Here is a 221720-nt window from a genome sequence, read left to right as displayed (position 1 = left end):
GAGACACTTGTGATTTAGGGATATATAAATAAACATTGATTGATTGATTGATACTAGTCAATAGCTCCACAATCACATCATTATTGGCTCTATCTGTATTTTATGTCAGTCTTGTCATTTTGACTTCCTTTTTCTGACTCAATGTATCTTAAAACATGTCCTATTTTCAAGATTCATGGTTCAAGATTCAAGATGCTTTATTATTGTCCATTCTTTAACATGTACAAGACACATAAGAACTGAAATTTCATTTTCGGCCCAGTCCCACTAAGAGCAGACATACGTTACAAGGGGACAAGACGGGACCGCCAACAGATCAGCCACTTACAGCGCTTCTTAAAAAAGGTGGGAAAAAGGTGACATTGGGAAAGGGGGAAGAGTAAAAAAAGGATAAGTCTAAGGCTGGACCCTCGGGAGGGGTCCAGACTGAGTCCAAGGAAAAAACCTCACATAGCATAGCACACATAAACATGATACATGTAATCACAACAACTCGCAACAGAGGGGGGGGGGATTTGGGGCCCTGGAGGCCGGCTGCCGCTATAAAGCGCTACTCAGCCGTCCACAACCCCGAAGAGGAATTAAGCAGTGGTGAAGGCGTTGATTGGGGGAGGGGCGGGTGCGTGCATGTATGCCCAATTAACTTGGGTGAGATGTTGAATTGTTTTTGTGGACTGGGGCCGATCTCAAAGTTCAACACCAGGTGTTATTGAAAAAAAGGAAGGTCAAAAGCGTCCATCGTTGAGGAGTCCTCGGGGGAGTTTTTCAGAACAGCTTGTTCCTGATAGCGTCAAGGCCATTCGAGGGAGTCAAATCATAGATTAAGATGTTGTTTTCTTCGAGCAGTCAAAACAATGACATTCCTGCTCTGTGTCCGTGCTGTTCTCTCAAATTCAATTTAATTCTTCCTTCTCAGCAAGCTTCTTCATGGTGAGATCCATTTTGCGATTCAAGTCAGAAATCGCCACAGTCTGTGTTCCCACAGCCCGACCCAATCCTTCCATTGCGATGAACAGCCGTTGGGCTCCTTGAGTGGCTGCCATCGTCTTCCGAATTTGACGATACACCAGAGCAATGCCCAGCCCAATTAGCAGGTGCCCCGCGATCACGGTTCCAAATAGGTAGATGTCTTCCACGTCCTCGATGGAAAGGACTGAGAGGCACATGATTCTCCATTTATCCCAGGAGTCTCTCACATACCCCGCAGCAATGGTTCCATCAGGGCAGCCAGGCTCCCCCGAACCTCTTTTCCTTGTCGAAAAGACTTTGTCAATTGCGTCGAGAGTCCAGCTGATCATATCCATGTTTGATGTTTAGATTTGAGGACAGCGCAAAGAAAGAGGCTTCAAAAAAGTTCAGACAGGACAAGGACACGAAGAAAGCGAGCAGGGAAGGAGGCAGCGGAGAAAAATGCGACCGCCCTCACCAAGAGGCAAGACAGAAATGGAAATGTGTAATGTTCTTGCTTGTTGACTGCATGTGTTCCTGATTAACTCAACAATAGTCCCAACGTATTCTGTTGCCTACTGATCCAATGCATTACAATCTTCAGTCACATACTGTAGATGAATATTAGTGGCAGGCAGAAATAAATACTGTTCCCAACAGAGGTGGGGGAAATAATCGATTTTTAGATGCTTCGCAATTCGGACATGAACGATTATAGAATCGATTATGCAAACGTCAATAATAGATTTATTTGTTGTTAATAAAGTAAGTAGTAAAGACAGTTCTAAAATTTGGCTGAATCACAGAGAGATCCAACCAGTTCCTTTATTATCGGGCAGTTATGGTCCAGTTTTGCACACATTTTCATTAATTTGATAAAAGTGGGAATTACTGTTTCCTATTCCAAATGAATTGTTTTTTAAATGTACATTTGAGAAACGCTTATTTAGTGAAACGATAAGAAATGTAAAACTACATCAATAAACACAAATTAAAGATGCATCAATTATACATTTTTAAACGAATCGTAGTTCCTGAATCGTAATCGAATCGTGACGTGCCCTAGTAGCAAATATATTAGAAAATATACAATGCAAAATCAGTCATGCAATCTAACTGACCGCCTGGTTTCATTTATTTTGAACCCCTTATTTGTTGTGCTTTGGTAACTTAATTGTTATATAGTGTAAATTCCAACAAGACAGCAAGCAATATGTAAACTGTTGGTGTATCTACAGCAGGGGTGCCCACACTTTTTCTGCAGGCGAGCTACTTTTCAATTGACCAAGTCGAGGGGGGTCTACCTCATTCATATATATCATTTATATTTACTTATTTATGAAAGAGACGTTTTTGTTAACAAGTTAAAGGTGTTTAATGATAATACAAGCATGTTTAACACATATAGATTCCTTTCTTTCATGAAGACAAAAAAATAAGTTGGTGTATTACCTGATTCTGATGACTCAGACAGTGGTGATGATAACGTCCACATTTTCAAATGGAGAGAAAAAAATACCACATGAAAGTGGTTGCTTTTTGACATCTTATTTGTCCAGCTTCCAGACTCGTTTTTACACACTTTACAAGAAATATATTGACGGCAAACTCCGTGTCTTGCTAGCTTTGCACGCCAGCTTTCTGAGGCTCTTATTTTGTTTGCGCAGGCAGGATGAAGCAGGTCTTTTATTGTGAAGATAGGAACTGTGCAGTCGGTCTTTAGAGTTTTGACGGCAGGTACGGCGTGAGAGTCTGCTGAAATAAAAAGTGTTTCTCAACTAATTTTTTCTTAGTAATCTCACAAGACCCTCGAGTGCCGTGAATGTCAATAAAGTGACGTATTGGTGAAGATGGATGAGCGCTCATTTTTAGGTCTATTTTTATTTTTTTTTATCCCAGGCTGGCGAGCACTGACACATCCTCCGCGATCGACCGGTTGCTCGCAATCGACATAATGGGCACCCCTGATCTACAGTATAGGTAATCATTTAAAATACTAGGTTATCCTCGGATAGTGGTTCTCAATTATTTTGTCACACCCTTAGAAATTGCAATAATATTGATTTGTTAATAATGTACAGGTGAAACCCAAATAATTTGAATGTCGCGTATACGTCCACTCATGTGAAACTAATATGTGATATTAACTCATTACATGCCAAGTCGGGTATGTCACACCTTTATTTGTTATCATTTTGAAGATCATGGCTAGAGTTTTTCAATTTGAGGTTTTAACAAGCTGTAACCCATAGTCATCAAAATGATAACAAGAGGCTTGAAATTTTAAGAGTTGCATGTTACAAGACTTTGTCATATATTAGTTTCACTTTTTAAATATAATTGCTGAAATAAACAAATCTTTGCATGATATTCAAATTATTTGAGTTTCACCTGTGTGTTTCGAGATAGTTGTTGACTAACACTTGCTTCAAGTAAAGAGCTTATTTGACTTGTTGAAATTGCATATCATTATTATAAATATGTATAATTTGTCATATTGTATATCATTAATATAAGTATGTATAATTTGTCATATTTTCTGGTCAGCCTGTATATTATTTCAAGCACTGCTGCCACCTATGTGGAGGTTTGTGTATCGTTCAAGCATGAATACAGATGCTATTACTGACACCTCACCGATGAAATTGACGAGCTGAAATTTAATTAGATGAGCTTATTGCCGCGTTTGTGCTTCTACTCACATTGTATACAGTCAGACTGACCCTTTCGCCACAATAACTTAGATAATATGTCAGTTTCCTTCTTAAATGCAATCTTTTGTTCCACGTTCGTATAGGAACAACAAAGTCTCAGTGAGCTAACATTCCTACGACACTAATGTTTTATATCAAAAAGTGATCAAATACAAACACGTGACCCCCTATTGCAGGAGTGTCAAACTCATTTTCACTGAGGGCTACATTCCCTTCGAGGGCCACTTGTAACAGTAATAAATTAATATAAATGTATAAGGCTTTGCCTCATGATATGACTTGACGTTATATATGGATTTTTACATACTTTGTAGACAGGCATCTCAGTCACCAGAATTTTACCGTAAAATATGTTTTTTTTACAAGCATATTACACTAAATAGAAAACATTTACCACTGCGTTAACATTAGAATTCTGGCGACTGAGCGGCCATTTTTGTTTACAGTAAAATCTATGATTTTTGTTTTTATGGTGTATTGCTGTAAATACAAAACGATTCCACTGTTCTTTACGGTAAAACTCTGGCGACAGAGCAGCCAGTTTGTTACTGTAATATCTGTGGTTCTTGTTGTTTTTACGGTGTATTACTGTAAATAGAAAAACAGTTCCACTGTTTTTTTATGGAGAAATTCTTAGCGACTGAGCGGACAGTTGTTTTTTTGGGTTTTTTACAGTAAAATCTATTGTAATTTTTACAATGTACAATTTAATGGATAACTCGCTGAGACATACATTTTTATTTCAACAAAAAAAATGTTTTTATGTATGATAATTTAATATTTGTTGCATTATTAGGAAACACGCAACTAAAAGTGACCGATTGTAACTACTTTCCGATCTATATTCATACAAATGTAACTAACATTAGATTATTAACAATATTATCATTCATACATTTAGAAATAATACATTTAGTAAGAGTGTGAAGCGACTACGATGAGAATCAGCACCTCCAAGTCCGAGTCCATGGTTCTCGTCCGGAAAAGGGTGGAGTGCCATCTCCGAGTTGGGGAGGAGATCTTGCCCCATGTGGAGTAGTTCAAGTACCTCGGAGTCTTGTTCACGAGTGAGGGAAGAGTGGATCGTGAGATCGACAGGCGGATCGGTGCGGCGTCTTCAGTAATGCCGACGCTGTATCGATCCGTTGTGGTGAAGAAGGAGCTGAGCCGGAAGGCAAAGCTCTCAATTTACCGGTTGATCTACGTTCCCATCCTCACCTATGGTCATGAGATTTGGGTTATGACCGGGGCTCTCCCTTAGAGATAGGGTGAGAAGCTCTGCTATCCGGGAGGAGCTCAAAGTAAAGCCGTTGCTCCTCCACATCGAGAGGAGTCAGGTGAGGTGGTTCGGGCATCTGGTCAGGATGCTTCCCTAGGGAGGTGTTTAGGGCACGTCCGACCGGCAGGAGGCCACGGGGAAGACCCAGTAACCAGCAACCCTCCGATTGCTGGCACGGCCACTCTACTAACTTCGCCATCTAATGCCTTCTGGTCTCTCTCTCTCTCTCTCTCTCTCTCTCTCTCTCTCTCTCTCTGTCCACTACTTGCTGTACATATCCACTACTTGCTGTACATATCCTACCAAGTAAGACCTACACTGTTTCAATATCCATTTCTCTGTTCTCAATTGTTGATGACTGATGATAACAACCAAACCTAACCCCCCCTTCTCCACACCCCGAATTGTAAATAATGTAAATAATTCAATGTATACACCCTGATGATTATCTTGTGTGATGACTGTATTTTGATGATAGTATATATGATAGTATATATCTGTATCATGAATCAATTTAAGTGGACCCTGACTTAAACAAGTTGAAAAACGTATTCGGGTGTTACCATTTAGTGGTCAATTGTACGGAATATGTACTTCACTGTGCAACCTACTAATAAAAGTCTCAATCAATCAATCAAAAAAAAAAAGCCATCTTAGAAGTCGATGTTCAGACACCCCTGTTGAGTCTACTTTACTGTACTCTACTGTACTATAATTAACGGTGAGTTCTGCGTTTCTCTGGCTCTAAGTTGAATGTAAGGTAAGTTGCGCCGAAAGTTCCCCTGCTCGTTTAAACGGCAGGCCTTAAAGAGGAGGGACCTCCGCCTTTCCTCCTCTTCTGACTTCCTCCACCATCCCGCCCTTGGGCGCTCCTTTCAAGGTTCCGCAGTAACCAATCAGAAGCGAGCATTCCCCCCCAAACCACATACGCCTCCTTATCCAATCATCTCGTAGATAGTGGGCGGGACATGTGGTTTTAACCCCTCCCATTGGTCCCTCCTGCTGCTAAAACTTGCTCACTTTGCTTCCTGACTTTCATTCACGTGCTGAACCGGGGACTGCCTCACTTATGAAACAACTCTTGACTGGAACCCGGATTTATCTTCATTGCTTAATCCGTTAGTTGTTGGCCTTGTTTTATTGATTGAGATAGAAGCTAAGAAGGGTATCTTCTTTTTTTGTTGGATTTGATTCCCCCCACCCATCTGTATTTGTGGGTCAGCCTGCATGTGTGTGTGAGAGAAGAGCAGCAGGATGATTGCAGCTCAACTACTAGCCTACTACTTCACTGAACTGAAGGATGACCAGGTTAAAAAGGTAAGTGTTGACATTTGACCCTTCTGGATGTGACGAGAAGGTAAATAAAAAGAAAAAAAGAAGAGGCTTCAAGAGTGGAATTTATTTACCTGGTTCTCTGCAATGGAAGTCAATTACAGTTGTCACACTGGCCCAATTTGTCACCAGTCATCCTGTCACATGTATGTTTGAATTAGAGGTATGATGAAAAGAGAGGACATAAAAAAAGATGAAAGGACAAAAGGATACAGAGATGAAAGGATTTTTAGGAATCAAGAGATAGTTCCAGTCTTGTGGTCTTTTTCCTTGCTTCATGTTGGGTTTCGGACCAGTCTGTGAATTGCCTTTAGACGGAGACTAACCTCTGTTATGAATTGGCGCTATATGAATGACATTGACCTGGCTCATGAGTAACATTTGAAATTTTGCCTGAATCAGTCAACTTGAGTGGACAAACCGTTGATGAATGTGTTCCTTTCACTAAGCTCTCAGCAGCACAACCCCCCTCTCATTTAACTAAAAATTGTATTTATTGGGCCAGTTTTAGTGGCCCAATCCTGTCACATCCTGATGTGACATTGTTGCCAGGCAACCACACACATGACGCACATTTTCAAATTTCCCCTAACATGTGCTTTGTAATTCACACATTAAGCGGGAGGGGGGGCGCCTTTAAGGTGATGTCACCAGCTTCTCAATAAACCACAACTGGTTTCCTCTTGAAATGGAGGAAAAGTTTACGCTTGTCACACTTCCTGCTTGTAACCCATCCCTGTTTCTGTGTGTGTGTGTGCGTTGGCATCAAACAACGGCCTGCAGTGTCATAAAAGACATGAAGAGCACTCGGGATCTGATGCAATACATCCCATCTCCCTCCCTCTCCTCTCTTCTGCCGGCCTCCCTAAAATAGGCCAGCTTTGAGTCATGTGACCATGTGTGACGCGAAGAAGGCTTACACACACACACACACACACACACACACACACACACACACACACACACACATCACTGCAGGGCGCCAGGTGTGGAAATGTCCCTGAGTGTGCATTGTCGCCGTGTGTGTGCGCCACTGTGGTTGTTATCAATGCAAGATGGTTGGTGTTGGTGAGGGCAGTGCAGAGGACAGTATTTTTCCATATGAGGTGTTTTTGTTTGTGTGTGCGCGCGTGTACAAAACACGGACAACAGCGTCAGGTTTCAGAGCTTCCCCAAGCTTGTGTCAAGGAGAGCAGGGCATTGTTGGCAGAGTGGGGAGGGTGGAGGGAGTAAGAAAAAAGGCTTCGGTTAACCTCCACAAAGCAAAAACTCCAGGTGACGTCACACACAGAGTTGTGTGTCAAAGGTGTGTTGTGTTGAATAGAAAACACGCACACCATCCTCACATTTCCTTCATTGATTGTGACTTTGCAAAAAAACGGCCTTAATTTTAGTTCAAAATACTGCAGTCATCCCTCATTTATCCCGGTTAACTGGTTCCAGACATACAGTAAATGAATTTCCGCCAAATAGGAATCATTATATGTGTCTATTAAGTTTTAAACACATTAATTGACAAAAATAGCCAAAAGTGCATCAAATGCTGTTACCCCCCCAACCAGAAAAAAAAAAAAAAAAAAAATCTGATTAACTGCGATGAGGTGGCGACTTGTCCAGGGTGTACCCCGCCTTTCGCCCGATTGTAGCTGAGATAGGCTCCAGCGTTGAGGATAGATGACTGAAATGCTACACCAAATAGTCCACAGACGAATTAGGAATCATTAGTATACCTTTTTAATATTTGTATAGCTAGAGCATAAAAAACTGTTGACTACCTTCAAAATAAAATGTCAGCATTGTGAGAGAGAGCCCTATAGACATAAAATAACACCCATCAATCACTGTTACACTCTTTTAACCCAGCATAGGAATGCTGTCTGAGGCTGAGGCATTTGGTGGCCACAATACTGAACTGTGCGATCTGACGGGTTTGGTTTGTCTAGTGCAGTGTTTTTCAACCACTGTGCCGCGGCACACTAGTGTGCCGTGAGATATTGTCTGGTGTGCAGTGGGAAAGTATGCAACTTCACCTAATTGGGCCAAAAATATTTTTTGCAAATCAATAATTATAATCTGCAAATAATGTGCCGTTGCTTGGTGTCTGTGCTGTGTAAAACTCGGCAGGGTAACCACGTAATACTCCATGTCAGTAGGTGGCAGCGGGTAGTTAATTGCTTTGTAAAAGTCGTAAAGTGTCGGGTGAGACGAGGATGGTTTGTTGTGATCCCAATATGCAGACCACATCGGGATCCAAAAATTAACGAAAGGGAAAGGCAATGGCTATGCAAAACGAAAGTAAAACTGAACTGGCTACAAAGTAAACAGAAACAGAACGCTGGACGACAGCAAAAACTTACGGCGTCCACAAAGTACGTCCGTTCTTGACATGACAATCAACAATGTCCACACAAATAAGGATAGCAACAATGTAAATAGCCTTGCTTGCTAACACAAACCAGGTGCGCGGAATAGCGCTCAAAGGAAGACATGAAACTGCTACAGGAAAACACCAACAAAACAGGAAGGGCCACCAAAATAACAGCGCAAGACAAGAACTAAAGCACTACACACAGGAAAACACTAACAAACTCAAAATAAGGCACGACGACCTGGTGGAGTTTAATTTTTTTAACGTTTTCTGCTGGGGGTGTGCCTCCGGATTTTTTAAATGAGAAAAATGTGCCTTGCCTCAAAAAATGTTGAAAAACATTGGTCTAGTGGCCAATACTACTGTAGTATTAATATATATTTACTCTATTTAAGCATTTGTATGCGTAAAAATGCGTGATTCAGGGAAAAACTATTGCAGAATATGCTTTAAATAAATACCAAAAAATAAATAAATAATCCACGATGTGTCGAGGAAAGACAGTACTGTACACTCCTCATGTTTCAGCAGGCATCTGTATTCTTTTCAAAGGACAATACTACAAAAATACAATTTGGATGTACTTTAGAGCAGTTCTCAAACTGTGGTACGGGTTTCACTAGTGGTACGTGGACTCAATCGAGTGGTACACCAAAGAATTACGTAATTTAATATTCAAACATATTGTTACTGTTCAAACTGTGTGTAATGTTACAGTGGCCAAACATATTAAATATTAAATAAAACCTCTGCCCTGTTGTTAATGACTATTTAGGCCTAATACGCTACTGTATTTTAATGTTGGTCATTATGGTGGTACTTGGTGTACAGCCCTTACCTTTGGGCTGGTACCGAGGGCGACTGTGTTGACCAGTTTGACGTGTGTAAATGATAGAATGTCCAGTACTGTAGAACTGTGTTTGGATATGACAATCCGTTTATTACAAGCTATCTAAATTGAACCAAATGTAAGTTATATAACCAAGTATGCTACCCTTGAATGGCACATTATACCAGCATTGTCACCACATGACACGACACAACACGCCACGCCACCACACGACACCACACGACACGACACGCTCAAAAACTGTTTGTCCTCCAATCGCCCCCCATGCTCACACCTGAACCCAATTTAAGGAGGCTGCCATGGTAACCCCACCATAGCAACAGTCCCCTCGCTGTCGACACTTCCTGGTTCTTAACAGGAAGTGGGCGGAGCAATCTGCCAAAGAAGGAAATACAACATGCTGAACCCAACAATCAATTAGAGAAAATAAAATAAAAGCATTATAAACAAATAGGGAAATTTGGCTCCAACACTTGGAGAAAAACGTTTGAGAACCAGTTCTTTAGAGTAATCAGCGTACAGCTTGTATAGCAGTATTGCTATACTGTCCTCTGAAAACGAGTCAAAACACAACTGACACTGTTGAAATAGCTGGCAGTACAAGTGAGTACACCGCACAGTAAGATGATGTCAATATTTAGTGGGAGCACAATCCTCTTGGACATGCCTCCATGATAACATGTTTCACTTTCTCTCCGCTTGACAATATCCCCGCAGGTGCTCACTCTGTCACCTTTAACTTCCTCAACAAGGTATTTCAATCAATCAATCAATGTTTATTTATAGAGCCCTAAATCACAAGTGTCTCAAAGGGCTGCACAAGCCACAACGACATCCTCGGTACAGAGCCCACATAAGGGCAAGGAAAATCTCACCCCAGTGGGACGTCAATGTGAATGACTATGAGAAACCTTGGAGAGGGCCGCATATGTGGGCAACCCCCCCGTCCCCCTCTAGGGGAGACCGAATGCAATGGATGTCGAGTGGGTCTGACATAATATTGTGAGAGTCCAGTCCATAGTGGATCCAACATAATAGTAAGAGTCCAGTCCACAGTGGGGTCAGCAGGAAACCATCCCGAGCGGAGACGAGTCAGCAGCGCAGAGATGTTCCCAACCGATACACAGGTGAGCGGTCCACCCCGGGTCCCGACTCTGGACAGCCAGCACTTCATCCATGGCCACCAGACCTGTGTGTCTCCCCCTCCACAAGGGATAGGGGGGAGCAGAGGAGAAAGGAAAAGAAACGGCAGATCAACTGGTCTAAAAAAGGGGGTCTATTTAAAGGCTAGAGTATACAAATGAGTTTTAAGATGGGACTTAAATGCTTCTACTGAGGTAGCATCTCTAACTGTTACCGGGAGGGCATTCCATAGTACTGGAGCCCGAATAGAAAACGCTCTATAGCCCGCAGACTTTTTTTGGGCTCTGGGAATCACTAATAAGCCAGAGTTCTTTGAACGCAGATTTCTTGCCGGGACATATGGTACAATACAATCGGCAAGATAGGATGGAGCTAGACCATGTAGTATTTTATACGTAAGAAGTAAAACCTTAAAGTCACATCTTAAGTGCACAGGAAGCCAGTGCAGGTGAGCCAGTATAGGCGTAATATGGTCAAACTTTCTTGTTCTTGTCAAAAGTCTAGCAACCGCATTTTGTACCAACTGTAATCTTCTAATGCTAGACATAGGGAGACCCGAAAATAATACGTTACAGTAATCGAGACGAGATGTAACGAACGCATGAATAATGATCTCAGCGTCGCTCGTGGACAAAATGGAACAAATTTTAGCGATATTACGGAGATGAAAGAAGGCCGTTTTAGTAACACTCTTAATGTGTGACTCAAACGAGAGAGTTGGGTCGAAGATAATACCCAGATTCTTTACAAAGTCGCCTTGTGTAATTGTTTGGTTGTCAAATGTTAAGGTGGTATTATTAAATAAATGTCGGTGTCTAGCAGGACCGATAATCAGCATTTCCGTTTTCTTGGCGTTGAGTTGCAAGAAGTTTGGGTGTGTTTAAGCTATTTATCATATTGTTGGAAAACCTGCGTTACAGCCCAGTTTTAGCACAGCCCATGTTGCTACGAGGAACAAACAAAAACATCTTCTGATACATTAAACATACATTTCTTAAAGTGTGGCTTTAAATAACATAGTGGACATACTACTATACTACATACTACTCTTCTAGTACTGAGTAGGAGAACAAAGACTCCTAATTTGGTTGCCGATGTATGCAGTAATATTTTGTGTCATTTCCCATTCTATTATTTTGTCCAAATTATGAGGGACAAACGGTAGAAAATGGATGGATGGATGGATTATTAATCTACTTCATTTACTGTTAATATCTGGTTACTTTCTGTTTTAACATGTTCTATCTACACTTCTGCTAAAATGTAATAAGCACTAATTCTTCTGTTGTTTGGATACTTTACAAAAGTTTAAAGTGATACTACAAATTTGGGTATTGAATCGATATCAAATAGTTACAGGGTCATACTTAAAGTCCTCCTGCGTCCAGAGGCCTATTCACGAGTTTATAAACAATACAAACAATTTACAAAAGATTTTGTGATAACAAAAAATCTCGATGTAATCAATGCAGTATTGACCATATACGACTCTTGTACTTGGTATTGTTACAGTCAATATTTGTATTAATCCACCCATTTGTTTACATTCAAGTTAGCGATTAGCAATTGCAACCTCCTATGGTGTGTAGTGAAGCCATCCATCCATCCATTTTCTACCGCTTGTCCCTATTGGGGTTGCGGGGGGTGCTGGAGCCTATCTCAGCTGCATTCGGGTGGGAGGTGGGGTACACCCTGGACAAGTTGCCACCTCATCACAGGGCCAACACAGATAGACCGACAACATTCACACTCACATTCACACACTAGGGCCAATTTAGTGTTGCCAATCAACCTATCCCCAGGTGCATGTCTTTGGAGGTGGGAGGAAGCCGGAGTACCCGGAGGGAACCCACGCAGTCACGAAGCATGTCTAGCTATTCCTCGCCCTGCAGGGATAATACTTATTGGGAACCTTGTTTATTTATTGCTACGCAGGTGAGAATTAGTGATTTAGAAGTAGAAAAAACACCGTGGGCAGAAGTTAGCTGCTCCCTAGCTGTATTTTAAAGCACCGCGTGCACAGCGGCGCTCCAGTGTTTATAGCTTCACCTTTATCCTTAGTTTTGAAGCCAAAATACGTCCATTCTCCCTCTTCTATCTCCGCACCGTTTGCATTTCTAAGTGTGTGTGTGTGTGTGTGTTGACTTGTGACATGCGCCTTGGCTCATATTACCAGCAGTGTCACCATTGCGCGCCATCATGTCCATGAAAAAAAAAAAGTACCGGTATTTTTCAAAAACATTATAGTTACTTTTTTTACTTCATTAGCACTGCAGTACTTCATCAGTACCAGTATACCAAACAACGCTAATTGCTATTAATTTTTTCCTCAATAGACCTTAGCTCCCCAGTATCAATGCACTCATGCAACCTTAGACCATGACGGTACCACCACCATGCTTGACTGTAGGCAATATATACAATTATCTTTCCAAATATTTACACAATAATGGCTTGTGTTGACTCTTTTCAATGGATGGTAAATCTAAACTGCTGTACAAACTGTGCACTGAATAAACCGCAAGTGTCAAACTGGAGGCCTGGGTGCTAGACCCAGCCTGCAAATAATGTGTGTCACTGAAGTACTTTATTTATCTTACTAAATGTATTAATTATTCCCATTTTGACAGAAGAAATGCATCTACTGCATGCAATTACATATATTTTAAACTTTAAGAGTATCTAAGTTCAAGCCCCGGCCGAGTCATACCAAAGACTATAAAAATGGGACCCATTACCTCCCTGCTTGGCACTCAGCATCAAGGGTTGGAATTGGGGGTTAAATCACCAAAATGATTCCCGAACGCGGCCACCGCTGCTGCTCACTGCTCCCCTCACCTCCCAGGGGGTGGAACAAGGGGATGGGTCAAATGCAGAGGATAATTTCACCACACCCAGTGTGTGTGTGTGACTATCAGTGGTACTTTAACTTTAATGTGCAGAAAATATAACGTAGTTCGACATTTTTTGTTAAAATAAAGATAAATATTTGCTTGACTTTTGATTTCAAAGCAAGTTATCCATCAAATTTTACTGGAAAAAAATATTATAAAAAAATGCATAGGCAATTTTGCAATATTATAATGGGGCGATTATACTTTTATATTCATACTGTATATATTCACTGTTACAAGCAGCCCTCTGATGGCAGCCTTAACTGCAATGTGGCGCTCAATGAAAATTACTTTGACACTGGACGAAAGTATACCCATGCTGCATTTCTGTATTACTGTGGTGCTTTAACAGTTATTTGAGATAACAGCTGTCTCTCGGCTAATTGTTATGCTTTAAGTTGCGAGCAAAAGTTTGAGTTACAGACATCCCCACCATTATTTCGCATAGCAAATGTCACAGTAAACGTCTTACTCTCTAGCATTAGTCTAAGTCATCTCTATTGACAATTTTTCAACATGTGCTGGACATGCAGGAGAACAGAAATAATGTTTCTCTCTGAACCACGATGTGAGCTAACTAGAAAAAAAACAACAGATTCACAAAAATACATCTTTAGCTTATAGCTAAGATGGACATACATTTGTTTTTCCAACAATGGGAAAGAAGAAAATGTGAAGGACAGTTCTGAGAAGAAAGAATGAAAGAGTCAGAAACATGACGCGTGGCGTTGACTTGTTGAAACAGTTGCAACGTATGATTGCTAGTCTGCACCATACTGAAGCAGAATGAGTCTGATGCCAGCAAAGAATGTTAGAATAATATATAAACGGCAGACCTTTATCCATGAAGTCATGAAGAAGCTGCTAATGGTGTGTTTGACGGCTAAAAAAAGCTGGAAGGAGATACCGTAGAATTCCACTCTCAAATGCCATACATAACATTATTATATTACTTAATAAAATTAATGTAGTTGTTTGTACTACAATCTATTGTATTATTTTCTTACAATACTTATTATCTAAAAGTGTTTTCTTTTTACAAGGCATGTCTCATTTAATGGGTTACTTCATAAAATTACCGTAGTTCTTACATTCTGTTGTATTGTTTTCGTACAATAATTATTATAGAAAAGTTACTTTTTATTTTTAAAATGAATGTCAAATTTTTTTAATTGGAGGCATTGATTTGAGATACAAGTGTTTTGAGTTAAGAGCTTTGTCGCAGAACCAAGTTGATGTATTACTGTAATGTCCCCTGAGAAGATACTGTATATTAAAATGGCTGTGTGAGGGGGTGTACCATTGTACTCTCAAGTAGACTTTGTGAGATTCTGTATTCATGACAATATTGATTAAAATGTCCAGTAAATGGTAACGGCTAGCCATAAAAAGAAAGCTGAAAAAAAGTCACACCTCAAGAAAATTGTACTGTAAATATGAATATGGCAAGCATTTACTTATTTTTAAGTCTACTAACTAACTCTAACTGATTTCTTGATCTTGTTCCAAGCTAAAACATGCACAAGTAAATAACTTAAGGAAATCTAATTTTCCCATCACCCATTTCCGGTTAATCTCCTTTTTTCATGCTGATGATTTTTGCGATATTGCAGAATGGTCGCACTATTAACTCGCTATTCATGTGACATTTGGGTTTATCAAAATGTAATTTTCCATTTGAGGCAGTTCCATTTTAATGGCTTTGATAAATTGCTGCGTCATAGCTTTCTGCTGCAAAGTCATGTGGCACTTCACTTCACTTCACTTGTATCATTCCTGCTGCCGCAGCTGAATGAGATGTGGCCGGTAGAGGAAAGGAAGTTGTTTAAAGATGGTAAAAAAAATAATTAAAAAAGAACTGTTCAGATTATTTAATCAAGCATACCACTTTAATTAAAATAATTGTAAATGGAAGGAGGAGCACATCATCAATATAATGAGGTCATTTCAATATAAATCTTAAGTGAGCGCAATTGCCGTGGACGTTAATGTTGGCCAACCTCTAATATGTCTGGAAACATTTGTTCCATTTGAAAATAAATAAATTAATACATCAAAAATAATAAAATAACTGTTTTAAAGTAATTTTCAAAGTGTTCACTGTCATGCAAGTGTAAGAAGGAGTATACCTTTGTAGGAGAGTATAGAGACTAGCGCAGGGAACGGCTTGGTAAGCGAGTCACCTTGCAATAAGACTCAACTTATATACTTAATCATTTTTAGTAATAAAAATAGCATGCTGTCCCTTACTTAGCACTGCAGTATTATTATTATTATACTCCACGGTTTTCATATTGTTGCAGGGGTCTAGGTTATTGATGCCCTCAGTCTCTTCTCAGATAAACAAGTCTGTTTTATGTGATGGTTTCACGGATTGTACTGCAATAATAAAGCAAAAGGGTACAATACGGTGCATCTGGCGCTTCACTTTTTCCACATTTTGTTATGTTTACAGTCTTATTTCAAAATCGAAAACATTTATTTTTGTCCTCAAAATTCTACTCACAATACCCCATAATGGCAATGTTTCCATAACGTTTTTTGCAAATGTAATTAAAAAACAATTCATAGCCTTTGCTCAATACATATCGTTAGGCAGTTTCACCCATTCCTCTTTGCAGCACCTCTCAAGCTCCATCAGATTGGATGGGAAGTGTTGGTTTTCATCCAGGATGTCTCTGTGCATTGCTGCATTCATCTGAGTCTAGTCAGAGAGGTGACCAAGAACCCGATGGTCACTCCGTCAGAGCTAGAGCATTCCTCTGTGGAGAGAGGAGAACCTTCCAGAAGGGCAACCATCTCTGCAGCAATCCACCAATCAGACCTGTATTGTGGAGTGGCCAGACGGAAGCCATTTGTTTGTAAAAAGTTTGTCAAAATTCACCTGAAAGACTCTCAGACCATGAGAAACAAAATTCTTTGGTCTGATGAGACAGAGATTGAACTCTTTCGCCTGAATGCCAGGAATTATGTTTGGAGGAAAACTGGCAGCGCTCATCACCAGGCCTATACCATCCCTACAGTGAAGCATGGTGGTGGCAGCATCATGTTCTGGGTATGTTTTTCAGCGGCAGGAACTGAGACTAGTCCGGATAAAAGCAAAAAAGAATGCAGCAATTTACAGAGACATCCTGGCTTAAAAAAAACAAATGCTACCCATCCAACCTGATGGAGCTTGAGAGATGCTGCAAAGAGGAATAGGCGAAAAGGTGTGACAAGCATGTGGCTTCATATTAAAAAAAGACTTGAGGCTGCCAAAGGTGCATCAAGAAAGTTTTGAGCAGAGGCTGTGAATTGAAATGATTATAATAATTTTTTACAAATTTGCAAAATTAAAAAACCTGTTCACATTGTCATTATGAGGTATTGTGTGTAGACTTTTGAGGACAACATTGTTTAGTTGTTTTCATTTTGGAGCAAGGCTGTGACATAACAAAATGTGGAAAAAGTAAAAGTGCTTTGAATACTCTTCAAATGCACTGTCGTTATGGACTTGTGCTGCTCTGCGTCATGAAATACGTAACTGAGGTGCAACGCAAACTTTTTAAAACCCCGCTAGGCAACTCCACTCCAAGTGATGTAAACAAATGATAAAACACAGGAGCAAGTTGACCCGTCTCATTTGATGTGCTGAGATTGTGTTTTTTTGTTTTAGGGACAATTAAGAGCTTGTGTTTGTTTCCATGCAGACTCCACATGTAGGCACATCATAGGGAATGTAACACCTGCACAGTGTAATTAACACTTGTACACACTGGCTTGTTTGGACAATTTAATTGTGCAGGAACTACGTCATGTGATAACTTATAGAATTAACCGCTGATTCCTATACTTTTTACTTGGACCTAATGAATGATTATGTGATGTTTGCCTTTAACTTGTTGATTATTTATTCATATTGGGCGAAATAAAATATGTTGGTATTAACACACTTCAATTCAACACAGTACATTCATATTTAATACAGCATTATAAGAAAATATTAAATCAAATTAGTCTTATTTTATTACATACAATTGCTTGAGGAGAATACATTTGTGTGTGTATATATGTATGTGCAGATTTTCCCGCAGCATTTTGTTGTTAAGGCGACCGCCTTAACAACAAAGAGCCACCACCTAAACTAAAGTCTTAACAAGCTGCTCCGCTTAGTTCTGCCTCTGCCTCTGTCAGTACGTTTCTGCAGCACCCAGCATTGTCCCACCCACACAACCATCTAATTGGTTACACGCAGAGCAGTAACAGTCAATCAGCAGTGCGTATTCAGAGCGCATGTAACAACCAATCAGCAGTGCGTATTCAGAGCGCATGTAACAGCCAATCAGCAGTGTGTATTCAGAGCGCATGTAACAGCCAATCAGCAGTGCGTATTCAGAGCGCATGTAACAGCCAATCAGCAGTGCGTATTCAGAGCGAATGTAAGCCAATCAGCAGTGCGTATTCAGAGCGCATGTAACAGCCAATCAGCAGTGCGTATTCAGAGCGCATGGAGTCAGTGCTCCTTCGGTGGAGTGAGCAGAAAGGTAAGCATAAGGCAGCGGACTCTCCCCAAATTACAATAAACACTTCCAAGTCAACTACTAGTAACATCACTATGAGCCCGTTGACGTTCTCGAAACATAAGTGGCAGCTCAGCTCGCTCGCAGTCGTTGAGGTGAAGGCTAATTAGCTTATAGCGTAACGTTAGCTCACCGTGCGGTGTCTGTGCGTGCGTGTGTGTGTGTTTTTGTGTGTGGTTACGGGGAGCAAAGCCCTGTCTGTCTGAGAGAAAGACAAGCATTATTGACCTACAGTTAACAACTAAGTTATTTTACTTTACTTTTTTCTGTGTTGATTGAGCTGTGTTGAAGCAGCAAAAAAGGACGTTATGTTAAAACATTTGTGAAAAATTCAATCATTTGACTTGCATTAGTTGACGCTAGATGGGCGGTCATACGTATCTACATGTGCACAGCAGCGGAGCTGGTTAACTTATGAGAGTAGCGTACGTGTGTTTGCAAGAATGTCATTGTGTTGGCTGAGCGACGTCAGTGAGTGAGTGGGCGAGTAAAGAGAGAGAGAGAGGTAGCGAGTGCACTGCGCAGTACAGTGATGAACGGGTCCGGTTGTGTCCTGCAAAACTAAAACTAAAGCAACCAGATTGTCACGAATCAGCAGCCTCGTCATCCTGACCGGAAAGCGGAGCTTAGCAGACCCTTTGCCGGGTAAAGTGAAGGGTGTTACCCCCGACGAAAACATCGGCCCTGGAGGGAACGTCTGCCCTGTGCTCCTCAACGTCTGCATGGAAGTCAAACAGCAGGACAGTTGTAATAACTACATAATTACCTGTCACTCTTTATAACTCATTGTGCAGATCTGAATGCTTATTATTGAAATGTTTATCTACGTTTGAAGCAAATGTGGTAATACTAATCGCCACATTTGGCGAGGCGTGTTTTAAAGCGATACTTGCATTGTGGGGCCTCCCTGTTTAAAGCGTCACTTTTATTGTTAGGTTTGAAGCCCAAATACCTCCATATTGCGCTTCACGCACCCCCTTTATTAACCAGTAGAAATGAAGTGTTTTGTCACTCTTCCTCTCCAATATGTTATTGCTTGTATGCCCTTTGTGTGTGCCTTTTGACACACTCAACATCTTGTGCTTCAGCTCTGTAGTCACCGCCGCACAGCATATTAATGACTTTATACAAAGTGTTCAGCAATCTCTATAATTTAAGGCTTTGTTGTTTTAAAAAAGCCAAAACCAGAGAAATATTTATAATGTATATGAATGTAAATACGTATGTCATATTTTATATACACTTTGATCAGAAAGCACATCTATCCATTTTCTTGTTGTTATTTTGATTTGGTTCAACAAATGTCTGACTAAAAATTAGTGTGTCTGACATACCGGATCCAGCCTGAATAATCCAGTTCTTTCCTGTCAAGCCCTGACATTTACACTGTAAGACCTGTTTGAACAAAGAATGTGAGGTTCATGGCAGGTAGTTGCAATTTGCATCAACACCTTGACCTCACGTTGCCTGTTGCTTTTATGTCTTGTGTGCAGTGGGAAATCAGAATTAAGCAATATGCAGTAGGGCTCCAAATTGCTTCATTCTTTTCATGATGATGCAACTTTGGATTGTTTGACATACTGTTCCACAATAAGCACTGTCATTGTGTTCTAGACAGTGTTAATGCTTCAAATATATACAGTATATTTAAAGCGGGAATTATGCCGATTAATAGGGCTGTCAATGTTACCATGTTACCATATGCGATTGATTAAAAAAATATATATATATCCGCAATATTAATGTGTAAATGCAGATTGATCGTACAATTTATTTTGACCTTTACCTTACCCGAGGATGGTTACCCGAAAGGCGCCGCGGGTTGTTTTATGGTCAGTTATCAAATTTGCTGGTAAATTTTGCATCACACAGAAGAGGACTATCTATTAAAAAAATTATGGTAATTTGCATATATTGCAGTGATGACTTCTGTAACCATCGAAGCACAACGAGTTTAAAACATCTTCTTACCAGCGATTAATTGTGATTAAACAAAAATCAAAAGTGTGATTAATTGAGTTTTCAGCACTATCATAAGTAGAAGTAGAGGTGACACTTTCAAAATAAAAGAGTCTCCGCATAATCGTGGAGAACTCTTAACAGGTAGCAGCAAATTTTCATTGGCGGGCCGTCAAAAATAAATACATTTATTTGGAAATAATGACATGATTACAAATTGTATACTGCATCTTAACAATTGCACACTTCAAGTCCTGCACATTTACATTTATGCTCTGATCGATGCTCTAGTATTGATCATATGTACATAGGAGGCTGTTTATTTTGTGTATATTTTCCTCCTTTTCTTATTCCAAATTTGTATTCTTATTTTCAGAATCAGAATCAGAAGTACTTTATTAATCCCCAAGGGGAAAATGATATTTTCAGCACAATCCCATTCAAGATCAGAAAAACATTACAGGGAGACAGAAAAATCGCGATCTATTCTTATCCATACTGTACTCTATAGAAATGTCTGATGTAGCGAAGTAATTTTCCTGCTAAGGAGCAATAAAGTATCTTGCAATCTAGTTATACAGGATGTGACCATATAAAAAAAACTTTACAATCTCAACGGTTTTATCACCTCTGCTAAGGAGTGTATATTTTTATTGACGATTTGTTTGACTCACTTCCTGGATATAGTTTTTTACAATATTCTCCTGGATTTTCTGAAGATGGTTGCAATTTTTTTCCCCTATATTTCCCAACTTCATTGTGTCATAAAATGATTTAATATATTATTTTCCAAACAATTTTGTCAAATATCAAATTTTAATATTTACTCTGTGCAGCGGAGACAAGTCATTGGCCGTGGCTTACATTTATCTGTTCCAGAGTCAAACTGCCCACATCATAATGATAAAACCTTTATTTATGAACAATGTTTAGGTAGCATTTTAACATATAAGTGTAACAATAAGTTAACCTCAATAAGACATACAAAGTGGATGCACTATATTTCAAATATGGTTCTTAAACTTCATACACCAGAAAGCAAAAATGTCACAATAATGTAAAAATATCAGTTCACCTTCAAATAATGCTGTGTGTATTGTATAGTATGTGTCTGTGATAGGGTTTTTGAAAATAAGAATAAAATTACGACTACCAAAAACTGTTTCAGTGTAGCAAAGATTTTACTTGTACAAAAGTTGGCGTACAGTATAATTGGATGTTGTTATAATTAATGGTTGCTTATGTGTGTTTTGTCAGATTGACAAGTACTTGTACTTCATGCGCTTCTCCGATGAGACGCTGGTGGACATCATGCAGCGGTTCCGCATGGAGCTCGTCAAAGGACTGGGACGCGACACCAACGCCACGGCGTCTCTAAAGATGTTGCCAACATTTGTGCGCTCTATCCCCGACGGCTCAGGTATGTGCTTAGTCAACACATATATAAAAGCAAATGTTCCTTTACGGGACAGGTGTCAAACTTAAGGCCAGTGGCCATGACCAGGGCGGCCACAGAATTTTATATAAAATCCTGGAAATAATGTTTATAAAGTACTTTTGTCTTTTTTTTATTAAAAAGCCTGCTCAGTGGCCTTGTGGTTTGAGTGTCCGCCCTGAGATTGGTAGGTCGTGAGTTCAAACTCCAGCCGAGTCATACCAAAGACTATAAAATGGGACCCATTACCTCCCTGCTTGGCACTCAGCATCAAGGGTTGGAATTGGGGGTTAAATCACCAAAATGGTTCCCAGGCATGGCCACCGCTGCTGCTCATTGCTCTCTCACCACCCAGGGGGTGGAACAATGGGATGGGTCAAATGCTGAGGGTAATTTCACCACACCAAGTGTGTGTGTGTGTGTGAGACTATCAGTGGTACTTACACTGTGTTTAAAAGTTACAGTTAATCTGGAAAATATTCAGAGCGCTTCACTTTTTCCACATTTTGTTATGTTACAGCCTTATTTATGGGGTATTGCCTGTAGAATTTTGAAGACAACAATTAATTTATCCACTTTTGGAATACGGCAGTAACATAACAAAATGTGGAAAAAGTGAAGCACTCTGAATACTTTCCAGATGCATTGTATATTTGTTATTTTCAGTTTGACAGAAAAAAATGCCTCTACTGCATGTAGTTGCATATCTTTGAAACTTTATTATAATCTAATAAACTATGTATCAAATATTATATAAACGTATGATCCTAACATTGTTTTGTTAAACTAAAAATACTTAAATAGCTGCTTGACTTATGATTTTAATGTAAATTATCCATCAAAGTGTACAGTACACTGTAAAAATGACATGATAGATTTTACGGTAAAAAGCTAGCAGCTCAGTCGCCATAATTTTACTGTTAAAAAAACAGTTACCAGTTTTCCATTTACAGAAAATGCACAACAACAGAATATTTTACGGCACAAACACTAGCAGCTTAGTTGCCAGAATTTTAGTGTGGTACCAATTTTTTTTATTCACAGTGGTAAAAATGTGGCGACTGAGCCGCAAAACCTACAGATTTATTTTACCTTGTATGTAAAAAAAAGTAAAAATAAAATCAAACAATCAAATGCATTGTCTATTGCGTCATAATATTATATTGAGGCAAATCCTCATACATTTCTTTTAATTCATTATTCACTGTTACAAGTGGCCCTTTAAGGGCAGCCATAAATGCAATGCATAAAATGAGTTTGACACCCCTGCTCTACGGCTTTCTCCTTTATTTCTGCTCATTTCAAATGAATAGAAGTATTTATATTTGTACAAAAGGGACTCTTCTTTTTGCTTGCTGCCATTAGCTGATTATGCACATAAATGTATTTTTTTCATGCTGTCTCTCGCCACATGAAACTAAACTGTATCCTGTATCCTTTTTTTGAGAGGTGCAGTCCATTTGAGGTATTTGTATATACTCTAGAAAGAGCAGACAGGTTGGGATGGTTCATAACTTTTTATGAATGCTTGGCTAACTGAAAACAGGGTGTGATACTGTTGAAGCCTTTTTCAGTCCGGTCGTTAAAAAACAAAAATCCAAACGTCATTCACAATCCATCTCAATAAGTATAGATACAAATATTACACATCTCTTATTACTAACTCAGTTATTTCAAGGAGATTGCCTCATCCTTTCTTCTTCTGTGCCAACTATTAATCCAACAGAGAAAGGAGACTTTATCGCATTGGATTTGGGAGGAAGTGCCTTCAGGATTCTTCGTGTCCGAGTGAGTCACGAGAAAAAGCAGACGGTTCAGATGGAGAGCCAAATCTACGAGACGCCAGAGGACATCATACACGGCAGTGGGACGAGGGTGTGTACACGCGCACACATATACTGTAGCTACAAATGGAAATAGTTCCCACTTCCTCTTTCTCATTCTAGCTGTTCGACCATGTGGCCGAGTGTCTGGGTGACTTCATGGAAAAACACGACATTAAAGACAAGAAACTGCCAGTTGGCTGGACCTTCTCCTTCCCTTGTCAACAAACCAAACTTGACGAGGTAAAACTGTACTTATATGTGGACACTGTCCGTCTGCTTCATGTCTATCTTATGTCGTCATCCATCCTGGTGCTTATCTTGGGTGTAAGGTTGGACGATATAAATTATATAAATTTGGCCGACAGTAGAGTTTTTAATACTATCGTCATATCGTGATAATGTATGTTGATGACACATTGTACCTGTGTTCGACAAATTTGACAGCGACAAGCGAACAAATGCGTTCTCAACGCACTGTAAAATTTTCGCTAGCTATTTAGCTAGCGGCTAATGTCCCTCCACAGTGTGAAGCTGTTTGTAAATCACTAATCCTTGCCTCCATGGTGGCAAAAAAAACTATGCTTCTTACAACTATCATCACTGCAGGATGAGGGATAGCTAAACATGCTACCTTACAGACCCTAGGAGGATATGCTAACCCCTAACGGCTAAGTTAGAGCTCTTAAATGTAAACACAGGTGGGCGGATCAATACTGTACTGTTTTTGTGTGTGCAAGTGGACAAAAGTCAACAGCAAGCCAAACTCCATTGAAAATGCTTTAATAATAATAATAATAATCAATCCAGTATGAACCAGAGTAAAACTAAAGAAAATATACAAATATACATACATAAATGACTGCATTGTATTAAATATACATCCTTACATACAAGTGAATACAACATGAAATTAATCAAAAGCTACTTATAGGTACTAAACATGAAGCAATTGTGATGTATATAAAAGTTTACAAACATTAAGTATAAATGTATTATCAACTTACTAAAACAAATACTTACAGACGATGCTTTCGAAGGCGAGTACCACACAAAGCTTACAAGAAGTGGAAAAATGCATCTTATAGCAGAGATGTGACTGCGAAACTGATTTCCAACTTGGCTACCAGACTCTTTGATGTCAGATTTGTAAGAAGCCACATGGCTCTTTGAAGCCACAGTGCCTGTCAAAATAAAGGCATACACCAAATGCACTTAAAAAAATAAAGTGCAGAACAGATACAAATGTAAAATATTGCAACTTCACCTCATTGCAGATTTTTAAAACATTCTAAAATTTTAGGCATTTTCAAGGATAAAGTTACTAAACTAAAAATATCAATACTTCAGTAGTATAGGCCACTAGAGACCAAACTACACAGCGCGTTGTTCAGTATTGTGGCAACTGATTTGCTCAGCCTCAGCAGCATCACTATGTTGGATTAAAAGAGTGTGAAGGTGACTAAAAGGTGTTATTTAATGTCTGTAGGTCTCTCATAATGTTGAAAAAATTTATTTAGAATTTCGTAAAAAGTTTTTTTTATGCTCGAGCTATGAAATTATTTTATTTGTAATTAATGATTCCTACTTCGCAGAAATTAATTTATCCCTGCCATGCCTGGAACCAATTACCAGCCATAATCGAGGGACAACTGTATATTAAATATAGTACACGAATATGATCGATAATACAGTGGTTTGATCAATATTTTTTATTGTCAAAAACTCTTGTCGTTTTTGTTATTGTTTACAAACTCTGGAAAGAAGTCCCTGGGCACAGGAGGGCTTAAAGGGGAACTGCACTTTTTCTTAGTCGTAAATAAAAGTGCGCTTACAATGGAGTTAAAGGGAGGTACTCTATTCCGCTCATAAACCCAATAATTTACCATTCAAAAACCACCAACAATACTCCACTTACATTTCATGACCAGAATATTAAAAGTATTAGTGATATTGTTATTATATGCGCTAACGCAGACAAACTAGTTTTAGCTTTTTAGCGGCATTCTCACAGAGCGCTATCAAGTTTGTTGCTGCTTTGTTAACATCGGCTGATGAGCTGCTTTATTGCCCCGGCGCTTGTGAAAGTTTATTCTAGATCATAAATAAGGCTTCTCACCTTGATAGTAGACAAATGAGGACATACTTTAATCCGACAAATTGGTCAATTTAGGCATCCAATTTAATTTATATAATGGCGAGAAAGTCACAGAAGGACAATTTGTTTCAACCCCCTTTTTCTTCGCAAGGAATATGAGTCATTCTTCATCTAAATGGGAATATAACAACATCCTACCAGTCGGCATCCTAGTGATAGCAAACATTGTACAGTAAGCAATGTTTTTAATGTTTGTTGGCTCTCATAAAGTCTGCAGTGAGTAGCTTATAAGTGCTTAGTACATTTTACCAGAAGTGTAGATAGAACCATGTTACAAAAGAAAGTCATCATCATCAGTGATCACTTGAAGCAAGTATGATTGTCCTCCTGTTGGTGTGTCTGGTCATCTGTGGGTCCTCAGGTGGCTGAAGAGGCCAATCCGCGATCCACCGTCTTTATTGCAGTGAGAGCATATGTGAAGGGTTGACTGCGTAGTGGTGGTGGTGTGAAGAGCTGTTTTGGTGGCATATCTCTCCTTCCTTTGTTGCCTCTTGGTTTCCGCGGAACGATGGGTTTCCTTTTCTATATGTGCTGTGCCTTCATGGGCCATTCTGCTCCACACATCTACAGAGCAACCTCCTCCCAGTTGTTGGGGTTGAAGCGGCCTTTCCTCAGGTGAGTTTTGATGTTGTTTTTGTAATGCTTCTTCTGCCCTCCTTGGGTACGTTGTCCCTCCTTTAGTTGTCCATACAGCATTTGTTTGGGGAGGCAGTATGCGTAGACATGACCTGTCCATCGCAGCTGGTGCCGGATGATGGTTGGAGGGATGCTGGGGATGTTGGCTTCCTTCAAAGTCCTGACGTTGGTTTGCCTATCTTCCTAACTGATTTTGCTAAGAGAGCGTTGGTGGTACTATTCCAGGACCTTTAAATGTCTGCTGTAGCTAGTCCAGCAATCGGTCCCATAGAGCAGAGTGGGCAAAACTACAGTTTGGCACAAAAAGAGTTTGGTCGTAACCCGGATGTCCCGATTCTCAAAAACTATTTTCCTCAGCCTAGCAAAAGCTGCGCTGGCACACCCTATGCGGTGGTAAATCTGGGCATCATTGACCGCTCTCATGGAAAGAAGGCTACCAAGGTAGACAAATTGTGAAGTGAAGTGAAGTGAATTATATTTATATAGCGCTTTTCTCTAGTGACTAGTGACTCATTACGCTTTTTACATAGTGACACCCAATATCTAAGTTACATTTAAAGGCCTACTGAAACCCACTACTACCGACCACGCAGTCTGATAGTTTATATATCAATGATGAAATCTTAACATTGCAACACATGCCAATACGGCCGGGTTAGCTTACTAAAGTGCAATTTTAAATTTCGCGCAAAATATCCTGCTGAAAACGTCTCGGTATGATGACGCCGGCACGTGACGTCACGGATTGTAGAGGACATTATGGGACAGCATGGTGGCCAGCTATTAAGTCGTCTGTTTTCATCGCAAAATTCCACAGTATTCTGGACATCTGTGTTGGTGAATCTTTTGCAATTTGTTCAATGAACAATGGAGACAGCAAAGAAGAAAGCTGTAGGTGGGAAGCGGTGTATTGCGGGCGGCTGCAGCAACACAAACACAGCCGGTGTTTCATTGTTTACATTCCCGAAAGATGACAGTCAAGCTTTACCATTGTCCTGTGGAGAACTGGGACAACAGAGACTCTTACCAGGAGGACTTTGAGTTGGATGCGCAGATGCGGTACCGTGAGTACGCATGCAGCTGCGGCTTCCAAACATTTGATCGCTTGCCCGTACGTGCGTGCCGCTATGTGCATGTCACGTACGTAACTTTGGGGACTTTGGGGAAATATATGTGCTGTATGAACTTTGGGGAGGTGAACGGTACTTTGGGCTGTGGGATTGAGTGTGTTGTGCAGGTGTTTGAGTTGTATTGGCGGGTTATATGGACGGGACGGGGGAGGTGTTTGTTATGTGGGATTCATTTGTGGCATATTAAATATAAGCCTGGTTGTGTTGTGGCTAATAGAGTATATATATGTCTTGTGTTTATGTACTGTTTTAGTCATTCCCAGCTGAATATCAGGTCCCACCCGCCTCTCACAGCATCTTCCCTATCTGAATTGCTCCCACTGCCCTCTAGTCCTTCACTCTCACTTTCCTCATCCACGAATCTTTCATCCTCGCTCAAATTAATGGGGAAATCGTCGCTTTCTCGGTCCGAATCGCTCTCGCTGCTGGTGGCCATGATTGTAAACAATGTTCAGATGTGAGGAGCTCCACAACCTGTGACGTCACGCTACTCGTCTGCTACTTCCGATACAGGCAAGGCTTTTTTATCAGTGACCAAAAGTTGCGAACTTTATCGTTGATGTTCTCTACTAAATCCTTTCAGCAAAAATATGGCAATATCGCGAAATGATCAAGTATGACACATAGAATGGACCTGCTATCCCCGTTTAAATAAGAAAATCGCATTTCAGTAGGCCTTTAAACCAGTGTGGGTGGCACTGGGAGCAGGTGGGTAAAGTGTCTTGCCCAAGGACACAACGGCAGTGACTAGGATGGCGGAAGCGGGGATCGAACCTGGAACCCTCAAGTTGCTGGCACGGCCACTCTACCAACCGAGCTATACCGCCCCAGTTGATCAAATTGATCAACATTTTCCAGGATGTTGTCTCCCACATACATTTTGGAGTGTGGGAGAGTGTATCAGGAATGGTTGCTATAGGATCTGAGTTTTGTTAATGTCAAGTCCCAGGAATCTGTAAGCTCTGGCAAATGCATCCAAGCTGTTTTGGAGGTTGGCTTCAGAATGAGCAACTAAAGTATTGTCTTCAGAAACTTGTCCGGGCATTCGATCTTGGAGAAGGCACCCAAGAGAGCAGTTCTTTTCACAGTCAAAGGCCTTTATGAGGTCGATGAACGCCATGTACGGTGGTAGGTGTTGTTCTCAATATTTATTTTGCAGTTAACGCGCTGCAAAGATCATGTCCGAGGTTACCCTTGCAGGGCGAGAGTCGGCACAGGCAGCCACCACACTGTCCTTGACAAAGAGAAGGCTTGGATCCAACGGCATAGAGACCAAGACAATTGGAGGCCAGTCTTTGTCTTCTTCCGTCTTTGTGACCGTTGTGGAGCTTCTCTGCCACCATCATCCGTCCATTCCGATGTTGAAAGCCTTTATTTTTTGGATCACTCTGTCTGGTACCTCGCCCTTGACCTTACCTCCAATGGTTAAACCTACCAGGAGCTAAAGCGCCAGGGGGCATCGTTGTCAGATTAATCAGAACACACAAAGCTCTCCACCACGTGAAAGTGGCGATCCAAAGAGAACAACAGAAAGTAACCAGTTATTAACAGTGAATTAACAAGTAAAAAAATAAAAAATAAAAAATTGAAAATGAATCAATGTGTCAGCATTTAAATTAGAAGCCTTTTTAACCCGTTTTAAAACGGTTCTGTTATCATTCACTGTCTATGCCAAATAATATATTATGTGTATCATAGGAGACCATATTATATAGCGCAATATAGATTTTATGCCATATTGCCCATCCCTACCTGGGAGGTTTTTCTTCAGGGAGGCTTTGCTTTGTCTGTCTGCAGAGTACTCTGATCACGTGGACGAAGCGCTTCAAGGCGAGCGGGGTGGAGGGCATGGATGTCGTGAAGCTGCTTAACAATGCCATCAAGCTACGAGGTGTAAGTCGTCATCTGTGAGGACTGTACAGTAGCATCTTGGAGAATAGCAACCTAAAGTTTGGCTTGTATTTCTATCAGGACTACGAAGCTGACATCATGGCTGTGGTTAACGACACCGTGGGAACTATGATGACATGCGGCTTTGACGATCAACGCTGTGAAGTTGGAATTATCATCGGTATTACAACCGTAGTCTACTCACAATTAAGATTATTATTAACCTACACTGTAAAAACTAAAATCTCCCTTTCTATGTTGGACCTGTATTAAGTACCGTACCGTATCGACCCGAATATAAGAGCTTAGTTTTTCCTATGCGAATGACCAGTCGTCTTGGGTGTAGGGATTTTGTTTGGGGACAAAAAGCTTTTACACTAGCAAATCAGAGCTTTTCTTCCTCTCACTCATACATACCAGTGACCTGTGGGTCTTGAAAAAGGGTTCATCTTAGATTCAAGACAATACGGTCATACCTCGAGTGCCCCTGCTCACAAGTTTTTTGGGACGCAAGCTGTCTCTCGGCTAATTGTTCTATTTTAGGTTGCAAGCAAAAGGTCAGGTTACAAGCATTCTCACTACTGGTCAGCGTTGCGTATGTCACAGTAAATCCCGTAAGAGCGGACCAAAACGTTTGGTCTCTCACTTGATTGCTCGTTAGCTAATACCTAGGAAGACATAACTTTGTTTTTTCAACTAAGGGAGTGAAGAAAGTGTGTGTGAAGGACAATGTTGAGAAAAAGCAGATGATATTTAAGGAATTAAAGAAAGAAAATCAACTTGGCGAAGCAATTCGAGCGTATCACTGCTATTTTGCGACATACTGAAGTAGAATTTAATTTAATTTAAATGGGGAACATTGATTTGACAAAAGAGTATTTTGGATTACGGTCTCTGTCACAGAACCAATTAAATTTGCAAGCCAAGGTACTACTGTATGTACCAATATGTGCTAAAATCGGAGGGCTACGTCTTAAATTGAACAAAAGTTTACCGAAACACTTTCTTCTGTAATGGACGTAAACAGTGGTAACCAAATTGGAAAAAAAGGAGCTATTGGTGTCTGACGTCAAATGCAGACTCAGCCACTTGCAACAAGTGTTTGAAGGGGGTATTGTGGAAGTAACGTCCTGTAAGTAATGTAATTTTATTGTGGAAGTAACGTCCTGTAAGTAATGTAATTGTGTCCTGACAGGCACACAATTCCTTTTGCTTTAAACTTTATTGTTGACCGTAACGCGCCAACGGCAGTTCGCAGTTCCAACATCGCACAGACACAAACAGCAATGCGACACTTCCTCATTATGCACCAGTGTATTCACGAACAGCGTAATTCTGAACACCAACATTACAACATGAACAGGGCGTTTTTTAGCACATACTATGTGTTCTGTTTTGCTGCAGCAAGGATGTCAATTTGTTGTAGATTTTATTTCATATTGTTGAATTTATTAATTGGCTATTTTATTATATTGTAGTGTATGTATATTATCGTGGTTTAAGTACTATTCTATTCAACTTGCATGTCAAAATGAATGAAAATGGCAATCCATATTTGCCAGTAAGCTTCAAAGTAGTGAAACAGTGTTTTGGCAAGTTATGTTTCAATAACATCATATTTATTGTGTGTGTGTTTTGCAATGCCATTACTTCTATCTTTTAAGGGGTTTGCCATGTTTGTGATGTTTGCTTTTAGGAACCGGTACCAACGCCTGCTACATGGAGGAGCTGCGCCACATCGACCTGGTGGAGGGCGATGAAGGCAGGATGTGTGTGAACACTGAGTGGGGGGCTTTCGGAGACGACGGCCGCCTGGAGGACATCAGGACAGAGTTTGACCGAGAAATTGACCGAGGCTCTCTCAACCCTGGCAAACAGCTGTATGTCACTTTGACCTATTTATGCAGCTGAGTTAATATATTGATTATTTAAAGGGGAACAGCACTTTTTTGTAATTTTGCTTATCGTTCACAACCATTATGACAGACATGACGACAGATGGATTTTTATTCATGCATTCTAAGTATTAAATAAACGTAAATAAAAGGAAGCGCCTCTATTTTGCCCATACAATCCAATAAATAACCATTCAAAAACCTCCAACTATACTCCATTTACATTTTGTTATTTAAATTTTAACCAAGTGATATTGTTATTATAAGCGTTAGCGCAGACAAACTATTTCTAGCCTATGTTTACATCATTGAGTGGTCTGCTGCTTCCTCGCTTCCTTGCTCCCTGAGAGTTTATTCTAGATCATAAATCATGCATTTCACATGGACAGAAGAAGTCTAAGTAGGTATTCCAATGAGTTGGGACACTTTGACAGCCATTTAGGACTCTGAAATGGCCAGAACGACACGAAAAGAGGCTTGGTCCCGCCCAACCCCCCATCCCATTTCTTTGCGGGGATTATGAGTCATTTTTCACCTAAATGGAAATATATGAACATTCCAGCAGTCGGCATTCTAATGACAGCAGACTTTGCACTGGAAGGGATGATTTATTATGTTTGTTGGCTCTCATAAAGCCTGCAGTGAGTAATAATCAGTGATGAAGAAAAAAAATTGTTGTGATGCATTTTTGAAATTAATGCGCCGCGTATGCTTAAAATGATCAAAATACGTAAATATTAAAATAGTATTATAAATGATAAATAAAGTATTAAAAATGATAAATATTTTTTTAAGGGCTCGGCTCCCATAGGCTCCAGTTTAAGCGAACTTTTGATCGCATTTATTTAATGATGAGAATGCAAAACATATAAATAACATCCAACGTCATGTCTTTCATAATGATTGTGAACGATGGGCAAAATTCCCCAAGAAGTGCAGTTCCCCTTTAAGGCCTTGTATCGGATTTTTTCATGTCAGTGTGAACAGTGCAATTCTGAATTTTTCATATTCGACCGAGGCCTTTTTGTATGTGGAAATAAATTGGACATATATGCGATGTGGCCTCAATGTGAACGCTCCCGCGCTTCAGTCGCATTCATCCCTCCAGAACGTCATCAAAAAGCGATAAGCATCGTAATTATTTGCCTCAATAGACATTTAGAAAAAAAATACTTAACAGAACAGAAAACAGGTGAAAATAAAATGTTTTGGGAACTCACTGACAGGAAAGTTCACAATCTCTGTCTATTTTATCCCTAAGGTGATGGTCAGGGTTCTTCCATACCAAACTCATCCAAGCACGCTGTTATGGTCTTTGTGTTGTGTGCTGGTAAGAAAGGCCCCAAACTAACCGCACAAAGTTGTAAGTGCATAATTCAAAGGGGACCAAGGAGTTTATTGATTGATTAATAGATCTATATCCCGATACTTTTGTAGTTTATGGTATATGTGATGAGACATATTAGAAAAAGCAAACCAGTAAGGTAAAAGCAAGCAATGTGTTATTAGGTGATGTTCATGGCCTTGTCACTTATGCTACAGATTTGAGAAGATGGTGAGCGGGCTGTACATGGGTGAGCTGGTTCGTCTTATTCTGGTCAAGATGGCCCGAGAGGGTCTGCTGTTTGAGGGAAGGATCACGGCTGAGCTGCTAACCAAAGGGAAAATCGAGACCAAGCATGTTTCTGCCATTGAGAAGTAAGTCCATCCGTCCATCCATCCATCCATTTTCTACCGCTTGTCCCTTTCAGGGTCGCGGGTCATTCGCATCATTTTAGACTTCTTGTGGATCTTCCTGCATATTCTAAGGCAGGGGTCCTCAACTGCTCTCAACCTGGGATTTTCACTTTTTACCTATAGTCATAAAGTCAACACTTACTTTTAATTTTTATTTAGCCATCTTTATTTTGAAATAATTACTTAGTTACATGTCCAAGGTAAATTTCAGAGCAAATTAATAAGAAATGAGGAGGAACATAACCGCATACATAGAAAAACTTCAGGTAAACTCACACTTTTTTCCTACGTACATTAAGTCAACACTCACTTTTGGTTTTTATTTATCCATCTATATTTAGAAATAATTACACATAAGTACATGTGCAACTTGCAAGGTACATTTCCGAGCAATTGTTAAGGAATGAGGAGGAACATGATAACCACATTCATACACAAACAGAAAGTAAAAATATGTCAGCTGTATGATACATTTTTAAATACATTTTTTGTCAAAAAGTGGTTAGCGGATTTGTTTCTCTTTATTATCTTGTTCCATTTAAATATTTTATCTTAGGTTGTTTTCCTAGCTTATGTTTTATGTTGCACCATTATACTAAAAAAATCCTTGTTTGTGGAGTTGTAATTGGTCCTTGAACTAAAAACATTTGTGGAATTCTGGTTTATAGGATTACAATACACTGTCTCGCTTTATCTCTTTTTTTAGGAGTAAGGAGGGATTAACCAAGGCCAAGGAGATTTTAAACAGACTTGGTGTGGAGCCCTCAGCTGAGGACTGCATCGCTGTTCAACATGTGGGTAGCGTTACCAAAATAGACTCTAACTACACACCTTCCTGGAAATGAAACTGCACTGATTCTGGTGTAACCTGTTGGTTACTGTGGTTATTAAAGACTCCTAAGTTATTAAGACTCCTGGACTACTGGGTGTGAAGTTGGAGACGATGCAGGTGAAGGGCCCCTTGGTGTCCTGGGTTGTTGATTACCTGACTGACAGACCACAGTATGTGCGACTGCAGGACTGTGTGTCTGACAGGCTGGTCAGCAACACCGGGGCCCCGCAGGGCACAGTCCTCTCCCCCTTCCTCTTCACCATCTACACCACCGATTTCCACTATCACTCAGAGTCCTGCCACCTTCAGAAGTTTTCTGATGACTCTGCGATAGTGGGCTGTATTGAGGATGGTGATGATAGAGTAGTACTCCGGCGACCCCTGTTTCCATCAGGGGGGTCGATGTGGACATGGTTGAGGATTATAAATACCTCGGTGTACACATCGACAACAAGCTGAATGGGTCAAAACACGCTGAGGCACTCTACAAGAAGGGACAGAGCCGCCTCTACTTCTTCAGGAGGCTAGGATCCTTCAACAAAGATGTTGAAGATGTTCTACGAGTCGGTGGTGGCAGGCGCCTTCTTGTACGCCGTGGCCTGCTGGGGCAGCGGGCTGAGAGTGAGGGATGCAAATAGACTGGACAAGTTGGTAGAGAAGGCCAGTGACGTGGTGGGAGTGGAGCTAGACTCTCTGGCGGTGGTGTCAGAGAGGAGAAGTCTAGCAAAACTCCTAGCCATTATAGACAACACCTCCCACCCACTACACTCGGACCTTGCGGAGAGAATGAGCACGTTCAGTGGAAGGCTCAGACTCCCAAAATGCAACACGGAACAACACAGGAGGTCCTTCATACCGACAGCCATCAGGCTGTATAATGCACATGTTTCTTGACTGCACTTAAATGTAGAATATATTTATATTATTCATATATTATATATAATATATATTATATTATTTATTATTATTATTTATTATTATTGTCTATTGTGAGCGAACTGTGGTGCTGAATTTCCCCCAGGGATCAATAAAGTACTTTTTATTCTATTCTATTCTATTTCTAATTGCCCTGAATGGGATAAGTGGCATAGAAAAAGGATGAATGCTGTTTAAAGTTTAATGTGCTTCTCCTCTCTGATGGACTCCCATTAGGTCTGTACTATTGTGTCTTTCCGCTCTGCCAACCTGGTAGCGGCGGTGCTAGCGGGCATCCTCAAGAAGCTCAAAGAAAACAAAGGTGTGGCCCGACTCCGCACTACTGTTGGCATTGACGGATCTCTCTACAAGATGCACCCACAGTGAGTCAGAAATGGAAACATTCATGCATTCAAACATTCATGCATTCGTACTTACAATGCATTCACAAATATTCCTGCAAATAACGCAATTCAAATCTACTTCAGGTATGCCCGACGTCTTCATAAGGCGGTCCGCCGCCTCGTCCCCGACTCTGATGTGCGGTTCCTCCTGTCAGAGAGCGGCAGTGGAAAAGGAGCCGCCATGGTGACGGCTGTGGCCTACAGACTCGCTGAGCAATCTCGACAAACTGCAAAAACTCTGTCAGAGTTCCGCCTGACGACTGAACAACTGTTAGAGGTGAGGAAAGAGCTAGTGTGTTTTACACTATGCATGTGAGAGCAGGGCCGTCAAAGTGGGGGGTAAATGGGGATGCTGTACTAAGCCACCTGGGCTTTTGTAAAGTTTGAAGATTTTTTTTCTGCCATTTAAATAAGTAAGGTATGAAAAATATGTCATAAATGTTAATATAAAATTAGCTTAGCCATGAAAGTTCAATAATAAGGTTGCTGGAATCAAATTAAGAATGTCTAAGACTCACTACAGTATGCAAAATGGTTCCTTCCATTTGGATAGTGGCAAACCTGGCTTGGAATACTTCACACGACACAGACGTCATGACTCACCTTTAAGCATTAGCACACAGCACCAGCATTTTGGAACTAGGATGAGGTGATAGAATAACGATAAAAATATAATAAATCTATCTGTAGCACCATAGGAGAAATGTTTCACTTTTGCATCTCATTGCCCACAACTGTGGTGTGTTCAAGGACCCTTGTTTAAAGTTAGACACAGGCAGGCGTTACTAGTTTTTGAAAACAGCAGAGTACTTGAACCCCAGGAGATGTGCTAATGAGAATATAATCATACTATTAATGATGTATTATTATGATTTGTTTCATCCACTGATAATAACCCATTGTGTATCAGTCAGATAATCTCTAATTTACACTCTAAAGAAAAGGAAACTTTGACAGGTTTGTAATAATGTTTAAGTGAATAATGACCAAATCCATGCACTAATTAGTTTTTGGTGCATATAAACATATGAAGTATGAGTGTATGAGGTGGCGATGTTGAGTTTAGGGTGAGATGGGCGCCCATTTAGAAGTTTTGTATATTGGGGGCCCAGACTTTGGTGCTATGCCCCTGTGTGAGAGTATAGCTACTAATTCATAGTCTGCCATGTTTTTCAAAGGTAAAGAGGCGAATGAGGACTGAGATCCAAAATGGCCTTTCCAAGGAAACGCATGCGTCTGCCACTGTCAAAATGTTGCCAACCTTTGTATGCAGTGTTCCTGATGGCTCAGGTTAGACACAATTGCAGTGAGACTCAATAGACACTATCTGGTGTCATTCTCAAATTTGTGAACACATAAAAAGATAACTTTTCAAATTCTTACCTGAAATGCACTACACAGGACACTTTACCATTACACGTGCCTATAATGACTGAAGAAAAAAAGCTATTACCTAATTATAGCTATTAAATGGAGAAAGCATGATGTTATATTTTGACATTCGACACTCCTTTACACTTATGGTAGCATCCAAAAAACAAGGTCAATAAGTTAAGGAGCAAAGTTCTAGGAGACCGCAACATTTTAGCATAAGGTAATGTCACTGTGTACTTACACGCACCTTGTGACCTGACTTTTACAAGGTTTCCGCAGGTCATTGAAAAGCATTAAAAGTCATTAAATGGATTTAGCGAAAAATAAGGCTAAATGCCATTAAAAAGCATTCAATTTGAAGTCCAAAGATATTTAAAAAATGTAATGCAGTGAAATCACACATGCTATTAGCTAATCATAAGTTGGCGATTAAAGGCAGGCAGCAGTTACTGGTACCAAAATTCTTTGGCGTGACCAACAAAGCAAATTTTGCTGTCATCACAACGCCACCACAACTGGCAGCTGCTGCAACCACTACATACATTTTTTTAATAGAAATACATTTCGGATGTAAGCCAAGTAACAGTTAATGTAAACTTTTCAAATAGTCGAGATAATCATTGTCAAATGCTTACAATTTTGTTTATACAGACAACTTTTGACTATATATAATAACTATCTAAAGTAGGACACAGGTTTTTTTGTTTTTTTTAAAGTTGCATTAGATTTGCTAATGCCTGCAGAAACCCTGTTTTAGGATAAGGTGTCATATCTACTATAGTAGAATAGAACATAAAGTTAGTAAATTCAAGTGCGTCGATGTACGGACTAAATTTCACTGTACGAAGTGCATGCAAATCTATTCAGATCACCAACTGATTGTTTAGGTTGTCTTTGTGTTGCTGTCTGACTGCAGAAAACGGTGACTTCCTAGCTTTGGATTTAGGAGGAACCAACTTTCGAGTTCTGATGGTGAAGATTCGCTCTGGGAAAAAGAGAACTGTGGAGATGCACAACAAGATCTATGCCATTCCTCTTGAAGTCATGCAGGGTACGGGAGAGGAGGTGAGCTTAGCATTCAGCGCTCACTTCTTTAAACCATTCATAAACATTTTAAAGCTGCAGATTGTAAAACAAATAGTTGGCAGCATGTATGACTAGCTAGAAGGTGTTTAGTAGGAGCATGCTTATAACAAGTTACATAAAAAACTATCATCAGATGATTACATTTACACAATTCAGCTCGTCTGAAAAGTAGTACAAAGAAGCAGATCTTATTTAATTATATCACTTCTGCATGTGGATTATTGATAATTCCTTCACACTATATGTTTATCATGTTGACACTTACACTAGCTTATATTTACATTTCGTCATTACGTTTATCTTTCTGTGTCACCTTTACCAAATTAGGGGGAAAAATGACTAGGGAATGTTGAGCTACAGTATATGTAGCTTATGCAGTCATGAAAGAAAGAAAAGAGGGAAGAACATTTTTATAAAGTACAAAATGAGCAAATTGAAGTAAAAAAATAAAATAGAAAACATAAATAAAACATGTGAAATATGTAAATATGCTAAACTATTTAAGTCTGATAATGAAATGAATAAAAATAATAAATATAAATAAAATAAGTGTGACGACCGGGGCGCTGATGATGCGAGTGTTGTTCTCCCAGGAATGCAGACGGCTTCGGACACAGCGTGTAGGTAGGAAAATTATTTATTAAGTAATAAATCAGACAGAATAAACAAAAACGTGCTCATAGAACTAAAGACAAAAACAAAGGGGCTAGCGTGGGAGCTAGCAAGAAAAATAGCCTAGCGTCTAAACTAGCAGGTAAAGAGCAGGAAACAAACGTTGTCAATTGTTGCATCAAGCAAACTAGGAAGCCAGACTGAGTGAGGCCAGCGCATAGACTAAATAGCCCTCTGATTAGCGCCCGGGCAACAGGTGCGCGTCCCGAACACTAACCAGAGGCAGGTGAATGTAATCTGTCGACATGGCAACTGAAAAACATACTACTAGAAAACATAAACAAACTATGATCCGGGCAGCGGATCATAACAATAAGTTTGATAAGTAAAGAGATTAATGATGAATGTTTACAGTTACTGGAGTACAAAACCTGAGAAAAACCTATAATTCATAACAGAATGCTGGATATAGATTAAGCAATATATTAATTATGATCAGTGAATTAAATATATTATTATAAAATAAATGTATGTTTATTGTAGTGTCATTGTAGTCCATTGCTGACAACCTTATTCAATCAGACTGAGTCATTATTTGTCGTAGTTTCTTTCATTTTCCTTTTAAAATTATGTCATCTTTTGTTCAATTCCTTGATGTCCCTTTGGCATGTACTTTGGTTTCTTCTTGTTGCAGTTGGCGCTCAAAGCACCTTGAATGTTCCCCTGCTTCCTTAAATCCTGCGCTTTCTTGGCGATGTCAGCGGTGTTTTGTCAGCTGCTCATTTATGTAGACGTCTGTTTCTTTTACAGGTTACTTCTTTGTTTCAGTAATGCTATTTTTATTTTGTGTTACTTGATGAGTATGACAGGCTGTCATCGCCATAAAGTGATAGATGTGGTTTTGTTGTTTCTGCAATGTATTGAAACCATCCACACCCTTAGATTGCAGAAAATTGTCCACCTGTTGGTATGTTGAGGCATGATCCATTTCGTCAGCTGATACAATTACTTTGTTCATGTTTGTGCTTTGCTTCAAATCATCCACTCTGCACATCAGTTGCAGTATTATAGGACCCCTCTCACCATTTTGCTTTTTCAAAGCATCCACTTTTTCTCCCATCTCAGCAATGTATTTGCAATTTTTCACATCACTCATTTCCTTAACATGCTTTTTTAAATGTAATTTATCCTTTCGTATTTCTGACATTTCCTTTCTCAACGTTATGTCTGAGAGCACTCGGTCAAAAGATGAATGAACTCTGTGATGTAAAAATGGTAAGTGGGACAGGCTTACAAGTTGATAGTAGGAAGTTGTCAATTAAAGTGGTAAGCTTGTAAGAAGCACAGAAGCAGGTTGAGTGGAGACTCGCAACGATTTTGTTTAGGATTAGCAGTCAAGTAATCCAGTCTGTTACCTTTTAACCTTTGCTTCAAATTCATTTGACTTGTTTTCACTTAGTTTGCCTGACCAAGCTGCATTTCAGTCTGTGTTGTATCACTTTCAAGTTTATTCTTCTGTAAATGTGTCAGTGGTTGCTATCGAGCTCATTTTCAATGGTAGTCCCTGGGCAAAGTGTAGAAGGGGAATGTGGATTGAACCCGCGATCATTGGGTTGGGTTCCAACTACTTTAGCACCTGAGCCATGCCCCTATGATGACAGTTAAAACACTTAAAAGCAGGGGTTCTTAAATGAGAACTGCACTTGTTTTTTTTAATTATTTTGCCTATTGTTCAAAATCATTATGAGAGACATGACGATGGATGGATTATTTTAATGCATTCTAAATATAAATACATTTGATCAAAAGTCCGCTTACAATGGAGCCTATAGATCCCTTAAATAAACATCTAAGCACCTCCATTACGGTTTTATATACATGATGTAAGTACATATGTAATGCAGTAACAGGCTTAGTTATAATAACATTTAATATTTACGTATTTTGATCATTTTAAGCATACATGGCACATTAATTTCACAATTGCATCACAGCTTTTGCTTTTTTTTTTTCCTTCATCAATAATTTCTGCTCACTGCAGACTTTATGAAAGCCTGGGCTGTTTATATATTCCTATTTAAATGAAGAATGACCATAATCCTCATGAAGAAACAGGGTGTTAGGGTGGAGAGGAACAAGCGATTTTAATTTCGTCCTCACCAGTTGCAGGTCCTAAATTGTCTGTCAAACTGTCCCAACTTGTCAGATTACCTACTCGGGCGTCTCATATCCAGGTGAGATGTATAATTTATGATCGACAATAAACTTACAGGGAGCACGGAAACGAAGAAACGGCAGACTACTCAATGATGTAAACATAGGGAGACACAAAAGTAATTACGTCGCCGCTATAATTGGTTTGTCTGCCTTAGCGCTTATAATAACAATAGCACTAATACTTGGTGAATATTCATTTCACAAAATGTAAATGTAGTACTGTTGGTGCTTTTTCAATGGTTATTTATTGTATTTTATGGGCGGAATAGTGAAGCTCCCATTGGCTCTGCTGTAAGCGGACTTTTATTTACGTTTATTTTATATTTAGAATGCATTAAAACAAAATCCATCTGTCGTCATGTCTTTCAAAATGATTGTGAACGGCAAAATTCCAGAAAAAGTGCAGTTCCCCTTTAAACTTTTTGACCTCGGGGCCCAACTTTTACACTCCCAATATTAATACTAATTGAGTAATCTTACTCTTCATTTTTAATCGTATTCAGTAATTATATCTAACCTACTTACATTTTAACAGGATAAACTTTGTCAAACAATATGAAACCATGTGTTAATCACAATGATTATTATCAAGGCCTAAGCCAGGCTGAATACAAAATAAATATTAATCACATATACTGCATAAGAAGGGACTCAAATAAAATTGATGAAAAATACATATACATACATTTATGCAGTGGTAGAGTAAATCAATTCTAACTAAATTAATAAAAAATAATAATGCGTTTTTTAAATGATCAATAATATTAAAATACATCTTAACCACTTTAGTCATCATTTTTGAGCTTCAAAAACGTTTTAAAAATGAGTTTAGCTCCAGATTTCTTCTGTCTGTTTGATATTGTCACAAGTGGTAGAAAGGTGTTTTACAACCGAGTACCGCTGGGGCTCATACGGACCACAGCTGAGAAACATACTTTTTGGCGGCCCAAAATAGGCCCCCGGCCGTATGGTTAGGAAACACTGGTTGAGATAATATGTATTGGATTAGCTTTACTTTAAATTTGCGTAAATTCTGCTTCACAGTTGCATTTATATCATACTTTCTGTTTATGTCTGCAAAATGTTGGTTTGTGAAGGCGTTACCAGATTGCAATGGAGACCCTCGATGCCGCACCTTCTCCCTAGTATACAAATATATTTTAAAAAAATGTACACTTTCCATTATCTTTTTCCTGAGAAGGTCGAAAAGAAACTTTATAAACATTATATACATTCACCGGTCACAACCTTAGGTACACCTGCCCACGCTCAGATCAATATAGTGCTGCATAAAAAAAGCATTTATTTCACTGCATGCTGCACGTCGGTGTTATTGTGCGCATGCCAAGATTAGGTGAAAATAATACTTCCTACATTTTCTTGATTGTTTTTCCTCAAACCAAGTACAAATGTTGCTGTCTTTTTCTTGTCGGAATTATCATAGGTCCTCTGTAATGTATGGTCACACAAAGACATAGCTGACTTTATTGAGTACAGTACATTGCAATCTTCTTCCTTAATTAGTAAAATATTCTTATGGTCACTTTAGCCATAATATACCGAGCAGCCAGGAACAAGCCCTGTGTACGGTCTTACTACTTTGACGTAGTTTGTGTTTTTTGTGGTTAGCATCACATTTTGCTGTGTGCCTGAGTGTATCGTCTTTAAGAAGCACATGGAGCTGAAGGTTATATCCCAAAAACTTTTGCTGAACCTCATATTGCAGGACTTTGAGGGCATTTATTATTCATATAATTTTTTTTCCCTGAACTTTTGACCTGCCCATTTTTGTAAGGGACACACAGTAACAATGCATTTTAACAGGGCTCCTCCATTTTAATGACAACATGGCTGTAATAGTTTAAATCAAATTTACACATCCGTCCATTTATTTAAACAATGTGACATGTCTTCCCTTTTCCAGCTGTTTGATCACATTGTTCATTGTATAAGCGACTTCCTGGACTACATGGGGATGAAGAACGCTCGTCTTCCTCTGGGCTTCACCTTCTCCTTCCCCTGCTTGCAGACCAGCCTGGATGCTGTGAGTAGTTTGCCACTTTTTGCTCCTCGAGACACGGTGCAATTCTCTAAGCCTGTGTGTTCGTATGTGTATGCAGGGCATCCTGGTGACATGGACCAAAGGGTTTAAGGCGACAGACTGTGAAGGAGAAGATGTGGTGGGGCTTCTGAGGGAGGCCATTAAGAGGCGAGAGGTGGGGGAAAAAGTATTTTAAGTATTTTTATAAAACTGCACATAATGTTGAAATTTCACGTTTATCATGGGAGTATTTATCTTAATTGTTGTCTATCCATATATACTGTGTGTGTGTGTGTGTGTGTGTGTGTGTGTGTGTGTGTGTGTGTGTGTGTGTGTGTGTGTGTGTGTGTGTGTGTCCATCCATTCATTTTCTAACGCTTGTCCTTTTGGGGTCTCGGGGGGTACTGGAGCCTGTCTATCTGTCTGTCTGTCTGTCTGTCTGTCTGTACACACAAATATATATATATTTATTTGTGTGTATATATTTGTGTGTATGTGTGTGTGTGTGTGTGTGTGTGTGTATATGTATATATATATATATATATATATATATATATATATATATATATATATATATATATATGTCTGTCTGTCTGGATTCATATATATACACAAATATATGTGTATGTATATATATATATATTATTTTTTTTTAATTATGATAAAATGATTTACAATGTATTAAACAATTTACGACATACACATTTGAAAAGGTATTAATTGGAGTAGTGCGGTTTGTTTTCTGACAAACAACTCATTGGCATTAACATACAAACAGTAATTACTAACATGTCCTCACATGCCCGCATGTGTTTTGGATTTATTTTGCAGGTCAAACATGAAGTTGGCGTTATCTACTAATAGACTTTCACTTTACTGTTTCTGCTTGTTTGTGGTTCTTATACATACAAAATGCTGTCTGGTAATGCTGCATCATCAATGTAGTACTATTGTAAAATAACAGCTTTGTTTGACACACCTCAATGCCTGTCTTTGCCACTTTTGAATGATCGCTAAACCTTTGACAGCTTCTGTCATCTTCTTCGGGCCCTTGGCTCTCTTTGTCCCTCTTCTTCGAGTCATCTCTCTCTGCACTCTGCTGTTTACGCCGCACGAACACACACACACACACACACACACACACACACACACACACACACACACACACAATGGCCACAGTGCAACCTACATCCTACATCAACAAAAGTAACAAAATACAAACAAAGTTTTTTCTAAATGAAATGAATTGATTTAGTTGATGAATTGTTGCAGCCCTACACAGGTACCCCTCTATGATGACATGTTATATTTGCATCCTATTATGTTTTGTCAATTAAACACTCCACTATATTTCTTTTGAAGGAGTTTGAACTGGATGTTGTGGCTGTAGTCAACGACACTGTGGGAACCATGATGACCTGTGCCTACGAGGAGCCCACCTGCGAGATCGGACTCATCGCCGGTCAGTTCACGCTTTCATTGTACCGTTTTGTGCGATATTCCACATCAATACAACATGATGACTTCTGTATGTAGGCACCGGCAGTAATGCGTGTTACATGGAGGAGATGAGGAACATTGAGATGGTGGATGGTGATATAGGCCGCATGTGTGTCAATATGGAGTGGGGTGCGTTTGGCGATAATGGATGCCTAGATGACTTCAGGACGGAGTATGACCGCATTGTGGATGATTTTTCCCTTCACCCAGGCAAACAGAGGTAACACACCCACACATTCTAGATCTTCTTGCAGCTAACCCTTTTTGGCCCTCATACATACAGTACTTTGTGTATTTGTATGTGCAATTATGTTTTTTTCTAACATACTGTGTGTGTGTGTGTGTGCGTGTGTGTGTGTGTACGTGTACGTGTACGTGTACGTGTACGTGTACGTGTATGTGTATGTGTATATGTGTGTGTATATGTATGTATGTGTGTGTGTGTGTGTGCACTACAGATACGAGAAAATGTGTAGCGGCATGTACCTTGGTGAAATAGTGCGGAACATACTAATAGATTTGACCAAGAGAGGCTATCTCTTCAGAGGTCAGATTTCGGAGACGCTGAAGACCAGAAGCATCTTTGAAACCAAGTTCCTCTCTCAGATTGAGAGGTAAGAATCCTCCACATGAATAGAACAGCTTCTTCAGCACATTTATTTCCCTTTTTTTTTTCTTTACTGAATTATTATTGAACTGCACTTCTTGGGGAATGTTGCCTATCGTTAACAATCATAGAAATCAATATTAATTGCTTAGTGTAATTCATGGCATAATTTATCAAAATCCCCATTTATTCCAATGAAAAGTTTCCATCGTGGAATGTATTTTAAAACCTGACTAAGAATTACTGTGTGGAAGGCCTGTTGGCTCATGTAAAAAAAAGTACACAACTCACTTTTCATCCAAGATGGAGGCTGTCTATGGGATACGTTACATTGCATGTTCTATGGTCCATCATTCTTTTTCTCTTTGTTATCACAGGTATAGCTATCAAGTAAACTATTGATTCATTTGTTCGAGTAATCGAATAACACATTCTTTATAGCCTCAATGATTCTATTTAGGGAAAATAGTTGAAGAAAACAATATTTTTTTGGATAATCTTATAAATGAGAATAATGTTAAAATTGTACTTTTATCATGGGAGTATCTGTGTGCGTAGGCAAAAAGATAGCCAAATTCTTTAAATCCAATGCAAGTTAAAAAGTTTGGGGACCCCTGCCCTAGAAGCCCATTCTACATATTCTAAGGCAGGGGTCCTCAACTGGTCTCAACCTGCGACTTACACTTTTATCCCCACTCATTAAGTCAACATCTACTTTTACTTTTTATTTAGCCATTTTTATTTAGAAATAATTACACATAGTTACGTCAAAGCAAATTATTAAAGAATGTGGAGGAACATGATAACTGCATCATACAAAAACTGAAAGTAAAAAATGTGTCTGCTGTATGTTAAATTTATTGTATTTATGGAACATTGTTGAAATAAACAAGGATTTTTTATGATGATATTACAAATCTATTTACAATCATTGACGGATGTATTTTTTAATGCATTGTAACTCGTAAATAAGTCTGCTTACAATGGAGTCAAATATCTATGGGTCTATAACACCCATAAAGCCTTCTAAATACAGTAACCATCCAAAAACCGCCAACAATACTTCATTTACATTTCGTGACTTGAGTATTAACCAGAGGTGGGACCAAGTCATTGTTTTGCAAGTCACAAGTAAGTCTCAAGTCTTTGCCCTCAAGTCCGAGTCAAGTCCCGAGTAAAGACAGGCAAGCCCCGAGTCAAGTCCAAAGTCAAGACTGGAAAGTCTCAAGTCAAGTCCTAAGTCCTGCATTTTGAGTTTCGAGTCCTTTCAAGTCCTTTTAACCACAGACTAATATATTAACACAGATTGTGTATGCTTTTCAAACGCTGTATTTATTTATTAAAACAAGTGCATTTTAAATTGCAGGAAAGAAAATTGTGCTGACATTGCACTTTATAATAGCACTATTAACCAGTCATTTTAAACATTAACTCATTCCTTTACAGAACAAACACATTGAAAAATAAAGTGCAAATGTACTTATTTGTACAAAAGTGTTAACATTGAAAAAACATGACATATACGTGAACATAACAAAAAAGTTGTACTTTTTATATGTCAGGGCCCTATGCTGCATTGCATTTGCAAAAGACCAAATTAGCCAAGAGAGTGTCAGTCATTTGTGCACGATGGGGGCGTAGTATGATGCCACCATGGCTGAAAACTCGCTCCACTGGAGCACTGGAGGCAGGCACTGCCAAGACTCTCATGGCCACTCGGAACAGTGAAGGAAGAGTCTTCATGTTCAATGCCCAGAACAAAAGGGGGGAGAGAGTTGTTTTGGATTGGTGCACTACTTGTAAGTGTATCTTGTGTTTTTTATGTTGATTTAATTAAAAAAAGAAAAAAAAAAAAAAAATTTCTTGTGCGGCCCGATACCAATCGATCCACGGACCAGTACCGGGCCGCGGCCCGGTGGTTGGGGACCACTGAGGTAAACAACCAACAGTATGTCAGAAAGCTAGCTAAAACGGTACACATATTCATAATATAGTATACATTTTAACTGACCTTTATTTTACTATTTTTGTCTTTTTTTAGGTGGCTAAAATACGCGGTGCTGCTGACCGCCGTCTAACGTTACGTGTGATATATTGACTAATGTAACCCTGCTTAAAAAAAAATCACTGAACAAAAAGTATGAATAAGGTAGTGAACTGCAACAGATTCCCGTGTTTGCAATAACGTTATAACGTTAGCAGTGAGTTTACAGCCTCACTGATTTAACTACACAGCAAATAAAAGTCACGTTACTTAGCCAATAAACGTTATCTTACATTCAAAACTTACCGTTCTTTGTGCAACTTCAAATGCCGGACGAAGTTGGAAGTTGTTGCCTCTCCATCAGTAATTTTCGAACCGCATGTGTTGCATACTGCAAACCGTTTTGTGTTGACCACCTCGTAATTTTTATACCCAAACAAAATTATTTTAGGTATCATTTTTTGTTCACTGGCGTGTGGTTTGGACATGTCTTCTTCGTTGGTTGTCCTGCAATTTGATTGGATGAATGCTGTGTGATGAAAACAAAGTAGATCTAATTTGATTGGCTGTTGTACTGAGAGCACACCAGCTGACACACGCAACGCTGATAGACAAGTACACAATGAAAAATACGGAGCGCTCCCGAATAACTTTTTCATCTTTGGGTTTTGGGGAAAGTAGCAAGTCATGTCAAGTCATGTCAATTCAAAAGGCTCAAGTCCAAGTGAAGTCACAAGTCATTGATGTTAAAGTCTAAGTCGAGTTGCAAGTCTTTTTACATTTTGTCAAGTCGAGTCTAAAGTCATCAAATTCATGACTCGAGTCCAAGTCATGTGACTCGAGTCCACACCTCTGGTATTAACCAAGTATTACTAATATTGTTACTACAAGCTCTAACGTTAAGGACCTACATTTTGTGGCGCATTGTCAGAGAAATAACTTCCTTATGCTGCTGTATTGGCGTCATCAGCTGGTGAGCTGCTTCCTCGTCTTGGAGCTCGTGAAAGTTTATTCTAAATTATAAATCATACATCTCACCTGTATTGTAAAAGAATGAGGACATAATCCGAGAATTTGGTCAACTTTGAAACCCCGAAATGGCGAAGACCCAAAAAGATGCTTGGTTCCACCCCACACTTTTGTTTTAGTGAGGATTATGAGTCATTCTTCATCGAAGCGGGAATATATCAACATCCTAACAGTCGGCATTCCAGTGAGAGCAGACATTGTACAGGATGTGTTGTTTTATCAAGTTTGTTGGCTCTCATGAAGTCTGCAGTGAGCAATAATCAATGATGTTGTCGAAGGAAAAGGCAAACGCTGTGATGCATTTGTAAAATTAATGAGCCGCATATGCTTAAAATGAGCAAAATACGGAAATATTAAATGCTATTATGAATGTGCCTCCAGACTCCTATTGGCTCCATTGTAAGAAGACTTTTTTTTTTGCATTTATTTAATAGTTAGAATGCATACAAATCTGAAAAACCTATGTGTGTTTGTCTTATAAAGAATTATGAATGATAGGCAAAATTTAAAAAAAAGGTGCAGTTCGCCTTTAACGGTAACGAATATACATAAAAAGAAAGAAAGAAATACAATTGCATTTTTTATGTTCCTAGCTGAAATAGTGCAAAACTTAAGCGAAAGAAATAAAATTATATATATTTTTAAAATACATAAATACAAATAGTTTGAAACTTAAGCAAAAGAAAGAATACAATTGTATTTTTTAATTAATAAAATAATAATAATAATATGAAGAAATAAACAAAACATACTTTTTTTTACACCCTTCCAGTAGGCTACTTATGGTGGTGCTTCTATACTAAATATAACCATCATAATATTTTTTCTAAATAGGTTTTTCTACTTCATATTATACCTTGTGTAATACGAGTAATTTTGTCCATTTTCCATATATTTCCTTCTGCACATCTTATCTCATAGCTGGCATCAGTAGGAATGTGCATGTTAGTGGATTACTAATCGATAAACAGATTTGTGTCATTTATTTTCTTTCATGCTGGTGACTTTTGATGTCTTCATTTATCTTTATCCAGCGACAGACTGGCTTTACTTCAAGTGAGGTCCATCTTACAACACCTAGGGCTGGACAGCACTTGTGATGACAGTATCATTGTCAAAGAGGTACGCTACACATTTAAAAGGGGAATATTATGATATTTTTTTTTTTGACATTTAAAACACTTCCTTGTGGTCTACATAACATGTTATGGTGGTTCTTTGGTCAAAAGTTTACATGATAAAAAAATAAAAAATCACATGTATTTAGAACCTTCGCTCAATACCTTTATTGATGCACCTTTGGCAGCAATTTCAGCCTCAGGTTTTTGAATACGATGCCACGAGCTTGGCACACCTATCTTTGGGCAGTTTAGCCCATTCCTCTTTGCAGCACCTCTTAAGCTCCATCAGGTTGAATGGAAATTGTTGGTTTTCATCCAGGATGTCGCTGTACTTTGTTGCATTCCTCTTTCCTTCTATCGTGACTAGTCTCCCAGTTCTTGCCGCTGAAAAAAATCCCCAGAGCATGATGCTGCCAACACCATGCTTACGGTAGGGATATTATTGGCCTGGCAATGAGCGGTGCCTGGTTTCCTACTAGGACCCTGTAGAGGTTGCCCTCTAGTGGGTTCTTCAGACCACCACACACTGCCAGGAATTCAGGGTATAACACAGTTTTATTGCGTTCTCACGAGGTGTGAGCCTTTTGCTTCCCAGCAACAAGTCTTTTCTGCATCTCCCCAGCAGCACCTCCAACTCCAACTACTCGTCTCATCACGGCTGCTGCTAATAAAGGCGACAGGTGATTAGATAACAAAGCCCACCTGGGCTATCTACGCACCTGTCGCTGTCTTCGAGGCCGGTCCTGGCAACACCTCGTTCCGTGGCAGGCCCGCAGGCTACGCCCCCCTCCACAGACCCCTTTCAAGCTAAAATTGATACATATATAGAAAGACAAAGCTTTAGTGGTTTTAATATTTATTTATTCGTTATTAATAACATTTTAAATATTTCTGATAATTTATTTTGCTCTAATTTTAGCTGGGTTTTCCTTTGTTTAATTTGGAGTCTGCCGTGGGTCAATTAAAAACACCCCTGCTTATACAGCACATGATTCGATATCAACTCTGTGAGCAACCACAAATGTGTTTAGCTTGTTAGCGTCCCCTCCTGAGCCAATGATGATAATTAAAGACATACTCACACGCGTAGTGTTCAAGTGGGTCAAAATACATGCCTCTTGGAAGGTTTGTAGGTGACTCTCTGGGATTGAATATACAAATACCCCATATCTGGCTTAGGGTGTCCCTCAGGGCTCCGTATTCGCTCCGTTTTCAATTTAAAAGCTAACTTAACATTGTACTGCTTTTCAATAATGCAACAAGAGCATATTCTCTATGCCAACTAAATCTTGCTAGTGTCAACGAGGACAACACCTGACCCTCACTGCACCCTAGATGGGGCGTGCGGAGACCATGTACAGTATCAGTACAACAAAACATTTGATCAACTTTGATTTGTGAAAGAATTTGGTGTATGCGAGGGACTTGTTGTATTTAAATGTATTTTTGTGAAATTATGTGAGCGTCAGTCTGGTGCAATAATAAGGTTAATGCCTTTATTTATATACAGGTGTGTGGAGTGGTGTCGCACCGTGCTGCTCAGCTCTGTGGGGCCGGGATGGCAGCTGTGGTTGATAAGATCAGAGAAAACCGAGGACTGGATCATTTGAACATCACCGTCGGGGTGGATGGGACTCTCTACAAACTGCATCCACAGTAAGACGGATTATTCACAATGCAAAACATTTCAATGCCCTGTGGAATACAGATATGTTGGTTTTGAGGGGACAAATTACAAACCCTCAAAGTAACTTACACTCAGAGTGCTTCATATGTAGGGCTGCAACTAACAACTAATTTGATCATCGATTAATCTGTCGATTATTACTTCGATCAATCGATTAATAATCGGATAAAAGAGACAAACTACATTTCTATCCTTTCCAGTATTTTATTGAAAAGAAAAGACAGCATACTGGCACCATACTTACTTTGATTATTGTTTCTCAGCTGTTTGTAAATGTTGCAGTTTATAAATAAAGGTTTATAAATTAAAGATGAATAAATAAAATAAAATAAAGAAAAGTAGCCTCTGCGCATGCGCATAGCATAGATCCAACGAATCGATGACTAAATTAATCGCCAACTATTTTTATAACCGATTTTTATAACCGATTTTAATCGATTTAATCGATTAGTTGTTGCAGCCTATTCATATGTCAACAAAAATGTCCACTAAAGAGATGTAGTGTCTTGAGTAAAGGGTATTTTACCAACTGTAAACACAAGAATAAAACTACATTCTTAATTGTGCTCTGATCATCCACTTTCCGTATGGAATAAAGTGGAAGCTCTAAAGTCCAATAGGTCGTACAAATCTGATGTTTGAAGTGATACGTTATGGGCATCTAATACGGTTGCGTGATATATATGATATGAATACATTTGGTCGATGATAGAACTTTTAATACTGTCGTCATAACCTGATAATGCATGTTTATTTTTATTGTATTTATTTATTTGAATTAGGAGAGTACATATTAATCAATGTGCCAGCAAAAAGAGCTTCAACATAAATATGCTGGAATAAGCACAAAAGCTAAATTGCATCCATTGTCCTATGTTGATGACACACTTGAGCTGTGTCCCGCAAAATTGATAGCGACGAGCAAAGGGCCATGTTTCTTCCACGTATTGTTATCACTGGAGGACGTGGAACATGCTACACTGCACTCCGTAGGATACCATAGGGCAGTGGTTCTCAACCTTTTTTCAGTGATGTACCCCCTGTGAACATTTTTTTAATTCAAGTACCCCCTAATCAGAGCAAAGCATGTTTGGTTGAAAAAAAGAGATAAAGAAGTAAAATACAGCACTATGTCATCAGTTTCTGATTTATTAAATTGTATAACGGTGCAAAATATTGCTCATTTGTAGTGATCTTTCTTGAGCTATTTGGAAAAAAAGATAGGTTTTTATTTATATTTATAAAGGATTTTTGAATTGTTGCTATTTTTAGAATATTTAAAAAAAATCTCACGTACCCCTTGGCATACCTTCAAGTACCCCCAGGGGTACGCGTACCCCTATTTGAGAACCACTGCCATAGGTTGTATTCAGTCACGTGACTTTTGAACGAAAGTAAAAGAAAGCGGTGGTCCACCAAATCAACATGTGTGCAGCAAACTATCTTGAGTACGCAAGGGGCTAGATCTAACCACTAAAAGCAGATACGAAAATCCAACTATGCAGTGGAATTGATCCATATCATTTATCAAAATAAGAGCAATCGAGTGATCTCAAGGATTATCCGTCGATTGAACTATCTGTTGCTCCAGACGTCATTCTACACAACAAAACAGATGAAACTTGGAAAAACATGGAGGTCTACAACTTCCTTGTGTGTGGAATTATCTCCTAAAAAAACCTTCAGAACTTTGTGGTACATTACTTAAAGTTAAAGTACCAATGACACACTAGGTGTGGTGAAATTTGTCCTCTGCATTTGACCCATCCCCTTGATCACCCCCTGGGAGGTGAGGAGAGCAGTGGGCAGCAGCGGTGCCACGCCCGGGAACCATTTTGGAGATTTAACCCCCAATTCCAACCCTTGATGCTGAGTGCCAAGCAGGGAGGTAATGGGTTCCATTTTTATAGTCTTTGGTATGACTCGCCCGGGATTTGAACTCTCGACCTAGCGATCTCAGGGCGTACACTCTAACCACGAGGCCACTGAGTACGTTGGGACATGTTAGTGTTAAAAATACATCCAAAAGAGGTTTGTAGATTAGAATACATTTGAAGGTAAAATATGGTGTAGAAATGCACCCAATTGCAGAAAATGTAGTGTTGATTTTCAAAAATGTTCTTTCAGGGCTTGCATGGCAGCACTTTGTGCCTATAGAAGTTTTCCTCAAAGGGTGCTCACATGCCTGAGTATTGTCCAAATGTCATGTAAAGTATTAAAACAACACAAAATAAGTCATTATTACATTTTAATGGAAGTGTCGATACAAACTTGTTACAACAGAAAGTAACCAACTGTTACCAGGAAGTTAACAACCAGATAAATACAAAAAAAATACAACTATAAATGATGCAATTTTGTTAACGCATATGTCAGGAGCCTTTCTAATTTGTTTTTGTAATGGTTTTGTTATCATTTATACAACATTTCATGATGTATGATATTTGACCTGCTCAGTGGCCTTGTGGTTAGAATGTCCGCCCTGAGACTGAAAGGTCGTGAGTTTAAACCCCGGTCGAGTCTTACCAAAAATTATAAAAATGGGACCCATTACCTCCCTGCTTAGCACTCGGCATCAAGGGTTGGAATTGGGGGTTAAATCACCACAATGATTCCTGAGCACGTCCACCGCTGCTGCTCACTGCTCCCCTCACCTCCCAGGGGGTGACCATGGGGATGGTTCAAATGCAGAGGATAATTTCACCACACCTAGTGTGTGTGTGACAATCATTGGTACTTTAACTTTATTTATGGTTAGCGCAGGAGGCTGCAAAATATATCACCATATATATTTTGGTGCATCTCATGCATTTGCTGATGAATCCGCTGCTTTGCGAGACATGTCACTAACCATGGAACCAAATATCTCTCCCGTGCAGCTTCTCCCACGTCATGCACCAGACGGTCAAGGAGCTGGCTCCTCAGTGTAACGTCAACTTCCTGTTGTCGGAGGATGGCAGCGGCAAAGGAGCGGCGCTCATCACGGCGGTGGGTGTGCGAGTGAGACAAGAGCTGAACAAGTGAGGATTTGTGGGAGTTCCACATGGCGCCTTCCTGCGCTGTCTTCACTTCTGTCTTCCCCCCGACCAAAGCAGAACAGGCAGCGCTCCATTACAGTAGCTGCTTTAGCCGGCAGAAAGAAGTTGTCTTAAAGTAGCACAAATCTCCTTATGAGTACAAAATGATAAAAAAAAAGCTTTACACATATTTACTTTGATGGTGTCAGCACTCTTGTGGTGTGTATTGTTGCCACCTTGAAAAATCACTTAGTAACTGTAGGCTATCACACTTCAAAGAATGTCAAAATATTTCTCCATCTTTCCTAGCTGCAAAGGTTTTGTACTAAAATCCCCACGACGTACCAACAGAAGACGTAAATATGGTATGAAGTGAAACTAATAATACACAAATGTGAAAGGGAATATTTTTGCTTTTAAGGTTTTATCCAGATATACAACTAATTATATTTTACATATAATTGTTATTTATTTTATTTTTGTATCATGAGGTGATGACAATGTAACTGCTGCAATCAAAAAGCTTATTAAATAAGGTGCCTCAGCCTGTACAAATCCTTGAAGTATGAACATGGAATGTCACCTGAATAACAATGAATATATTCCCTTGTACTCTTACTGTAAAATATGTCCAAAGAGCTATTTGTATTTGAATTAACCCCAGTGTGCTGCTGCTATCTGCAATCCCTTTCTTAGCACAGTGACATGAATGAAAGAAAAGCGTGTATGAGGTGCGATTACGAATGCCAGTGGAACACCAGTGGTGACCATCTGTAGGAGAACTTTACTCTTCAATCAGACGTAAAGTATTATGTCTTTTCTCACCTCTTCTTTGATTAATGCTCCGAAAAAGCTCAATAATCCTGCAAATGTATTTATTACAGTCTTCCCTTGTTTATTGGGGCGTTTATTACAACCTTCTAAATAGGTTTTTAATAATATAATTAGTGTTTTAACATGACATAACACTCATTTCAGTCGATATAGTAGCCTTGAGTGTGTGTTACAGTACTTTTGATAGCCCGGAGGATCCTGGCCATCACCGGGCCACTACAACACAGCCACGATGTGGAAATAACTCGTCACATCATGGGTCATTCCTCTTAAGTTAGAACCGGGCTTCCGTGTGCTGAAACCATTGGCGTAAATTGTTTTTCAAAAAAACTACCATTAGACCTGTTGTTAGCATTTTAGCACTCCGTGTTGTTAGCATTGTGTGTCCTGGGTTTACATTCCACTTCGCTCACAAGGCTCCTCTACAGTGGACACTTTTATATCAGTTTGGAAAAATACTGTTTTGTTTTTTTTTACCATAAAAATTCTGGACTATAAGCCAATATTTATTTTCAACGGTTTGAACTAGGGATGTCCGATATAGGCTTTTTGCTGATATCCGATATTCCGATATTGTCCAACTCTTAATTACCGATACCGATATCAACCGATACCGATATATACAGTCGTGGAATTAACACATTATTATGCCTAATTTGGACAACCAGGTATGGTGAAGATAAGGTCCTTTTTTTAAAAAATTAATAAAATAAGATGAATAAATTAAAAACATTTTCTTGAATAAAAAAGAAAGTAAAACAATATAAAAACAGTTACATAGAAACTAGTAATTAATGAAAATTAGTCAAATTAACTGTTAAAGGTTAGTACTATTAGTGGACCAGCAGCACGCACAATCATGTGTGCTTACGGACTGTATCCCTTGCAGACTGTATTGATATATATTGATATATAATGTAGGAACCAGAATATTAATAACAGAAAGAAACAACCCTTTTGTGTGAATGAGTGTAATGGGGGAGGAAGGTTTTTTGGGTTGGTGCACTAATTGTAAGTGTATCTTGTGTTTTTTATGTTGATTTAATAAAAAAAAAAATTTAATAAAAAAAACCCCGATACCGATAATTAAAAAACCAATACTGATAATTTCCGATATTACATTTTAAAGCATTTATCGGCCGATAATATTGGCAGGCCGATATTTTCGGACATCTCTAGTTTGAACACTCTGTTAGCAATAAGGGCCGAGTACCATCGAGTCCTGCTCCGTCCCGCTGTTGTCTTTTATAACCGCTCGCGTCAAAGGCTCACCAATGTGGCGATGTGTTATTGATGAGGCAGGAGTATTAAAAAGCGGTTTTGCCAAAAGTTGGTCAGCTTGATTGTTGCGGTAAAATTGGCACCGATTTACCGCCTCTTTTTGTCATCCTTAACCTGGAAATGTAAGTTTTTTTTATTGCCATAATTTGACCAATAGAGCACTGTAATACATATAATACTTAACAAGTATTTTAGACCCAAAATATGTAGAATATTCTTAAAAAACGTGTATCTGCAATGTAGTGAAGCTGTAATGTTAGAAGCGCGATGTGGCGAGGGACGACTGTATAGTCTATTACTTCTTATTTTAGCTTGTGGTGTCCCTCAGGGTTGCATCTTTGGACCGTGACTATTTTGAAGGCATTTCAACATTCGCAAAAGTACATGAACATGTTAGCCAATCAACTTGCACTTTCCGACCCTTAAAGGTCTCAAAAACGGCTAAAGACTTGTTTTGCAACTCCGATGACATTTTGGGAGAAATATGTGCAGTACAGAATTATGCATCCACCCATTCATTTTCTACCGCTTTTCCCTCTGTGAGTCGCGGGGGGTGCTGGAGCCTATCCCTGCTGCACTCGGAGTACAGGATTAGACGTTTTTAAAGCTGATCGTGTCATACGGGATTCTTTGACAGAAATGTGGACAGGAGAAGCTGAAACCAATAAGATCTTCAATGATTGGCAGATTTGTTTCCCATCAATAATCACTTCTTCTGTAAGTCACTTGAATCTGTCCAACACTGTCATTAACAAAATAAAGTCATGTCACAATAAGTATTCATATTTGTATTATGTACAATTATCTGTGAAATACACACACAATGTATTAGCATTACTTTTTTATTATTTAGGCCTCAACAAGGCTTTTGTGCATACAACAGGTTCACAGGTCATTCACAATGTCACTTTATGTATTCATAAATAGTACTCAGGATCAGAACAATGAATATTTACAAGTGTACTACATACAGTACTTATTTTTTAACATACAAATCATAGCGCATGTGTGACTGAAATGTCAATATATTAGGATTAGAGAGACAATCTATTGTACATAAAATGGGGGCGGTGTATGCAATATATTCCAGTTTGTCCTTGTACAATATCAAATGTAATGAAGGATTTATTTTCACATTTTATCTTGGCAGCTCTGCATAAATTGACACCCACATTGTTACACATTGTCCCATGCTCCGTTATAATCCTTCTTGGCTAATATTGAATATCCATAATGGAATTTTAATGTGTTCTGCCAAGACAAGACGGGCCATGCTTGACACTTTCCACATGTGGGATTTTGTTCTACTTTTGCCTAATTTGAAATACACCCAAGGCATTTATTTTTATCTTATGCGTGACTTCCTTCCAAAATGTATTTTGCAGCTATCTACAGTACATTTACCAATTTGTGTCTGCCTTCTTTTTTTTTCTTCAGAAACTGAACTTCTTACTCAATAGATACAAAGTTAAAAGATAACACAAATACAACGGTACTATCGGTTTAAACCTTACCACACTCCATCATGCTGAGTTTGCGCTGGACAATGAGCTCACGGTTTAAAGGTTTTAGCTGGTTATCTTGTGCTCTCGCCTTCCAATAAGGGGACTCTAATTCAGGACACATAGGCAGGACCAGGCAGGTTAGAAAAGCATTGAAGGGTTTAGCGAAGGCAAAACACAACAATTGACTAAAATTCTAAGTGTAATGTGGTCCAAAACTCTTCAGTCTGTTAAAAAAAACTTCACTTCACTCCTTCATCTCCTAGTCTCTAGTTTCTATGCATTTACTGCATTTTCTTTGGCACGGTTGTGTATACGCTAAAGAGGTAAATGACAGAAACCGTTACATTTTTAGGAATTTGAGAGGTTGTATTTAAGTATTTGCTTTAGAGACTCAACGATTGAGGCCATCAAGAAAGCCTCACATTTTCAGAAACACTTCACTAAATGACAGGCGGAGATCGCACAAGATGCAGGTGGGCCTCACGTTACTTCACATTAGCAGCATATGTAATTCACTCAAAACACCTTATTTTATACAACACAATCAGTGCAACACTAAGTTGCCCAATCATGCCCTCAATGTTGTTAACATAAAGCAGGGGTGTCATGCTTGTTTTTATTGAGGGCCACATCACAATTATGGCTGCCCTCAAGGGGCCAAATTAAAGGACGTGGCGGGCCATATTTACAGTGCATAATTTTTTACACATTGTATGTTGAAGCCTTAATCCAAAATGGAATACATTAATTTTTCTCCTCAAAATTCTGCAGACAATACCATATAATGACAATGTGACTTTTTTTGAATTTTGCAAATTTATTGAAAATAAAAAACTGAAAAATCACATGTACATACTGTAAGTATTCACAGCTTGTGCTCAATACTTTGTTGACGCACCTTTGGCAGCAATTACAGCCCCAAGTCTTTTTGAATACGTTGCCACAAGCTTGGCACACCTAACTTTAGGCAGTTTTGCCCATTCCTCTTTGCAGCACCTCTCAAGCTCCATCAGGTTGGATAGATTGTCCTTCCAGAAAGACAACCATTTCTGCAACAATCCACCAATCAGGCCTGTATGGTAGAGTGGCCAGACGGAAGCCATTTCTTAGTTACAAAGTGACAGACTCTCAGACCATGAGAAACAAACATTTTCTGGCCTGATGAGACAAAGATTGAAGTCTTTGACGTAAAGGCCAGGCGACATGTTTGGAGGAAACCAGGCACCGCTCATCACCAGGCCAATACCATCCCTACAGTGAAGGATCTCCTCTCTCTAGAGCAGTGTTTTTCAACCACTGTGCCGTGAGATACAGTCTGGTGTGCCGTGGGAGATAATGTAATTTCACCTAATTGGGTTAAAAATAATTTTTGCAAACCAGTAATTATAATATGCAAATGTGCCGTTGTTGAGTGTCGGTGCTGTCTAGAGCTCGGCAGCATAACCATGTAATAATCTTCCATATCAGTAGGTGGCAGCAAGTAGCTAATTGCTTTGTAGATGTCGGGAACATGTTTTGTCGTGATCACAATATGCGGGAGGCAGCGTGTAGGTAAAAAGCTTTCTAACACTTAAACCAAAAATAAACAAAAGGTGAGTGCCCCGAAGAAAAGGCATTGAAGCTTAGAGAAGGCTATGCAAAACGAAACTAAAACTGAACTGGCTGCAAAGTAAACAAAAACAGAATGCTGGACGACAGCAAAGACTTACAGCGTGTGGAGCAGATGGCGTCCACAAAGTACATCCTTACATGACACGACAATCAACAATGTCCCCACAAAGAAGGATAGCTTCCGCACAACTTAAATAGCCTTGATTGCTAAAACAAAGCAGGTGAGGGGAATAGCACTCAAGAAAGACATAAAATAGGAGCGCAAGACAAGAACTAAAACACTACACACAGGAAAAAAAGCAAAAAAATTCCAAATAAGTCACGGCGTGATGTGACAAGTCGTGACAGTACACATACTTTGAGACAAGAGCTATAGTGATGCATGCTTGGTTATGGTTTGAATTCATATCCAACAATTGCGAGAATGACTTTTTATTGTCAATATCGGCTGCTGAGTTTAATTTTTTTATGTTTTCTGCTGGTGGTGTGCCTCAGAATTTTTTCAATGAAAGAAATGTGCCTTGGCTCAGAAAAGGTTGAAAAACACTGCTTTCGAGGAATGCTGGAGCTCTGACAGAGTGACCATCAGGCTCTTGGTCACCTCCCTGACTAGACTAAGATGAATGCAGCAATGTACAGAGACATCCTGGATGAAAACCAACACTTCCCATCCAACCTGATGGAGCTTGAGAGGTGCTGCAAAGAGGAATGGGCAAAACCGCCCAAAGATAGGTGTGCCAAGCGTGTGCATTGTAATCAAAAAGACTCGAGGCTGTAATTAGGCTGCCAAAGGTGCATCAACAAAGTATTGAGCAAAGGCTTTGAATACTTACAGCATGTACATGTTTTTAATTTTTACCACATTTGCAAAAATTTAAAATATAAAACTTTTGTCATTGCCATTATGGGATATTCTGTGCATAATTTTAACGCCCAAAATTAATGTATTCCATTTTGGAACAAAATGTGGAAAAAGTGAAGCGTTGTGAATACTTTCCGGATGCAATGTAAATAGTAAGGCAGGCCACATCAAATTTGCAGGCCCTGTGACTTTGCAAACCACATTAAATGATGTAACAGTTCGCATTGAATATAACGTAACAGGTCACGTTGAAAGGCGTGGCAGACCACATTGAGTAACGTGACGTGGCAGATCTGGCCCCCGGCCTTGACTTTGACACATGTGACATAAAGAATAATGTGAGTACACACTTGGAATGTCCATATGATGTCATCCTTTACAATGTGCATGAACCTTGCCCACAGCCTTTGCTTGCGTCACAAGTGTTGTTTGCGTGTATGGACGTGCGCATGCTGCTATTGCCTTGACCACGTGTCATGGTCACTCTGAAGGTATGTGTGTGCTGCAGCTCCATCTTGTCCTCCTCTGAGACCTTGATGAAGGGACACCAAGAGAAGGCGTGACGGAAACCAGCACGGAACCTGCAACACATAACAACTTAGCAAGGGGCATTTTAATCTTGACGCAAACGTGACCTTTTTACCTTTGGTTCAGACAGCAGTAAATAATAGGGTTGTACATAGTCGAGCTCATTGCCAACCAAAAAATGGCCAGGTAAACCTGTCAAAGATAGAAAAAAACTATTAAATACATAAATAATACATTTGTATGTCTTTAAAAATAATCAATGGACATGTTTATGCTGTAAAAATATTTTACATTGAAAATATTATTTTACATTGCACTGTTGAAGCCAAGAAAAAGAGGTGTAGTGCCCCATCAAGTCCACTAGATGTCGCTGTTTTTCATATCTATAGTATTTCCAATATTATATAATACAGTATATCCATACTAAATTCTTCCGAGCAACAAGTGGCCACTTTTGAATAAGTATAACATACAGTACAATATATATATATATATATATATATATATATATATATATATATATATATATATATATATATATATATATATATATATATATATATATATATATATATATAAATACTGTGTATATATATATATATATATATATATATATATATATATATATATATATATATATATACTGTATATATATGTATATATATACTGTATATATATGTATATATACTGTATATATTTAATTATGTATTATATTATATATATATATTTAATTAATTGCATCGTGAAATAATTAAATTATATCCAAAATATGGAAGAAATATTAAACATTTTAATAATTTAATAATGTAATATTTATATAATAAAATAATTTTTACATGAATTACTTACACATTTAAAAAATATTTTAAGATGCAATTATTTAATTATTTCCCATTCTACCCTCTATTGTGGTGCCCTTTTACTGCATATTCAGTGTAAGGGACAAATGTGTCACACTCATAGCCTTATTTCAAATTTAAAACACGTCATTAATACTGTGGTGGACAACTGCTCCTTTTTCATATAAAATGATCGAGATGGTCGATGCAACAAATGCATCACAAGTCAGAAATGCATGTGTGAAATCACCACAAGCAACAGACGGGCAGGATAAAAAAATGCTAACCTGTTGAATGTAATGTTGCTTGTAAATGTCTCTATTGAATGATCCCAGTATGAAGTAGGTGTGGTAGGGCAACCAGCACAGAGCAAAGGTCACCACCACAACAACCATCATCTTTACTACCTGGGAGCCAACACACAGCAAAAGGCACCATATTATGTCAACTCAGCAGACGCAAACAACATGACTTGTGTGAGATGAAAAGTGTTGACCTTTCTCTTTGCTGTGATCTGGCTGTGGTAGTGGTCCGAGGCCTCCCCTGGGATGTGACCGCCCCACAGGGTCCTGCCTACCAAACTGTAGGTGACCAGCATTACCAGCAGGGGGAACAGGTAGATCAGCAATATCACGGCATACTGGTAGCTACATGATAGATAAATACATACACAAGAAGAAGAAGCATTCATTTATATGCATTTTCTCAGGTGTAAAACAGTATTGTGTAGGATTAAATAAAATAACAAAAATACAACTGATTTCCATGCAATTTAAAGAATGTATGTGTGCAAGTACTGTACATATAATGCTACTCGGTTGGTTAAAAACATGCAAATAGAGTTTTTTTTTTGATTGATTAAGACTTTTATTAGTAGGTTGCACAGTGAAGTACATATTCCGTACAATTGACCACTAAATGGTAACACCCGAATACATTTTTCAACTTGTTTAAGTCGGGGTCCACTTAAATTGATTCATGATACAGATATATACTATCATATATACTATCATCATAATACAGTCATCACACAAGATAATCATCAGGGTGTATACATTGAATTATTTACAATTCGGGGTGTGGAGGGGGGGTTAGGTTTGGTTGTTATCATCAGTCATCAACAATTGAGAACAGCGAAATGGATATTGAAACAGTGTAGGTCTGACTTGGTAGGATATGTACAGCAAGTAGTGGACATAGAGAGAGAGAGTGAGAGATCAGAAAGCATAAGAAAAGTATCTACATTTGATTGTTTACATTTGATTATTAACAATCCGGGGAGGGTGTTAGTTTAGGGTTGAAGTTGCCTGGAGGTGTACTTTTATTGCGGTTTTGAAGGAGGATAGAGATGCCCTTTCTTTTATACCTGTTGGGAGCAGGTGCAGTATATATTTTTTCATTACGACATATGTAACACAATGCTAATGGTAAAGTCTCTGGACAATCAAACAAGAAGACCTACAATAAATATTCCTATTTTGGTATAACGACATACTTTCCCTCGAGATGTTTCAAAAATGGTACGTTTCAACACATTGCAAACGTGCAAACTATAAAACTTTGTGCACTATTAGTGGGCATGTTGCAGGCATACTTGCCAACCTTGAGACCTCCGATTTCGGGAGGTGGGGTGGGCGTGGTCGGTGTGGGACGGGGGCGTGGTTGGGGGCTTGGCTAAAAGGGGAGGAGTATATTTACAGCTAGAATTCACCAAGTCAAGTATTTCATATATATATATATATATATATATATATAAGAAATACTTGACGTTCAGTGAATTCTAGCTATATATATATATATATATATATATATATATATATATATATATATATATATATATACATACATATATATATATATATATATACATACATATATATATATATATATATATATATATATATATATATATAAAATAAATACTTGCATTTCAGTGTTCATTTATTTACACATATACACACACATAACACTCATCTACTCATTGTTGAGTTAAGGGTTGAATTGTCCATCCTTGTTCTATTCTCTGTCACTATTTTTTTAATCATGCTGAACACCCTCTCTGATGATGCATTGATGTGTGGCACGCACAAAAGTGCTTTCATCAAATGCACTAGATGGCAGTATTGTCCTGTTTAAGAGTGTCACAACATTGCTGTTCACGGCAGACGAACTGCTTTACGGTATACAAAAACGTGACTGCTGTTGTTGTGTGTTGTTACCGCGCTGGGAGGACGTTAATGAAACTGCCTAACAATAAACCCACATAAGAAACCAAGAACTCGCCCTCCATCATTCTACAGTTATAACGTTATTGGGCAGGTATGCTGTTTATGTTGTGGGTTAGCTGGACTCAGGTCCATGAGGACCTGAGTCCACCTGAATTTCGGGAGATTTTCGGGAGAAAATTTGTCCCGGGAGGTTTTCGGGAGAGGCGCTGAATTTCGGGAGTCTCCCGGAAAATCCGGGAGGGTTGGCAAGTATGGTTGCAGGTGATCTACTAAGACTGCGTGTAAAATTAGTAACAAATACAAAAGTGGCTATTAGAATGAGGATTTTGCGTGTACGACACAGTTTTCGCCATAGAGACACTAATTTCCCTCCACATTCATATTGCCATGCTCCTACCTGTGACATTTGGCTACGGTTTGAAACATGCAGAAGACAACTATGACATGTACCAGTTTTTCCCGGCATTTTAGAAGCAGACCTGCAATATCATCTACAATGGATACATGCGGTCAAATGATCCAGACACTAGACGATGCATATTGCAAAAATACATTTTTCATAATAGAAGAAATGTTATTAAATATGTAGTATCTCTTATATGAAAAACAAACGCCAATAATAATAAAAACCCTCAAGTAGTCTGCTGTCTTCAAACCTTTAGAAGATCAGGTTTGTTTACTGGTGGCTGATTGGGGAACATACTGTATAGTATGTCTCCATTTATTACATTTTTTGACCGCTGAGGTCCACTGTGCTTCAAGTTCATCTTGCAAAGGTGACACGAAATAAGTCAAGTTGTGTTTGCTGCAAATATCAGTCTGGAAATGACAAAAACTGATTGAGTCATGCATAGCTGGCTACAGCCTTGACAGATATATGGACCTTTTAAGAGGGTAGAAGAGGACAGGATTCAAGTAGAGGAAAGAAAAGCAACTTGTCAAAATGCTCAATGCAACATGGATTTATAAGCACTACTTCAACAACAACTTTATTTTTGTATGTCATTCATTGCCATCTACTTTCCTTGGTTTTGTGAGAGCACACACATGTCTTATTGTTAACAGCTCACATTTAGGAAAAGTCTGCTGTGTGACTGTAAATGTAGTTATTTAAATGCAAATGTGGTACTCTTGAGCACCATGCGTGATTATTGTCCTTCACCTGAGTTGATGGGTTCCTCCATAGTCGTCCGGCCAGTCGACCATACAAACAGTTCTGGGGTAGTAAAACCTGGTCACGCTGTAGTAGCACTGTGGGAACGCCAGTAAGATTGCCACGATCCATATGAGCGTGATCACAACCTTGGTGGAGGCGGAGGAGAGGCGGGGCTTCAAAGGGTGGATGATGGCCATGTATCTAATTCAGGAGGAAAACCTTGATTTAGTCATTCACAGCTGCACACACACAGAGGTCTGATATTTTTAAAGACTATTAATGATCAGAATGCAACGTTAAATCAGTTAACATATTAGACACAGTACTACCGTATACCTTTACACTACACCACGGTATGCTTTTAGAACCTCTTCTATAAACATTTATTTCTTAAATATATTATCTTAAACCACTGTCCTCCTATTTTCTCCTAAACCACACTGCAAAAACTGAAATCTAAGTAAGATTGAATATTTTATTTTCTGTCTGATAAGATACTTCTTCTCACTAAGCAGATTTCATGTTAGAGTGTTTTACTTGTTTTAAGTGTTTTGGTTCTAAATGATCTCAGTAAGATATTATAGCTTGTTGGTGAGATTTTATGACCTATATTGAGTAAAAAATGCTTGAAACTAGAACTGTTGCAAAACTGTGTCATCAACACTCACAAGTATAAAACTGCTTTTTCAAAGTAAGAATTTCTTATTTCAAGCATGAAATAAAAAAATCATGACTTTGACACAATTGTGTCTCAATAATTAAAACAGATGAAAGCCAAATAGACTTTACTGTTTTATTTTCAATTAAACAATAGAACAGACATACTCATATAGTAGTACAGTTGGCACAGTACAGCAAACTGACAGTTAATATTTAAACATTTAACGTGACATTTCAAACAATTTGTAACAGAAATAGTTCATGCACATTCAGATAAATTCTTAAAAATTACAATAACATTTTTTTGGGAGAAAAAAATGTCAAGATATTGGCACTAGCATTTACTTAATTTAAGAACATTTTTCAACATATTGAGAAAAAAGGTCTCATATTTGTTTTTTCTATCCATCTATATGTAAGGTATTTTTGGGTTAATTGAGGTTAGCTAATTTTACTTGTTTTGGCAAGTCTTGACAAGCCAAATTTTTCTTGTTCTATTGGCAGATAATTTTGCTTAGTGCAAGTAAAATGCCCCTAACTTTTGTATTTTTTTTTCTTGTTTTTGAACACTGACTTTTTGCAGTGCACTGGCTTATGTCCACACTACTCTGTCAGTGACCGATTTGGTCTGATCAAGGAAGCGAAGCAGTTTAGATATTATTTACGCCTTATACTCTTTTTTTCTTTTGTGTCTTAAAATTGCTACGTAGAACAACAATCCACATGGGACCTTATCGACTAAGATCCGAATAACAAATGCTAAAGAGCGCGTGCAAACTATAAAATTGCGTGTACTATTAGTAGGGGTGTTGCGGGTGATCTGCTAATCACTACACATGTACGAATCATAACAAGTAGAAAAGTAGTGCAGACCGCTCTATTTAAATGAGTTTTATGTGTGTATACCGGCTGTCACCAAGGAGACACTCATTTACCTCCATATTTACGCCATCATATGGTCCATCCTGTGGCGTTTTGTCATGTTGTTGGCATGGAGCACACAGATATAATATGTACCACCTTTTTTGGACTATATTGAAGCGTTATCTAGACCAGTGTTTTTCAACCTTTTTTGAGCAAAGGCACATTTTTTGCGTTGGAAAAATCCGGAGGCACACCGCCAGCAAAAATCATTAAAAAATGAAACTCAGTTGACAGTAAAAAGTCGTTGTCGCAATTGTTGGATATGACTTTAAAGCATAACCAAGTATGCATCAATATAGCTCTTGTCTCAAAGTAGGTGTATGTCACCACCTGTCACATCACACCCTGACTTATTTGGAGTTTTTTTGCTGTTTTCCTGTGTGTAGTGTTTCAGTTCTTGTCTTGCGCTCCTATTTTAATGGCTTTTTCTCTTTTTTTGGTATTTTCCTGTAGCAGTTTCATATCTTCCTTTGAGCGATATTTCCCGCATTTGCTTTGTTTTAGCAATCAAGAATATTTCAGTTGTTTTTATCCTTCTTAGTGTGGACATTGTTGATTGTCATGTCATGTTCGGATGTACTTTGTGGACGCGATCTTTGCTCCACAGTAAGTCTTTGCTGTCGTCCAGCATTCTGTTTTTGTTTACTTTGTAGCCAGTTCAGTTTTAGTCTCGTTCTGCATAGCCTTCCCTAAGCTTCAATGCCTTTTCTTAGAGGCACTCACCTTTTGTTTATGTTTGGTTTAAGCATTTGACAACTTTTTACCTTCACACTGCCTCCCGCTGTTTCTGACATCTACAAAGCAATTAGCTACCGGCTGCCACCTACTGATATAGAATTGATTGATTGATTGAAACTTTTATTAGTAGATTACACAGTACAGTACATATTCCGTACAATTGACCACTAAATGGTAACACCCGAATAAGTTTTTCAACTTGTTTAAGTCGGGGTCCACTTAAAACCGAAGAGTAATACACGGTTACTCTGCAGAGCTCTAGACAGCACTGACACTCAACAACAACACATAATTTGCACACTATAATTACTGGTTTGCAAAAAATATTTTTAACCCACATAGGTGAAATTAGATAATCTCCCACGGCACACCAAACTGTAACTCACGGCACACTGGTGTGCCGCGGCAGAGTGGTTGAAAAACATTGATCTAGACAACAGAACTTTTGGCAAGGCGATGGCGCACTTCGGGACATGCAGCACAGTGTGTCTGGTCCAGTTGCAAGAGAATGCAAATTGCAGTAAGTTTTTTTAAATTTAAGTTATTAATATATAATAATAATAATAATAATAATAATAATAATAATGATAATAATAATAATAATACATCTTGCATCCATCCATTTTCTACTGCTTGTCCCTCTCAAGGCTGCAAGGGTGGGGTGGTGGGGGTTTGGTGTTGAAAACACCAGTGATGTGCCATCAGGGCCAGCAAGGCCTTCTCTGCTGGCCTAACATAACCAGAAATCAAGATCATAATTAAAGATAAAAGTATATTTTTATTTACTTTCCCTAAATATCTAAAAGTATTCATATTCTCTTCATGTCATATTATGCTCCTTCCAGTGCTGTTGTTTTTGTCACACCGCGGTGAGGGATGTCTTGTCTTGGTTTTTTCTGTCTTGTGATTTGCATGTTTTAGTTTGAAAAGTAACTCTCCTCTCGTTTCAGGTCACTTGCCTTTTCTTTTGTGTCATCAGTCTGATGTCATCCCGGTTCCCTGATTGTTTCCACCTGTTCCCTATCACCCTCATGTGTCTTATAAGCCCACTCCTCCCTTTGTTCTGTGCCACATTGTCTCGTTTATTCGTGCTCTTTAGCATCCATGTCCATGTCCATGTCCATGCCTTGCCTTACCTTGCCTTGCCTCGTCTCGTGCTTATGTTCCTTGATCCTGAATCCCTTCGTTGCTATTTTGAGTTTTCCTTTCTTCCTCCTCAGCAGAGTGATTTTTTGTTATTTAGTTTATTCAGCCGAAATGGTGAGTTATCAGTTATTTTTCATTCTTTCCTCAAATTTTTGAGTGACAATTTTTGTTAAACTTTATTAGATTAGATAGTGTAGAATTTTTCATAGCTGTTGTTTCTTCCTCCTGTTGGAGCATTTTTTGTTAATACATTTTATAGCATATGTCAAGACGTGGACTATGGTGTGTTTGTTTTCCCAAGATGCAAGTAAAGCTGGACTGGACATGGCGTGAAGGTAAATACATATTTATTGTTAACGCTCAAAAAAGGAATCAAACAAAAGGCGCGCACAAGGGCGGAAGTTCAAAAAAACTTGGCTATGAAAATAAAAGACTAGCACAAAGGCAATTAACTAAGAACACGAAACAAAAACACTTACTGTGGCATGGCATGAAGCATGAATAACAAGGGTGGACATGAATATCATGGGTAGCATGGATGGATAGATAGATAATGTCACCAGGCCGACAGCCTGGCAACAACAAGCTTAAATACTGGTGACATGATTAGTGAAAACAGGTGCGTGACTCAAAATGAGAAAACGTGAGACAGGTGCGTGACATGAAGATGTGAACCAGGTGAAACTAATGGTTACTATGGTGACAAAGCAAGGGAGTGAAGACACGAACTAAAAAGTGTCCAAAAACCAAGTAAAACATAACTAAACAAAACATGATCACAGACATGACAGCATATACGGCGCCAATTATAGTTCGTCTTTGCTTTTGTGTTTTCCTCCATTCGGAGTGATTTTTGGTTGTTCCTATTTTTTGGAACCTTTTTCGCCGATTAGTGTTTTGGTTAATATAGATATTGTAATTCCTTGACTTTGGAGGTGTAAGGAAGCTGTCAAAATAAAAGCCTGTCTAAGTTCCCTACTCTGCATCTGAGTCCTATCCTGAGTTTGTATCCAATCAGAATTCAGCTAGCTTATGTTGCCATGCATCATCATTTTCAAGATGGCGCCGTCGTGTGTGTCTGGCCGTCTACCGCTCTCAGTCTGGTTTCAGTTTTTGTTGATTTTGTCCTACTGCACTAAACAGTTCGAGTCTCTGCTGGTGTATGATCGCCAAGAATTGTTGGTTTTTCTTTTGATTTTGGTGGTCCAAATGTCTTGCCCCCGTTCTGCAGGCAGACTGTTGCTATTTTAACTCTCCTCGTACCTCAGGCTGTGGAGGAGGAACGGCGACACTTTATAAAAATGACTATAAATGTAAGCAATGCTTTCCTTCGTCATTTTTCGCCAGCTTTGAAATGACTTTATTTGAGGTGTGTCGTGCTGACGCGGTGCTGTGCTGTTATTTACCGCCCGCCCAAATACAATAAGGACTTCATCAGATACTTTTTGGACTTTTTAGCAGGAATTATGCCCCGCTATGATCGCGTCCTCATTGTTGGAGATTTTAATATCCATGTATGCTGTCCCGACAAGCCACTGGTGAAGGATTTTTTTTTTAAACCTTATTGACTCTTTTAATTTGACACCGTGTGTGTCTGTCCTCTCATATGGTCTACCTGCGTCTAACTTGGACATTTGTAACAATGTGCTTTCAGACCATATGCCTGTCATATTTGAGGCCAGTTTTAACCGCTTGACAGCTGGAGCGCGCGCTTCTGCGCGTCTCTATCAAGTTTTTAACCCTTCCACTACTGGTCAGTTTATTATTGCTTTTAACCAGGTTTTTTTTTTACTTTCTGACTCTGTTTTTTCTGACACTGAGAAACTCATTGCATTGTTTGACTCCACCTATGAGACTACCTTGAACTCAGTGGCTTCTTTAAAAATCAAAAAAGCCAAAACTAAATCAGAACCCTGGTTTAATGAGAGAACCCGTGCAACCAGACGTGAGTGCCGCAAAGCTGAACGCAGGTGGAAGAAGGACAAGCTTCAGGTTTCACTCCAGATTTTAAAGGACTGTTGGCATCGATATCAGAGCACAGTAAAAGAGGCAAAAAGAGAACATTTGGCAAACATTATTGCCTCAAATAGTCTTGACCCTCGTGTTTTATTCAACACCATTGACTCTGTTCTTAAAGCCCCTCAGCCTACATGTTTGGAACCCTCCTCTGAATTGTGCAATGCCTTTTTGGAGTATTTTATTGATAAGATTGCCACAACAAGGGCTCTCATTTCTGTTCTGACCTCTAACCCTTCTGTCCCCTTTAACTACTCTGCTGTTTTTAATCAGTTTGAGCAAGTGACTCTGCGCCAGTTACAAGAATTAACTAATCATATAAAGCCCTCAGGTTCCCCCCATGATGCTGTCCCTCCTACATTTTTTAAAGAAGTGTTTTCTTCACATTTTAAATAGCAGTCTGTTTTCTGGTGTCGTTCCTACCAGTTTTAAACATGCCGTGGTTCAACCGCTTTTAAAGAAACCTGGTCTGGACAGTTCAGGTTTGGCCCATTTTAGACCCATTTCTAAGTTGCCTTTCCTCTCAAAGATCTTGGAGAAGATTGATTTTACCCAGTTAAACACTTTTTTAGAGGACTGTGATATTTTAGAACTCTTTCAATCTGGGTTTAAACCCCTCCATAGTACCGAGTCAGCATTATTAAGGGTTTTTAATGACATCCTTCGAGCAACAGATTTAGGTGATCATGTGATTTTAGTTTTACTGGATCTAACAGCAGCATTTGATACGGTGGACCATAATATTTTAATTAGCCGCCTACAGCATCAAGTGGGCATCTGTGATACTGCTTTGAGTAGGCTGAAGTCATATTTGACTAACAGGACCTTCTCTGTGTCAGGAGTTGTTGGTGACGAACCCCAAGATGCAGAGAAGGCGGAAGGCATTGTGCGGGAAAACATGATTTAATTTAACACTATAGCAAAAAAACCAAACAAAAGGGTACAAACAAAAGGTGCGCACAAGGCGGAGAACAAACTTGGCTATGAACTAAAATAGCACAAAGGCTAACTGTCGACAAGAACAAAAACACTTACTGTGACACGAAGGAACTATGACATGAGCAGAGTGAACAAAAGTAGACAGAGCTACAACGACAAGTATTATGACAGGTAGTAGTGACAATAATCCAGCACTGACTGGAGAGGAAGGCAGGTTCAAATAGCAGCTGGCTGATTGACACCAGGTGTGGCCAGGTGCCAATCAGCCACATCTGAGGGGACAAAGCACTCAGGAAGATAATCAGGAAATAACCAAAATAAGAGCGTTGACAGGAAACAGACAGTAAAAACCAAAACCTAACTGAACTGTCAGTGACAAACCTGACACTCTGTAAATGTTGCTGGTTCTGAATCCTCTGTTGCTCCCTTGACATGTGGGGTCCCACAGGGCTCAGTTTTAGGACCACTTCTCTTTTCTATTTATTTACTTCCCCTGGGCTCAATCCTAAGAAAGCATGACATTTGTTTTAATTGTTATGCCAATGACACACAAATGTATTTTCCGTTAAAGAGAAATCATGCCTCTTCAATGCAGCCACTACTTGCTTGTCTTGAAGATATCAAGGCCTGGATGGCCCTAAACTTCTTAAATTTCAATGAAAAGAAGACAGAAGTAATAGTGTTTGGACCTAGTGGTACCTGTGAGCTCCCCCCTGTTGACTTTGGCTCCTTGGCTTTGCACGTTAAGCCCATGGTTACCAACCTAGGCTTTCGTATTGACAGTGATTTTAAATTGGACCGTCAGATTGGCACAGTGGTGAAAGCCAGCTTTTTTTTATTTGCGTCAGCTGGCCAAGGTTAAAAACCTTCTTTCTAGGCAACAGTTTAAGACAGTAATCCATGCCTTTATCACATCTCGGCTGGATTACTGTAACTCTTTGTATTTTGGAATTAGTCAATCCTCCCTCTCACATCTGCAGCTGGTCCAAAATGCAGCTGCCCGACTTTTAACAAACACAAGAAAAAGAGAGCACATTACTCCTGTTTTAGCCTCCCTCCACTGGCTGCCTGTGTCTTTTAAAGTCCATTTTAAAATGATCTTACTCGTTTTTAAATCCTTACGTGGTCTTGCCCCACCATACCTCTCTGAGCTGCTCCACCTCTATGCCCCCACCCGGTCCCTCAGGTGAGCTGATCAGGTGATCCTGGTGGTACCCAAATCAAAGTGCAAGCTCAGAGGGGACAGAGCCTTCTCTGTTGCGGGTCCCAAACTCTGGAACGATCTCCCTCTCCATGTGAGACAGGCCCCTTCTTTGGCTATTTTTAAGACACTTCTTAAAACCCATTTTTATTCACTGGCTTTTAACCCAGCATGAGACTTTGAACTGTTTTTAACTTTTAACTTTGTTAACTGTTTTTATCTTTTTATCTAACAACTTGTTCTTAGGGTGATTGTATTTGCTTTTTCAATGTGTATTTTACTTCTGTTTTAAATGTTATTTTTTAGTCTGTCCTTTTCCTCTATTTCTTTGTGGTGTACAGCCCTTTGTTCTTCAACTGTGCTTGTTTTTAACGGGCTTTAAAAATAAAGTTGGTATGGTATGGTATGCTGTACCAAATCTGCCCGGGCCTTCAGAATCAACAATGTGGGCGTCCGTGCACTGCAAGCGAACCGGCACATACAGTTGATAGATAATTTTGATAGCCAATCAGATCACGAGTTGATGTCAGTAAGGCCTTCTGCTGGCCTAACGTTGAATGTGACATTTACGTGTCCTGTGATTGGATACTCACCGGGACCGTTAGCGGGTGAATTTGAAAACACATAGAGTTGATAGACAGTTGCGATAGCCAATCAGATCACAAGTTGTTGACAGTAGCCTATCTAGGTAGCCTGATTTTAACGAGACTGTGATTGGATACTCACTTGTCATTCCAAAGTGAGTATCCATTCACAAGTTGCAATTTAGCAGGAAGCAGGAAGTGTTGCGCCGTAACCCACAAAGAAGGAGAACAAAACGTTGATTAGGTGGCAGATATATATTTGCAAGGCCATTTTCAAGAAGGATATTTAAAGAGAAACTACATCTTGTGAGACGATGTCGGCCAACCCCAGAAGCTAGCTCAGCTGTTCTGGCGATGAAATGGGGAAATGCCCGCCATTTCCACTCGAATCAACCGACTACGAGGGGTACCACTGACTTATACGACTACAAATTGTGAATTCAAATATTTTATTTCTTTATTTTTTCACGTTTAATATGTTTTTTGCAATTTTAATTTTGACAGTACCACATAAGATATGTTTTAATTGCTGATGCGGGTTTATTGATTTTTAAGAGCGCCAGAAAATAACCTGTTTTGTACACTGTTGATGTGCTTCAATACTTAGTAGTTTGTGAATGTGTTTTTGTATAGTAATTCTCCAGCAATGATCATGTGGTGACATCAATTATGGTAATTTGAGAGGTAATCATTGAAGTCGGACATCACTGAAGGCCTAGGTGGTAAAAGCACGGCCCGCCACTGGAAAACACAAACACCATAATCATACCCTTAATCCCGCAACTATTAAAATTATAAAATGTCATTGCTGAATATACGATATGTAATGTTTAAATTTGCACATTTTCTCTCCATCGCCTATTTTCTCACAGCGACTTGTGCGTAACTGCGACAGTTTGCGTAAATTATCCAAATGTGCTAAATATGTATAGACTATAAAATATATAATACATACAAAAACAAACACCGCAAACAATTCCAGGTTTGATAAATCATATTGCGACTGCTCAAATATTTTATTTGCACCTCCTCCTTCCAGTATTGTGGGCGTTCCAATAATCAGCATATTTTCTGCATATTAGTAGATCAGGCCTATAGTGTTAAAGCTGTCTATGATTGTACACATCAGAAGGGTAAAGAGACTGCGAGCAGTCGCTTTTTTAATTACCTCGCCACTATAATGTGAGTGCAGCCTGTCGCTACCACTAGAACAGGGATCGGCAACCCAAAATGTTGAAAGAGCCATATTGGACCAAAAATACAAAAACAAATCTGTCTGGAGCCGCAAAAAATTAAAAGCCATATTACATACAGATAGTGTGTCATGAGATATAAATTGAATTAAGAGGACTTAAAGGAAACTAAATGACCTCAACTATACCTACAAATGAGGCATAATGATGCAATATGTACATATAGCTAGCCTAAATAGCATGTTAGCATCAATTAGCTTGCAGTCATGCACTGACCAAATATGCCTGATTAGCACTCCACACAAGTCAATAACATCAACAAAACTCACCTTTGTGCCTTCACGCACAACGTTAAAAGTTTGGTGGACAAAATGAGACAGAAAAAGAAGTGGCATAAAACACATCTTAGAAAGTTGGAGAAAGTTGTACATGTAAACAAACTACCGTGAGTTCAAGGACCGCCACAATTAGTAGGACAGAACGGCGCCCGCCAAATACTCGAATCAGTGAAGCACGTTTAATTTAAACAGTGTGATTTCTAACAATTAGGGATGTTTGTGTCATGTTTGTCCTCCTACAGAAACCATATTAAAACAAAAAATATGTCTTTTTCCCGTCATGTTTTTCCATTTTTCATACATTTTTGAAAAAGCTCCAGAGAGCCACTAGGGCGGCGCTAAAGAGTCGCATGCAGCTCTAGAGCCGCGGGTTGACGACCACTGCACTAGAACAAGCCTGCTATCAGCTGTAAGGTTAGCAACAAGATGCCTCCTTTATCTGCTAATGACTATCACAAACCTCTTCAAAAGATGGGGCTACTGAAAACTAAAATGCGCCACCTTACGTGTAGATAAATGGACAATTATTGATGTTTCAAACCAGTGGACAGGAGCAGGCTAAAAGACAGCCAATTAGTTCCACAAAGAAGAAGGATTAAGCTTATATGAACAACAATAAATCATCCGGTAATCCTCCCAGGAAGTCTAAGATACGAGAAGACGGACAACAGGCAGAACCCAGCACCCACAGAATAATGACAAAACTGCTCAGTGTTTCTTCAACTCCGGTACAAAGGAGAAAACCGCCATGGTCAGAAGCAACAACGGGTAGTAAGATCAAACCAAAGCAAGACTCTGACATCCAATTACCAAACGGATTTGTTCCATTTCTACAAGACCCTGACTCCCTCAAAGAGTACCAGAGAAAGGTACAAAACTAAGCCATGCAGTAAAGGTCAGCCTTAAACATAGTCTCTCTCATAACCTCACACACACAATTCCCAGCTGGCACATGAAATTAAAACAACGTTGAGAAATCTTTGAATTAGGTCCTGACGTTAAGCATCTCAAACCTAATGTTGGAACAACATGCTTTTTGACAACGTTCCAATCAATGTTGGGTTTTGAAAAAACTTGTTTTAAAACTTGTGGAGACCTGGCATTCTAGGCTATAGCTCCCAGACTCTGGAACAATTTGCACCAGTCCCTCCGTGATCTTGACTGTGTTGAAACTTTTAAGAAACATTTGAAAACTTCTCTTTTTAGTAAAGCTTTTAGTTAATGCACCTTTTAACTATAATTTTTAATCACCTTTGTATCCTTTTATGATGTTACCCCTGTTGTTTTAAATTGAATTGTTGTTGTACTTTACCTATGTTTTGTACAGCGCTTTGTGATTTTTTCTGTGAAAAACGCTTTATAAATAAAATTTACTTACTATTTAATTTTTTTGCACACGCTGTTTAGTGCGTGGTATTTGGATTTTAGTAAATCAGGCCCAATAGAGTCGGATAGCTCAAAGAAAATCACGAAGATCGCTGCTGAACATCAAACAGTGATATAGTGTATGTTTATATACACAAAGTAATCCGGAATGTTTTAACAATCCAAGTCACTGAGAAATAATTGTGTTAAGCTCCTGAGCAAATTGCGATATCTGGAAAGATCCAGCAAAAGATCCGGACGACCTTGTCTTGGAATTCAATGACAGAATCCATGACTAGAATTAATTTCACACCATGCACAGCTTTCATGTTCTCACGGTTAGTACTTGGATGGAAGGCCACCTAGGAAAACCAGGTACTGTTGCCCTGCTTGATATTTGTAGTACTATAGGTTTGCCTTATGTGTCTCTGTGCCACATCAATGTGGATGATTCTGCAGTGACATAGGACAGGGTGGGGGCATCTTCAGCCGTGGCTAGCAGGGCACAGGAGTGGTGGATTGGCACTTCATCAAGACCAGCTTTCGGTATTCCCCCTATAGAGGGTTTGAATCCAATTAGGCTGGGGATCTGTAAAACCTCCTAGCAAAAGAAAAGTCTGACTAAAAACCCGAGCGGATGGAGCTTACAAGCGCCTAAACACTGCAGTTGTCTAAGGGAAGGCAAACGTTGACAGAAAACCACCACATCTCCCCCTTCATGCGAGCAATACAAGGAGTGGTTGGGCGTCGGGCCAGGAACCCATCTTTACTACAGACCCAGTAAGACTGCTTAACTCGGAAAACAGACCTGGATCAACAAACCTGGATCAACAAAATCGGACGCACCTGGATTAACAAACTCGAACGCGGACTTTTCTCGGAACGTGGAATGTTTAGTTCCTCAACTGGAAAGTAGCTGGACTACTTCTCTCCCGTGAACTCATTTATAATTCACGGTAATCCGCTGGTCCGGCAATGGCTCCTCCAAAATCCATAGCCACACTTTCCTCTACTCTGGTCGCCAAGACGGTCAGCACCTCCAGAATGTGGCTATTGAACTCGATGAGTTTGCGGTTGCCCTGGCATTGTGGGAGCCGGTCAGCAGCCGCCTGATGTCTGCTAGTTTTCCCCAGTCTTGAATTTCTCACAGTGGTGGCAGCTTACCAATGTGGTGGACTTCTATGGGATTCTACCGGAACTTGTGTGACGTGTTGGACGATATTTCCAGAAGAGACCTTGTCTTCAATGTGGAGATTGCTTGTGACTGCGCAACTGTAGTTCGAGGATTAGTGAACAACAATGTCATACGGTCAGGCCTTTGACTACTAGCACTACTAATATTAATACTGCTGAATTTTTTTACATTTTGAGACGGTGTCATGTTTATGCGGTGGTCGTTTCCCCAAGATGCAAATGGAAGCAGCGTGAAGGTAAGAAAGAGGATTTATTCCAATAATCGGGCAAGAATACGAAAATACAAAATGTGCCGATGACACGGAAAGCTATGGTAAAGGCTAAACAACAAAAGGAGCAAGAAGCAAGTAGAACCAATGTTGCATGTTGCGAATACGACTGCCAGGCAGAGTGTCGCACAAGGCAGGAAGAAATAGCTCTCTGTATAGTGACCGGGTGAGCATCCCGACCACTAATCAGAGTCAGGTGTCAAAAATCAGCACCTATGGTAACAAAGAAAACAAACAAAGGTGCTGAAACTGAACTGACCACCAACTAAGGAAATATACTGTCACGGCCTGAGCGCACCCCAGTGCACTACGGCTGCAGCAAGCGGCTGCATTCAATCACCATTCAGCAATCTACACACCTGTCGTTGATGAGCTCTCCTGCCTTCTTAAGCCAGCGCAGCCTGTTATCCTGTGGCAGAATGTAGCGACCTGCCCTGTACAGTAAGCCGAACCTATCAAGCTCTATGCACTCTTTCTCTCTCTGTGTTCCCCGCCCCCCCTGTGTTCATTTGTCTTATGTTCTCCTTGTCGCCTCCTGGCAGCCTACCTTCGTTCCCACGTCACGAGCTGTGTGTCTCGTCTCCCCATGTTCCCTGGCTGCATCTTGGATCTCGACCTCCCACCTGAACATGGACTTTGACGCCTCGCTATTGCTTGTCTTGCTCCCCCTTGGACTTCCGCACCTCGCTCAACAATTCCGGGTAACACTCTTCAGTTAATCTCCACACATAGTCGCACACATACACATTTGGATTAGTTTCACACTCCATGCTTTTGTAAATATTTATATAAATAATAAATAGAGCTAAAACGACGTCCCTCCTGTCTGTGTCGTCTTCTTCCCCTGTACACACATAAAATATCCAACTAAAACAAAACCTAACACGGGCAACGGATTATGACAGATGGTGACTTAGAGCAGTTCTCCACAGTCATTGTGGCATCTGCTACAGAGTACACAATACCAAAGCAAATTAAGATGGATGGAGGCTTTCTTGCTTTTAAATCAATGAGGACATTGACTTGAGAATGGACTTGATGTGTAGCTTAATAGCTGCATTAATTTAGGTGACAAAATAGACCATTTATTCTCTACCACTTATCCTGTTAGAGGGCACAGGTGAGGTACAGCCTGAACTTTGGCCACAGTATCTCTTACCTTATAGTAAGGCGTCGAACATCAGTTTCAGCTCAAGTTTAATGTAAAGGGCCGTGTTTTTGAAGGTGCTTCCTTACCTGTCCACTGCGATGGCAGCCATGGAGTAAATGGACGAAAACATGGCGGTGATGGGGAAGAAGTTCTGGAATCGACAATAGCCCAGGCCAAAGTACCAGTCGTTGTGCAGCGCATAGACAAAGTTGAACAGGGTGTTGAACGTTGCCATGGAAACATCAGAGAAGGCCAGGTTGACGATAAAGTAGTTGGTCACAGTCCTCATTCGCCGGTGGGCCAGAATGATCCAGATGACCGTGACGTTTCCAGTGACAGACACCAGAATGATAAGGGAGTATGCTAATGCCCACAGAGCCACCTGAGAAGAGGGGAAATGTCACAAATGGAAATTGATTTCAGTTTTCTTGCTTTATTCCTGATCTGGTGAGGGTGTAAAAAGTAAGTCTAGTTTTTACCTGCCAGTCAGGCTGCTGGAATTGATTCCCCGCGGTCTCATTTGTGTCCTCCATCCAGTCTGGCAGCGACGTAGCCTGTACGTCTCTTTCCACGTGTCGAATCAAACTCTCAGTGGCCATGACCTCGTCCTGCTTCCCCTGTTGACATGGTAAACTGTACTGCACACTGTCAGAATATATATATATATATATATATATATATATATATATATATATATATATATATATATATATATATATATATACATACAAATCCCGTTTCCATATGAGTTAGGAAATTGTGTTAGATGTAAATATAAACGGAATACAATGATTTGCAAATCATTATCAACCCATATTCAGTTGAATATGCTACAAAGACAACATATTCGATGTTCAAACTGATAAACATTTTTTTCTTTGCAAATAATCATTAACTTTAGAATTTGATGCCAGCAACACGTGACAAAAAAGTTGGGAAAGGTGGCATTAAATACTGATAAAGTTGAGGAATTACTCATCAAACACTTATTTGGAACATCCCACAGGTGTGCAGGCTAATTGGGAACAGGTGGGTGCCATGATTGGGTATAAAAACAGCTTCCCAAAAAATGCTCAGTCTTTCACAAGAAAGGATGGGGCGAGGTACACCCCTTTGTCCACAACTGCGTGAGCAAATAGTCAAACAGTTTAAGAACAACGTTTCTCAAAGTGCAATTGCAAGAAATGTAGGGATTTCAACATCTACGGTCCATAATATCATCAAAAGGTTCAGAGAATCTGGAGAAATCACTCCACTTAAGCGGCATGGCCGGAAACCAACATTGAATGACCGTGACCTTCGATCCCTCAGACGGCACTGTATCAAAAACCGACATCAATCTCTAAAGGATATCACCACACTTCAGAAAACCACTGTCACTAAATACAGTTCGTCGCTACATCTGTAAGTGCAAGTTAAAGCTCTACTATGCAAAGCGAAAGCCATTTATCAACAACATCCAGAAACGCCGCCGGCTTCTCTGGGCCCGAGATCATCTAAGATGGACTCATGCAAAGTGAAAAAGTGTTCTGTGGTCTGACGAGTCCACATTTCAAATTGTTTTTGGAAATATTCGACATCGTGTCATCCGGACCAAAGGGGAAGCGAACCATCCAGACTGTTATCGACGCAAAATTCAAAAGCCAGCATCTGTGATGGTATGGGGGTGCATTAGTGCCCAAGGCATGGGTAACTTACACATCTGTGAAGGCACCATTAATGCTGAAAGGTACATACAGGTTTTGGAACAACATATGCTGCCATCTAGGCGCCGTCTTTTTCATGGACGCCCCTGCTTATTTCAGCAAGACAATGCCAAGCCACATTTAGCACGTGTTACAACAGCGTGGCTTCGTAAAAAAAGAGTGCGGGTACTTTCCTGGCCCGTCTGCAGTCCAGATCTGTCTCCCATCGAAAATGTGTGGGGCATTATGAAGCGTAAAATACGACAGCGGAGACCCCGGACTGTTGAACGACTGAAGCTCTACATAAAACAAGAATGGGAAAGAATTCCACTTTCAAAGCTTCAACAATTAGTTTCCTCAGTTCCCAATCGTTTATTGAGTGTTGTTAAAAGAAAAGGTGATGTAACACAGTGGTGAACATGCCCTTTCCCAACTACTTTGGCACGTGTTGCAGCCATGAAATTCTAAGTTAATTATTATTTGCAAAAAAAAAAAAAAGTTTATGAGTTTGAACATCAAATATCTTGTCTTTGTAGTGCATTCAATTTAATATGGGTTGAAAAGGATTTGCAAATCATTGTATTCCGTTTATATTTACATCCAACCCAATTTCCCAACTCATATGGAAATGGGGTTTGTGTATATATATATATATATATATATATATATATATATATATATATATATATATATATATATATATATATACAGTATATCTGTAGTACTCCAGAATATGTATATTACGGTACATTACTTGATGGGCCCTCAAGGTACAATCTGTGTTAAGTGCTAATTATTGGCCACCCAAGTGAGTATGAGTACATTTTCCCGGGCCAAAAAGACTATGGCAATGTTCCCAAAGATTCCCAAAGGGGACAAAAGCAGGACATTTGAGTGTGTGAAGGATCACTTCTTACATTGTCAACCACTTATCCTGTTTAGGGTCATGGGTGACCTGGAGCCTATTGCAGCGGACTTTGGGCAAGAGGCCAGTCAATCACAGGACACATATGGACACACTACCATGGCTTCCCTCCCACAGTACTTCCCGTGTCTCCCGTGATCGAGCTGTGTGCCTCGACTTCCCTCTGGATTTTGGACTGCCTCCCTTGATCCTCGACCCCTGCTTGGACACGGACCTTGTTGCTTCTCTCCAGCCCCCGATCGCTCGCTTGCCCACGGACTGCCTTCTTGCCTTGCCCCTCTGGTCTGACAAAAGATTAATCTAACACGCACTTACAACAAACTCTGGTAATATTTACATTGTTAATTCTACACATCGTTTTGCACCAATCACTTAGAGTAACATACACCTCCCACACACTCATCATAAGGTTCAATAAACCTATTGAACTGATTCTTGCTTTAGTGTCGTCTCCTTCACCCGCCGTACGTAACAAGAAGTTTTATATCTAAATAAAAAGAAAACTAAAAGCAAAAAAACCCAAATGCCAGCAGACACCAAAACCAATCGATTTTATTTGTTTTAATCAGCCTCTTTAGTTGTGCAGCAGCTATAAAATGATCAAATATTATGGCTGAATAGACAATATGTATGTATTTATACAACACACATCCCACGCACAGGCACACACACACACACACACACACACACACACACACACACACACACACACACACACACACACACACACACACACACACACACACACACACGCAACAGATAATTCTCTCTCCAGCGTCTGTCTTTGCAGCGCAAACGCCTCTCTCACATCCATTCGTGCGTAACTGTTCCATGCACATTTCACACTAGCTCAGGGGTCGGCAACCCGCGGCTCTGGAGCCGCAGGCGGCTCTTTGACCACTCTGATGTGGCTTAGCTGCATACTTGCCGACCCTCCCGATTTTTCCGGGAGACTTCCGGATTTCAGTGCCTTTCCCGGAAATCTCCCGGGGCAAATATTCTCAGATTTTCACCCGGAAAACAATATTGAGTGCGTGCCGTAATGGCACTGCCTTTATTAGCGTCCTCTACAACCTGTCGTTGTGTCCGCTTTTTCACCATACTATCTGCGTGCCGGCCCAGTCATATGTTGTATGCGGCCTCTGCTTACACACGGAAGTGACTGCAAGGCATACTTGGTCAACAGCCATACAGGTCACACTGAGGGTGGTCGTATAAACAACTTTAACACTCTTACTAATATGCGCCACACTGTTAACCCACACCAAACAAGAATGACAAACACATTTTGGGAGAACATCCGCACTGTAACAAAACATAAACACAACAGAACAAATACCCAGAATCCCATGCATCCCTAACTCTTCCGGGCTACATTATAAACCACGCTACCACCAAACCCCGCCCCCCCCCCAACCCCGCCCACCTCAACCGACGCACGGAGGGGGGGGGGGTTGATGTGTGGGGGGCAGTGTTGGGGGGGCGGGTTTGGTGGTAGCGTGGTTTATAATGTAGCCCGGAAGAGTTAGGGATGCATGGGATTCTGGGTATTTGTTCTGTTGTGTTTATGTTGTGTTGCGGTGCGGTGCGGATGTTCTCCCGAAATGTGTTTGTCATTCTTGTTTGGTGTGGGTTCACAGTGTGGCGCATATTAGTAAGATTGTTAAAGTTGTTTATACGGCCACCCTCAGTGTGACCTGTATGGCTGTTGAACAAGTATGCCTTGCAGTCACTTAAGTGTGTCTGCAGAAACCGCATGCAACATGTGACTGGGCTGGCAAGCTGTTAGTACAGGTTGTAGAGGGCGCTAAAGCCAGTGCCATCATAGCACGCCCTTATTATTGTTGTTTGGGTGAAAATCAGCAGGCATTCGAGAGAATAGTTGCCCTGAAATTCGGGAGTCTCCCGGAAAAATCGGGAGGGTTGGCAAGTATGACGCTGTCAAGTGCCATTCATATAAAACTCGCGGGCCGCACTAACATTACATTTTCATATTAAGGTGCGGGCCGCGTGTCTGAGACCCCTGGTTTATACATAGCACAAAGCAAAAAAAACCTTTGTATGCAGTGTTATTTCATTTTAAATTTCAAAAGAGTTTTGTGGCTCCCATTGTTTTCTTTATTGTGTGAAACGGGTCAAAATGGCTCTTTGAGTGGTAAAGGTTGCCGACCCCTGCACTAGCTAAATATAAAGGTTAAACCGGGGTTGTAAAAAGACTTTCAGTCTTGATAAATCATGTTGCCGGCGCTAAATGATTATATATATTTGCATCTTTTCCTCCCAGAATTGTGGGTGTTCTAATTATCAGCATTTATTTTCTATATACAGAATGAAGACAGACACGCTAGATTGATTGATTATGTTGCTGACTTAAAAGGGGCAATCATCTGTGCACAAGCTTAATGAATTAGCTTTTCGTGAGCTATCATGTTTGCATGTGTTTTAATATGTGCAAACCTTTAGTACATCAGGCCCATAGCAGTTTTCACATAAGACTTTCAAAGTAACAATCCAATGTACCCCTAAAGGTGCACCTCAATGCTTTTAAATGATAAATGGGTTGTACTTGTATAGCGCTTTTCTACCTTCAAGGTACTCAAAGCGCTTTGACACTACTTCCACATTTACCCATTCACACACACATTCACACACTGATGGAGGGAGCTACCATTGACCTTTCTGTCCTAGCCTTTTATATACTCCCCTTGTAAATCCACCAGTTTCTTGTTGAATATTGCACAAGTCTCAAGAACAATCCAAGGTGTACAGTACAGTTTATGGGCTCCAGCAACTGCTGGAATGGAGGCTTTTTTTTCTCTCTGCTCTTGATTGGAAACACAGTAAACACATAGTGTTACACCATTAAGGCATAAGACTAATGTAGCCTTTATGTCGAATAAAGGAATGTCACATAGCGCCAAACATGTCCGTGGAGGCCATTTGGAATGAGCACTTTGGAAAGAACTTTAGCAGTACATTTGCTATTAATAACAAGCCTTCCCATCCAAGCACACTCCACATAACTACTAAATACATCACTTCATAAATCCCTTGTGTGAAACATGAGAGACTGGAATAGAATTCCATTTTTAAACATTTTAAAAAATCAATTTGTGGTTTAATTTAACTTCTAATGCACTTGTTGGGTGTCAAGATAGTTAATAGCCATGCTCCTCGCCAACATGTTGCTGACGTGACAACCCATTTGTCTTACGCTCACTGGAGGAGTTGGCTCTCTAATTCAATGTGCGCCAACTGACCTTTAGCGAGTTACAATCTATACCCCTTAGTTAATTAGCTTGCTAACTCTACCTTTAAACACAGCGGAACTGCCTCAATCGAACACAATTTATTTTGTTACTTCCATATATGTTTTAATTGCCAAAACAATTTCCCAAGAGAAATTTAAAAGTGAATTAATTTGTTTTGTAAACATTACAAAACTATCATTAATTGTACCAACAAACCTTGGTAGCTTGTTGATTATTGTACAGATTGCTCCCAGGGCCAATTTATGTGGCAGGATTCCCTTGTAAAAGAGATTATTCATCTCAATGGGTAGTCGTAAAAAAAAAACAAAAAACCTACCTGTAGCACTCGGCGACAGTGATAGGCAGCCTAACGTTAGAAAAATATATTTTGTTAAAGTCAAGTTAACAAGTAATACAGCATTTTGGAACAAGGATGAAGTGATAGAAGAAAGGTAAAAATATAATATATCTCTCTGTGGCAGCATAAGAGAACATTATGTGCAGTATAAATTTCACTTTTGCATCTCATTGCATATAACTGTGGTGCGTTCAAAGCCCTTTGATTAAAGTTACAAACACTGGTGTTACCAGTTTTTAAAGACAGGGAGACTGAACTCCCAGGAGATATAATCACACTGATATCAATATAATCGTCATAATAATAATGATGTATTATTATGGTCCCTATTATCCACTGATGATAATTGTATGTGTATTAGCTAATCTCTACTATGTGAAGTAAAGGAAAACTTGACAGATTTATAATTGTATTTAAGTGAATAGTGACTGGTTTACTGTATTATTATTTAAGTTCCTATTCTGGCCACTTTATTTTGAATTTGTCGGCACAATTTTGTATATATATATATATATATATATATATATATATATATATATATATATATATATATATATATATATATATATATATATATATATATATATATAAAATACATTTCAAAACAAAACCAAATTATTTAGGTGGTTTGTCAAGATATGTCTGTGATACTGTATGTTAATTGTTCTTAATTCAAAAAGCTTATTAAGGTTGTTTCACATGTTTTTAGAAAGCCATTTTAAACCAAATCAATGTAACTTTTAGTTTTTAGCGCATTTAAACATACTAAGTTGCGGGGCGGCGACTTTGGGTTTAGGGTGGAATGGGGGGCCCTTTGGGGTCTTGTGTAATGGAGCTCAGAATTTAGTGCCATGCCCCTGTGAATTGTATTTTGCTTTTGTTTCGTTATTGTATACTATTGACTTTGTTTTGATTCGGAATGTACCGATCGATCAGCCACCGATCAGAATGGGCTGATTTTTGTGAAAAAGTACATGATTGGCCATTGTCGATTAATGCCTTTTAATGCTGATCACAAACACTGATCCTTTCTCTCGCTGACAAGCAGCTGGCATCTAATTCAGTGTCTCCATACACAGTGTGGAGCCGCTCCCCTAAGCTAATAATAATCACCTACATTGCAGCAAATAAACTGCATTACTAATTTTGTCCGACAACTAGAGCAGATTTATCTCGTAAATTTAGACGTTGCGGACACATCTGCTAGCGTTAGCTGTAGCGAGCTAACCAGCCCAGCTTATAGCAGCCCTAAGCAGCCTATAAGCAACGGTGAACCGGTTGAAACGCATAATAGATTAGGCCTTTAGCTAGTCCTACACCCCAGTCTACCGGGCACCACACCTTAGTCATAAGGGACTCCATCACCTGAAACATAAAGCTTAGCAAACCAGCCACAACTAAGTGTATTCCCGGGCCAGAGCACCTGACATTGAAGCTAATCTTAGGGAGCTAACTCGCAACAGGCCTAGTAAACACGTAAAACAGGCTAATAGCACCACTAGCTATGCGAACATAGTTGTACACGTTGGCTCCAATGACACTAGGATGAGACAGTCAGAGATTACAAAGAGGAACATAGCTAGGACTTGTAGTCTCGCTAGAAAGATGTCCAGGCATCGAGTACTTGTCTCTGGCCCCCTGCCTGCGAGAGGCATTGATGAGAGATACAGTAGATTAGTCTCGCTTAACAAGTGGCTGGCTAGTTTTAGTAGACAACAGGGACTAACGTTTATTGATAATTGGCCCTCTTTCTGGGGCAAACCGGGCTTGCTGATGAGGGACGGCCTTCACCCTAACCAGGAAGGCGCCATCATTCTGTCTAGGAACATAGATTATTGGTTAAATCACACTTGACTGACTACACTAGAGCAAGCCTGGTTACAGGTTTAGTCTGGGTGAGGAGTCAGTTAAGCTAGAACTAACCAGCGCCATGCTGGAAAATCCCTGCACACATAGCATTTCTCCTGGAATAATACACAACTGTGGTTAGAGTGTCCGCCCTGAGATCGGTAGGTCATGAGTTCAAACCCTGGCTGAGGCATACCAAAGACTATAAAAATGGGACCCACCAAAATGATTCCCGGGCAGGCGTGGCCACCGCTGCTGTTCACTGCTCCCCTCACCTCCCAGGGGGTGAGAGTGATGGGTCAAATGCAGAGGATAATCTCACCACACCTAGTGTGTGTGTAACTATCATTGGTATTTTAACTTTTAACTTTTAACTCACATAATGTTTTTTTCTGTAGTGACTGTGCCAGAGGTGGACATGCATTCTACTGAGGTGGCAAATTATGATGCGTTCAGTTTAACGCAGCACCAAGCAAACAATCTGAAGATTCCCGTCATATCAATTTCTAGATATGGTCAAAATTATTTAAGGCGCACTACGCAAAATAAATGTAATGTTATTAATATCACTACTACTGATAACATTAACAAAAATTCCACAAAACAGCCCACTACCTATAATATGGGCTTTTTAAACATAAGATCATTGTCTCCCAAAACGTTATAAGCTAATGAGGTCATTAGAGACAACAATCTTAACGTCATTGGTCTCAGCGAAACCTGGCTCAAATCAGACACATTTTCCCCCCTTAACGAGTCATCTCCTCCTAACCAAATGAATGCGGGTTGGGGGCAGGGGTTGGGGGGGGGGGGGGGGGGGGGGGGGCGTCGCACTAATATACAATGAAATCCTTAACCTTACGCCGACAATATAATTATAATGGGGGACTTTAATATCCACATGAATACCCCATCAGACCCTCCGTGCGTGGCGCTCCAGACTATAATTGATAGCTGTGGTCTTACACAAATGATAAATGAACCCACGCATCACAACGAAAATACGATAGATCTAGTGCTTGTCCGGGGTGTTACCACCTCCAAAGTTATGATACTCCCGTACACTAAAATAATGTCCGATCGTTACCTTATAAAATTCGAAGTTCTGACTCATTGTCAACAAGCTAATAATAACCACTGCTTTAGCAGCCGCAACATTAATACTGTCACAACTATGACTCTTGCTGCCTTCGGTAATGGCGCCATTCCCAAATTATGTGGGCTCTATCGATAACCTCATTAACAATTTTAACGATGCCCTGCGCGACACCATTGATAGTATAGCACAGCTAAAGCTAAAAAGGGCCCCTAAAAGGCGTACACCCTGGTTTACAGAAGAAACTAGAGCTCTTAAATTATCATGTAGAAAGCAGGAACGCAAATGACGCGCGACTAAACTTGAGGTTTTCCATCAAGCATGGAGTGATAGTTTAATAACTTATAAACACATGCTTACCTTAGCTAAAACTAATTACTACTCAAATCTCATCTGCCTCAACAAAAAGATCCTAAATATTTGTTCAGTACAGTAGCATCGCTACAGGGACTCCTCCCAATAGCTCCACCCACTCGGCAGATGACTTTATGAATTTCTTTAATAAGAAAATTTAACTCATTAAAAAGGAGATTAAAGACAACGCATCCCAGCTACAACTGGGTTCTATAAACACAGATACGAATGTATATACGACGGATACTGCCCTCCAAAATAGTCTCTCTCTTTTTGAAGAAATAACATTAGAGGAACTCCTACGGCGTGTAAATGGGATAAAACAAACAACATGTTTACTTGACCCACTTCCTGGGAAACTTATCAAGGAACTGTTTGTAATATTAGGACCATCAGTGCTAAATATTATAAACTTATCGCTTTCCTCTGGCACTGTTCCCTTAGCATTCAAAAAAGCGGTTATTCATCCTCTGCTCAAAAGACCTAACCTCGATCCTGACGTCATGGTAAACTACCAGTCCCACCTCCCCTTTATTACGAAAATCCTCGAAAAAATTGTTGCACAGCAGCCAAATGAACACTTAGTGTCTAACAATCTCTGTGAACCCTTTCAGTCCGGTTTCAGGGCAAATCACTCTACGGAGACAGCCCTCGCAAAAATGACTAATGATCTACTGCTAACGATGGATGCTGATGCGTCATCCATGTTGCTGCTTCTTGATCTTAGCGCTGCTTTCGATACAGTCGATCATAATATTTTATTGGAGCGTATCAAAACACGTATTGGTATGTCAGACTTAGCCTTGTCTTGGTTTAACTCTTATCTTACTGACAGGATGCAGTGCGTCTCCCATAACAATGTGACCTCGGAGTATGTTAAAGTAACGTGTGGAGTTCCCCAGGGTTCGGTTCTTGGCCCTGCACTCTTCAGCATCTATATGCTGCCACTAGGTGACATCATACGCAAATACGGTGTTAGCTTTCACTGTTATGCTGATGACACCCAACTCTACATGCCCCTAAAGCTGACCAACACGCCGGATTGTTGTCAGTTGGAGGCGTGTCTTAATAAAATGAAACAATGGATGTCTGCTAACGTTTTGCAACTCAACGCTAAGAAAACAGAAATGCTGATTATCGGTCCTGCTAGACACCGGCACCTATTTAATAATACCACCTTAACATTTGACAACAAAACAATTACACAAGGTGACTCGGTAAAGAATCTGGGTATTATCTTCGACCCAACTCTCTCATTTGAGTCACACATTAAGAGTGTTACTAAAACGACCTTTTTCATCTCCGTAATATCGCTAAAATTCATTCCATTTTGTCCACTATCGACGCTGAGATCATTATTCATGCGTTCATTACATCTCGTCTTGATAACTGTAACGTATTATTTTCAGGTCTCCCTATGTCTAGCATTAAAAGAATAGTTGGCACAAAATGCGGCTGTTGGACTTATGACAAGAACAAGAAAGTTTGATCGTATTATGCCTGTACTGGCTCACCTGCACTGACTTCCTGTGCACTTAAGATGCGATTTTAAGGTTTTACTACTTACGTATAAAATACTGAACGGTCGAGCTCCATCCTATCTTGCCGATTGTATTGTACCATATGTGCCGGCAAGAAATCTGCGTTCAAAGAACTCCGGCTTATTAGTGATTCCCAGAGCCCAAAAAAAGTCTGCGGGCTATAGAGCGTTTTCTATTCGGGCTCCAGTACTCTGGAATGCCCTCCCGGTAACAGTTAGAGATGCTACCTCAATAGAAGCATTTAAGTCCCATCTTAAAACTCATTTGTATACAATAGCCTTTAAATAGACCCCCTTTTTAGACCAGTTTATATGCCGTCTCTTTTCTGCTCTGCCCCCCTCTCCTGCGTGGAGAGGTTATTAATTAACCACAGAGGATGCGCCAGCTGTTTAAAGTCCGTACCCAGGGTGGACCACTCATCTGTGCATCAGTTGGGGACGTCGCTGCACTGCTGACCCGTCTCCGCTCGGGATGGTCTCCTGCTGGCCCCACTATGGACTGGACTCTCACACTATTAACTAGATCCACTCGACGTCCAGTATTCCCACTAGAGGACGAGGCTAAACATGTTACACACCAAAAGAAAGCCAGGAGCAGGAATGCTAATGGCTAAGCTAAGCTAGCTTGAAACAACACCAATAAATAAGTGCTTGGTAAAGTTTAAGAAGTGTGGACAAAACCGTGTTTCAGCAGAAACTAAGCAGGTATTAACGGAGTAGAATAATAAGAGTATAATTCAATAACAAGTGTTGGTGTGTCAGCATTGTCAGTTAGTACAGCACACATAAAAGGAGGATGGCTCTATTCATAAATTAGTGGTGTCGAAATTAAGGGTAGTGTCAGAATATGATTGATACTAGAGTGAGCAAATCAACATTTTTTATATTTCTTAAAATATTTAAATTTTTTCATTTTTGTTAATGTTTACAAACTCAAGGAATAATTCACTGGATACAGGAGGACCTCGAGGGCAAAAACCACATGATTTAAATGAGTAGTAGATAGTAGTTTTTGCTTTTGTTTTGTTATTGTGTACTATTGACTTTGTACAATGGATGTAATAAATTAGAAAAAGAAGCTAGTCTAAATATTGTGTTGATATTGTTAAACTGTCAATAGCACTCATCATAAATAAACTGAACAATGTACAGTAAATACACATGATCAGTATTGGTATTGGCTGATGTCACTCATGGATGATCACTATGGGCAACAAAATAATTCTGATTGAAACATCCCTACTTTGGATGCTCACTGAGGCATATTTTAGTCTGACTTCGGAGTTGTAGTCTGTGGTGTGCATCTTTTGTGTTCGACTTTGCTGAAGTGGAGCTGTCCTTGGTACTAAAGTAGTAGACTGATTTATAAACATGTTGTTTCCCTCCCACAACTCGTATAGACGATACTATGAAACTCAAGCCTGCGTTTTATTGATGCCTAGGTGTTACTCAGTAACGATGCTGATGTGAAGATACAATCCAAACGTACACTATAGACCAGTGGTTCTCAAACTTTTTTTCACCAAGTATCACATCTAAAAAAAATGTGACTCTCCAAATACCACCAAAATGACCAACATTAAAATACAGTAGCGCAGTAAGCCTAGGTATTCATTAAAGAAGGTAGATGTTTTATTTAACAAGTACGTTTCATATTTTTGGCCAATGTAACCTTACACACAGTTTGAACAGTAACACTGTGTTTGAATATAGGAAAATAAAACACAGTATTTTAATCAAATGATTATGAGGTGGCGACTTGTCCAGGGTGTACTCCGCCTTCCGCCCGATTGTAGCTGAGATAGGCTCCAACGCCCCCGCGACCCCAAAGGGAATAAGCGGTAGAAAATGGATGGATGGATGGATGGATTCTGTGGCGTGTTCCCTCCGGGTACTCCGGCTTCCTCCCACTTCCAAAGACATGTACCTGGGTATAGGTTGATTGGCAACACTAAATTGGCCCTAGAGTGTGAATGTGAGTGTGAATGTTGTCTGTCTATCTGTGTTGGCCCTGCGATGAGGTGGCGACTTGTCCGGGGTGTACCCCGCCTTCCGCCCGATTGTAGCTGAGATGGGCTCCAGCGCCCCCCGCGACCCCGAAGGGAATAAGCGGTAGAAAATGGATGGATGGATGGATTCTTTGGCGTACTACTAGATGGAGCCTGTGTACCACTAGAGGTACATGTGCATATGTACATGTTTAAGAATCACTGCTATAGACAGTTGCTGTATCACAATTCAACTGCAATACAAATAGAATACAGTATAAAGTATTGGGTTTGGATTTGGACTGAAAAAAAAGACACTATCCCAATTGGCCATCATTTAACAATGTCGGTGAATTAATAGGTGAATATGAATGTGTGCGTGTGTATTTGAGTGTGTGTGTGTGTGTGTGCGCCCAGCTGAATATCTGAAAAAGAGACTCACTGGCCACAACATTAGGAACACCTGCACTACCAAATAAGATTGAAAAGCTGTGTCAAAGATTTAGTTTTCACAATGGTGAAAATTGGTTGATGAACTGTAGTGCATCATACTGTTCTATATCAATGCAATTGACAAACTTAATTAACAAAGTGTCAATCAAAACTGGGCATTATTGTCTTTGTAAAAACATACATTTTTAATGGATCTTATGAGATTGTACCTAATATTGTGGCCAGTGAGTTAATACTGCATGTTGAAATATACTCATCTAAATTACCATTTTTGATCTGCATTGGTTGAAAGGACCCCTTAAGTGTGTAGGTCTATATTTACTTTGAATTTCACACCACATCCATTCATCATCAGATACACGCACCAGCATGCGCGAAGGCTCACAACAATTATTTGGCTGCAGCAAGCACATCTAAGGAATTAGTGAAATAAACAACAAGTGTTGAACTACAAAGAGGAGCAAATCAATCTGTGGCGTTATTCTTACCTCGGAGTGCCTTTAAAAAGGAGAACAGTGCAGTGTGTCATCTACGTGTCCAGTTGCTTGCAGATTACAGCCAAGAATTAAGAGTCCCTTTACGCAATGGATAACTAGGTCCAAGCCATCGTAACGCCCTCTCTGTCACTCTCTCTCTTTCTCTCTCACACACACACACACACACACACACACACACACACACACACACACACACACACACACACACACACACACACACACACACACACACACGCACACACACACACACACACACACACACACACACACACACACACACACACACACACGCACACACACGCACACACACACACACACACTCACACACACACACACACACTGTCCTGAAATGTGCAACAAGCAGATCATCCAGCTGAAAGTGATGGAGATCCACACACTGGCACGCACACACTTGAAAGCAACAGAGAGCGTGTGTGTGCATGGAGCTGAGCGGTGCACAGGTGGAGTGAGTGCAGGGAGGGGCCTTTTGTTACTGTATGGGCAAATGTGAAAACGATGATACAAATGTCTCTTTAGGATTTTCTCTGCTTGCATATGAAACGATATGACATCATTTTGCATATTTTGCATATTTGTTTGGAGTATTTTTTGGGATTATTTTACCCATTAACTCTCAGGGGTAAGAGGCTGACTTTTCTGTCCTGTCAATGTCCAATTCTTTCTCAGGTGTTTCATACGCTGACAGTCTGGCTGTTATTCAACAATACCCCAAAACCAAACAGGACCTACAGGTGGGTCATTTTTCAAAAGGTATACAAACATTTTGGTTTCATTTATTTATTTTTTTCTTTGCTCATATCTCTCAATCAACTTCAGGCTGACACAAAAATACCAAATAATGTTCTATTTTTATTTGAATCCTTTGAAAGCCTTTTATCAAATGATGTCACAGTTGCCAATTAGGAAAAAAAATACATAGCATGAGTTATTTTACAAATGTATAACTGTGACATTATCCGATCAAAAGGCATTCCAAAGGGTAAAAAAGATTGACTTGCTTGATATTAGTGTTTAGGACTGAGAAATGTGTGCAAAAAGGAAATTAATATGAATACACCATTTTTTTTACACCCTTCCAAAACCTAAGGCAGCAATTACTGCCTCAAGTTTTGTTTTATATGTTTATATACAGAATGTCGCTTGTTGCATTCATCTTTCCCTCTATCCTGACTAGTCTCCCAGTTCCTGCCACTGAAAAACACTCCCAGAGCATGATGCTGCCACCACCATGCTTCCCTGTAGGGATGGTATAGGCCTGGTGATGAGCTGTGCCTGTTTTCCTCCAAACGTGACACCTGCCATTCAAACCAGAGAGTTCAATCTTTGTCTCATTAGATCTGAGAATTTTGTTTTTTCATGGTCTGAGAGTCTTTCAGGTGCATTTCGGCAAACTTTTTTTTACTAAGAAATGGCTTCTGTCTGGCCACTTTACAATATAGGCCTGATTGGTGGATTGCTGGAGAGATGGTTGTCCTTCTGGAAGGTTTTCCTCTCTCCACAGAAGAATGCTATAGCTCTGACAGAGTGACCATCGGGTTCTTGGTCACCTCCCTGACTAGACTAAGATGAATGCAGCAATGTACAGAGACATCCTGGATGAAAACCAGCTCTTCCCATCAAACCTGATGGAGTTTGAGGTGTGCTGCAAAGAGTAATGGGCAAAACTGCCCAAAGATAGGTGTGCCAAGATCCTGGCATTGTATTCAAAATGACTTGAGGCTGTATATGCTGCTGAAGTTGCACCAACAAAGTATTGAGCAAAGGCTCTGTGTTTTTCCTTTTTTTTCTTTTTAATAAATATGCAAAATTAAAAAAAATCTTTTGAGGGCAAAAAATGAATTAATTTCATTTTGGATTCGCTGTAACCTATGTTCCATCTAATCTTTTTATGTGTGTTAGCAAACGCAACAAGTCTCTGAGCAGTCAGTGGAGCACATGTGAGCAACATCAGACATGCACACTGTGGCCATAACAGCAGCACACCTGTCTCAAATCTGACATTATAACAATTTATAATCAAATGACAGCAGCCATTTCCAAGAGATAATTTTCCAATATAGGTGATTTGGCCCACTTAACAATGAAAATAACAAAAAAAAATTAGCTATGTACTAGTATTGTATGTCTGGGTGGGGGTCCTGCTTTGGAAAGAATGTGTACCACTTTAGGTTCACATGTTGCACAATTAAGATGTAAGCATTGGGTAAAGTGTACATTACTGTAACTTTCTGTCTGTAAAATATATATTTTTATGAGCATTTCTGTAATTTAATAACAGCCTTTCACGATTAATATGCATAAACATTCTTAATAAATGACAGTGGAATAGGACACATCTAATTGAGGAGTCATAGTGTAACGACCTGTAATATACACTTTATGTGTGGTGTTAGAGTTGTCCAACTTTTTGTGTGGCCTTAAATGCATCACTGGCTAAGTGCAATGAAGGCGTGTTTTGGCGCAAGTGAGAAAGAGCGAGCGGCTGCTGTTGATATGACAGATGACAGAGTTGGTTTTACCCTGGTTTGTACGGAAGACAATGGCCAGTTTTCCTAGATAGAAGTTTTTTACAAATGTTTTTGGTGTGGTTACGGCCGACAAACAGTTTTACTCAACAGGCCGCATTAATGCACGGGCTTACCTACCCAATCAGGGCCCACGATTTTGACTGCGGAATGCAATGATTGGTGTTCATAGCTGTCAATCACAAACAGCTCAGCTTCTTCTAGCGTGTCTACTGTCTCTCTCTCTCTGTCTCAGCTGCGTTGTTTTCCCCTACTGGCAGCTGGTATAGGCTCCAGCACCCCCGCGACCCCGAGAGGGACAAGCGGTAGAAAATGCATGGATGGATGGATGGGTTCGAGCGGGCCGAACACACATCACCTGTGCGAGAGAACAGCATACTACCATTGAGCTAAAACACATTACGCCAGCACTTTACTTGAAATAGACTGGCTTCAATGACACTTCCACAGACCGTTGCAAAAGGAGATGTAAACATTAACAAAATTCATTTTAAAACAGGGGATATTTTTGCATTGCTGCTGCTCTGTTTAGTGACATTATGATTTTTTTCCAAACTGTGTTTTCTGGTGGGGGAATGGGGGTAGTTGAGGTTCGGGGGCGGGAGGTTAAGGTTGTAACATAACAAAAGGTGGAAAATGCGAAGCACTGTAAATACTTTCCTAGTGCACTGCACTTGTTGTGCTGTAATTGTTTTTCTTTGTGTGACTACATGTGCTGAAGGACACTTTCGCCCGCCTCTGCTCTGACAAGAATGGCACATTCTCTTGCACTTTCGGCTCTTACCATGTCAGAGGTTGCCACAGCGAGTCAATCGCATGAATGGTTTTGGCTTAGTTTTTACGCCGGATGCTCTTCTTGACCCAAACCTGGCGGGGAATTGAGCCAGTTCCCTCTGCCATTAGAGGCGGCAGAAGTGTGTACAATGACACCAACAAGGAATTTACATGAAAAATGCACTAAAGGGCGAAAAACTGACCACAGACGGTAGCTCTAGCTGTTTGCTCTAACTTATAGTTCAACATAACACTTTTCCTTAAATACAATGCTGTTAAATTACATATTTATAAATCAGATCAATCACACTTTTACATTTGGAATAATCGTGATTCATCACAAGTTAATGCATTTTTTTGTCAGAAGGTCATCCAGGAATATTTTTTAGAATATTTTACTTGAATTTAACAGTTTTTGTATTTTAAAGTAAAATTTACCAGCGAGCACACCAGTCAGAGTCTCCTCACTCATCTTCGCACTGACGTATTCATTGACCTGATCACTGACCGTATAACAACTGTGCCGCCTTTCATGTAACCATCCAAGGTTAAGATAAAGGAACACGGTCAAAATAAATTGCGTGTATAATCTATGTACAATATATAAATGATTAATGCGATATTTTTTTGTGATTAATCACATGAGTTAACTTGCTATTTTTGACAGCTCTGATTAAAACACAACATGATGCGTGGGTTCCCTCCGGGTACTGCGGCTTCCTCCCACCTCCAAAGACATGCACCTGGGGATAGGCTGATTGGCAACACTAAATTGGCCATAGTATGTGAATGTGAGTGTGAATGTTGTCTGTCTATCTGTGTTGGCCTTGTGATGAGGTGGCAACTTGTCCAGGGTGTACCTCGCCTACCGCCCGAATGCAGCTGAGATAGGCTCCAGCACCCCTCGCTACCCCGGAAAAGGACAAGCGGTAGAAAATGGATGGATGGATGGTTCAATACAAACAAAACCGCCACCTCTCTAACATGAATCATATGACCTGTGGTATGACTTAAAGGGGTCCTATTATGCAAAACAAACTTTTCTTACCTTATCTACAAAGGCATCTATGCCTCACCTTGGGCCTCATTTATTAAGACTTGCGTGGATTTTTTAACAAAAAAATGGTGTATGCTCAAATTCAGAAAACATACTCACAAAAAATGAATGCGCTAATGCATTAAGCCAAGCTTTTTTTATACATCCCAATCAACGTGGAATTGATCGTAGATGTTGGAGTGACTGACCACTCCCTGTCCATGTCCCCAATTAGCCTATTCCGGCGATACGGCGTGGCTCGGTTGGTAAAGCGATCGTGCTATGCAACCTGAGGGTTCCTGGTTCGATCCCCAGCTTCCGCCATCCTAGTCACATCCGTTGTGTCCTTGAGCAAGACACTTCACCCTTGCTCGTGATGGATTGTGGTTAGGGCCTTGCATGGCAGCTGAATGTGGAAATAGTGTCAAAGCGCTTTGAGTACCTTGAAGGTAGAAAAGCGCTATACACGTAGAACCCATTTACCATTTACAAATAAGTCTTACGCCATCAGGAAAAAGGTGAAAAGAGGTATGTAGCCAAAACAGGCGACGGGACTGTAGATAAAGTAGTGCTCACTCTGATTGAAAATATAGTTGCTGCAATGATAAATAAAACTTTAGATGAGGTGAGAGCACTCTGATTACCCCCAAAATATAATAATATAATATAATATATAATTTGTGTAATTTACAACAAAGTGTGTTCATACAGCCAGATCAGAGTTTCATGTGAACATTATGTAATACTTTGTTTGCTATCTTTTAAACATGGCAGCATATCAAAAAAGATACAAACGACTTTGACTCTTGTTTGTTTCTCTCAATTTATTATTACAACGCAGGAGAGCTTTTGCGGTAGCAGCCACGTAACACAAAGTCAGGCCATTCCTATACCGTCTCCGGTGTGATTGTCTGTGTTATTTTGCTCCAACCACTCATACCTGCAGCTGTCAGCCCGATTGGCCAAGCTGTGCTGGAGTCAAAAGAACACATTGTGATAGCAATAAGTGGAAACATGATCGCCTAGATAAATTAATAGACATCCTCACAAATTTGGCAAAAATGGGAATTTTGTGTCCTTGCCTCGATCTTTTTAATCATACATTTGCAATGCCCGAACGATAGCCTCCGCGTGTCTCCGAAGTTTCCAAGGCCTTTAGAAATGTGCGTTCACCTGTCATGAAGTTGGCATGAAGCACCGCATAGTTCCACGTCAATTTCACTCTGGATACAGCTTAACTTCGCCGACAAAAAGTGCGTATGCCAGGTTTTTGTGCGTACGCACGCTTATTACATGATGGCCATAGTGTAAAGGTCACTGCATGTCACTGATGCACATGCATGCTGTGCTGTTGCCATTTCTAATACAAAGTAGCGTATACTTATATCTGTCTTTAGACTCCATATAGAAGCGGAAAAACTACAAGATAACTGATGGTGCGAACACACAAGTGGAGGCACAATCACCCTGTTTTTCTCTTTGTATCGTCTTAGTTATCTTCAGCCAAACATGGAGTTTAACAAACTAGTCTGTTTGCCAGCATATCATTCCATTGAAGTGAGTGTGCAAACAAATCAGCACTTTTTAATTGAGTACAAATAAATAAGCCCCTTTTTTAGACCAGTTGATCTGCCGTTTCTTCTCTTTTCTCTTCTGCCCCCCTCTCGCTTGTGGAGGGGGGGACACAGGTCCGGTGGCCATGGATGAAGTGCATGGATGGATGGATGGGTTCGAGCGGGCCGAACACACATCACCTGTGCGAGAGAACAGCATACTACCATTGAGCTAAAACACATTACGCCAGCACTTTACTTGAAATAGATTGGCTTCAATGACACTTCCACAGACGTGCATGTGCCCGTTGCAAAAGGAGATGTAAACATTAACAAAATTCATTTTAAAACAGGGGATATTTTTGCATTGCTGCTGCTCTGTTTAGTGACATTATGATTTTTTTTCCAAACTGTGTTTTCTGGTGGGGGAATGGGGGTAGTTGAGGTTCGGGGGCGGGAGGTTAAGGCTGTAACATAACAAAAGGAGGAAAAAGCGAAGCACTGTAAATACTTTCCTAGTGCACTGCACTTGTTGTGCTGTAATTGTTTTTATTTGTGTGACTACATGTGCTGAGGGACACTTTCGCGCGCCTCTGCTCTGACAAGAATGGCACATTCTCTTGCACTTTCGGCTCTTACCATGTCAGAGGTTGCCACAGCGAGTCAATCGCATGAATGGTTTTGGCTTAGTTTTTACGCCGGATGCTCTTCTTGACCCAAACCTGGCGGGGAATTGAACCAGTTCCCTCTGCCATTAGAGGCGGCAGAAGTGTGTACAATGACACCAACAAGGAATTTACATGAAAAATGCACTAAAGGGCGAAAAACTGACCACAGACGGTAGCTCTCGCTGTTTGCTCTAACTTATAGTTCAACATAACACTTTTCCTTAAATACAATGCTGTTAAATTACATATTTATAAATCAGATTAATCACACTTTTAAATTTGGAATAATCGTGATTAATCACAAGTTAATGCATTTTTTTGTCAGAAGGTCATCCAGGAATATTTTTTAGAATATTTTAGTTTTTGTGCGTACGCACGCTTATTACATGATGGCCATAGTGTAAAGGTCACTGCATGTCACTGATGCACATGCATGCTGTGCTGTTGCCATTTCTAATACAAAGTAGCGTATACTTATATCTGTCTTTAGACTCCATATAGAAGCGGAAAAACTACAAGATAACTGATGGTGCGAACACACAAGTGGAGGCACAATCACCCTGTTTTTCTCTTTGTATCGTCTTAGTTATCTTCAGCCAAACATGGAGCTTAACGAACTAGTCCGTTTGCCAGCATATCATTCCATTGAAGTGAGTGTGCAAACAAATCAGCACTTTTTAATTGAGTACCAATAAATAGACCCCCTTTTTAGACCAGTTGATCTGCCGTTTCTTCTCTTTTCTCTTCTGCCCCCCTCTCGCTTGTGGAGGGGGGGACACAGGTCCGGTGGCCATGGATGAAGTGCTGGCTGTCCAGAGTCGGGACCCGGGGTGGACCGCTCGCCTGTGCATCGGTTGGGAACATCTCTGCGCTGCTGACCCGTCTCCGCTCAGGATGGATTCCTGCTGGCCCCACTATGGACTGGACTCTCACTATTGTGTTAGATCCACTATGGACTGGACTTTCACAATATTATGTCAGACCCACTCAACATCCATTGCTTTCGGGCTTCCCTAGAGGGGGGGGGGGGTTACCCACATATGCGGTCCTCCCCAAGGTTTCTCATAGTCATTCACATCGAGGTCCCACTGGGGTGAGTTTTCCTTGCCCTTATGTGGGCTCTGTACCGCGGATGTCGTTGTGGCTTGTGCAGCCCTTTGAGACACTTGTGATTTAGGGCTATATAAATAAACATTGATTGATGATTGATTAATACCAATGCTAATTAATCCACCATGGGGTCAAAGAAAGTTGCAAATGCTAGCATTTTTTCATAAAGGTGAGAAACACTATTTATAACAAGAAAGAACTCGACAAACTTATGCTCCCTCTTTGCTCATCCTCGTCTTCGCCAACAAGGGTCTTCAATTCAAGTAAAAATTATGTTTAATTCTTCACTTATATGTATTTCACATTGGTTTCTGCATGCAAAACTATAAATATTCTCTAAAAAATTTGTTTTATGTTGTTATTTTTGGGTGTCTGGAACAGATTAGTAGGTTTCACATTATTTATTATACGATCAGATCTTTTGGAACGAATTGCTAACGAAAACCGAGGTACGACTGCAGTTATTTAGCCAGTTAGTTATTTTCTGGTTGATGAAGTCAGACATTAGGACTATACAGTACAATATATATATATATATATATATATATATATATATATATATATATATATATATATATACAGTATATATATATATATATATATATATATATATATATATATATATATATATATATATATATATATATATATATATATATATATATATATATATATATATATATATATATATATATATATATATATATATATATATATATATATATATATATATATATATATATATATATATATATATATATATATATATATATATATATATATATATATATATATATATATATACAGTATACCAATGACATTTGCTTTCCAAGGGCATGTGCAATTGTTCCATTGCAACAGAAATTGCATTATCTTGATGAGCACAGTTTCACACACAGCTTTTTTTGCAGCTTGTTTTCCACTCCAGCCTTTTGTCGGGCGCCAATGTGATTACAAAGTGGACGCCACATACAGCCCGGGATGTAGCACCATATCCAAGACCAATCCATCCCTAAATGTCGCTGCCCCATTAGCACAAACGTGTTTCACTCAAAACCAAGTATCGCATAGATTTGGTTAAAAACAACTTCTAAAAACAAATGTAAAAAAAAGTAATTAGGTTATTGACTGACTAAAGGTAGCATTAACATATCAAGAAAAGACCTAGGACCCCTCTAAATAATATAGTTTAGGAAGAAAAAAATAATAATACATACATATATATATATATATATATATATATATATATATATATATATATATACAGTACAGGCCTAAAGTTTGGACACACCTTCTCATTCAATGTGTTTTCTTTATTTTCAAGACTATTTACATTGTAGATTATCACTGAAGGCATTAAAACTATGACACCTGTCAAGCGAAAACCCTTTCAGGTGACTACCTCTTGAAGCTCATCGAGAGAATGCCAAGAGTGTGCAAAGCAGTAGTTAGAGCAAAGGGTGGCTGTTTTGAAGACACTAGAATATAAAACATTTTTTCAGTTATTTCATTTTTTTTGTTAAGTTCATAACTCCACATGTGTTCATTCATAGTTTTGATGCCTTCAATGACAATCTACAATGTAAATAGTCATGAAAATTAAGAGAACGCAATAAATGAGAAGGTGTGTCCAAACTATTGGCCTGTGCTGTATAGGTTTATACATAAAGTGGCGACTTGTCCAGGGTGTACCCTGCCTTCTGTCTGAGAGCAGCTGGGATAGGTTCTAGCACCCCCCGAGACCCCCAGAAGGACAAGCGGTAGAAAATGGATGGATAGCGGCAAAAGTGAAACTTGTATATAACTTTCTCCTATGCTGCCAGGGATAAATGTATTATATTAAAAACAAATCTATCGCCTCTCCTTGTTTCAAAATGCTGTGCTACGTGTGAACGCTTAGAGGTGAACTTTGATGACGTTATGACGTCTGTGTTGAGTGAAGTGGTCCATGCAGGTTTGCCGCTAGGCAGGTGGAACAAGTTATTTAGATTTTTTGGTTAGGGATAGTTAGTCTATAGACATTCTTAATTTGATTAAGCTGTTTCAATTTTATTTTAACATATGCCGTCTTTTTTATAACTTAAACATTTAAATGGCAGAAAAAAACAATCTTCAAACTTCTCAAAAGTCTCGGTCCAGTATATCCTCCCCACTTACTGTTTCCACTAGGACACCATCTGCTGGCTCACAAGTGTCACTGTTCCACTTGACCCCATTGCAAGCAGACTGCAACATTGAAAAGCGTATTCACATCTGTACCAAAATATAATGAGTTTTATTTTAGCCCATCGCCTCCTGAATGCAAAGTTTTTGGAAATTGCGGGTGTGGTTTTAATAGGAAGTATCCATATTATCAATAAAGTAACAATTTTGGATCTTATTAGATTGTTCATGTGTATCTAATGTTGAGTGTGGGTATTTTTTCTTTCTTGTAAAAGAAGCATAACAAGGAAATGCGGGTGACGTTGTAATGAAAGGCATCATTTGTCTCCCTGCAGACGCATGAAATTGAGGGCACTCAGAAGCAAAATCTGCAGTGTAGCTGCAAGAAGTTACGAGCAAGCAACAGAAAGAATTGATTTAAAAAGAAGAAAAAACACTAATTTATTCAGTGATCAATTTCTTGCTCTTTTGACACTTTTGTGGGTGATTTTGTGACTCCACCCCCACCTCCCTGCACTTTTAATTTAGTTTAAACATAATTTAAAAAAGGGACTTGAAAGAGACTTGTCTCTACAATGTGTGAATGCTATATCATTGTTACGTCGGAACGTGTAGACACTACTGGCAGGTCAAATTTAAATATCGCCTTGCTGAATCTCATGCATGATTGCATTTCGATTTACAGCTTTAATGTTTTGCTGTTCAACCCGAGGACCTTCACTATCCATCTTCCTTTGTCATTGTCCTTAAACCTTCACAGTCCAGTGTCCCATGTATGTGGAGGTCTGATTTGTGGACAGACTTCAATCAATCAATCAATCAATCAATCAAAGTTTATTTATATAGCCCCTAATCACAAGTGTCTGAAAGGGCTGCACAAGTTGACCTAATTTGCAACTAAATATGTTGGATGTGGCTGCAAGTGACAAGCGTAGTCATGGATAGTAACGTTGTCCTCTCCATCCCTCTCAGAATGTTCTGAATTCCTGCTTCCATGCCATTGTTGTATTGATCAGAATAGTCTACTTTTGCCATAGTAAAGTTAAAGTTAAAGTACCACTGATAGACACACACACACACTAGGTGTGGTGAAATTACTCTCTGCGTTTGACCCATCCCCTTGTTGCACCCCGTGGGAGGTGAGGGGAGCAGTGAGCACCAGCGACCGCGCTCAGGAATCATTTGGTGATTTAACCCCCAATGCTGAATGCCAAGCAGGGAGGCAATGGGTCCCATTTTTATAGTCTTTGGTATGACTCGGCCGGGGTTTGAACTCACGACCTATCGATCTTAGGGCGGACACTCTACCACAAGGCCACTGAGCAGGTGAGCTCATCTCAGCTTCCAGTAGCTGACATACTGTGTTTCTCTTCAGACTGCAAACTAGTTTATGCACTACAATTTGCCTCAGCTGCTTCCCAGCAGGCACAATACATTGATACAACATTGATTATACACTCAAGTCCTTTAAAACTGACCTTGCAAAATAGTTGTATTTGTAAATTGAGCGTTGAATGTCCAATATTGGATCCATGTTGTTGGTTGGGAAATTACCCAATTTCAAAGGTCAAATCAATGTCAGAACCCAACATTAATTAAATGTCATCAAAAAGCATGTTGTTTCAATGTTATGTTTGAGTTGCTCAACGTCAAGACTTAATTCCACAAGTTCTCGACGTTTTTTTAATGTCTTGTGCCTGCTGGGGGTAAGGACCATTTCTGTCAAGTTTGTCAACCCTCGTGTTTTTTCTGGGAAACCCTCATATTTTGTCTTTTTTTCCCCAGGGTCTTCCTTGATTTTTCACATTTTTTACCTTCCATTACAGAAAAATGCTCTCGGCAGTCACAGCTTTCAGTTCACTTGGCCTCTGCAACACTCAATAGCAACGGCGTAACACACATTTTGCAACTACTAAAAAGTCTGGCCTTCAAAATAAAAGCACGTATTTGGTATTTAGGCCCGTCGAAATGGGATGAAGCCCAGGAGACCCTACCCAATCAGGGGCCCTGATTTGACGGTGGAATGCAATGAATGGTGTTCATAGCTGTCGATCACAAGACAGCTCTGCTTTGCGTAGCAATTGTGTACTCGCTCTCTCGGCTGCGTTGTTTCTTTCCTACTGCTCTAAACCAGGTCGCCGTTGTGAGAGGCAAGCGTGCTGACTACTGAGCTAAAAGCACAGGAAATCTCCCAGACAGCAAGCACTATTCTTGAAGTTGACTTGCCTCTGTTACGCTCACACAGACGTGCATGCGCCCATTGCAAAGGAGATGTATTCATTAATGAAATTATTTTTATAATGAATGATATTTTTGCATTGTTGCTGTTCTGTTAATTAAAATCATGATTTTTTTTAAACTGTGTTTTCGGGGCGAGGGAGTGTTGAAGATTGGGTGCTGTTGAGGTTTGGGGGAGGGGGGCTGTGGCCCTCTTGTTATTAAAAAGTGACGGTTTAAAATCACAGCTCCAATCAGCCGCCTCGACAAGGTAGTTGGTGCTTGTCGTGGCGGTAATCCTAGAACCCGTTGGTGGACACCGGCGGTGAGGGATGCCGTCAAGCTGAAGAAGGAGTCCTATCGGGTTCTTTTGGCTCATAGGACTCCTGAGGCAGCGGACAGGTACCGACAGGCCAAGCGGTGTGCGGCTTCAGCAGTGCACTATCAACACCGTGTATGGCGAGGATGGTGTTCTGCTGACCTCGACTGCGGATGTTGTGGATCGGTGGAGGGAATACTTCGAAGACCTCCTCAATCCCACCAACACGTCTTCCTATGAGGAAGCAGTGCCTGGGGAGTCTGTGGTGGGCTCTCCTATTTCTGGGGCTGAGGTTGCTGAGGTAGTTAAAAAGCTCCTCGGTGGCAAGGCCCCGGGGGTAGATGAGATCCGCCCGGAGTTCCTTAAGGCTCTGGATGCTGTGGGGCTGTCTTGGTTGACAAGACTCTGCAGCATCGCGTGGACATCGGGGGCGGTACCACTGGATTGGCAGACCGGGGTGGTGGTTCCTCTCTTTAAGAAGGGGAACCGGAGGGTGTGTTCTAACTATCGTGGGATCACACTCCTCAGCCTTCCCGGTAAGGTCTATTCAGGTGTACTGGAGAGGAGGCTACGCCGGATAGTCGAACCTCGGATTCAGGAGGAACAGTGTGGTTTTCGTCCTGGTTGTGGAACTGTGGACCAGCTCTATACTCTCGGCAGGGTCCTTGAGGGTGCATGGGAGTTTGCCCAACCAGTCTACATGTGTTTTGTGGACTTGGAGAAGGCATTCGACCGTGTCCCTCGGGAAGTCCTGTGGGGAGTGCTCAGAGAGTATGGGGTATCGGACTGTCTGAGTGTGGCAGTCCGCTCCCTGTATGATCAGTGCCAGAGCTTGGTCCGCATTGCCGGTAGTAAGTCGGACACGTTTCCAGTGAGGGTTGGACTCCGCCAAGGCTGCCCTTTGTCACCGATTCTGTTCATAACTTTTATGGACTGAATTTCTAGGCGCAGTCAAGGCGTTGAGGGGATCTGGTTTGGTGGCTGCAGGATTAGGTCTCTGCTTTTTGCAGATGATGTGGTCCTGATGGCTTCATCTGGCCAGGATCTTCAGCTCTCACTGGATCGGTTCGCAGCTGAGTGTGAAGCGACTGGGATGAGAATCAGCACCTCCAAGTCCGAGTCCATGGTTCTCGCCCGGAAAAGGGTGGAGTGCCATCTCCGGGTTGGGGAAGAGATCTTGCCCCAAGTGGAGGAGTTCAAGTACCTCGGAGTCTTGTTCACGAGTGAGGAAAGAGTGGATCGTGAGATTGACAGGCGGATCGGTGCGGCGTCTTCAGTAATGCGGACGCTGTATCGATCCGTTGTGGTGAAGAAGGAGCTGAGCCGGAAGGCAAAGCTCTCAATTTACCGGTCGATCTACGTTCCCATCCTCACCTATGGTCATGAGCTTTGGGTTATGACCGAAAGGACAGGATCACGGGTACAAGCGGCCGAAATGAGTTTCCTCCGCCGGGTGGCGGGGCTCTCCCTTAGAGATAGGGTGAGAAGCTCTGCCATCCGGGAGGAGCTCAAAGTAAAGCCGCTGCTCCTCCACATCGAGAGGAGCCAGATGAGGTGGTTCGGGCATCTGGTCAGGATGCCACCCGAACGCCTCCCTAGGGAGGTGTTTAGGGCACGTCCGACTGGTAGGAGGCCGCGGGGAAGACTCAGGACACGTTGGGAAGACTATGTCTCCCGGCTGGCCTGGGAACGCCTCGGGGTCCCACAGGAAGAGCTGGACGAAGTGGCTGGGGAGAGGGAAGTCTGGGCTTCCCTGCTTAGGCTGCTGCCCCCGCGACCCGACCTCGGATAAGCGGAAGAAGATGGATGGAGATGGATGGTTTAAAATCACTAAAGTATTCTTTCATTCTGTTTGTGTACTATATGGGTTGTACTTGTATAGCGCTTTTCTACCTTCAAGGTACTCAAAGCGCTTTGACACTACTTCCACATTTACCCATTCACACACACATTCACACACTGATGGAGGGAGCTGCCATGCAAGGCGCTAACCAGCACCCATCAGGAGCAAGGGTGAAGTGTCTTGCTCAGGACACAACGGACATGACGAGGTTGGTACTAGGTGGGGATTGAACCAGGGACCCTTGGGTTGCGCACGGTCACTCTTCCACTGCGCCACGCCGTCCCTGTATAAGCGATAGTGAAAGTTAGAAATCCTTCAGGTCATGTGTTGCTACAGCGTCAATGTCAAGACTTCTCCCTCTGCCCACAGTTCTCACCATGGTCAATGAAGGAGGCGAGTCGTCTGAACTTTTCCCTCTGTTTAAAATGACTAAGTCGGCTTTCTGGGCATACTTCACCTGTTGTAAAAATACGGTGGAGGAAGAAGGTTCACCCAACATGCTAAACCTCCTTGAAGACATGGCAGCAGGAGGAAGTCAACAAATTTAACATGATAGCATTTATGAGAGCACCAACCATTGCTTTCGAGGGCTTTGAGTTTTTCTACATTTCCCACAATGCATTGCCGGTGGCCATTATGGTAAGCTTGGTTAGTAAACATTAGGGCTGTGAATCTTTGAGTGTCCCGCGATTCGATTCAATATCGATTCTTGGTGTCACGATTCGATTCAAAATCGATTTTTTTCCCGATTCAAAACGATTCTCGATTCATTCAATACATAGGATTTCAGCAGGATCTACCCCAGTCTGCTGACATGCAAGCAGAGTAGTAGATTTTTGTAAAAAGCTTTTATAATTGTAAAGGACAATGTTTTATCAACTGATTGCAATAATGTAAATTTGTTTTAACTATTAAATGAAGCAAAAATATGACTTATTTTATCTTTGTGAAAATATTGGACAAAGTGTGTTGTCAAGCTTATGAGATGCGATGCAAGTGTAAGCCACTGTGACACTATTGTTCTTTTTTTAATTTTTTTTTATAAATGTCTAATGATAATGTCAATGAGGGATTTTTAATCACTGCTATGTTGAAATTGTAACTAATATTGATACTGTTGTTGATAATATTCATTTTTGTTTCACTACTTTTGGTTTGTTCTGTGTCGTGTTTGTGTCTCCTCTCAATTGCTCTGTTTATTGCTGGTCTGAGTGTTGCTGGGTCGGGTTTGGTTTTGGAATTGGATTGCATTGTTATGGTATTGCTGTGTATTGTTTTGTTGGATTGATTAATTAAAAAATAAATAAATTAAATAAAAAAAAAAAATAAAAAAAAAAAAAATCAAATTTTTTTTTTTAATCGATTTTTAAAAAATGAGAATCGTATCTGAATTGCACAACGTGAGAATCGCGATTTGAATTCGAATCGATTTTTTCCCACACCCCTAGTAAACATGCTCATTGTTGTTGATCATTCATCCAGTGATACTGATAATGCCAGCGACCTGTGCTATTGTCAGCTGCCACAATCAAAGTGGGAGAAATAAAACTAGTTTTTATCGCATTCTTAAGGCTATTTCTGGACAAAGGGAAGCAGCTGAACAGAAAAGTGAATGTCGAAGGCGAGCATGGATTGCTGCAAGCAACCGATCTAATGTGACGTGCTACGAACAACTTTGTGATTGTTCGAATCAATCAATCAATCAATCAATGTTTATTTATATAGCCCTAAATCACAAGTGTCTCAAAGGGCTGCACAAGCCACACGACATCCTCGGTACAAAGCCCACATAAGGAATCATTCCATTTTAGATAACCTATAAATCAAGGAAATTTGTTAGTAGAAATTAATCTAAAATAAATGACAGCCATACTTTGCATCAGATGTGCTTGGTCAAAGAACTTTGATAGTTGTTGTATTGATAAAAAATAGATGAACTGTACTCAATTTTCTCATCTGGACTGTAGCCTCCATCTTGAATAAAATTGAAGCATTCTCCCAATATTACAGTCACAGTGTGCTGAAATGACCTTAGATAGGTTATCCTTGATTATCCAGGGTGTCAAACTTGGTTCGGATATTTTCTGCGAGTGCGTGACTCTAGTCTTGACAACATGATCAATCTGGTTCCACTGGGTTTATACAGATAAACACAAACGTCACGCACCCATTCACAAACAAACTGATCTCTTCTCCACTCAGACATGTTGATCTGGTCAGGATCCTCACATCCAATTAAGACTGTTTTCTCCTTGTAATGAGTAAGGGACTTTTCATCTAGTGACTCACAGTATTTCTCCATCGTATCAAAGCCGGTGCATTGTTATTTTCCACTGAATAAATTGGAAATAACTGTCAAGGCTTGGTAAAAGGATAGGACTCAGATGCAGAGTAGGGAACTTAGACAGGCTTTTATTTTGACAGCTTCCTTTTCACCTCCAAAGTCAAGGATTACAATATCTATTTTATCCAAAAACTAACTGGCAAAAAAGGTTCCAAAAAATAGGAACAACCAAAATTCGCTCCGAACGGAGGAAAACACAAAAGCAAAGACTAACTATAATTAATATATGCTATAAAATGTATAAACAAAAAACGCTCCAACAGGAGGAAGAAACAACAACTATGAAAAATTCTATACTATCTAATCTAATAAAGTATTAACAAAAATTGTCACTCAAAAATGTGAGGAAAGAATGAAAAATAACTGAAACTTACCACTTTGGCTGAATAAACTAAATAACAATAAATCACTCTGCTGAGGAGGAAGAAAGGAAAACTCAAAATAGCAACGAAGGGATTCAGAATCAAAGAACATAAGCACAAGACGAGGCAAGGCAAGACAAGGCATGGACATGGGCATGGATGCTAGAGAGCACGAATAAACGAAACAATCTGGCACAGAACAAAGGAAGGAGTGGGCTTATAAGACACATGAGGGTAATAGGGAACAGGTGGAAACAATTAGGGAATCGGGATGACGTCAGACTGATGACACAAAAGGAAGGGCAAGTGACCTGAAACGAGAGGAGAGTTACTTTTCAAACTAAAACATGCACATCACAAGACAGAAAAAACCAAGACAAGACATCCCTCACCGCGGTGTGACAGTACCCCCCCTTCTAGGGCCGACTCCTGACGGCCCAGATTGTTCAGGATGGTCCCTATGAAAGTCTTCAATGAGGGTGGAGTCCATGATATATCGAGAAGGCACCCACTGTCTCTCCTCCGGTCCGTACCCCTCCCAGTCTACCAAGTACTGTCTGCCCCGACCTCGACTGCGAACTGCCAACAACTTCTTGACCTTGTAGACAGGGCCACCCTCAATCATCTCGGGTGGTGGAGGGGACGTGGTGGCCGGAACCAGCGGGCTCTCTTTGACAGGTTTTACTCTGCTGACGTGGAAGGTCGGGTGTACACGCAGGGACCGAGGCAGACGGAGTCTTACTGCTGAGGGCCCTATGATTTTAGTAATGGGGTATGGACCTACGAACCGTGGTGCTAGCTTCTTGGAGGGAACTTTGAGCCGCATGTCCTTTGCTGAGAGCCATACTCTCTGCCCTGGTCGATATGCCGGGGCGGGTCGCCTCTTGCGATCCGCTGCCTTCTTCACTCTGTCCCCTTGTTGAACCAGCACCTGACGAGCTGCTGCCCAGATGCGTCGGCAGCGTCGGACCATGGCATGTGCAGAGGGGACCGACACTTCCAGCTCATTGTCTGGAAAGACTGGAGGTTGAAAACCATAAGCACTTTTGAAAGGCGAGAACCCTGTGGCAGATGTAGGTAAAGAATTGTGAGCATACTCGACCCAGACCAGGTGTTTGCTCCATGTAGGGGGATTTTGGGACACCAGGCACCGGAGGCAGTTTTCCAGTTGTTGGTTGAGGCGTTCGGTCTGGCCGTTGGCCTCCGGGTGATAACCTGAGGTCAGGCTGGCCTTAGCTCCGATGAGCCTGCAGAACTCCCTCCAAAACCGTGACACAAACTGGGGCCCCCGGTCAGAGACAATGTCTTTAGGGAAGCCGTGAATCTTGAAAACATTGTTCATCATGATTTCTGCTGTCTCCTTGGCGGAGGGCAGCTTAGGCAAGGCAATGAATCTCACCATTTTGGTGAAACGGTCCACCACCGTGAGGACGGTGGTGTTACCTTGAGAGACCGGGAGCCCCGTGACGAAGTCCATGGAGATGTCGGACCACGGTCTGGAGGGAATGGGTAGGGGCTGCAATAGGCCCATACGGGATCCAGAGGACGTCTTGTTCCGAGCGCAGACCGAACATGCCTCCACGTACTCCCGTACCTCCGGCTCCATGGAGATGGCGAACATCGTTCTCCGAACTCCCGGGTGGCATGAAAGCAGGGAGGTGTGAGCCCAGTGGATCACCTGTGGGCGCAACTCAACTGGGACAAACAAGCGATTATCTGGGCACCCACTAGGTGGCGGGACTCCACCATTTGCCTGCTTCACCTCATCTTCTATTTGCCAGGAGATTACTCCAACCACACGGGTAAGTGGAAGGAAAGTTTCGGGTTCCTTGGCATCAGGCTCGGGGTCGAACAGTCGAGACAAAACGTCTGGCTTGACGTTTCGGGACCCCGGCCTGTAAGAGAGAGAAAAAAAGAAGCGGTTGAAAAAGAGCGCCCACCTGGCCTGGCGAGAATTGAGTCTTTTAGCTTTTTTGATATACTCAAGATTTTTATGGTCAGTCCAGACAATGAACGGGAAACTGGCCCCCTCTAGCCAGTGCCTCCACTCCTCCAGAGCGATTTTGACCGCCAACAACTCACGGTTACCGACATCATAATTCCTCTCAGCTTTGGATAGGCGTCTTGACAGGAAGGCGCAGGGATGCATTTTACCATCCTTCTCCGAGCGTTGGGAGAGGACGGCTCCGATTCCTTCGTTGGAGGCATCCACCTCTACAACAAACTGGCGTTGGGGATCTGGCATGGTGAGGATAGGAGCTGAAGTAAAGCGATGCTTGAGGTTCTGGAACGCCCTTTCAGCCTCTGGAGACCAGTGGAACTGCACCTGGGTGGAAGTGAGAGCATGGAGAGGGGCAGCTATTGTGCTAAAATTTCTGATAAATCTTCTGTAAAAATTAGCAAACCCCAAAAACTGTTGAGCCCTCTTCCGGCTATCAGGAGTAGGCCAGTCGGCTACGGCGCTAACTTTAGCCGGGTCCATCTTAACTCCTCCAGGAGCTACGATAAAGTCCAAGAAGGAGATAATGTTGGCATGAAACTCACTCTTTTCAGCTTTGACAAATAGCTGGTTCTCCAGTAGCCTTTTAAGGACCTTGGTCACATGGACCTTGTGAGTCTCAATGTCTGTAGAATAAATTAAAATGTCATCAAGGTACACATATACAAAATGGTCTAGGAAGTCTCTTAGCACATCATTTATCATGGCTTGAAATACAGCAGGAGCATTGGTGAGTCCAAATGGCATGACTAAATACTCATAGTGTCTACTGGGAGTGTTAAAACCAGTCTTCCACTCATCCCCCTCCCTTATGCGGATGAGATGATAGGCATTACGAAGGTCTAGTTTAGTAAATACCTTGGCTTGCTGGAGTTGGTCAAACACCGAGTTCATGAGAGGGAGGGGGTACCGGTTTTTTATGGTGATGTCGTTCAGTGGGCTGTAGTCGATGCAGGGTCTCGGGTTCCATCCTTTTTGCCCACGAAGAAGAATCCGGCACCTGCCGGTGATGAGGAGGGGCGAATCAGTCCTGCTTTTAATGAGGCGGTGAGGTACTCCTTCATGGCCGCCCTCTCAGGTCCGGAAACGGAGTACAGGCGTCCTTTGGGGATGGTGGATCCTGGGACCAAATCAATGGCGCAGTCGTACGGGCGATGAGGAGGGAGCGACATGGCCTTTGTTTTGCTGAAAACCTCTCGTATGTGGTGGTAGCATGGAGGAACCGAGTTCAGGTCCGGGTACTCTGATTCTGTGGTGGGGTTCGTAGAAAACAAATTAAGTTGTGCTGCATCCTTATTTCGTGTAGCACCGGTGACACATTCATTGACACAGTCCTTCCCCCAAGCTTTAATTTCACCCGACCTCCAGTCTATATGGGGGTTGTGGTGAAAAAGCCAAGGTTGTCCCAAAATCATAGTGTGTGAAGAAGTTTTGAACAGATACAGGCAAATCTTTTCTTCATGGTTATTTATGCGCATGCGTATGGGTTCTGTGGTGTGTGTGATAAGAAAAAGTTCCTTTCCATCTAGGGCTTTGGCTCTAATGGGTCGGGCTAATGGCTCAGACTTGATACCTAGTTTAGCAGCTAGACCCCAGTCCATTAAACTCTCATCTGCCCCCGAGTCAATAAGTACCCCAATGTCTGTGATAGTGTGATGTTTTACCTGCACTTTAGTGAGAGTGCGCGTAATGGGGGTAGAAGCTGAGAGTTGACTCACTCCTATGGGTCGCTTAACTGGACAGGTGGCGACGAGGTGACCAACCTCTCCGCAGTAAAAACACCTTCCTTCAATCTGTCGTCTCTGTCGTTCCTCCTGCGACAGCCGCGCTCTTCCCAGTTGCATGGGATCCTCACCTCCCTCCACGGAAGGGTGATGACTCGGCTCGGGTGAAGCGCGGTGGAAGGCTGGTCCATGCTGCGTCCGAGTGTATGTGGCCCTTCCCGCAGTAGTGGTCCGTGCGCTCCGATGTCGTCTGAGCTGAGTGAGTCTGTTGTCCGTGCGAATGGCAAGCGTGATAAGCTCGTCCAAACCGGCAGGTAAATCCAACGGAATGAGAAGGTCCTGAATCGGTGCGGCCAGCCCTTTCAAAAATACGTCATAGAGGGCTGTGGAGTTCCAACCGCTCTCCGCCGATAGCGTGCGGAACCGGATGGCGTAGTCGCATACAGAGTCTTGGCCTTGCCTCAATCTGCTCAGCTCCTGTGCTTTCTCCCGGTCGTCGGTGACTGGATCAAAAGTCATTCGTAGGGCCGCATGGAATTCCGTGAGCGAGTCGCAGATAGCTGAGCGCCGGCCCCATTCGGCGGAAGCCCAAGCTTTGGCTCTCCCCGTTAGATAGGACATCATGAAAGCAATCTTTGCTCGGTCAGTGGGGAAGGCGTGATGGTTAAATTCAAAATGAATAGAACAGTCTATGATGAATGTCTTGCATTGTCCTGTTTCACCTGAATACTTAGTCGGAGCCGCCAATTCACTTCCTGCTCCGTCATATGACGTAGGCGGAGCGGGTACGAGAGCCGAAGCAGTGGTTTGAGGAATCCGCATGACCGCCTCCTGTAGCTGGGAGGTAAGGTGGCTCATGTAATCGGCCATCGCCATCTGAAACTCCTCCTGGCGAGAGAGGCGTGATTCTTGAGCTTGTAGGATCGCTGAAAACTGTCCTTTCTCTGCTGGGTCCATACTGTCCAGATTGTAATGTCAAGGCTTAGTAAAAGGATAGGACTCAGATGCAGAGTAGGGAACTTAGACAGGCTTTTATTTTGACAGCTTCCTTTTCACCTCCAAAGTCAAGGGTTACAATATCTATTTTATCCAAAAACTAACCGGCAAAAAAGGTTCCAAAAAATAGGAACAACCAAAATTCGCTCCAAACGGAGGAAAATACAAAAGCAAAGACTAACTATAATTAATATATGCTATAAAATGTATAAACAAAAAACGCTCCAAAAGGAGGAAGAAACAACAACTATGAAAAATTCTATACTATCTAATCTAATAAAGTATTAACAAAAATTGTCACTCAAAAATGTGAGGAAAGAATGAAAAATAACTGAAACTTACCACTTCGGCTGAATAAACTAAATAACAATAAATCACTCTGCTGAGGAGGAAGAAAGGAAAACTCAAAATAGCAACGAAGGGATTCAGAATCAAAGAACATAAGCACAAGACGAGGCAAGGCAAGACAAGGCATGGACATGGGCATGGATGCTAGAGAGCACGAATAAACGAAACAATCTGGCACAGAACAAAGGAAGGAGTGGGCTTATAAGACACATGAGGGTAATAGGGAACAGGTGGAAACAATTAGGGAATCGGGATGACGTCAGACTGATGACACAAAAGGAAGGGCAAGTGACCTGAAACGAGAGGAGAGTTACTTTTCAAACTAAAACATGCACATCACAAGACAGAAAAAACCAAGACAAGACATCCCTCACCGCGGTGTGACGATAACAAACATGCATTGACTCGCGCTATCTTGAACAACGACTCTCGATAAACAAAGCCTTCCAAAATTGCTGCCGGCAATGCATTGTTGGCAGTTATGGGCAAGCTACTTGGAAAATATAGTAAGCTAAGCTTAAGTTACTCTTGATTAAATGTAGCTAAGCTACAGGGGAAGCTATTCCCAGAGAATTGTAGCCAGCCACACTACAAGCTACACGGCAAAAGCATCTTGCTCCATCAAAGCTACATATTTCTATGACCCCAAATATGACATGCATTAAGCTACAGACCCCCATCTAACAAGCATGTACACTGTATCTATGGGCCCACATGTATAATATCACTCATTACGTGTCCATGCACTAAATAAGTCAGATTTCTAAAACAGTTCGGCTCTGAATAAGCCTCCTACAGCCCATGGAAACACCTTGATCCGACCGTGTACGCTTTTTGAAAAGTCAAACTAACACACCTGGATTATGCAATTGGAAACCAGATGTCTCGAGGGGGTGTGTGCGGCCAAGGAGGACCCTTTGTATCGCGTATGCGCCAGTCTCAACGCGCGGGATACAATCCGGAAGCAGATACCATTCAATAAAACTGTAGAAACAATTGTAATGAAGAGAAGACTGTTTATTTGCTTCACAAATTAAAAGAACAGAACATTTAGAAGTGCATAAATGGGAGGGAAAAAGAAACTGAGATTAATTTAAGAAGGTAGCTAAGAAATGTAGAATGATTCCCGAACGAAATACAAATGAGATGAAAGATAATAAAGGAGGTATATTAAAGGCGAATATTACACAAACCTCTTCACACTGCATTTATGCACTCTTAACTGATTAACTTTCCGCACAACTGTAAAAATAGTCCATAAAAATAGCAACCTTCCTGTGAAACAGTATCAGTCGGGGCACGAACGGTCTTTTCCTTCATATTTAAAACTCCTTCCATCAATCCACAGAGTCTTTGAGACATTCAAAAGTTTTCCTTCCATAATTTTCATCCAAAAATTCCTTGAAAAAAACTCTTCCGACGGCCTCTCTTTGCATCTGACCTGCATCCCCCCCAATACAATCTTGGTAGTAGCGTCATGTCCGTAACGAAATCCAAGATCATTTCTGGATGCTGTCTGCTTTCCAACATCAGCACATGATATTTGTGATCTGTGCCAATATTACAGTGGACATCAGTTTAAACAAGTTGTAAGGATCTGCAATGCCTAATGTGACGTCACAGGTCAACAGAAAAAGCAATTCACTTGTTCGCGCTAAAATGACATAAGCGCCCCCCAGTGTACATGAGGCACATGGCATATGACCAATAATCGCATTGGAGAGTGTGCGTGGATAGTTGGACTTCACACGTAGGAGTGAAAATACAAAAAAACTAACTATTTGAGAAATCAGACTTATTTTTAGTGCATGGAAGCGTAGTGAATGTAAATGTTCAAATAGACCCAATAAGGGTTGATTACTATTAACTATCTGTCATTTAGCTGGGAACACCCGACAACTACCTCTAATTTGTGTATTTATTTCAGTTTGCCTTTTCTTTGGCCCACCCCTATAATGTTATTTATTTTCTCTGCCTACAGTAAAAAACAGCATCTATCTAAATATTGACAAGTAAAAGAACAATGCTGTGTTGTTTGGGAACAGTTGGTAATGGTTATGTGCAGTGAAACTTTTCATGAACTCACATCACCTTAATGTGTTCCTAAATTTATGTTGGACGTCTTAGATGAGAGAGAAGTTATGATTTTGGTTCAAAGAGTAAACAACTAAAAACTAAGGTTTTAGGCATTGTTTTCTCTAAACGCATACATATGTTTAAATATGGCCAAGGACACACATTATTGTGGGTTTCCTGGACGTCGTCTTCATCACGAAAAGAAAATTCTAATCTGCGGGAGAGAAACCCTCTGCCATTTTCAGGTATATTTCTTTTTTTTTTTGAGCCGTCAGCTTGAAGCGTCTCCCTGTCTCCGACTCCATCGTCGTCATGTCTCTTATGATTTTGCTTCCTGGTTTCTTGCCAGTCCCTAATGTTTCGCTCTAACCTTAGCCATTTGTGACTCATCATATGAACGTCAACCAATCATCATGGAATTCCTCCGTATGTATGGATGTTCTCATTCATCCAGGTCATTGTATTTTCTACGTATTTTTTTGGCCTGGATTCCCAGTCCATTTTCTCTCTTATTTTTTCAACTTATGTTGTGATCTTCTTGAGTCACGCAGTGATTTTAAATTTTTTTTTACAAGGAAAATATTCTTGCTGTTGTAAAAGCGCTGCCTAACGCCAGAAAAACACAATGGTTGTACATGCACACCACTGCAGGTGACAATGGCGATGCGGGTGCGGTGCTTTTGATAGGCAGCCCAGCAGCGCCTGTCACGCATTTCTAACAGATTGAGCGCGTGAGAGAGATGTATGAACGTGAAAATAATGACAGAGAAGTGTCTCTGCAAAATAAATAAATAAAAAATTAAATGTGTAAATATCCTAACAAATGGGGGGCGCATTAGAAGAGCAGGTTCGGACACACTCACGGGTTGCCAGATCATTTTAAACCATTTTAGGGATGGAATTAATTTTGTCCTAAGAGATTTCCCCGATTTTGAATAGCATGTTTATGTGACTAGTATGTTTATGACACAATTAATCAACAGTGAATTTTCAATGACACCTTAATTGATTATTTCACCCATACCTATCTGTCAATCCATTTTCTACCGCTTTCTACAGGGATCACGGGGCGTGCTGCAGCCTACCCCAGCTGCATTCAGGCGGAAGGCGGGGTACACCCTGGACAAGTCGCCACCTCATCGTAATTGCAACAAAATATTTTTTTTTCATGTTATCAAGAAAAAGAAAATGTTATACCTTCTTTATAAATGTCTTACAATTTAGAATTGGACCAACATTTGTGGGAGGAAAAAAAAGTCACACATCAACAACATCCAATTCAGGTCTGGATTAATCATAACATTTTGCATTTTTTCACATGATGTGTTAAGAACAATGTAAGAAAATAAGAACAATATACACCGACTGGCCACCGCTACCGTTAGCCCCTTGCTGCTAACTAGTTATACTGGCTAGCAGCTCAATATCTAGTAACTTTTAACGTTTAACAGTTGTCATATCATTATAGGATGATTTATAGACACACAATTGTTAGCATCTTTTTACCGCCGCCAGGAGATCATGTAATTATTGTCGTTGGTTCGTCAAAAGGAATCAAAACGTGGGCGAAAAGTTCAAAATGTTTCGTGAATGGGATAGGGAACAACTGATTAGATTTTGTGCCCGATCCGGGTTATTTCCACCACGTTACATTACGTTTACGTTACAAGCTTCAACTTCTGTGTGATTTTGTATGCAAGCGGCCCTGCTTCCACCCACAGAGACACAAACAATGTATACCTGACAAGAGGCTTTACTCCGCTTTCATTCGGCAGCTCAAAAAGTTATGAACACGTTTTGATTAAAGGGGACCTATGATGATTTTAAACTACATTTAAAACACTTCCTTGTGGTCTACGGAATATATACAAACCCTGTTTCCATATGAGTTGGGAAATTGTGTTAGATGTAAATATAAACGGAATACAATGATTTGCAAATCATTTTCAACCCATATTCAGTTGAATATGCTACAAAGACAACATATTTGATGTTCAAACTGATAAACATTATTTTTTTTGCAAATAATCATTAACTTTAGAATTTGATGCCAGCAACACGTGACAAAGAAGTTGGGAAAGGTGGCAAAAAAGAGTGACAAAGTTGAGGAATGCTCATCAAACACTTACCGTATTTTCCGCACCATAAGGCGCCCTGGGTTATAAGCCGCGCCTTCAATGAACGGCATATTTCAAAACTTTGTCCACCTATAAGACGCCCCGTGTTATAAGCCGCATCTAACTGCGCTAAAGGAATGTCAAAAAAACAGTCAGATAGGTCAGTCAAACTTTAATAATATATTAAAAACCAGCGTGATGTGGGCGCGCACGGAGTCGTATATCAACATGGACGGAGCTGCGTGAAAAAAGCCACCCGGCCTCTTCGCGTAAACTTACCTTAACCACTCGCTCATCTTTTCTTCATCCATCCCTTCGAGTTAGCTTTTATGATGACGCCGGCTGGAAAGGTCTCTTTTGGCGGAAAGTAGCCAGCTTTTCTTGAAAGTCTTTAGGCAGTTGCTGTGAAATAGTAATTCGTGTGCGGATGGAGAGATTGCGTCTTTTCATGAACCGGATCCCTGTCGCTTAGTAGGAGCCATTTTGTGGTCTTTACAGATGTAAACACACAAAGGAAATGAAACGTACGGTAATATCCGCGCGCTTCTTCTTCTTCTACGCGGGCGGGTGGTTGCTTACAGTAGAAGAAGAAGCGCTTCCTGTTCTATGGGGGCGGGTGCTTACCTTGGCGGTTGCTTGCGTAGAAGAAGAAGCACTTCCTCTTCTACGGGGAAAAAAGATGGCGGCTGTTTACCGTAGTTACGAGACCGAAACTTTATGAAAATGAATCTGAATATTAATCCATATATAAAGCGCACCGGGTTATAAGGCGCACTGTCAGCTTTTGAGAAAATTTGTGGTTTTTAGGTGCGCCTTATAGTGCGGAAAATACGGTATTTGGAACATCCCACATGTGTGCAGGCTCATTGGGAACAGGTGGGTGCCATGATTGGGTATAAAAGTAGGTTCCATGAAATGCTCAGTCATTCACAAACAAGGATGGGGCGAGGGTCACCACTTTGTCCACAACTGCGTGAGCAAATTGTTGAACAGTTTAAGAAAAAACATTCTCAAGCATCTATTGCAAGGAATTTAGGGATTTCACCATCTACGGTCTGTAATATCATTAAATGGTTCAGAAAATCTGGAGAAATCACTGCAAGTATGCATTTAAGCCCGTGACCTTCGATCCCTCAGGCTGTACTGCATCAACAAGCGACATCAGTGTGTAAAGGATATCACCACATGGGCTCAGGAACACTTCAGAAACCTACTGTCAGTAACTACAATTGGTTGCTACATATGTAAGTGCAAGTTAAAACTCTCCTATGCAAGGCAAAACCGTTTATCAACAACACCCAGAAACGCTGTCGGTTTCGCTGGGCCTGAGCTCATCTAAGATGGACTGATGCAAAGTGGAAAAGTGTTTTGTGGTCTGAGGAGTCCACATTTCAAATTGTTTTTGGAAACTGTGGACGTCGTGTCCTCCGGACCAAAGAGGAAAAGAACCATACAGATTGTTATAGGCGCAAAGTTCAAAAGCCAGCATCTGTGATGGTATGGGGGTGCATTAGTGCCCAAGGCATGGGTGACTTACACATCTGTGAAGGCGCCATTAATGCTGAAAGGTACATACAGGTTTTGGAGCAACATATGTTGCCATCCAAGCAACGTTACCATGGACGCCCCTGCTTATTTCAGCAAGACAATGCCAAGCCACGTGTTACATCAACGTGGCTTCATAGTAAAAGAGTGCGGGTACTAGACTGGCCTGCCTGTAGGCCAGACCTGTCTCCCATTGAAAATGTGTGGCGCATTATGAAGCCTAAAATACCACAATGGAGACACCCGGACTGTTGAACAACTTAAGCTGTACATCAAGCAAGAATGGGAAATAATTCCACCTGAAAAGCTTAAAAAATGTGTCTCCTCGGTTCCCAAATGTTTTTGTTATATTAAATAACACATAATATTTTGTACACATTTAACTTCAGTCTCGCCTCCCCTTTTGTTGTTGCGGCCTAGAGCTAGCCGTAACACTTTTTTTTCTTGCTGTAAATATTTTTGCACTCTTTTGCTGTTTTTGCACTTTGGACACATGTAAAATAAATACCACCTGAGCAATTCAACTGACATTGTCTGAGTCAACCAGAATCCCGCCATACATGTTTGTTAAAATAGCAACTTTCTGACCCCAAAATAATTATTACTTCCAATATTTCAAATGGAAAACATAGTTAAAGATTTCGAACAAATTCAAGTTGTTTTTTACACTTTATACTTACATTTGACATTTTTTTTTTTTTTACAAATATTTTTACTATTCCGTGTTTTTCCTAACTATTTGATTACAAAATGCTGTGAACTAAGATGCATGCACATTTGTTTGAATATGCACTAACAGTCCTTGAAACTAAATCTCCATCAGCTGTTGTGCTTGCAAAGCACACAGCTCTGTGATTGAAAAATAATGGCTGTCAAGCATCCAGAGAAAGGTTGCAATGTTTGTTGTGTATTTTATATTTACTACCAGAAACACGCTTCTGAAATGTGACTAAATAATGAAAACAAATCCCGACGATGCCGCTGGCTTGTGTTTGTTTACCAATTTGTTTACCAAACTAAAAGGCTAGATTTTCATTTGAGACTCACTAGAGGACATAATGTATGAATGTTGGAGCAGACTTGCAAGTGCGAAAAGTACCTGTTTTTCTTTAACAATGCAACAAATTGTCAACAAATGTCCAAAAAGCTACAAATTTCTGCTAGTATTGTGGTCTGTTTACTTGGTTACTTTGAGACCAGATGAATGTGCTTCCAACCACTTGCTTTTCTTTCTGGCTCATTGTCTCAACTGTGTGCTGCGTTCAGAGAAAAATACTTTGAGACTGCTGACTTCAGCTGAACTATTCTTTTCCCAGCCTTTGTTTACATGAACATGCACTGTATGTGGGTGTATGTGCACAATATGAACCCATGTTTGTACTTATACATGTGCAGTGTCCACAAAGCCTTAAAAGCAATAAATGGGATATGTTAGGCAGGTTTTGATGATTGTGTTTTAAATGATGCAAAACACTTCAATATCTACAACTCATCTTAAAACAATTTCCACAGATTTGTCCATCAGTTGTTTTGTAATATATTTTTTGAACTGTAAAAAATGCTGTATGGATAGCCTTGGTTGATAAGACCTTGAGAAAAGTTCACGTGTTAGAAATATTTCAAAGATGACATTATGAAGGGTTTTGTTACTGTGTTTATATGAGGTATCTATTGAAGCAAGCACTTGATTTCCGTGTGTGTTCCATTTTTTATCTTTTGTGTTGATGTATCTACTGAACCCTTATCACTGCTTAAGGCTTTGAAAAAGGCATATGAAAAAAGAAAAAGGTTCAAGTCAACCTGATAGAAATGCAGCCTGAGCTCAGATAGTTAGTTTGTTTCTGATTGCACCTCACAAACAGCATTGTCAACATGAAACAAAATATGTTTGAGACAGGAACGGACCCCAAAAAAAGCAACTAAGAGACCCCCGACTCCGTCATAGGCTGCACACTAGCCCCGGGCCAAAGTTTTTTTTCCCTCGCAGATGAGCAAGAATCTGTCTAGGGAGACCGAAGTGTCCAATATATGCTAATTCAGCTCCTTGATGAAGCCTCCTTTCTTGTTACACATCTCCTACGCTCTCTCCACACGGACTCCGGTGTGGCGGAGAGCTGATCTCCGGTGCAAACATGGCCAGGGTCAAAAGGCTCGTCCAGGCAGAAACACAAAAAAACCCACCACAAAAGTCATGAATATTAGTGCCACCCATTTGTTTCTCAGTCCCAAAAGGCACAAAGATCATGAAAACAATAGGGAAACATCAAAAACACAAAAGGAAGATATGCAAGAGTGCAGAGCTCGTGCAACCAGCAGCCACTACAGCGGTGCCATCTACTGTATTATTGAAGTTAAAATGTATTTTCTAGAATATACTTAAATAACAAAAACGAATCAGCAGTGTGATGAAGGACGACTTAATTTTTTTATTTCCCCTTTTTCAGTTTTTTTTAATTTATTTTATTTAGCCCTTACTTAGCCAGGTAAAAATCCCATTGAGATCAAGGATCTCTTTTCCAGGGGAGACCTGGCCAAGAGGGCCGCAGCAAGGTTACATTAAAAACAGTAAACAACACATGAAACATCACATTTACAACATTAAAACTTGCTCACATGACACATGTGCATACAGACAAGGTAGACTGCAGTCCTTTCACAGAAGCTTTAAACTCATTCAATGTAACAAGGGTTTGAAGTTTAATATTCGATTGTAGGTTATTCCAAGCCTTTGGTGCTGAAAACCTAAATGCTTTCTTGCCCAGTTCAGTTCTTACTTTGGGGACGACAAATTGCAGAACATTAATTGAACGAAGATTGTGACTTCCTTGTTTTTTTGTTTAAAGACAAGACAGATAATTCAATATTCAGTAGTCTAGAATGCAACATAAAGCACACCAGGGACCATTTTACAAACAAAATGCTTGTACTGGTTATTAGACTGCTTCATATTTGTGTAGAGTTCCTTGCTCAATCCGTTATATAATTGTAAAACATACAGTAATGTAATTACAAAATAATTATATTTGGTCCCATTTTGCCTCTCTTGTTGAAAAAGAAGATATGTCATATGACCAAAAAAGGGACACGCGGTAGAAAATGGATGGATGGATGGATGTACATAAAAATGAAATGTTATATGTAATAATTAGTAAACCAACTGGCATACTCTGTTCATGGCATCATATCAGGCACGAGCGGCTTTTAATGGTGCGAAAATATATGTGTGACGTTTCAGGAGCACTTTGTTATAGAGGTTTAAACCTTAAACGTGAGTGTCACATATTTAACGTTACAGTAACTCGGTTCCGTCGCGCTGGTACTGTACGGAATATCGTTTTACAAACTTAAGCAAACGTCGTGATGTTTGTGAACGCCTCTCCCAGGCCATTAGCCGCCACGCGCATCCAGGTGTGCGGACAACCTCAAGGCGGAAGTGAGTGTTCAGTCAAGAAGACGGTGATCCAGTTCGTCGCCAAGCACACGATGTCTAACAATGGCGAGACGCGCTACTGCCACAGAATCTCCTACATATTCCTCAAATTCTTACTTTTTTCCTACGCCATCATTTGGTCGGTGAGTAGTTGATATTTTTCGCTGTTTTAAAGACGGTGCGCGCGTTACTCGACAGCGACGCCGTGTTTACAAATGAAATGAATTGCGTCACAGTAGCAATGTACTTATAACTTCTACAACGACTTGTTTCTTGCAAATAGTTGAATGTAGTAAATATTCCTCTAATATTTCCCCACAACGACATGGCCACACCCGCTACTACACTTGTCTATGTAAACACAACACGAAGTTGCAGGCACTGACTCGACCGATCTATTTTGCTAGTTTAACCCCAGCCCAAACACTTCCGAAATAGTTCCTTATGTAACTCAACAAAGAAACAATGATGTAACCATGATGGAAAATCATCGCATATGTAATTATGGCACCCCAAAAAACAACAATCCCAACCCGAAGGTGATCATATTTGAATGTTATTTGAAGGGTGCTTTAATGTGTGTGATCGGTTCTTTGTTCTATTGTCACATATTTCTGAAGGAATTACATCAGATAAAATCAAAGTTGTTATACATCTAACCGTTCTAAGGCCATGTCCACACGAACACGGAGAGTTTCAAAAACACATATTTGGGGTTAAAACTATCTCCATCCACACAAGTGTAGTTTCAAAACTGTCTATGTCTACACACAAACACATACACCTGCTGTCATGCACGTTTTGTCCAATCAGAAGCCTGAAAAAAGCAGCAAAAACTGACTTGGTGACATTACACCTCCTATTATGTTTATTTTTGATATACTTTAGACCAGGGGTCACCAACGCGGTGCCCGCGGGCACCAGGTAGCCCGTAAGGACCAGATGAGTAGCCCGCTGGCCTGTTCTAAAAATAGCTCAAATAGCAGCACTTACCAGTGAGCTGCCTCTATTTTTTAAATGTTATTTATTTACTAGCAAGCTGGTCTCGCTTTGCTCGACATTTTTTATTCTAAGAGAGACAAAACTCAAATAGAATTTGAAAAGCCAAGAAAATATTTTAAAGACTTGGTCTTCACTAACTGACAAAGAAACAGATAACAGATTTGGTGTCCAGTTCAAAGTGTGACATGATTTATTTAAAAATTTGAGAGTTGACTTTTGTATTTTACATGAGTTATTATTTGTACAAACATGGTGCAAAGTAATTCATGATTTGTTAAAAAATGTTAGTGGCTAGCTAGTTAAAATGGGATATTGTGATTTCACAAGACTGTCTTAGAAGTGATCATTTGAAAATGTTCAATTTGAAAAATGTGCACTTAGAGAAAATATAAAAATAAAGTGTTGCATATTGATATTTATCTGTTTCTATTTATATTTATTGTGAGAAATCATTAAGATGATCAGTGTTTCCACAAAGATTAATATCAAGTTAAAGGTAAATTGAGCAAATTGGCTATTTCTGGCAATTTATTTGTGTGTATCAAACTGGTAGCCCCTGCGATGAGGTGCCGACTTGCCCAGGGTGTACCCCGCCTTCCGCCCGATTGTAGCGGAGATAGGCTCCAGCGCCCTCCGCGACCCCAAAGGGAATAAGCGGTAGAAAATGGATGGATGGATGGAAACTGGTAGCCCTTCGCATTAATTAGTACCCAAGAAGTAGCTCTTGGTTTCAAAAAGGTTGGTGACCCCTGCTTTAGACGTATAATGACACGTACATTATCTTTAAAACCTGCTTTCACGTACACAGAGCCCTAAGAACATTATTAAAGAGCGAATGCACGCCTGTGCTGCTGAAACCCAACACTCATAGAATTATAACATGTTCAGCAACATGGTGATGTATTACATGTGCAGTGAAGTCTACATTATATCTGAAATCAGCACGCACTAACGAGCCAAGGAAACCATTTTGCATGTTTAAGGGAATTATAAAGCATTTAATAATCAATATAGTGATATGGTACATGTGTAATGAAGTGTATATTGTCTTCAACATCAGTACACACTACAAGGAGGACGCTACATTGTTTATTTTTTAGTTGCTTGGTCGCTCTTTACGTGGGAGCACGGTCGCGCTTCATCTACAAAAATGGAAGTGACACACGTAAGTGTAACTTCATGAGTTGTCGTTAAACAAGGACTAAAAACATAAAAGAATGTTGCACCTGTCTTTTGACGCAGAGCAAAAAGTCTTGCTTGGCAAAGTTGTCCCATCAGGTGGAAGTTCAACAGCGATCGGTATCCAAAACAGCTGACTGTCATTAGCGCCGGCGGGAGTGTCACAAAGCCCATTTTGATGCGTCTTTTTTATTAATGTTGCGTGAAAAGAGAAGCTTGTTTACGTTCAAACATAGTAAGTTATCTTCTAGTGTGTTTAAAGCCAGCAAGACAGTGTTGCTGAGCTTGGAAATGACAGTGCACAACTGTGACGTCATCACAAGTCTCCATTTGTGCCGTGTACACGCATACGCTGAGTGGAGAGTTTTGGAACTCTACACTTTGGCCAGAGTTTGAAAAAGTCTGCGTTTTTAAAGACAAAAGAATGCGTTTGCGTGTGGACAAGAGGCCTAAACTCAGATATAAGTATGTGTTTATAAAGTATCTGTGTTCGTGTGGACATGGCCTTGTCTCATAGATTCCATAATAATGTAGTGGGTTTGGTTCGGTACAGAGTAGTACCGATTTCCCACTTGGTACACAAAGTGAACGACAGGACATGTTTTTTTCCAGTTCAGGTGTCTACTTGATAAACAAGCACTAGCAGTATCACACTTTCCGAGTGCTTCTCAATAATTTTCGATCGATACCTAAATTTGTGGTATCATCTAAAACTAATATTAAGTATACAAACAGAAGGATAAGTGTTAAGAAATGTCTTAAATATCACAATTTCATTATTAACACTCAAACAAGGTAAACATGTGCTCTCATACATATAAACACAATGCCAGCATAAGCCCTCCTGCAACACTTAATTAAACACAAAGAACATCCCTAAACTTTGCTAGCACTGTCGCTAAAACAAATGTATGGTTGGGTGATATACAAACCCCGTTTCCATATGAGTTGGGAAATTGTGTTAGATGTAAATATAAACGGAATACAATGATTTGCAAATCATTTTCAACCCATATTCAGTTGAATATGCTACAAAGACAACATATTTGATGTTCAAACTGATAAACATTTTTTTTTTTGCAAATAATCATTAACTTTAGAATTTGATGCCAGCAACACGTGGCAAAGAAGTTGGGAAAGGGGGCAATAAATACTGATAAAGTTGAGGAATGCTCATCAAACACTTATTTGGAACATCCCACAGGTGAACAGGCAAATTGGGAACAGGTGGGTGCCATGATTGGGTATAAAAGTAGATTCCATGAAATGCTCAGTCATTCACAAACAAGGATGGGGCGAGGGTCACCACTTTGTCAACAAATGCGTGAGCAAATTGTTGAACAGTTTAAGAAAAACCTTTCTCAAGCAGCTATTGCAATGAATTTAGGGATTTCACCATTTACGGTCCGTAATGTCTTTAAAGGGTTCAGAGAATCTGGAGAAATCACTGCACGTAAGCAGCTAAGCCCGTGACCTTCGATCCCTCAGGCTGTACTGCATCAATAAGCGACATCAGTGTGTAAAGGATATCACCACATGGGCTCAGGAACACTTCAGAATTCCACTGTCAGTAACAACAGTTGGTCACTACATCTGTAAGTACAAGTTAAAACTCTCCTATGCAAGGCGGAAACCATTTATCAACAACACCCAGAAACGCCGTCGGCTTCGCTGGGCCTGAGCTCATCTAAGATGGACTGATACAAAGTGGAAAAGTGTTCTGTGGTTTGAGGAGTCCACATTTCAAATTGTTTTTGGAAACTGTGGACGTCGTGTCCTCCGGACCAAAGAGGAAAAGAACCATCCGGATTGTTATAGGCGCAAAGTTGAAAAGCCAGCATCTGTGATGGTATGGGGGTGTATTAGTGCCCAAGACATAAGTAACTTACACATCTGTGAAGGCACCATTAATGCTGAAAGGTACATACAGGTTTTGGAGCAACATATGTTGCCATCCAAGCAACGTTACCATGGACGCCCCTGCTTATTTCAGCAAGACAATGCCAAGCCACATGTTACATCAACGTGGCTTCATAGTAAAAGAGTGCGGGTACTAGACTGGCCTGCCTGTAGTCCAGACCTGTCTCCCATTGAAAATGTGTGGCGCATTATGAAGCCTAAAATACCACAACGGAGACCCCGGACTGTTGAACAACTTAAGCTGTACATCAAGCAAGAATGGGAAATAATTCCACCTGAGAAGCTTAAAAAAATGTGTCTCCTCAGTTCCCAAACGTTTACTGAGTGTTGTTAAAAGGAAAGGCCATGTAACACAGTGGTGAACATGCCCTTTCCCAACTAATTTGGCATGTGTTGCAGCCATGAAATTCTAAGTTAATTAGTATTTGCAAAAAAAAAAAAAAAGTTTATGAGTTTGAACATCAAATATCTTGTCTTTGTAGTGCATTCAATTGAATATGGGTTGAAAAGGATTTGCAAATCATTGTATTCCGTTTATATTTACATCTAACACAATTTCCCAACTCATATGGAAACGGGGTTTGTCGATCAAAACTATTCCCGATATAGAATGGAAATATTCGGTGACGTAACTAAATATCTCCACCATACCTTGTTTTTCAATTTTTGGGACTAATGGGGATCCCAAATACACAAAAACAAGTACCAATAAGTAAGAAAATTTGGTTTTGCCTAACAGGATCCCAACTTAAGAGGTGTTTTGAGATAATAAAAAAGAAAAAGCCTTGAATGTAATATAAAAAAAAGTCAAATATAATCGCCAATCTTTTTGAAAAAACATTTAGCTATGCTCAATTCTTCAGCTAACAAAAACACAAAACAACAAAATGTGAAATAAAGTGCCCTGGTTTAAGAGGACATGTTTGCAACAAGAAAATAATCAACCTTTAACAATGGTGTTTTTATAGGTACACATTATTATTGGACATAAACACAAATATTTTAGCCAAGAACACCAACCTGCCAACTGCTTCATGATGCTGTGTGACAGGTTGTGTTCTGAAAATTACTTTTAACAATTCATTCATTATAGTTACTTGTTACTTTACCAAAAATTTAATTGAATTACTATTGAAATGGCTTTTTAATAAATGTAATGAATTAGTAGGGTAAGGAATTAATGTGTTACTTACAAAGTAAACTTCAAATATCTTGCATAATGCAGTTGATAAAAGTTTCTTATTTGTATGTGTCACCAATGTGTGCGTCTGCTTTTTAAAAAGCGTTGCCTGTTGCCTAAATGACGTGTGACGTCAGCTTGTCCACCCAGTAGTCTTTAGTTTGAGCTGCAGTGGCAGTTTGTTGGCTCTGACGGCAGCGCTTTTAAGTCTTTCACTGGTTTGTGTTGCCTCTGCTTAATAAATTGATAGAATGTGGTTCCATGGCTGTATGTTCTTGTCAAGAAACGCAGTATTATTTGAATGGCAAGTTTGTCACTTCAATCATTGATTTGTTGTTCAATATTCCCTCCGACCCTCGTAGTTAGTAGCGCGCAGTGCAGTTTGTGTCAAGTGGTGGTGGAAACAATGTATTTTACTGACCAGATCTAGTTTAATCGGTGTTGGAACGAGTGTGAGCTTGGAGGAGCAGCCCCGCTCCCCTCTGTGCATGGTGCAGGAAGGGTGGGGGAGGTGGTGGGGGGTCTCAGGGGTGACACACTCAGCGTGAGTGATTCCCAGCAAAATGCGCTGAATGGGCTAAAATCCCTTTTCGCACATGTGACCGTTTTTTTTTTTTTTTTTTTTTAAAGTCGCACGGCCTATTTTTAGCCGCTTTGGTGAGTAAATTTGTCTAACTGTACACTTCTGTAATGGAAAAACAAGTTGCCTCTATATTGAGGCTATTATAATATATATCTGATTTATGAAACCAAAAGACTTACAAAGTTTGCGAGTAGATGGATATGATCAAGAGTATAAATCTAATAGAGATTCTCGAGACATTTAAAAAAAATAATGAGCAAGCCAGTCAAGTAATCCGTAACGTAGCTTGGGTAACCATAGCTCCTTTCCCCATCAACAGCAATGCTAATCAAGAAGATTTTGTGAAAGCCAACAAGTACTTTGGTAAAAATTATGATCCAGAATGATTGTAGCTTTATTGAAACACTACAGACAAACATACAAACTAAACATCCATCCATCCAACACATTCTTTCATTCATTCATTCATGATTTCAATATAGATAAAAATAATCATGATTATTATTTTGCCCATAATCGTGCAGCCCTAATACAGGTATACTGGTGTATGTGTGTGTATATACAAAACCAGTGAAGTTGATACGTTGTGTAAATCGTAAATAAAAACAATTTGCGAATCCTTTTCCACTTATATATAATTGAATAGACTACAAAGACAAGTTATATAATGTTTGAACTGAGAAATGTATTTTTTTTTTGCAAATAATCATAAACTTAGAATTTAATGGCAGCAACCCATTGCAAAAAAAATTGGCACAGGGGCATTTTTACCACTGTGTTACATGGCCTTTCCTTTTAAAACTGATTCCCGGGCGCGGCACCGCTGCTGCCCACTGCTCCCCTCACCTCCCAGGGGGGTGAACAAGGGGATGGGTCAAATGCAGAGGACAAATTTCACCACACCTAGTGTGTGTGACAATCATTGGTACTTTAACTTTAACTTAACAACACTCAGTAAACGTTTGAGACACTGAGGAGACCAATTTTTGAAGCTTTTCCGGTGGCATTATTTCCCATTCTTACTTGATGTACAGCTTAAGTTGTTAAACAGTCCGGGGCCTCCGTTATCGTATTTTAGGCTTCATATTGCACCACACTATTTTAATGGGGGACAGGTCTGGACTACAGGCAGGCCAGTCTAGTACCCGCACTCTTTTACTACGAAGCCACGCTGTTGTATTACGTGGCTAGGCATTGTCTTGCTGAAATAAGCAGGGGCGTCCATGGTAACATTGCTTGGATGGCAACATATGTTGCTCCAAAACCTGTATGTACCTTTCAGCATTAATGGTGCCTTCACAGATGTGTAAGATACCCATGCCTTGGGCACTAATACACCCCCATACCATCACAGATGCTGGCTTTTGAACTTTGCGTCTATAACAGTCCGGATGGTTCTTTTCCTCTTTTGTCCGCAGGACACGACGTCCACAGTTTCCAAAATAAATTTGAAATGTGGACTAGTCAGACCACAGAACACTTCTACTTTGCATCAGTCACTCTTAGATGAGCTCGGGCCCAGCGAAGCCAGCGGTGTTGTTGATAAATGGCTTTCGCTTTGCATATTACAGTTTTAACTTGCATTTGCAGATGTAGCGACACACTGTAGTTACGGACAGTGGTTTTCTGAAGCGTTCCTAAATGTTTCCATCATGTGGTGATATATTTTACAGACTGATGTTGTTTTTTTAGCAGTAGCGCCTGAGGGATCGAAGGTCACAGGCATTCGATGTTGGTTTTTTGATGATATTCCGGACCGTAGATGGTGAAATCCCTAAATTCCTTGCAATAGCTCGTTGAGAAATGTTGTTCTTAAATTGTTCGACAATTTGCTCACGCATTTGTTCACAAAGTGGTGACCATCGCCCCATCAATGTTTGTGAATGACTGAGCATTTCATGGAAGCTGCTTTGATACCAAATCATGGCACCTACCTGTTCCCAATTAGCCTGTTCACCTGTGGGATGTTCCAAATAAGTGTTTGATGAGCATTCCTCAACATTCTCAGTATTTTTTGCCACTTGTGCCAGCTTATTTGAAACATGTTACAGGCATCAAATTCCAAATGAGCTACTATTTGTAAAAAATAACTTTTACCAGTTAGAAAGTTAAGTATCTTGTCTATGCAGTGTATTCAATTGAATACAGGTTGAAAAGGATTTGCAAATCACTGTATTCTGTTTTTATTTACGATTTACACGACGTGGCAACTTCACTGGTTTTGGTGTGTGTGTGTGTGTGTGTGTCTCTCTCTCTCTCTCGCTCTCTCTCGATCTCTCTCGATCTCTCTCTCTCTCGAATTTACCAAGCCAACTGCCGTGACCGCCCTCGTCACTTGCCGTAATGCCTTAAAAAAATTGACCAACATCGGCGGCAAGAACATGCCGTGACCGCCTTTGACTTTTTACTTGTTAATGGACGAGGGATTAAACGGTATAATAATTTGCGATAAAATTCCACACAGTTAGTAACACGTTTAATTTTTTAATTACTGAAAAAACGTCATATATTAATGCATTTTAGGCAACAAGAAGTCAGGCGCATGCGCACTAGCGTCGTTTGGATTGATAATCATGGCGGACTTAAACCAAGCGCTTGGTTTAACGTAATTTTCCCTCGCTTCTCGCCATGCGTTTAAGAGCACACTGCTGCGTTTAGATGGAGACAGGTGTGGACAATATTGGAGACAGACACCCTTGTCCCCACACTAAAAGTATACAGCGAAGGAGAAAACTATTTGATGTTGCTTTTATTTTCAGCTGCTGTGACTGAGTTAATGACGTGAGGAAACATGCAGCAGGTGATGTGTCGTGAACATTGTCACAACTTGTTTATGAAGTCTTTAGTTTGTTTACTGTGATGTTCACTCGTCCTTTATTTAACTGCAAACTGTATCAGTGTTCAAATAACCTCAATATTAGCTAAAATGTTTTGTCATCTCATCGAATTGAACGCAGGTTGTGAAGATTGTGTATTTGATGTGAGAGGTTTCACTCTTTATATTTGTTGGTCAAACTGTCGTATTGATAGGTGTTGGAGAAGAACAAAGCTTGTTTATTTGACTTTATCTTAATTACCCAAACTGCTTTGTGTTTTATTTTGATATCAACAAGTAAAAACCATTTTATTTTACATTAATTGTTTTTTTCATGTCACAAAGGTATTATTTTAAAAACCCTTCATGTGACATAACACGTTGTTAATGTGTTATTGTGTGTAGATGGTGAAGCCTGCTACTATTTATTCAAAGCTCTGCGTAAAGTTTTTTTTGCATTATAAAAAAAAAAAAGTCTTAACTCAATTAGATAATTGTATTGAGTAATAAAATATCAGAAAAGTGTACATTTTATAGTATTAAAGCCCAAAACAGACTTAAGGATTCATATCTACATAACACCTTCTTTTCGATTAGGCCATGTATTGGAATTGCTTTTTGTGTACATTTTGCACAACAGTCACATTTGAACCCTTTATCTGAGTATGTTTGTGGAGGCGTTCCCTTTAGATGAATATTAAACCCCCCATCCCCGCTGTCTCTAAAAGTATAATCATTTTGAAAATGTACAATGTTGAAATATAAATCCTTAATACGAACATCACCACTTCTTAAATTTTTACTGTTTTTTTTATTTATCTAATTTTTTTAGACACAGTCGACCGTAAACTTCATAAACAATATATAGATTCACCAGTCATAATATTTACACTTTCAGCCCTCGGCTTGGATCAATACAAGAGCCACATAAAAAAATAAATCAATAAAATTACCAGCATTTGTCACTGCATGTTGTATGTTGGTGTAGATTAAAGTAATATGTTTTTCTACCTTCTCTCTTGTGTATCCTCAAACCAAGTAGCAGTTCAGCAAACTTTGTGGGGGTTAATCTGTCTTTATTACGAAAGTTTTTTTTTTTTCACACTGAATTTATGTAACTGAATTTTTTGCATTTAAAATTTTGTGAACTGAATTTTTTTTACATCAAATTATGCTGACAATTTCATTGAAAAATTCAGTCTATAAAAATTCAGTCTATAAAAAATTCAGTGCTGAAATAATCAGTGTCGAAAAATTTAGGGCTAAAAAAATTCAGTGCCGGAAAAAATTGCTGCTTCCAAAACCAGGACTCATTTCTGGTAAATTAAGGTTGAAGCAATCGATCCTGTCTCAGAACTAGCCAATGAGGTATAAAGTATGAAGTATGATACGGGCATTGCTAAACAATATAAAAAAGGCAGTTAACTGGGCTACCTTGGCATAATACAACATAATAAATACTTAAGACCACCAGCAGTGCGAGCGTGTGTGATGTCACACACGCTTGCCCCTGACCACCAGGTGTGACGTCACACACGCTTGCCCTTGACCACCAGGTGTGACGTCACACACGCTTGCACCTGACCACCAGGTGTGATGTCACACACGCTTGCACCTGACCACCAGTTGTGATGTCACACACGCTTGCACCTGACCACCATGTGTTACGTTTATGTGTTCGTAAAAACTAAACAGACCATCTCAAAAACGGAATTAACTTTAGTTTTTTTTACTGAATTGTGATAGAATGTACATAAAAATATAGAATTTGGGATTTACAATATTACCTATTATCAATAAAACACTGAATATTGAGAATATATGAACATTGTTCCTTTACTGCAGAGTACCTCCTTGATCGACATCTTTTATAATCAAGCAAAAAAAACAAAGATGCAACAAACACGGCAAAACATAAACACAAAGGTAAAAAACATCCATCTATTTAATATAATATCACTGTTCTGCAGAACTTTGCTGTAGAAATCCGCTTCTGTCTGGCACTCGCTGTTTCGTATACAAGCCCCGCCCACTCTGGCCCACTGTTGTGCCCGGTTTGCATGAAGCAGAGCTTGGTACGTCACTCAAAAGTGCAAGTTCTAACTATTGGGATCATTTCTATAATTTAAAAATATCCAGTGGGTCGTATTGAAATATTAATTATGTTGTATTATGCCAAGGTATCCCAGTTCACTGCCGTTTTTATGCTGTTTTGCAAGACCTGTGTAACGTGAGTTCAAACTTGACACCTCATTGGCTGGTTCTGAGACAGGATCGATTGCTTCAGTCTTAATTGACCGAAAGTGAGTCTTGCTTTTTGAAACGGCAAATTTTTCTAAACTTAATTTTTTTTACACAAAGTTTTTATACAATGATTTTTTCTTAATTAAGTTGTCAGCATAAATTGATGTTAAAAAAATCAGTTCACAAAATTCAAACGCAAAAATTCGTTTGCATTTACTGTTAAAAAAAGAAAAAAGCTTTTGTAATAAATACATAAATTAACATCCAGAAACTAGTATTGTATACCATTTAATGTAATGGACATAATGAACATGGAAATACTTTTCTTTTGTAGTCATCAGAGCAGTCTGGAGTGCATGAGACGGGAAAGTGTGACACAAATGGCACACTGTTAAAAAAGACTGCAAAACAGTGTTCGGAGGCATCCAAAACTGCATGCAAGCTCACATCCAAATGCATGAACCTTAATTGGGGCTTTGGCATTGGTTAACATGATTATCCAACATTATAACATTTATAGGTCTGAAAGGAGGAAAATCATCAAAAAGTTTAGTTTCTTTGAGAAGTTAAAACACCAGTAAGCATTCACATGTAACTTTTCGACACAATTCTAATGACTCAAATCAAAAGGACTTTATTAAATCCTGTGACATACTGTATATTTCACATCACAAAGCAAGCCTGTGTCTCACACAGACATTTTTTGCCCCACAAAGTGGAAGCCTGCAGCTGTTCTCTTTCATAGAAAAGCAAACAAGCTGTTTTTGCTCAGACAGATGGCTGATTGACACTTAATGCAACTGGAACAATTTCTTTGTATGTTTTATGCAAGATATTTTTGAAGACACTTTCTAAATCCTGACAAAATTTGATGTGCAGGGAGATTGTGACAATAATGGGTGTATTATTGTGAATGAATGCTTTCCTGATAAGGGAGGCGAAACAGATTGATGGCCTCTGTTAACGTTGCGCTGTTGTCTTCCTGCCACACTTGCTCTCTGTGGAGTGTGGTTTCATCTCCACGGGATGCAGTGCACAGTAATGAGCGTTTTAGGTCATATTGTCACTTCCTTTCGTAAATGCAGACCAAACCAAACCTTCCCATGCTGGAGTTCTTATCACAATAAGCCTCAGCACTGTTTTTGTTACAAACCCCGTTTCCATATGAGTTGGGAAATTAGATGTAAATATAAATGGAATACAAGGATTTGCAAATCCTTTTCAACCCATATTCAATTGAATGCACTACAAAGACAAGATATTTGATGTTCAAACTCATAAACCTTTTTTTTTTTTTTGCAAATAATAATTAACTTAGAATTTCATGGCTGCAACACGTGCCAAAGTAGTTGGGAAAGGGCATGTTCACCACTGTTACATAATTTTTTCTTTTAACAACACTCAATAAATGATTGGGAACTGAGGAAACTAATTGTTGAAGCTTTGAAAGTGGAATTCTTTCCCATTCTTGTTTTATGTAGAGCTTCAGTCGTTCAACAGTCCGGGGTCTCCGCTGTCGTATTTTACGCTTCATAATGCGCCACACATTTTCGATGGGACACAGGTCTGAACTGCAGGCGGGCCAGGAAAGTACCGGCACTCTTTTTTTTACGAAGCCACGCTGTTGTAACACGTGCTGAATGTGGCTTGGCATTGTCTTGCTGAAATAAGCAGGAGCGTCCATGAAAAAGACGGCGCTTAGATGGCAGCATATGTTGTTCCAAAACCTGTATGTACCTTTCAGCATTAATGGTGCCTTCACAGATGTGTAAGTTACCCATGCCTTGGGCACTAATGCACCCCCATACCATCACAGATGCTGGCTTTTGAACTTTGCGTCGATAACAGTCTGGATGGTTCGCTTCTCCTTTGGTCCGGATGACACGATGTTGAATATTTCCAAAAACAATTTGAAATGTGGACTCGTCAGACCACAGAACACTTTTCCACTTTGCATGAGTCCATCTTAGATGATCTCGGGCCCAGACAAGCCGGCGGCGTTTCTGGATGTTGTTGATAAATGGCTTTCGCTTTGCATAGTAGAGCTTTAACTTGCACTTACAGATGTAGCGACAAACTGTATTTAGTGACAGTGGTTTTCTGAAGAGTTCCTGAGCCCATGTGGTGATATCCTTTAGAGATTGATGTCGGTTTTTGTTACAGTGCCGGTCATTCAATCATTCAATGCCGCTTACGTGGACTGATTTCTCCAGATTCTCTGAACCTTTTGATGATATTATGGACCGTAGATGTTGAAATCCCTAAATTTCTTGCAATTGCACTTTGAGAAACGTTGTTCTTAAACTGTTTGACTATTTGCTCACGCAGTTGTGGACAAAGGGCTGTACCTCGCCCCATCCTTTCTTGTGAAAGACTGAGCATTTTTTGGGAAGCTGTTTTTATACCCAATCATGGCACCCACATGTTCCCAATTAGCCTGCACACCTGTGGGATGTTTCAAATAAGTGTTTGATGAGCATTCCTCAACTTTATCAGTATTTATTGCCACCTTTCCCAACTTCTTTGTCACGTGTTGCTGGCATCAAATTCTAAAGTTAATGATTATTTGCAAAAAAAAAAAAGTTTATCAGTTTGAACATCAAATATGTTGTCTTTGTAGCATATCCAACTGAATATAGGTTGAAAATGATTTGCAAATAATTGTATTCCGTTTATATTTACATCTAACACAATTTCCCAACTCATATGGAAACAGGGTTTGTAGATGCCAACGCTAAACTTGGTGTAGGTTAGGTATGTCCCGATCCAGGTTTTTGCACTTCCGATCCGATACCGATATTGGCCTATCTGAGCATGTATTAAAGTTTAAAGTTATTTAGCCTACTTAGTTGTCAGAATCATGTTGAAAAGGGTTTTAGTACTCTTGATAACAACTAGCCAGCTGAATTAGGGGAGTTTGAATAATACACAATGGTTGGTAACAAGAAACTGACCTGTTTATTCAAGGATAAACACAAAATAGACAAAATTATACATGACAAACAGAAATTACATCATTGAACTAGGGCTGGGCGATATGGCCTTTTTTTAATATTGCGATATTTTAAGGCCATATTGCGATACACGATATATATCTCGATATTTTGCCTTAGCCTTGAATGAACACTTGATGCATATAATCACAGCAGTATGATGATTCTATGTGTCTACATTAAAACATTCTTCTTCATACTGCATTAATATATGCTACTTTTAAACTTCCATACAGAGAAGGAAATCACAACTAAAAAAAATCACTATTTTTTTCATACGGTGTTGATCTGGAAATGCTTACCTCGGCATTTTGATGGTGTGGACGTGTGGCACTGAATGGAGAAGCGTCTCGACAGACGTTACAATATTTGAACAATTATGACGAAAACTGTTTTCTCTGGCGTGTCCGTGTGTCAAATTATGCGCTTATTTTTTTAATTTGATTTTGTGCGTGGCATAGATTTGCCGTGCGTAGAGAACGCTTGAGCAGTGCGCAATTGTACAGGCGCGCACCTTAGAAGGAACGTTGCTCTCACGGCTGCGCTAGCATCACAGCTAACGTTAGCCATGCTGCTACATCTCTGCTCGGGGAGGACGTATACGTATATGACGTGACAGTATGTGACGTGTGTAAGAAGGTGCGCTTGCTCTCTGTGAGAAGGAGAGACAGGAAAGAGTGAGAAGAGCCTGTCGTGTAATGCCAGCAGCTAAAAGCAACTGCGTGAGAATCCACAGACCTGTGGATGTGTTGAAGGTGTGCTGGAAAATGCGGAACAGAAATTAGGGAGCAGCAGAAAAGTGGAATGTATTATTTAAATCGGTGCGTTGGAAAACACGGACCGGAGTTTATTTTTTAAACTGGATCTGGATCGGCATTTTCCCATGCCTTGCCGATACGCATTTTTTGGCAAATATTGGCGGCCGATCCGATCCAAATATCGGATCGGGACATCCCTAGTGTAGGTATTCACATTTCGTTAGTGAGGGTTGTTTCTTTTAGAATGTGGTTTTCCTTGTATAACAGCGGGTCATTGGGGGTTGGAAGCTGTTTTTAGGGCATACCCAAAGGCCAATCGTACTATGCCTAGGGCCACTTCACACCTAAAGCAGGATATTATTTGCTAGTGTAAGTGTACTGAATCATCCCATTTTTCTATCTTTTGGAATAATTTTATGCACTAGGGTTGTCCTGATACTAGGGCTGGGCGATATATCGAATATACTCGATATATCGCGGGTTTGTCTCTGTGCGATATAGAAAATGACTATATCGTGATATTGGAGTATACATTCTCACGCAGTTGCTTTTAGCTGCGGGCATAACACTACAGGTGTTTCTCACTCTTTCTTGTCTCTCCTTCTCACAGAGACATAAAACAAGCGCACCTTCTTACATACGTCACATACGTGTACGCCCTCGCGGAGCAGAGAGGTAACGGCATGGGTAACGTTAGCTGTGCTGCGAATGGTAATACGAGAGAAAGAAAGTGCGAATCTGGTAACAAATGAAGGAAGAATTACCGTATTTTTCAGACTATAAGTCGCAGTTTTTTTCATAGTTTGGCCGGGCTCCAGTGCGATTTATATATGTTTTTTTCCTTCTTTATTATGCATTTTCGGCAGGTGCGACTTATACTCCGAAAAATATGGTAATTCCCAAGAAAAACAGCAGGGGGTCCATCGTCTGGCGGTGGTTTGGCTTCAAAATTATCCAAAAGTTTACCCCACAACACACAAGCTTGTTCCAAACTGCATTTGTGTGCGTACAAAAGTTGCAAAAATTATGACCGTGACAATGTTCCATCAAATAATCAGAACTACTCCAAAAAAGACTGAAAGTTCAGAAATTGCAATAATGCAGCAGAATAAAGTGAAAGTTTATTGCAATTGAGGTCTAGTGTGGATACCCCCTTTGTTGAGTTTCAGCTAAAATATGTCCTTCCGGCCCCCCCATTGTTTGCTCAAAATAAAAGACGCTAACAAGCTATTAAATAGTTGTGTCATGGTAGCTCACTAGTTTGTGTCACAAGTCAAGATGAGAGTGAAAAGAAGAAAAGCTGCTCGAAAATCATGTACTGTAGCCAAGTTGGGAAACTGAGTATTTAATTGACTTTCAAGAAAAGTCCATGTGTTAAGTGTGTATGGAGATATTATCAACAATGAAAAACTTCAATTTGAGACATAAAGGTAAGTAGTAACCTGCCATAGTTTGTTAATTTTAGTTTAAAAAAAATAAGACTAAATACAGTATATAGTACTATATATATTACTGTAAATACTAGATGTGGGTAAAATGATTGATTCTTCGATGCATCACGATTGGAACATCGACGATTCTGAATTGATGGCCAAACGTCTAAATATCCATTATTTATGTATGTTAATGCAATACAGACTGTTCTAAATTGCAGGTCGAGCGCGGACATACCGAGAGAAGGAGAGGAAAAGCCATGCTAACGCAGCTCTATGCTTTCTTAAATGTGAAGTAGTGAAACAACAAAAGTATAAATGCTTTGTACATTTTAACAGAAGTTTAACTGGAACCGTGTTACAGTAGAGAGAAACCAGTAAGAAGAGGAAAGTAGCAAGTAGATTAATAAATCCGGTGAGAGAATAATATCCACACAGTCTGGTAACACTGTCAGCCATGGATATAATTGGGTAGCTGGTAGGTAGGTAAGTCTCTGTGTCTCGGCATTCCGTGGTTACAGTTGGCACGTAAATTGAAATAACAAATGTGTTCGTAAAATTATAGATGCATATATAATCCATTCATTATCAATCAAAAAATAGTATATGAATTGATAGAACTGCCCAAAGATTCCCAGCCCTAATCAGTACTGTGTATATAGTACAGCATTGATTGTTACATTTTCACAAGTTTTATTTCTTTTACAAATACCCGAGGCTGCCATTGTTTCAAAGATAGGAAAATTACATTTTAAATGAGCAAATTAGTTTTGTCTTATCAGAAGTGTTAATGACTCATAAAAAGTATGTTGGCATAATTAATAAGTAGTAAAGTGAGTTAGTGTATCGATGAATGTGCATAGGTGTTTTCTTGTATTTGTTTAAAAAAAAAAACACAATTTCAAACCTCGGTTACAGGTTAGCTACAACCGCGTCGTGTGTTGAAAACAAACTTTAATGCACTGAAATGTGATTGACCTGCTGTGTGCTGTACTGAAAAGAACATGGGGGTGAACTCTTTGGTGTAAGTGATCAAAGGCTATCATGCAGATGACAGCAATTTTATTGTCATTATAGCTTCACATTTATTTTGATGGTTATTTCAATGACTCTATCAGTTATTTCAATTACTTGTATCGTTTCAACTTGCATGACTTGAAGCATCTGATTTCCACAACACTTTGGACAGAATACTTGGTCATTGCACTTTAAAGGAAGTAAAAAATACGCACCGTACACCCACTTTGTGTGGGAAAGCTTTCTGCAAGATTTTCAGTATGATTTTCTGTTCATTCATTCTGAAGTGCACAATTACAACCTCTCTTGTAGTTATATTTGTTGGGGGTGAAGTCAGGGTTTTCAAGTTCTTTCATGCCAAAGTCACTCCATTATGCATTTATGACCTAGCACTGTGCACTTGAAAAAGACAGTTGATTTTGTGCAACTAAATCAATCAATCAATCAATGTTTACTTATATAGCCCTAAATCACAAGTCACAACGACATCCTCAGCTCAGATCCCACATCAGGGCAAGAAAAAAACTCAACCCAATGGGATAACAATGAGAAACCTTGGAGGGGACCGCAGATGTGGGGACCTCCCCCCCTGGGTGACCGGTGCAATGGACGTCGAGTGGATCTAGCATAATATTGTGAGAGTCTAGTCCATAGTGGATCTAAAATAGTGAGAGTCCAGTCTATAGTGGGGTCAGCAGGAGACCATCCCGAGCGGAGACAGGTCAGCAGCGTAGAGACGTCCCCAACCGATGCACAGACGAGTGGTCCACCCTGGGTCCCGACCCTGGACAGCCAGCGCTTCATCCGTGGCCACCGAACCTGTGCCCCCCCCCTCCACGAAGGAGAGGGGGCAGAGCAGAAAATAAACGGCAGATCAACTGGTCTAAAAGGGGGTTCTATTTAAAGGCTGGAGTATACAAATTAGTTTTAAGATGGGACTTAAATGCTTCTACTGAGGTAGCATCTCTAACTGTTACCGGGAGGGCATTCCAGAGTACTGGAGCCTGAATAGAAATTGCTCTATAGCCCGCAGACTTTTTTTGGGCTCTGGGAATCACTAATAAGCCAGAGTTCTTTGAACGCAGATTTCTTGCCGGGACATATGGTACAATACAATCCGCAAGATGGGATGGAGCGAGCCCGTGTAGTATTTTATACGTAAGTAGTAAAACCTTAAAGTCACATCTTAAGTGCACAGGAAGCCAGTGCAGGTGAGCCAATATAGGCGTAATATGATCAAACTTTCTTGTTGTCAAAAGTCTAGCAGCCGCATTTTGTACCAACTGTAATCTTTTAATGCTAGACATAGGGAGACCCGGAAATAATACGTTACAGTAATCGAAACGAGACGTAACGAACGCATGAATAATGATCTCAGCGTCGCTAGTGGACAAAATGGAACAAATTTTAGCGATATTACGGAGATGAAAGAAGGCCGTTTTAGTAACACTCTTAATGTGTGACTCAAACGAGAGAGTTGGGTCGAAGATAATACCCAGATCCTTTACCGAGGCGCCTTGTGTAATTGTTTGGTTGTCAAATGTTAAGGTGGTATTATTAAATAGGTGTCGTGTCTCGCAGGACCGATAATCAGCATTTCCGTTTTCTTAGCGTTGAGTTGCAAAAAGTTAGCGGACATCCATTGTTTCATTTCATTAAGACACGCCTCCAGCCGACTACAATCCGGCGTGTTGGTCAGCTTTAGGGGCATGTAGAGTTGGGTGTCATCAGCATAACAATGAAAGCTAACACCGTATTTGCATATGATGTCACCTAGCGGCAGCATGTAGATGCTGAAGAGTGCAGGGCCAAGAACCGAACCCTGGGGAACTCCACACGTTACTTTAACATACTCCGAGGTCACATTGTTATGGGAGACGCACTTCATCCTGTCAGTAAGATAGGAGTTAAACCAAGACAAGGCTAAGTCTGACATACCAATATGTGTTTTGATATGCTCCAATAAAATATTATGATCGACGGTATCGAAAGCAGCGCTAAGATCAAGAAGCAGCAACATAGATGACGCATCAGAATCCATCGTTAGCAATAGATCATTAGTCATTTTTGCGAGGGATGTCTCCATAGAGTGATTTGCCCTGAAACCAGATTGAAAGGGTTCACAGAGATTGTTAGACGCTAAGTGTTCATTTAGCTGCTGTGCAACAATTTTTTCGAGGATTTTCGAAATAAACGGAAGGTGAGACACCGGCCGGTAGTCTTTAATCTCCTTTCTAATGAGTTCAATTTTCTTATTAAAGAAATTCATAAAGTCATCTGCCGAGTGGGTGGAGCTACTGGGAGAAGTCCCTTGTTGGGTTAGCGATGCTACTGTACTGGACAAATGTTTAGGATAGTTTTTGTTGAGGCGGATGAGATTTGAGTAGTATTTAGCTTTAGCTAAGGTAAGCATGCATTTATAAATTATTAAACTATCACTCCATGCTTGATGGAAAACCTCAAGTTTAGTCGCGCGCCATTTGCGTTCTAGCTTATAACATGATAATTTAAGAGCTATAGTTTCTTCTGTAAACCATGGGGTCCATCTTTTAGGGGCCCTTATAGCTTTAGCGGTGCTATACTATCAATGGTTTTACGTAGGGCGTCGTTAAAGTTCTTAGTCAGGTTATAAATAGAGCCCACATAATTTGGGAATGGTGCCATTACCGAAGGTAGGCCAGCAAGAGTCATCGTTGTAGCAGCATTAATGTTGCGGCTGCTAAAGCAGTTATTATTAGCTTGTTGACAATGAGTCAGAACTTCGAATTTTATAAGTTAATAATCGGACTTTACTTTAGTATACGGGAGTATCATAACTTTGGAAGTGGTGACACCCCTGACAAGCACTAGATCTATCGGATTACCGTTGCGATCCGTGGGTTAATTTATTATTTGTGTAAGATCACAGCTATTAATTATAGTCTGGAGCGCCACGCACGTAGGGTCTGGCGGGGTATTCATATGGATATTAAAGTCCCCCATTATAATTATATTGTTGGCGTGCGTCACTAGATCAGCGACGAACTCTGAGAATTCACTGATAAAGTCCGAATAGGGCCCAGGGGGGCGGTATATAACAGCCAGGTGGACAGGTGGAGAGGTAGCAGTGCGACAGACCTCATAGTAAGCACCTCAAATGATTTATATTTATTAGTTTAGGGGTAAGGTTAAGGTTTTCATTGTATATTAGTGCAACCCCCCCCCACACCCCCTTTAAGGGGACGGGCAATATGTGCATTCGTATAGTTAGGAGGAGATGCCTCGTGAACACGCGGAAAACCCCCGGACCGGATGGTGTCTCCCCCTCAAATCAAATCAAATCAACTTTATTTATAAAGCACATTTAAAATTTACCACAGGGGTAGCCAAAGTGCTGTACAATGGGCAGGTTAAAAGATAATACGAGTACCAAGCAAACACAACACAAACAAAACACGATAAAAAATAAATAAATAAAATAGAATAAATAAAAACATAAAAACAGGTTCACAGCATGTGTATTACAATGGCGCCCTCCACCTTGAGACACTGTACGGATCAGCTGGCTCCTGTCTTCACTGACATTTTTAACACCTCTCTGGAGCTATGCCGCGTGCCGTCCTGTTTCAAGACCTCCACCATCGTCCCTGTTCCCAAGAAAGCACGGATCACTGGACTTAATTACTACAGGCCGGTGGCGCTGACGTCTGTGGTCATGAAGTCCTTTGAGCGCTTGGTCCTGCCCCACCTCAAGGACATCACCGCCCCCCTCCTGGACCCACTGCAGTTCGCCTACAGAGCCAACAGGTCTGTGGATGATGCAGTGAACCTGGCCTTCCACTTCATCCTGGAGCATCTGGACTCCCCAGGAACCTACGCCAGGATCCTATTTGTGGACTTCAGCTCTGCCTTCAACACCATCCTCCCTGGACTGCTACGAGACAAGCTCTACCAGCTCAGCGTGCCCAAATCCCTCTGCAGTTGGATCAATGACTTCCTGACAGCCCGAAGACAGCACGTGCGGCTGGGGAAGATTGTCTCGGACAGTCGAACCACGAACACTGGTACTCCTTAGGGCTGTGTACTTCCCCCCACCCTGGCTCTTCTCCCTGTACACAAACTGCTGCATCTCCAGTCGGTAAAGCTGCTCAAGTTTGCGGATGATACTACTCTCATCGGGCTCATCTCAGATGGCGACGAGTCCGCCTACAGGAGAGAGGTGGACCGGCTGGCGTCTTGTTGCAGCCTCAACAACCTGGAGCTGAACGCCCAGAAAACAGTAGAGATGATCTTGGACTTCAGGAAAGTCAAAGCCCCACCATCCCCCCTCACCCTGATTGACTCTCCCACCCCCGTCTCCATTGTGGACTCCATCCGTTTCTTGGGCACCACCATCACCCAGGACCTCAAGTGGGAGCCGACCATCAGCTTCCTCATCAAGAAGGTTCAGCATAGGATGTACTTCATGCGGCAGCTGAAAAAACTGAAGGTGCCGACCAAGATGCTGGTGCAGTTCTACTCAGCAATCATCGAGTCCATCCTTACCTCCTCCATCACCATGTGGTTCCCCGGCGCCACAGTCCGGGACAAGCATCGACTGCAGCACATGGTACGTGCTGCTGAGAAGGTGATTGGCTGCAAACTCCCACCCCTCCAGGACCTGTTCTCCTCCAGGACCAGGAGGCGTGTGGGTCGGATCACAGCTGACTCTTCTCACCATGGACACAAACTATTCTCCCCTCTCTCCTCAGGCAGGAGACTACGGTCCATCCAGACCCACACCTCCCACCACCTGAACAGTTTTTTCCCCTCGGCCAACAGACACATGAACAATAACAAGATCTGATAGCTCAGTTACAGCTCATGTTATTCTATTCTGTGTTATGTGTTTTATGTTGCACGATTGCGCCAAGTAAAATTCTTAGTTTGTGAACCCGTTCTCAAACAATGGCAATAAAAACTCTTCTGATTCTGATTCATTATGAATCAATCACTCATGACTAGGTGCATTTGCGAACACCTTAATTCTGAATATTAACATTACAATACAAGCTGAATCGTTAACTTCATGTATTTAAATTTAAAAAAAAAAATGTTTGTCAACATAGGCATTTTTAGTTTTTCACCTGCGTTTCACACTTGGGAAAATGTGGAGCTCACAATAATAGTTTATCACTCCGAGACAGATCTTATTATACAAATAATCAGTCTCGCTGAGAGTGAAAGGACAAGTCAACAATTTGTCGGAAATGTCTCGTACACGTGCAACAACATCAGTATCTATGATGTAAAGGCTGTGTGACGACCTGTCACTCAAGTTTCATATATTGTCACATTTCCTTATATTCTGTGTTGGTTTCCTGTTTGGCGCTCCTAGTTTATTTAGTTCTGTTTCCTGTTTGTCTCCCTGCATGAGCGTGTTTTCCCCTCACCTGTCGCTGTTTGGCTGCCTGGCCACACCTGGTTTTGGTTGCCAATCAGGCTTCTATTTATGCCTGCCTCATCCTCCAGTCAGGGGTTGAGGATTGTAAATGTTGTGTTTGTTACATGTGCTGCTGTGGGCTTTGCTACACAATGTGTTTATAATTAAAGACTTATCTTACCTGCACGTCATTCTCCTGCATCTTGAGATCCCAATTACCGCAGCAATGCGAGTTCGTGACTGACTGATGTTGTAAAACAGACATGTTTGGTACACATAGCAAAGTAAACTGTAGGAAAAATGAGTTGTTCATGTAAGTCATGGAGAAAAAAACCCCATTGTTTGTGCACAAAGCCCCTGAGCTCCATTATCGATGGGTTGCTGTCTTACATTGCACCGGTGGAAAAACACTTATTTTGCTCATTTTTTCACTTTCAATTTCTTGATCACTTGATCACCTTGTATATGTGGTGCTTGCTGAAATTGAATCCATGTGGTCTTTTATTTTAGATTTGACTAGAACTTACCCTGGTAATTAACTACTTCATTTAACCTTTGCTTCAAATGTCATTAAGCTTTATCGTGACTAAATAGCTTCCACATTGACGGGTGTTGTAAGTGTAATTGTTACTGGTCATTTTCTTCGTAATGCGTCATAGATGACATGACAAAACAGAACCCTAAACTCCTAATTGCTGGTCCTTTTTTCTTTCTCCTGCAGCGGTCTATTATGTGTGACCAGTGTGTGTTTCATTCGTCAACACATACGTATCTATGCCATGTATATACTTAACTTAATTTACCGGAAAATAGAGGGCACACAATTACCAGAATATATTTGATCTTATTACATTGTGCAGGTGCATCCCATGTGTCTGTCGCCCAGTGTGTAATTACCGGTAATTGTGAAAAGTATGTGCTGTATTCCGTATTAGTAGTCTATGCACACTCTTGATTTTGACAAACACAACTCACGGGATAAGATGTGGCCAACTGTAGTGAACTTAATTTGAAAATAACAACTGATTGACTTTGCTAAAGTTATCAAGTAGTGAAGTCCATCTCAGTCTGGCTCAAATAGAGATGACAGTTAGATGAATGTGTCACTGCTGGCTTCCGGGCAAAGCATCCAGAGAGGTTTAATTCACACTCACACATTACATTTGGTCTACTGACGAGTGGAAAACCATTTCCGTCACTCACTTCAATGTTATTTCCAGTCTGGAAAGTTTTCTGCAGTGTATGTGGCCGAACGTCGATTTTTACAGACTGCTGTTCACTTCGGTTATAGTAATATAACCTTCAACACAAATGTAATACAAATGTAAAACCACATTTGATTTTTTTGTTTGATTATTTTAACTGTCTTTTCTTTGTTTTTTCAGCTTATCGGTGGCTGCATATTGGGGATAGGTATTTATGCTGAGGTGGAGAGGCAGCGCTACAAGACACTGGAGGGGATGTTTCTGGCCCCTGCTCTGTTCCTTATCCTCCTGGGAATAGTTATGTTTGTGGTTTCCTTCATAGGAGTATTGGCATCATTAAGGGACAATCTAGTTCTCCTCAAAGTGGTGAGTAGTGTGCCGATAGCTTCACCCACGTAGGTGGCTTTTTTCAGATTGCTGTTGATCACAAGGGCAGTAATTAAATGCTGTTTTAAATGGATAAGGATGCTTCACTTGATCGAATCCTACATATATATTTGAATAAGAAACAACTATACATAACCTGACTGTATGCCATTTGTGGTTCCTTCCTATGGCTTGTTTAAAATGCTTTGAAATGCATGCTACCTTACATGTAATAAAAATACCTTCAAAGTTTAATATTCAGACTAATGCTCAATGACTTTTCGGCGTTAAATCCTACACATGGACCTGCAAAAATATTTTGCTTGATGGCAGACATTTTTTTTTTGACCTGTCTAACTTTTACAGACATGTTCTCTGAAGGTGTGCACAAAATGTTGTGGTGATTTAGCTAAACACTGTAAACTTGTAGTGGGTGTGTCATAGGGCTGGCTAAAATAATAGATTTGGCCGATTATGGATCGGTGTCTTTTAATTTATAGCAATATCGATTCACTAGCCATAATATCGATTACCACACACACTTCCGGCCTTCACAATGAAATTGCGGTGTGTTGCATCCTATCAAAATAAGCGCTCCAGAAGACTGGCTTACATATAATACCAAACAATACCTTTTAATAAACTATTTGTAATAATGGAATGTTGCAATACAATTACGCTTTCACTTGCCATTTCTTTATTTCAAAATTGCACTTTTGAGACTTAGGGGGAAGTTTAAACTGCAATGTTTTTATGGTGAAGGAAAACATTTTTTTGTAACATATTTGATACATTTTTAATCTTTACATGTACTGTATTTTTCGGACTATAAGTCGCAGTTTTTTTCATAGTTTGGCCGGGGGTGCGACTTATACTCAGGAGCGACTTATGTGTGAAATTATTAACACATTACCGTAAAATATCAAATAATATTTAGCTCATTCACGTAAGAGACTAGACGTATAAGATTTCATCGGATTTAGCGATTAGGAGTGACAGATTGTTTGGTAAACGTATAGCATGTTCTATATGTTATAGTTATTTGAATGACTCTTACCATAATATGTACCGTTAACATACCAGGCACGTTCTCAGTTGGTTATTTATGCGTCATATAACGTACACTTATTCAGCCTGTTGTTCACTATTCTTTATTTTAAATTGCCTTTCAAATGTCCATTCTTGGTGTTGGGTTTTATCAAATAAATTTCCCCCAAAAATGCGACTTATACTCTAGTGCGACTTATGTGTTTTCCCTTCTTTATTATGCATTTTCGGCAGGTGCGACTTTTACTCCGGTGCGACTTATACTCCGAAAAATACGGTAGATCGAATCAAATTGAATTGAATCGTGATTAATCAATTTAGAACCTCACAAATCAATTCAGAAAATTGACCATGATACTCAGCCTTAGTGTTTTATTGGGTGCATTAAGCAATGTTAGATATTTCAAGTCCCATTTCGATATTTCAAGTCCCATTTAAATAAGCGCACCATCATGTGATGTATTTGTTAGAAAATCACCACAGTCAACACCAGGGCTGAGTGAATCAATCGATTGGATCAATCATGGATCGATATCTTCCGATCTTCATAACATCAAGGTGATTGTAAGCCAGAAAATTTAGCACACACTTCTGGCCTCCACAATAAAATCTTTGTGCGTTACATCCTGTCTGACTGTGCTAACAAAATAAGATTCCCAGAAGAATAACTTGCGTATTACTGTTATTATTTTGCACTTGAAGCAACAATTATTTAGTTGCAATTCATTTCCTATTTCAAAATTATACTTTTCAGACTTTTAAGGAGGTTTAAGCTGACCAAAGTTGTTTACTGTGAAGGGAAAAAACCTAGTACATTATATTTTGTAACATATTTGAGACATTTTCAAATCGAACAAGGATTAATATATTTAGAACCTTGTGGAAGAAAAATAAAATGCAAAAATAGAACCATGTTAATTGAAATTTAATCAATTTGGGAAACTGGCCATGATACCCAGCCATATTCAACACAGTAAGTGTATTATGTCTTGTTTCACTGATGATAAAGACAGGGTGAGTTCTGATGCATATAAGGCTTTTAAAATATATAACCAGTGTTAAATAATGTACTATTGAGCTGAACCGCGTCCTAATTGTTGCTGTGTTGTTGGTCACAGTTCATGTACACACTGACAGTGTGTCTTATCCTGGAACTGCTGGGGGGAATCCTAGCACTAATTTTCCAAAACCAGGTAAGTGGTTTTCTCTGTGTTATTTCAACATAATGTGTGTTGCACTATTAGTTTTGTTATTAATTTCAATTACAGGTGATGTCATACTTTTCTGGTCAAACGGCACCATGTATCCACAAAATTTTGGAACTGTATGTACTAAGAAAATAGATAACCCCAATTGGAACTTCTTAAAGGGAAACTACTTTTTTTTAAGTTTTGCCTGTCAGGGACAAGCGGTAAAAAATTAATGAATGGATGGATTCACAATCCTTATGTAAGAAAAAAATATGTTTTTCTTTTTTCATGTGTTCTAAATATTAAATAAATGCGATCAAAAGTCTGCTTACAATAGAGCCTATAGGAGTCGCTCTATTCTGCCTATTAAAGCCCTTAAAAAAATCCAAACACTTCAATGACGTTTTTTTTATACATGATGTGCGTAGATATGTAATGTAGTAACAGGCAATTAATAATATTTAATATTTACTTTTTGTTATTTTAAGCATAAGCAGTGCATTAATTTAAAAAACGCATCACGACGTTCGTGTTTTTTCCGTACCTCACTGATGTCTACTCACTGCAGACTTCATGAGAGCCAACAAACATAATAAAACATCACTGTGCTATGTCTGCTGTCATTAAGAAGCGGACTGATGAAATCTTGTTATATTCCCGTTTCAGATGATAAATGACTCATAATCCTCACAAAGAAAAGGGGGGTGGATCCAAGCGTTTTTTGTGTCATTCTCACCATTTCCGGGTCTAAATTGGCTGTCAAAGTGTACCATGTCTGATTACATCCTCATCCTTCTACTATCCAGGTGAAAGGCATGATTTATGATCTACAATAAACTTTCACGAGCAAAGGAAGCGAGGAAGCAGCTTACCACTCGATGTAAACATAGGCACACACGCTAGTGATCACGGCGCCGCTATAAACAGTTTGTCTGTGTTAGCCCTTATAACAATATCACTAATACTTGGTTAATATTCAATTTGTGAAATGTAAATGGACTATTGTTGGCGCTTTTTGGATGTTTTTTTTAATTTGGTTTTATGGGCCGAATAGAGGACCTCCCATTGGCTCCACTGTAAGTGGACTTTTCTTTGTAATATTTACGAGTTAGAATGCATTAAAAATTAATACATCCGTCGTCATGTCTTTTATGATGATTGTGAATGATAGGGAAAGTCTCCCCCCCCCCCCCCCCCCCCCCCCCCCACACACACACACACACACACACAGACACACACACATTGACACACACACTGACACACGCACACTTAGAATTATTAAATGAAAAAAGTCATGGGAATGAACCTCCCAATAAGTCTTTCTTGTCTCTCTCTCTGGATGCATGAACATTTAGCCCGACGTGATCCTGCCATGCCAGATTGTGACTGGCAGATGTGGGCTGTCACGTTTCCATTTCCACTTGATTGAATCAGTCACCTTGACAAACCTCTTTTTCTTACTCAAACTCGCCATTCTGAGATTAGTTTCGGATATCAATTTTATGGTCACCTTATGATGTACAAACATTTGAATTCTTGTTTTGTCTTGTTCTCCAGACGGTGGATTTACTGAACAAGAACATACGAAGAGGCATAGTCAACTACTACGATGACTTAGACTTCAAAAACATCATGGACTACGTTCAGAAGAAGGTAAAGTCGGTATACTGAAGCATTTTTAATCTGCATCCTTTGTGCTGGCTAAACAGTGTTGACATATAGGAAGCAACTATTGACATATCTGAAACAAAAAATAGCCATTGCTTGCACATTTATTGGTGACTTTTGCCAGAGACAGGGAGAATGATACAAGAATAGACAATGATAAAGGATTTTTAAACAGCGGTTTGTTGACATCGTTTTCCTTCATTATTAGCAATATTCTGTTTTCTTATATTTTATATTTTCTTATCTAACAGTGCTGTTGCATTATTTTATTGAACTTGTATGTCCTTGCATTGTGTTTTTAAGCAATTTGTATTCAAAATGAGAAATTTAAAAAAATATAGACACAATTTATGTACCGGTACTTTGAAACCTAACCCTAACATAAGCTAGCCGGTGGTGTGTTTTTTTGCTTTAAAAAAATTTACAAGTTGCAAACAGCCTCTTTAACTACAATGACAGAGCTTTTGTACATGTGTGAATCTTTTTTCTAGTGGCTAACAGTCTTAAAAATGTAATCAGTGCATTTTGATACCTGCTCTGGTAGAATCCAGGCTGAAACTGCCATGCTTTTATTTTTAAAGATGACTCATAATGATTTTAATATACTGGTACATGTAACGATGCCACATGTCGGCTGTTTGTGTGATTCCAGGATGCAGAGAAGGCAATCATTCATTTTGCAGGCAGAATAAAAGTAAACTTAGAAAGCTACAGAACACTTTGGCATACACTAGATCAGGGGTCGGCAACCTTTACCACTCAAAGAGCCATTTTGACCCGTTTCACAAATTCAAGAAAACAATGGGAGCCACAAAACTCTTTTGAAATTTAAAATGAAATAACACTGCATACAAAACATTTTTTTGCTTTGTGCTATGTATAAACCAGACACGTGTCCCGCAGGACGTTATTTTGCGGCCCGCACCTTAGTCTGAAAATGTAATGTTTGTGCGGCCCGCGAGTTTTATATGAATGGGGCTTGACAGTGTCATACTTGCCAACCCTCCCGATTTTTCCGTGAGACTCCCGAAATTCAGGGCATCTATTTTATCGGATGTCTGCGGATTTTCACCCAAACAACAATAATGAGGGCGTGCCGTGATGGCACTGTCCTTAGCGCCCTCTACAACCTGTATAAACAGCATGCCAGCCCAGTTACGTGTTGTATGAGGCTTCTGCAGACACACACAAGTGACTGCAAGGCATACTTAGTCAACAGCCATACAGGTTACACTGAGGGGCCTGTATAAAACAACTTTAACACTGTTACAAATATGCGCCACACTGTGAACCCACACCAAAAAAGAATGACAAACACATTTCGGGAGAACATCCGCACCGTAACACAACAGAACAAATACCCAGAATCCCATGCATCCCTAACTCTTCCGGGCTACATTATACACCTCCGCTACCACCAAACCCCCCCTCCTCCGTGCGTCGGTTGTGGTGGGCGGGGTTTGGTGGTAGCGGGGGTGTATAATGTAGCCCCAAAGAGTTAGGGATGCATGGGATTCTGGGTATTTGTTCTGTTGTGTTACGGTGCGGATGTTCTCCCGAAATGTGTTTGTCATTCTTGTTTGGTGTGGGTTCACAGTGTGGTGCATATTAGTTAGTAACAGTGTTAAAGTTGTTTTATACAGCCACCCTCAGTGTGAACTGTATGGCTGTTGACTAAGTATGCTTTGCAGTCATTTACGTGTGTAGGGCAGAGCCCGCATACAACATGTGACTGGGCCGGCACGCAGACAGTGTAGAATTGAGGACAACAATGAATGTATTCTATTTTGAAATAAGGCTGTAACTTACCAAAATCTGGAAAAAGTGAAGCGCTGTGAATACTTTCCAGATGCACTGTATAGGGTCAAATTATACAGGTCGCTGCTCGAGACAAGGTTTATAACACAGCTTTTCTTTGCGGGAAACATTTAATTGGCAACTATAGAGAAGTGGCCGCTAACACAGGTTTGACTACACACTTTCAATAGATGTCCAGAAATTGCAAAATTAGATGTGTTGAGCTATTTAAATTGTTTTGTTGGTTCATTGCAAACTTCTTGCACAGTTGCAAACACATAGGATGTATAGTGTTGAATAATTTTGAGTGCAACTAATTTTAAATGTAAATAATTTTAGCACATAACATTTAAAGGGACTGTTTTCAACAATGTATTTTACTCAGTAAAACCCGTCCTCTTACGGCTTTTCGTATGTAATTATGTATGTACGTAACACACGCACCGGCGTTAGATTTAGGTGTTGTTAGCTAACAATAGCAATTTGGATAGCTAGCGTTAGCTGTCATTGAATGTCTGCAAATTGTTTGTTGCCTTTCTTGGACTGATTTTGTATGTGTGCATGCGTTCCCTTGCGCATTCGTGTTGACGAGACCGGGTGAGTGATCGTCCTAAACCCCCAAATGATTATTCCATAAACTTTGTAATCGTGAAAAATATAGTCAATTGCCAAACAAATGTGTTTTGTTAAACCAGTTATGGTAACATAAGCTAGCTGGTGGTGTTCTTGTTATATTTTTTGCTTTAAAATGTTACTGTAAGGAAGTTGCAAACAGCACCTTTAACTAGATAACATGTATTTCAGGTTGTCGCTGTTGATATTATGCTATTGGATCCCCCTGTCATTTTAGACACATTTAGTACATTTACCGTATTTTTCGGACTATAAGTCGCTCCGGAGTATACGTCGCACCGGCCGAAAATGCACAATAAAGAAGGAAAAAAACATATATACGTCGCACTGGAGTATAAGTCGCATTTTTGGGGGAAATTTATTTGATAAAATCCAACACCAAGAATAGACATTTAAAAGGCAATTTAAAATAAATAAAGAATAGTGAACAACAGGCTGAATAAGTGTACGCCATATGACGCATAAATAACCAACTGAGAACGTGCCTGGTATGTTAACGCAACACATCATGGCAAGAGTCATTCAAGTAACTATAACACATAGAACATGCTATACGTTTACCAAACAATCTGTCACTCCCGATCGCTAAATCCGATGAAATCTTCTTCCTCGGTGTCGCCTCTGGTATGTCCTTTCTTTCTGCTGCTCGATTGCCGTTCTCTGCTGCATATTTCACTACGTCCAGCTTGTAATCTGCAGTATATGATTTCCTTTTCGGTGCCATTTTTGTTCAGTCCTTCTCAGTTTTTATAAGTTACCGCCAATGTTGATGTGATCCACTTTAATAGCTACGGCAGTAGCATATAGCATATAGCAGTTAGCATCCCATGACCCACAATGCACTTCTGCCATGACCCTCTTATTGGATGATGTGTGAGTGACGATTGCTGACGTGTGTGTGACGATTGCTGCCATTTGCTTCGTCTCTTACGCGAATGAGATAAATAATATTATTTGATATTTTACGGTAATGTGTTAATAATTTCACACATAAGTCGCTCCGGAGTATATGTCGCACCCACGGCCAAACTATGAAAAAAACTGCAATTTATAATCCGAAAAATACCGTAGTTTATAATATTGTCATTTTCGTGCCTATTAGGTTTACGTTTCAGGAAATTTTCCCACTGTCTTTTTTTTTTCCCCCCTAAGCGCTACAACCACCTGGAACCTAATTTCTAACTGCATAGAGAGACAAACACAGACTCATAATTACATGCAAATTGTCCTGTTAATTATGTTTGCGGCATCATGCCAAGCACATCAGAAACATTTGTTTGTCCTCTCAATCTGTTAGGTTTTTTTCCCTAACCCTCCTGTTGCTGTAACCTTCCCTCTTTCTTATCCTTTTTCTCTTGACAGTTTAAGTGCTGTGGTGGCCAAGACTATACAGACTGGTCAGTCAACATGTATCACAACTGTTCTTCAAAATCAAAGGGACCACTGTCCTGTGGAGTCCCATATACCTGCTGCATTACTGACGTAAGGAATACATTATTTTACATCAACTTATTACTTCATAATTTGATCAATGCATTTGCCAATTGCGGGAATGTTAAGTAAATCCCTCTGCTGACTCAAATGTGTTGCAAGATATGAATTTGAATATTGATCTATCTTCGTCTTTACACCTGTAAAAAGTGATGTTGAGTTGTTCCCTCCTTTTCAGTTGTAACAGCTTCCACTTTCATGAGAAAACTATTACAAGAGCTTTGTCTGTGTCTGTTGGAATATGTGTCCATTTGTGTTGTCGGCAGTACTGAGAGAGGGCATGTTGGTTTTTGATCTATTTCGTTATCCCAAACTTCCCCCCACCATGCCCATTAACTTGGTATAAAACAAGTGCATTCACTAATTTGCATGGATTATGCTTTACAGGCCATTTTCAAGCTGCATTCTGACAATCTCCTCAGGATGCACAGTTTTGTGGGCGGTCTTATTTACATGTCTCAATTTTTTATAGTATCTTCTCTGCGCTATCTTTGTTGTAGTTTTTAGTGTTTCTACAGCGAGTCTGACAGATTAGGCTCAAACTATACGCTACTTTGTATTAGAAATGGCAACAGCAAAGGATGCATGTGCATGCACGAGCCAATCTGCCCCACAACAAGAGGATAGTGAAAAGAAGGCGCTTATTGACTACACTGTCAGACTACAATGGTGGACTCGCGCAAAGCACTTTGGGCTCATTTATATCATATATGGCAAATCCGCTGATGTCACACTTGTGAAAAACGTCACACTTGATGCAAATTCCAAACGGTTTATTTGGCGGAAATATGAAGGGAGGCAAGATTGTTTTATACACATTTTCAATGCCTCCACAGTTTGATTTAAAATTTTCGGGAGCTATGCAGATCACAAATACACAACAGCAATAGTTATACAAAGTGTATTTTGAATAATACGACCCCGTTCAGAGGCCTAGTCAAAGGTTTCTTAATTTTCTACTATTGTCTGCTTATTGAAATCCATAATAGACGAGCTAGTGGATCAGTATTGCCTTCCTTTTTAGCTACCTCCCCCACTGAGTTGACTGAAAATTAATCCAGTAAGCGCTGCAGGGGGGGATTGTCAATCAGCCATTTTTAGTGCCATGGTGGGACAAGCAGTAACAGGCAGGCTATGTCGTTTTTTTTTTTTTCTCTGCCATTGCACTGTTGAAATTCGGAACCAAGCAATTGGTGCCATTAATGTGCATTAGTATACCCTTTCATTATGACTTATCAAATCAATGAGAGACAATCAAACCCACTCAAGGGAAGAAATCAGTTTAGCCTGTTTACTATCAGGGCAGTAAAGTATGACATGGTCATCATGCCTGAACATGTAGGTACATTACAATGTAATTGCAATTAGAATATTTACAATAAATGCCCAGAACCCGCCTAACATTTGTGTATGCCAGTATGGTAGCGGCCATAACATTGTGGAGTAATGTTTAAAATGCAGCTCTTAGGCAGTTTTTGCCCCCTCACAAAAACAGATGGATAAGACTTATTGTATATACACACCTGAACTATCCACATCAATTAGAAAATAATTGCAATTGTTTGCTGCAGTCAGGCTCATGCATTTCCTTACACAGTGACAAATAGCCATCATATGAAGAGCAAGAAGTACTGCCACGATCGATGCAAATTAGTTGACACAGGGAATTTGTTTTTGGTGGCTGCATCGTTTTACTGTTGACCACTTATAGGTGGCTAGCTAGCAGACAGTTTGGATCTGCTTTTTATTTACTAATCCTTACATTCATGGTGGCAAGATAAACAAAAATTTTTACGTGCAGACGTGAAATGTCTGCGAAATTACGGAAATCTGCGTTTTAAAACATTACATTTCGTGTCAAAATATCACTTTGGCGGTTTTTTTTTTTTAAAGAATCTTAGCAAAATTTGTTGAACGCTTGCCTTAGCTGCAAGTATTTGCTGTTCCTCTTGACTAAACGCCACAGTGATATGCAGGACAAGGAGACGATCAGGGACGCCAAAACAAGCTTGTGAGTTAGCATAGTTAACATCATCTAGCTATCTTACTTGTTGCCACCTGCGTTTGTTCTCCAAGCCACAACGTTGACGGCTTTCTACTATGCTGCTAACCATATATGGATGATTAAAATCCGAACACTGTTATTTCTGAACAAGTTGTAGTTCTAGAGCAATTATTAATAGTCAGCAAGGTATATTATTGACGTGACGAATGACAGAAATCACAACACCGGAAGTATATTACCCAAGGGGGTGTGGCTATAGGATAGAGTTGCCAAATGGTAAACGTTTTCTGAGTTCTCTGCATGCATGTTATATAATTTTACATTACATTTTCAGTGATCATAATAATGTTAGTAAATGATGTACTTAAAAAAACAAAGCATTCTGTTGTGCATTATATGGGACATGAAAGTGTCAAAAAGGCATCCAAAAGAGGTTGGTAGATGGGAATAAATCTGAAGGTAAAAAATTGTTTACAAATGCACCCAATTGCAAGAAATGTAGTCTTGATTTTCAATATAAATGATAAATGATAAATGGGTTGTACTTGTATAGCGCTTTTCTACCTTCAAGGTACTCAAAGCGCTTTGACACTACTTCCACATTTACCCATTCACACACACATTCACACACTGATGGAGGGAGCTGCCATGCAAGGCGCTAACCAGCACCCATCAGGAGCAAGGGTGAAGTGTCTTGCTCAGGACACAACGGACATGACGAGGTTGGTACTAGGTGGGGATTGAACCAGTGACCCTCGGGTTGCGCACGGCCACTCTTACACTGCGCCACGCCGTCCCTATATGTTCTTTTGGGGCTTGCGTAGCAGCACTTTTTGCCGATAGAAATGTTCCTTCTTTTTTTTTTGTCAGTTTTCCTTTTTTCTCAAAGGGTGCTCTTATGCCTATACATGTAACATTATCACTGGGGGACGCGAAATAGCTTAGCACGCAACACACTGAGCAGGCGGGAGCAGGAGAAGACGTGACCTCATGCTAATAACTAAGATAGCTGGAATGTAAAGTAGTAAACCACAGAAGCATAAGTGCTTGTACACCTAACAAAAGTTTAGCTTGAACCACGTTACAGCGAGGAGTAAACAGCTATCAACAGGATATGACACAATATGTTACCGTCAACAGCCAAAGGAGCAGCCTTTGAATCCTCTCACCTGTTTTAAAATGGTTCTATTATAATTCACTTTTGGCTGAATAATGTATTGTTATTGCTGCCTCCTGTGGTATGTATTGCAATATGGATTTTAGGCTGTATCTATTGCCCATCCTTACTTTGAATGTTAAAACGGGCTACTAAGACTTTTTAACGCATGCAAATGTAAACTTTAGAAAGCAACATGGCTGTGTGCCTGCCTGCTTTTTCACTGAGCTGATGAATTAACAGATTTTTTAAATCGGTCGTTTAAATTAGTCAACCAATAGAGGTCAGTCGTTGGAAAATTACTCGTTAGTGGCAGCACTAATGAAAGAGCTGGCACTCGCATAACCCGACTTAAGGGTTGTGTGCACATTTGTCCCCTTTGAATGACTTGTTTTTCAGTCAACCGTGAGTCAGCCACTATGTGTGTCGGAGAACTCATCACTTCACTAAGTGACCTGTGCATAAAATCGCCACATATGGGCTTCACGTCTGGACCCTGAGGTTTTTAAGGAGTGTCTTCCTTTGGGAAGCTAACTTTGCTCGTAATGGGGTTACCTTTTTCACATGACTATACAGTATTTGCTAGTTTAACTATTTTATTCCTGAACTGCTGCACACACACACTGCTATCAATTTTCAGACAAATACAACACATGGGTCTACTGCTAACAAATCTCAAATTCAACACAATAAATCACTTTGAGTTGAAATGTCTAACATGGCTCAATGCGTTCAACAAAACAACCACTTAGTCGTAACAAGCACGTGAATGTAAAATTGGTTGAAAAAAAATTGATGGCATCAAGCAAAATGTCTTTGCATGATTATGGGTGGGAAAACAGGTTGGCCATAAATCACTGACCGAGCATATAAACAAGCACTAAAGTTGCGCGATATAGACCAAATGATATAAATGATATAAATTTGGCCGATGATAGAGCTTTTGATACTATTGCCATATCATAATGATGCATTTTAATGACACATTCTAGTTGTCAGGCCAATTTGCCACAACAAGCGAACAGCCTTGAATCCTCCATGGGCGGAAAATAAACGGTTTCTTATAATGGAGGACAAGGGAGAGCTAAACATGCTGCACACACAAAAAGGAGAATACAAGATGCCATGCTAACCACTAAGCGAGAGTTCTTGAATGTAAACAGGGTGGGCAGCCAATTGATACAAATATCAACAATAACAATACCAAGTATAGTATCAGTATATGGTCGATACTACAGTGTTTAGATCAATATGTTTTACTAACACAAAATTGTTTTTCCAGTCATTTTTGTTATTGTTTACAGGACTTAAAATCTGAGCCAATAGTAGTCTTTGCATATGTTTATTTGTTTTGCACCATTTAATTTATTTTGCTAATAATATTGTATGTAATAAAAGGAAATTATTAAATAAAAGGAACATTATTAAAGTATTTAATTGATATTGTGAGTCCGGCATCCTGTGTATTATCTTTATAATTGTGATCAAAAATGTAATCAGTCAATGATGTCACAACAAAAAGTAACTAAAAAATTAACAGTGAATTAGCAAGTAGATTGATAATAGTTTTGTCAGCAGTTAAATTAGGAAACTTGATAACCCATAATTCATATTATAAATTATTTTCCAAATGATTCCATTCATCATCCATTTTCTACCGCTTGTCCCTCTCAGGGTCAATCGTGATATATCGTCATCGCAGGAGGCTGCAATATATATTGCAATATAAATTTTAGGTCATATCGCCCATCCCTGTGAATTTCCTTAGTATCTAGGAAAATGATAAAGAACAAATCTACCCTAATACACCTCTCACCCCTAATAAATGCCTGGTACTCTCTTCAGTTCAATTAAACAACTGTATATGATATCACTCTCTATTCCAAACTTAAAGAGAAGTAAAAGTATAAGTACATATTTTGTGCAGCCCTTTAAGATGTTCTGTTCTGCTTTGTAATGATTGTAAATGTCAACCGTGTCAGTCTTGCATCTTCTTTAAACTGACAAGTTTTTATAATCTTGGTGTTAAAGCTTTAGCAACAGGGCAACATCATCTGAGGTGTGTGTATTTATGCACTCACTCTCACTTTTTGCCTTTGGTATAGTTGTTTTTTCCCTCACTCACATGGAAGTATTTTACTGCAGATATTTGTATTTTTTGCTAAATCAATTTGGCCTGTGATTCCTGTGAGGTATAATGATTAAAAGCAGGGGAAGAAACAAGTCACACTGAATGCTTAATCCTCCTCCCCTCGTCTCTTTACCATATGGCCAGATTAGTGGTAGCTCATCTTGAGAGTTTATATGTTAATATTTCTAGCGGTCATCTTGGCTCACATTCATCTTTAACATATTTTTCAACTCTTGACCCCTTTCTCCTCTGCAGCCCACTGAAGTAGCAAACACGTTGTGTGGACACAAGGTGCTGGAAAAAGAGGTAAGATAAGGCTACAAAAGTGAAGAAAGTATTCCTAGATGTGATATAGACTGTTAGCAGCAGGATCATCATTTATAGTGGCAGTCAAAGGCAAATATCACCCTTGAACAAAAAATATCGAATCACCAGTATTAAAGGGGAACTGCACTCTTTTTGGAATTTGCTTATCGTTCACAATCACCATGAAATAGATGACGACGAATGTTTTTTTTTTTAATGCATTCTAAATAGTAAATAAATGTGATCAAAAGTCTGCTTACAATCGAGCCGATTGGAGCTGCTCTATTCTGCCTGTAAAGCCATTAAAAAACATCAAAACACCTCCATTAAGGTTTTATATACATGCTGTAAGTATATATGTAATGTAGTAACAGGCACATTTATAATAACATTTAATATTTACGTATTTTACTCATTTTAAGCATACACCGCGCATTAAATTCAAAAACTTACCACAACATACGCTTTTTTTGTACATCAAGCCAACAAACATGATAAAACAACACTTACTGTACAAGGTCTGCTGTCATTGGGACGCCGACTGCTAGGATGTTCAAATATTCCCATTTACATGAAGAATGACTCATAATCCTGGCAAAGAAAAGGGGGGTGAAACCAAGCGTCCAAGTGTACCAACTTTTCGGAATAAGTCTATGATTTATGATCTACAATAAAGTTTGACGAGCAAGGAAAAGAGGAAGCAGCTGATCAGTCGATCATGTCAACATTGGCACACAAGCTCGTGATCACGGTGCCGCGATAGTTTGTCTGGATTAGCGCTTATAATAACACTACCTCTAATACGTGGTTAATGTTCAAGTCATGAAATGTAAATGTAATATTGTTGGCGGTTTTTGATTGTTTTTTGTTGGGTTTTATGGGAAGACTAGAGTACCTCTCATTGGCTCCGCTGTAAGCTGACTTTTATTTGCGTTTGTTTATGAGTTAAAATACATTTACCAAAAAAAATACATTCGTCATGTGTTTCATAATTATTGTGAATGTGCAAAATTCTCCCCTCCAAAAAAGTGAAGTTCTGTTTTAAAGGATGTTCATTTAGTTGTTTGATTTTATAGGAAAAAAGCAGCTAACAGACATGACACAAAACTATAGTCATTTTAAATGACAACGTTCGGGCTTTAAAAACACACAAAAATACAGTAACTTCAATTTTCAAATCAGAGTAAAAAAAAATTTGCAATCACTCAATTCTGAGGAAAAATATAACTAACCAAAAAAACACAACTAGTACTTTGTTGCACCACCTCTGGCTTTGCAGGTTGGAGTGTTATAAATAAATGATAAATGGGTTATACTTGTATAGCGCATTTCTACCTAGGTACTCAAAGCGCTTTGACAGTATTTCCACATTCACCCATTCACACACACATTCACACACACATTCACACACTGATGGCGGGGGCTTCCATGCAAGGCGCTGTCATCGACCTTTTTTTTTTTTTTAATTTCCACCACAGAATTTCTATTTGTTTAGACACAAACGAAGATTTTGGCAAAATGATTGTAAGTTATTTTTAATGTTTAATATTAAATATACTTGTTAAATAAAATTTCTGCTTTGTTTTAATGAATACTTAGACCTACGACGCTACTGTGTTTGAAATGTTATGGTGGTACTTGGAGAGCCAAGTGTTTTCTGAGGTGTTACTTGGTGTGAAAAGTTTGAGAACCACTGCACTCAACGATTACATTGTAGTGACGCAAATTGTTTATGAACCACAAAATGTGTGAAGTGAAGTGAATTATATTTATATAGCGCTTTTTCTCTAGTGACTCAAAGCGCTTTACATAGTGAAACCCAATATCTAAGTTACATTTAAACCAGTGTGGGTAACACTGGGAGCAGGTGGGTAAAGTGTCTTGCCCAAGGACACAACGGCAGTTAATAGAATGGCGGAAGTGGGGATCGAACCTGGAACCCTCAAGTTGCTGGCACGGCTACTCTACCAACCAAGCATTTTGATTGATTGATTGAAACTTTTATTAGTAGATTGCACAGTACAGTACATATTCTGCACAATTGACCACTAAATGGTAACACCGATTAAGTTTTTCAACTTCTTTAAGTCGGGGTCCACGTTAATCAATTCATGGTACCGCCCAATAAAATTGTTTGATGTTTTTGCGTCACAAAGTGTATAATAATCCTGAAAAATCAATGTTACCATTTCCCAATGCAGTTTGCATGTGGATAAATAGCTTGATGACATACTTATGGCGTTATCCTTAACCATTATAGTGCCTTGAAATGTAAAGCCGGTGGTTGAAATAAAATAAAATAAAACCTAATACTGTATTTATGTAACACTTGGGGGTGGGGGGGAGTTTACCAAATAAGCGCTATTAGGTGCAAGTCCATCTTTCCTCCTTGTCTGATGTTCTCCTACTATTGTCATTCCTTCGCTGTCACTACCTCGTTAGCGGTTGGACCTGATTGACGAAGTCTACATCAGAGGCTGCACCGACGCCTTCTTCATCTGGCTCACGGACAACTATAAGATCATAGCGATACTATTACTGGGGATCCTACTACCTCAGGTATGCACACACGCACACACACAGTATGCGTTTACACACAGTATGCTTTATGCTTTTACTGTGTGATTTACACAGATGCTACTCAAAAGAGGCTGGTTGTTAAAGTGAAGTATTTTTTAAAGAGGAACAGGGTTCTATCACCCCGCATTTGTAAATAAAACAATTCAATAAAAGGCACTTTCCTTTATTTAAAAAGGATTAGAACTGGAATGGTCAGGTTGTCTTGGAAGATGTTTTGCTTCTTTAGAGATGGCTTCATCAGTTCATGTTTAAGGCTAGATAGGACTAGGGCTGTGTATTGTTTATATTTTAACCGATACAAGTACAAAATCTATTCTTTAAAAATGGTGCCAGTGCTTAAACGATGCTCAAACTGGTAATACCTCTTTTTTTTTTTTTTTTTTTTTTTAAATGCACATTTTTGTTTAAAAAAAAAAAAAGAAAAAGAAAAAAAAAAAGGCCTTTTTATTTTTTGTGACTAATGCAAAATTGCTGTTGTTGTGACTACTGGCCAATGCTGCAGTGCTAAAGGTATTTTCAGGGCTAACGTTGGCGTGTTTACGTCAGTAATAAAGTTTTAAAAAGTGTCAGACTGTGTGCTTCTGTCAGGACTCTACATTACTTACAAGACGTTACTGCACAATTTCACTGCCTAGCCCTTGCCCTTGCTAGTGTCTGAGTCTGCATTCACTTAGCACCAGAATAAGGCACCAACCAATAGCTAGTTTTCTTTTTGGTGTGGTACTACCGTGTAAATCTGCATCATGGAACCGGGTTTCTGTGCCCATCCCCAGATGGTACAGCTCTAGTCTGAGGGGACAGTTTATCCAAAGTATTTATCCTCTTAGGTCAGGGGTCGGCAACCCGCGGCTCCGGAGCCGCATGCGGCTCTTTGATCACTCTGATGCGGCTCAGCTGCATACTTGCCGACCCCCCAATTTTTCCGGGAGACTTCCGGATTTCAGTGCCTCTCGCAGAAAACTCCCGGGATTACGGTAATATTCTCCGATTTTCACCCTTACAATAATAATAAGGGCGTGCCATGATGATACAGCATTTATACATTTATACAGTTTTTTGTCCAACAGGACACTTGTGTACCACTCAGTGTTTAAATACATCTTTGGAACAATTGATGTTTTTAAAGACAGACACATAGTTTCAAGGTTGAGAAGTTTCAGGCCCCCATATTCATACTCATTGTACAAAACCTTTCTTTTAATCCTTTCTGGTTTGCCGTCCCAGACAAAATCGAAGACCCTCCGCTCATATATCTTAAAAAAGTTTTGTGATGGAGCTGGTAATGACAAAAACAAATAAATAAATTGAGAAATAATTAACGAGTTGACAATAGATATTTTACCATACAAGGTTAAGGATTTCCCTTTCCATAATTGCATAATTTTGTCCAGCTTTCTTAGTCGATTATCATAATTTATTGAGCCTAGGTCTTCCAGATTCTCTGGGACAACAACACCAGGTATATTAACTGGACCATCTGTCCACAAAACAGGCACTTTGCATTCCATTCGAAAGGACGTTCCCTTTAGTTTTCTGATCCTTAACATTTTACATTTATCATAATTAAGCTGAAGGCCTGATTGCTGTGAAAATATGTCCAAAAGATTAAGAAGGTTCCGCAAACAATGAGGATTGGGGCTGATAAAGAAGCTTGTATCGTCTGCATACATTATTTTACTTAAAATATTATTATTAATGAGCCCTTCAATATTTTTATTCAATGTAACTTTAATCGCCAATATTTCCATAGCAATAATAAATAAGTATGGAGACAAGGGGCACCCTTGTTTTAGACCTCTTAATAGCGGTATTGTCCCAGAGATGTATCCACTGTTAATAATTCTACAGTTAGTTTTATTATATAGCGTCTTGATCCAGTGTAATAATGAGTTGCCAAAATTGAAAAAAACTAAAGCTTTTACAAATAAAATCTACGCTAATTTTGTCAAATGCCTTCTCCAGGTCAGCTACAAAAATGAATCCTCTTTTATTTTCCATATTATAATTTTCTATAATTTCTAATAACTGTCTTAATATTGTTTCCTATGTTTCTTCCTTGTAGGAAACCTGATTGATTTTGGTGAATAATATTTGACAAAACAGACTTAAGTCGTGTAGCCAAACATTTTGCCAGTATCTTAGCATCGTAACACTGAAGTGTAATTGGCCTCCAATTTTTTAGATAAACTGGGTCTTTGTACTGACCATTTATTTCATGTTTCAATAGTAAAGAAATAAGACCTTCTGTTTGAGTGTTAGACAAAAAACCTGTTTTATACGAGTAATTAAAACTAGAAAGCAATGGTTTCTTAAGCTCTTCATAAAATGCTTGATAAACCTCAATAGGTATTCCATCTAATCCTGGGGTTTTCCCTGGATGAAAGGATTTAACAGTTTCCACAAGTTCTTCCTCTCTAATGAGGCCTTCACATGAATGGCTTTCTTCTGAATTCTTGGGTGTTGTTAGCTAATAACCATTTGGATAGCTAACACCCCGCCTTCCGCCCGAATGCAGCTGAGATAGGCTCCAGCACACCCCGCGACCCCAAATTGGACAAGCGGCAGAAAATGGATGGATGGACTGCAAATTGTTCGTTGCTTCACATGAACTGCTTTTTTATGAGTGCAGGTGCTCCGTGCGCGTATGTCTTGATGAGACAGGGTGAGTGACCACCGTAAACACCAATCATTTTATTTGGACCGGTAAAAATGTTATTACATAAACTTAGTAATTGTGAAAAATATAGACAATTGTAAAACAAATGTGTTCTGTTAAATAGTCGGTGCTGTTTTTGTTTTTTTGCTTTGAAGAATGTAACAGAGCAAGTTGCAAACAGCCTCTTTAATGGAGGTCAAATAACATAACATTTGCTATAAAAAATGCACTAGAGAAGCCACAAAATTTGAAGTGGTCTAGGACGACTGTGTATAAAACAGTGACTTTTTGGACAACCTTATTAGTTCAGTTGTGAAGTCAGGTTGTGATCAATTTAATTCCCTGAGAATCCATTGTACTGGATGAATTTTCAACCGTCTGACACACAACAGGATGGCGAAGTGGGATTACACTTATATTGCCCTCAGTGCCGCTACGACTGACAAATGAGTCTTCTTTTGTGAAATGCATTTCATGCATAACGGTTTCATTTACGCTTGGTAGATTAAACTCTTTTGATTAGGCAGTCTATTCGGGAGAAAATAGATGCTGCATTACAAGAAATGTATAGTTTGTAATGTGTCAGTTACTAAACAAGAATATCAAACTAAAAGTACAAACTATACACTTTTTTATTTATTTTATTTTGTCTATCATTCACAATCTTTGAGAGAAAAGAACACATTTTCTTTTATTTTATGGATTCTAACCTTTTTATAAACGCTAGCAAGTCAGCTAACAACAGAGGTAATGGGATTCGCTCTATTCCGCTTATAAAGCGCTCTGAAAAACATCAAAAAACCTTCATCAACGTTGTGTATTATTCCGTAATATGTAATGTAGTAACAGTCACATTTATAACATGTAATATTTACGTATTTTGGTGTTTTAAGCATACAGCGGCATATTAATTTCACATCCGCGTCACATTTGCTACTTCCTTAACAAATACTAATCATTGCAGAATTAATTTGAGCCAACGACTACTACTTTGGGACAAATGATTATCCAGAACCTTATCTTTTTGAGTCTTAATATACGAATGATGAGCTATGAGTTTTAGAAGCTGAGTGATAAGTTAAAGTTAAAGTACCAATGATTGTCACACACACTAGGTGTGGTGAAATTATTCTCTGCATTTGACCCATCACCCTTGATCACCCCCTGGGAGGTGAGGGGAGCAGTGAGCAGCAGTGGTGGCCGCGCCCAGGAATCATTTTTGGTGATTTAACCCCCGATTCCATCCCTTGATGCTGAGTGCCAAGCAGGGAGGTAATGGGTCCCATTTTATAGTCTTTGGGTTTGAACTCACGACCTACCAATCTCAGGGCGGACACTCTAACCACTAGGCCACTGAGCAGGTAGCTGGTGCTGCTGCTCTGCTCGCGCCAATAGCTACATGCTAGCATAAATGCGAGCTCCATCCACAACAAGCAGAGGAGAACGCAACGCTGGCAAAGTTTACTGATTCAATGTAAACAAAAGTACCACAGTTAAGGTAAACATATGCCTTTGTTAAACAAACAGCCACAGCATGTAGGACAATACCGTTGTACAATACCTTGGAGAGGCACAATTACAGCAAGGATACACCAACTGTACTACATAAACAAGAGCATTAATTTTCAACTACAGACTGAATGTGAGTTTATCTTGCTTTCTGAACAACGTTGGATATCTGTAAGTAATCACGAGCTAGGGTCGCATTGTACCGAAAAAAGAGATCAGCATTGACATCTGAAAAAGGTAAACAAGCTTGATTGTTTAAACTAGGCAAAGTAAAGAAGAATGAATTGTACACTATGTTAAGTTGCATATGAGTGTGTCTACTACATTATCTATTAGTAACTGTATCTTGTTTGCAATATTGCAAAGACTTTCAAAATGTGCACTTAATTTTTACTATCCTTACTGTAATTTTTACTATCCTTACTGTCACCAAGTTTTGAGCAAATCAATGACTTGCAGTTCAGTAAAACATTTAAAAAACGTTCTGAATATTCTCACTAATTGCATTCATATCCAAATATTGGGTATTTTCCTAAGCAAATAACCCATGATTAATCGCAGGTTTATTGTGATTAATCTTATAAAAAAATAATTAATCACTTGACAGCCATATATACAGTATATATCTATATAATGTCTCTCACATAGCATAGCATAACATATTTGTTATACTAAAATTGACAAATCTGGTCTTTTGGGTTGTCAAGTTGTGCAATATAGCTGAACAGCGTGCCGAGGAAATAACTAAAGTACACTGTACTGTATGTATTAGCGGGTAAGCTCAGCTCGGGGTATCATGGTCTACCACAAAAGTAGTTTTTAAGTATTTATTTTCGAACATGGCGCAGGAGCAAGTACGCTTACTAACGTGTTTAATTGTAACAGTAATTCAGTCATACTTGCCAACCCTCCGGATTTTCCCGGGAGACTATTATATACGTCTCCGTTATCCATTGGTTTATCTATAACCCTTAAAGTAGGCAGGCACAGAGCTATTTCTCAGCGTTTGTTTATTCCAGCCGGCACAATAATACACTGACACACAACATCCGGATTCCCATCATGCATTGCTTCAAAACTATGGCAAGTAGTAATGTCCAAAAACATAACAGACGAAGCAGAAGAACGAAGAAGAGACATAGCGACGACGAGTAAGAAGAAGTATGCATGCAAAGTCCAAAATGATTGGAAAAAATAATTTCAGTTCATCCAGGACAGCTCGAAGTGGAAGGGGTATGCTGCCTGCAAATTTTGTAGATCAAACTTCTCCATTGAACACGGTGGCCGAACGGATATACTCATTCATGAACTATATATATATATATATATATATATATATATAAAGAAATACTTGAAAATATATACACCCCTCCCCCCATCTCCCAAATTCGGAGGTCTCAAGGTTGGCAAGTATGAATTCAGTACAGCATGAGTCATTTTGAAATATTGGCTTCAGCCTACTTATTGCTGCATAGAAGTCCTAATGGTTAGCCTGCAGATGGCGCTTCCAAGGTTTTTTAAATTTTTGCCCAAGAAAATCGAGCTACTGGGTTTACAGGTTATGTTGTCTACTGCGGCAAAAGGTGAAGTGCGTCCATATGACTGGTGTAGAACACGTATTGATGTATTGAGTCTTGCTTTTACGGGTGAAAAATCAAAACAGTGTGCCTTTCAAAGTTGCTAGTTCTGATTGGATACCCTTCGTGCTTTTCCACCCGCCCCTCTCCCACAAGAAACTGCGATTGGCTCATTTGTACCAACCGCTTAAAGATCAGAATCAGAATTGTTTTATTGCCATTGTTTGAGATTGGGTTCACAAATTAGGATTTTTTTCTTGATGAAATGAAATATGATTGAATTTCGTTGGTCAACATTTTTTTGTTTTAATTCTTTGACTAAATTGTCAATGTTGTCATTGTTTTAATCCCCATATCGTTAACGTTGACGATAATGAAGACAGCAGTTTTTAGTCGTCAAAATGAACACTGGTTGAATGTCAAAGTTGACCAACTTCTTGGTTTATGGCCACAACCTTCTACTGTATAAGTGTGGCATTATTTATAGTCTAGAATTTACTTTTACCAACTCAAAAGTGATGCAGCCGTTCTCTGGCTCAGTAGCTGCATAAGCTAGTAACCTCTTTGTGATCACAGCGCCGCTAGAAGTAGTTCCTCTGTGTTATCGCGTATGAAAACAAATTGATAATACTTGGTTAATATTCAGGTCACAACATGGAGTACTGGTGGTGGTATTTGGATGTTTTTTCTAGGGCTTTATCGGTGCAGAAGATTACTCCCATTAGCTGTATTAGCAACCTCGTAGAATGCATTAAAAAAAGAAATCTCTTTGTCTTACAAAGGGATTTTAATTGATACGCAACATTTCTAAAAATTGCAGTTCCCTTTTATGGCTCCTGTCTGTTTTATCTGTAGGTTGGAAGATAATCAGATGTTTTACGAAGTCTGACTTTCTTGTATACCACCAGCTCAAGATTATAATTTTTAAAACAAAGGATTATTGTTGTGTATGAATCCATCCATTCAAATGCTGCGGCAGGCCAAGACATGAGGTTATTGACAATTGATGGCACGTCTGGCTGAACAAATGCACTTGTGTGTCGTTATCATGCCATCTCATGAATAGGAAACAGGCATTTACTTTCAATGATGGATTTCAGGTTGTGCAAGACATTCCAGGTATTTCAGGTATATGAGTTACAGAGATCCAAATGACAACAAGGGTATTCATGATGAGAACTATGAAAGTGACAAAACAGGACGAAAATGACAGAACTTATAATCAACAAAGTTTTCCCGCAGGTTCATCCACCACCATTTTCCCAGGCCATAACTGCCAGATTTGGATGTACTTACTGAAATGAAAACAGCACTCCCACATTGTTACCCACAGCCAATCAGTGCAGTGCTAAGGTGGCCAATCACATGCATACACCATTTCAGGGAATGACAAAACAGAAGTTTGGGTGCTACAAAATTTTATTTCTTTTTTTTATCTATTAAATATGAATACAATGAATAACAAGCATCTAGATTAAATCCATTTGGTACACCAAGTTTACCCAGAAGTAGATTTATATGGACGTGGGCTTGCAGGTAAACACATTTAGAAGACAGGAGTAACGGGAGCCTTTACTACAATTTAAGTTTAAGTTAGCCAGGATCTCTTCTTTGGATTAGTTGATGCATAAAACAAACATTTAAGATGTAGAATGTGCCTTACTACGAAGCTGGACAACAACTTTATTAGTCAAGTGAGAATTGTCATATATTGTCATGAATGTGTTCAGTTCAGGTTAGCAGCATATCAAAAAAATAAAGAAAAGCAATGCAGCACCGAATTTTACTTCAGCTGAGGAGCTAAGAGCAATATTGAGGCGACAAATGGAAGGTAGGCCTCGCTGGTAAAGCTATCATCATGAAAATATCAAGAAAATCAAAAGAGTGTTTCCTGATCTCGGCAAATCCTTGCTTTTAATTTTTAGTATCTGCGAGGATCTCCCAAGGGTTGTCAAGGAACGATTTTATAGGCTCCAATCTCTTATTGGTCATTGGGCGATGCTGTTGACTCTAACCTTGTATCATCAAAGCTAGCCTGCTCCCGAGCAGCTCCACCACCTAAAATACCTGCCTTGAAGCTACCCAGCTTCGTAGCACTGCTCAGTCAATATCTTCCATGTTTGTGCTGGTTAAGCCGAAAAACAAAAGAGATCTCGGATAAATTTATATGAGCAAGGTTTGTCTATAGAAGCTTGAGTAGTAAAATTGTTTGTACCTGACAAATTTTGGGTACCTTGCCTCTGCAGCCTTCATCAGATGTGTCACGTGATGTTGTGACGTCGTCTGTGATAAGTTATATGGGTCATGTACAAACAATTTTACTGTTCAGGCTTTTATAGACGAACCGTGTTTATATAAATATTATCAGTAGGTAAAATGAACCTCTTCCATACTTGCCAACCCTCCCGGATTTTCCGGGAGACTCCCGTAATTCAGTGCCTCTCCCGAAAACCTCCCGGGACAAATTTTCTCCCGAAAATCTCACGAAATTCATGCGGACCTGAGTGACGTGTCGACAGCCTTTTCACGTCCGCTTTCCCACAATATAAACAGCGTGCCTGCCCAATCACATTATAACTGTAGAATGATGGAGGGCGATTTCTTGGTTTCTTATGTGGGTTTATTGTTAGACAGTTTCATTAACGTCCTCCCAGCGCGGCAACACACAACAGCAGTCACGTTTTCGTCTACCGTAAAGCAGTTCGTCTGCCGTAAACAGCAATGTTGTGACACTCTTAAACAGGACAATACTGCCATCTACTGTACATGCATGCATATGTGACAATAACATCTACGGCTTTTAGAGAGTGCAGTGCACAACTGCGCACACAAGGAGACGAAGCAGAATGCATCATCAGAGAGGGTGTTCAGCATGGTTAGAAAAATAGTGACAGAGAGTAGAACAAGGATGGACAATTCAACCCTTAACTCAACAATGAGTAGATGAGTGTTATGTGTGTGTATATGTGTAAATAAATGAACACTGAAATTCAAGTATTTCTCTTGTATATATATATATATATATATATATATATATATATATATATAGCTAGAATTCACTGAAAGTCAAGTATTTCTTATATATATATATATATATATATGAAATACTTGACTCCTCCCCTCTTAACCCCCCCCCTCCTGAAATCGGAGGTCTCAAGGTTGGCAAGTATGACCTCTTCACTAGATCCTGGATATTTTCAACCTAAATATTTTTCTTCGTTTGTATACTTGGGTAAATGCTGCATACCACAGGGATTTGCCAAAATTCAGTTTATAGGGTTGTTGTTCAACTTTATGAGATTTGATTAAAATACATATACAACGACAAACAATGTTATTCTTTTTTTTTTTACTAAAAAAACCCCCCCCAAAAAAACAGGTATGTTTTTGTGTTTTAATGTTGGTTTCAAATGAAAAAAACATGGTGCACGGTTTGGTGTCATTATTCAATGTTGATCTTTTTTAAAATGTTTTATTTACTTTTACCCTTTTTGTTTATTTAATGTTATTTTGCTGGCTAGTAAACCTCGGTTCAAGTTCAATTCAACCAAAAGGTGTCTAAGCTACTTTTACAACAACATTGTCCAAACCTAGGGATATTGCTTTGTGCATTGGGAACAGAAGTGTCTGCTTTTTTCTCTAAAAATATATTATTTTGATATTAAAAGTCCACCTTGGAGTGTAATTCAATGACTTTCATTCACAAATTGTATTTACTTTGCCTGATTTTCCTGTGGACGGTCATGTCAGGTGTGAACCCTTCCATTTTGTCTCCCTAGTTGTTTGGTGTAGTCATCAGCTGGTTGTACATCACTCGAGTGGAGGACGCCATTAGCGAGTACAGCCACTACACGGATGGCCTTCTGGCCACGAACAGGAGAGGAGCCAAGAAGCAGGGCCACATGTCCAAGTGGTTCATGTGTATGCCTGAGATCGACTGATGAAGAACAGCAAACTGACAGCCGAAGCTCGGTTGTATGATCTCAGTCAGGCAAATATCATCTCAGACGTCTGTAGAAGAGATCTCTTCTGAGCTCCATTTAGGTGCTCTCAGCTTCACTGTGCTCAGGGCCAACCACCATTAAGTGACATGCTGAACAAATCAATACTACCCGGTACTTAAACCACCCCCACCTTTCAACTGTTGCTATACATTGCACTCTATTCAATGATAATACTGTTTAAATGCTGCAGTGCCAAATACTGAGGCAAGAGCTGAAAACGCTCATGATGAAAATGGAAAAGTGTACTTTATCAAAGAGAATTATGTACACATTTTGGTTTACACTCGACTGATCTTACTATAACGTGCCTTTTAACATTAAGTGAAGTCCTTTTAAGGAAAGTGGGTATTCCAATCGAACTTTCAGCAAATCCTGATTCAACTTTTTACCAAATATTAAGTATTTATGCAGTAGTTACCTTGTTTCCACACAGCACTCCTTTTGTAGAGCATGTGTTGATTGTAATATTTCACTTCATTCATCTCAATCTGTTTTTGTATACAGTAGATCCCTGCTAGCGCGAGTAATTGAGACGCCCAAACATAACTAAGAAAACTTGGATTATGATGCTGCCTCTTATACATACACCATTAGGGATGTTGGCTCGCGACCCCCCTCCAAACCGCCAGCTACTCTCACGATCTCCAATTTTGGATCAACACTTGCAATAAAAGTGACGGTTGTAACATATATATGTGATTCCTCTTTAGATTCATCCCCATCGCCCTTAAATTACCATTGTTCGCTCAAGACCAAGGAAGCTAACAAGCTAAAGGCATAGAAGCTAAATTCCAGGTTTAAGCCCTAAAACATGCCTCACACACACGTATTACACATATTTTAAACAATACATGAAACATTTGAAATTTCGGCTGTGAGAGAAGGTTTTTCTCCACACTGTCTGTTAATTCCAGTAAGGACTTGCGATCATGTGTGTTCTCACCTCGCTGCAAGTTGTGAGACTGTATTTTTTGGGATGCAAGTGCTGCGGGAAGCTACTGTAATTTGGATAAAACTGTGATGTAGGATGTGATTTTACCTATGATTTTGGTTGTATGAAATGAATAAAGTTTGATTTTGATGTTTCTTGGAAGGGGGTATTTACTGTAAAAGTCGGAAGTCACAAAAGACATTTTTGATATGCATCATGCTGTGTGCGGAAAGATGTCATCCTGGGTTGCTTAGAAACGGCTTAAAGTGGTCATATGATTATTTTAATCTCTATTTTTAACACTTTCTTGTGGTCTGCATACAATGTTAATAAATTTTGCTATTTAGACCCTCATAAAGCCATTTTCTGGATGTCTTTTGATAATTAGCCAACTTGTGGGCAGTCTTATTTATATGCAAAAGACGTCCTCCACGCTTTGCCTCCTCCAGCTGGCTGCGATTGCTTGGTACGATTCTTTACCAAAAAATACAAAATAACTATATACTACTTTCTATTCCAAATGGCAACAGTGGAGAATTTTAGCATCCAACTATTTATGAACAATTCAGAGCCTGACTTGCAGCAAGAGCAAAAGCAAAGAAGACTTAAGAAACGAGATTAAAGCATCTCAAAAGTTAATTTATTAGCTTTCAAGGGTATACACTACAGTGTTAAACTTGTCTCCCCCTATTTGAAAAAACTATGTACATCTAAGCAGGAATATTACATTATACATTGCTGTTTCTTATCTGCATTTAATCCGGTTAAGATAATTAATTGCTCATGTAGCGTTACATATCATTTGATATATGTATATGTCAGTGACGTGCAGTCACTAGAGGCAGGTGAGGCGGGGCCTCACCTGCCATCATGGAAAGGAAAAAAATGTAAAAAGAAAAAAATATATATTAAATTGTTAAATGTATCCAGTGATTATACTATAAAGTTATTTTCCATTTAACTTCACCAGTTTTAGATTATTTTTATTCAAAATCACTGAATTTTCACATTTGCCGTTCAAATACTGAGAAGAGACGGTGCGGTGATCAGCAGCCAGTCGAGGCACGTCACTCAGTGCCTCAACATGGGCGGACTCGGCTAACTGCTGGTCTGCTGTGCAGTGAGACCGTATTGCTATATGAACTATATTATACATTTCCATAGTTTAGATAGCTGAGGTATATAATGTACAGTGTATTTTGTCAACAACTGTATGTGTGTAACGTATTTCTTGTGCTGAGCGATCATAAAACGGCTGCAAAAGACGCACTGGCTGAGGCTCCAGTAACCCCGCCTCCTGCACCCCCGCCGTAGAATTTGCACCCCCTGACGGGAGTGTTATATCAACTAAAGCCCACACTTAAACTTTCCACGTGCAAGATTGAATCTATTTAAAAAAGTTATTTCATAAGAAGCCAAAAAGTGCAAAAACAATAATGTTCGTGTTGGAGGAGTTGCGAATGACTGCTGGGCCACAACATTAGGTACACTTGCAGACTGCAGGTGTATCTAATTCACAACTCCTCCAACACGAACATTATTGTTTTTGCACTTTTTGGCTTCTTATTAAATAACTTTTGTAACCTATTTTTATGGGCTTTCCTCTTTGTGATGTTAAGTTCCTGTTATGCGCTGTTATACAGTATATGCCTTGAGCTCTTATTTTGAAGGCGCTAAGAGCGGAATTTTGACACGTTGGAGTGGAGCGGAAGTTTTTGAAAGAATGTAAATAAAGTGGTCCTCGTGTAAACTGGAGCATCCGTGTTTGTTATTTTGTAGTTTCATACAGTATAGGCAGTGTTGGGTTAGTTACTGAAAAACAGTAACTAGTTACAGTTACTAGTTACTTTATTTCAAAAGTAACTCAGTTACTAACTCAGTTACTTACACCAAAAAGTAATGCGTTACTGTGAAAAGTAACTATTTAGTTACTTCTTCTACTTTTTTTTTTTAAAGCTCCCATTAATGCCCTTTTAGCCTTCATTTTAGTACTGTTATTGCACTGGAGAATAATACAATCTGTTGATCAACTTGACATGCATTTGCATCACTGAACTCTGCTAAGCAATGTGCTCTACATACAACACACAAAGACAAAGATATGTTTCAAAGGGCCAATTTATTTCAGGCCAGAACAAATTGACAAAACTATTTTAAATAGCTGCAACATAACATACATAAGTAACAAACAGCATAATAACACTAACACTAACACTAACCACGTTAAACCCAGATTCCGAACTAATAAAGGTCTTAACTCATTCTCTTTCTATGCCACTTCAATATGGAATGCACTCCCAACAGGTGTAAAAGAAAGGGCATCTCTATCCTCCTTCAAAACCGCACTAAAAGAACATCTCCAGGCAACTACAACCCTAAACTAACACCCTCCCTTCCACATAATACCTCTTCGGATTGTAAATAATCAAATGTAGACACTTTTTCTTATACTTTCTGATCTCTCTCTCTGTGTCCACTACTTGCTGTGCATATCCTACCAAGTCAGTCCTACACTGTTTCAATGTCCATTTCTCTGATGATGCAATTGTTGATGACTGAAGTGTTGATACCAACCAAACCTAACCCCCCCCCCCCCATCCATATCCCACACCCCGGATTGTAAATAATGTAAATAATTCAATGTATATACCCTGATGATTATCTTGTGTGATGACTGTATTATGATGTTAGTATATATTTGATAGTATATAACTGTATCTGGACCCCGACTTAAACAAGTTAAAAAACTTATTTGGGTGTTACCATTTAGTGGTCAATTGTACGGAATATGTACTGTACTGTGCAATCTACTAATAAAAGTTTCAATCAATCAATCAATCAATCAATCAATCAACAATATAGCTGTAAAGCTGGCTTCACCTAAGGAAGGCACACGTGACATACACAGAGCCTAACCAGGCAGATTTGAATTGTTGTTTTGGGCAGTAGACGGGATCTTTGATCCAAGACACAACTTACATTTAACTAAAATGTTCTTTTCTTTGTGCTCGACAAAAGAAAAGAAGTGAGAATATCTCATACTTGCCAACCCTCCCGAATTTCACTGCCTCTCCCTGAGACAACCATTCTCCAAATTTCTGCCGATTTCCAGCCGGACTTAAGGCACGCCCCCTCCCGGTCTGTGCGGATCTGAGTGGGGACAGCCTGTCGTCACGTCCGCTTGGCCAACCAAAAAGTAACCACAGAACACTATACCGTATAGGCGTATAGTGTTCTGTGGTTACTTTTTTGTTGGCCAACGGTTGTATTGCGCACCCCCATCCCCTCCCCTCCCCTTCCCTTCCCACACTCAGACACACAGTCACACGCACACACAGAGAGCGCAGAGGAAGAATCAGAAGCACGTCTCTGCTTCGCTGGAATAAAACACACTCAGATCCTCAGTTTCTAGCCGATACTACATACAAAGTAACGTAAAATAACGCAGTAACGCATCATGTAGTAACGGTAACTGAGTTATTGAATATAAAAAAAGAACGCGTTAGATTACTAGTTACCGCCGAAACTAACGACACAGTAACGCGTTACAAAGTAACGCGTTAGTCCCAACACTGAGTATAGGCGACATTTATAAACCCTCGGTTACACTTTTTAAAATAGATTCAATCTTGCACGTGGAAAGTTGAAGTGAGGGCTTTAGTTGATATAACACTCCCATCAGGGGATTGCATTAATCCAGCACAACAGCGGCGCATTTATAAGTAAAGGTAAGACCATAATAACGTTTTTTTATTAAATGTGCTTTTTTGTGTGCTACAGTTTGTATGTGTAAAGTTAAAGTTAAGTTAAAGTACCAATGATTGTAACACACACACTAGGTGTGGTGAAATTTGTCCTCTGCATTTGACCCATCCCCTTGTTCACCCCCTGGGAGGTGAGGGGAGCAGTGGGCAGCAGCGGCGCCGCGCCCGGGAATCATTTTTGGTGATTTAACCCCCTATTCCAACCCTTGATGCTGAGTGCCAAGCAGGGAAGAATGCTGGTATGAGCTTTTAAACATAACCCGTTAACTGCTGCAAATCAAATGGTGAATAAGATACTCTTTAGGGTTCATATGTTTGTAAATCTGACTGTGATGAAGTCAGTGCCTCACCAGCCATCAACCTCACCACACGTCACTGGTATATGTATATATTTTCATGTATATATATTTGTATGTATTTATATGTATGTATATGTATCAACAGACAAAAATAACTGTTTAGCAATGTATGCTAAACCCTAATTCCAACGACACGTGCCAGTGCCTTGCTTACTACTTGCTAACATAATTTGTCAGAAGTATGCTACATGCTAACGTGACGGCGTGGCGCAGTGGTAGAGTGGCCGTGCGCGACCCGAGGGTCCCTGGTTCAATCCCCACCTAGTACCAACCTTGTCATGTCCGTTGTGTCCTGAGCAAGACACTTCACCCTTGCTCCTGATGGGTGCTGGTTAGCGCCTTGCATGGCAGCTCCCTCCATCAGTGTGTGAATGTGTGTGTGAATGGGTAAATGTGGAAGTAGTGTCAAAGAGCTTTGAGTACCTTGAAGGTAGAAAAGCGCTATACAAGTACAACCCATTTATCATTTATTTAACGTATCATTACAGATTGTTATATATCTACTGTTATTTGACTTACTGTTCCACCTTTGCCATAAATTCTTGGAACGGTCTCCGCGACTAAGTGTAGTTTTGCGTAAATCCTTCTGTGTGTGTATATATATATATAAACATGTACTCAGAAAGATATTCAACAAGAACACCTTGGAACTTAGCTACAGCTGCATGAAGAATATCAAACAAACCATTGACTCACATAACAAAAAGATCCTGAGCACTCACAGACAAGCAACCGTTAACGACTCTAACGCCACAGATAGCTGCTATTGCAGACAAAGGCGTAACTGCCCACTCAACGGAACTGTTTAAAAACATCAGTTGTTTACCAAGCCAGCGTCACCTGCAAGGACAACTCAAACACAGAGACATACATTGGACTCACAGAAGACACCTTTAAAACAAGTCTTTTTTTTTTTTTTTTTTTTTTTTTTTTTCATGTATATATTCATTTCACACCATATTCATTGCACTTCTACATTTTTTATATTTTTATATATTTGCACATTGTTTTTCTAGCATGCACACATCGCACTGTATGGAATGGCCTCAATCTCGTTACCCTGCGTAATGACAATAAAGCTGATTCTGATTCTGATTCTGATGACAATCACACAGCATCATTCCGTAGGCCCCAACTCAAGAACTCTACAGAGCTGAGCAAATACATATGGACTCTCAAAGACAATATAATTGATCACGCCATTACATGGCGAATTGTCGCGTCTAGCTCCCCATACAACAGTGCAGCGAAAAGATGTAACCTGTGCCTGAAAGAAAACATTTTTATTATATACCACCCCAGCATGTCCACTTTAAACAAACGCAACAAACTGTTTCATCATGCCGGCACAGAAGCAAGGCACTACTGTGTAACAATGGCCACACCCCCATGTAATGTACCCTATATATATATATATATATATATATATATATATATATATATATATATATATATATATATATATATATATCCATCCATCCATTTTCTACCGCTTAATCCCTTCGGGGTCGTATATATATATATGTGGGCTTTGTACCGAGGATGTCGTTGTGGCTTGTGCAGCCCTTTGAGACACTTGTGATTTAGGGCTATATAAATAAAGATTGATTGATTGATTGATATGTAGCAACCACAGACACTTCAATAAAATCCCCTGAAGGGCAGAGAAACCTGCGAAACAGGCTTGTAGGGATGAAATAGCCTGTGTTTTTTCCTGACGTAATGTATATTCCACTCTACACCGGTATTAAGCACTGTATAACGGATAAACCACAGGAACCTTGACTATATATATATATTTCAATGAGGCGGGTCTCAGCCAAGCTTCATGTGATGCTATGGTCTCGCTTGAACAGGTACATTCCAGCTTAACACAAAAGTTAACCAGGCACTTCTTATTTCTTTAGATGAGTCGGGAAGTTTGTGTATTGACCTGTGCTGGTTAATAATAAGAATGACCAAGTATTTTCACTCATGAAGTCGCACCGTGGAATTTTTTTATTTTGGACTACATGGGCCGCTGCGTAAAATAAAAATAAAGGTCTTGCGGAAATCCTCGAGCACAGTTTTTTCTGCCAAGCACCACCTCAGAAAACCCTTGGCTCTCCAACTACCACCATAATGAACAACATTAAAATACAGTAGCATAGCAAGTCTCAGTATTCTTTAAAAACAAGGCAGAGTTGTTTTTTTTAGCAAGTATATTTAATATTTTTGACCATTGTAACATTACAAACAGTTTGAATATCGGAATTTTTTTTTTTTAAATTTAATCAAGGGATTTTTGGCGTACCACTAGTGGTACACGTGCCACACTTTGAGAATCACTGCTCTATAGAGATGCCGATAATATCGGCCTGCCGATAAATGCGTTAAAATGTAATATCGGGAATTATCGGTATCGTTTTTTTTATTATCGGTATCGTTTTTTGGTTTTTTTTTTAAAAAACATTTTAAATGTTTTTATTTTTGTATTAAATCAACATAAAAAACACAAGATACACTTACAATTAGTGCACCAACCCAAAAAACCTCCCTCCCCCATTTACACTCATTCACACAAAAGGGTTGTTTCTTTCTGTTATTAATATTCTGGTTCCTACATTATATATCAATATATATCAATACAGTCTGCAAGTGATACAGTCCGTAAGCACACATGATTGTGCGTGCTGCTGGTCCACTAGTAGTACTAAACTTTAACAGTTAATTTGACTAATTTTCATTAATTACTAGTTTCTATGTAACTGTTTTAGGTTTGGTTGTTATCATCAGTCATCAACAATTGAGAACAGAGAAATGGATATTGGAACAGTGTAGGTCTGACTTGGTAGGATATGGACAGCAAGTTGTGGGCAGAGAGAGAGAGAGAGAGAGAGAGAGAGAGAGAGAGAGAGAGAGAGATCAGAAGGCATAAGAAAAAGTATCTGCATTTGATTGTTTACATTTATAATAAATAAATGATAAATGGGTTATACTTGTATAGCGCTTTTCTACCTTCAAGGTACTCAAAGCGCTTTGACAGTATTTCCACATTCACCCATTCACACACACATTCACACACTGATGGCGGGAGCTGCCATGCAAGGCGCTAACCAGCAGCCATCAGGAGCAAGGGGTGAAGTGTCTTGCCCAAGGACACAACGGACGTGACTAGGATGGTAGAAGGTGGGGATTGAACCCCAGTAACCAGCAACCCTCCGATTGCTGGCACGGCCACTCTACCAACTTGATTATTAACAATCCGGGGAGGGTGTTAGTTTAGGGTTGAAGCACTGTGAATTGTTTTACATGCACTAAAACTCTGTTTCAATCAATCAATCAAAGTTTACTTATATAGCCCTAAATCACGAGTGTCTCAAAGGGCTGCACAAGCCACAACGACATCCTCGGCTCAGATCCCACATCAGGGCAAGAAAAAACTCAACACTAAGGGATACAATGAGAGACCTTGGAGGGGACCACACAAACACACACACACACACACACGCACGCACGCACGCACGCACGCACGCACGCACGCACGCACGCACGCACGCACACACGCACGCACACACACACACACACACACACACACACACACACGTCGAGTGGATCTAGCATAATAGTGTTTATTGTAATGCAATCAAAATTAGCATTCTGTATTAAATATTAGTATGAATTCAATAAGTAATTCATTGATAGCCTGTAATAACAAATAAAGGAAACATGATTTTACATGTTTTATATGACCATTATGTTGTTTAGCTGTCAAGTAATCTTGTGACCAATGCTGTGTGTAATACCTGATTTGGTTGTGAAAGGTGGTTAGTGGCACATTATATTCTTCTTGTGTCCACAACTGCTTCTCCTGCATGTCCCGAGGGATTCCTGCACAAAGCAGCCCTGATTAATATTTTAGTACTGCATAAGTTGCAGCAAGAACATTATTCTTCTACAGTTCTAGCAAGGAGGAGCACGTATTATGGTGTGGAAGAAGTAGTAATATTGCTATAATGCAGCTTTTTTTTTTTTAAAGAAGTCTCCCTTTTGAGCTTACTGTATGTTCACTCACATTATTTTATCCCAATTATTGGACTTGCTGAATCCAGTATGTATTTTGACATCTTTGGGTAACGCAGGCAAAACGTGCTTGAGCCCTGCATCTTGTGCTGATTCGTCACAATGTCACCACGAGATCATGTGATCAGGAAGCTGAGTAACATGAGATGGAAGTTCCACCATGTTCCTTACCACATTGCTTTTTGTGGCTATACAAAAACAGCACAATGCAAACCACATGCAGTCCAATACAGAAGTGGATGCATACACATACACTGCAATAATTGCTACACTTTGTGGGAATTTTGAGAAATAACATAAGGAAAATGTGTCCCATTGTAGGAATATTTCAGCTTCAAATCGGATGGGCAATATGAGCCCATCAACACGGACGAACGAGCGATAATACTGTGGTCACGTGATGGCAACAAACAAAAAGACAACGAACGTCCAACCTCGTTTTTACAACTGGAAAAAACAAATGCACTTTAATATAATATATATTAAAGTAACATTTTTGCTTACAGAAATGAGAGTCCATTTTTTTGGTTTATTTAGGATAAAGTGATTTACCTTTCAATTACAGTACAGTGGTAAATAATTCTACAGCAATGAGAAATACAAGGGCAGCACGGTGAAAGAGGGGTTAGTGCGTCTGCCTCACAATACGAAGGTCCTGAGTAGTCCTGGGTTCAATACCGGACTCAGGATCTTTCTGTGTGGAGTTTGCATGTTCTCCCCGTGACTGCGTGGGTTCCCTCCGGGTACTCCGGCTTCCTACCACCTCCAAAGACATGCACCTGGGGATAGGTTGATTGGCCCTAGTGTGTGAATGTGAGTGTGAATGTTGTCTGTCTATCTGTGTTGGCCCTGTGATGAGGTGGCGACTTGTCCTTGTATCGATTATTTCCTCAGTTTAAGAGCATAATGTAGACAAAATCTCTGAGTCTGCATTAAGCCAAATATTTTTTAAAGGAGATTGCATACTGTTCTAATATTTGGCACCCTGAGACAAGAATATGTTGACTGACAAGTAACATGTCTTCCTTCACTCGTTATTTTCACAGTTTTATAAAAAATTTTGTAACAAATATAAAAATGGAAAGGAAAATCGCAATTAAGTAAATACTATACATTATGATTACTATACTTAAAGGCCTACTGAAATGCGATATTCTTATTTAAACGGGGATAGCAGGACCATTGTATGTGTCATACTTGATCATTTCGCGATATTGCCATATTTTTGCTGAAAGGATTTAGTAGAGAACATCAACGATAAAGTTCGCAACTTTTGGTCACTGATAAAAAAGCTTTGCCTGTACTGGAAGTAGCAGACGATATGCGCGTGACGTCACAGGTTGTGGAGCTCCTCACATCTGCACATTGTTTACAATCATGGCCACCAGCAGCGAGAGCGATTCGGACCGAGAAAGCGATGATTTCCCCATTAATTTGAGCGAGGATGAAAGATTCGTGGATGAGGAAAGTGAGAGTGAAGGACTAGAGGGCAGTGGGAGCGATTCAGATAGGGAAGATGCTGTGAGAGGCGGGTGGGACCTGATATTCAGCTGGGAATGACTAAAACAGTAAATAAACACAAGACATATATATACTCTATTAGCCACAACACAACCAGGCTTATATTTAATATGCCACAAATTAATCCCGCATAACAAACACCTCCCCCCTCCCGTCCATATAACCCGCCAATACAACTCAAACACCTGCACAACACACTCAATCCCACAGCCCAAAGTACCGTTCACCTCCCCAAAGTTCATACAGCACATATATTTCCCCAAAGTCCCCAAAGTTACGTACGTGACATGCACATAGCGGCACGCACGTACGGGCAAGCAATCAAATGTTTGGAAGCTGCGTACTCACGGTACCGCGTCTGCGTATCCAACTCAAAGTCCTCCTGGTAAGAGTCTCTGTTGTCCCAGTTCTCCACAGGCCAATGGTAAAGCTTGACTGTCATCTTTCGGGAATGTAAACAATGAAACACCGGCTGTGTTATCCGGCACAACAGTCAGGGGGTGCATTCTATGGCGGGGGTGCGTTATCCGGCACCTGCCGCAATACACCGCTTCCCACCTACAGCTTTCTTCTTTGCTGTCTCCATTGTTCATTGTGCAAATTGCAAAAGATTCACCAACACAGATGTCCAGAATACTGTGGAATTTTGCGATGAAAACAGACGACTTAATAGCTGGCCACCATGCTGTCCCAAAATGTCCTCTACAATCCGTGACATGACGCGCAGGCATCATCATACCGAGACGTTTTCAGCAGGATATTTCGCGCAAAATTTAAAATTGCACTTTAGTAAGCTAACCCGGCCGTATTGGCATGTGTTGCAATGTTAAGATTTCATCATTGATATATAAACTATCAGACTGCGTGGTCGGTAGTAGTGGGTTTCAGTAGGCCTTTAATACATTTAGTCTAGTTGTTGGTCCTACACATTCTGTTGTATTGTTTTTATTTTTTGATAGCATGCTACAATGCAATGCGCCAATTAAATGGATTTCAGTTCATTTCCATTGAAGACGTTGATTTGAGATACAAGTGTTTTGAGTAAGGAGCTCCGTCCCAGAACCAATTATTCTTGTAAGTTGAGGTACTACTGTATCTGAAAAGCAATTGAAAGAAACTAAGCTGCTTTAGGCTTATGTAAGGTACAGAAAGAATTATTATGATTATCCTCTTGCAAATCCAACCAATAATAATTTAACAAATGGGTTGAAAAAACAAAAGCCTAATGGAGCAAAATGTCTTCAACGTCCTTAATGTTTCCACATATTGGACACCTAATGCTCACGACACGGCTGTTTGTCTCATCTTAACAGTCCCTGTAATGGTCTCAATTGGCATCCGAGTCCACTGGAAGAGATTCAAATGCTTTTATCTAATTTTGTCAACTGTTCGTTGTGGTGTAATGATGCTTAACAAAGCAGGTCGGCCTTTACAAATAACAAAATGTCAATAATCTTCTAACAGGACATGGAAGCAGAATTTGGCAACATTTAAAGTCATCCTTTGTCACCAGCTTAAAGGTCAGTTTATGGCATTTACAGTACAAAGCCATAGCCCATTATTCAACTAGCCAAAAAGCAGGTGCCCAATCTAATAAATCCTAATTATTTGAGGGCATTCAGAGGTCATGCAAGTACTAAAGGAGCCGCACACAAGGGCGACGCTCCTCATCTGACCATTCTCATGGTTTTAGAATGATCACACACAGGACTGTGCCGTGACAACATCCTGTTGCCCTTGTTTAGTATATTAACTTGTCTGCTAATCAGACCAGGCATTCATCGGGGAGGGAAAAGACCCAATAAACAATTAGGGAGATTGAATGCACAAAAAAAAGAAAAGAAACACAATTATTCTCAAAACTATTGACTCCAGACAAGTCAAAGAAGTAAACAGCTGCACACAATACACAAACTGTGGTGGAAATGTTTGTTCCATAGTCCCCTATAAGAGTCTTCTTTAATGCTATACTTTATGCCCCTCATCCAATGGACAGACTATAATTACACAGTGTGTGTGTGTGTGTGTGTGTGTGGGTGTGTGTGTGTGTGTGTCTGCGCGCGTGTTCCTGTGTTGTGCAATGAGAAATCTTGAACCAATGAGCCTGAAAATTAAAAGCTTGAGAACCCAAATTAGCAGAAGTATGTAAACACATTTTTTAATTCACAATGAGAGAAATTATATTACATGTCACCACATCTTGTTGATATTAGAGAACATCTACATCTTATTATAAATCTAATTTAAATGTGATCTACTGCTATGGCTCTGTTGTGCAGGAGCTTTGTGTGAACGAGACCATTGTTTCAATGGTGATGAACTTATTTGAATATTAAGCGGAGTTCAGATGCAAAAGCCAATGAATGCCATTCTGCCGATTTTGAGTGTTGAGTACCACTAAATAGTTTACATCAGGGATTCTAAACCTTTTTGACTTCGGGGCCCAACTTTTCTACTACAGAGGGGTCCAAGTCCCACTGACATATTAACACTTTTAGTCATATCTAATAATTATATCTAACCTACTTACAAACCATGTGTTAATCACAAAGATTATTATGTACACATGCACACATGAATCTTAGGCTGAGGTCAGGCTGAGTAGAAAAATAAAAATGGATGAAAAAAATAAATATACATACACTTACTGTATGTTGTGCTAAAATAAATACATTCTAACTAAATTAATAATAATTATAACATATATGTTTGTAAAATAAACTGACAATAAAATAAAAGTGCAAATGAGAATACAGCTTCATAATTTAAGTCATAATTTTTGCGCTTAACCCTTGTGTTGTCCTCATTTCCTGTATACACCCCGTGTCCGCCGGGTCAAAATGACCCGTCTTCACTAAACCCCTAATACAAGCAGCTTAATTGAATTTAAACACCAAATTTCATCTTGCTTGAAGAAACAACTTGTCATTTACCACAAAATGTGTGAATAACTGAGTTTTCCCTCTTCGCTTCATTTCTATAGCTTAAGAAAAGCAAAAAAATTTGCGTTTTGAATGCATTTTTATTCATCCCAATGACTCAGTCTCTTTCTTTTCTTTCTCCAGTGATCAATTGAAGACAATGTACAATACAAAAATATGAAAAATAACATAACCCATTCAAATTAATTAACTAATTAACTAACCCTAATTGGGTTACTGTAGGGCAGCATGCAAGTGCGCAGCCTTTGCAGATATATTTCTTACACCTGCAGCACACAGTATGTGTTTTACAGTCCTTCTTTTGAGGGCAGAACTGACATCTCTTCCTCTTACTTGCGCTAGCTGGGGAAGTGGCTGTGGTAGATGGATCCTCAGGTTGATCAGGAGCTCCTGCACTCTGAATAGCTTTCACAACTGCTGCTGAGGATTCTGTGCGGGGGACATGCTTCCTTCTTTCAATGAGTGGAATTACAAGTGCCTTTCCCAGCTTCTCCAGGAACACCCTCCTCTCGTTCTGCTTACGAGACATCCAGGTCGGGTTGATCGATCTCTAAATCACAAAGGCATTGTAGGAGGAAACATCAATAATGTTGTGGAAGATGACCAGGGGCCAGCGGGCAGTCATCCTTCTGCAGCTGTATGTTCCAATCACCTTATCTAGGTTGTCCACACCTCCCTTGTTGCGGTTGTAGTCTAGGATGATGACAGGCTTCCTGTCCTCACGATCGCTAATGTTACCATCTGTGTGCAGTGTGCTTAGAAGAACTACATTGCCCCAGACCTCTCTTATGGCTGCAAGTTTGTCTGTCACACGTCTTGCTGGTCTTGACTCACGGTCATCAAATCGTATCAGTCTTGAGTAGGTGTGAAAGAGTTTGAGTGGCATTGTGGCTCGGAAAATTGGCCTTCCACTCTCTGCATCCCATAGACTAGTTGCAGCCTCACCTCGGGACCTGTATACACCGGCTAAGATTAGCAGCCCTAAGTAAGCCTGCAGGTCAGTCTCATCCATCTTTTTCCAGCTATCTCCATATTTGCAAAAACCCTCCAAATTTGTCATCTCCAGGATTATTTATTCAATTGCTGGTGTGATAAACAGGTAGTATGTAGAGACAATGTGAGACATGAGAAACGGCATACCTTGTGGGTCCTGGGGTCATCTTTATGATGTTTTGTTCTGCATGCCTGCCTTAATGGTCATATGCTGCTGAGGACCATGTTATTTTGCCATTATTTGAAAGGAAAGTCTCTCTTTCAGCTTCAGGGTTTTCTTCTTCTGAAGATGATTCATCATGCTCTGGATTGTATTCATCCCCATCTTCTTCTTCTGATACATCTTCCACTTCCTCTTCTGAATCAGAGTTGTCTTGCTGGACATCTGAAAAAATCAGCTCTAGAGCCTCTTCAGCGGTATAACGCACACTCATGGCTTCAGCACAGACAGAATTCGGGGCCCTGTGATCTGCAGCACCTTTATAATCTCTGGAAATCCACAGAAAAAAAGCTCTGCTACTGATGGACTATAACAACTAAAACATTGTAACATTCTGTGATGTATAAATAACTCTGTGACTTTGATTTCAACACTTTGTGACTCACGGGTCATTTTGACCCGAAGACCACCTTTGTAAATTTTTTTGTACAGCTTACATGGAAATGTGAATAAAAGCAACATTTCACTTTTTCTACTGTTGGTGCCAATCTAGGAAAAGTCATAAAATTTCAAGTTAAAAAAATATTTTTTGGTTTTTAACGCAGTGGCGGGTCAAGAAACTTCTCCAAGACTTTAGCTCCAGACATCTTGTATTTGTTTGAGAATGTCATTACTGCGACAAGTGGTGGAAAAGTGTATTACAACTGAGTGCTGCTGCAGCCCATACGAACCACAGCTGAGAAACACATTTTTTGCGGCCCTCTAGGGGGTATTTGCAGCCTATGATTAAGTAACACTGGTTTACACCCTACCAGGAGGTAAAATCTAATTTTCCTCAAGTGACTTATCTTTCGTATTTCACTGTTGCATATTCCGTTTTATTTCAGAAAACGACATTCACCCTGCTGTCTTTGCGGCACAAGTATGCATGGTGTATTGCATAAAGACATATTTGAAAACAAGACTCGCCAACAGCTGACCGCTTCACTTTCGCGTTTGACAATGAATGCCAATTGCTTCTTACACCGAGGCATTATTTAATAATACCACCTTAACATTTGACAATGAAACAATTATACAAAGCGACTCGGTAAACAATCGACCCAACTCTCCCGTTTGAGTCACACATTAAGCGTGTTACTAAAATAGCCTTCTATATCTCCGTAATATCGCAAAAATTCGTCCCTTTTTGTCCACCAATGAAGCTTTTTTCTTTTGTCCTGTCCAGCTACTCAGGCAAATCATATTGTTGATGTAGATGTCCATATTTGCTTGTCAGATTTACTTTACAAAAGAGAAGTGTGGGATACTTCTCTTCCTGCCTTATTTGTTTATTATATATTGAATGGATTTGTATTAATGTTTGCGCGGCCGGGCCAGAGCAGGAGGCGATAGAAAGAGAAAAAAGGGAAGAAAGAGGGGGAAATTGTGGGGACAAGAGGAGGATAAGACAGAGAGACAACAACAAACAACAGAACAGCATCAGCAAATACGATGTGCGACAGGAACCCCAGAGCCCACCATGCCACCAAGCAGGACCAGCTGCAGGCCATAGACAGACGCGCCCAGCAGAGGACAAGGCACGGGAGAAGCAGGGGACAGCCAGCGCCCAAGCCAGCGAGAGACCACACCCCACGCGAGCAGAATGACGGAACGCACTGCCCCACCAGCAGGGACCCCAACAATGGAGATTGAACATCCAGCAACTGCCCTGGCGGATCCTTCCCCTGAGAGAAGAGAAGGATAAAATGAAAAAAATAAAAATAACATGGACACGCTGACACACAAGGTCAGTACCCCAGCAGCTGGCCGCCTTGCAGCACTGCAGAACACCCTGCAGCGCACCGAGCTGCCACGATAGACGCGGGGACTAGACCCAGCAGGCCCCTACTAAGACCGGCATCCAGAAGGGGTGGACGGTGGGACCCAGGGGCCCCAGACACGCAGCCCAACTGCAGTAGCCTGAGACGCCGACTCCCGCCAGACAAGCAACCCACCCCTCCCAAAAAAAAAATAAAATAAAAAATAAGAAAATAAAAAATAAAATATATATATATATATATATATATATATTTATATGTACATATACACACATACACACCCATGCATACATGTACACTTACACATATATTGAACATACCTACATAAATCCACACATACACATATACATACACACAACATATATATAACAATAATAATTACATACATACATACATACAAACACACAAATATTAACAAACATATCCATACTCAGACCGGCACGGCAGCGGCCCAGGCCGGTGGGGCAGCGGTCCAGCCCCCGAATCCACTGTCCACCGAGAATCAGCCAAACAAAACCGGCAAGTTTGCCAGCCCCGGCAACCACCCTGCCACACACACTGCCACAAACCACAACATCAGGCACCTTCCCGCACCGGACCCAGCAGCCACGGGCACCCACACCACTAACAAACGACAGCAGAAACAATGGCTGCAATACCCCTGACAACCAGCACTACTCGGTCAAATCAAATCGACCGAAAAACAACACGCCAACAGGACCATGGAGACCAGCCAGCGCCAGCTCGCCAGTCAGCCTAAACACAAACACGCAAACAAGAGACATCAACATCCCCCCCACTAAAAGACTCCTCTCCCCAATCCAAACCCGCATAAACACACCACCGCCCAAACAACCGAGACACAGCATCCACACCAAACAAGAGGACTGCGCTGCCCCCACATCAAGCCACCGACACAGACCCCAGAGCGCGAGGCCAGAACAGACGGGCAAAGACCCCACCCAACAGGAAGCGAAACCCGCGTGACACCACACAAACCGGAAGTGAAGACAACTGACCACCCAATCCACCTCTATTAAAAATATATAAATAAATACAATTATATTTAAAAAAATCAAAAACCTCACACCCTCAGCGAGGTCTCTGCACGGGAATAGCAGGCCACCAGACCGCAGGCCACCAGACCGCAGTCCCCGGAGCCTGCGCCGGCTGAGGAGCAATAAGGAACACGCCGCACCCCCGAACACCAACCCACCCATGCATGTGTTGTAGGAGTGTATAAGGCCCCCAGAGTGCCTACTGTGTAAGTAAAATTAGGAGGTCAGCCCTTACAACCAACCCCCAGTCCCTATTGATGTGTGTACTGTAGCGTCAGGAAGATATTTATGTGGGTGGGGACTCATAATGCAATTAAAATTGGGGGACATAAAGGCCATGTTGGGTCCGTACCATGCAGAGCCCCCCAAACCGTAAGTGTCTTAACATGCAGTTACAATTGAGGGATGGACGAGCAGGGGACAAGTCAGGAGGACTGGAGCCCCATAGAAGCATTCTCATCCCCCCGCCATGTCTCCCCGCTGGACAATCCCTCAAAGCCCTATTTGTGTGTGTGGCTATAAGTAGGAGGAGCATTGGGCCCAGTCACATCCCCCAAAACTTCCCACCCAGTCCATGCAGGAGGCAACCAAGAGCTACGGCCTGGAGGCCGGCCCCCCCGCAGCCCATGATATATATATATATATATATATATATATATATATATATATATATATATATATATATATAAAACATGTACTCAGGAAGATATGACTATTTACATTGTAGATTGTCACTGAAGGCATCAAAACTATGACACCTGTGAAGTGAAAACTATTTCAGGTGACTACCTCTTGAAGCTCATTGAGAGAATGCCAAAGGGTGGCTATTTTGTAGACACTAGAATATAAAACATGTTTTCAGCTAATTCACCATTTTTTGTTAAGTACATTATACACATATATTCATTCATAGTTTGTAAATGTAAATATTCATGAAAATAACGAAAACGCATTGAATGAGAAGTTGTGAAGTGAATTATATTTATACAGCGCTTTTTTCTCTAGTGACTCAAATAGTGAAACACATTGTCTAAGTTACATTTTTAAACCAGTGTGGGTGGCACTGGGAGCAGGTGGGTGAAGTGTCTTGCCCAAGGACACAACAGCTGTGACGAGGATGGCAGAAGCGGGTATCGAACCTAGGACCCTCAGGTTGCTGGAACGGCCGCTCTACTAACCGAGCTACGCTGCCCCACACAAGGTGTGTCTAAAATTTTGGCCTGTACTATATATATACCGTATATACATATATACTTTTGATTGATTGATTGAGACTTTTATTAGTAGATTGCACAGTGAAGTACATATTCCGTACAATTGACCACTAAATGGTAACACCCGAATAAGTTTTTCAACTTGTTTAAGTCGGGGTCCAGTATACAAACAGTATACACAGATATATAGTGTATGTGTGTGTGTGCGTCTGTGTTTTCCCTATAAGTGCATATGTGTGCATACCTACATGTGAAACATATATGTGTATATATATATATATATATATATATATATATATATATATATATATATATATATATATATATATATATATATAAATAATATTTTTTTTTCTATTTTGAGTATGTTGTGTTAAAAAATCCTTAATGTACTATAAATGTATAGACTGAAAACTGTTGTCATTTGCTTCCATTCTAATGTCTAAATTGCTATATTTTAATGTGTGAAATACATGCAAACACACAAACACACAAACATTTCATATTGTTTTTTTTTAAATTCATCTCATGATTATTCTGTTGCGCAGTGCCTCCATGGGGCCCTAAGCAAAATTTGATTTTGGGGCCCTCTATTTCTGCCAATAATATTGATTGTTGATCATTCACACACCTACTATAAACTCATTGCGGCTCTGGCAGTGTTGTTTACATTATCCTATTGTCAGCCTGGCATGTCTTTACAAATGACATGTCATTTATAAAGATATGGGGGTGGCCCAGTTAAGAACATAAATAATACCAATGAATGAACGAATGATGTCCAGAGTGCCACATATGGTTCCTAATCTTAAAATGTAGAAAACATTCAGCTACAAGAGTGGCCTGGGGTTGAACAGTCCAAGTGATAAAGCTTTGTATTTACAGTAAAAGTGTCATCTTGTCTCATCAGTCTTGTACTTATTAGTCTTTAATTACTAGTTTACATTTTTAGTTAATTGTTCATATTTAATGTTTACTTTGTACAAAGAGAGCGCAGTCTACTGAAGTTAAATTCATCAATAGTTTTCCCCTTTGAAAGACGCAAGGCAAATTCCTTCCATTTCACCATGTTGCTACAATGATCTTCACTGTTTTCATGCTGTTTCAGCAGTGCACCTATGTTGACCCAATCCCGCTGTCCCTCGGCTGCCAGTTTTAAGGACTTTTTGGAAAATAATTTGCATCAAAAGCAATAGACTGCATCTTTACTTCTTGAATAAGTCAGCCAGCTACGCTTGACTTTTTCCCCATTGACTAGCTGCCTGTAAGTATAATGATAATGAAAACTTCGGCCATCATGCCGTTTGGGGAATGAAAAGTTCTCCTTAATAGACAGTGGTCCTCTGATCACCTGCTCAGTCCTGTCTGAATCTGAGAGGAAAGATATGGCGTCACATTAGTGCCAAAAATCCGAGCGCATAAAAACTGTTATCGCGCGCTGATTCTCCACTTCGTGCGCGCGCGACACCCTTTTGCGCGCGCGTGGTGTCTTTTTGCGCGCGCGCGGTGCCTTTCTGTGCGCGCGCCGTCTCGGTCTGTGCGCTCTCTGTGTACTCCTGGCATCTCTCCTCGCGCTGTCATGTTTCTTTTTGGCACTTTGGGGGCAGGTATGCTTAGACGGCCCCTCCTTTCTGATTGGCTCTGAGCATTTTTCATAAGACCAATCATTCTCCAGTGTAGCAACGTTGTAGCCATCTTACCTCGGACAGCTAGCCTCAATCATTACATTGATGTCAAAGCAAGTTGTGGTAATTTAATTAGTACATGTACCAATTAAATTACCATAACTTGCTCGATTTTCGACCAATTTACAAACGGTTTGCCTTGTTACAAATCTTATTACATGTAGATATGACATAGGATGCTGCACCTGTTGAAATCACCTCTTTCACTATAAAAAAAATGACTTAATTGTGCAACATAGTTGTGTAGGGTCAGTGTTAGTCAGTTCTCTGATTATTTTAAACTGTTTCAGAATACATTATTAAAAGGCTATTTTTAACATTTTAAAAACAAAATTCAAAGATTATTTCATTAATTTTATGGCTGAATCAAAAGAAATTCCATAAATTAGAAAACAAATGTTCAAGAAGAAGTGAAAACTTTGCGCCTATAACAATCTTGATACATATTGACGATGACCCGCCCTGCTATACTTCTGATTATCTCTGAGCATTTTTCGCCTGGCCAATCAGAAAGAAGGGGCCGGCTAAGCATACCCACCCCCAAAGTGCCAAAACGAAACATGGCAGCGCACAGACCGAGACGGCACGCGCCCAAAAAGGCACCACGCGCGCGCAAAAGGGTGTCGCACGCGCGCACGAAGTGGAGAATCAGCGCGCGATAACAGTTTTTATGCGCTCGGATTTTTGGCACTAATGTGACGCCATAGCAGGCGGCAAACGTCACAGGTGCAGCAGAGGCAGCTTTACATTTAAAGAGAGGCAGGAAGAATCACTAAGCCTAGATCAGCAGCAGCACTCTGTTGACCTAAAATTGTGTTTTTGTACAATAATATATCTTTGATCATTTAGAAATCATCAGTCAGACTCGTACATGCAAAAAATAAAAAATAAGAATTTTTTGTTAATTGCTTTTGGGGGCCCCCTGGTGGCCGCGGGGCCCTAAGCAAGCGCTTAGTACGCTTATGCCTTGGGCCGGCTCTGCTGTTGCGTTTCGGATTGCATCGGTAGGATTCCATTAAAATGTTATCCTGAGGTGTTCGCACACAGCTGCCTCATAAACCGGGTCCCATTTTTAGATTCACACTGCGAGTGCAGCGACTGTGAAAGTGAACACTGATAGCATGTAGAAGCGTGTGGCTAACATCGTAAAGTTCATGGCACAGAAAAAAATGAGAATATACTGATGCAGCAAAATGCTGCGCAAAGTAGAAGTGTGCGCTGTTGGAGCAAAGATCAGATGTGATATGGTCAATCTGCAATCAGCAAGCAGCCTCGCTGGTCTTTTTAATAACCCACAAAGCCTTGAAGGATGCTCTCAGGCCGGGATGGTCTTTGTTATGCCGATTATCAGCTTTATACATGAAAACGCTGACATTCAGAGCCCGTAAGAAAGAAAATTCATTCTTGTAGGCTGGCCTTGTAAGATGAAATACATGTTTCATTCTATAGCCTTTATAGCTACATTAAGCCTGTAGAACATTGTACAGTGTTACTGTGCAGAACTACAGCAGTCAGTATGTAAGCAGTCTTGTAACACATTTAATGATAACATTGCTGTAATGCGCTTTGTTTATAATGTATATTGTCTGCTGGGTCTACTCTCTATTTTATGCTGGCCTTTTTTTTTGCTGCAGCTGTTACATATACTGTAATATTGTACATGTTAATTGGGATTTGTTATATATTGTATATATTATACAAAAATATAATATAATAAAAAAATATAATATATCAGTATATTATATATACAGTATATACTGTATATATAATATGTAAATATTACATATATGTTATATTTTATATTGCTACGATGGTACATTTTTAGTCTACTTAATACCTGCATTATCCTTTCCATCCTTACTTTCCATCCTTTGAAACTGAGCTACTGTGTGGAACAATTTCCCTTCCGCCTGCAGCTCGTGCAGAACTCTGCTGCTCGTCTGCTAACACAGACCCGCAGACGTGAGCACATCACCCCTATTTTAGCGTCCCTTCACTGGCTCCCTGTGCGTTATCGAATCAATTTTAAACTCCTTTTATTTGTTTTTAAATGTCTAAACAACCTCGCGCCAACCTATCTCTCCGACCTCCTTCAGCCTTACTGCCCCACCCGATCCTTAAGATCAGCCGATCAGCTGTTGTTGACGGTCCCTGACACAAGGCTGAAGCTTAGAGGTGACAGAGCTTTCGCCGTTGCTGCTCCTAAGCTCTGGAACCTCCTACCTCTGAGTATTAGACAAGCCTCCTCTCTTCCTGTTTTTAAATCTCTCTTAAAAACATACTTTTATTCCATGGCTTTTAACACTGAGTGATATCCATCCTGCAATGGCGCCCCATAATACACCTGCTGTGAACCTGTTTTTATGTTTTTATGTTTTTATTTATTCTATTTCATTTATTTATTTTTTTATCGTGTTCTGTTTGTGTTGTGTTGTGTTTGCTCGGTACTCGTATTATCTTTTAACCTGCCCATTGTACAGCACTTTGGCTACCCCTGTGGTAAATTTTAAATGTGCTTTATAAATAAAGTTGATTTGATTTGATTTGATTTGTGGATCAATAAAGTTTGTCAAGTCTGAGTCTAAGTCTAAGTAACACTCCAATACTTTTTAAAATCATGACCAGATTCTATTTTTTTCTGACCTATACAATTTGAATATATTGACATACATGAATTTTAACAATGTATGACCCCGACATCATCTTCTTCAATAATGATGCGATCTGGTAAGACAAAAGATCAAGACTTTGGCCCTTTAAGCAAGAATGAAAGAATATCAATGAGAAAAGAAGGAAATGAAAGAAGCACAAGGGAAATTAAAGGCTAGAAATACAGTACAGGGCAAGGTTTATGTATTTTATTTTATTTTTACGACGTCCTTGCTAGCCTCTTCCATCTGATTCACTTTGGCTCCTGCCTTTATCCCCAGGTGAGAGTACTGATTGGTCTCAGGTTTTGATTGTTTATATTTTTCCTTTGTATCTGAATCAAAAAGGAATGAATGCATGTATGTTCCCCTTGAGAACTTGTGTTTATTGGTTTATCATTAATAAAAAAAAGCAAGCGGGATAGCGTTTGTAATTCAAAGAGAGGGTCAAGGCGTGAGTCCCTGCTGGAGTGCAAAAGACACATTTTTAAGAAGAAAAACAGACAGCGTACTGAAAGTGAAATCATTGAACGAAGGAAATCAAAGATGCTGAATAAAGTATATGTGTATTGATGTAAATAGTGTCATATATATAATATCGGAAATATACATGTATGTGTATGTATGGGTTTCACTATGTAAAGCACTTTGAGTCACTAGAGAAAAGCGCTGTATAAATATAATCCACTTCACAAGGATGCAATGCATGCAACAATGTTAACGGTGGTGTTGTATTTCTTGTTTGTCGATGATACTTATACATCATCGATGCCGAGTGAGAAAATAAGTATTACAATCATTTTGGTATTTTGGGAAATAATCAGTTGGCCAATTTGGGCATTTTCTATTTCAGTCATTGACATTTAACTAGGATTTTGGGTGATTTATTCCAAGTATATTGTTACGTTTTGTTGGTCATGAACCCCTACATGCAGAGACGGCAGGCATTGCGCAGGTAAAAAAAATATTTGATTACAAAAAACAAGGTTGTGCAGCTGGGAAGTGCACAGGGCCTAAACGCTGTGAAGTGCAACGCAAACAAAGCAAATGATCCAGCATAAACCAAATAATAAACATGTTTTACCATGTGTAAAAAATGCAATAAAATAAAATGACTGCGTGGGTTCCCTCCGGGATAGGTTGATTGGCAACACTAAATGGTCCCTAGTGTGAGAATGTGAGTGTGAATGTTGTCTGTCTATCTGTGTTGGCCCTGTGATAAGGTGGCGACTTGTCCAGGGTGTACCCCGCCTTCCGCCCGAATGCAGCTGAGATATGCTCCAGCACCCCCCGAGACCCCAAAAGGGACAAGCGGTAGAAAATGGATGAATGGATGGGCTTTTTAACTGTAAATAACTGGCTTTAACATATATTCTGTAGTGTGCAGGGTTTTACACCATGTTTATTTCTTTGAAGTTTCATATTTTGCTTTTGTTAGCGCCTCCCTCAACATTTTTTTTACTCTGGCCAATAGTCAACAATGGATGTGTCCATCCATTTTCTACCGCTTGTCCCTCCCAGGGTTGTGGAGGGCTGGAGCCTATCCCAGTCTCCATTTCAAATTTGCGACAGAATTTGAGAAATGGGGCAGAGGAACAACTGGCTGAATATGGGGGCGTGGCTTAAAGGGATTAGTTGGCAAGATATGAAAACGTCGGAAACAAAAAAAAAATGAAAAAAAGGTGTACAAAATTAGCAGAATAAAATTAATAACTTTACATTGGTTTTTCAAAATTGCATAACTTTAACTTTAACTTTATGATTTAATTTACAGGAAAAAAAATCTACGTTCTTATTTTCTTAGCTGGAGTGTTTACGCCACAACAACATATGAGTGACACACAAGACTCCATCCATCCATCCATTTTCTACCGCTTGTCCCTTTCGGGTTCCGGGGGGCGCTGGAGCCTATCTCAGCTGCATTCGGGCGGAAGGCGGAGTACACCCTGGACAAGTCGCCACCTCATCGCAGGGCCAACACACAAGACTCCTCTTGTTATTTTTTTCCTCTACTTGCTCATGATTAATTTTGTCATTTGGAGGCTAACATTGTGGTATGGCTGGAGCCTCCAGGCTGATGCCGTCCCATCTCATGCTCTTCTGTGTCATGCAAGGGCATGTTCAGTAGTGAGCTGAAAGGGTCAAAAAGACGAAATTGCAAATTATTTTTCTAATGATAAATGGGTTGTACTTGTATAGCGCTTTTCTACCTTCAAGGTACTCAAAGCGCTTTGACACTACTTCCACATTTACCCATTCACACACACATTCACACACTGATGGAGGGAGCTGCCATGCAAGGCGCTAACCAGCACCCATCAGGAGCAAGGGTGAAGTGTTTTGCTCAGGACACAACAGACATGACGAGGTTGGTACTAGGTGGGGATTGAACCAGGGACCCTCGGGTCGCGCACGGCCACTCTTCCACTGCGCCACGCCGCCCCTTATAGAAAATGTTTATAACTGCCGTTACTGTCTAGTTAAAAAAACAACACCAAAGTAGAAGGGAGATCAGAAAAGCAAGCTTTTACAAACCCCCTTTCCATATGAGTTGGGAAATTGTGTTAGATGTAAATATCAACGGAATACAATGATTTGCAAATAATTTTCAACCCATATTTAGTTGAATATGCTGCAAAGACAACATATTTGATGTTCAAACTGATAAACATTTTTTTTTTTTGCAAATAATCATTAACTTTAGAATTTGATGCCAGCAACACGTGACAAAGAAGTTGGGAAAGGTGGCAATAAATACTGATAAAGTTGAGGAATGCCTATCAAACACTTATTTGGAACATCCCACAGGTGAACAGGCAAATTGGGAACAGGTGGGTGCCATGATTGGGTATAAAAGTAGTTTCCATGAAATGCTCAGTCATTCACAAACAAGGATGGGGCGAGGGTCACCACTTTGTCAACAAATGCGTGAGCAAATTGTTGAACAGTTTAACAAAAACCTTTCTCAACCAGCTATTGCAAGGAATTTAGGGATTTCACCATCTACGGTCCGTAATATCATCAAAGGGTTCAGAGAATCTGGAGAAATCACTGCACGTAAGCAGCTAAGCCCGTGACCTTCGATCCCTCAGGCTGTACTGCATCAACAAGCGACATCAGTGTGTAAAGGGTATCACCACATGGGCTCAGGAACACTTCAGAAACCCACTGTCAGTAACTACAGTTGGTCGCTACATCTGTAAGTACAAGTAAAAACTCTATTATGCAAGGCAAAAACCGTTTATCAACAACACCGAGAAACGCCGTCGGCTTCGCTGGGCCTGGGCTCATCTAAGATGGACTGATACAAAGTGGAAAAGTGTTCTCTTGTCTAACGAGTCCACATTTCAAATTGTTTTAGGAAACTGTGGACGTTGTGTCCTCCGGACCAAAGAGGAAAAGAACCATCCGGATTGTTATAGGCGCAAAGTTGAAAAGCCAGCATCTGTGATGGTATGGGGGTGTATGAGTGCCCAAGACATGGGTAACTTACACATCTGTGAAGGCGCCATTAATGCTGAAAGGTACATACAGGTTTTGGAGCAACATATGTTGCCATCCAAGCAACGTTACCATGGACGCCCCTGCTTATTTCAGCAAGACAATGCCAAGCCACGTGTTACATCAACGTGGCTTCACAGTAAAAGAGTGCGGGTACTAGATTGGCCTGCCTGTAGTCCAGACCTGTCTCCCATTGAAAATGTGTGGCGCATTATGAAGCCTAAAATACCACAACGGAGACCCCCGGACTGTTGAACAACTTAAGCTGTACAAGGTTTCTCATAGTCATTCACATCGACGTCCCACTGGGGTGAGTTTTTCCTTGCCCGTATGTGGGCTTTGTACCGAGGATGTCGTTGTGGCTTGTGCAGCCCTTTGAGACACTTGTGATTTAGGGCTATATAAATAAAGATTGATTGATTGATTGATTGATCAAGCAAGAATGGGAAATAATTCCACCTGAGAAGCTTAAAAAATGTGTCTCCTCAGTTCCCAAACGTTTACTGAGTGTTGTTAAAAGGAAAGGCCATGTAACACAGTGGTGAACATGCCCTTTCCCAACTACTTTGGCACGTGTTGCAGCCATGAAATTCGAAGTTAATTATTATTTGCACAAAAAAAAAAAAGTTTATGAGTTTGAACATCAAATATCTTGTCTTTGTAGTGCATTCAATTGAATATGGGTTGAGAAGGATTTGCAAATCATTGTATTCCTTTTATATTTACATCTAACACAATTTCCCAACTCATATGGAAACGGGGTTTGTACTTAGGAAAATAGAAGCTTGTGGAAGGCCATAGACGGGGTGACCTGGGAGGTCTCCAGGCTGCAGCCGTACAGTCTTAGGCGGCGTGGAGTCATGTTGGCAAGTAGCAGCAGCGCCAGACATCCAATCAGTCTGCTTGAGGGCGGTCTGAAAGAACAGGCTTTAGCTTTTCAGGCTTTTCCGCTTGGTGCTACTGTTAGACTTGTCTCCATGAATTGATTAATGTGGACCCCGACTTAAACAAGTTGAAAAACCTATTCGGGTGTTACCATTTAGTGGTCAATTGTACGGAATATGTACTGTACTGTGTAATCAACTAATAAAAGTTTCAATCAATCAATCAATCAATCCATTCAATAGTGTAACATTATTTTTGGATTGGTCAAAAGCGCAGGGACATTTTTATTGGAAATTGGTGTATATACATATATATATATATATATATATATATATATATATATATATATATATATATATATATATATATATATATATATATATATATATATATATATATATATATATATATATCCTAGCGCTGCAATTTATATTATATATTATATATATACATATATATATATATATATATATGTATATATATATATGTGTATATATATATATATATATATATATATATATATACATATATATATATATATATATATATATATATATATATATATATATATATATATATATATATATATATATATATATATATATATATATATATATCCTAGCGCTGCAATTTATATTATATATTATATATATACATATATATATATATATATATGTATATATATATATGTGTATATATATATATATATATATATATATATATATATACATATATATATATATATATATATATATATATATATATATATATATATATATATATATATATATATGTATATATATATATATATATATATATATATATATATATATATAATATACATTTATATTATATATTATATATATATACATATATATATATATATATATATATATATATATGTATATATATATATATATATGTATATATATATATATATACATATATATAATATAAATTGTCGCGCTAGGACCGGATGTTCCTCCAAGGGAATTTAAGTTTGTCTGTTACTGGTCAATCCCAAATTCTTTCGATGACATATAAGCTGAGTTTGAATTATCACCAGAACAGAATAGGTATTTTGTAATTTATTTTCAAAGCTTTGAAGAGACCAGCCTAGAACAACACATTCAATTGCGTAGCCAAGTTGATCTGAAAACATTACGGAAGTGCTGTGTTCTTCAATATGCCAATAGCCCACACCCTCCGGAACGAATACACATGTCTATTGTTCTACTTTAGCCTGAGACAGGATGAGCTAAGGAAAAAGGAGTATCTCTCCTCCTCACATTCCTAAAGTCCAAGGTAACTTACAGTGTACCATCGGACACAAGATGGAGAAAAAATAGAAAGAGTACAACTGGAACACTAGCTATTTCAAATATGACAATAGAAAGAAATAACTCTTAAATATATATATGTTTATATATACAGTTTATCTCTGTCAATAAATACATATTAAATATGTATCTCCGTCAATATATATATATATATATATATATATATATATATATATATATATATATATATATATATATATATATATATATATATATATATATCAATCAATCAATGTTTATTTATATATATATATATATATGTATGTGTGTGTGTGTGTGTGTGTGTGTGTGTGTGTGTGTGTGTGTGTGTGTGTGCTATTGTCTGCTTAAGTGTTGAGTAGCTGCCAGCCCCGAGTAGCCTAAGGCCTACCATGTTTACCTTTTGTAAATTATTCTACTAAAATACAAGAAAAGACCATCATTGTGTGTTTATTTGAGAACATTTAACTATCTGGCTTTGCACAACATTCTGCAGGAGTGCTTTTATCGGAATATTTTGTAGACACCTCAAGTGAAACGTATACACAGTACACTGTATGGATATTTTGTAAATTATTTTTTTTGTTGTAAAGCATGACGATAAACACTTGAAATTGCAGCCAATACTCAGTCATGTATATCCTCATTGAACTCTCTGTTATTTGCAGCCCAGCAGTTCACTTAGTGAGAACAGATGGAGCCAAGATGCTTTTTTCTACTCTGCAGCTGGGAAATGCTAATATATTACAATTTGTGCCTAAAGAAATGTCAGCTGTCACAGAAAAAATCAACAGTTAGTTGGTGAATCATTTGTGTACAGCACTAAAACTGAAGGGAATTAATGGAACTACATGCAAATTTTACAGAAATTGGCGTATATCCAAATTGCTGGCATTTTTTAATGGGGGAAAAGGTATATTAGTATAATTGTAGGTCAAACTTTACAAATGTATTGTGCACTGTTTATCCCTCAGTTGCATGCCCATACCCGAAGCAGACAACAAAAGTAAATAAATGTCACCTCTGCTATTATTTGCACCTCTGCTTTCTACACGTACAAAACATTTACCTATTACGGTATTGCATGGTTGCTGTTGGTGGGACCCCAGGTCGTAGAGAAGGTGCAGATAAGATTGTCTTATAATTGGGACTAGGCAGACAAAAGTCAAAAGGCACACCATGGACATTAGTCACAATAGACAAACGAAGCAATATTTTATGACAGATAAACCCCCCTAATTAGTGATTAAAGCCAGGTGTGGAAGACAGAGCTCACAAATAGTGGTGACGTCACTGCAAGACATGAACAAAACAGGAAATGAAACAAAAATAAGCGCACTAGACAGGAAGAAACAACACCAAAACTGTCATGTAGATCATGACATGACTAACGTAATACATATACAGTTTATGTATTAGGTTACATGGTCATGTGACAATAAGGGACCTACTGCAACACAAACAGCTTGATAACACAAGGACGCATAGAAAGGTAAACAATATTTGTTAAGGATTGCAACATAAATGGTTAACTATTTACAGAAAAAGACACATTCATCACGACACATTATCAGTGCAATCATTTAAGGAGTGCCCTACTGAAGCCTAGAACTAACTATGGAAACCTGATAGACGCAATAGAGCGAGCATAAAATAAAGTAAAACCCTAAGAAACAAAATAACTTTAAGAAGTGAACAGAATTGAGTCATATTGACATAAAATTCCCAAAAGAATCCTTGAAACAAAATAACCCCATTTAGATATAATAGCAAATGTGCATTTTTAACCCAGTTTATACATGTAATGTGTGTAAGATATGTTTTAAACATAAAGCGTTTGTGTTGAGTGTCTTTGCAGGTGTGCAAACACTTATTTCTTAACCTGTAAAAAGCAAGAGAAAGTGGTGTCGTGGGTGGCATCGTTCATGACTCATAGTGTCATATTCCATTTACAGTACATGTCAGCCCCCTGCCTTAGATTAATGGGTTGATTGCAATCCCAGGGCGACCAATCTCTTCCTCCTGACCGTGTGGGTGTCACAAACACCCATAGGAACAATCAACAAGCAATTCCTTCTCTCTCTCTTTCTCCTGTACGTACAACGCTGTTGCTTCAAGGGCTATTTCCCGACACTAGTGTGTTTTTTCCACGTATAATAATATACACTGGTACCGCGGTAATATGAATAAAGGGGGACAGGCTAAAATAGTGTTTGCTTATCACACCGATTACTACAGTATTATCCAGTGATGGGTAAAAGATGCCTCAGAAAGTGTATGACACACTCAACGGATGTATTGACACTGCACTAATATAATGTCTGTGTTTCTGTTAGGTTCTGGCAAGTACGTGAACCGCAGATGCAGCGGCGGAGATTGGATTTACAAAGTCTTTAATTATCATAAGCTAACAAAAATAAAAGTACAAAAATTTGTTTAGCAAGTAACTAAAAGAGATGGCACAGATAAACAAGTACCATGAAAACTAAGAAATATCAAAAGAACACAAAAGAAGCACCACCGCAGGAGACGCCCGAGTGAAGAGAAGTCAGTAATAAAGGAGCCAGTGGAGCTGATATGGAAAACATCAACAGGAAGGTAGTGTTGTCAGCGAGTAAGCATGAAGGACAAAGAAGAAAAGACTAGCATCTCCCGGCTGCAACCCCTCAGCTTAAGAAGCTGATGAGGCAATTAGCCTCAGGTGTGTCCTGAAGCCACGCCTTCAACCGGTCTGAGAACGTCTGGAGAGAGAGATGAAAAAAAAGGAGCAACCAGGCAGTGTGGCAAAACACAACATGTAACAGTTTCATTATAGCCATCCACCATTTTCTGCATTATCCATCCATTTTCTACCGCTTATTCCCTTTGGGGTCGCGGGGGGCGCTGGAGCCTATCTCAGCTACAATCGGGCGGAAGGCGGGGTACACCCTGGACAAGTCGCCACCTCATCGCAGGGCCAACACAGACAGACAGACAACATTCACACTCACATTCACACACTAGGGCCAATTTAGTGTTGCCAATCAACCTATCCCCAGGTGCATGTCTTTGGAGGTGGGAGGAAGCCGGAGTACCCGGAGGGAACCCACGCAGTCACGGGGAGAACATGCAAACTCCACACAGAAAGATCCCGAGCCTGGGATTGAACCCAAGACTACTCAGGACCTTCGTATTGTGAGGCAGATGCACTAACCCCTCTGCCACCGTTATAAAAGTGAGTATTTCTTCTTGTGTTTCATAGATACTTCAGTGTTGTTGGACCCATCACTAGTATTAATTAGTACTAGAATTTAATATGGCAATGTCAGAATATTCTGCCCTGACTTCAACCCATAATGCAAGGGAGTTAGATCATTGATATAAATATATACATTGCATCCGGAAAGTATCCACAGTGCTTCACTTTTCCCACATTTTGTTATGTTACAGCGTTATTCCAAAATGGAATAAATTACCTAGTGTTCTCAAAATTCTACAAACAATACCCTATAATGAAAATGTGATTTTTTTTTTTTAATTGTTAATTTATTTAAAAAAAATCAAATCAAATGTACATTGGATCCGGAAAGTATTAACAGCGCTTCACTTTTCCCACATATTGTTATGTTACAGCCTTATTCCAAAATTAAATAAATCAATTTTTGTCCTCAAAATTTGACACACAATACCCCATAATGACAATGTGAAAATGCTTTTTTTTTTAAAAACATGTTTGCTACTGTATTAAAGATAAAAAAGTCACATTAACATAAGCATTCACAGCCTTTGCTCAATACTTTGTTGATGCACCTTTGGCAGAAATTACAGCCTCAAGTCTTTTTAAATACGATGCCACAAGCTTGGCACACCTATCTTTGGGCAGTTTTGCCCATTCCTCTTTGCAGCACCTCTCAAGCTCCATCAGATTGTCTAAGTACATTGCGGCATTCATCTTTCCCTCTATCCTGACTAGTCTTCCAGTTCTTGTCACTGAAAAACATCCCCAGAGCATGATGCTGCCACCACCGTGCTTCACTGTAGGGATGGTATTGGCCTGGTCATGACGCCTCTTTGACTCATCAGGCCAGAGGATTTTGTTTCTCATGATCTGAGAATCTTTCAGGTGCATTTTTACTGAGAAATTGTTTCTGTCTAGCCAATCAGGCCAATCCAGGCCTGATTGGTGGATTGCTGCAGAGATGGTTGTCCTTCTGGAAGGTTCTCCTCTCTCCACAGTGGAATGCTGTAGGTCTGACAGAGTGACCATTGGGTTTTTGGTCACCTCTCTGACTAGACTAAGATGAATGCAGCAATGTACAGAGACATCCTGGATGAAAACCAATGATTCCCATCCAATCTGATGAAGTTTGAGAGGTGCTGCAAAGAGGAATGGGCTAAACTGCCCAAAGATAGGTGTGCCAAGCTTATGGCATCGTATTCAAAAAGACTTGAGGCTGTAATTAGGCTGTTATCAAAGTGCTGTCGGTTGCAACTTTTTTCAACCCCTTGGTGGCTTATTTTGTAGCATTTTTCTATGAAATGCCTGTTTGTAAGACTATTTGCCTAACATTCAAGGTTACACAGTGGGATTGAACGCCTCATCACGTGAACAGTGCATGGACAGTGCAGGAAACCTAGTGCTTGATACATCCTGCTCCGACACAAACAAAGGAGACAGACATGAAGTTGTTCAGTGTACCGTGTGCATTTTGTGAACAAATAACCCACACACACATAATATTGATGATGAAAGGATTCTCTGGCTGAAATGTATTTATAATGTCCCAACTCAAAAATAACCACTATCGATTCACACAGAGACTGAGTCATTAATATGGCAAATTCTTTGTTTGGGCACTTGATCCTGCAAAAAGGATGCACATTGTTTGGCCATACAATAACCAAGAAGACATACGAAAACTGGAGCACTGTTTGGCGAAAACTGAAACTGAAAACCCGAGGCGATGTATTTTGAAATTCAAAGCACATCACAAACCGCATGCATTTTGAAGGACTTGATTCCTATAGATATTATAAGACAATTATAAATGGAAGATTAAAAAAATAAAATAATTAAATGACATGCCATAACACTTTCTTTTTGCAAACAACTGTTTTTACCCAACATGTGTAGGGGTTTGCCTGGAGACTAAAGGATTGTCAATGATGCCAGTATTGGAGTGCATGTGCAAAGTATGACTTCAACCTTCAGCAGGAAATAAAAATGTCAACATGCAAGTCCAAGGTCCTAAAACAAGTCAAACCGAGATTACCTGAGGTCTGCGACACCCGAGCAGGTTCTATTATGTTATGATATTAAATGTCAGAGTGATGGAGTTGTTTGGAAATCGAATGCTACTCAATTAGAACTGCTTGGTATGGCTATCAATTGATGGTAATAACACTTTTATAAGGCTGTGTGTCTAACTTTGTGTCACACTGTGCTTTTGCACACATTTACCCAGGGCAGCCATAGGCTAAAATGGGGCCCTAAGCAGGTTGGTATTTTTCTATGTTGATCAATATATTTTTAACAACAAATTTAACAACATTAAAGCATCCATCCATCCATCCATTTTCCACCGCTTAATCCCTTTGGGGTCGCGGGGGGCGCTGGAGCCTATCTCAGCTACAATCGGGCGGAAGGCGGCGTACACCCTGGACAAGTCGCCACCTCATCGCAGAACATTAAAGCATTAATTTTTAATTTATCCAACACTTTTTTGACCTTGATTTGAACCCTGTCCCACCGTATTTTGAGGTGAGCACTGCAGGTGTGTGTCACAAGCGTCTGTGTGACAAATTAGTTGACAAAATCGACGACATCAACTTTAAAAATTAGGGATGTCCGATAATGGCTTTTTGCCGATATCCGATATCCCGATATTGTCCAACTCTTTAAATACCGATACCGATATCAACCGATACCGATATCAACCGATATATACAGTCGTGGAATTAACACATTATTATGCCTAATTTGGACAACCAGGTATGGTGAAGATAAGGTACTTTTTAAAAAAATATATAAAATAAGATAAATAAATTAAAAACATTTTCTTGAATAAAAAAGAAAGTAAAACAATATATAAAAACAGTTACATAGAAACTAGTAATTAATAAAAAATGTTTTGTAAACTTAACTGTTAAAGGTTTGTACTATTAGTGTTACGATCCGCTGCACGGATCATAGTTTGTTTATGTTTCTCGTCACATATGTTTTCAGCACATTGATTTTGTTTGTGTTCAGTTGCCATGTCAACTGATTACTTTCACCTGCCTCTGGTTAGTGTTCGGGACGCGCACCTGTTGCCCGGGCACTAATCAGAGGGCTATTTAATCTTTGCTCTGGCCTCACTCTGTCTGGCTTCCTAGTTTGTTCCCATACAACTGATGACGACGATTATTTCATGTTCCTTAGCTGCTAGTTCTCACGCTAGGCTCTTTTGGTTTGCTAGCTCCCACGCTAGCCCTTTTGTTTATTCATCATATTATTTATATTTAAAATAAATCATTTTTCCTACCTGCAAGCTGTGTCCGAAGCCGTCTGCATCCTTGGGAGAACCACACCCGCATCACTATGCGACCACGTCGTTTCAGTACGAAGCCAGCAGAAAACAATTCTCCCGCACTGGCTAACGAGGAGTTGGACGAAGGTACGCTCATGGTGTTGCGAGCGATGGAAGCCGAGACGCTTCGCTATTCGACGGAGGAGAGGTCGAATCTCATGTGGGGACCTGGAGGCTCTCTTATCCCCATCGATTCCCTCTGGTCGGAAGACATCGCCGCTACACCGCAGTACCGTGCGCGCCGTCAAAGACGGAAGCCGGCCAGGAGGTCTTTCCCTCGCCGCCAAGACGCGCCGCTCCTGCAAACTCCTCCCCCGGACCGAAGCAAGCTACATTCAGCCCAAACTCCCCCTCCTCAGATGTTTGGCAACCCCATCGACCACTTCGCCAAAAAGTTCTCCGATTGGGCTGTAAGTCACATGGACAGTTGCAACAGTAATGTCATGTCATTGGCGCCTCCCGAAGAGGTAACTCCGCCCACTTCTGATGACATCATTGAACAAGATTTTTTTTTTCCATCTTCTAATTCTTTCTGTCAGCCAATACCAAATGACTTTCATTGTAAGATAAGAGATTATCAGGACATTTTTATTAAGTGTAAGTCTAGTCAGTCACATACTGATTTTCAGACTCCACCTCCAGTGACTTTGGTTCCGCCCCCAGTGACTATTGCTCCGCCCACTGCACATATTTTTTTCCCCTGTGCTCCCACCCAATCTCAAGTGGGGGATGATAATAGTCAATTTGGACAATTTGAAGAAAAGTATACCCCCCTCCATACCTCCCCCCACCCACCCTTGAAGACAGTTCCAAACCGCAAAGAGCGCGTCTGGTATCCGCGTCTTGAGGGGGGGGGCTAGTACTGGGAACTGTGCTAGTGCGGTGGCACAACTTCGGCGTGCTAAGCCGCAACCTCCTGCACGGCCACCGCCACCAGTTTTTCGGCGTGCTAAGCCGCAACCCCCTGCACGGCCACCGCCACCAGTCTTTCGGCGTGCTAAACCGCAACCTCCTGCAAGGCCACCGCCACCAGTCTTCCGGCGTGCTAAACCGCAACCTCCTGCACGGCCACCGCCACCAGTCCTTCGTCCTGCTAAGCCACAACCGCCAGCTAGGCCACCTCCAGCTGCACCTCGGCTAGCACCTGTTCCTGCACCTCGGCTGACACACCAAGCTTCGTCTCCAGTACCTCCACCACGCCAAGCTCCACCATGCCAAGTTCCAAGGCTGGTTCCCACACCAGCGCCGGCTCCAAGGCTGGTTCTCACACCAGCGCCGGCTCCAAGGCTGGTTCTCACACCAGCGCCGGCTCCAAGGCTGGTTCTCACACCAGCACCGACTCCAAGACCAACCCCTGTCCCGGCTCCAAGGCTGGTTCCCACACCAGCGCCGGCTCCAAGGCTGGTTCCCACACCAGCGCCGGCTCCAAGGCTGGTTCCCACACCAGCGCCGGCTCCAAGGCTGGTTCCCACACCAGCGCCGGCTCCACGGCTGGTACCCACACCAGCGCCGGCTCCACGGCTGGTACCCACACCAGCGCCGGCTCCACGGCTGGTACCCACACCAGCGCCGGCTCCACGGCTGGTACCCACACCAGCGCCGGCTCCACGGCTGGTACCCACACCAGCGCCGGCTCCACGGCTGGTACCAGAACCTGCACCTGCTCCACGGCTGGTACCAGAACCTGCACCTGCTTCCACGGCAACGACGTCTCCTCCTGCCTCCACGGCGACGTCGGCTCCTCCTGCCTCCACGGCGACGTCGGCTCCTCCTGCCTCCACGGCGACGTCGGCTCCTCCTGCCTCCACGGGGACGTCGGCTCCTCCTGCCTCCACGGCGACGTCGGCTCCTCCTGCTTCCACAACGACGTCGGCTCCTCCTGCCTCCACGGCGACGTCGGCTCCTCCTGCCTCCACGGCGACGTCGGCTCCTCCTGCCTCCACGGCGACGTCGGCTCCTCCTGCCTCCACGGCGACGTCGGCTCCTCCTGCCTCCACGGCGACGTCGGCTCCTCCTGCCTCCACGGCGACGTCGGCTCCTCCTGCTTCCACGGCGACGTCGGCTCCTCCTGTTTCCACGGCGACGTCTGCTCTCTCCTCGTCTTCGTCTCAGCGACCTCGAGTGGTCTGGCTGCGCAAGCGGCGCTCTCGGAGGTTTGTTTATGGACGCCAGTGGCGCAAACAGCAGCGACACCCGAGACGTAGTCGTAGAACTCTCCGGCTGCTGAACTTCTGGCGCCACTCACGCCCACCTTCTCGGCAGCCACGAATGTGGCCTTTCCGTGGTCGCCCGCCTCGCCTGCGGCAGCGGCGTTCCACTCGCCGCCGCCACCTGACTCTTCCCCGGTGGATTCGGGGACACGTGGCCTGGCGACCCACCACCAAATCCTCCCTCCACCCTCCCTTGACTCTCGAACTATTTCTTGTTTTTTGGGTTCTAGTTTTATTTAGTGTCAAGGGACATCTGGAATCTGTCCTTTAAGGGGGGGGTACTGTTACGATCCGCTGCACGGATCATAGTTTGTTTATGTTTCTCGTCACATATGTTTTCAGCACATTGATTTTGTTTGTGTTCAGTTGCCATGTCAACTGATTACTTTCACCTGCCTTTGGTTAGTGTTCGGGACGCGCACCTGTTGCCCGGGCACTAATCAGAGGGCTATTTAATCTTTGCTCTGGCCTCACTCTGTCTGGCTTCCTAGTTTGTTCCCATACAACTGATGACGACGATTATTTCATGTTCCTTAGCTGCTAGTTCTCACGCTAGGCTCTTTTGGTTTGCTAGCTCCCACGCTAGCCCTTTTGTTTATTCATCATATTATTTATATTTAAAATAAATCATTTTTCCTACCTGCAAGCTGTGTCCGAAGCCGTCTGCATCCTTGGGAGAACCACACCCGCATCACTATGCGACCACGTCGTTTCAATTAGTAGACCAGCAGCACACACAATCACGTGTGCTTACGGACTGTATCCCTTTCAGACTGTATTGATATATATTGATATATAATGTAGGAACCAGAATATTAATAACAGAAAGAAACAACCCTTTTGTGTGAATGAGTGTGTGGAGAGGGGCGTGGTTCACGCGTTCCCTGCGGGTGGGGTGTGTGCAGGGGCCGGCCATGAAGCGGCAGACAGGTGAGTGGATATCTCAGCTGGAACGAGTTATCTAATCACCTGTTCCTTTTATTAGCAGCGTCGGAGACCATGAGGGGGTGGGGTGGGCTGGAGACGACGAGAGCGACACCACGAGAGAGACGCTGAAAAGCGGAAAGAGACTTTGGGAGAAAGAAAATAAATAATAGTAAACGCTGCATCGGATGGTTGTGCCAGTTCCTGTGGTCCCAGACGAACCCGAATATAAGCCTTGCTACAGTGGCGCCCAACAGGAAAGCGGACCAGGAAGAGGATGTCGGCACCAACCCCTTTGGAGGCGCTGGGCCAAGTTCTGGCCGAGGTGTCAGCGGCGAGCAGACAGCAGACCCAAGTGCTGCAAGTGCTGATGAACAGAGCAGAAGCAGCGGGAGGGATGTCCTCCATGAAGCGCATGGTGGAGGGGGAGGACCCCCAGGCATTCCTGGACGTCTTCGAGGCCACGGCGACGTCGTGCAAGTGGCCGGAGGAGGAATGGGGCGCGAAGCTGCTGCCGCTCCTGGTGGGGGAGGCGCAGCGGGCGGCGCTGAGTCTCCCGGCGACCGCCCGCATGCAGTACGCCGATCTACGCCACGCCATCCTGGACCGGGTCGGCAGCAGCCCCGAAGACCACCGCCGAAAGTTCCGGGCCATGAAGTTGGGGGCAGAGGACCGGCCCTTCGTGTTGGCATACCGGATGAGGGACGCGGCAACCGGGTGGCTCCAGCCCAATGGGCTGGACCCAAAGATGTTGGAGTCCATCATCCTAGAACAATTTATTGATGCCCTCCCGGCCAGGACCTCAGCATGGGTGCGGTACCACAGCTCCCAAGATGTAAAAACAGCGGTGAAACTGGCGGAGGAGCACCTGGCGGTCCAGCGGGAGGCGACCCCAAAGACAGCCGAAAGGCCCAACCCAGCACCCCGCCGACGACTCGCCCCGCTATGGGGGGGGATGGAGGAGACGTCCCGGGAGCAGCAACCACGCACGGCCGAGCCACCCGGAGCCAACGAGCAGGTCCCCCACGCGGGCAGCCAACAAAAAATCGCACCCACACGCACCCACATATACACAGCAAGGGGGGGGACACGGGACTATAATATCTCCTCTGTTGGTGCATTTCAGGGTACCGGCGCTGCGGAGAGGGGGCTTCCCTCGCAGATGGCGTCTCAAACACCAGGGCCGGTGTGCTGGAGGTGCGGACGGCCCGGTCACGTGCGCCGGGAGTGCTCCATGATGGAGGTGGGGCAGGTGATGCGGGTTGTCGGGCCTCCAGCACCCGCCCCCGATCTGGGGGAGACGTACTGCGTCCCGATAAGGGTACAAGGGAGTACATACCGGGCGATGGTGGATTAGGGCTGTAAACAGTCCATGATCCACCAAAATCTGGTTCGACCCGGGGTATTGAGGCATGCAACACGGGTGAAAATTAGGTGTATTCATGGGGATGTGCACGAGTACCCTATTGTGCCAGTGGAAATTTTACATAAAGATCAAAAGCATAATGTTGAGTAAATGTGATCTCATTGTTATTAATGCTGTTGCTGTGTATCATGAGAAGAAAGGCTTGCTGTTGTTGTTATGCGCCTCCAATAGGTTATATACGGTAGTGCAGGTTCATCCGCGCTATCGTCACGTGATCTCTTCCGGTTCACTTCGCGCGAGAGAATGTGAGACATACACAGAAAAGTTCGATGGAGTTGTGTTCTATTTTCCACAGTTACCGATGTTTTGTTTCCCGGTGCTGTGAAGCATTGTAATGAACCATCCTTAAAATTAAACCATCATCTTTCATATATATACAACTGGAGTATTCATTGAAGATGAATGAAGAAGGAGGAAACCCAACAGGTTATGGGCCCAGACGTGCAACGGGAGGAAGATGGCAGCGCCTGATCTTCGATGGAGACGAGGACAACTACGAACTTTGGGAAGTAAAATTTCTTGGTCACATGAGACTTGAACGTTTAAAGGACACAATACTTTCCTCTGGTGAGGTTGACCCAGAGAAGAATGCAGAATGCTTTGCAGAGCTAATCCAGTTCCTAGACGACACAAGTCTGTCGTTGGTAATGAGAGACGCTGCTGACGATGGTCGCAAAGCACTACACATTTTACGGCGCCATTATGCCAGTGATGGTAAGCCAAGAATTATTTCCCTGTACAACGAATTGTGTTCCCTGAAGAAAGACTCAGAAAAAACTATTACAGACTACATAATTAGAGCCGAAAAGATAGTGACTTCTTTAAGAAATACAAAGCAAGTAATAAGCGATGAGTTGAGCATTGCTATGGTTCTGCGGGGCCTACCGGAACCATACAAACCATTCGTCATTCACATGACACAGAGCAACGATGAAGTGACTTTTGTGGAGTTCAAGAGCAAACTACGAAGCTACGAAGAGACAGAGAAATTTGAACACAAACCAAAATCAGACAACGTAATGAAAGTGGACATAGCGTCAGCGACCTGTTATGGATGTGGGAATCGTGGACATTTCGCGAAAAATTGTCCCCACAAAACAACACCAAAGTGGTGCAACTACCACCGAAGCACAACACATACAGACGCGACGTGCAGAAGAAAAACCAAGCCTGACTCTGCTAAACAAACTATGGAGAAAGAAGAAGATTCAAAGGAAATTGGCACCTCCTTTGTGTTCCAAGCCAGTCATTTGGTGCTTCCAGACGGCATCAAACAAAATGGACTGATGGTGGACTGTGGGGCGACGTCACACATAATCACTGAGAAGAGCAAATTCACACGATTTGATGAGACTTTTAACCCAAACAAACACTACATGGAGTTGGCCGATGGAACAAGGAAGAAAAACATGGCGCTGAAGAGAGGCGATGCAGTGGTTCTTCTACGCAACACAGAGGGGAGAAGCGTCCCCGTCACACTGAAGAACGCCTTGTTCATCCCAACCTACCCACAAGACTTCATGTCGGTGAAAGCAGCCACGACTAATGGAGCTCAAGTGATCTTCGGAGAAGGACAAAACCGGCTCATCACGAAAGAAGGAAACACCTTCAAGATAGAAGTACACGAGAGACTGTACTACCTCAAAACGGTAAACCATCAAAAACTGTATGATGACTCTGTGCATGACATTATGTCAAAAGACAAAGTGAATCTATGTTGTGATGTGAAAACATGGCACGAGATCTTGGGGCACTGCAATGTGAATGATGTGTTGAAGCTTCAAAATGTTGTGACAGGCATGACAGTTACAGGAGATACAAAGATAGAATGTGACATTTGTACACAAGGAAAATTCACTAACACTAGGAACAAATTACCTGATGTCAAAGCTAGTGCACCCCTAGAGCTGGTGCACACTGACCTGGCCGGTCCCATTGACCCCATTGGATTACATGAGCATAAATATTCAGTCTCATTTACTGATGATTATTCAGGGGCAGTATTTGTTTACTTCTTGAAAAATAAGAGTGAAACTACCCTTGCGACAGAGAAGTTCATTGCAGACGTTTCCCCATATGGCAACGTAAAATGTATGCGCTCAGATAATGGAACTGAGTTCACTGGAAACGATTTTCAAACACTTTTGAGAGAGAAAGGTATCAGACATGAAACCTCGTCACCTCATTCTCCTCATCAAAACGGTACAGCTGAAAGACAGTGGCGAACACTGTTTGAAATGGCAAGGTGTATGCTACTAGAAAAAGAGTTACCAAAAACATTATGGCCTTATGCTGTTCAAAGTGCCGCCCACATTCGGAACAGATGTTACAATGACAGAACAAAGAACACACCTTATTTCATGCTAACTGGAAAGAAGCCCAACATTTCAAAAATGTGGGTGTTTGGCTCGGAGTGTTACGCATACACTCACAGTCACAAGAAACTTGAACCAAGGTGTGAGAAAGGAGTATTTGTGGGCTATAGTAAAAATAGTCCATCATACTTGGTCTATGATCCACAGTCAAGAAAGGTGTCAAAACACAGACTGGTAAAATTCACCAAAAAGAACACTGCAGAAAAAGAGACACAAACAAATGCGTATGACTTGGAAATCCCAGATTGCAAAAGCAATGAAACCAAACTACCTGACACTGTATCAGAAAAATTAGTGAGCATCGAAAATCAAACTGTAGCTCAAAATGATGTTGATAACCAAACACAAACTCTAGAAGTAGAAGAGGATGTGGTGTTAGATGATGCCACAACTAACACAGAGACTAGAACAGAACAAAGAGGTCGTTACCCAAAGAGAGAGAGAATTGTTCCTCCAAAATACTTAGAGGAATATGTAACAAACATTGATGATATCAATGAAAGCCATGACGTTATTGATCACTGTTGCAGGGCAATGTGTGGAGTCCCACAGACGTATAAAGACACCCTGATGTCATCAGAGGCAGCCAGCTGGGAAAAAGCCATGAAAGACGAGTTGGCATCTCTCAAAGAAAATGACACATTTGAACTAACAACATTACCAAAAGGGAAAAATACAGTAGGTGGAAAGTTGGTTTATGCCCTCAAAGAAAACACAGAGAAAGGACAGCTTTTCAAAGCTAGATATGTTGCCAAAGGATACAGTCAAACTGAAGGTATAGATTATCAAGAAACATTTGCACCAACCGCAGACATTACTTCTGTGCGTGCATTGATGCAAATAGCTGTCCAAAATGACCTCACCGTCCACCAGATGGATGTGAAAACGGCATATTTACATGCCCCCATTGATGAAGAGATATACCTAGAACAACCAGAAGGTTTTCAGAAAACATCGGACACAGGTGAAAAACTAGTATTTAGGTTGAAGAAATCAATCTATGGCCTAAAACAATCAGGAAGAAATTGGTACAAACTTCTAAATGACCATTTAGAGCAAACCAATTTCAAAAGAAACCTATCTGATCATTGTGTCTACCGAAAACAAACAGAAAATGAAACAGTCATTGTTATCATCTGGGTGGACGACCTGATCATTGCTGCAAGTAGCAAAGAAGCACTTGAGCAATTCAAAGAAACAATGAAAGCCAAATTCAACATGAAAGACCTGGGTAAGATATCTTATTTCCTGGGTATTCATTTTGAACAGAAACAGAATGAAATCAAAATGGATCAAAAAATGTACATACAAAAGATGCTTGAAGGATTTGGCATGTCAGAATGCAAACCTAGAAGCACTCCTTCTGAACAGAAAGTAGAACTGAGCACTACAAATGAAAATGAGTGTGATACTACCGAGGTGGTAAACCCCAGAGAATACCGTGAAATCATTGGTAGTTTGATCTATGCCATGACCTGCACCAGACCAGATATCAGCTGGATTGTTGGTAGGTTATCACAAACATTGGCAAAGCCAACAGCACAGGATCTAGTTTCTGCCAAACATGTGCTAAGGTATCTCAAGGGTACACATGACTTTGAACTAAGTTTCAAGAAAAGTGAGGAAGGCCTCAACCTGATTGCATTTAGCGATTCAGACTGGGCATCATCAATGGAAGACCGACGCAGCACTAGTGGATATTGTTTCGGTCTAACAAAACAAGGTCCAGCTATATCCTGGAAATCAAAGAAACAACCAACAGTTGCATTGTCAACTTGTGAAGCTGAATATATTGCCTTATCCAACACTACACGAGAAAGTATTTATATCACCCAACTGTTGAGTGGCATGGACAAATGTTTGTACAATTGTACAACAATTCATGGAGACAATCAAGGGGCTCTTTTGTTGAGCAAAAATCCAGTTAATAGACAGAGGTCCAAACATATTGATGTTAAATATCATTTCATTCGTGAGGCACTCACTGAAGGGAAAATTTCATTAGTCTACTGTCCTACAGAAGACATGGTTGCAGACATCTTAACAAAACCTACAACAAGAGCCAAGATTGACAAATTCAAATTATTTTTTTTTGGAAACTAATGTGTTTCACTGTTTCATGGTTATGAGATCAAGGGGGGGTGTTGAGTAAATGTGATCTCATTGTTATTAATGCTGTTGCTGTGTATCATGAGAAGAAAGGCTTGCTGTTGTTGTTATGCGCCTCCAATAGGTTATATACGGTAGTGCAGGTTCATCCGCGCTATCGTCACGTGATCTCTTCCGGTTCACTTCGCGCGAGAGAATGTGAGACATACACAGAAAAGTTCGATGGAGTTGTGTTCTATTTTCCACAGTTACCGATGTTTTGTTTCCCGGTGCTGTGAAGCATTGTAATGAACCATCCTTAAAAATAAACCATCATCTTTCATATATATACAACTGGAGTATTCATTGAAGATGAATGAAGAAGGAGGAAACCCAACACATAAAGTCAAGGTTGCCGTAAGCGCGCAACTTACGCACCCCGTAATTCTAGGGACGAATTGGCCGGGATTTAACCAGTTGGTGACGCAATGTGTGGGGGTGCGTTCACGGACAGTAGGCGAGGGGAGTATCCGCGCAGTTCTCAGCGGCGACGCGGCTTCATCCGGTACTGCCGAGCGGGAACCGGGGGGGGCTTCGCGGGAGGCCCCCCCGGCCCCCGGTGGCATCCTACTGAGGATTTTCCCCTCGACCAGTCCCGTGATGAAACCTTGCGCGAGGCCTGGGACCAGGTGGATTATATTGGCGGTCAGCTGGTGCACCCGGGGAAAGCGTGGGTATTCCCCCATTTTTCAATTATTCGGGATAGATTGTACCGAGTGGGCCGTGACACTCAAACCGGGGAGGAACACACCCAGTTGTTGGTGCCAAAACGCCACCGGGAAATGGTTTTCCAGGCGGCGCATTTTAATCCCATGTCTGGCCATTTAGGGTATGATAAAACACTTAATCGGGTCATGGTCCGATTCTATTGGCCAGGCCTCCGGGCAGACGTGCGCCGTTGGTGCGCTGCCTGCCCAGACTGCCAGCTGGTGAACCCAGCGGCCACCCCAAAGGCGCCCTTGCGCCCATTACCGCTCATGGAGGTCCCGTTCGAGAGAATTGGGATGGACCTCATCGGACCATTTCACCCGAGCACACGGGGATACCGCTTTGTGTTAGTCCTGGTGGATTACGCAACGCGCTATCCCGAAGCAGTGCCCTTGCGCTCTATCTCTGCCAAGAGTGTTGCGCAAGCGCTGTTTCAGGTCATCTCCCGAGTTGGAATCCCGAAAGAGATTCTGACTGACCAAGGCACGTCCTTTATGTCGCGCACGATAAAGGAACTTTACGGGTTATTGGGAATTAAAGCGATCCGCACCAGCGTATATCATCCGCAAACAGATGGGCTGGTGGAGAGATTAAATAAAACGCTGAAAACCATGATCCGTAAATTTATGCACGAGGACAAACATAATTGGGATAAATGGTTGGACCCCCTAATGTTTGCGATGCGCGAGGTACCCCAGGCCTCAGTTGGTTTTGCACCGTTTGAGTTATTGTACGGCCGAAGGCCTCGCGGAGTGCTGGACGTTATTAAGGAAAGCTGGGAGGAGGGTCCGAGCTCCAGCAAAAATGAAATTCAGTACGTCATGGACATGCGAGCAAAACTCCACAAGGTGGGGCACTTGTCACGAGAGAATTTGCTCCGTGCCCAAGAGCGTCAGCGGCGCACGTATAACAGGGGGACCCAACTACGCAAATTCACACCGGGAGAAAAAGTACTTGTATTGCTTCCAACCTCAAACTACAAATTACTTGCAAAGTGGCAGGGACCCTTTGAGGTCGCACGGCAAGTGGGTGATGTCGATTATGAGGTTCGGCGCTCGGACCGACGCGGAGACACTCAGATTTACCATCTGAACCTGCTGAAGGCGTGGAAGGAGGCGGAGCCTGTCTCCATGGTGACAGTAGTGAGGGAGGAGGAGGAGTTGGGGCCGGAGATCCCGCGCTCTGGCCCGGCCCCTCGGCTGACCTGTGATGACCAGCTCACATTGGCGCAGAGAGCGGAGGTTGCTGAGTTACAGCAGCGCTACTCTGATGTGTTCTCCTCGCGGCCCGGTCGCACGAATCTCATCCGACATCATATTGAGACCAGCCCGGGGGTTACGGTGCGGTCTCGGCCATATCGGCTTCCCGAACACAAGCGCAAAGTGGTTCGGGAGGAATTAAAAACCATGCTTGAGTTGGGGGTGATAGAAGAATCTCACAGCGCGTGGTGCAGTCCCATTGTTCTGGTTGGGAAGAAGGATGGGACTGTGCGGTTCTGTGTGGATTACCGCAGGGTGAATGAACAATCACGGTTTGACGCGTACCCAATGCCTCGGGTCGACGAGCTCCTAGATCGGCTGGGCACTGCTTGTTTTTTCACGACGCTGGATTTGACCAAGGGCTACTGGCAGATTCCCTTGTCACCAGAGTCCCGAGAAAAAACGGCTTTCTCCACTCCGGATATTTGTACCAATTTGTGACACTTCCGTTTGGCTTGTTCGGTGCGCCCGCCACGTTCCAGCGTCTCATGGACCGCGTGCTGCGCCCCCACGCTGCATACGCGGCTGCCTACCTGGATGATGTCATCATCCAGAGTGGCAGCTGGGAAGAACACATGCGGCGGGTGGGGGCGGTGCTCGAGTCCCTGAGGCGGGCGGGGCTCACCGCCAACCCGGCGAAGTGCGCAGTTGGCCGGAGGGAGGTACAGTGTCTGGGGTACCACTTGGGAGGGGGACAGGTGCGGCCCCAGGTAGACAAAACAGCGGCAATCACGGCCTGTCCACCCCCCAAGACAAAAAAAGAGGTGAGGCAGTTTTTGGGACTGGCGGGCTATTACCGGCGGTTCATTCCCCGGTTTGCGGACTTAACCGACCCACTGACTGACCTCACCCGAAAGGGTGCTCCAGAACTGGTCCAGTGGACGGAGCAGTGCCAGCGGGGGTTTGAGAAGGTAAAAACAGCACTCTGCGAGGAGCCGGTGCTGCACATGCCTAACTTTGACATCCCTTTCTGTCTGCAGGCGGACGCGTCGGGCCGGGGGCTGGGGGCGGTGCTGTCCCAGCGGGTGGGGGACGTCGACCGCCCCGTGCTGTACATCAGCCGTAAACTCTCGGACCGGGAGGCAAGGTACAGCACGGTGGAGAGGGAGTGCCTTGCCATCCGGTGGGCGGTCGGGGCCCTCCGCTACTACCTGTTGGGGCGTGCCTTCAGTCTCTGCTCGGACCACAAACCGCTCCAGTGGCTCCACCGCATGAAGGACGTCAACGCGCGGATCACCCGGTGGTATCTGGCATTACAGCCCTACAACTTCCGGGTGGTCCACAGGCCTGGTGCGCAGATGGCCGTGGCCGACTTCCTCTCTCGCCCCGCTATGGGGAGGTGTGGGGGGGGAGTGGGCGCGGCCGGACGGCTGCCCGGCCTGAGTCTAGCGGTGGAGGCATGTGGAGAGGGGCGTGGTTCACGCGTTCCCTGCTGGCGGGGTGTGTGCAGGGGCCGGCCATGAAGCGGCAGACAGGTGAGTGAATATCTCAGCTGGAACGAGTTATCTAATCACCTGTTCCTTTTATTAGCAGCGTCGGAGACCATGAGGGGGTGGGGTGGGCTGGAGACGACGAGAGCGACACCACGAGAGAGACGCTGAAAAGCGGAAAGAGACTTTGGGAGAAAGAAAATAAATAATTGTAAACGCTGCATCGGATGGTTGTGCCAGTTCCTGTGGTCCCAGACGAACCCGAATATAAGCCTTGCTACAGAGTGTAAATAGGGGAGGGAGGTATTTTGCGTTGGTGCACTAATTGTAAGTGTATCTTGTGTTTTTTATGTTGATTTAATTAAAAAAAAAAACAAAAAAAAAAACGATACCGATAATTAAAAAAAACATACCGATATTTTCCGATATTACATTTTAACGCATTTATCGGCCGATAATATCGGCAGGCCAATATTGTCGGACATCCCTAATAAAAATTAATTGTTGTTTTAGACAAATTTCTGGCACTCAGCATCAAGGGTTGGTATTCGGGGTTAAATCACCAAAAATGATTCCCGGGCGAGGCCACCTCTGCTGCTCACTGCTCCCCTCACCTCCCAGGGGGTGAACAAGGGGATAGGTCAAATGCAGAGGACACATTTCACCACACCTAGTGTGTGTGTGACAATCATTGGTACTTTAACTTTAACTTAACTTAATATAATGTTAACTAATAAAACAGCAGGAATATTTATGTTTACCCTAGGGCTGTCAAGTGACAAAAAAATGTAATCAGATTTATCACACTCTAAACCTGTGATTATCCATCCAACCATTTTCTATCGCTTATCCTTTTCGGGGTCAATCATGGCTTATTATTTTTTTCCATCCATCCATCTTCTTCCGCTTATCCGAGGTCGGGTCGCGGGGGCAGCAGCTTAAGCAGGGAAGCCCAGACTTCCCTCTCCCCAGCCACTTCGTCCAGCTCCTCCCGGGGGATCCCGAGGCGTTCCCAGGCCAGCCGGGAGACATAGTCTTCCCAGCGTGTCCTGGGTCTTCCCCGTGGCCTCCTACCGGTCGGA

At 40.6% G+C, this 221720-nt stretch overlaps 3 protein-coding genes across 4 annotated transcripts; 2 read left to right on the top strand and 1 right to left on the bottom strand.

Annotated features, from left to right (window-relative positions):
* The first annotated feature begins 5975 nt into the window (after window positions 1-5975).
* LOC133608760 (hexokinase-1-like) lies at window positions 5976-56067 on the top strand. Its single transcript, XM_061964271.1, has 21 exons — window positions 5976-6258; window positions 21304-21466; window positions 23208-23356; window positions 23428-23547; window positions 29026-29121; window positions 29200-29299; window positions 30815-30998; window positions 32556-32711; window positions 33457-33544; window positions 34735-34880; window positions 34986-35178; window positions 36080-36191; window positions 37192-37340; window positions 42115-42234; window positions 42311-42406; window positions 43594-43693; window positions 43768-43951; window positions 44190-44345; window positions 48386-48473; window positions 49983-50128; window positions 53039-56067. The coding sequence occupies exons 1-21, from the start codon at window positions 6196-6198 to the stop codon at window positions 53181-53183; spliced, it is 2754 nt and encodes a 917-aa protein (XP_061820255.1). The 5' UTR covers window positions 5976-6195; the 3' UTR covers window positions 53184-56067.
* A 1710-nt stretch (window positions 56068-57777) lies between these two features.
* Window positions 57778-92010, bottom strand: tacr2 (tachykinin receptor 2). 2 transcript variants are annotated; one of them, XM_061964274.1, is made up of 8 exons: window positions 91724-92010; window positions 78217-78354; window positions 77824-78119; window positions 64027-64221; window positions 61133-61283; window positions 60924-61043; window positions 59913-59989; window positions 57778-59850 (listed from the first exon to the last, which is right to left on the bottom strand). In XM_061964274.1, the coding sequence occupies exons 2-8, from the start codon at window positions 78334-78336 to the stop codon at window positions 59646-59648; spliced, it is 1164 nt and encodes a 387-aa protein (XP_061820258.1). In that variant the 5' UTR covers window positions 78337-78354; window positions 91724-92010; the 3' UTR covers window positions 57778-59645. The 2 variants fall into 2 exon arrangements, with proteins under 2 accessions (XP_061820258.1, XP_061820256.1); XM_061964272.1 differs by lacking the exon at window positions 91724-92010 and adding an exon at window positions 89198-89318.
* A 30807-nt stretch (window positions 92011-122817) lies between these two features.
* On the top strand, window positions 122818-173834 carry tspan15 (tetraspanin 15). Its single transcript, XM_061964270.1, has 8 exons — window positions 122818-123045; window positions 146813-146998; window positions 149164-149238; window positions 150793-150888; window positions 154696-154815; window positions 160372-160422; window positions 162865-162981; window positions 172524-173834. The coding sequence occupies exons 1-8, from the start codon at window positions 122833-122835 to the stop codon at window positions 172683-172685; spliced, it is 1020 nt and encodes a 339-aa protein (XP_061820254.1). The 5' UTR covers window positions 122818-122832; the 3' UTR covers window positions 172686-173834.
* Window positions 173835-221720: the final 47886 nt, after the last annotated feature.

Source organism: Nerophis lumbriciformis, linkage group LG06 (genome assembly GCF_033978685.3).
Source record: "Nerophis lumbriciformis linkage group LG06, RoL_Nlum_v2.1, whole genome shotgun sequence".
Classification (NCBI taxonomy): domain Eukaryota; kingdom Metazoa; phylum Chordata; class Actinopteri; order Syngnathiformes; family Syngnathidae; genus Nerophis; species Nerophis lumbriciformis.
Note: the sequence above shows the minus strand (reverse complement) of the source record. Positions and strands in the feature narration are given on the sequence as shown.

Bases quoted from the DNA above. Each gene is read 5' to 3' on its own strand.
- tacr2 (XM_061964272.1), bottom strand. The intron at 59,990-60,923 runs GTTAGCATTTTT...TATCTTTGACAG, and splicing joins AGCAACATTACATTCAACAG to GTTTACCTGGCCATTTTTTG. The intron at 59,851-59,912 runs GTAAAAAGGTCA...TATGTGTTGCAG, and splicing joins TACTGCTGTCTGAACCAAAG to GTTCCGTGCTGGTTTCCGTC.
- tspan15 (XM_061964270.1), top strand. From the start codon at position 122,833: ATGTTTGTGAACGCCTCTCCCAGGCCATTAGCCGCCACGCGCATCCAG. The intron at 160,423-162,864 runs GTAAGATAAGGC...CTACCTCGTTAG, and splicing joins ACAAGGTGCTGGAAAAAGAG to CGGTTGGACCTGATTGACGA. The intron at 162,982-172,523 runs GTATGCACACAC...TTGTCTCCCTAG, and splicing joins TGGGGATCCTACTACCTCAG to TTGTTTGGTGTAGTCATCAG.
- LOC133608760 (XM_061964271.1), top strand. From the start codon at position 6,196: ATGATTGCAGCTCAACTACTAGCCTACTACTTCACTGAACTGAAGGAT. The intron at 29,122-29,199 runs GTAAGTCGTCAT...TATTTCTATCAG, and splicing joins ATGCCATCAAGCTACGAGGT to GACTACGAAGCTGACATCAT. The intron at 44,346-48,385 runs GTAAGAATCCTC...ATCTTTATCCAG, and splicing joins TTCCTCTCTCAGATTGAGAG to CGACAGACTGGCTTTACTTC.